General features: G+C 43.9%; 24 protein-coding genes and 1 long non-coding RNA gene across 32 annotated transcripts in view; 6 read left to right on the top strand and 19 right to left on the bottom strand.

The window, feature by feature from the left end:
- Positions 1–9,124: 9,124 nt before the first annotated feature.
- Positions 9,125–17,716, bottom strand: plekhd1 (pleckstrin homology domain containing, family D (with coiled-coil domains) member 1). The gene is made up of 14 exons (XM_084013381.1): positions 17,638–17,716; positions 17,118–17,277; positions 15,447–15,540; positions 15,257–15,346; positions 14,840–14,916; positions 14,124–14,215; positions 13,988–14,040; positions 12,804–12,898; positions 12,621–12,714; positions 12,329–12,537; positions 11,799–11,931; positions 10,819–10,963; positions 10,255–10,398; positions 9,125–9,285 (listed from the first exon to the last, which is right to left on the bottom strand). The coding sequence occupies exons 1-14, from the start codon at positions 17,699–17,701 to the stop codon at positions 9,128–9,130; spliced, it is 1,608 nt and encodes a 535-aa protein (XP_083869507.1). The 5' UTR covers positions 17,702–17,716; the 3' UTR covers positions 9,125–9,127.
- Positions 17,717–18,128: 412 nt separating this feature from the next.
- slc39a9 (solute carrier family 39 member 9) lies at positions 18,129–24,902 on the bottom strand. Its single transcript, XM_084013407.1, has 7 exons — positions 24,305–24,902; positions 24,021–24,129; positions 22,820–23,023; positions 22,425–22,499; positions 22,060–22,145; positions 21,358–21,492; positions 18,129–21,243 (listed from the first exon to the last, which is right to left on the bottom strand). Exons 1-7 carry the CDS (start codon positions 24,398–24,400, stop codon positions 21,007–21,009), a joined length of 942 nt encoding a protein of 313 aa, XP_083869533.1. The 5' UTR covers positions 24,401–24,902; the 3' UTR covers positions 18,129–21,006.
- Positions 24,903–25,836: 934 nt separating this feature from the next.
- rbm25a (RNA binding motif protein 25a) lies at positions 25,837–37,768 on the bottom strand. 2 transcript variants are annotated; one of them, XM_084012785.1, is made up of 18 exons: positions 37,605–37,768; positions 37,191–37,310; positions 36,460–36,509; positions 36,200–36,367; positions 35,612–35,669; positions 35,327–35,487; positions 35,053–35,247; positions 34,875–34,958; positions 31,272–31,546; positions 29,066–29,177; positions 28,826–28,915; positions 28,623–28,696; positions 28,380–28,530; positions 27,468–27,870; positions 27,078–27,382; positions 26,801–26,899; positions 26,645–26,692; positions 25,837–26,313 (listed from the first exon to the last, which is right to left on the bottom strand). In XM_084012785.1, exons 2-18 carry the CDS (start codon positions 37,294–37,296, stop codon positions 26,221–26,223), a joined length of 2,472 nt encoding a protein of 823 aa, XP_083868911.1. In that variant the 5' UTR covers positions 37,297–37,310; positions 37,605–37,768; the 3' UTR covers positions 25,837–26,220. The 2 variants fall into 2 exon arrangements, with proteins under 2 accessions (XP_083868911.1, XP_083868912.1); XM_084012786.1 differs by having other exon boundaries at positions 34,875–34,955.
- A 2,332-nt stretch (positions 37,769–40,100) lies between these two features.
- arg2 (arginase 2) lies at positions 40,101–45,428 on the top strand. Its single transcript, XM_084013229.1, has 8 exons — positions 40,101–40,339; positions 40,429–40,501; positions 42,782–42,956; positions 43,147–43,306; positions 43,605–43,699; positions 43,787–43,891; positions 44,287–44,423; positions 44,524–45,428. Exons 1-8 carry the CDS (start codon positions 40,220–40,222, stop codon positions 44,712–44,714), a joined length of 1,056 nt encoding a protein of 351 aa, XP_083869355.1. The 5' UTR covers positions 40,101–40,219; the 3' UTR covers positions 44,715–45,428.
- Positions 45,429–46,598: 1,170 nt separating this feature from the next.
- vti1b (vesicle transport through interaction with t-SNAREs 1B) lies at positions 46,599–49,763 on the bottom strand. The gene is made up of 6 exons (XM_084013543.1): positions 49,582–49,763; positions 49,452–49,510; positions 48,334–48,531; positions 47,779–47,952; positions 47,482–47,543; positions 46,599–47,326 (listed from the first exon to the last, which is right to left on the bottom strand). Exons 1-6 carry the CDS (start codon positions 49,676–49,678, stop codon positions 47,233–47,235), a joined length of 684 nt encoding a protein of 227 aa, XP_083869669.1. The 5' UTR covers positions 49,679–49,763; the 3' UTR covers positions 46,599–47,232.
- Positions 49,764–50,506: 743 nt separating this feature from the next.
- rdh12 (retinol dehydrogenase 12) lies at positions 50,507–55,893 on the top strand. Its single transcript, XM_084013382.1, has 7 exons — positions 50,507–50,667; positions 51,277–51,395; positions 52,395–52,550; positions 52,633–52,737; positions 52,944–53,153; positions 53,632–53,821; positions 54,953–55,893. The coding sequence occupies exons 1-7, from the start codon at positions 50,594–50,596 to the stop codon at positions 55,056–55,058; spliced, it is 960 nt and encodes a 319-aa protein (XP_083869508.1). The 5' UTR covers positions 50,507–50,593; the 3' UTR covers positions 55,059–55,893.
- Positions 55,894–56,260: 367 nt separating this feature from the next.
- On the bottom strand, positions 56,261–78,649 carry zfyve26 (zinc finger, FYVE domain containing 26). Its single transcript, XM_084012830.1, has 43 exons — positions 78,548–78,649; positions 77,349–77,641; positions 77,164–77,239; positions 76,813–76,899; positions 76,549–76,698; positions 76,023–76,362; positions 74,375–74,499; positions 74,032–74,196; positions 73,858–73,946; positions 73,611–73,762; positions 73,295–73,507; positions 71,784–72,383; positions 71,506–71,670; positions 71,200–71,342; positions 70,845–71,088; positions 70,269–70,532; positions 69,996–70,115; positions 69,648–69,818; positions 69,180–69,413; positions 68,710–68,815; positions 67,202–68,064; positions 66,337–66,536; positions 66,004–66,108; positions 65,791–65,913; positions 65,348–65,524; positions 64,844–65,093; positions 64,546–64,638; positions 64,132–64,319; positions 63,913–64,049; positions 63,682–63,710; positions 63,398–63,534; positions 62,961–63,181; positions 62,601–62,748; positions 61,643–61,852; positions 61,117–61,332; positions 60,594–60,791; positions 60,062–60,142; positions 59,852–59,979; positions 59,579–59,753; positions 58,942–59,001; positions 58,664–58,846; positions 58,427–58,477; positions 56,261–58,102 (listed from the first exon to the last, which is right to left on the bottom strand). Exons 2-43 carry the CDS (start codon positions 77,540–77,542, stop codon positions 57,896–57,898), a joined length of 7,818 nt encoding a protein of 2,605 aa, XP_083868956.1. The 5' UTR covers positions 77,543–77,641; positions 78,548–78,649; the 3' UTR covers positions 56,261–57,895.
- Positions 78,650–79,910: 1,261 nt separating this feature from the next.
- Positions 79,911–83,887, top strand: LOC311015789 (galectin-related protein B). Its single transcript, XM_084013232.1, has 4 exons — positions 79,911–80,070; positions 80,370–80,455; positions 82,280–82,460; positions 83,080–83,887. The coding sequence occupies exons 1-4, from the start codon at positions 80,044–80,046 to the stop codon at positions 83,221–83,223; spliced, it is 438 nt and encodes a 145-aa protein (XP_083869358.1). The 5' UTR covers positions 79,911–80,043; the 3' UTR covers positions 83,224–83,887.
- Positions 83,888–84,805: 918 nt separating this feature from the next.
- On the bottom strand, positions 84,806–89,220 carry plek2 (pleckstrin 2). The gene is made up of 9 exons (XM_084013231.1): positions 89,100–89,220; positions 88,720–88,884; positions 87,762–87,946; positions 87,563–87,654; positions 86,813–87,000; positions 86,599–86,700; positions 86,099–86,182; positions 85,874–85,952; positions 84,806–85,068 (listed from the first exon to the last, which is right to left on the bottom strand). The coding sequence occupies exons 1-9, from the start codon at positions 89,151–89,153 to the stop codon at positions 84,941–84,943; spliced, it is 1,077 nt and encodes a 358-aa protein (XP_083869357.1). The 5' UTR covers positions 89,154–89,220; the 3' UTR covers positions 84,806–84,940.
- Positions 89,221–91,924: 2,704 nt separating this feature from the next.
- tc2n (tandem C2 domains, nuclear) lies at positions 91,925–101,959 on the bottom strand. Its single transcript, XM_084012857.1, has 12 exons — positions 101,841–101,959; positions 101,039–101,130; positions 100,757–100,954; positions 99,795–99,965; positions 99,581–99,660; positions 97,896–97,965; positions 97,290–97,390; positions 96,584–96,700; positions 96,289–96,480; positions 94,087–94,201; positions 93,804–94,003; positions 91,925–92,919 (listed from the first exon to the last, which is right to left on the bottom strand). Exons 2-12 carry the CDS (start codon positions 101,106–101,108, stop codon positions 92,809–92,811), a joined length of 1,425 nt encoding a protein of 474 aa, XP_083868983.1. The 5' UTR covers positions 101,109–101,130; positions 101,841–101,959; the 3' UTR covers positions 91,925–92,808.
- Positions 101,960–102,724: 765 nt separating this feature from the next.
- fbln5 (fibulin 5) lies at positions 102,725–113,133 on the bottom strand. Its single transcript, XM_084012858.1, has 11 exons — positions 113,005–113,133; positions 112,845–112,899; positions 112,619–112,667; positions 112,199–112,480; positions 107,159–107,281; positions 106,114–106,230; positions 105,830–105,946; positions 105,184–105,306; positions 104,604–104,730; positions 104,303–104,498; positions 102,725–103,453 (listed from the first exon to the last, which is right to left on the bottom strand). The coding sequence occupies exons 1-11, from the start codon at positions 113,046–113,048 to the stop codon at positions 103,292–103,294; spliced, it is 1,395 nt and encodes a 464-aa protein (XP_083868984.1). The 5' UTR covers positions 113,049–113,133; the 3' UTR covers positions 102,725–103,291.
- A 464-nt stretch (positions 113,134–113,597) lies between these two features.
- On the bottom strand, positions 113,598–133,799 carry trip11 (thyroid hormone receptor interactor 11). Its single transcript, XM_084013747.1, has 21 exons — positions 133,308–133,799; positions 130,819–130,895; positions 129,387–129,497; positions 128,669–128,953; positions 128,255–128,323; positions 127,900–128,065; positions 127,345–127,671; positions 126,709–126,749; positions 126,485–126,583; positions 126,092–126,295; positions 122,712–125,738; positions 122,205–122,345; positions 121,631–121,824; positions 120,931–121,094; positions 120,669–120,772; positions 120,484–120,583; positions 119,411–119,492; positions 118,282–118,396; positions 116,861–116,974; positions 115,082–115,226; positions 113,598–114,950 (listed from the first exon to the last, which is right to left on the bottom strand). Exons 1-21 carry the CDS (start codon positions 133,444–133,446, stop codon positions 114,742–114,744), a joined length of 5,913 nt encoding a protein of 1,970 aa, XP_083869873.1. The 5' UTR covers positions 133,447–133,799; the 3' UTR covers positions 113,598–114,741.
- Positions 133,800–134,782: 983 nt separating this feature from the next.
- On the bottom strand, positions 134,783–140,283 carry golga5 (golgin A5). The gene is made up of 13 exons (XM_084013780.1): positions 140,114–140,283; positions 138,717–139,334; positions 138,208–138,414; positions 137,909–138,128; positions 137,682–137,805; positions 137,387–137,590; positions 137,111–137,281; positions 136,891–137,019; positions 136,655–136,753; positions 136,330–136,552; positions 135,467–135,566; positions 135,303–135,366; positions 134,783–135,225 (listed from the first exon to the last, which is right to left on the bottom strand). The coding sequence occupies exons 2-13, from the start codon at positions 139,324–139,326 to the stop codon at positions 135,145–135,147; spliced, it is 2,232 nt and encodes a 743-aa protein (XP_083869906.1). The 5' UTR covers positions 139,327–139,334; positions 140,114–140,283; the 3' UTR covers positions 134,783–135,144.
- Positions 140,284–140,840: 557 nt separating this feature from the next.
- rtf1 (RTF1 homolog, Paf1/RNA polymerase II complex component) lies at positions 140,841–148,742 on the bottom strand. The gene is given in 19 exon segments (XM_084013194.1): positions 140,841–141,975; positions 142,085–142,196; positions 142,424–142,519; positions 142,636–142,713; positions 143,277–143,334; positions 143,460–143,581; positions 143,685–143,762; positions 143,848–143,955; positions 144,081–144,168; positions 144,275–144,357; positions 144,478–144,655; positions 144,746–144,884; positions 144,974–145,085; positions 145,193–145,310; positions 145,523–145,724; positions 146,520–146,670; positions 146,794–146,904; positions 148,521–148,703; positions 148,707–148,742. Coding segments are annotated over 19 exon segments (2,145 nt in total). The 5' UTR covers positions 148,728–148,742; the 3' UTR covers positions 140,841–141,868.
- Positions 148,743–148,756: 14 nt separating this feature from the next.
- Positions 148,757–152,100, top strand: ndufaf1 (NADH:ubiquinone oxidoreductase complex assembly factor 1). 3 transcript variants are annotated; one of them, XM_084013198.1, is made up of 5 exons: positions 148,757–148,877; positions 149,769–150,317; positions 150,862–151,047; positions 151,176–151,250; positions 151,412–152,100. In XM_084013198.1, exons 2-5 carry the CDS (start codon positions 149,796–149,798, stop codon positions 151,550–151,552), a joined length of 924 nt encoding a protein of 307 aa, XP_083869324.1. In that variant the 5' UTR covers positions 148,757–148,877; positions 149,769–149,795; the 3' UTR covers positions 151,553–152,100. The 3 variants fall into 3 exon arrangements, with proteins under 3 accessions (XP_083869324.1, XP_083869323.1, XP_083869322.1); XM_084013197.1 differs by lacking the exon at positions 148,757–148,877 and adding an exon at positions 148,936–149,171 and having other exon boundaries at positions 149,772–150,317; XM_084013196.1 differs by lacking the exon at positions 148,757–148,877 and adding an exon at positions 148,936–149,171.
- nusap1 (nucleolar and spindle associated protein 1) lies at positions 151,783–154,914 on the bottom strand. The gene is made up of 12 exons (XM_084013195.1): positions 154,737–154,914; positions 154,570–154,638; positions 154,281–154,460; positions 153,961–154,138; positions 153,749–153,844; positions 153,549–153,661; positions 153,404–153,454; positions 153,149–153,321; positions 152,720–152,883; positions 152,510–152,626; positions 152,314–152,419; positions 151,783–152,225 (listed from the first exon to the last, which is right to left on the bottom strand). Exons 1-12 carry the CDS (start codon positions 154,809–154,811, stop codon positions 152,138–152,140), a joined length of 1,410 nt encoding a protein of 469 aa, XP_083869321.1. The 5' UTR covers positions 154,812–154,914; the 3' UTR covers positions 151,783–152,137.
- Positions 154,915–155,248: 334 nt separating this feature from the next.
- oip5 (opa interacting protein 5) lies at positions 155,249–157,197 on the top strand. Its single transcript, XM_084013333.1, has 5 exons — positions 155,249–155,506; positions 155,722–155,788; positions 156,169–156,291; positions 156,437–156,518; positions 156,892–157,197. The coding sequence occupies exons 1-5, from the start codon at positions 155,308–155,310 to the stop codon at positions 156,982–156,984; spliced, it is 564 nt and encodes a 187-aa protein (XP_083869459.1). The 5' UTR covers positions 155,249–155,307; the 3' UTR covers positions 156,985–157,197.
- Positions 157,198–157,886: 689 nt separating this feature from the next.
- Positions 157,887–161,899, bottom strand: LOC311016532. Of its 2 annotated transcripts, none has more exons than XR_014597500.1 (2): positions 161,473–161,899; positions 157,887–160,979 (listed from the first exon to the last, which is right to left on the bottom strand). It is a non-coding gene; the product is annotated as an uncharacterized lncRNA (long non-coding RNA). The 2 variants fall into 2 exon arrangements; XR_014597501.1 differs by having other exon boundaries at positions 161,477–161,899.
- Positions 161,900–162,549: 650 nt separating this feature from the next.
- chp1 (calcineurin-like EF-hand protein 1) lies at positions 162,550–168,655 on the bottom strand. The gene is made up of 7 exons (XM_084013692.1): positions 168,259–168,655; positions 167,933–168,005; positions 166,535–166,615; positions 165,907–166,034; positions 165,754–165,815; positions 164,934–165,056; positions 162,550–164,054 (listed from the first exon to the last, which is right to left on the bottom strand). Exons 1-7 carry the CDS (start codon positions 168,323–168,325, stop codon positions 164,001–164,003), a joined length of 588 nt encoding a protein of 195 aa, XP_083869818.1. The 5' UTR covers positions 168,326–168,655; the 3' UTR covers positions 162,550–164,000.
- A 1,160-nt stretch (positions 168,656–169,815) lies between these two features.
- Positions 169,816–179,330, bottom strand: lgmn (legumain). Of its 2 annotated transcripts, none has more exons than XM_084013769.1 (14): positions 179,203–179,330; positions 178,761–178,913; positions 178,523–178,620; positions 176,886–176,967; positions 176,729–176,811; positions 176,547–176,622; positions 176,073–176,135; positions 175,631–175,697; positions 172,896–173,014; positions 172,000–172,089; positions 171,671–171,874; positions 171,364–171,534; positions 170,419–170,486; positions 169,816–170,251 (listed from the first exon to the last, which is right to left on the bottom strand). In XM_084013769.1, exons 2-14 carry the CDS (start codon positions 178,899–178,901, stop codon positions 170,209–170,211), a joined length of 1,305 nt encoding a protein of 434 aa, XP_083869895.1. In that variant the 5' UTR covers positions 178,902–178,913; positions 179,203–179,330; the 3' UTR covers positions 169,816–170,208. The 2 variants fall into 2 exon arrangements, with proteins under 2 accessions (XP_083869895.1, XP_083869894.1); XM_084013768.1 differs by having other exon boundaries at positions 178,761–178,971; positions 179,203–179,312.
- A 751-nt stretch (positions 179,331–180,081) lies between these two features.
- Positions 180,082–206,758, bottom strand: pcnx1 (pecanex 1). Of its 2 annotated transcripts, none has more exons than XM_084013103.1 (36): positions 206,362–206,758; positions 204,917–205,131; positions 202,567–202,672; positions 201,430–201,466; positions 200,546–200,611; positions 198,740–200,452; positions 196,577–196,706; positions 195,083–195,276; positions 193,653–193,746; positions 193,247–193,304; positions 192,419–192,651; positions 192,170–192,323; positions 191,979–192,011; positions 191,104–191,275; positions 190,144–190,254; positions 189,864–189,955; positions 189,476–189,585; positions 188,914–189,019; positions 188,680–188,772; positions 187,993–188,143; positions 187,694–187,835; positions 187,305–187,482; positions 187,068–187,176; positions 186,653–186,782; positions 186,514–186,572; positions 186,178–186,393; positions 184,933–185,186; positions 184,609–184,839; positions 184,213–184,313; positions 183,835–183,985; positions 183,507–183,737; positions 183,146–183,420; positions 182,815–182,993; positions 182,036–182,466; positions 181,549–181,689; positions 180,082–181,316 (listed from the first exon to the last, which is right to left on the bottom strand). In XM_084013103.1, the coding sequence occupies exons 1-36, from the start codon at positions 206,512–206,514 to the stop codon at positions 181,176–181,178; spliced, it is 6,990 nt and encodes a 2,329-aa protein (XP_083869229.1). In that variant the 5' UTR covers positions 206,515–206,758; the 3' UTR covers positions 180,082–181,175. The 2 variants fall into 2 exon arrangements, with proteins under 2 accessions (XP_083869229.1, XP_083869230.1); XM_084013104.1 differs by having other exon boundaries at positions 192,419–192,636.
- A 1,189-nt stretch (positions 206,759–207,947) lies between these two features.
- Positions 207,948–210,968, bottom strand: med6 (mediator complex subunit 6). The gene is made up of 8 exons (XM_084013240.1): positions 210,928–210,968; positions 210,044–210,203; positions 209,754–209,842; positions 209,515–209,597; positions 209,293–209,401; positions 209,015–209,130; positions 208,873–208,900; positions 207,948–208,775 (listed from the first exon to the last, which is right to left on the bottom strand). Exons 1-8 carry the CDS (start codon positions 210,947–210,949, stop codon positions 208,645–208,647), a joined length of 738 nt encoding a protein of 245 aa, XP_083869366.1. The 5' UTR covers positions 210,950–210,968; the 3' UTR covers positions 207,948–208,644.
- Positions 210,969–212,371: 1,403 nt separating this feature from the next.
- On the top strand, positions 212,372–215,428 carry ttc9 (tetratricopeptide repeat domain 9). Its single transcript, XM_084012862.1, has 3 exons — positions 212,372–212,984; positions 213,390–213,572; positions 214,528–215,428. Exons 1-3 carry the CDS (start codon positions 212,507–212,509, stop codon positions 214,608–214,610), a joined length of 744 nt encoding a protein of 247 aa, XP_083868988.1. The 5' UTR covers positions 212,372–212,506; the 3' UTR covers positions 214,611–215,428.
- A 1,151-nt stretch (positions 215,429–216,579) lies between these two features.
- On the bottom strand, positions 216,580–228,097 carry map3k9 (mitogen-activated protein kinase kinase kinase 9). The gene is made up of 11 exons (XM_084012870.1): positions 227,438–228,097; positions 225,876–226,289; positions 223,426–223,606; positions 222,164–222,312; positions 221,744–221,919; positions 221,421–221,661; positions 220,513–220,635; positions 220,228–220,369; positions 219,903–220,018; positions 218,870–219,622; positions 216,580–218,792 (listed from the first exon to the last, which is right to left on the bottom strand). Exons 1-11 carry the CDS (start codon positions 227,832–227,834, stop codon positions 218,350–218,352), a joined length of 3,135 nt encoding a protein of 1,044 aa, XP_083868996.1. The 5' UTR covers positions 227,835–228,097; the 3' UTR covers positions 216,580–218,349.
- Positions 228,098–229,386: 1,289 nt separating this feature from the next.
- Positions 229,387–279,329, bottom strand: part of slc8a3 (solute carrier family 8 member 3) — a 71,927-nt gene continuing 21,984 nt past the window's right edge. The window contains exons 3-8 of one of the 2 annotated variants that reach the window (XM_084012835.1): positions 254,369–254,475; positions 238,641–238,658; positions 236,671–236,795; positions 236,250–236,349; positions 234,564–234,833; positions 229,387–233,652 (exon numbers count right to left, since the gene is read on the bottom strand). In XM_084012835.1, coding sequence (XP_083868961.1) covers positions 233,276–233,652; positions 234,564–234,833; positions 236,250–236,349; positions 236,671–236,795; positions 238,641–238,658; positions 254,369–254,475 — 997 coding nt within the window. In that variant the 3' untranslated portion in view covers positions 229,387–233,275. The remainder of the gene's footprint in view (positions 233,653–234,563; positions 234,834–236,249; positions 236,350–236,670; positions 236,796–238,640; positions 238,659–254,368; positions 254,476–279,329) is intronic. The other variant, XM_084012836.1, reaches the window with a different exon arrangement.

Here is a 279,329-nt window from a genome sequence, read left to right as displayed (position 1 = left end):
CGCGTGTCAATCAAAATCGGAGTGTAGTGAGTCCAAAACAGTCATAAAAAGGCTTATTCATGGCAGGCAGGCAGGTGGTTGAGTGGTTAGAGTGCATGCCATTTACCCATGTCTGCATATATGCAGCAGCCTCAGGTTCGAATCCCGGCTGGAGATCCTTTGATACATGTCACATCCCCCTCTCTCTCCCATGTTTCCTCTCTATCCACCGCTAAATACAAAGGTGTCTATGCAAGAAAATAATCTTAAAAAAAAAAAGCCTTGATCATATTGTTAAAAAAAGGTCATGCTATAGCATGTCGAAAATTCCCGAAAAAGTCAGTCAGGATATATTCATAAAAAAATATTTAAAATTGTTAAAAAGGCATAAAAATCGCTCATATCGCTTGACGCACCTAGTCTCAGTGTAGTGAGTCCAAAACAGCCATAAAAAGCCATGGTCAATTTTTTCAGGAAAAAAAAAAGTCATACTATAGCATGTCGAAAAAAAAGTGAAAAATCGACAAAATTCATAAAATGTTGTAAAAATGATGTAAAAGTCCTAACATATGCTTCTATATCGCGTGTCAATCAAAATCGGAGTGTAGTGAGTCCAAAACAGTCATAAAAAGGCTTATTCATGGCAGGCAGGCAGGTGGTTGAGTGGTTAGAGTGCATGCCATTTACCCATGTCTGCATATATGCAGCAGCCTCAGGTTCGAATCCCGGCTGGAGATCCTTTGATACATGTCACATCCCCCTCTCTCTCCCATGTTTCCTCTCTATCCACCGCTAAATACAAAGGTGTCTATGCAAGAAAATAATCTTAAAAAAAAAAAGCCTTGATCATATTGTTAAAAAAAGGTCATGCGGTCATGTCGAAAATTCACGAAAAAGTCAGTCAGGATATATTCATAAAAAAATATTTAAAATTGTTAAAGAGTCATAAAAATCGCTCATCTCACTTGACGCGCCTAGGCTCAGTGTAGTGAGTCCAAAACAGCCATAAAAAGCCATGGTCAACTTTTTCAGGGAAAAAAAAAGTCATACTCGAAATGTCGAAAAAAAAGTGAAAAATCGACAAAATTCATAAAATGTTGTAAAAATTATGTAAAAGTCCTAACATATGCTTCTATATCGCGTGTCAATCAAAATCGGAGTGTAGTGAGTCCAAAACAGTCATAAAAAGGCTTATTCATGGCAGGCAGGCAGGTGGTTGAGTGGTTAGAGTGCATGCCATTTACCCATGTCTGCATATATGCAGCAGCCTCAGGTTCGAATCCCGGCTGGAGATCCTTTGATACATGTCACATCCCCCTCTCTCTCCCATGTTTCCTCTCTATCCACCGCTAAATACAAAGGTGTCTATGCAAGAAAATAATCTTAAAAAAAAAAAGCCTTGATCATATTGTTAAAAAAAGGTCATGCTATAGCATGTCGAAAATTCCCGAAAAAGTCAGTCAGGATATATTCATAAAAAAATATTTAAAATTGTTAAAAAGGCATAAAAATCGCTCATATCGCTTGACGCACCTAGTCTCAGTGTAGTGAGTCCAAAACAGCCATAAAAAGCCATGGTCAATTTTTTCAGGAAAAAAAAAAGTCATACTATAGCATGTCGAAAAAAAAGTGAAAAATCGACAAAATTCATAAAATGTTGTAAAAATGATGTAAAAGTCCTAACATATGCTTCTATATCGCGTGTCAATCAAAATCGGAGTGTAGTGAGTCCAAAACAGTCATAAAAAGGCTTATTCATGGCAGGCAGGCAGGTGGTTGAGTGGTTAGAGTGCATGCCATTTACCCATGTCTGCATATATGCAGCAGCCTCAGGTTCGAATCCCGGCTGGAGATCCTTTGATACATGTCACATCCCCCTCTCTCTCCCATGTTTCCTCTCTATCCACCGCTAAATACAAAGGTGTCTATGCAAGAAAATAATCTTAAAAAAAAAAAGCCTTGATCATATTGTTAAAAAAAGGTCATGCGGTCATGTCGAAAATTCACGAAAAAGTCAGTCAGGATATATTCATAAAAAAATATTTAAAATTGTTAAAAAGGCATAAAAATCGCTCATATTGCTTGACGCGCCTAGTCTCAGTGTAGTGAGTCCAAAACAGCCATAAAAAGCCATGGTCAATTTTTTCAGGAAAAAAAAAAGTCATACTATAGCATGTCGAAAAAAAAGTGAAAAATCGACAAAATTCATAAAATGTTGTAAAAATGATGTAAAAGTCCTAACATATGCTTCTATATCGCGTGTCAATCAAAATCGGAGTGTAGTGAGTCCAAAACAGTCATAAAAAGGCTTATTCATGGCAGGCAGGCAGGTGGTTGAGTGGTTAGAGTGCATGCCATTTACCCATGTCTGCATATATGCAGCAGCCTCAGGTTCGAATCCCGGCTGGAGATCCTTTGATACATGTCACATCCCCCTCTCTCTCCCATGTTTCCTCTCTATCCACCGCTAAATACAAAGGTGTCTATGCAAGAAAATAATCTTAAAAAAAAAAAGCCTTGATCATATTGTTAAAAAAAGGTCATGCTATAGCATGTCGAAAATTCCCGAAAAAGTCAGTCAGGATATATTCATAAAAAAATATTTAAAATTGTTAAAAAGGCATAAAAATCGCTCATATCGCTTGACGCACCTAGTCTCAGTGTAGTGAGTCCAAAACAGCCATAAAAAGCCATGGTCAATTTTTTCAGGAAAAAAAAAAGTCATACTATAGCATGTCGAAAAAAAAGTGAAAAATCGACAAAATTCATAAAATGTTGTAAAAATGATGTAAAAGTCCTAACATATGCTTCTATATCGCGTGTCAATCAAAATCGGAGTGTAGTGAGTCCAAAACAGTCATAAAAAGGCTTATTCATGGCAGGCAGGCAGTTGGTTGAGTGGTTAGAGTGCATGCCATTTACCCATGTCTGCATATATGCAGCAGCCTCAGGTTCGAATCCCGGCTGGAGATCCTTTGATACATGTCACATCCCCCTCTCTCTCCCATGTTTCCTCTCTATCCACCGCTAAATACAAAGGTGTCTATGCAAGAAAATAATCTTAAAAAAAAAAAGCCTTGATCATATTGTTAAAAAAAGGTCATGCTATAGCATGTCGAAAATTCCCGAAAAAGTCAGTCAGGATATATTCATAAAAAAATATTTAAAATTGTTAAAAAGGCATAAAAATCGCTCATATCGCTTGACGCACCTAGTCTCAGTGTAGTGAGTCCAAAACAGCCATAAAAAGCCATGGTCAATTTTTTCAGGAAAAAAAAAAGTCATATTATATATAGCATGTCGAAAAAAAAGTGAAAAATCGACAAAATTCATAAAATGTTGTAAAAATGATGTAAAAGTCCTAACATATGCTTCTATATCGCGTGTCAATCAAAATCGGAGTGTAGTGAGTCCAAAACAGTCATAAAAAGGCTTATTCATGGCAGGCAGGCAGGTGGTTGAGTGGTTAGAGTGCATGCCATTTACCCATGTCTGCATATATGCAGCAGCCTCAGGTTCGAATCCCGGCTGGAGATCCTTTGATACATGTCACATCCCCCTCTCTCTCCCATGTTTCCTCTCTATCCACCGCTAAATACAAAGGTGTCTATGCAAGAAAATAATCTTAAAAAAAAAAAGCCTTGATCATATTGTTAAAAAAAGGTCATGCTATAGCATGTCGAAAATTCCCGAAAAAGTCAGTCAGGATATATTCATAAAAAAATATTTAAAATTGTTAAAAAGGCATAAAAATCGCTCATATCGCTTGACGCACCTAGTCTCAGTGTAGTGAGTCCAAAACAGCCATAAAAAGCCATGGTCAATTTTTTCAGGAAAAAAAAAAGTCATACTATAGCATGTCGAAAAAAAAGTGAAAAATCGACAAAATTCATAAAATGTTGTAAAAATGATGTAAAAGTCCTAACATATGCTTCTATATCGCGTGTCAATCAAAATCGGAGTGTAGTGAGTCCAAAACAGTCATAAAAAGGCTTATTCATGGCAGGCAGGCAGGTGGTTGAGTGGTTAGAGTGCATGCCATTTACCCATGTCTGCATATATGCAGCAGCCTCAGGTTCGAATCCCGGCTGGAGATCCTTTGATACATGTCACATCCCCCTCTCTCTCCCATGTTTCCTCTCTATCCACCGCTAAATACAAAGGTGTCTATGCAAGAAAATAATCTTAAAAAAAAAAAGCCTTGATCATATTGTTAAAAAAAGGTCATGCGGTCATGTCGAAAATTCACGAAAAAGTCAGTCAGGATATATTCATAAAAAAATATTTAAAATTGTTAAAAAGGCATAAAAATCGCTCATATCGCTTGACGCGCCTAGTCTCAGTGTAGTGAGTCCAAAACAGCCATAAAAAGCCATGGTCAACTTTTTCAGGAAAAAAAAAAGTCATACTATATAGCATGTCGAAAAAAAAGTGAAAAATCGACAAAATTCATAAAATGTTGTAAAAATGATGTAAAAGTCCTAACATATGCTTCTATATCGCGTGTCAATCAAAATCGGAGTGTAGTGAGTCCAAAACAGTCATAAAAAGGCTTATTCATGGCAGGCAGGCAGGTGGTTGAGTGGTTAGAGTGCATGCCATTTACCCATGTCTGCATATATGCAGCAGCCTCAGGTTCGAATCCCGGCTGGACATCCTTTGATACATGTCACATCCCCCTCTCTCTCCCATGTTTCCTCTCTATCCACCGCTAAATACAAAGGTGTCTATGCAAGAAAATAATCTTAAAAAAAAAATGCCTTGATCATATTGTTAAAAAAAGGTCATGCGGTCATGTCGAAAATTCACGAAAAAGTCAGTCAGTATATATTCATAAAAAAATATTTAAAATTGTTAAAAAGGCATAAAAATCGCTCATATTGCTTGACGCGCCTAGTCTCAGTGTAGTGAGTCCAAAACAGCCATAAAAAGCCATGGTCAATTTTTTCAGGAAAAAAAAAAGTCATACTATAGCATGTCGAAAAAAAAGTGAAAAATCGACAAAATTCATAAAATGTTGTAAAAATGATGTAAAAGTCCTAACATATGCTTCTATATCGCGTGTCAATCAAAATCGGAGTGTAGTGAGTCCAAAACAGTCATAAAAAGGCTTATTCATGGCAGGCAGGCAGGTGGTTGAGTGGTTAGAGTGCATGCCATTTACCCATGTCTGCATATATGCAGCAGCCTCAGGTTCGAATCCCGGCTGGAGATCCTTTGATACATGTCACATCCCCCTCTCTCTCCCATGTTTCCTCTCTATCCACCGCTAAATACAAAGGTGTCTATGCAAGAAAATAATCTTAAAAAAAAAAAGCCTTGATCGTATTGTTAAAAAAAGGTCATGCGGTCATGTCGAAAATTCACGAAAAAGTCAGTCAGTATATATTCATAAAAAAATATTTAAAATTTTTAAAAAGGCATAAAAATCGCTCATATTGCTTGACGCACCTAGTCTCAGTGTAGTGAGTCCAAAACAGCCATAAAAAGCCATGGTCAATTTTTTCAGGAAAAAAAAAAGTCATACTATAGCATGTCGAAAAAAAAGTGAAAAATCGACAAAATTCATAAAATGTTGTAAAAATGATGTAAAAGTCCTAACATATGCTTCTATATCGCGTGTCAATCAAAATCGGAGTGTAGTGAGTCCAAAACAGTCATAAAAAGGCTTATTCATGGCAGGCAGGCAGGTGGTTGAGTGGTTAGAGTGCATGCCATTTACCCATGTCTGCATATATGCAGCAGCCTCAGGTTCGAATCCCGGCTGGAGATCCTTTGATACATGTCACATCCCCCTCTCTCTCCCATGTTTCCTCTCTATCCACCGCTAAATACAAAGGTGTCTATGCAAGAAAATAATCTTAAAAAAAAAAAGCCTCGATCATATTGTTAAAAAAAGGTCATGCGGTCATGTCGAAAATTCACGAAAAAGTCAGTCAGTATATATTCATAAAAAAATATTTAAAATTGTTAAAAAGGCATAAAAATCGCTCATATTGCTTGACGCGCCTAGTCTCAGTGTAGTGAGTCCAAAACAGCCATAAAAAGCCATGGTCAATTTTTTCAGGAAAAAAAAAAGTCATACTATAGCATGTCGAAAAAAAAGTGAAAAATCGACAAAATTCATAAAATGTTGTAAAAATGATGTAAAAGTCCTAACATATGCTTCTATATCGCGTGTCAATCAAAATCGGAGTGTAGTGAGTCCAAAACAGTCATAAAAAGGCTTATTCATGGCAGGCAGGCAGGTGGTTGAGTGGTTAGAGTGCATGCCATTTACCCATGTCTGCATATATGCAGCAGCCTCAGGTTCGAATCCCGGCTGGAGATCCTTTGATACATGTCACATCCCCCTCTCTCTCCCATGTTTCCTCTCTATCCACCGCTAAATACAAAGGTGTCTATGCAAGAAAATAATCTTAAAAAAAAAAAGCCTTGATCATATTGTTAAAAAAAGGTCATGCGGTCATGTCGAAAATTCACGAAAAAGTCAGTCAGGATATATTCATAAAAAAATATTTAAAATTGTTAAAAAGGCATAAAAATCGCTCATATCGCTTGACGCGCCTAGTCTCAGTGTAGTGAGTCCAAAACAGCCATAAAAAGCCATGGTCAATTTTTTCAGGAAAAAAAAAAGTCATACTATAGCATGTCGAAAAAAAAGTGAAAAATCGACAAAATTCATAAAATGTTGTAAAAATGATGTAAAAGTCCTAACATATGCTTCTATATCGCGTGTCAATCAAAATCGGAGTGTAGTGAGTCCAAAACAGTCATAAAAAGGCTTATTCATGGCAGGCAGGCAGGTGGTTGAGTGGTTAGAGTGCATGCCATTTACCCATGTCTGCATATATGCAGCAGCCTCAGGTTCGAATCCCGGCTGGAGATCCTTTGATACATGTCACATCCCCCTCTCTCTCCCATGTTTCCTCTCTATCCACCGCTAAATACAAAGGTGTCTATGCAAGAAAATAATCTTAAAAAAAAAAAGCCTTGATCATATTGTTAAAAAAAGGTCATGCGGTCATGTCGAAAATTCACGAAAAAGTCAGTCAGGATATATTCATAAAAAAATATTTAAAATTGTTAAAAAGGCATAAAAATCGCTCATATCGCTTGACGCACCTAGTCTCAGTGTAGTGAGTCCAAAACAGCCATAAAAAGCCATGGTCAATTTTTTCAGGAAAAAAAAAAGTCATACTATAGCATGTCGAAAAAAAAGTGAAAAATCGACAAAATTCATAAAATGTTGTAAAAATGATGTAAAAGTCCTAACATATGCTTCTATATCGCGTGTCAATCAAAATCGGAGTGTAGTGAGTCCAAAACAGTCATAAAAAGGCTTATTCATGGCAGGCAGGCAGGTGGTTGAGTGGTTAGAGTGCATGCCATTTACCCATGTCTGCATATATGCAGCAGCCTCAGGTTTGAATCCCGGCTGGAGATCCTTTGATACATGTCACATCCCCCTCTCTCTCCCATGTTTCCTCTCTATCCACCGCTAAATACAAAGGTGTCTATGCAAGAAAATAATCTTAAAAAAAAAGATCATATTGTTAAAAAAAGGTCATGCTATAGCATGTCGAAAATTCACGAAAAAGTCAGTCAGTATATATTCATAAAAAAATATTTAAAATTGTTAAAAAGGCATAAAAATCGCTCATATCGCTTGACGCACCTAGTCTCAGTGTAGTGAGTCCAAAACAGCCATAAAAAGCCATGGTCAATTTTTTCAGGAAAAAAAAAAGTCATACTATAGCATGTCGAAAAAAAAGTGAAAAATCGACAAAATTCATAAAATGTTGTAAAAATGATGTAAAAGTCCTAACATATGCTTCTATATCGCGTGTCAATCAAAATCGGAGTGTAGTGAGTCCAAAACAGTCATAAAAAGGCTTATTCATGGCAGGCAGGCAGGTGGTTGAGTGGTTAGAGTGCATGCCATTTACCCATGTCTGCATATATGCAGCAGCCTCAGGTTTGAATCCCGGCTGGAGATCCTTTGATACATGTCACATCCCCCTCTCTCTCCCATGTTTCCTCTCTATCCACCGCTAAATACAAAGGTGTCTATGCAAGAAAATAATCTTAAAAAAAAAGATCATATTGTTAAAAAAAGGTCATGCTATAGCATGTCGAAAATTCACGAAAAAGTCAGTCAGTATATATTCATAAAAAAATATTTAAAATTGTTAAAAAGGCATAAAAATCGCTCATATCGCTTGACACGCCTAGTCTCAGTGTAGTGAGTCCAAAACAGTCATGTTAGTCATATCCCCCCCCCGTATGGAAATTTCTTGACGCACAATGAGTGTTTTTAATCACACTTTTTTTTTCTTGCAGGTCCTGGTGACGAACCACAACTGCCGATCTTCTCCCGACACAGTTCAGCCTTCTGCTTACATCAATGAAATGTACAAGGTTCAAACACAGCTTTATTAGCATCAAGGCATGTAGTTCAGTCCATAACTCCCCTCTTACCTTACATGTGAGCTTCTTCTATATCATTTCGGGTGTTAAGTTATAATTTGTATATTGTCAGTGAATTACATTGAGTTGCTTCGTCAAGGCCAGCTTTTCAGATGTAGCAATAATGAAATGGTGATGGTCAATATTGCATCTTTTCATAAACCCACTGTTAACGTAAACCACACAATCTGTGCATACAATCAAAACCAGAATAAATACAGTTTTACAAGAAGTATTTTCATTGTGTCCTCTGTTGACTTATAATACAGGAAACTCAAGTTGCTTGACTTACAGTCACACATTGTTGAAACATGATCTATAGCAAAGGTTCTGTCCATCAAGTACAATCAGCTTAATGAGAGAACACCTGTTCTTAACATACATGTAGTTTTCACTTTACATCAGGATCACTCTTTGGCTAAATCGGCAAAGATAATCCCCACCGTAGTTTCTGACTCGTTCTAATTTGCCTATTATTCAAGATACAATGGAAACAAACAGAAATTGCACACAAGGGCTGTAAACAACAACCAAAACAGATGACATCAAACACATTTCATTGTAACGTAATCTACATTTTCTCAATTGTGGGTTTGGGATCAGGATCTCTAAGCACTCACTGTGTGGACTGAGGTAAAGCTAAGAACCATTCCTCCCCTTTGACTGCACTTTCTCTCCTTCAGTCCTCCGTTTTATTGGTGGGGTCCTTGCGAGCGATGATCTTGTACACGCTCTCTCTGAAGCTGCTGTCGGACGTCAAACGTCTAGCCGTCTCCCGCAGCTCCTCCATGCTGTCATCGTTGGTATTCGCTACAGCAAAAGACTTGGAGTGTTTTACTGCAATAAGGCAGAGGAAGAACAACGGTTAGGTTCTCAAGACAGGCCGTGGAACATTTATTCAATATATATAGTATGTAGAAAAAAAGTAATGAAAAAAATAATTTCATATGTCTGAAAAAAAGTCATGTCGAAAAATAGAAAATCATGAAAAAAGTAATTTCATATGTAGAAAAAAAGTAATGTCGAAAAAAGTAATTTCATATGTCTGAAAAAAAGTCATGTCGAAAAAATAGAAAATCATGAAAAAAGTAATTTCATGTCGAAAAAAAAAGTCATGAAAAAAGTCAAAAAATGTCATTTCATATGTCGAAAAAAAAGTCATGTCGAAAAATAGAAAGTCATTTCGTAAGTTGAAAAAAAAAAGTCATGAAAAAAATCATTTCATAAGTTGGGGGGGAAAAAAGTCATTTCGTATGTCCGAAAAAAAAGTCCTGAAAAAAGTCATTTCGTATGTCCGAAAAAAAAGTCCTGAAAAAAGTCATTTCGTCTGTCCGAAAAAAAAGTCCTGAAAAAAGTCCTTTCGTATGTCCGAAAAAAAAGTCCTGAAAAAAGTCATTTCGTCTGTCCGAAAAAAAAGTCCTGAAAAAAGTCATTTCGTATGTCCGAAAAAAAAGTCCTGAAAAAAGTCATTTCGTATGTCCGAAAAAAAAGTCATGAAAAAAGTCATTTCGTATGTCCGAAAAAAAAGTCATGAAAAAAGTCATTTCGTATGTCCGAAATAAATGTCATGAAAAATGTAATTTCATATGTAAAAAAAAAAGTCATGTTGAAAAAAAGAAAGTCATGAAAAAAGTAATGTCGTAAGTCAAAAAATGACATTTTGTAAGTTGGAAAAAAGTTCGAAAATCGAAAAAAGACATGAAAAAGTCATATATGTCTAAGAAAAGTCACAGTATAGTACGTAGCAGTAAAGTGGTGTTTGGTGAGTCGTGCGGCTGAAGTCAGTGAACGTGTTCCCAGACTCACACCAGTGGCGTCTGGAGGCTCTCCTCTGGATCCGGCAGCTCTTGATCCGGCGTGCGGCCGCTTTGTGCAGATACACGGCGTTCTTCATTATCGCTGGAAGCTTCGCCTCGATCTCCGCTGCACAGATGCATTCCTCGAAGAATCCTGGTTCAAAACACACACACACACACACACACACACACACACACACACTTAGAAGTGAGCAATCACTCGACTATTAGATCTATAGATAATAAAATAAAATATAAAACTCTGAATGCAACGTCCACTTGCTTTGATTACTTTGATTTTCACATTTTTCAAGCTAAAACATTTGATTTGATGGATTATTTATCACATGTGATAATAAACTGAATATCTTTGGGTTTTGGGACATTTCATTTGAATAAAAGAAACTATATTAATGGATCATAAACTATTCTGACGGTGAAAATAAGTCGAAAACATCTTTCACCAGAACTGAAATCTGTTGAATGTGATCAACATGTGATACAAACTCTGTCCAGAGGAGGGCAGTCACACAGGTGGGACTCCACAGTGTGTGTGTGTGTGTGAGATATTCACTCTTCAGCTGGGTCACGTCCCCCTTCATCTTCTCGTCCGTCTCCTTGGTGCGCTCCACGGCCTGCAGGCCTTTCTCCAGGTCCTGCAGAGCCTCTTCAGCCTGCTTCAGTCTCGTCTCCAGCTCCACTCGACACTCGATCTCAGCCTGACACACAAATATTATGAGATAATAATATTCATTTTAACGCATGCTTGATTTAAACACACAGAATAGATACTGGTTGCCATTCGAACACGTTGCGTGGCGTATTTTTCTGGAGCAACTGGGACGACCAGTTCAGGTTTGAGTATTTAATTAAAGGCAATTTAACAATACGGGCGTTGCTGGATGTTCTTTGGCAACAACACAGTTTGGCTGATGTCATGACGACAGAGAGACAAAGGTAACTCACACCAAGTGCACAAGAAGACAATGTTCTAGTGAATGTAATACGAGATCAGATCCATGAATACATCAGAGTAACTGGTTTCTATACAGACTCACCTGATTTCTCATTTACAGGCTATTAATTCATCATGTCCAACATATTTAACATTTTCAGATAAACTGAAGGATTAAATGTTTCTTAGTGGATTTGGGAAATGATCATCCTACTTCATAAGTCACATAATCCATTTAAAAAGCTTTGGATTATCTGATTTATTATTATGACAGAGATGATTTTCTTAGCTTTTTTATGTGAAAACGTCTTTGAAACTGTATTTAGACCTTCATGTTTGGAAACACAATTTACAGAATATATAATTGACCAGAAAGCCGTATAAATAAAAATAATTTAGATGTTCGTTTTGGGGTTGAGGGAGCGTACATTTCTGGGAGGCTTCCAGCCCCAACCGACCAGGAATAAGAGGAAACAAACACCGGGCAGCGGGTGAAGGCGGCGGGCAGCTCTAAACTGACTTTGAGTGTTTAGTTGGTCTGTGTGAACAGCCGAGAACAGCCGAGAACAGCCGAGAGCAGCCGAGTCGTGCAGCGTTACCTTGAGTTCGGCCTCGGTCTGCTGCTTGTCCACGGCGAGCTGAGAGAGCGACTGCTGCAGCGTCCGAGCCTGAGACGAGTAGTACTCTCTCTCCTGCTGCAGGACTTTGGCCCGCTGGTCGTTCTCCCGGAGTCTGGAAACATAGAAATATAGAAACGTGTTATGAGGTTTCTCTGCAGCTTCATGAGGAGGAAGAAGAAGAGGAGCAGAGCGACGGCAGAGCTCAGGAAACGTACAGTAATAACTCATATACTGCAGTGGTCATATAACAGAACATTAGTGCAACACAGTCAATAGCAGCCGCCTGTAATCTCCCACTTAGGTGCTGATCAATGGAGCTGCTCGTTTAGGGATCAATACACATTTCCACTGGTAGTTACATCCTCAGCATCAGCACAGAGGTTCCCTGGGAAAACTGAGGGTTCTGATGTGACCCTGACACTTGGATCATGTGTTTAAGGGCTCAGGGTCTAGTTCTGCTGTTTGCCGCACCAGAACCAGTACTCCCAGTCCGATGCTGGGATACTCACTTGTCGTCGGCCTGCTCCTTCTCCTTCAGCAGGATCTTCATCTGCTCCTCGATGTGTTGCAGGTCCTGCAGCAGGTCCACGTCTCCGGGACCCTCGCGGTCCTCGGCCTTCCTGCAGGCCGAGTCCTCGCCCGCCTCCTCGGCCTCCCCCTGATCCGGATCCTTCACCCCCAGCAGCTCCAGAGTCCTCTGTTTCTCCTGAGAGAGATCCTGAAGGACACGACAGCGGCTTCGTTAACATTAGAGCGGTGGAGATCTTCTACAGCAAACGTTCAATGAACACGTTTTCATACCTCGATGGATTTCTGCAGCAAGACGGTTAAAGTGCTGAGCTCTTCTTTTTCACTCTCCACTCCTTTCAGGGACTGAGCCGTGCCGTCCAGGTCTCTGCCGTCGACACAGCAGAAAACCTCGTTCACAGGTTTGTGTGGAATAATCATCAGTTCTATTATCAGTTTACATAAACAGTTACTTACAGTTTGATCTGCTCCTGCTCCGTCTTCAGCTCCACCACCACCTCCTCAAACTTCAACTTCTCCTCCTCCAGGATCTGGTTCAGACGCTCCAGCTCCTACACACACACACACACACACACACACACACACACACACACACACACACACACACACACACACACACACACACACACACACACACACACACACACACACACACCACACACACACACACACACACACACACACACACACACACAGAGAGACACACACACACAGAGACACACACACACAGAGACACACACACACACAGAGACACACACACACACACACACACACACACACACACACACACACACACACACACACACACACACACACACACACACACACACAGCAATGTAGTTTAACGATTAACTAACATGTTAGTTGGCTGAAAAAATGAGTGTGAAGGACCCTTGATGCCAAAATATTAAAAAACAATAAGATAAATAAAGAAAAAGAAGTATAACTGAAACAATGAATCATTCATTTGTTTAACAGAAAATGATTTAGCAAAAATGTTGATGATAAATTCATTATTACAGTATTTATTTTAGCAAAACCTTTACATTTTTCAGAGGTTGAGATTCTTCAATCTGATGATTTGATGTTTTATTTCTGTTTTATATAAAAGTGAGCTGAATATTATTGGATTTTGGACAACATTTTTGCTGTTTTTCTTTTATTTTATACATTAAACAATACATTGGTTGATTAAAAAATGAAGATAATTGTGAGTATCGATTTACATCAGCAAATTATGACCAGTTTACAAGTAGTAAAACAAGATCAGTTCGTTTTTTTGTTTTTAGGCAGAATTCACTGATATCTTCAGAAGTCCAGATGCTTATGATAATATAATTTTAGTCCATAAACTAAACAAGTATTTCCTTATTGATAAATCTGCTAAATTCAAGATTTAATTCTTTAATCTTGGAAATTCATTCGTTTTTTTTGGTAATATTACCCCCTCCCTCTGTAATTTTTTCCCCCTACAATGACCTGAATGCACCATCATACAAGTAAAATCTAAAGAGCATACATATTGGTTGTTTTTTCTACTTCAATATACAAGTTATAGTATTTTTATTCCAAACTGAAGAAACATGCGGTTGCCATGGTGATATGTGACGACACCAGTGGAGGAGATGAAAGCCCCTCACCTCTCTCTGGGCTTTTTGGTGGCTGAGCTCCTCCGTCTCCTCCATCAGTTTATCTGGAGAAAGAAAAACCCCGTCATGAAAACCGTTTTAAAACCCGTTTTAAATCAGCGGCGGCGTCGGTTTGCTCCTCGTTTACCCAGATACTCCTGCTTCTCCTTGGCCAGCTGCAGCCCCTGAGCCTCCAGACTCTCGATCATGGCCTCGCCCAGCTGGGCGTTCTTCCACGTGCTGTCGGCAAACGCAGAGATGTCAGCAGGGAAACAGATCCGACAGACTCATGGCTTTCCCTCTGAGGTTTACATTCGTGGTTCAGAGTAGAAATATCATTCATGTTCCCAACAGGATACATTCTAATGATTAAAAAAAACAATCTTTCCCAAATTTTCAATTATTCTGTGAGAATAGACATTCATAGTTCCCAGAGGATGAATCCTAAAGAGTTTGGTAGATATCGGCTTCTCCTCTAGAGCCACCATCAGGGTGACATGTTTGATTTTCATTCAAATATATTATTAGATAGATTCTTGTGAAATATGATACAATCATTTATGGTCCCCAGAGGATGAATCATAAAACAAACGTTGATCCTCCATCATCGTGTCAAACTTTCAATGTGTCCAATACGTTGATTTTAGGATCAATTACCTGCAGAACTAATGACATCCCCGTCAGGCTCCGTTGTACTTTGTGTTTAGAGCTCATCAGCGATGTTATCACTACGTAACGTCTCGTGTTTGAACTGAAGATTTCTGAGTTTATCTAATTTTTCTCCAAACAAAAACACCTGCCGTCTAAATAATTCTACAACTCCATGAAAATGAAACAAAGAGGCTGAAAGAGTCCGACACTCACACTTTCCCCGAGTCGGCCAGCATCTCCATCCACTGGACCTGCTCCTCCTCGGACTCAGCGGCCAGGACGACGGTGCCCTGGGGGGGGGGGGGGGGGGGGGGAATCATACATCAGCACTTTTTCCATTAAAGGTGGAGGCTGTAAAATAACTGAGGCCTGCTGAGACAACATTAAAACGCTGCTGTGTGCCAGTGAGCAGCTGAATTCCCTCCATTATGCGTCCCGTTTGCAGGATTAGAACAAAGTCTCCCATCATTAGTCCCAAAAGTACAATTTAGATAAAGCTACTCCGGCTCTGCCAGCTGCTTCGTCTGCTTTGTGTTCGCTGCTAGTTTTAATCTGTTGTTGCGTGTCGTCTGTCTGCACCTTTCTAACATGTTCACCTTCAAAATGAGACTTTAAAAGGGAGAGTCTTACTGTAAAGTCTTCCAGGTTGACCACGATGGCGAAGGGCATCCCCATGTTTTCATTGGCCGACACCACGCATCCTCCCAGAGGAATGACGCCCTGAGACGGAAACACATCATTCAGTGTCCTTTCTGGAGGATTCAGCTTAAAGCAGAAGCACGATGAACCAACTGAACCCTCCGTTAAACGGTTCGCTCACCTTGGGGTGGATGTTGAAGTACCTGTTGCTCTCAAAGCTTCTCCTCTCGCTCTCGGCGTAGTAGAGCAGGAAGCTGTCTTTGATGATGAAGAACCTTTGAAGGAGGAAGACAACGCAAGTGAGTCTGTAAGGAGCCGACGTTCTCACTAAAAGCCCAGAAAAACAGAGCTGAACATTCCTGCTGCAGCCTCTTTGTTCATACAACTGTTTCATTCAGAAATTATATATATATATATATATATATATATATATATATATATATATATATATACTGCTGTATATACCGTCATTATGAAGAGTGAATCCTTCCCTCTCAGATTGTTTGATTTAAAATCGGTTTCAGAGCCTCAAAAAGTTCCAACTGCTTTACAGTAAGTATTAATATTATGAGGCTAATAGTCCTTTAATGCAGCGGCCACAGGTTTGAGTCCGACCCGCTCCTACAGACCTTAATGTGAAACCGTGCGTGGCCCTTTAAGAGACTCGTTAGGACTGAACAGCGTTGATGCGGGTTAGTCACTCGCATCGATATGTCACCGCACTGGTCTGCAGATTGGTGTCAACGCTGATGACAAAACCCTGAAACCTCCGAGCTCAGCCGTCTCCAGTTTGGCTCCGAAACCAGACAAAACAACCAAATACATTCCTTTGACCTTTGACCCGAGCCGGTGGGAACGGTCACACGGAGCTCCACAAATGGACTCTCTGGATCCTCGGCGTATTGTCGTGTCAGCGGTTATGTAAACTAAGAGCATTATCGTGACATAAGGAACCAATCCAGGCGTTCATCAGGACACAAAGAGGCCGGCGTGTGAACGGACGGTGGATCAGAGCATCCTGTTCTTATGTAAAATAATAAAATAAATCCTCTGATATGAGACGGGAAATCTGAAACGTCTGTTCAGGAAGGCAGAGAAGTCACTCAGAGTTAATCAAGTCTACAAGTTTTACTAATCGATCAGAGCTTCATCATTCGTCACATTTTTCTGTTTTCAACTGCAAATTAAATGGTTTTCTTTGATCTCAGAAGGGCAGAATAATTAGATTTTATATCCCAGGTGTCAAATAAACAGTCAATTTAACTTTTGTTTTCTTTTTTTTTACAAATACATTACAGCAGAGATCTTCTACAGGGGGTCCCTGAAATGATTTGATCCCAAACTTTAAAACGTGTCCAAAAATACACATTAATAAGCAAATATTATATGTATGTGTAATTATATTATATTTACTACATGTTTTGTTTTGAAATGGAATTAAAATATGTCCTATAAATGTGAATCTGTCAACAATTATTAGCATTGTATCCATCCATCATTACAAAGTACTGTCATACATAACACTATAGACTGCTCTACACATTAATATTGGTCCGGTTTAATAAGCGACACAATCTTACACCATGTAAAGGGGATCCCTCCACCGGATGTCTACAAGATCTCTGCTTTACAGCAACGTTAACGTCTCAGAACTCGTCGACACTTCAGGGTGAAAATATCAGCGTTCTCTGAGATGAATGTCAGCTGTTAAACCTTTAAAGAAGGAGCTGATCTCCTGGTTTTGTAGACTTCATGCAGGTTTTATCAGCAGCTCGATAGAAAGAAGTGCTCCATCAGTGGGTAAGAAGTTTAAAAACCAGTAAGTGGACCAGCTCCTCGCCCCCCCCCTCACCTGCGGGACCACTTGGCCGACGGCCGTCCGAAGGGCCTCTTCCACAGGACGCCGTGCAGCTGCACCTTGGTGCTGATGTCCAGCGCTTCAGAGTCCGACTGCTCCATGGACGACCAGGGCGAGAACAGAGAGTTTCTGGACGAAGAGGAGAACATCCTCTCTGGGGGGCGTCCACGCCCCGACAACAACAACAAGGAAGGAAATAATAACAGTCAATAACAATTAGCCCGATGGACGTTCATAGAGGCGCGTGCAGAGCTGCGGGGCGACAGCTTCGACACCACAGCGGGGGAAAAGTGGCAAATCCCGATAAGTCAGCGGGGTGGAATGATGCGGCTGCCGATACGCTCATCAGCTGGAGGCGACTGACTGCACGGCGCCGCGGAGATGAACACATGATTACAGACAGGAAGAGGGAGGGAGAGGATGCTGGGAGGGAGGGGGGAGCTTTAGGAGTGGAGCTGCTAAATCAGAAGCCGGTCAATACAACCCAGCCAGTAAAAGCCGTTACTCAGATTACCCGTCCTCGCCGCCGCGCTCTCCGGCGCTTTGGCAGGTACGAAGCCGCCGGTCTCTCCGTCCATCGGTTGGCTCCAGCGGTGACTTAAAGGGGAACATCTGGGGCAGAGGCGGGGCCGCATCACTTCCTGGTAAAGAGGATGGAGAGTCAGAGCGGTTAACGTGCAGCTCAGAGTATCAGATTAATTTACACAACATGTGTCGGAGTGGATGGACAGCAGATTATAAAGATATCGACAGCTCAGCCACACGGAGAAGAGCATGAGCCTGCAGGGGTCAAACATCCTGTTAGCTGTGAAACAATCTATTTTTAACATTTAAATAGGAAAACTCCACAGATTGTTAATAACGTGATGGAAATGTACAGAAATCCATACATTCTGAGCTTGATGAACAAGATTAATGTCATCACTGGTTTTCTATAAATAAAAAAAACCCATCAAGTGCAGCAAAACCAACAGCTGTTACTTAAAATAATCAAAATACATAAAGACCAGTTAAAAAAACTTTAATTTAGTCGTCATAAAACACGTTGCTTTACAACTTTTTTCACAATCAAAGTATGGAAATAAGGCAGACTCTTTCTGGAATGACAGAAAAAAGAAAAGAAAAAATACACATACAGTATGAACCCTCGACCCAAACTACTACAAATACTACCGTGATGCGAAACTCGCTCAGCCCCAACATGTGCCGTCATCTCTTCCATCCAGCTTCATTTCTACACACCGAGGTGTGAAAGCAGCCAAACGTGAGTCAATTAAACGTTATTGCATTTTAAGATGATTGAATATGACTGATGGAAGTTAAGCTCTGTCTGATCTGGTAACTAAACCACATAACTTTTCATCCATTTTAGGTTTTGAGGCGATGCATTTTTCAGATGATCCAATTTAAAAAAAAAAGGAGAGTTTCCCTTTTTCTAAAGTCAAGTCAGAGTCAGGAGCCACGCCTTGCTTGTAAAAATACATTCAAGATTATACGCCAACAGTCAAATCTCGCTGCTATCTACCAAACTTTGAATCTTCTGAAGGCAACATTGTAGCACGAGACAATTATTGTATTAAAAAAGACTACATTTGGAAGATGCACATTAGATTTGATCTCTTTGGATTAAATTTAAATGTATTTGAGGACAGAGGATTTCGTCGAGCCGTTATTGACGCCGACATGGAGAGAAGGAACAATTACAGTAACAATAACTCACTGTACATTTTCACCTGCGGAACGCCCTCAAACATGACCACCAAACTACATTTTCATTCACATTATTTTTCTACTTTTATAACGATTTACCCCGGTGTTCCTTCATACCCCCAAACAGGTCATGTGACCAACCACCGTGAACTTTAAAGGCCTTTAAAAGGAACTTTAACGTTTTGTTTTTTCCTCATAATTAACCCGTCTCACTGGTGGAGAGAAGCTCTTAGTTAATAACAGCCAGGGATGTTTTTAGTTTTTCTGGACTTGTTGCATATTTAGTCATAAATATTTCATCATAAATCACAGTTAATTAGTTCAACAGAAAATGTATCTGTAATCATTTTTATAATTAATCATGGCAGCAGTTTTTCCAAGTGAAACTTCCTACAAAAGAAATCCAGCTTGTAAACGTTCTGGATTTCTTCAGTTCCAGTAAACTTGATCTGTTTGGACTGTTTTGGACATTTGAAGACGTCACGTTTGACACAGCCTGGACTCAGAATCACGCAGCATTGCTTAGAAAGGATGACGCGGCACATCCTGGGGCTCCGTCCTCCAACATGCTGCGAAGCATCACAGCACGTTGTTTTCCCTTTTGTACAGACGTACAGAGTCCCATTAAAAATAAACAGTCATGCAGCTGACAAACCCTTTTCTCTCTGAAACATCACGGCGGGGTTCTTCTTCCCGTATAAATTGGAATGAATCGACATCGAGTTGCTTTCAATTTATACATAAAACAGCTTCCTCAGACGGTCTGCAGCCTCGTGTGTCACAAAAGCATCCATGTCCAGAAATGAAATGCAAAAAAACAAAAGCAGTTCCGTCTCCCGAGAGATGATTGTTACTCTGTACATTACACATACATACTTACAGACATATACATCAGCTCTGCTGTGAGCAGTAACGACATCCACCGGTCCGAATAGAAGAGGGAGCAGCAGACGTACATCGTTGTGTATCAACCGGTTACCGTGGGAACGGTACTGAGGCAGAAACGAGGTCGGGGCAGAGCTGCGTTCGAGAGCATCTATCTGAATCGTATAACAACCGTGTTGCCGTGACCTCGACCCAACTCCACGTGTATGATTATTGCTCAGGCCTTATTAATTAATGGGGATTAAGTCAAATTAAAGTTTTGTTCAAAATTCACCTGCTGTGATGTGTGACATCGTCTCCAGAGGAAATGGTCCCTAAAAAGGTTTTCATCCAGGTGTTCAGAGCTGCTGAAATAACCCTCCACCTTCCAAAGCATCCTAACAACACTCTATACAATCACTTAAGACGATTCTATACACGTTTTCTTTCCTCCAACCTCTATTTATAATTAACCCTCGCAGTAAAAACAGAAGTCCGGAAACTAAACTGATAAAGTGACGATTCGTGGTGCGGTTACGTGGGAGGAAAACGCTCCATCGGCATCCATCACAGACGGCCGGGCCAAGACGCGAAGGCAAGCTCACGAGTTAACGAGCATCTGGTCGGTTATTCAGACTCGTCGAGAGAAAAAGATCTCCGTTGGTAAGAAAAACGAGCCAGGAAGGTCGCCTGCAAAGAAGGGACATTTCCATTCAAATCAACGTATCAGGTTTTTATGTGTCCCAGACCGTCTCTATCATTTACGTCTCTTCGGGGAATCCGCTCCAACTTTCTAATATGGCACTTAAAAATCAGCTCACGTCGATCCGGATCGTTGCTTAGAGATTCACTCTTTACAATTATTTAAAAAAAAGAAGAGTTTTCTATCTCGATATCACGGTGAATCAAATCTAAATCTCACTGAGCAACAGCCATCTAGGAAAACACCGCTGTGATGAATCAGGGGGTCTTTGACTTTAGACAACCACGACAATGCAACGGTGAAAAACCCCACGGAGATCAGAAGAACAAGGGTCCCCTTCTGGTCTCTCTTTAACAGAAAATGTAAATGGACACATACAGTAGCCGTTAGATGTTTCGCTGTCAGCAGAAAAAAACATTGTTCCTCGGTCGTCACGGCAGCAACTCTGATTTCCCCAACATCGTTCATTTCAAGTTCCAGTCATGAGGAGTTCTGGTCCACGAGGTCCATCAGCAGACAACAAGCAATAAGACATTTAGATCCACATCTGAAGTCTCCGCTCTCCCCCCTGTACACCCGGCTCGAGTCCCTCCTGCCCCGTGTGGCTTAGTGGTGGTGACCGACGGACAGCACCAGAGGGATGAGGCAGCCGAGCACCAGCGCTCCCACCTCCACCTTGCTCAGTCCTTTGCCTCCGTTCCCTCCCGTGGGGGCGTGGCTGTGGCCGCCGCCGCCGCCGACCTCGGGGAGGACGTGCACGGTGGCCACGTAGAGGAAAGTACCGGCGGAGAAAAGCATGGCGACGCCCGTGGCGTTGAAGTCTGACAGGGCCTCCTTGCTGCTCTGAGAGGGGAACAAATAAAACAGAGTGAGGTAACATTTACGATCCAATTCATATCTCATAGCGTAAACGTCTCGTGGAGGATCCCGAGGTCTCAGCAGCCGCAAAATCTTTACCTGGCTGAGGCCTAAAAAGGTGAGCATGGCGAGGACGGGCGCTGCCAGGGCAAAGACCAGGAGATGTTTGCGGATCCGGTTCCTCTCGAGACCGGCGTGCATCAGGAATGAGACCAGGCCGAACGCTGCGGGAGCCTGCAGATGACAGTAGAGTTCACACAACGCTGCAGGGATGACGGGTTTTTGTGCGCCGACCCCGGAAACGGCATCACTAACGTGATTTTACTTCACGTGCACCATGAAACTAAACTTTTTTCTATTTTAATGTAGTCACTTGTTGGCAACTGCCTTAAAATCACATAAAAGCTTCAAATTTCACTGAATTTACTGAAGTCTTTTATATCATAGAACTAATTATTAAACTCTCTTAAGCTTGTGTTGTTGTGTTTTTTTAAAGCCTCGACTTCGACACGAGCGAACCAGACAAACGCAAACTCATTTCTGGGGTTTAGGACTCCGTCATGCAGATTACGTCCATGATCCTTTGATCTGCAGATTAAGTTCTTTATTAATCATTTGTTCTAAACAAAGTCAACATAGTTTAAAGTGCCGATGGCAATCCCCTCGTAAAACATTGTGATTATTATAGAATAAGACAAAGAAAACAGTTAATTATCACCACCGTTGAGGTAAATGACAAATGATAAACTGAGGTTTATACGCCTGTAAACATTCAGCGTGTGATATTTGATCCGTTCCTACCTTATGCAGCATGATGGCTACGAAGACGATCAGCTGAACGCTGGTCTGAGAGGTGGAGGCAGCGGCTCCCAGAGCAACGCCGTCAGCTGGAGACGAGACACAGTTGCTGAGATGCCGTTCGTGTTTGGCTTTCAGTACAACGACATTAGCAAAGTTCTGGTTCTAATAGTGTTTAGAAGATAAAAGGACCACCTGTGGTTTTATTTTCCATATAACTCGGTTATTAAAAACTACTGGTTTTGTTATGTAATAAGACTTGTCTGATCACATCCACAATAATTTATGCAGGAGATGAAGATGATTCTCTAGAACAGCACCAATACTTGATTCAGATTAATAGGGACTACCGTTATGAGACGGCCTACCTGCAGCGTGGACCACGAGACCCAGGGTGGTCGTGATTTTTGAGGAGGCGGCCCTGGCCGACTCTGGATCCAAACCTGGAGGAAAGAAAAGCGTTGCATAAATACATGAAAGCAGAAGCGAGTGATGATAATGACAGAGAAGCAGGAAGTGTGTGGCGTTACGTGTAGGCAGACTGCTCAAGTAAAAAAAGCTCTAAAACAGTTTGGTACAAAGCGTGGGGGGGTTTTGGAGACCAGAATTTGCAGTTCAGCCATCTGGGTGTTTTGGGTCTAATTCCAGATTTTTCTCCAGTAGACAGAGAGGCAAATGCTAAAACTGCTGTCAAAGCCCCATTTGCACAAACTGAATCCAAACATATATACGAGTGCTTCTTTAGTCTCCGTGTAACACTGACCCTCTGTGCTGTGCACGTGAGAACTGCCTATCTGGTCCACCAGCAGCATGAAGACGAAGCCCAGGACCAGAGACACCCCGATGCAGGCGTGAAGGTGCTCGTGACTGTGCTCGTGTTTCTCACCGACGCCCAGAGCCGCCTCTACTTCGTGCTTCGGCTCCGACGCCTCCACGGCTCCGACCGGGCCGTGGCTTTGGTGTCCGCCTGCAGAAACGCGGGAGAACAGGAGGAGGAACAAGGGCCGTTAAAAACAAACAGCCGAATACATCTGACAGACTGTCGCAAGGCTGTGGTCACAGAAAACAAATACGTGTTTGATCAATAGACGTCAACTGGTTGTACTTTACATCCCGCTGAACTTTGGTCTGTTTGAAGAATTCAAGCTGTTACTACAAATGTGTACATATGGTAGGACTTGTTTTTCTGGTGTCTTTGTTGCCCGTGGCGCCCCTGAAGGCATCTTAAGAACTCACAAAGAGCCAAAGACATTAAATAATGTTGCTTTTATGAGAACTGACAGGGAATTAAGGAAGAAACCTCAATTTTATGGTACAATGTTGTATATAAAATAGTAAGAATGTAAATGTTATTCATGAAGCGCCTTTTAAAATAGCAGTTAGCCATTACTTTGTTTCAGTACAGAGGCTTTACAGGACAAGAAACGCAAACAGACACTTAAACCAATAACCACTTCTTGTTTGTCTCTTGTGCAATAACTGAGGCTAAGCTGCGTTCAAGAGCCTCCAGTATGTCATGGTGAAACTATCTGGACCCAGTTGGGCTGGTCTACAGGTCTATGGGCTTTCAAACTGAAGTCTGGACAATGTAGACCGCTACTGCCATTCAGTTTTTAGCAGAATAAGCAGTAAAATGTGTTTTTCTCATCGTTGTATTTTAATTTTTTAAGACTTGTATCCAGGAATACCTGGTGCTGATGCCAGGTTAATTATCCTGGTGGAGTAATCTGTTAGTCATCTGACCAAATATTTGATTATCAATTAAATGTTTAAGTCAATTATCATAAGTGTGTCTGGTTTCACATAATACAATACGAGGATTTGCCTCCTCTTGTTTTAACGGTAACATTTTGAGTTATCTTCCATAATGAAATGCAACAATGTCTTTATCAGAGGGAGTCTGGGGGAAACGGTTTCTCTCCAAATCCTTCAGGAAACGCACTGTTTGTTGGTTGAAAATCTACCTTCAAGTATTTCTTCATAAAGTGCGTGGACCCCCTCAGGGATGATAACGGCCAGAGCAGTCCCACACAGCAGCCCAGCTCCCAGCACCGTGATCAGCTTCAGCCTCTCCTGGAAGAAAAACACACACACAGAGAGCTGTGGTTCATCACCACGTAACTGCTTATCTGATGACAGCACAGTACTGGTTTTATGATGCACTGACAGAGACCTTTAACCTCTCTGTAAATGTGGCCAAACTTTCTGGAAACACCGTTTTCACAGCTGTGCTCGTCACCAGACTCACCTCTGAGAAGTTGACCGCCAGTGGTATCGTCCCCGCCACATAACATCCCACCAACATGGCCAGAGACAGCAGGCTGATCGAGCTGAAGTCATCCATGGCTGCACTTTTTTCTCTTCTGGCTAAATCTCCTGCGAAGCTAAACCATCCAACTCAACCTCGAACTAACTTAATATTTTAACACGGACTTTTACTCGAGTTAAATTACATGAACCAACCGGCAGCTGCTGGTTAACAATAGTAGTTAAATAGATACATAAAAAGAAGAGGAGAGACACGTCCCTGTATCTGCTATCGCTGCCAAAAACATCCACGTTAACCAACTAACGCTAAACAGACGCGACAACCTCTGGCCTCGACTCCGTTAGCAAAGCTAAGCTAACTAGCTTCGGCGCAGCGCGCAGCCGGCTCTCAGGACGCGCAGAAGAGAAGCCCCGACACGTTAACGTCCGCCTGCAAACATCCGTTCACCCGCATCGCTTCCTCGCGATTCAACTGTCGAACGACGGCGATACTTATAGTCCAACTCCCCCCCGACGCGGTTAGCATCTATGCTAACAAACTGGCAAACGGAGCATCGTCTTGTTTGATGCTGCTAAATATTGCTTCCGGGCGACGAGCGCTTCCGGGTCACGTGTCATCTTCTCAAAACTGCCGAAGCGAACCTGCCACGTATCCGCGAGACGGGTCGGAGGAAAGACGGGCGGAAGTGATGCGACTAATAATCCTTTAAACAAATAAATACATAATTTTATATATATATATATATATATATATATAATATAATATAATATTTTATATATATATATATATATATATATATATATATATATATATATATATATATAAAATATTATATTTGTTATATATATATATATATATATATATAATATTTTATATACTTTCACAAGGAAGATAATGTTGGGAGAATGCTAAAAAAAAAATCTGAAAATAAAACTATCAACCTATGGAAGTCACTGCCAAAAAAAGAGAAACTTTCTCAAAATAATGACTTAATATATCGACTTACTGTAGTATGTCATTATTATGAGATACCAAGTCATTATTTTTGCGACACTTAACCAATATTTTTGAATAATAAGCAAATAATTTGATTAAGTATATACATACATTTTAGGAAATAGTCAACAAAAGAATAGCATCTCTGCACTGTATTAACTCATTTTGAAAGGAACAAACAAATGCTTTTATTTTGTAAAGTAATGCTTACGAATGTGCTATTTGACAAGAACAAAAACAAATAAAGTGTATAAATTGTATTAAGTGAATATAAACTTATAGTTACTTACTGTCAAATGCTATTTTAACCTTTTATTTCCTGGTTTTCCATCTATCAGTGGAAGTTTGATGAGTTGAGGTTAAGTTTTGCTTTATTGTAATAACCACAAATTTTGAAGAACAAAAAGTGAGGTGGAATATAAGAAAAAACTAACATTCTCGAACATAATTACATTTAAAATCCACCTAACGAAGAGGAATACGGTAGTTAAAAAGCACATTAAAAGGACAAACACTTTTCTAAAAAAGCATATTTATTAGTTCACACAATGGAACAGTGCCTCAACATGACAACAGTAAATCAAATCAGAGTCCAACATATTGGAGAACAGATGGGTGAATTGCAACTGTCTTTTGCCTCAACAGCAATAACAAAGGGAGAATAATACAACCAAAGTTTTTATATCATGCAGTATGTTTGTGCAAACCCTGTTCACAGCTCACTTTCCCTTCCAAACACACACACACATACACACACACACACACACACACACACACAAGGCAGCAGCTCCTTGCTGATGGAATGGAGGGGTGTATGGGCACGTTTACAGCCTGCTGGACCACAAAACTGTCGGTAGCAGAACTGTGAGCTTAGGAAGTCAGACAGAGACGCGTGTTTTCTATTTCACCAGTCCGATCTTCTTTGCTTCTGTTTCATATATCAACAGCCTCCACATTTTTACTATGAAGACTTCTGCTTCTTCATCTAGAACCTAAACACAAACAGGGTGGCGAGACAAACGTTGCATCAATGAATCGGACTTATAACATGAAAGTTACATTCGATTACTTCAAACCAGCTGTTTAACAATGAACATCTGCTAATTAGCCTTAAACCCAAAGTACAGCTAAGGCTGATGGGAATGTAATTAGTGGGTATTTGGCCTTAAAACAAAGTGTTCTACTAATTAAAAAAAGTCACCGCTAGGAGTACAATTTAAGAGATCACCAGAGTGATTACAATTCATCCCGAGGGAGACAAGAATGTTGGCATTAAATTTAATGTAAATGCGTTTAAACATTTCAAATTGCGCTTCAACTTACCATAGCAACATCATCAAGAATACCCTGAGGGGTGCTGTGTGCCATCACCTGGGGAGAGAAGAGAACACAACACACACAGAAAATAAAGTTATTCAAAACAAATAATGGTTAGAATGGTTCATATTTTCCAGCATTTTCAATGAAATAAACACGAACCTTAGAACAGACAAAATCAACCAACGTGGCTTCCTCCTCGCCGATGTATTCGATAATCTTCTTATTGATCCAGGGTTTAATGCGGCGGTCCATCAGAGTCTACAGAGAGAACAATTAGATCAACACCTCATTTTCATTTACTGATCATCTGACCGATTATCAGTATCGATTAACGCAGCCGAGAACCTCAACTCTACTGCAACAGAATATCAAATTACTACTTTCTTTGACCTTTTTGAACTTGTCAAAGTTATGAAGTTAATAAAAGTGTCCGTACCGAGTCCACCATGGTCCAGTCCAGAGGGTAGGAGAAGAGCTCGGGCCTGGCTGTGGGGATCTTCTCGATGAGGCTCTTGATGTGCTTGCGTTTCTCCTCCGTGTTGATGCTGCCTTTGGCCCCCGGTATTTCGGCCCCATCCAGCCCCAGGCTCTTGTCGTCGTCGCCGTAGTCCAGTGGAACCAGCTTCCTTTTGCGAGGCTGCTCATCGGCCTCCTCCTCGTCAAACTTGTTGAAAACACTTTCCACGGTCGCCAGCTTCTTTCGCTTTACGACGCTGAGCTGGCTCGGACTGTTGGTGGCACCTGGGAGCAGAGAAGAGCGGTTTCTAGCACAAAGCAGCGAAAAGAACTAGATCCCTCTGTGTCCTGAGTTTGCTTCTGTACTCACCCAGCTTGAGACTGAGACCGATCTTGGGCCGGTGCTCCTCTGGAGGTTGGACCTCAGGGGTGTCTTCTCCGGGAATAATGATGCCGCAGGGAGACTCGTTGCCGGGTGTGTTCGGAGTGGCGTTCCCGCTGGCGGAGGACACCGAGGGAGCGGTGGTGATCGGTCGCATGATGGGTTTGAGCTGCGGCTTGGCCTCTTGTGAGTCTTCGGCATCACGGTAGTCGTCCTCCTCCCCCTCCTCTACATCATCGTCCGAGTGCTGCTGGGGGGCCCGAGGCACCGGCTCTGCGGGTCTTGCCGACCCCCTCTTCTCCCGTTCTTTGTGAGCCTTCTCCTGGATCACGTCCTCCTCGGGTTCGAGTTTCAGAGGAGGCTGTCGTCTGCGCTCCGCCTCCTCCTCCATCTACACAGGTACACACCAACAATGACATCACATTCTGCTGCATTTACCGGTACGTGTCAGGAATCAGTTTTTAAGTGCCTTTATTTCTACAAAACTTTAAATAATTACACGCATTAGACCGGACACTCAAACAGAGCAGAGCTTTCCCTCACAATTCAAAGTAAACTGAATTCAACAAATAGTCAAATGTTCAGCAGTGGAAATTTTTTTTTTTTTAAGTTTTAACTGTAATTAAAGTGTTTTTTCTTCACATTGCATATCACTGAATTTACCAAATCTTCAAATTTCTCAGCGGTGATAACAGACTTGTGGAGGCTTGTTTCAGTTAAAGTCGGACTGTTGAAGAAATTATTTTAAATACAAGCACAAATCGCTCCACGTCATTTACCTCCGCTCTTTAGTTATGCACGTGCATACGTGTAAGAAGTCGTTTAGGAACACAATTCCAAACAACGTAAACCAGGACTCTCAGGTAACTAAAGTGTGTGTAAAGGGAATGACTGACTCACCCTCTGCAGCTCAGCATCAGGGTCGGGGTGACCTTCAGCCAGAAGCCTCTGTCTGATCTCCTCCAGCTCCTCCTTCTCCCTCTTCCGGTCTCGCTCGTCCAATTCCGTTTCCTTTTCCCGGTCGCGAAGTCGCTTCTGCAAAGCGCTGCCCCTGAGGACGAGAATGAAAAGTCGACTGAGGACCGATGCAAAACAAAAACAAGTGTGTGCACCTCACAGTAAATGTGCATTAAAAATAATCACCTGTAGTATTTTGGGTCATCTCTGTCGTCGTCATAATCTTCAAGGAATTCTTTCAGCCTTTTGGCTTCTTTCATCTGAATTTAAAGATGGAAACTATCAGTTGCGTCGGCATAAATCCAGCAACTCCTCCTCACACATCTGGTGTGGCAAACTGTCTAAAACCGTAATTGTCTAATTGCAATTTGACATGCATTCCTGTGTACCATTTCACGACGCCTCTCGTCCTCCCGCTCCGTCTCTTTGCTGTAGTCACGAGCCTTCTTCCTCTCCCGGATCTCCCAGTTTTTCAGGCGCTTTAAGAGGAAAGATAAATCAACCACTGAGTCAGACGAAAACAAATTACTATCATTTAATGAATTTCTTTATGTGCAATGAATAAAACATTATCATTTATGTCTAAAATCGATCAAAATCAAGATGACAGGAGAAGATGATGTATGTACTTCTTGGTAAGCCGCCTCCTTGTCTCGAAGCCTCCTCTCGAGTCTCCTCCTCTCGTAAACGTCCTCCTCATCTTCTTCCCGGTCTCGTTTTTTATCTTCTCTAGTCCTCTCTCTGCAGATGACAAGTTCATTAGTCCAACACCAGAAACCGGGTTTTTCAAATCGAAATGAGAAGGAAAAAAATAGAATGCAACAAAAAAAAAGCAGAGCTGCACAAACCAGCACATTTCTTTTCCTCAGGGTTAGAGGTAAGATCGGGCCTAAAAAATCCAGCCCGACCCGACCCAGGCCCGCGGGATTAAAGCCCGACCCGGCCCAAACCCGAGCAATTAACTTGATTTGCAGGCCCGAGCCCGAACCAAACCCGAAATTTCATATTTTATTTGTGAGGACTCAGAGTACGTCCTTAAGAATCTAGCGCGGCACTTTAAGAGAGAGAGATAGAGAGAGAGAGAGAGAGAGAGAGAGAGAGAGAGAGAGAGAGAGAGAGAGAGAGAGAGAGAGAGCGCAGAGAGAGAGACGGGGAGAGGGAGAGAGAGAGAGCGCGCAGAGAGAGAGAGCGCGCAGAGAGACAAAGAAGAGCAATAGGTGCGTTTCCATCAGCTGTTTAGATGCGCATCTAGATGTATCGCATCGGAAAATGATGATGGAAACGCCGTGATTCGCATTAAAATCCCCTGATTCGCACAAAATGAAATACGCTCGCTATGGCCGGGTTTTGGTTGATTCGAATGGGATGGAAACACCTGTATGCGAATCAAGTGTGACGTAGCGCACTTTCACCCCGACTGCTTCCGGTGTTTGACATTTAAATAGAGACCTCAACCACGCCGAACTGTCGGGACTCTCACCGTCAGAGCTTGCTGAAAAGCCCTCGGACATCGGTCAAACACCGGCCCGCCCAGCCCCACGCGAGTCCACACAGGCGGACTCTCCGTCGAACGCGAAACGCCAAGACGCGCAGCACGCAAACCAGCCGGGAGACAGACAGCTGAACACGGCCGAACTCGGGCCACTTGTGCCCACAAGGCTGTGTGAAAAGCCCATGCACCTCATCAAGCACCGGCCGGTCCAGCCGGTGTCACCGGCAGGAAGACGACGGAATGTTTACAGGCTGGTTGCCATGCCAACCCGCGGGAAATCTCGCGTGACTTAGAAAACTCGCGCGAATTTGTAGTTTTCACCAAAGTCCGTTCTTTTGATGGAAACACACATGATTCGAATTTCTTTTAATGCGCATTTCCCAGTAATTCGAATCACTTTGGATGGAAACATGGCTAGTGACGGGGTGGATGTCTGTGCTGCGGCTCCTGTCCCGTTTAGTTAAATAGCAATTACAGCGCCCTCTCTGTTTTTTTCCCCCTAATTATTTATTTTATAACAAGTATTCCTCAGTTTAGTATCTTATTCTCCACACATCGTTTATACATTTCTATAAACATATATTAAAAATAAATAAATAAAAAAAAAATAATAATAAAAAAAGTCAGCGAGAGAGAAGCCCGGCCCGACCCGACCCGAACGTAATGATTGACATTTTATACCCGACCCGACCCGAAATTCGGGTCGGGTCGGGCTCGGGCTCGGGCTCGGGCTTAAGATCTTACCTCTACTCAGGGTCCGTACGTTTTATTAAAGAGGAAAATTCAAGCAGTTCTCAAGCACTCTCAAGGGTCCTCAACCAAAAATTTCCAAACATATTATTATAATGCTATGAAAAAGGCTGGAGAGAAAAATCCACTCAGCTATAAATGAGTTAAGGATAACTGCTTTTGTGTTAATGTACAGCAATACTTCACCAAATTATTATCATGTTGAAAATCTAGCATTGTTCCAGGATATATATTCAAATTCAAGCATTTTCGTACCCTTGAAAATCTAACCAATGCAATTAAGCATTTTCCAAACTTTCAAGACTTTGTACACACCTGCTTTCCCATAACACTGAACTACATGTATTTGCTGCATCTAATGCCCCCGTTAGAAGCAGTTGGAGCTTTCAATCATATGAAAAATGTGATTAAAAGATTAGATTTACCTAGAAATTAAACGACTGTTTTGCTGTTATAAAATGTAATTATAGCTCCTCTACTAGGCTCGTCTGTACAGTGGATTTATGCACCAGAACATCCTGTAAAATTGAGGCATTTGCTTTTACTTGCAACGATGACATCATCACGTGTGACATCACAGGCCTCCCACTGACCTCGATCTGCTGCGATCTTCGCTGACGTCTCGACTCCTCTCCCTCTCTCGCTCCCTCTCCCGCTCCTTCGTCCTCTCCCGTTCGCGATCTCTCTCCCGCTCGCGGTCGCGATCTCGGTCTCGTTCCCGCTCCTTGTCCCTCTCTCTCTCCCTTTCCTTCTCTTTCTCGCGGTCGCGGCGCTCCCTCTCGCGCTCCCGCTCTTTGTCCCTCTCTCTCCTTTCCCTCTCGATCTCCAGCCGCTCCTTTTCTTTCTTTCCTTTTTCCTCCTCAAGTTTCTGCAGGAGCCCAACAGGAAGAAAAAGGGGGAAAGACACGTGTTAACAGATTATCGATACTGAAAAGATCATACTAAAATACATAAAATACTCGGTAATGTTGTCAGCACGATAACTGGAAATTATTTTTGCAGTATGCTCACATACTGCCATGAATCATTGCCTTGGAGAGGCTGGCTGCTGCTAGTGAGGAAGTCCTCTTAGGCCTGGTGTTTCCTCCAGGAAGAGTGGTCCCCTGTTTGAGCAGGCTTAATACCGACACTGCTCATTTAGGACACGCTTACTTTACACCATAACCGACAGGTCAATCCTAAAAACACCTAAAAACTAACCTGGGTTTAATGAAGGAGTTACGGCAAGAGAGGACATTAAAACCATCTATTATTATTTAAACATGTACATTATTTGTTATGTAAGTGTCGTGCATTGATAACTCCCTGCCCTGGTTCCCTTTTATCACATACAATAACACTGAACGATGTTTTCCTTCACATATGTAACGGGTCAAACTGACCTCTGCGGTCGCTCTCTGCTCTACGGTGATCTGCGATTAAGCTCTGATGTAATGAGAGGCCATTCCAATAAAAACTCCGCTGTAGGCGAACACATACTGATGAAAGTCATATCCGCCCGCTTTCCAGATCAATGTGCATTCAGGCAAGTGCTGCTAAAGTAAATAGATCTGAGATACTGCGGGCTAAAATGCATTACGGTTTGACACATAGAAGTGTAGTTATACTCCGGCGGTGTTGAGTGGTTCACATGGACGTTATGTTTGATGCACTCAGCTTTACGTGGTTCCTCGGGTTTAACTCGATGTTCAACGCGTCGAGTCAGCTTTGAACCATTAGGTCAACAAGTTCTCTCACACTACACTTAAGATCACCACTATATAAAGCCCCGGTTTGGTCTTACCTATGCCAAGTGGATTAAAACAAGCTTAACGTTGGCACTTGGCCAACTAAGGGAATTACATAATCAGCTCCCATGTGTTTTTTTTTCTACATGGTCATCGGAGATGGAAGGGAGCCGGAGCCAGAGTGCATTGAATGTGATCCCCTGCAACCGTGTGGAACTTCAGTATGCAGCATTTTCTTTTTTAAATGAGAATCCAGAAGATGTTGAATGTGTCTTGTACGTCTAGGAAAGTGTAACAGACCTTGAACGGAAACTGCCTAAAAGATGCAAAATGAATTTCAGTGCAAACACACAAATGTTGTATCGTATCGCCGTCGGCTTTCTGACTGGTTGACATTTAAAAAATCATGCCATTTTCTACAGACCGTCTTGGAGCTATCGGTGTGCAACTCACAGGTGATGAACTACGGTTTCAGCACTTCTCTGCCCCTACACATCCTACAGGCTACGTGTGGGAGGAAAAGCAGGTCATGTGTAAAGTCAAAATAATCAGAGAAAAAAAGAAAGAAAAACACGTCCAAACGATTACCTGTGAAGCACTTTATCCAATAACATTCTAGCCAGAGACATAAACATCAATAACAACTTCAATTCATGTCTGAAACAACTGTATTCCATCATGTCACAAAGAAATGAGTGAACTGGTCTTACCTGCAAGTTGTCTTCTGGTATCTCTTTGGCCTCTCGAGCCCAATAAGTAATACAAAAAAAAACCCTTCAACTGAGTCAGGCCCACAGCTCAGACAGCCTTTACGTGATTCACCGACTGTTTTAAACAGCTGTACGTGGCGTTGGAGATGTGGGTCTGACCGCTGTGAAGCTCAACAAAACAAAAAAAGGATGGAAGAGATTCTGTTCTACGTGAACTAAATGTCCTACCTTGTGATTTAGCTACACTTGATTGGAATCATTATCTGTCCGATTCCGAGGGTTTTTCACAGCACCGTTCACTATCTGGCTGGTTTTCTCTCTTATTTCTATCCTATAACTTACCTCTTGTTCTAAAATAAAAAACGCTGATTTCCGAGGCTACGTTTGAAACACACGTCTAATACAGAGGAGGGCTATATTAAGTTGCATGCAAATGAACAGAAGTTGTCAACATCCTATATCGTGTTTCATACTGCATGTCTGACAAATCCCCGTCGTTTAAAGTTCCTCCTCGATGGTCGGTGTGATGGCGTTTGATATCTGTCACATATTTTCAACACTGCTCACCTTTATATATAAGAGTTCTGCATGTATTTATGGCACCTGGAGGTTTGGCACATTTTGACCTCTGTTAAGTTGTCACTTCTGAAGGCTTTAATCCTAATATGACCCACCTCTGTAATAGTGTGTGTAAAAGTCCAGTTCCATGATGTTTCTGCCTGCAGCCTTGTCCACCAATATACTCATATGCATCATATCATGTCCTCGTTTTATCATTGTTTAACTAAAGGGGGTGGAGTGGAGTCACTAGGACAGAAAAAAAATGAGAAAAAGACCAAAATACAAGCACTTACCTTGTATGTCTTCAGACCACAGAGTGCTGTGGAGGGGCGCTCCCTGCTTCAGTAATACTACAGGCTGCAGTTCAAACTACTGCAGTGGTTAGGCTCATTCAGTGTGTGTTCTTCAAACACATCATTTATCATCCGAGGACCTGCAGAGGTTCACTGAGCTTCTCCGCCGTCTTAAAACCTCGCTCGGTGCTAGTCCGACATGCTACATGCTACATTTGGACATGACTAGGAATGAATACATTCCAGACCACGTTGCCCCCCCCCCACCCTCCCTAGATTTAAAAAACTGAGAGCCAGTTGCCCCTCTGCAAACCCTCCAGAAGGGAGCGCCCGACATGAGTAAAGAAGAAATGAAAGATCATACTTACATCCTATCCTCGCAACTTTTTCCCAAAGCTGAGATTCTGAGATTCATCTTGCTCTAGTCACCAAATGAACTCTACCACATTGGTGGGGTTTAATCAATAGATTAGCTTTAGATGGAATTTAACATTGTGTCCATGCACTCTGTGTGATGACTATAGCTTTTGCAGAGCCAAAACCTTTAGTCTCAAATCAGTATTATGAATGATAATAATAATAATATATTGCCCAATTTGGAAAAACTGACAGATACTATAAAGCCATCTATGAGTGGTCGATGTATTTGAACACTTCAAACCTTCAGTATAAAAACTTTACTCAACATCTACTACTTTCTCTTCCTTTAATTTTACTCACTAATCTATATCGTAACAAACTACCTCCTTACTATAGTGGGCAGTAACAGAACAATCATATGGAGGAATTACCTCCATAAACTATATAAACTGCAGCTCCATTTGATGTTTTTTTAAATACAAATGCGGAGGATTTCGTCTCCAAAGACTAAATTATAAAGTAATAACAGCAGTTTGATACATTACCTTGTGTGTGTCCCGGAATTTACTGATCTCTCTGGAAATCAAGTCTCTCTTGTCATCCTCCATCTCCATGGCATTGATATCCTCCTTACACAAAAGGAGAGAAAGACAGGAAGAAATACACTAAGTACTCAGCAGTTACTATGAAGAGCTGCACACATCGACGTTATGACAACAATACCTCCTCTTTCTTCTCTTTCCTCTTCTTGTTGCGAGGTTGACTGTCGGGATCCTGCGACGGAGCGTTGAGTTCACTTGCATACTCTCGGATGAGGACTTCTATTGCCCCCTTCACCACCTGGTCCCGACGCAGGGTCTCTTCATCCAGAACCTCCTCCTCATCATCCTCCCCGTTCTTCGACACACCGCCAGCTCCCTGTGTGTTACAGCCAGGAAAGTATAAGAAACTTGTAAATTAACAGAATAATCAACGTAGCAGCAGGTGAGCAGCATACCCCATTGGCACTCCTCTTCTTGGCCTTCCACTCATCGAGCTGGGCCTTGGTCTTGGCGTCCACCTTCACCAACAGCTTCTTATCACCCAAGAGCAACTCGTGCAGAAGTCTGAGGGCTCGCAGAGTCGATTCAGGCTCCTTATACTCACAGAAGCCAAAAGCTTCCAGGAGAGGAGAGCAGATACAACGTTAGTACCAACGGATGTTTGGTATATCTGATTTCACATCTTCTCTTTGTGAAAAAATCTGCACCAAAACAATACGGATAGATTGTGCCCTTTTTACCTTGAAGCTTCCCAGAGGCACCTTGGACTCTTTTCCAGCTGAGAACAATTCCACATTTCTATATTGAAAGAAAACCAAATTATTTAATCCATGAGTATTAAATAAAATAGCAATTTATCACATTAAAGACATTAAAGTAAATGCAACAGAATGTTCATCTCTGAGACATTTGTTGTCCCCAGGGATTTGTCATTGGACATGTGACATGAGTCATGAGGCAGCGATGCTGTTGTGCAAGTGTTTCTCTGTAAAATGTGTCACGATATCAGATTTTCACAACACAGTAAACGTATATATATATATATATATATATATATATATATATATATATAGGCTCTTAATTTCCTTCCTTTCTTACTCTTATGGAGCGATTGCAGATGTATAATTTCCTAAAAGGGATTAAAAAAGTATTCTGATATCTATGGATAGTTTGAAAAAAACAATGCTCCTAATAATAATAATGACTAATAATAGGATAATGACTATGACGGTGCTGTATACCTTGATATTGTGTTGGAGGTTTGAATTATTTTACATCTCAATTCCACCTTAATATTTAAGCAGAGTGGATACAATCTGTCAACTCACCGCTAGAAGCTGTCTGACCAACATGTCAGATGCCTTTTCAGAAATGTTCCCTACAAACACTGTGGTGGTGGGGCCGCCGCCGTCGTCCATGTCCTTGACTCTGATGTTGGGCTCCTTCTTGGGAAGCATCGACTTATGTGCTACGGCCACCGCGGTCGGGAGAAGAACCTGCAACGTTGAGTTAGATTTTAGCCATTCGAGTGATTTGTGTTTATTGTGCTTTAATTGTCATGCAGTAGGAACTCCTGTTTCTAACTCACTGCAGGCGTGGGGGCCACAACACCCATATGAACCGGGATCATGGGAGTACCTGAGAAGAGAAACAAAATACAATCATCAATCCACGCAATGAGGCTTACGACTACAGAAAATCATACAAATTGTTGTCACGATAACCCTGGCCAAAATAATTGCATCATAAAAATAATATGCTTACATTTTGTTAATAAAATCACATTTTTACACATCACATATCCTTAAAGTGAAGATCATAAAGTGCAAAAATAAACAAAAATTCACCACAATTAACTTGCTTACATCGTCCCGTCCCTAATGGATCGGCGATTACCCAAGGTATTGACCAAGCAGGTTAACCAAACACATGCTGGCCACTGATTTGCTATTTGTTTCTGTGATCAAGTATAATTTCCGATATGATTTGCTGTTTGTAGTCATTATATTTAGGTATTTCTCCTAATGTTCCCATAGCATTCAGGTACAAATCACCAGCCTCTGTGGGTTTATTGGTATGTTTTTCCCTCCCCAGTATCTGATAACTTTCAGAGGCGTTGTTGACATTTTATGAAAAGTTTATGTCCAACATCAGATCAAAATCTGAACCCCAGAAACAATATCACCTTTCTGCTGCTCTTTCAATCTCAACAGAGCTGACCTGAGAACAGGGGACCTAAAAAAACCCAGCCCCAGCCTTGCGTTGTGTTTAAACATGAAGATCTGACCCAGAAGCTGCCCAGCTGTTAGATTACGTTACCTGGCGGGACAGTCTGAGCGAACCCCGCATACTGAGGAGGCGGGATCCTGGGAGGTAACTGCGGGATGCCGATCTGCTGGCGGTTGAGTGGCGGAGGATACGACATCCTGAACCAGGAACCTGCGAGGGGAGACAGGACGTTTAACTGAGGACCGGGGGGCGTTGTTGACGTTCGCCAGGGGTTAAAGCTGGTTAACGTCAAGTTCATCGTATTAATACACTTTCTATAAACACGTATATCGCAGCTGACTGACGTTATAACTCCAACTAACCGGCTGTGATACCCGCTCAACGGCTCTCCTGACGCGTTTAACGTTAACTAGCTAAATTAGCACAAGCTAGCAAGCACATAGCATTCCTGTGTGGCCTTGCTAGCTCACGTTAGCGGCAGCGGTCATGTGCGAGTTTGCTCACCTGCAATCACGTGTGAAATAAAACCCGGCGTCTGATACGATTATGAGTGATCCGAATAAAAACCCATTAAATACGGGGAACGGAAAAACGCGACGACAGAGATGTTAGCTTGTATAAATGCCACCGGCGCGCAGCAAGAGCCCCTATGGATACAAATAACTGGGACCTATTCTTGTCGAAATGAATCATGGGAGATCGAAGCATGAGGGGTGGTTTTGTTGCCCGGAACGGAGTCTCTCAGGCAGTCCACGCCTATTCTCGAGCTCATTATAAAAATGTACAAAAAACATACAATGTATTCTTCTTCCCACTCCTGTTCGGCCTTTAAAAAAAAATCATAAATCTAGTTATGTAATATATTGTTTTCTGTATGACACTTTCTGTATTAATTTTGACATTTTTGAAATAAAAATCTAAATCTAAATCACCAAAGATACTGCCAAATAACATAACAATAATAATACAGTAGTTAACATGCACAGGTTGCGGATTAACATACATATACATGCATTATATACATTGTTGCAGTAAAGGATTACTGATTAGTGAAATCAAAGCCCAGACGCCCTTTGTGCAGCAGGATAACAATTAGGAAGAATTATCAAGGAAGTGCTGACAGATAGTCTTAGAAGAGAAGTTTAAATTAACCTGGTAGCACTTATGGTGCAATCGATGTCCTGAGGGACTTCTAAAGTCTAGTCAGCTTTTCTGTATAAAAAAATCTATTAACATTTCAGTCTGTTAATAGATTTTTTTTTTTCTTGCAATAAAATGTTAATGAATAATTCACGTTAAAACAAATGATTCCCATAATTTGCCTACTTTATAACAGGATAAAAGGATACCGATTGATTTTGGTGGATGCTTTTTATCGAAAGTGAAAAACTATCAAATTTGGCTGACCCTATATATATATATATATATATATATATGGGGGGGTGCCTGACAGGTTAAAATTGGGGCATGAAAATCCTTTTTCAGACAGTCTCAGTAGTCTCAATTTTCAAACGCTAGGTGGAGCCAAATGCCTCTCTTTGTTTTATAGCACGAGATTTATAAATGTTACCTTGTGATGTGATATGATTTGTGTATGGTACTCTTATACGCACTTTTTTTCACTTTTATTTGTAGATGTATGTATTATTCCATATTGTTACTGCTATTTTGTATAATTGTTATCATTAACTGATTATCAATGAAAGATAATAAATAAAAGATAAAGTTTTCTAGCATAGGCTATAGACTTCCGGTACCATAGGATATTACAGTAATGGCCCCTTGCGCTGATTACGTCAGGAGATAAACACTTGTTTAGTGTTCGGCGTTGCTAGGCAACCACGAGTTCAGGTTAAACGTTCTGGAACCAGATTGATAAACAAACAACGAATTGAATCTGTGTGTCTAACATCGTTTTCATGACGGAATGAAACAGAATTTCTCCACTGAATGTATCCGACAGCCACTGTGAGATTTAGAGATTACGATTACATGACTTTATACAACTTAACTGCACGGTTATAAACTTCCTAAAGTAGTTTAAACCAGGCCCACCTCCACCAGATCGGCGTTAAACCTGATACTCACACATTAGCACGCCAGTAGAAAAGCATCCAATGCATTAAAAACAACACTATATTCTGCATATGAGTTAAGTAGCCTAGATTTTACTGGTAATACCATTAAGATTGTTTATGTTAAAAATAATAAATACACAGTAAAAGAAATTAGAATACAATTTTGATTTACAGTGTGGTAGCTTTATCCCCGATATAAGGTGGAATGCATAGACCTGCTTCTCTCACCAGAGGGAGCCCAGAATAGACACATGTTAGGGTACATTAGGTCACATAGTGTATACTCGATAGACTACTGTAAATCACTACTTTTTATATATATTTATATATATGTGTGTGTTTGTGTGTATGTGTTTCAATAATGTAAGTACTTTATCTTGTACTTTTATTGTATTTCTTAATTGTATTGTTATATTTGTACTTGACCTATATTTTGTTGTTTATATTCTTTGATATTGTATATTTGGGCATCACAAGAATTCCCTCTGGCCGTCTACGCTTTCACCGTGACCTGTAACGGAGAGGCGATGCGTGACAAACAACACGTCGCTGGAAATTTCCACATCAAGCGCCTCACAACAAACACGGACAGCGCCTGACCCCTTCCCCGCAAAAACGCCCACAGGCCACGCCCACTGAGCGAACCCTCTCCTTTCGCCGCCCCCCATTGGCTACTCCGAAGGTGTGTCATTCAACCTGACGTCAGGCGCAAAGAGGAAAGGACGTTTATATAGAAAGGGTTGTAAACGCCGAGCATAGGTGAGGAAAAGGAACCACTCAAACACATTTACCGTGTAGAAGAAGAAGAAAAAGGGAGGTGCGATAAAACCCCCAACTGTTGCTCTCAGGCTGCCGAGTCACCAGCTCATGAATATTAAGTAGGTTCGGCGGCAATAAGACCGGCCCTCTCACCAACGTGGTCACATTCAGCATCCGCCGGGGCAACGTTTCGCAGCGCTTTCATCACCCCGCGTTTTATTATCTGTGGGAATCGGATCGACTCGGATTGTGATTTTTTTTTTATAAATTAGAAACTATTAAATGAAAATGGCTTTGAGAGGATCTCTATTCCGCCTCCTCAGAGCTCAGCTGGGCCACACGTGCCAACAAAGCAGGGCTCAGTCGGTGGCTGTCCTGGGAGCTCCGTTTTCAAGAGGACAGGTAGGAAAACCATCGGAACTTTCATGTATTTCTTTTTTAAATCTTTATGTTTGTCGTTGTATTTATTTGAATGTGTTTGATTGTAACAGAAACGAGGAGGCGTGGAGCACGGCCCTAAAGTCATCAGAGATGCGGGTCTCATCGACAGGCTCTCCGGTTTAGGTAGGTGGGGAGGAGGGAGGGATAACATCGCGTTATGTAACGGCGGGCGGCGCGTGTAACGTGCAGGGTTCGCTCGCGCCGCTTCGGGACCGATTTAAACGGCGTTTCAGACTGTTACGTCATCGGGGGGGGGGCGGCTGTACATATCAACATCCGACGTGCAGCTTCTCACAGGACACAATGATCTCTTGCTTAGAAAAAAAAAAAAACCCCACACCGACATCATCCACGGTTTTGTATTTCAGAAGAGAATGATGTAAAGAAAAAAAATCCCCATGACGTCATGGCGACCAGAAACTCGTGAAGTCGACTCATTCGGTCCAAAGTGATACATTCCAGACTAAGGAGGGTAAGAATAGACTATCGAGGTCACTATGTGAGTCTAAACACGTTGGAGGACACGTCGGTAACTCTGCACCATGCAAGCAGATTTCCTCCCCCCCCCCCCATGTCGCGGTAGAGAGAGCCACATGTCTGGCTCCGCATGGTGGGGAGGAGGAGGAGGAGAGCCTGGTGTTTCCAGACACGCAGCTCCGATAACAACCCATCTCTTCTTCTTCTGACAAAAAAAGAGGACGCTTTGTTGCTTTACTGCTGCAGGTCCTCCGCTACATGACTAAAGGAGACCCAAAGAGATCCGCGATGAGATTACAGCAGAGATCCCTTCGTCGTGCGAACCAGATCAACATTTACAAAACAACATACTTATTTTTAATTATAGGCTTAAGGCCATAAGTTAACGCTTTAAAGGCAGAGCGTGTCATCTCCCTGTACTTTAGTATTTATTTATTTATGACAACCTTTTTTTTCTGGGATTAATAAAGTAATTCTATTCTGTATTCTTTCTCCCCCTCACATTTTCCAAAACAGGCGTGTTACTTTAGTTTTAATGCATTTCAGAGTAATTTGTACTTGAGTTGAATCAGTACTTCTTCTTTTGAACACTGTACTTTTACCTGAGTACACAATGTCTGTACTTTTGACACTTCTGTCTAAATTAAGTGTAATTTTATTCCACCCATATAGGCAACATTTAAAAAAAAAATCTCTCATAATCATGACATTGTAATAATATAAGAGTACTCTACAGGAAGGCTATAATCCTTAACCCTACCAGACTTCCTCCCTTCTGGTTCATCAGCTATAAACGAAACACATCCTGTGTAAAGAGTATTAACCAATCAGAGGGCAGAGGAAAAGAAACCAGGAAGTCTACCAGTGGCTGTGAATGACCCTCTATTGCACACGTATTACCCTCTGAAACCAAAAGAACCATAAAGTCGCTATAAAGTCAGTCAGCCTGGGAGAGTTCACGTCTAATTGGAGTCACAGTTTCAAGGACACACTGAAGATTAATATGGTGCAAAACCAATAAAAACTGCCGTCATATAACGCTCTACTAGAGTCGGGATCGTCTTAGAAGCTAGTATAATTATGATATAATAAAAGATGCCGTAACCCACGAGGAGTTCACTTTGTGCCGTAAGGGTCTCGAGCCCCCACAGAGGATTTAAACGACACTACCACATGTATGATAAGGTTCCTATAAATACACTATACCACAGTCTAAATATAAAGCCACTCTATTTACATAACGTTTGACAGGAACACAATGTCCCTATAAACCATACAACAGAGCGTCCCCGCCTCCCCATCCTCACACAGTATTCCTACAGCTGGGACATCCGTCTCTATCATAGGGTTTCATATGGATTATTATTAGAAAAAAGCTTAAAAAGCAATGAGTTGACGATGTTGCCGCTATAACAGCCTTTTTTTTTAATTGTCTTGCAATAAGATGGCCACCGTTGCATCAAGACGAGGGCTATTTCTGTCCCGTCTACGAATAGTAATGACACTGTAGGATCAGCGGGGTAACGCTACACGACCACGGAGGATCACTTTGTCAGATGGACCCCCCAATGTGGGAGATCACATCGCTTGTTTACTTCGCAGCCCTGAAGCCAAGTGGACATTTTTAGTGGTCTTTGCTGCCGCAGCGGCCTAGTTCAGGGCTGAAACCTGAGCCCGTGTGGTTAATGGGACGGGTGGAAAGTGCCCCGTCACTAATGTTCCACTGGCGTTGGGTGAATCGGCATTCTCTGAATGCAGAAGTGAAGCCGTGCTCCAGGAGCTGAAATGGACACCTGCAGAAAACAGGGCAGTGAACCCAACGATTAGACAGGTCCAAACCCAACAGCCTGCAGGCGTGTCCATCAACAGTCAGGTTTCACCCAAAGAGTGACTCAGCGAAAACGTCCTCTCTCTCGTCCCTTTTAGACTACTCCGTCCACGACTTCGGGGACCTGAACTTCCGCCACCTGGAGAAGGACGAACCCTACATGGACGTCAAGTTCCCTCGCACCGTGGGCGGAGCCAACAAAATGGTGGCCGGCGCGGTGAGCAGAGCGGTCGGCGCCGGGCACACCCTTGTCATGCTGGGAGGTGATCACAGGTGATTATATAGCACAACTAATGCATCAGTAATCATGACCACGTGCAATGATTATGTGTCCCAGTCACCCGGGTGCATGACATTTGTTTGGCGCTCTAAAAGACAAGTCATGTGCAAATTATTCAAATTTATGGGGCGACCCTGTAATAATAACCAGGTACTCATCAGGCCGTGCTTCTCGTTCCCACAGCCTTGCTATTGGATCCGTGGGAGGTCATGCCCAGCAGTGTCCCGACCTGTGTGTCATCTGGGTCGACGCTCACGCAGACATAAACACGCCCATGACCTCGCCGTCGGGAAACCTGCACGGCCAGCCGGTGGCGTTCATGCTCAAAGAGCTGAAAGACAAGGTAATGGTCACGTCAACACTTTTATCCTCACAAATCGTGTGCTTTCGCACGTTTTCAGGAAGCTCTGTGATGTAAAGCTAGAGGAACCAGACGTATGACAACCTGCCAGCTGCCGTTGCTTAAGCAGGAACTGCAACACTGACTGATTGTCCTGTTATGTAAACATGAGATCATGGAAGAGACGTGTCGGGGCAATCCACCCCGAATACCGAGGAAAAGACAGCCCGCTGACTGAAAGGACTACACAGTCTTTTCCCGTCTTAATAACTAAATATATTCTATATGACATCACCTCTAGATGACAGACATCCCAGGGTTCTCCTGGATGAAGCCCTGCCTCTCCTCGAGGGATCTGGTCTACATCGGCCTGCGGGACGTCGACCCCGGAGAGTAGTAAGAAAAACTTCTGTGAACTTAACGTTCCACGTAAGCGGCGTGAATATAGTTCCTGATGTTTTTTTTTTGGTGGTTTAATCACAGCAACACCCTGAAGGACCTGGGCATCCAGTACTTCACCATGAGGGACATCGACAGACTCGGCATCCAAAGGGTCATGGAGGTCACTCTGGACCATCTCCTGTCCAGGTAGCTTTTAAACCGATTATCTCTTTGCTTCCTGTTTAACGTGATCGTATGGCTAGCCTTAAACTCAAATACAGATTGTTCCAAGAGAGAGGAAGAAAGGGAGTCGAGTAGTACACGAGTAGTGTAGTAGTATCTGAAGAAGGTATTATTGAACAAAATATCATCATACCGTACCATATATATTCATCCATGGTCTACCACTTATCCTGTATTCAGGGTTGCAGGCGGCTGGAGCCGATATCAGCTATATATTATATATATATTTAAATATTTAACATACTTAACTTTGACCAAAAGTCCCTTTCTGTGTTTATTTGAGTAAAAAACAAACAAGTTTTGAAGTTGAAGTGAACCATGAATTCACATTTCAACCGTCTTACCTTGTTGTTGAACAGGAAACAGCGACCGATCCACTTGAGCTTCGACGTGGACGCGTTCGACCCGTCTCTGGCTCCGGCCACGGGAACGCCGGTCAACGGGGGTCTCACCTACAGGGAGGGGATCTACATCACAGAGGAAATCCACAACACAGGTACGGATGGGGTCCCAACATCTCTTTTTTTAAGAATAAGATCCATTTTTTCCCCCCCCGTCCTTAAAGGATTTTTAGTATGCAAGCCTTGTTTGTGCAGGTCTGCTGTCAGCCATGGACCTGGTGGAAGTCAACCCACGGCTCGGGGCCAACCGCGAAGCCGTGGAGGCCACCGCCTCGCTAGCGGTGGACGTCATCGCGTCGTCCCTGGGACAGACGAGGGAAGGCGCTCCCGCGTCCATCGACGAGATCCCCTCCTCGAAGGACGACACGGAGCAGCTTTGCCTCTGAGAGCAAAACCACAAACTTTTACAACCATCCCTGAGCATTCCGAAAAATACAAGACTTTCACGATTTTAACAGTAGATTAAGATTTTTGATCGCATCTTTAGCGCTTTATTTCATGAAGAAAAGTGAATTATGTCTGAACACTGAAAAAGGGCTTCACGGATTGGAGATCAGTAAAAAAAAATCCTTGACATAATTTCACTAATTGTTAATTTAAGCAGCAATGCTGACTATATTTTGCTGCTGTATGTAATAAGTTAAGTGTTAGAGGACACAGCCGCCACATATTTATTTTAGTTTAGTTGACAAGAGAATGAACCTGCCTCAAAGGTATGATAGAAAACCAAGTTTGACTTAGTTTGAAGCCCACCGCCGAACGTGGACGATGTTTTGTGGCTGTGCCAGTTACTAAAATACTAGTATTGATGTGTTTGCACTTTGGACCAGCTGTGGTTACTGTATTTTCCTTAGAGTTTACTTTTTTATTGTCACAATGAACCAACCAGTTCATGTACTAGAATTAGTGTGTATAGATATTTACTGATAACTAATCAGTATTCATCGGTTTGAAAACTGTTAAGATCCAGCTTTGATTCAAATACTGGGGGGAAAAACAACTATTTGCATTTAATGCTCGACAATATGTGGCCACTAAATGACTACTGTCCTTGTAACAAAGAGTTTATATGGTCTTCCATAAATGCAATTACATTTTTCGTTCATGTGTACAAGTGTCTTATTTCCTCCATGGTTAGTTTAAGTGTTTTCTAAAGGCATATAACTACACAAAGGTAGTATTTGGTCAAACACCAGAGTTAGACAACTAAAGCGCTGAGCTGAGCAGTGTTGGGAACTTCAACATCACCAACAATGAACTTAAAAATGGATTAAATCGGCACCAGATGAATCTGAAAAAAAGCTGGATGATTTGTTTGCATGTCACATTTTCATAATTAAGATGATTTATAACTGCATGGTACCTTAATTACTCAAAATATATAGTGACTACAAAATAGCAACCACATCTTCATGAAAGAAATAATGACCAATGTTTGGATGAGATCAAAGTGTTGTCGGTTTTTCTGGCATCATAGTCAATAATTAATTGCACCTCTATTACATAAAATATGACATCATTTACATGCAGTTATACAACCATAGTGTTTACCAGCGAAAAAGGCTGTACTTTAAATGTTATTTTGAGGGAATATGATGGCAATGTACGAAAGCAAAAAAATGTAAAAATAAATCACATATTGGAGTCACAAAAGAATAAATCTGTAAAACGGTGAGAAAATAAATGTGGAACTATTAAAATGAATAAACAAGATTTTTTTTAGCGTTATTAATTGTGGAAATAGGATAGCATAAAAAGATAAATAGATGTATACAAGACGTATAAATACAGAGATAAGTAAATATAAAATAATAAACATTTTTCATTTATATTTCCACATCTCTTTTACTTATTTGATATATTTCCCCCTGAAATTTCTAATTAATTTACTTATTTATTCTTAGTTCTATTTCCACATTTGTTTGCTCTTTATTACAGCACTCCTGTGCCTCCGTAAGACCGACACCATCCACACAAGCAGGTCACCAAACATGTTTGTGTATTTTGGATCACACGAGAAAGGCATGATATCTATGTGGAAGAAAAACATTGCGGCAGATGGTCCACTTCAGGAAAACAGCACTAAAAACAACCTTATCAGCCATCATTTGAGGATGACTCCCGTAGTAACAGGTGCTGTTTGCCCAGCACTAACCTGACCTGGGGCCTGCTGTCACACAGTTTGGTGACGTCGGCTGGACAGCGGATGTTTTTCTTACTTTGGCTTTGTTTAAATGCCGTCTCTGGAAATATCACACACAACGGCAACGGAAGTTAAAGATTAGCTTTAATGACGTGGAGACGGTCAAATGAGGAATAGTGAAGCAGTGATTAGTTAGTTAAGAATATTGCATGTATTAAGAGTTTCCGTTTTCATTCACATTGAGGATCGACAAAAAATCAACAGGTGCCATTTTGCCAAATACTGTTGTTTAAGTATTTTACAGATAACGACACAATACATTTGATTTGATCTGTAACATTTCAGGACTACCGTCACCAGAGAATCTACACCTGCAGGGATACGTCGATCGTACTCCGGCTTGAATAAATCCTTACGGGGAATCATCACCGACGTCAGCCGGCACACAAGTCCCGAACGTCACCCTGCAGGGCATCAATGGTATGAACAGTCTGATAAAATAGTGCAAATCTCAGCCTGCAGTCTTGTGCGTGAGAGTCTCTGTAGGTTTGGTCCATTAACAGGTTCAAGGATTTGTCCAGTGTACTTCAACCCGCCTGTGGACAGAATCACTTTAAGACTGAACCGTGTCAGTGTCCTTTTTTACTCACAAAAACAGCTGGCTGCAGCAGAGGAGCATTATTGCTACTGGAGAGTCTGAGGAGACGGATGTCTGGGGTTTGCTCTGGATCCGGAGCTGAGACTGTTTCCAGATGGTTTGCTCATTTTCGGAAGAACTTCAGATAAACCACAGCGCCTAGAATGGCCAACTCCATGATAATGATGATGCCTAACAGCAACTTGTTGGTCATGAGCCTGCAAGACAAAAAAAGAAGAGACTCAACAATAAACAGAGAGTCATCGCTCCACAAACAGATTTCATTGCATTTATTTCTTATTCAGCTGTTTGATTTTTCACGAGTAAAGTAGCTGGTTGACAGAAAAAGAAGAGATGGAGGCGATAGACTTACCGCCGCGACATAGCACGAAGAAATTTTCTACTCCGACTGAGGTTCTCTCCAGTATTCACCAACTTCAAGATAAACAGAACAGATTTAACAAAAACATGACCCGAAAACAACTTCTCCCAACATTTATGTAATAAAAAAAAATATATAAATCATATTGACGCAAAAAAATAAAACTCCTTAACTGCAGCTAAAATATTCTAGTGAAGAAACTAAATCATACGACTAAATGATCGTGACGGATTGAAACTAATCCCGATCTCCTCGCGTCCAGTAGCACGATAAGAATTCCCGACTCACTCGGTTTCTGGTGCGGTCCAGCTGCTCCCGCTGCTCTCCCAGCTCCTCGATGATGTCGGTGCCGATCTGATCCGTCTCAGCGGCGATGCGCTGACTTCGTTCAATACTCACGCTGGCATTGTTCAGAGAGTCGCTGCCCTGAAGCAGCAAAGTTCTCTGGGACTGTATGTGCGTCTGCATAGGTGGGGAATAAATGACAACCAGGGTAAAGAACACTAATTGTGAATAAAGAGCAAGAAGAACGTAGTCCGTTTGATATCCATGAATACATCTGGCAGTAAAGTTTCCATCTTAGTGTGCCAACTTTTCCTAGAACGTTGACATAATCAATTTACTGATTAACTGCGCTTCCCCAGAATTTGTTTTTATTTTCTCCAAAAAGCAGAACAGAAATACACGCTTCCTGCTTTCGATCTGACAACCAAAGCTGACAATTTCCACCGATATTATAGACGGTCGAAACATTTCATGCTTTTAAATTTCCGTGCAATGTTTGACAAGCCTCACAATGAATCAAACAGCATTTAGGAACAAAGTCAACAGCCACACACTCACACTTTGTTGGTTTTGTGACGAGTAGACGCCGTGATGACTTCCTTCCGGTGTCTGGGACGCCGAGCCGAAGCCAGGAGCAGAGCTTTTCATGTCCCTCTGCAGTTTGCCCAGATCCCGGTGGTACATGCGCAGCTTTGTACTCATTGTATTTCGGAAGGAGGAAGGAGCGGCACGGAGCTCTCCTTCCATTCCTTGTAACTGGAAACAGATAAGAAAATAGAGTTATTCCATAGAAAGAAAGAAACAACTACTGGATGTAGTTATGCTTTTCTTAATCCCTTGATGCCAAAGATTCTCACTAGTTCCAGTACTAGTGGTGGAAATTACATTCACTCAAATATTGTAATTAGGTACACTTTTTAGGTACTTTACTTGAGTATTTATATTTTATATACTTCCACCACTACATTTCAAAAGCTAACATATTGTAATGTTACTCGATATACAATATATAGCAACAGAGCAAATGATAATGCTGAAAATGGGACCTATGATAAAACTCAAGAATAGTATAAATATACAAACAAGAATATTCGTTCAAATGTACAGTATCAATAAATGCAGTATTAACGCCAGTTAAAGCTAAATTATTGTACCGTCAGGTCAGTATTGCCTAGTTATAAATATAAACTATGGAGTTATATCTGCTGATAGGGGTAAAGATGATTGATTATTAATGATTATATATGATTAAAAATAATGGTCTGGGATGGCAGTTAATATGTTATAATATATATAGCGGAAGTGGGTAGAGAGGGTGTATGGTTGAAATTGGGCCTCGGTCTCTCAAGTCCCCTCTCCATACCCCCACCCCTTCAAAATAAAAGCCCCATACAGTAACTGTATCTTAATATAAAGCTCAGGTAGAGGATGGTTTTTCAAAATAAACCCTATTAACTGATTATTAAAAATATATATAGTAGTCCTCTCAGACTAGGAGGACTACTATTACATCCGACAGGACTCAGATTACAATACAGTGTTTTTAGCTGTACATTAGCTCTATTTTCCAGTAAATTGCTCCTGGAAACGTGTGTAATTCATTCAGAGCAACGTCTAAACACTAAAACGTGCCCAGCTAGCACACATGACGTCAGACACACAGGAAAGCCGCTCACCACTTCCTCGGCCTCCCCGTGCCTCTCATCGAACGTCCTCACCAACCTCTTCCTCTCCTCTGGAGATGAAACACAAAGTTAAGCTAACTAGCATTAGCTGCTGAAAACCGACAACACAAGACTCGCCTACCTCCGCGGCTTTTCAGACATCTCTCCGGTATCAGCTTCAGCTCGTCGTACAGCGACTTGTAGATGTCCTGCAACTTCTCGAATTCCTCCGACGACATGTTTGCTGCCTTTTTTTTAACACTAATTGCAGTCAACGCTGTCAGTAAAGCTGTTTACTAGTTTTGCTTTCATGAAAATAATCACATCCGCGGGACTTCCGCATGACGATGCGGCGCCTAAAAACGCCTGACCAAAAATCAAAACACAACCACGTTTTTTTTTAACCAATAAATACATAAATCAGACTAAATATTTAAATCTACAAAGAGTGGGCTCTAACTTACGAACATGACGCCAAGTACTGGTGAAAACACACAAACAGCGTAACAATTTTAAACAGGCACTACGGAGACAGCGCCTTCTGGGTAATGCAGTTTTAAAGACTTAAAACTACTTCTCACTAAAATGTACACTACAAAAAATATTTGTAGTTATATAATTAGAATTTTTTTTACCTCTTAAATGTTACTTTTCTATTTGAAGTTTGAATTTATTAATGTAAATTATTTATTTTATTTGGTTCATGCTTATTGTAGTTCTTGCTTTTGTTGCATTTTTATTTATTTTTTAATTTTGTGTTGCATTCTTCTTGTAAAGTATTGCTCCTAAAGCATCTGTAATATTAGGTCAAATAAGGTTCCTCGAAGAGGGAAAAAAAACATAAAAATCAACACCGATAAAATAATGTAATCATATTTTCTAAAATTGTTTATATGATATGGATAATATGTTTTTTCAAACCGGCGTTCATAAAGACATGGGTTACAGTATAATGATAAAGATGTAAGGCGGTAAACGTCAGTTCTTCTGCCAGGCTGTAAATACTACAATCCCATGATTCCGTTGGCGAACGTGTCTCCTCAGCCCTGCTACGCTCGGCGCCCCCTTTATGCTTTGACATCAGCTGTTCTCGCCTACAGAACCGTGGCGTCCCGCTGGAAGAGGCAGAAGAAGCGCACGTCCGTCGCCCCACGATGTGGTTCATATTAATTGTCGCGGGCCTCGGACTCGTGACGTTGCTGGTTATTTTATTTGCGACGCATATAAGGTAAGCAATGCTCGTGCTCGTGCGAATCTAGCGTTTAGCTAGAGAGAGAGAGAGAGAGAGGGGTTATTACTTGGTTGACGGGGCATTACATTGCACTGATGTAATTGTTACGATGAGGGTCGTTTACGTCATATAAAACACAACTGCTCCTGTATTTTCATTTATTTCCCCCCATCACATATTATTTGCACACGACGCTCGCTGATATTTTCAGCAGAAAAATCAATGAAACATTATGATGGAGCTGTAGGTTTTTGTGTGTGTGAAGTCCATCTGAGCTGCTCGGGCCTATCAGGAGGCTGAGCGTAGGAGGAGTTATATTTGTATGCATTACTCCGACACACAGATTGGTTGAAGGGCGGAGCTGCCCGGTGGCGTGGGTTCGTACGACGCTCAGGAAATTGTTCATTATCCAAGTTTCTCTGTGAATAATTGAGCCATGGCTGTCCATATGTCCAAATCCTAACGAGGACATCACCCACTCTGACTGCAGACAGGGCCGCTGGTGATGCAAATGGTGCCTGTCTGCTGTGGTTGAGTGTCCTCAGTATTAATCAGTGTGTGTGTGTGTGTGTGTGTGTGTGTGTGTGTGTGTGTGTGTGTTAACAGAAGATATGCAGCAGGAGGAGTGTGCAGGTCCTCAGCTAGCCTGGATGGGAAGACGGTCCTCGTCACGGGGGCCAACACAGGGATCGGGAAGGAGACCGCCCTGGACCTGGCAGTGCGAGGTGACAGCACATATCACATAATATATCAATTTATATTGCAATATGTGGCCTCACAGCAAGAGGGGTCCCGGTTCGAGTCCGGGTCCCTTCTGTGTGGAGCTTGCATTTTCTCTCCGGGTTCTCCGGCTTCCTCCCGCAGTCCAAAGACATGCAGGAGGGGGATAGGTTGATTGATGACTCCAAATTGCCCGTAGGTGTGAGTGTGATTGGTTGTCTGTGGCGACCTGTCCAAGGCTGAACCTTGCCTTTCGCCCAACATCAGCTGGGATCGGCTCCCGGCCCCCAGTCGACCCTGAACAGGACAAGCTGTGATTCATAGAATGATGGCTTGGTGGATATATTCATATATATCATGATATGGGAAATGGATACAAAATGTTCAGTGCGATGAACTTTGTTCCACGAATGTATCACATCGACAAAAACTATTTAAAAAAATATAAATAAACAGCACAATATGACGGGTCAAATTCAGTCTGTGTAAAAGGTTTACTGGATGTTAATAAAGGCGTTACGTTTGCAACATTACACATCTATTGCCTTTTTTAGAGCTGACACTTGGCAGTGATCTGTTTGAGGACTTTTAATATTTTAGCCTTCCAACCTCTATAATATAAAGTGTAATTTCATTTTTCAATACAAGAAGGCTTTTATTGTTCAAAGCTATTATTACATGGGAAGCTTAAAGGGCCAGTGTCTAGCATTTCAGGGGACTTATTAATAGAAATTAAATATATAATATTCATAACTATGCTCCGAAGTTTCTAATCACCTGAAACTAAGAATCGTTGTGTTTTCGTTAGCTTAGAATGATCCCTTCTACGTAGGTCCTCCATGTCTACGGTGGCCCAGAACGGACAAACCAAGTCTGTCATGTTTATGGTACCGGAGTCCTCTTCATTAAATGTCATAATATAAGCCGACAGGACCGACTTCTCTGAATTAATGCAGCTTCCTTTTTGCTCATAGTTTAGCGTCTGCTTATGCGTCACATGACAGGGGCTCGGGTGATCATGGCGTGCCGAGACGTGGACAAAGGAGAGGAGGCCGCCGACAGCATACGAGCCGCGTGCGCGGGAGCCCAGGTGGAGGTCCGGGAGCTGGACCTGGCCGACACCTGCTCCATACGAGCCTTCGCACAGAAATTCCTGGGAGGTGAGCACAGAGTCACGTCTCCACGCAGACGGGAAACGGGAGGAAGTTTAATTAATTAAGTTTGTCACGTTCTCTTCTTCAGAGGTCAACCAACTCCATGTCCTCATCAACAACGCCGGAGTGATGATGTGCCCCTACACAAAAACCATTGACGGCTTTGAGATGCATATCGGAGTCAATCACTTGGGTGAGACTGTGGCCTGATAGCATTAAGACAGGAATCCATCGCTATGACAACCGTTTTATCCTGATGTATTCACTCACATGTAAGCTTTAGATTTCCTCCATTCCTGGTTGAGAGGATCGGAATTTTGAAGTCTTGTTTTCAAAGTCAAGTTAATAAAAAAAAAATAAAAAAAACACTGACTTACATGCGTTTCTCACTTCCTGTAGGTCACTTCCTGTTGACGTCCCTCCTCATCGGGCTGCTGAAGCGCAGCGCGCCGGCCCGGATCGTGGTCGTCTCGTCTCTGGCTCACAACTTCGGCTGGATCCGTTTCCACGACCTTCACAGCCAGGGAAGCTACAACAGCGGATTAGCGTACTGCCAGAGCAAACTGGCAAACGTGCTCTTTGCCAGGGAGTTGTCACGGCGACTCAAAGGTACACAAACACACAACATGTGGGAGAATGGACAGGTGACTGGCAAACAGAGTAGTAACAGAGGGAGGGGTAGTGATTAGGAAATTCAATTCTTTTTTGGGCAGTGTTTGTGTCGCAGTTTATAAAATGTAACATCATAAACATCCGTCACCTTTGACATTTGCTCCGTATTTAAAAAAAAAGTAAAGATGTTTCATCCTGTAACTTTCGCATTTTGAAGTTATCTTTTAAATACAGGATATTTTAAATTCCACAGAATAAATAAATATAGGTATATTGAAAAATAAATGAGTCAATTTCTACTAATAATCAGCCCGATTTTAGTTATTTATTTCTGTCTAGACTTGAAATAACGGTCCTGAACATATCGTGTTGTGTTCGATGTTGTCTTGTCTTTTTTTATTTAAAAAAATGAAATCAGCCCGATTATTACTGACGAGAAGGAGGGTAAAATGTTGCCCATCTGTCGTCCTCGCAGGCACCGATGTGACGGTGAACTCGGTGCACCCGGGGACGGTGAACTCCGACCTCACCAGACACTCGACTCTGATGACGATATTCTTCACCGTCTACTCCATGTTCCTGAAAACCCCGCGGGAAGGAGCTCAGACCAGCGTGTACTGCGCCGTGGCCGACGAGCTGCACTCCATCTCTGGGAAACACTTCAGGTAGGAGAATGTGTCGCGTTCACTTCAACAGACTCGGGGGATTTGAAATTTGGTTCTGGATGCAAATATGCACATCGGTTATTCACAAAGGGATCTTATTTAAAAGTTGTCCAACAAGCGAGTTCCTGTAGAAACCGTGTGTTGATTATTCTGCCTCCTTCAAGACTGTCATCTTTAATGACATCAACACCTCCAACATGGTTTCTCCATTCAGCAGTTTTCTTCTTTTTAGTTAGACTGACATAAATATAGACAGATATGCAAGATGTCAAGTGCAATCCCTTTCATATATTACTTTTAATGTTAAGTAATTCCCTCCTATTTGATCCGTTTGAACTACTATAATAAATGAAGAAAAGGGGCGAACCATTTTAATCTCTTCTTGTGAAACCTAGCAGATAAAAACGTCCATTTTCATCAAGCGAAGAATTCGACACGTTTTGACCCGACAGCATTAGATGAAATATGCGAGAGGATAAGTCCGGAGATCACCAGAGGGATTACGATCATCCCAAAGGGAAAGACATACATGTCCACCAAATATTGACGGTTTGCGAGACATTTCAATCTCTCAGCCACGCTGGTCAACCTCATGGAGACACTGAGATACGAGCAGAAGACAACCGAGGTCATAAAGAACATGATTATCTCGACCATATAGTTGTTGAAAGATTTGAGTTTAGACCACGACATGCATGACAATACACTTTCACAGCTGGTTGGTTTTGGAGATTATTCTCTGGAACCAGAGCCACTAAAAGAAAAGAAAAAAAAACAATTCCAATCTTCTTGAGTGGAAGGTTCCTAACTGAGTGAAATGACCTGGAAGTACAGCAGCATGAGTACACTGAACCATGCTTTACAACAGAAAAGGAGACAAACATTTAAAGTGATGCACAACAATAACCCTATTTGTGTAATAACATAGCCTAGAGTAAGTTTGTTTAATTTACTGGAAATGTGAAGGTAGTCTGGTAGACCGATACATTCCTGTGCGTCCTTGTGTCAACAGATAAAATACTTTGACGCTACAACATTCTCATCACGTTCAAGGTCAAAGAGGAACGAGATCACTGCACGCAGACTGATGACTCACCATGCAATAAACGCAACCCTGCTTTTTAATTTCAGCGACTGCGCCCCGGCCTTCGTCGCTCCGCAGGGGAGGAGCGAGGAGACGGCGAGGAGGCTGTGGGACATCAGCTGCGAGCTCCTCGGCATCGAGTGGGACTTCTAACCGCCATCTATCTCAGCTCCCAGCGGAGTCCTCCACTCTTCTCTTTAAGCATTTCATTTCATTATGGTTTCCATGTTCCGTACTTTTTGAGCATTCCTCACCTTAATAAGCAGTCAGGTAATACTGTAAGAGGTTCTATAATGTGAAGTTGCTTTTTTGTGTAATAATGCAGTAATTACATTATAATAACTTGAGTGTTTTTGGTGCTCGAAAACCAACTCAACAGTATTATCGTGTAAACACAGATGACTTTTTTGACTATATTTTTGTGACAACGTGGATTGCGATGTAGGCAAAAAAGCAACTTGATGTATTTGTAATGCTGTAGGAAACTGTGAAGGGTCAAGCCAGGGTAAATGACCAGCATCTTTATGGAATAGTCCGATTTTGATTTTTTGCAGCTAATTTGCTTGACTCTTTTGGTGCCAGCGTTTCTAAACAACTGCAGGGGTTCTTACGGTGTCTCCAGGTCGACATTAGTAAACAGTCAACGATCAGTCTGAGCCACGATGACCGCTTGTGATAATTGTAATCAACGTAGGTTATTCGAAGGTTTTTCTATACCAACCATATATACGATTTTAGAATCACGTTGGTGCAGTATTTTGCAGTTTTTTCGCCCATTCACATTGCCAAAAATTGCACATTCCCGAGCGGAAGTACAGTTTTACATATACAAGGAACTCCCCGGGCGTGTTCCTTCTCAGCATTCACATGCAAGGTTGCCAAGAGTTTACATTCTGTGTTTTATACAAATTAAACATGCCTTTTATGACACTTACATTCATGTTAAGAGTTGAATGTTTACATTTGATGTAAATAAACAGAGATATTACTATAAGGGTGCTCGTATTCATCGTATTCTGGTTTGAGATCAACAGAACATCATCAGCAAAGAAAGAATTGGATTAGTACAAAAAAACAAAGTTCTGCATGCTAAGCTAACATAATGTTAGCTTAGCATAAAGAGTGGAAACAGCTGGCTTTTCCCACAAGTTACAAAATCTGCAATCAACTGTTGACCTGTTTCCAGTCTGTGCAAAGCTACGTTAGCCGCATGCTAACGTAGCTTCGTATTGGGCATACAACCAACAGATTGGTATCAATCTAGCTAAATAACAGCAAGAAAATATATTTCCCAACATGTCAAACCTTTTATTTTCATTTCAACGAAGTTGGCAGCAATAAGCTCAATACTCAACATTATTGTACATTGTTTGATTGTATTTTATTTTACAGGGGATGGATTAATCAATTACATTTCAAAATCTTTAGTACCTGCATCATCAAAGCAGTTACTGTATTACATAATTTACAATTTTGTATTCTTTTTTTTTACCAAAAGAAGTGTATTTATTAATTTAAAGTTTCTAAGTATAAAGTGCGGCAGTGATGATACAACAGTCCGAGTTAAGGAGAATTTAAGAGTGCAAGAATGTCGACACTGGCTTTTCTTTTCCTCTCTTGCTGTTTAACAGTTAGTATCACAGTAAGTCATCGTCAGTCTTCAGACTAGAGCAGCAGAGGGAGGCAAGACGAAGAGACAACAGTGTCTCCTCGGGATAAAGAAGACGTCCGACGTGTAGTCAGAGGCCCTGAACTACACGTTCTGGTATCCTGGAAAAGGCAGCTTCAGCAACAGAAGTGGCGTTAATTCAACTAAAACATGTTTTTTATGGTGACAATGCATTTGCACTATTATCTTGTTTTGGCCAGAGTGTAGCGTTGTGGGGAAAACACAGAAACATCAAAAGAGTAATGTGGCAAAAGTGAAATCCCTTTTTTTCTTCTTCAAAAAACATTATTTGATTGATTATCAGTGTCAGATAATCATTGTGGATTTATATCATTTTTCAAGTCTCCCATGAGAACAAAGTGAAAAGTGTGATTTAATATCAGCGACACTGATTTCCAAACCAGGAGACACAAGATGAGCCGTAAAAACATCCAGAGACAAAAGTAATAATTTGATATTCTGGAGAACGAATGTAACTTCATCAACATGGTGATCTATAAGTGGGTCCCTTTCTCTATCCAACCTTTGATCTTTAATGCCCTAAAATACCTCAAATTCTGTTTGATATTAATTTCCCTTACCAAAAGGGAACATACGCTGAAACCTGGCCATGAACACGACGAACACGTGGAGCGGGTAAACAACAAGAGGCTGCATTATTTTCAGTTTCTTCAAGGATTGAACGTACCGATCCTGACGGAGAACATATCACTGCATTCACATCTGAGTAAAGTCACACACTGAAACAGGAAGGACATTAAAATGAAAAACAGGACAGGCAACACATTTGTCAGAGGCCTTCCAGTTAAAGATATTTCCCTTTTGGCTGAGGTAGGAGATCAATCTTAGTCAAATACTGTTTATACTGTGATAATGACTGTACCAGCTTTTTTTATGTAATAGTTGTGTCACGCCGGTGTTGTAACATTGTTCCCTCCCAAATAGCGTCCAGCAAAAATATGAGTGGACATAAAGCACGGCGGTGATTTGTCAGTGTTACGGGACAGGAAGGCTGCACGAACGTTAAGATCATCAGGGTGTTTCTATTAAAAAGTTCTCTGTCACAGTGATCACACCAAGTATCGTTGATGCATCAGCACCCATCAGGGCGTGGAGAGGGGAGAAATGAAACTCTTCTCACAACGTAATCACATTTTTAGCGTTACCAGAATCCTCCCGAGCCCTAATCGAGCTCATCAGCACAAACCGTCTGCTTACTAATCGTCCTCCCCGACACTGTTGTTGTGTTACAACAGAAACCCTGTTTCCTCTTACGTGCTGCTTTCATGTGCAAGTCTCTCGTTGATGCCGGCTGGGCCTTTTACCTGGCGTTGGTCCGGCCCTGCTGGGACGCTTTGCCGCGGTGTTCAGACAGCCACTGGCCACAGATGTTCTGCATCACCGAGTCCTGCGCTCCCTCGGCGGCCTGAAGGACGTCCTGCACCAACGGGCCCGCTCGGCTCGGCTCCAGCTTCACCGCCAGCAGGTACGCCGGCCTCAGTTTGCTGCACAGCAGGTAGGCTTTGATCTGCAGACGGAGGGATGATGTGATGAGAACCAGACCACCAGTGATTTTTTATTACAATGACTATGAAAGGGAATCATTTTGGTTTGGTTTCACCTCCTTGAGCAGGTCATTCTAATGCTGGGTTATAAGAACATCAGCAAAACAAAATGATATCACAGAAGAAGACAAATTAAGGATGACTTCCACAACAAAAAGCAGGCACTCAACACAAGGACAGGGTCGCTGTGATCTATATTCATCTAAAAACAAAAAGAACAGCCTCGGGCAAGACAAACAACGACAAACAGAGAAGAGTAAAATGTTATGGAATCAGTTTTACGCTACCTTGGTTTCTGTGCTCTTGGTCTCCAGAATGAGACTTTCCAGCTCCTTGGCCTAAAATCAGATTAAAAGACAGTAAACGTCTTCATTACCAATGTGTTGGAAATTGCCCGCAAGCACTTCACACTCAGGAAGTAAACACACCAAAGCAGACGTCACGGAGCCAAATCATGGCCGTGAGTAGTTATCACAGTCACTGTCTGCATTCTGCTATCGTTACAAGGTTTTTCTGTCACTCACGTCGGCGGCTCCCTTATCTGCGACGGAGACGCAGCTGAGGATGAGAGCGTCGCAGTCGTTCTTGGTGGCGGCGCCCGATTCGCCGACGCACTTGAGCAGCTGCCGCACGGCTCCGTACTGCCTCTGTCGGACGAGCCTCTGCCCGGCCCGCATGTAGACCGCCAGGGCCTCCAGCTGGAAGTCCTGAGGCAGAGAAGGGAAGAGAGGCTTTTTTTTTTATCCGCTGGCTCAAAATGGTCTGAATGGATTTAACTGATCCCCTAATATACACAACATACCTGTATGACTCGATATGCAATGCCGAAACCCTCTTCTATGTTTTTTCCTCCAAGCATCACCTGCGATAATACAAATTAAAGATCATTTTATGACAAATACTTGACAGAATGGTCTTATATCTATAATATAGGGTCGCCAATAAAGTTGGAATTATTTGCAAATGTCTTGTCTTATATAGCGCCAAACACATGAATTAATTGGGACACATATTGTAATCATTGCACCTGGTCAAAAGTGATTACTGATGCATTTAAATAGGAATAAACAGAGGATTGTGTCTGAAAACAAAATATTCAAACTTTCGGGGTGACAGTGTGTTTATATGAAACAATCAGGCCTTTAATATTTTACATCAATCACACGTGTTCTTAATGAGTTCTTAACTTAAACATGTTCAGTAATGTTTAGGTTTTTATAAACAATTACGGTAATAAACATCCAAAATATACTCAGAAATATACATAAAATGTGTACATTCAAATTTTTTGGTGGATTTGAATACTTTGGGAGCAAGATATCAACATTGGGAATTAGATCCACTTAAATCAGCAGCAAGGCTGCGTACCATTTTAACAATCTTAACTGATCTTAAGTACAGGAAGTTAAATGCCAGGATAATCACAACCAGAAGCTCACCTTGCAGGCAACCTCAACTTTCATGGGGCTTCCTCCAAACAGTGTAGGTGGGGAGCTGGAGCCAGGGGACCTGGAGGACGGCGTACTGGTCTGTGGCACCTTGGAGGAGGTGGAGGTCTCACAGCGGTGCAGGAAACGGGTCACCTCCAGCTGAAGCTCAATCGTATTCATATGCCTAATGGAAATAAGAAATAAGGAACCAGTCTTTAATAATAGCCCTTAATAATTCTAATATTTCCATGATGTTGACTGAAACAGGATGTTGTGAATGACCTGGACACGTCACTGGACGACATCATCTTCCTGAATGAGTTGACCTGAGACTTCCTCCTCCCGGTCCCTCGTCCTTGCTGCTCCTGCAGGTACGTCCTCAGGTGCTCTTTGGCTCTGACCAACCAGCGCTGTGCACAAGGTCAACGTCAACTTTCTCATATGAGCAGGGAGATTTTTTTTTAAATCAAGTTTGGCCAAAAGCAGAAATACCTGCTGTTCTCCCAGCTGTAGGTATGAACCGGCTCCATGGGTGAAGAATCGGATGCAGGTCATGGCCGCCCGCACCTGATCCTGTTCACATAAACGGCATCATTTCATTGAATCTGTAAACAACTGCTTTCAGTGGTTCCGTCTATGTAGTTGGTAACCCTGGCCTTGACTGATGCGGGATGGAAATCTGATTTCTATGATCCGGATATTTGATTTGGCATAGGTTTTTATGCCGGATGCCCTTCCGTCCTGATGCCCCTCCCCCTCTCCATTCACAGCGCCCGGGGGGGAGGAAACATGACAATATTCCTCCTCGGTGCAAAATAAAAACGCTGTTTTAGATTTATGAGAAGATTAATCTAATAGGTTGTGACATGATTATTTTTGGAAGGAAATAAGAAAAAACTTTCTATTTCTTAAATTTTGCCCTCATCTTTGTCTTGCAGTTCTATCTCTTGAAGCTGCAGACACTGAGCGGGGATCAGGGATCATAAGAAGTATAAGAAAGAAAAAAACCATGAAAGACTCTAACCATCATGAACTGCTGGAACTGGTAGAGAGTGTTGTAGTATCGCCTCCGCTGCAGGAACTGGCACGAGGCGATGAGGTAGCGGCTGCATGTTTCCAGACCAGGGTCAAGTTTTTCCAGTATGCTTTGCATCATGCCGAGGCGCTCCAGTTCCAAACTGGGCTGCAACACGCCCTCCAGAAAAACTTCGTCTGGGCACTCCTGAGCCATCATAAAGCAGAAAGACATGTGCAAACTCGCAAAGAATGTTTACCTTCGAAGAAGAGGGTGCGGCCATACTGGGCAATACACTTACGCTACTTGTTCAACCTTTTTAAGCTTTGGGACAAACGGGGGACTGCATCTTTATTGACTTTTGGCCAAACAGGGATCATGGTCCCTGGACAGAGTTTAGGTAACTGATCTGAGATCCTGGCAGCAGCTTGGTGCCATATAATCTCTAAAATTAGATCAGATGAAACAACACCACAGGCAAACCACATCACACAAGATATTTCATCTAACAAAGCACACAACGATGCCTCACCTTGTTGAGCAGGTAGGTCAGAGCCTCAGTCATGCAGTCGTGTCGCACATAGAAGCTGATTAGTGCCAGGTGAGTCCCGTATGTGTTCAGGTAGTAGAGGCATTCCTGGTGGAGGCTGCTGCTCGGTCTCTGACCCTCCGGTCGGTCCACGGGACCAGCCTCTCGCAGGGCGTCCTCCAGCTCCCGCAGGGACGCCAGGATGTCCTCATCGCCAGACTGACACGGGAACACAAAAGGTCACGGATGTATAAGCGCATATAAGCAAGTCTGAGTGTGCACACTAGAGGAGTGACTGACCTAAATATAATGCAGAATGGAACCTAAAATAATTGTTTTTTAAGCTATATTTTAGTCTCTATACATATATATGTTTATATTAGGCAGATGTTTCCCCCTCTGCTGTCCTACTCCACCCTTGCACACTAATGCAGCACAGTCAATTATTTTAAAGTAACTTTTATTTGCAAAATGTCTATTGCTGTTTACAGTGTAGCACAGAGAGTGCCACCGTGATGCGTCCACCTACCGTGGCCAGACTGGGGTGCACAGTGGACTCCAGGTGCTGGACCACCTCCTGCAGCAGTAAGGGGCCCAGGTTCAGCTGGTGGCGATCCACTGGAGGCTTCAGGCAGCGGGCAAACTTCTCTCTCGCTCCTGAAAGGTTCCCAGCCTTGAGTGACGCCATTCCCCACGCCTGCCACACGCCGCCGGGGTCCAGGCCACTCTTGGTAGACACCTGGTAGAGCAGCCAATAACAACAGTGTCAATAAGAACAGCCATGGAACTTCCTTTTCTGGTAGTCATTTATCATTCATGTAATTGAATCATTAAACTGGTTGGATTGGTAAATTAGAATGTAACGGGTAGCGGATTTAACGGCTTTTATGCACCATGATGAACTGAATGCTGGATGAGAGACTTTTCCACTGTAAATTTCATCCTCTTTGAATCTGTTGAATGGCAGCACTAAATAAACACACTTGATCCTACAGCAGTAAGTCATGGTGAGACCTTGATGATCTCCTCTTCCTATCTCAATAGCCTCGAGGAACACCTTTGCAAATAAGATATCCGCCACGTAAATGTGATATTTGAAGGCGTGGTGTACAAACTGTACTGGATTATGAAAATTGAAGGTTTCAGAGAACAATCAAATATCTTGCTGTTACATAACGGTTACATAACTAGGAAGGCTGTGGCTCAGAGGTAGAGCGAGTCGGCCTTCATGCGGTGGTTTTGATACTTGGCAGGTGATTTGATGAACCATCCAACCATCAAACTCTTACCGAAGCGAGAAAAATGAAAACATCTTTTCCAACGAGAACATTTTATTAAATTCAATTGTATTTATTGCCAGAATCCAGTTCACGATAAGAACAACGGATTAACTTACATAATGGAACCGGGGCTGGAGGGGTGTTAATATTGTATAGCGTTGGACTGAAGATTGACAGTAAAAAATAATAAATAACCGACTGCCTCACCTCCACTGCTAGCTGGTAGTGCTCTGCTTCCAGCAGCTGGTTACGGAGACGCGTGACGGCAGACGTCTCCAGGATGTCATCCAGAGAAGGAATGTACTTGTAATTGGCCGTCACCAGAATTTTGAGCACATCTACCTTGCTGATGTAACTGTGGAAAGAGAGCATAAAATTCAAAAAGGAAGGCAAAACTAAAAAAATAAAGTGTCCATGAGACAAACAGAGGAAGGCTGAAACTCACATTACATTTATCCTTGTTTTATATTAAGGGATACATTCTGAAAAACCCTTCCCACCATCCAAATAATTTGAGAACCTCACAACAGACAATTTACACCACAATTACTGAGAGCTACATCTTACCTGTCGCACAAGGCGAGGTCTTGATTGCGGCCGACCTTCACAAACATCAGCTTGGCGCTGAAAAGCAGCTGCCGCGTGATGTCGGTGAGGAGGCAGGCGTCCACCTCTGGATTGGTCAGCTTACGAGACAGAGAGCGACAGTGGCTGATAAGCTGGTGACCGCAGGCCGCCTGGTCACTGTGCAGAGACAAGATGGCCACGCAGAGGTACGCACTGGGAGCCTGGGAGTTTGAGGAAAAGACCATGATGAGTCTTAATAGGTTAATCCTACTGTAAGACAACTGAATAACAGTATAATGGTCTGTCTAGGAATAAACTAAACTTTAGGGTTTCTTTTACTGCACGCAATCACACATTCTACACACCATAATCACCAGATTATTTAAGTTTTGGTCATCTGCAATGAGTGTAAATGATGTGAATGTAGAAATCCAGACCTGTTCGTAGTAGAACTCGCTGAGCAGACGCTGGTTCTCTGCAGCGTTTTTGCTGAGTTGGATCTGCCGTTGGACCACTTCAGGCAGGTGCAGCATCCCATCCAGAGCTTCCTCCGTGACCACAGGACTTCCAGCCACTGCACACAGACAGGGGAGAGAGGGAGAGAGATTGTACATCCTGCTTTACATCATGCTTTAAATAAAAAACAACAACATTTTCCTCCCTCGGATATAGAAAAGAGGAAAAAAAGGTCATATACATTTTCAGATTTTGTTCAATTTACCTTCAGCAGGTTCCAGCTCATCATCAGAACTGAACATGAACAAAAAGAAAACAGCACAAATACATTAAAACACAGAAAGGGTGGATTTTATTTAAATCTACATGCTTTCTTGCAGGGTTCCCCCCAAAAACACTTGAAACTCAAGACTTCCTTGGCTACAGGGAACCCCTTCATCTTTAATATTATTGTACGTACAGAACAAAAGATTTTATTAAATATACAGGGTCTTACTCCGGGTGAAAGTAGGTGTAACACTGGTCACAGACTCTGACTTCTTCCTCTGCTGGGCCGTCAACAGGCATCTTATGTTCAGAACACGCGTGACAAACCAGACGGCCACATCTCCGACAATGATGCCGTCTGTTGAACTGAAAAAGCACGAGATAAATAACCCTTAGTCATGTCATTTTGTTTTCCCCCACTTATCAGGTCATGTTTTGGCTGACGCACCATGGTGAACCTCTCGCGCTGGCAGACCATGCACATGTGCTGCTTGGTGTCAGGGACCCAGTCTTTGCGGGCCGGTGGCTGTTCCGGAGGCTGGAACTTGGCAGGCGAGCGCCGCTTTCTCCCCGCGGAGATGCGATCCCTCTCCCTGTCCGTGCAGCTTGAGGGCAGGGGGTGAGTCGGGGTGCTGGCTGTGATTAAATACAAGAAGGGAATTCATCAGAAAGAAGAACACAAGATTCAAACCAGGAATCAATAGTTGTTGCAGTTAATGCTAAATTCACACGAGAAAAATAATTGAATTTGCAAATCAACATTTACATTTCCTTAGGCAAGAACATCTAGACTGCTGGTGCTGCTGTCTGGGTCCACTATGTGTATCATATTGTTACTGTTAAACAAGTACAAATGTCTCACCTGTCGAGGTTGTCGGAGATTCGTTTCGACTGGTAGACAAAGAGCCGCTGTCTTGAGCAGGACACTGAATCAGCGCATCTGGGAGGCTGATCACTGAAAAACAAGCAGTCAAACATTCTGGCACCAGTTGCTGAAATATGTTTTAAACTTCCAAGCAGAGAATAATTCATTAAAGACAGTTTATCGACATTTGGTTCCAAAGAGCACACAAAGGCAACAAATACCTCGTTTTCTCTCATTTTCTAGTTTGTAAACGTGTATCTGCGCGTATCGGTGACAACTCGCACGCAGCACTGACCGGATCGAGACCTCTCTCTCGGGGCGCAGGAGAAGTCGAGGGCCTTGCATGCGTAGTCTGCCAGAAGCTTGTCGATGTCCTCGGCCCCGAAGCCAGCCTCCTGACAGACCAGGAGGCCCCGCAGGGTCCGCACCGCCACGTCCGCCCAGTCCACCTTCAGGTTCATCAACAGCTGCTCGAGCATCAGCAGGGGCTCCGACAGCAGGGGGAAATACTCCTGCCTGGCCACTGGGGGCAGAGTGAGCAACACCTGGAGGATAGAAAAAAGAATCCACTGATATTAACACGACCTGAAGATGTGGAGCAGTTCACCAGCTGCTGGAAAAACATTGCTTTTTTTGTATAACACCAACATATTCTTCCAGTATTCTGCAAATATGATGAGTACAGGACTTTAAAATGTAAATTATCACTCTGTGGCAGAAGATAACACTATATAACATAAGCAGGGCCAATGCTTTCCTGCAATATTACACAATTTTCTGAAATGAATATTGAACAGACCTTGGAGCCCAGGTGGAGGGCGTGGATGTGGCGTCGACGGGCTGGAGACACCTGCCTCTGGAAATGCAGAGTGAGGTAGTCAGCCAGGAAGTGGCATGCGGCCAATCCGGGATGGCGGTCCAGGGCGTGCTCGCATACGTCGAGGCCGACCACAAAGTCTGGGAGTCCCTCCAGCAACTAAAGAAAATATGTGATGACATTAACATAAAGGGGGAGGAACTATCACGGCAATAACTGAGGAATTCACGGTTGAAAAGAGTAAATAGGCCTTACAAACGATCGTGCAGCTGTACAAATTTACAAGGAATGATTCGTTTGTTTTGTCAGAACAGAGTACATTGTAAGCATCTACCTGGAGTCAGGATCAATTAAGTGATCCCTAACAATGTTTACAGCCAAAAATGGATTCCTGTGTAAGTTAACCAGATGTTAGTGGACTTGACCTGGAACGCCTCATCCGTCTGTCCCTTCTCCAGCAGATGAAGCAACTGCTCAGTCTGTAGCTGCAGTCGGAGCTGGTCAGATACAGGATGGAGCTCAACCCACTGTGTGCAAAGAGCAAACTCCTGAAAAAAAAATAAGTAGAACGATGAATAATGTGAAAAGAATGTGTTTGACATCCCACAGAAATGGGAGCTGCAGGTGTGTGTACTGACTTTTGCCTCCACCATCAGAGATAACATGGACTCGGAGTTTGTCTGGGACTCCGTCCTGAGCTCCTGCCAGGTATTCCAAGGAAAAGGATGTTCTAAACTCAACATCTGCGACAACAGAAGAATAAAACACCATGTCACAACAGTTGCCAGGGAAGAAAAACATGCAAAAAGCACGTCAAACTAGGATTAAAGTAAGCCACGGAAAATTAGTGAGGGTTACATAAACGCGCTGTAAGCCTGTTTACAAGGACAGGTGATTCTTGCATCATTACTTTGCTGGAGATTAAAAATAAGTGTCCTAGTCTCAATTCAGCTCTAAAAAAAAAGAAGCACCCAGTGATAGATGTCCAGTTCTTTCTTCTTGAGGTCCAGGTCCGTTCTCAGAGCGCTCTCTGTGCTCGGGTCATTGAGGCAGAACTCCAGCAGCTCCAGGCAGGCGGACAGAGGCCAGCGCTCCAGAGCCTGGAGGGCAACGCGCGCTCGCAGGTTAGCATCCTGCACGCGGAACAGCTGACAGATACCTGCATCTCCATCTGAACATGAAACAAACAGCAAAGACCCCAAGGATTTACATTTTATATGTAACAACAGTCACGTGCAGAGAAGTTAAAAACAATGTCATCTGCTCAATAGGTTCACAAATATAGGCACCATGGTTTAAGCTTGGTGCAGCTTTCTCACTATTCTGCATTAAATCTCACTTTTCTTGGCGTCAAAATGTGTAAAAAACCCATTTGATGTAATTATTTTCATGCTACATCATTGTGATGCCATTCTGTCCAGGTATTTTTATCCATTGAAAATTAAAATTTGAACTCATTGTTATTCTCATTATCGATGAAGCTTTTTTAAATGTTTAATTAAGTGATTCAGTCTATAAAAAAATAAATAAACATCACATTTCCCCAGAACACAAGATAACATCTTCAATTTGATGGTTTTGTTCAGAACCTAACATCAGTTTACTGAACATATATATTTACAGTGAGATATAAAAAAATAAAGAAGTATATCTGCACACATGGAACCAGTAAATGCTTGGTATTTTGCTTCATAATTAACCGTTTATGACAAATTGTTGGCAATTTGAAAGTTGCTGTTGATGAATGTAAAACAGTGTAGCTGGGCCACATCTAATAAAGTGTCAAAACTTAACACAAACCACACAAGGGTCATCCCATTTACCATCATTTCTCACCTTCTAAGGCAGCACAGGCAAGCAGACGGTCTCTTAGCGCCCCCTCCTGGCTGCAGCCTTGCCCATACAGCTCCAGCAGACTGAGGGCTTGGCCCAGGTCTCTGGAGGACAGAGCCTTCTGGAAGCCCTCGGCAGCCACGGCCTGGGCAACTTCTTCTTGAGGCCCAGACAGCAGGAGACTGACGAGGGGTTTCCCACAAGCAACCGCCCCTAGTTCTGCAGAACCCTCCTCGCCATCGCTTGACAGGTTGCCAAGCAACGGCTCAGCCATGGTGTGAAGGTACGCCCGGAGAATAGGGAACTCCTTCAGGAGATTATCTGCTTCGCGAGCGATCTGCTCTCCATCGAGGACGACCTCTTTGCGGCTGCTCCGGAAATAGCCGGACCATCCGGAGGATTGTGCCCGGGCAGTTTCGCCTTTGCAGGCACTCAGACACGCCAGTGTGGCCAGTAAAGGGGAGCGAGACTTTAGGAAAGACAGGGCCGATGGTGTGAGGAGAAAAGAGCTCGGGTTAGCAGAGGAGGAGGAGGTGGAGGTGGAGGAGGAGGAGGAATGAGATGGTGGCGAGGTGGAGAGGTTGGTGGACGTAGGCGACAGGTCATCCGTCGAGGCCTCGGACTCGGAGCTCGCGTCGGACTGAGGCTCTGTGATTCCCAGAGTTGACATGTGCTCCCGAGCATGCTGTTGGAGCAGAGCGGACAGACTGGCCACGCCAAACACTCCGTCCTCTTTCTTGGCCTGATTGGAGTCTCCGTCCTCACCCAGACAGGAGGTCCACACGGGCAGCGTCTCACAGCATCGCTGGACGATCACCTGCTGGACGCTCAGGCGCAGACTCTCCTGCTGCAGCAAGGCCAGGACTCTGGACAGAAGCAGGGCGTGGAATAGTTAGGTAGGGCCCTCTGATGTCCACGATTTGACAATGAAAATGGAATCAACAGTAAAACATGGAATTTTGTGGAATTTATACAAATTTATGTTTTCTCCAACAGTTTAAACGTTTCTATTTATGTTATGTCTATTATGTATGTTTGTATTTATGCACATTTGTATGGTCTCTGAATGACAAGGAATTAGAATTAGAACTACTAGAATGTTTCTTCAGTAAATTTCTTAAATTTAGATTCATCGACCACATGATTAGACACCATTTGATGGAAAAAAAACACGGAATTTGGGAAAAATTCAAACGGATTTCATAGGGTCCTAGATAGGTAAGCTGTTCACACTGCTCAGTTTTATCTTCTTATATCACCTGTTGTTGTGCATCTACTCTTTCACATCGTCATTAGCCTCAAGTGTAATATTAAACTCATCTCATTCATGTTGGTAAGAAGCAATTTGCAGGGTTGAATGTGATGTAAAATGTAAATTATTCACTATAGACCATTTATGCACTATGCCAGCTGCAAGGCCCACATTTAAGCTGCAGTTCAGGTAAGCTGGTGTAACAAGGGGAGAAATAACATAGCATGCAAACTGCAGGTGTGTATATGTGTTCACTTACCTGTCAGGAGACACCTGCCTGTCAAACAGCAGGTGGGAGAGAAGCTGAAATGGGGATTGAAGCAACACCAGCAGTGGATTCCCGAGCTTCACTTCACCGCTCTGATCTAAGAGAAACAGTCAGAAAGGCAAGTCGGGATCAAACCAGGTATAAGAAGAAGAAGCAGAGTCACTATTGAGGTAGAATGTCTGTAGTTTGGTATAAAAAGGGAACCCATTAAGCAAGCGCTTTGCTGATTCAATTCCCAGCACCGACTGTGGGGGAAGTGAGTGCTGCAGCAAGAATGTTTAATAAAAACAGCACTATGCACTTAAACTACTTGTAAAGAGCTGTTGTTAGAAGTTGCCATGGCCAAAATGCATGAAGCAGAATAATCCAAAAACTGATACTTCTGTTTTTAGATCAGCCACTCTCCTCCAAAAACGGACACGGAAACCACATAATCTCCCCTCAGTGACAAACGACTTTACCTTCCGAAGCGAGGCTGCGCACCAACACGGACGCCAGCGTGTTCACGTAGTCCAGGAAACTGCGCACGTAATCCGGTCTGGCGAGATCTCCGTCCGGTTCGAAGGGGCAAAGCTGATCCAGGGCCCGGAGCAGCTGCTTCATGCTGGAGCGCACAGGGTGAGCCTCCAGCTCCGACTGCTTCAGACTGGCCTGTTCCACCAGTTGTACCAGGAGAGCGCTGCCCACACTGCCCTCTGTTATAAAAGGAGATGCAACAAACACTATAGGTCATACAGCCTTTCAATGCAACACATGTTCTTCTGGTATTTTGGAACGATCCAAATTGTATCCGATATTAAACAATTACTGGAAAACACGCAACAGAGCTTTAAGTCATGTAAATGTAAGAAGATCATTTGATTGGCATGTATAATCCAACATTTTTACTGAAGTAATTGTTAACTTAATGCAATTGTTACTATGCCGACCTGAAGCATGCGCAGCGCTGCTCAGGATGTGCAGGGTGGTCTCCAAACGTTGAGCCAGACCGAGCCGGGCAGCGATGCACTCCTCACTCAGTGCCGGGTAGCAACACAGGAGCACCTCCTGGATGCAGCAACCAAACGGGCTGGCGAACACTTGGTCTTCCCCGACAGTTTCTAATAAGAGAGGATCCATATCAGAGAAACATTTGTACATTTGCTTCGTTTTTCCACATTGAATCTCTGGTCAGGAGAGTTATTTTGCATGATTGGCTACTTCCAATACTGGAGCTTCCATGTGAATACACATTATCTTATTCCCCTGGATGAAAATGTTTGAATATCTTTATTCACCTGTTTTGACAGAACTCTTAATAGTGGCAGAATGATTCAGGATCTTGTTGATCTGCTGTAATACCATAGGAAATCCACAGATCCCCTCCGAATGGGGAACCTTAGGGTCAACTCTGACTCCTGGGGAGGCAGACAGGGATTAAAGAGGGAAACCAAAATTACCACCTGTGCACATCACATCGTAGCTGGTCTCGTTTGACTAAATCTGTTCTAAAATAAAACATTGTTGCTAAAACTTCTTCCTAAAAATACCCTAAAAGTCAGGCTGCATACCTCGAGCCTCCAAGCTGCTGCTGAGTCGGCGCTCTGCGGTGTCCAGCAGCTGCCGGGACGTCTTCCAGAGCTGACAGTGGCAGCAGGCCAGGTCGAAGGCAGCCATGGCCGCTGGGCTGAGCTCCTCCAGCAGCGTGAACAGGAGGCTGGAGGGGTCTGAGGTGCAGCGGCTCAGCCAGTAGCCGTCCTCCAGGGAGAGCATGGGGTGCGCAGGGGTGCTGAGGAGGCGGTCTGCTATGTCTGAGATGGAGTAGAACGCCACACCTGCAGGGAGAAACACATGTCAGATGCTGAGTTATTTACTGTACATAGTTACATATTAAGTGGCAATAAAAACACTTAACAGTAAAGCACATAATACATATCAATATAACTCAATTTTCACTATAAAAACAAGAGTACACTCATTAAAAAAATGCATGATTACATTCTCTACATCCTGACATCAATAAAACAAATGCTCTGACAAAAAAAAGTAAGCCAACCATTTCATTCAGGCTGTTTAATGTGCATTTCCATTCCTTTTGTTAAGAGTAGCATGGAATCCTAAACAGGAAAAGAAAACAGAGGTCGAACCTGCAGCGGCAGCGCTTCCGATGGCCTGCAGGGTCGATCGCCCGCTGCTGCCCAGCCGACTCCTCCCTGCGGCCGACACAGCTGCCGTCCCCAAACCCTCTGAGGAGGATGAGGATGAGGACATTGACTGGCTCTCCATCTTCTGCTCCACCCGTCCCAGCTCCACCAGGACTTCTTTGTAGCACTCCATGAACACCAGCTCACCACAACAGGCAGACATCTGCAGATCGAACACCCGAGACACCTGCAGGGAAGCCAAGAAATACACCACGCTAAAAAAAAAGGGGAACCATAAACGTGATTAAGTATCAGTTTAAAAAAAACACAAACATGCAAGTCCATCTGCCACACAGACCTGGTGTGCCTCCATGAAGTTCCCTCGGCGGATGCAGGACATGAGTAAGGACTCTGGGGGGGACAGCATGGCGGGGACCAGCCAGCTGTGGGGACCTCCGCACGGACAAACCTCCAACTCCACACAACCTGTTCCTCCTCCATCTGACAAAAGACAAAGGCACACTTCATAAACCCACAGAAAAAATGAACAAAGAAAATCCCTGACTTCTCCTGAAGGATGAGTCATCTGAGTGAAGATGAAAGCAAACTACAGTTTTCATTTACCCAAATTAATCAAAGAGGCTGACAGGCTGTGATGCTTTACCTGATGCACTGGTGCTGACTTCTCCATTGTGTTTCTCCACTGACGTCTGTCTCTCTGTAGAGTGTCTCCCCGTTCTCTTCCTTCTCCTCAGGCTCGATGTCCTGCTGCTTCCCAGAGAAGTGACCGGAGAGCTGACCGCTGACATCCGAAGAGGACTTTCTGAACCTGTCAAGTGAATTTACCATAAATATCAAGAGAATGAATGTCACAACTTTAGCTGCAGTTGATTTTCCTAAAAAAAAAAACAAGAAGCTAAAGCTATATCTCGTCCATCTCACCACTTCCGCTGCCCTGATTGCTGGTGATGATCTGCAGCCTCCACTGAGCCTCTGCAGTGCGTTTGGACAACCTCTGCAGACGAGACCCGAACGTCTCGGCAGTCACCGAGCAGCCGAGGTTCTCCGCCGCCTCAGCCTCTCGGGGCGGTGCACCTCCCACCTCCTGGTCCTCCTGGCCCACCACACAACCCTCCAACCCTTCCTTCAGCAGCTTCAGAAAGCCGGCCATGGCCGTCACGTCGACCAGAAACCCCCGGCAGCCCTGGATAAAGTGTCCCAGCTCCAGGTGACCATGGTGGCCTGCTGCTGGTGAATGCAGCTTCTGGTTTTCTTTCCTGCTGGACTCAGTCTCGTCCACCGTTACTTGAGTTCCCGATTCTAACTTTGCGCTTCCTCCTGCGTTTGTTAAACATTCGGACTGAGTGGCATTGCCCGTGTTCTGGTTCGAGTTTGTGTCTTTTTGGATCTGGGCGAAGTCGCCTGTGGACAGGAAGAGGAGGGAGAAGACGTTCTCCAGGAGCTCCAGGCGGAACATGGCGGGCACGGCCTCCAGATAGAGCTGACACTGTGACAGGAAGTGCTGGAACAGCAAATGGCAACCTGGAGAACGCAGCAAACGGAGGAGAGCAAAGGCCAGAGTCTCAATCGGAAATGTTTGTACAACATGTACAACAAGATTCTTCTTATAGTATCAATCGAGAAGTTATGAAGGAAAAGTAGAAAACACTTATTTCTAGACTTTTTTCATTGATAATTTATCTGCTGATTATTTTTCTACATTAAAAAAATGAAAATTGTCAGGGAGAAAGTTTTTCCTCTGAGACTAAAGTTGTAAATTACAAGAAGAAACTAATTTACGAGGACTCAGAAAAATAGCTGGGGTCGTGGGGTTTGTCTGGGAACCACATCACACTACAGACTGCGTGCTGTGTGTTATGCCTGCAGCGGATGACTTAATGAAATTATACTTTGAAATCAGATTTAGCAAAAAGAAAATACTTGTGATTGTAGCCCAGAATGACCATATTATCATAAGAATCCAGACTTTAAAGAGACACTGTGGTGAAATGCAACCAGGCAACCGTGCAAGTTTTTTTTCCACATACATTTTTAAGTTTTTTTCCTTGACTTTAATCTTGGAAATACTTTTTTTTTTTGCCAATCAAAAAATGTAGGCAGGGAAAAGGGCCCATTCAGTTTAATGATATATGATATAAAATAGAGAAATGCAGGAAATCTCCATATTTAGAGAGACTGAGAGACATTTTTCTTTTTTGTTTAAAAAACTAATTTAAAGATTAATCTTTTATCAAAATAGTAGGCGATTATTTTCCTGTTGATCGACTTTTACAAGCAGTCGACCACTGCTTGCTGTAACCAAAACTAACTACAGATTACAGGCCTAGGTTACAGCAATGCAGATTATAATCCAGTAGAATGAGCAGACAGGAAACTTTCCATCCATCGTCAAACTGAAACTTCACAGCAGAAGAGAAAGACATCCTGTGTACCTTCTGAGGACGCTGAGGCTTGGTTTTGGTCCGTTTCTGCTCCGGAGGTCTGATGCTGCTGTTGCTGCATGTTCTCACACTCAGTGCAGTTTAAGTATTTATGTGCATTTACACAAAGAGCGTAGATGGCATACTTCATGGCACAAAAGCCCTGGAACAAAACTACGTTCCTCTGCACGCCAGAACTGAGAGTACCGACGACCTCGGTGTCTTCTGCAAGGGGAAAACATTACATTATTCTACTGGCAACGGACGGCAACAAAATCATGTCAGACTTTGACAGACGAACAAGAGAGAGGATGATGAAGATGCTGACTTGTTTCTGGCGAATTTGGCAGTTGCTGCAGCAGATCCAATATCTTGCTCTCCTCGAACTGAGCCAAAGGAGTCAGGGAATGCAGAACATAGAGGGCAGAGTGATTGTCCAGAGTGTGTAGCTGTGAGAGCAATGCCTCCATGGAAATCCCTCTTTGCAGAAACAATCACAAAAGAAGCAAACATTAAAAATATATATAATGATTGAGATGGAGTGGAACTTGAAAGGAAAAAAGAAAAATGCTTACGGATTGTTGTTTTTACACCATTCAAGTATTCCAAGCTGAGAGGACAAAAGATCCGAAAACTCCTGCAGAACGGAGTCGTTGGCCGGCGCCTAAAAAGATGGAAAAGATCGTATCAGCAGATTGCACTTAACAGCTGTAAAACAGATGTGGAGGAGGTGCAGGCGGACGTCTTGCCTGCTCTCGGTGAAGGATGCCGAGCAGCGTTTGGGCCGAGCTCAGGCTGCGACACTGAGTCCATCCCAGCAGCAACAGCAGGCGAGACAAAGGCTGAAACTCCAACTTCAGGAAGTCTCTCAGCTGACAGAACTCCTCGTGTTTAATCAAGTCCAGCGCAGTAACCTACAGGGGGAAACCCCATGTTATTATTACATTAGCGAATTTCATTATGTGATTGCTAACGAACTTTACTTAGCAAGCAATAATATTGAAAAAAGCAGAGTGGCGATTGTACTGAAAGAAGACTGTGTACGCTGTGTCACTTCTTGAACTAGCACGACTATGTTTCAGGTTTACTTACCAAGACCTGCTCAAGGAAGTGCTTCCCACTACTAAGGCACTCAAAATAAATGGTCTTCCAAATGGATGGACGATCCTTGTGGCAACATAAACTGAGGGCCAGCTTCTCTGCCTCAGGAAGGTCCGCTGAGAGGCGGATAAGAAAACAGGAAAAACCAGATGAACATGACATCCACCAAAGGCTTTTATTCAATTTACCCTTTCAACTGGTTATGAAATAGTCTCAATTCAATACTGATGCCTCTGTATGATCTATTCCGATGTAGTAACTCTTATTTCCGTTTCCATGTGGAATCTGATGAAAGGATTTATGGCAGGCAGACTGACCGACGCCATATTTACATTTTTCGCGGGCGATGTTTGGCAGTCATAAGTACGCCAATTTAAAGGCTGCAGGGGGAGATTTTTCCTTTAGAGAATTTTATTTTTGTATTCAATTTAAAGCACTCCACTTCACTGGCCACTCAAAATCAAGACAAAATTAAAGATCCTTGTAGTTTTAAAACAAATAATAATAAGCAGTAAGTAGCAATGGAACACAAGAAATGTTGCCGGTAACATAAATGTGGTATAAAAAGTTATGCGAGTGAATTCATAAAGTTTTGCAAAGGGAAAGAATGTTCATGACCATTGTTTTTCCTCTTAGAGACTCTGTGAATAAGATGTCACGGAAGGCATTTAGTGGTCAATCGTTGGCGACAGATAAGCCTCGTGATGCCAGCATAAATCCGGGCAAAGGCTTCCTTTTCCGTGCTCTGCTCATTGTTTACACTCTGATTAGCTGCTTTGAGATGTGAGACTGGAGTCGGAGCTGAGAGACGACGTCTACGGCCGGATTGTTTCACAAGCAGCAAGTTTAGGAGCTAATTTTAAACCGACAACAGCGTAAATCATCAGGTCCTGAGATTGCACTTCTGCCACCTCTTTAGCAATCGTCACGCCTGCATTCAACCAAAGCTGGCTCAAAAGTGATTGGTCAATAACTAAAACCGGAAACCACAACCAGCTTCCTCTACCAAAATCTTCTCCCTTCGCCTCCAGATTCCACATGTGAATGCAGAATCTGTTTACAGAGCTCATTTTTAAGTTTGGTTTGCGTTGGAATAAGAAACAATGACACTCCCTGTATATAAAGGCTAAACCATAACACATCCATCAATCACCACTATTGGTATAATGCCACATTATCAGCAAACATGGTCTTGAGAGAAGGAACGGAAATCTATTTGGATGCTGATAAAACTGTAGGGCAGCAAGAAAAAAAACAGACCACAGAAGCAGAAGTGTGATTTCAAAGAGAAAAAGAAATGAGGCAAACACTTGCTTTTTAAAACTGAGGTCACAGAAGGCCAAACTGAGCATATATATAAATATTAGATCAGTATCAGTACTATACATTTTTTTTGTACTAAGTTTAACTATATTTTCCAAGCAATCTGGTGAAACTATTTAAAATGAAGATGACTTTAAGGGCAACATCATACATTCCTGTTGAAATCTGTGTTTTAGTTCAAACTGAGTCAATCCTTAGTTTTCATCTATGAATTCAAGAGTCAAATGAGTGGTTTAAGTTGCAACGCAACCAGTTTAATATAAGCAAACCTTTGTAAACGGGCTTCTCACTATCAGAGCTGAACACAGTGGGTTACCTTGTGTATGAGGCGCGCTCCTGAGCAGATGATCCCTCTGAAGTCTCAGAGCGGTGGAACAGTAAACGGAGACCAGGGCATCGCAGCGAGGACGAAGCAACGAGCTCAGGACCCTCTCCTCCTTCAGGGGCCGGTCTCTGGCCGCCCACAGGGCCTCGCACAGAGCCTCGAGCTGCCCGCCGCCTCTCCCAGAGCCCCACGGCATCGCAGACAACGCGGCGTATATCTCCTCCACCCACTCATCCACCTTCTCCGGCCTTCGCTCCAGTTTTCCCAGTTCCTTCATCAGGTGTTGGATGAATGTGTGCTGCAGGGGATTGTCTTCTGTGGATGACTGGTCCTGTGGAAGAACAGGGAAAATGAGCTAAATCTCTCTATATATACACACATACTATAGCTGTGCTATATATACAATAATATATTAAGACCCATGAACCATTTCAGGTGATCATTCTGTGTTCAGGTATATAAGTAATGTGTTTAATCACTTTGTGTTACATTATAGATGCAATATGTTTGGCTCTACCTGTAAGAAATGTGTTAAACACTGGGCCAGTCTGGGCTTCTTTTTCTCCAATAAGGTTCGCAGGCAAGACTCAACAGCAGCATTTGTTGTCCTTGAACTCTCCGGAGCCTTTTTCTCTGACTGTGTGTCCAAGAAGGCCCGGTGCAACTCCTGCTGGAAGATAACTGATCTCAGTCTGGAGCCACAACATGTAAAAACTGGACAAAACAAGTCAAACTTAGAAGACTTGGCCTGTGCGAACGTACGATATAAAATGATAATAACCTTGAGAACCGTCTCTGGTATGCTCTCTGAGCCCAACTCTTCCAGGAGCAGCAGGAACTCCAGCTCTCTCCTGACGTCGGGAGGAACCTGAAGCGGAAACGTAAACAAGAGTCGGATTATCTCGTCACATCAGTTCACATCACGAACTACCGTGTGAAAGAACAGAGCGCAGTTTTCAAGATTCCCGTTCGGGTTCCAAAAAAACAAAGCTTTTTTTTAAGTTAACACAAACAAAATGGTCTCAAATATAGACATGCAGCTGGAATATGACGCGACTAAACATGTTGTTTCAGAGTAGGTCAAATAAGCACAATAGAGAAGGCTGGAATACTTCATTCTTCATAGAGTTACCTGCTCTTCGGTCCATTTCTCCAAAACCTGAAGCCAAAACCAAGCCAGTTTGTGTGGACTTCCCACAGACTCCCATCTGCAAAATAAACACACATTCATTCAATCCAAGGTCAGCCTTGGGGATTTTTGCCGACATAACAATACTGATTCCATCTGATCCATCTAACAAAACCTGTGGGACTCACTTTAGATTGTAAGGATGGCAAACAATAGCTTTGATTATGTCCCAGAGGTTTTCTGAAAGTCCTCCTCCCTTCGAGTTAACCAGCTGTGGCACACAGGCGTTGGCTAACTCCCACTCTCCACCCTGCAGGCACCTCTTGAAGTACTCAAACAGGTCCTGAAGAGAGGTCTCGGCCTCACAGCCGAAGGGATGCATGGCCACTTTGTCACTGTGGCGCTCCTCGGATCAGCTGTCACAACTGGACATGCACCTTTACTTCCAAACAGCCAGGGAGGACGCTCAGGGTTTCTTCAACTGACACGGAAAGAAACAGCTGTGTGAGTTTACACTTAGACAAAACCAAAGAAATACACATTATCTGACCGTAAACTCAATATATACAATAAAAAAAACGTTTTTAAACAAATTGTATTTCTGTCTGGAAAAAAATCATACAAATATTTTTGGGTAATAAACAAATAAACAGCCAACAAAGCAAAAAAAAATACTATAATAACAACCGAAAAGTGCAGCAGATCGTCATTTATTTAAAAAATAAATTAATCCGCACAACAGAAATGCATTACTCCTCTCATCTGAAATCATATTGATTTCCTCTCATTTTAAACAACAATGTGTTGTTTACCTCAACCACTTTAAGAGCCTTTAATTTAATCAACAGTGGGGTATTTTTTGTAAGTATAACACTGGATTTCCACATGTTTCTAAACGGGAAGTCGTGTGTGGCAGCATAAGTTGATTATATAGGTCCCTTCATGTTATACAGGGTTGCTTTGACACCAGATTATACGCTTTAAATGACAGTTTATTACATGTAATCAGCCCCTTAAATTGATTTCACACAGCTGGCATTAATCATAAATTAGCACGACTACAAAAAGCAATGAATTGAACCTTATCCACGCGTGTTTTCTTCAGCGACACACAGCGTCGTATGTGAAATATAATACAGTGACTTATGACATCAACAGCAGCCTTTAAATTAGCCCTCTTTGTTGTTGTAACTGTCAGCGTCTCCGCCGCTGTCCTCACATTTAACAGCTGATTTACTTCTATAACGTTAGCTAGCTTTAGCATTAGCTTAAATAATCTTGCTGGCTGGCTGGAGCTGAAACATTAAGTTAGCTAACTTCCGTAGCAACAGGCGCAGACACACTCTCGTCATGTGCAATATAACGAGCATTTAATTAAGTTACTTACTCATTTCTTTGTGTCGTTTCCCCGGAAACTGGGGACTATTTACACTCTACACTACCGCTGTCTCGACCTGTTATGCTAGGAGGCTGGAAGGTGCACGTTAACGGTGGTCATGTGACAAAATCAGCTGATTCTCCAACGCCGGTTGGTCAAATGTCGGCACGAGACGTAGTCTCGCTGCCTTCACGTGGTGTAGGAAATACCGACATTCAAAGTCTGACGCCTAACAGCGGTGTTATTTAGTATTATACATTATAATAAATTATATTAAATTATATTCAATCATATTATACATCTATTATTATTCAACTGTATATCTACCGGTAGGCAGGAGAGTAAATAAATAGGCTCATGGTGGAAATTTACAGTTTATTTTTTTAACTTGGAAAAAAACCCAGTAACCATTTCAACTTAAATTACCTGCTTTAAAATAACACGGTTGGGAGGAGACCCGTGGTTTAGTTGCCATGACAAATTAGCAAACTCAATCTGCCGAAGATGACCACATGATGCAGTTAACAGACCTTCAGTTGTCTTGTCAAGACTTGCTGTCCTTTTTGTTATAAAAAAAACAGAAGAAGGATGGATTAATGTGTCTTTTGTGCTATCATCCATTGGAGAATCATCAATAGCAATAGGTGTTGAATTACCTTTTTACTTTCCTTCTACCAATGAGTCTATTGTTATTGTAATTATGTTTTTTTTTATCTAATAAATGCGTTTAACCTATTTACTAATAAGGCTCTCACTTTGTAATAAACCATCAAGTCTGCAGCTATAAATGTAAATAAGTTGTTAATAAATATATTTTTGTCCAGATCCTCTGCAACCCATAACTCATCAATAAAGCCTAATTGAACCAATAATGAAGTCATTAGGTGTGACTTAGAAACCTTATTAAATATTTGAAACTGGTACTAAATATTATTGATTTAATTTCAGTATTATTAATTTGATCATAATAATCCAACATAATTATTTATGTTATATTGTATTATTATTATTGATACTAATATTATTATTAATAATAATAATAATAATATTAATACTTTATATTATTACTATTATTATTAATAATAATACACCATTATTGTTGTTATTCTTATGAAAAGAGGCTTAAATGCACAATTGAGACAAAAAAAATAAGTTAGTGTGGGGACAGGATGACATTGTACTTCCCACGAGTTACGAGGAGAACCGAGACCATTGAAGGCAGCATCAGGTGAAAGCACACCGAGTACTTTACCATAGAAATGTGAAGCAGCATTGAAAAAAAAACAAAAAAAACAACAACCTTCCTCTTTAACTTTCCATGCAAATGATTTGTTCTGAACTAATATATTCAGCTTGTACCGCCCGTCTCCCACCATCATCGCCGCCAAATTGGGAGGCTGTCTCTATGACAACGTAGTACAGGCGGGGTTTGCCAGCTGGAGGCAGTCAGACCTCAGTTGGCATCACCGCTTCAAACCTCCACACTGCATCACGCCCCGGGTGGAATGGACGAAAAGGACAAGAAAGAACATGTACGTATGGCTCTTTGTTGGCCATTTTCATGCAACGTTTTACTGCAAAATTATGATTTTCTATTCCGAGCATGCGGCTTGGTTTACGGACAGGAATGCAGAGTTTGTGCAGAGTCACTGATTGGACTATGGGGGGGGGATCAATACAGCTATTGTTCCCGTCGGGAAGGAGGTTTGCAGCTCACCGCAGATGTGGACACCAGCAGCAGGCTACGTTAAAGGATTTAGGCCTTCAGCTGCATGTGTGTGTGTGTGTGTGTGTGTGTGTGTGTGTGTAACATGTCTATTGTTTCACACAGGGGGAGTACACCGGGAACATAAAGGGTGGGATGCGGCCTTCAATGAAACTGGTTGTTATGGGAATTATTGACCAAAAACCAAAGAGGTGAGTGCACGCGCCTGTTTTCATTCTGTCATTATAAATAAAATAAAAAAACGCACTATTGGTATAGCCTACTGTTGCACACATGACGTGGCAGCCAATCAAAGTCATTTATTTTGAGTGCATGAACGCGAGCCACCCAGCGAGTCCCCGTTTTGGGAAAATAGTCCTAATTATAGGTTAGTATGTGAACGCGCGTGGGAGCGCTGCAACATCCCATGCAATGAGGAGATGTGAGTCACACGGGAATTTATTTTGGTTGATAACATCAGTTTGGATTTTCATCTCATTCGGTCATCGGTTCGGTTCCCGTGAAGGACGACAGGCGGGCTGCACACACAAGAAGCGAGTAGCTACTGTGCAGGGAATCAACTTACACGTATTTTCAGCTGCAGACACATCAGGAGGGTTTTAAGGACAACGCTTCTTTATTGGTTTTCATTGTATTTCTCCTTCTTGTGTTTGAATAAAGGTCAATAAGGTCACTATTAATCAAATCCTGGTGTTGCCAGGTCATATTTGACACCAAATCCGCTTTAAAATGTGTTGCCAAAAAGCATGTTCTTTGGTGCTCAGAGCTAAATTGACTATAAACAACCAAAAACTTGCAAATGCCAACAGCCAAAATGAGAAAATTCCTTTTAAAATGAGACATTTGTTTATGATGTTTTAGCTTTGAATGTAATCAAAGCCAAAGCCAGAACAGTGATCGCTGTTAAAAAAAAAAAAAAGAAGTATTCAAATCATTCACATTAGTAAAAGTAGTAAAATCACATAGAAGTATTCTGTAAAGCAAAATTACTGAAATGATGGCAATTAAAGTAGAAGTATGATTATGAGGAATGGCCTAAACTGGTTGAGGTTGAGCATCTTCTAACTACTTTATGTAATTTTAGACAGTTTAGTGTAAATCAGTGCATCATATTATATAAACTGATCATATATGTTGTCATTTAGTAACTACATGATACAATAACTTCAGTGGAGTCAAACATTTAAAAAGAAATCCATGTAGAGGAGATGAATAAAGACCACTGAGTTATTTTCCTCCACTGAATATGGGTTAAAAATATCATATTACAACATCTCCAACAGGAATAAGCAACAGCTTTGTTTTGTTTTGTTTCATAATCCTAGTATCATATATCAAGATCAATTTGTGATAAAGACCAGAAGATGTCACTGTTCTCCAAAGAATATCAACATTTATAATCCAATCCGAAGAAAAGCATGAAAGGCAGACAGAAGTCAGCAGATTCTTTACTAGACTACTAATACCACATTGTATTGTAACATTAATTAAGTAAAAGCTTGTTGTATAATCAAGAAAATGTACTTAATGTATCAAACGTAGAAGAATTCAATGCTATGCTGTTATATATTATATACTTAGGCTATTATCACTCACGATGCTCTTTATTAACCATTTTTGCATCGGACTGCAACCAGTGATTATTTTATTATGGATTAATCTGCTGATTATTTTCTCCATCAACCGATCAATTTAAATAAATGTAACAATTAAAAGCCATTTGAGAAGCTGGCATCATGAAATATTTCTCTATGAAAAATGACAGAAATAGTTGTCAATGTATGGGCCAATTGATTTTTTTTTTTTTATCAATTGATTAATGGACTCGTTTCAGTTTTTTTTTTTTTTTACATTTTCATATGTTTTGTGTGCAAAAATGCTAATTTAAAAAGTAAGTAAATAACTAAAAGGTAGAATATTTCCCACTATGCCGTACCTTTCTTTAGAAGTTGTAAACCTGTCTGTCTGTCTGTCTGTCTGCCTGTCTGTCTGTCCCGGATGTCTCGTCTGAGCAGCATCGAGGTGATTCTGTCCAGCGAGCCTCAGGAGGACGACGCAGACGGAGAAGTCGGGCTCCAGTTGATGGTGAGCTTCACGGAGAAGGCCGTCCAACGCAACGCCCGCCTGGCTGGGAAGTGGGGGAGACCTGAAACCACCCTCTCCTTCTTTCCTTTCGCTGCCGGAGAATCTTTCAAGGTACCTTTACAAAGGGACATATCTGTCCTGCCTTTATTTCTCCAACTGTCTGACCTCTGATCTTACATTGTAAAATTTTCCTGGAGAATTGCTGTATAATAATAATAATCACAAGCTCATCTTCCAACCCTCTAGCATCTCTTCCCCTCCGATCCTGACCAGTAATACAGAAAAAACATGAGAAACAAGCAGGATTAATGTCAATTAATCAAATGTCAACGCAGATTAAGGAATCCAGAATGAACTTCAAACACACACTTTAGGCAAATCTGCTCTAAATGACAGGAAGTAGTGATTGGCGTTTTAATTTTCTTTAAAATCCAGAAATCACAAATAAGATTAATTGAATTTAAATTATGCAGAGAGTGTATCATGTAGGGAAGATTATCATTACCTTCGAGTGCATCTGACCCTGAAGGGATGATGATGCCCTTAAAAAAACTCTGTCTTTCTATAATATCACATTCTCGTGACTCAATAAGCAACGAGGTAAAAGTCCAGGTGTCAAATAACCGAAACGGTTCCAACTTAAACATATTTAGTATAGAAAGATCTCACGCACATCTCTAAGGATGTTCCCTTCCTGCTAACCCCTGACCCTCTCCCGTCTGACTGCTAGATGGAGATCGTGTGTGAGCACCAGCAGTTTCGTATCCTGGTGGACGGACAGCCTCTGTGTGGTTTCACCCACCGGGTCTCCCGGCTCGCCTCCCTCACTGCCTTACGGGTCCACGGAGACCTGCAGCTCACCAAGGTGGCCTAGCAGCACCTCCTTAAACACCACTAGAATAGAGCTTTTCTTTGAACAAATTGAACACCATTGGGGGGGGGGGGGGGGGGGGGGGCGTGGGGGGGGACAAAAGTGATACCTGCCTCGTAATCACGTGTCAAGTGCCTTCACTAGATTACCTGTTTGGGGGACTTGAAGATGATGACTGATGATGTCATTATTCATCATAAATCAGCCATTTGAACTGAAACGTTGCTCTAATGTGGTCCAAGCTGGAAGATCTTTCCCGCCCTGGTGAACATTTGCACAAACGCGATGCGTCACTAACTAAACAAAAAGGAGTCTTTGATGTTCACTCCAAATGTCAGAGGGTTTTTTCTGTCTTTGATTTCTCTGGAGTTAACCTTTGAAAGCACTTACGTTTACGAGCGCCTGCATGATGGGGAATGTTTCTGATAAACTGATTGTCATTCTGTATCCGACGAAGTACTGTAACAAATGTAATGAGGTTAAAACATTTACGTGCATGCCAGTAACACACAGTTAAGTTCATCCCTTTTCACTCTTTCTGTTATTGTGACTTTAAAAAAGTCCTCACGCCCACTGGTACTTTTCTTTTTCCCCCCCTGAGCACTTTTTTAATGTCAACGTTTCATAATCATTGCAATAAATCACTTTTGTTGTTATTTCCCACTTATATGACACTGTATTCATGCATCACCTATGGGGCGTCACTTTATGATGTCACCTGAACGAGCCCGTAAACTAACAGCAGCTCAGCTTGAGTCACCGGTGATAAAGGACTTATCTGAGAGTGGGAGCGCCCGGACTTAGAGGTGATTATTGTGATGAAAAAAACCTCCCGAGGCCTCGCTTGTCTCTGCTTGTTTCTTCCTCTTGGACTCAGAAACTTTACTAAAGTAAAATATAAAACCATAAAACCATATTCCATTTGAGGTATCTGCAGAGTTACATTTAATACTACGAAGAATAACATTTAATACTTAAAACTATGAAGGATCACATTTTTTTCATTCACTTCCCAGCAGTGTTACAATCATTTCTAAACATATAATTCTGGGCCTTGATGGATAAATCAACAAATGCATCAATAATAAGACACGACCGAAACTCCATGGCATGCAAAAGAAAACACTTTAAAGTTTTGTGAATTTTAATTGAAGACTTTTTATTACCTCCTAGCGTTACGTCCCTTTTTTTGTCTATAGGACCTGCAGAAATCCTGCATTCAAAATCGTATTTAATTAAGTAATATATAAGTATCATCAGAAGTTTAGAAGAACATTTATTTCCTAAACTAAAATGACAACAACTGATAAGTAACTACTAAGTTTTACAGTCTTAAGTTAAAGTCCATCTGCATCTTAAATAGAGCTGTCGTATAAAAACAATGCAGTAAAATATGTATCTCTGAAATGTAGTGGAGTAAAAGTACAAAGTAGCAGAAATAGGAAATATTTAGTACCTAAAAACTGTACTTATACTTATGCTTATGCTTGAGTAAATATACTTTTCACTGCTGGTGCCTGAAGATACATGAGTGAAGATTAAAGCCAAACATTTAAGCTTAAGAATGAATGATTAGAAGATCCGCTACTAACGCTCTCATTTAAATAGCTTGACCCCAGTTTGCAGTTTTACATTCATGGAATGTGTAAGTCTTTCTTCTTCAAGCTCGATATAAATGAACGAGTTGATGCTTTGAAAAAAAGGGGAAGTTTGAACCGCTCTATGTCTGCTCTCTGATGGCATCGATCCACTCCGTCTTCAGCTGCTGGGTCGGAGCCTGGATGAAGTAATGCGTGTCCGACTGGGTGATGATTTTGAACAGGTTGCCTTGGATGTTGCCCTTCACCCCTGTGTGGGAGGAGAAATCAGGTCAACAGGAGAACTGAGATTAAAGCAACAAGTATGGAAACACATTTGATACATTTCTGCAGTGGAACTTCAGAAAAAAAACTGTAAGTTTAGTGTTAAATACCTTAAATATACCTTAAATACAGGTATAATTCTGGCAATGTTGTGTTTAATTGGGTTAGAGAAAAAAGAAAGGAAAGGAAAAAAAGCTAAATAAGTTTCTGAAACTGCAAAAAGTTAATTAGTTGGGGACATTTTCAGTTGCAGATTTAATGCTCTAGTAAATACACTTTTGCCCATAAAGTTTGAATATTTTTTATTCCTATTTAAATGCATCAGTACTCACTTTTGACCAGCTGCAATGATGGTGGAATTAATTCATGCATAACATTTGATTGGTGCTATATAAGACGACATTTATTCCAACTTTATAGGCAAACCTGTATTTAGAGCAGCAGGACTTCATATGTGGATTAACTCAAATTAAAGTGCAGAGCTCTTGTTCATCGTGATGAAGGAATGTGTCTTTTAGGCTTTAGATGCACAGATAGTACTTAATAAGAAAATAAAGTAATAAGAAAAACATGAAATACTTTAATTAATGTGTTATTATTGATTATCCACAATTACATTTTCAAAATTCTTTAGCTCCAAGAAGGAGGAGATGAATAAAACCTCATTGGAAGGAAAAACAAAAACAAAACCATTTCTTCTGACGACTCATCCCATCGTGTAATTATTCACTTGAATGACTGTTTAGAAGTAAGCAGCAGCTCCTCGAGGCCTCTGCTAGACGGTGACTCACCTGAGGGAACTCCGTTATCGCCCAGAGACGACACCAGACAGGCTCGCAGGGCGAAGCCGCCGGCCGGGCTGATGTCATCCTGAGAGGTGAGACAGGAAGTGGATAAGAGAGTCAGACACGTGGAAGTGAATCACAGAGACATCAGAGTCACAGCCAACCTGAGGCTGAAGGTAACTTTTCTATTGCATCAGGTAACTTAGTGATGTTAAGAAGCTGCACACTCACCTTGGTGGGATCATAGTAGTGAAGGAAAGCCGGCTCTGAACGCAGCACGAACAGTCGCACCTTCCAGTTCTTCCTCCTGTGTCCCTGTGTTTAAATGTCATCAGTCAGAAGACATAAAAGGCACCACTTCCTTTATAAACGGCTTGAAAGTTGCAGAGCAAGTTAATATTAATACGTTAAATAAGTGCAGGTTGCCAGGTTGTGAAAGCCCCCTGGGTAATAACGCTTTTATAAATGCTATTTATACATTTACTAAGGGGGTCTCTCGCTTTGCAATAAACTATCAAGTCTGCATATAAATGTAAATAAGTTGTTAATAAAGAAGATTTTGTTCCAGATCCTTTGCAACCCATGACGAATCAATTAAGCCTTACTGGATGCATGAAATAAAAAACAAACAATAAAGTAATTAGGCATAACTTTAAACTTTTTTTTATTTGAAATTGCGACTAAATATTAATATTAAGGGTAATTATTACAATTATGAAATGAATACATACCTGTTTCAGTAGGTATCCCCTCTTGACCACTTTCCCACTCAGCTCCACTGCAGACATGGACGTCTCCGCCTTCACACTTCCTCTCTTCTTTAAGCTGTCAGCCTGCCATGAAACACAGGCATGCCCTGGATCAAATACTACTAAACAGCCTTTAAAATGTGTCACTGATGTTTATGTGGATACTGTCGGCCGTCAGAGACTTGCTGGGACTCACAAAGCTGTAGAGAGCGGTGGAGTCGTCCATGAACTGCTCACTGAGGCCGGCGGTGCGGAGCGCCTCCACGCTCCTCAGGCCGACGGTCCGCAGGAAGCCCTCCTCCAGCAGGGCCGAGGCCAGCGTCATGGCCTCCACGCGGGTCAGAACCAGCTGCATGAACACCAGCCAGTCCACCACCTCGGAACCTGCAGGGACATCACATGTCTATATGTCTGGACGTGATTTACACACATAGATCTGGACAATCCTGTAAATATAGATAGGCATACAGACATGATCATCTGCAAAGAGTGAAAATATATAATGGCAGTAAATATGTATTGTCAGGTATAGAGGTTTGAACAGGTTATTGGATGTCAATCTAAAAATATAAAGGACATTTTCTATAACATTAAAGACACGTGGAGGTAAATATGGGATATGCACATATAATACTAACATTATATTGATGTTAATATTAAACAACCCTGAACCTAACCCTAACCCCAACTTTCACATTTCTGCGTATATCTTGGGAATGGAGGGTCGTAGAGACTTGGGAGTGGGTGGCGTCTGACCTAATGTGACCCTTCTGAACACACCAGTCCTAACCCCAACCCCAACCTTAACCCTAACCCCAACCCCAACCCCAACCTTAACCACAACCGTAACCCCAACCTTAACCCCAACCCCAACCCTAACCCTGACAACAACCCTAACCCTGATTACAATGCATTTCTATATGATTAGATGATATTGAAGGCTGACCTGAGAAACAGTTGCTGTAAGTGCTGCCCTGCTCCACGTGGATGCTCATGTTGATGCCACTGTGGACGTCATACATGGAGTCCAACACCTTGCTGTGAGACAGACAGTCAGTCAGACAGACAGACAGACAGACAGACAGACAGACGTAAGACGCCTGCAGGGTGAGACAGGCAATACACCTTTGGTTGGAAACACTTACGTCAGATTGATGTTGTGTAACTGGGATCCAGCAGGGTCTTGTCGGTCCGTCACCTTCCCGCCTTCACCCGTCTGCAGCTTGTCGACGGCCGCGGTGATGTCACCGGCCCAGTCATCCCTCTCCTCCCTGGAACAAGCCTCCAGAAAGTGATCCACCCCGTTCTTCGTCCGGAGCTTGAACACCAACTAAAAAGGAAACATTCAGAGGGATGAGTCTGAGGTTTGGCTCCGGTAATTCAAAAACAAAACAAATTGCTCCTCAGAGATGGAAGCTGATGGAGCTCAGGTCCTGACAGAACCGTAACCCGCGGCAACGCTGAGCCTCAGCAATAAAAACGTCACCAAAGGAAAACGCTGAAGAAATGTTAGAGCAGATGGTCTTTGTGTTTTGTGTTTATAAATACAAATATATTCTGTCTGACAGAACCAAAACGAAATGATCAAAGCATCGTCATTAATTACTTTCCAGTGATTTCTTTTCTCTCCATTTATTGCTTGAATCGGGACATCAGACAGAAAACGTTTGAAAATGTGTTGAAAATACCACAAAATGATTGAATTTATAATTTCACAGTAAATGAGGTTTTTATAGGGGTGTTGCGGTATACCGGTATTGACGATAAAAGCAATATTTAAAAAGTAAAATACTGATGTCATGTGAATAACACACATGTGATAATATAGTATAAATAATCCAGCGCCTCTTCAATTTAAATTTCTGTTCTTGTTTTCTCTCTCTCTCCACACAAATTAGCGTAATTAATTTACCAAAATGCACAAAATCAATGTTATATATAATCTTGACTGATAGTATTATCAGTACTTTTCTTTCCACCTTCACAATAATGTCCTTATTGGTTATCTTGGCCACCGTAACAGTGCAGTAATCTGATATCTGATACTTGGATGAAACTTTAAAAGTACTCCTATAATAGTACACTAACCCCGGATTCACTCACCGGTCGATTTTCATACTCCAGAAAAGGACAAGTCACTACACAGTCCTTCAGGAGGACCTTCCCCCGCTGACACGAGTCCCTTTTGCCTCCTTCGTACTTGTAATACAGCAGCTTGTCTGGCATCAACACGAACCAGCGCGGCTTCCAGTTGTGAACCAGATGACCCTGAAATCACACCACGAGGAATTAAGAGACTCTGTTATCTTCTCAGATTGTCAACATACTTTCAGCTCTTGCTGCTGCATACCTCACATCGGTATGACTTGTTAAAAACTCCTTCCCCAGATAAAAACATGGATGTGTTCCCCATCCGTTACATCCCCCAGATCCTCAGATTAATCCGTGTTCTACAGCGTTTGTGTTATTTGTCTTTGTCTTACCCGTTTCACCAGGAATCCCTCTCTTAAAGTCACACTTTTCTTCTCTGCATCCATTCTGCTCAGTCAGATCTTGCCAGTTGAGCGTTGCCTGTTCCTACCTGCTCAGGAAGTTTCTTTTTTAATGTGGAGGGGAGTGTGTCACCCTGTTCACACCCACACACACACACACACACACACACACACACACACACACACACACACACACACACACACACACACACACCTTGCTCAACACCGGCAGGCTGGTCCAATCCTGCACTTTCTGCACATCGTCACAGGAGGGCGCCCTGACTCCTGCAGAGGCTCAGCGTGGGGACGATTGCTTGGTCAAGACTCAGCCTCCAAGTAAGTGTCTTTTGCTCAACAATAGAAGGAAATCTGTAGTTTGCAGGTATGTGATCTCTCGAGCATGCTCATGGAAAGAAAAAAAAAAGTACAGAGAATAATACAGAAGTTTAAAATCAAGGGATTCAAATCATGAACAAAAAAACATGTAAATACACAGATTAAAGGAGATAAATAAAGATACAATAGTGATGATGATCTTATGGAGAGTCTACAGATGAATCCTGGCATGTTGGATTGATGAATGTCTGAAAAGAGAATGAAGGATTTGCTTGAATGTAATCACAATCTACCTGCAGTATGCATGCATGAAAAAATAACTCTTTCTAAATCCAAACTCAAAAGAAGTTTCCCCTCCATTAATTTCAGTATGTGAAGACTTCAAATTAAGTAGATAAAACTGTAGCAAACATCCTCCTTTTTATCCCATTTTGATGAAAAAGCAGCAGCTGGTGGTCGACCACAGCTAATCTGCTCCGTAGCAGCTGCAGCCAATAGCAGGACATGGTGCTCATACCGTATACCTGGCTCACGAGAGGAATGTGGGCGATGCACGACTGTTACCGTTAATGTGGCCCCGCAGGACATATCCTCCGCTCCATCTGCCTCTCCTGAAACGACTGGATGGAGCTATTTTTCTAATAAATCCTTTGGTAATCTAACATTTGCCCTCAAAGTATTTACTCCATTCAAAATCACCAGTAACCGACTCTTTGGCCCTGGAAACAAGCAAACACAAACACAGCGTCATCTTTGAAGCACCTACCAACTTCCACTTCCAGCCAATCTTTCATTAAGTCCAATATTCTATCTCTTTTGCCTCCGTTTTGGTCTCCACCAACAAATATCTGGCTCTTTAGCTGCTAAATGCTGTGTTCACCAGACAGATGCTAACTGTGTTTATTATTATAGTTATTTAGAGATGAACAACAGGTATCTAGAGGGGGTCTTTTTTCTCTATATGAGTAAATTAAGACATTTGCAGGTCGCAAAACCAAAACAATGAGCTGAGAGATGCTAAAACGTTCTGTAGAGTTAAGGGGGAACTGCACAATCAGCTGATGCTCTGGGTTTGTTACAATGAACAACGTTCACATTAGTCGTTCGATGCAGTTATTTTAACAATAATAATAACTGTTCGGACTAAGATGCGGCCTGACTACATAACACTATATCTTTGATCTCAAAAACACCTTTACAGCTGCAATTTTGCAGGATTTCTTCATGATTCTTTCAAAAATCCTGCAGGATTACTTTCCCCGAAAGGAAGTTGTTTTTCGTTTATGGCATTTCCCAGGTGAAGGAACAGGCATGCGGATACGAGACAGCTGGAATGTGAGTGTGGCAACCGGCCAGAAGAGTGTCAAAGAAAAGAATCTGTTCAGCACATAAAGCAACAATGACCCCCAAATCCTCGCCGTGTGTGAGAGTCCAGCACCTCCCCCCCCGAGTCAAAGTCAAACTGGCTCCTCTGAGTCGACCGAAGTCAAGTCACAGGTCGAGGTGTGTCTGGAATGCCCTCTGTGTAACATTAACCATAAATCAAACAAATAATTACGTCAAATAAGAGATGATGGTGTTTTGGCACGCCAGGATAAGAAGGGCTCTGACGCAGGCTCACGTGGTGGTGCCACGGTTGTCCTGGTCACACATTTTACAACGCAAACACTCGCCTGAACTCTTGTTTTCTTGGTCCACAGACTTATTGTTTGCTGGGTGTGTGTGTGTGTGTGTGTGTGTGTGTGTGTCCACGTCTACAGCTGTTCACACCGTCGCTCTCACGCTTTACCGGACTGGAACGGAGACAGGGAGCCCCTCTGGGTTTTATTTATGACCCTCGAAAATGGTACTTTAAGTTGAAAATTATTATTTGTATAGAAAGGATGTTGATGATGGAGGAATGAGGATGTTTTTGTGTGGGCACTGAAACGCAACTTTCCAAAGCTGAAAGGAAATTGTTTTGATTTTTTTCCCCCGACATTAAATTGCCTTTATAATAAAAGTGTGAAGTTGAAATTGGAAAAAAACAGGATGTTCCAGAGCCAGGAGGAGGAGGAGGAGGAGGAGGAGGAGATTCTCTCGCTGTTTGCTTTGAGATTTCTCAACCAGTGGCCTCTTCAATAAAAAGTGACTGTGGTTTTTATGGCTGTTGACCTATTTCACAGGCGCTGCTCTGTGTGTAATGAGTGTAATGTTTCCCCTCAACATATTCATCACATGAAATCCCAGAACGTTTGTTCAGACTTAAAGGAAACATCACCCTGAAGACAAATTTTTTTTATTTTCCCATCAGTGTTCTCTTCACTTTCTTTTCCTCAATAAAAACACAGACCGCCTTTAACGTTTCACCTACTTTTAATCACTACACTTTCAACATTAATACATTAAAAAGAAGAAAAAAACTAAAGTGCTTTCATGAGAAGCATAGCGCTATGGCTTGATACTGCTGCATTGTGCAGAAACATGACAGGATATTATATATTTTTTTTCTTATTGTCAGCAAATACCACGAAAAGACCAAAACCAACAGTGAATGGATTTGATTAAAGAGTCTGATATCGTAGTGATGAAAGAGAATTATCACCTGAATCTGCAGCTCCTTTTCGGCTTCACCTAAAGAGTCAGATAGTTCCTTCAGGAGTTGTTGGAGGTGGAGACCAAAAACGGAGCTAAAACAGAGTTAATGTTTGACTTACTTAAACCATTCAGTTATTGCAGGTGAAAGTAATGTTTGCTGAATACAAGGCCTGGCTGTTCAAGGAAAAGATTTAAAAAAAGAAATTTAACTATCCATGACTCATTTTTAAAGATTTACGACTTCAGAAGGAACCGATGGGGTGAAGCTGAGATCTAGAAGCAGACTAACGTAGAGTTATTTTTAATTTGTTTATGGGTTGGTTGACAATAAGAGAAATATAGAATGGCTCCAGCTGCCTTATCCTTTAAGATGGGTCATAATTACAGACTGATAACATGACGTTTTTAATACAGTGAGTTCGGCTTTATGGTGACTTTCTCTTCTTGTAAACTTTCTATCCAGTTTTCCCCTCAAATATGGATGCGAGTTACAAAATACAGCATTATATACAGCTAAATTAGGCAAACACTATACAGGTTTTTTTTTTTTTAAAGAAAAAAAAATTGCCTACACAAAAAACATTTCCAGTGATTACACTTTGTTCGTAACCCCTATTTACAACTGAGCACCTGAACAGTGAGAAGTCTGGTACCTCCCTTCAAAGTACTTTAGCGGTTTACCGTCCGGTCCATCAGAGTGGACTCGGGTAGCGTCCCCGACTGTGCCCGGACCTGTGGCGGGAGCGTCACTTCCGTGGTGCGTAAACAAGTCGCAAAGAGAGGAGGTCTATGCAGCGCCCAGCTGGTACCACGCAGACACCACCTTCTCCGGGTGGGACATCGTGTCCTTCCACTGCTCCACCGCTTCTGGGACGGGGCTGTCGAATCCCAGCTGGACCTGCCAGAAACACGGTGGAGGCGGTTATTCCCTCTATCTCCAATCATCTGCTAAACCTCCTCTAAAGTCGCCTTAATGACATGTGCATGTGTGTTCAGAAGCAATAAAGCAGACTCATGCTGACCTTCTCTGGCCTTACTGGGTCTGGTAGTAGCTTAGCGGTTAGCTAATGTTAACACATTAGCAACTACAATGGAGAGTTTACTGACTGATTATTTCTACTTGTGCAACTGTTTTACTCCATTTAAGCTTCTCACAAAATAAAGGGAAAAGTAAGCCAATAATATGTAATAACCACTTGTTGCCACAGAGGTCGCTGTTCAGCAAAGGTAGCTTAGGCTGCAAATTTGACTTTTGGCAATATATATTGATATTAATGATGCAGCCAATACTTTGCACAGTTAATCAGTTTGCTTTAGAAGTACTTTCTCCATTCTGGGATGAAAAAAGGCCCTGAAACAGTTTGAGGATAATGAGATACTTTTGGGTGTGTTAGCAGCTCCTTAGACTAATAAAACTGGCATATGAACATACCAGATATGACATATTTAACATAAAAATACATAATTTCAGATATACTGAGTGGTTTTATTTATTTTACAGTTATTTTTAGGCTCTTAAGCCAACATGGACGCAAAGTCCTTTAAGTGATCAGGAAAAAAGTGGAAATTGGAACTTTTATATTTTGATAGAGATCATGTGACACACTATGATGAAAAGCTCACAACTACTAAATAGTCCTTGGGGTGAGATTGTTTTTGCCAGCTGTTTTGCTTTGGTCAACTTCCATCATATCAAGGAGGCCTAATCTGGGAAATCTTACAACAATCAATAAAAAGTATAAGTATTAAAATGAACTACGTCACATCTTCAGATCAACCCACCTGTCCGAGACACTGTTTCCTCCTGACGGAGGTCCGGCTGTAGAGTTTGACTGACAGCGAGCAGGCGTGGTCCAACGCGGCCAAGAGGAAGTGGAAGGTCTCTGACCACTTACACTGCCCCCCCGAGGCCTTCAGGATGCAGGTCTTCTTCTTCATCACCACCTGACCCGACTGGTGCATCTCCACTTTGACAAAAAACGCTTCACAGGCAGAAACAACAGTAGGTTACTCACATGCAGTTAAGCATTTCACGCTAGATTTAATTCCCGTGAGGGCTGCGTACCGTGGGTGAGCGGTGAGGAGGATTTTGGGAGGTTTTGGGCGGCGAGGACCTGGAGCTGGATGCGTCCGTTGACTGGCTGAAAGCAGGTGGTGAGATGCAGCTCAGAGTGGCACACCTGCAAGATAAACATTCAATTACAGCTTAGTAATTGGGCTATTTTCATGCTCATTGGTGTTTTTGGTTCATGGTCTTCCCCAGGAGAACCCTGATAGAGTGCTGCAAGCATGAATTCTGAAACCTGGTAATGAATCAGCATCTTTGCACCTCCGGTTCCCTCGTCTAGAAGTTCTTTTTTGTGTTTTTCTTTTGTTAAATGCCTGAAACAAGGTCCGCGGTATGGAAGTCCATTTCAACCACTGTCAGAAAAGAATCAAAAACCTTTTCAAAGTAATGAGAAACTTGCTGAAAATATTGACTCAGTATCTCAAAAATATTCACATGCTACACTAACTCATTATTTTTCGATATTAAGTCAATATTTTGAGAAAGTTTCTCATTATTTTAGGAAAGTTTCTCATTATTTTGTGATATTAAGTCAATAATTTGAGATACTAAGTCATTATTTTGAGAGTTTCTCAAAAATGATCTATTTTATTTCTGACAGTGGCAGAAATGGGCTTCCATACTGTGGTTATCACAAGTTTAGGAGATTTGAATGTTTTGTTCTATGACATAAAATATGTCTTTTTACATTTTGCGTGTCTTTGAAAGGCAGTTTATAATAAAATGTGATGACAAAGGTGTGTCGGGGGCATTAACCGTCAATACGCCGATACATCTGCCTTTACAGCCTTGTTGTCTGCATCACGTGACTGTGATGAAGTTCAGCATCAGCGGCGTTCATTTTATTATCTTGCTGAACAAAATGTGTGAAGTATCATTAACAAAAAAAATAATTTCTGCAATAATCCAAAATATTGTGAACGTGTTGAACATCAGCTGGTTAGCATCGTTCTCGTGAGCACCACGCTGACTCGGTCGCAGCCTCACAGAGTCGTGGACTTGTTCTTCCAATCATCGTAGACTTCCAGCTGCTCCTCTGATTCTCTTCAAAACCCAGCAGACACTTTTCTTGTTTTTCGAGACTTTCGACAAGTTCAGCCGTCTTGACCCTTAAGAGCCTCCACTGACTGACAGAGATTTGGACAATTTGTACTCTTTTGTGCCAAGCAGGTGGGTGAAATGACTCACTCAATCAAATCTGTCCGAATGATAATTCACTGTCGGAGTGCAGAAGTAGTTCACGCATCCAGTAATCAACAAAACCACTCTGCTGTTGCAATGGTTTGAGGTTTGACCTACTTTTCATGTCTTACATTTCCAGAATCTGCACTCTGGTTAATTCTCTGCAATAAAAGCATCTTTCCCAATTCCCCTCCATAATGAATCCCCCACCTTTTCTCTTTTTCATGTGGTTATGCAACAACATAAGTACGGTACATGCCAGTGGGCGACGGTGCATCACGGAGACAGTTTTATGAGGCTTGTTCTTACTGTGCACATACGAAGGGCTGATAAAAGACAGTAATAAGTAATAAAAGTCTGGGATATTTCCCACAATACATGTCTTCCTTCTCGGCCACAGCAGCTGGACAGCTGGTAAGACACGCTCAGCTAACCCCGCTGACTTTGGTGATACCTTTTTTTTTCTATTTTTATCTATTGGATGGATCGTCATGGCATTTGTTCTGGACAGTCACGTCCCCCTTCAGGATGAGTTCTAATCTCTTAACACTCTAATCGTTTGGTCAAACCCCCAGTTTCATCGGCTTCAGCACCACTTTGTGATTTGTGCTTATCAAATGTCACTATGCTAAAACGCTAAACCAAATTGATGAATCTTATGGAAGCATCAACATGTCAGCATTGTGCTTGTTAGCATGCTAACATTAGCATTCAACTCAAATATCACCAATATCAAAATAACCAATACAGATTATATTTTTGTTCTGAATGTATTAATAACAGATGAGGGTTTTCTTACAGATAAACACATGGAAATCACCTGAAGTATTTCTGACTTGGAGGTAAATAAGTAATAGGCTGATGATATTTTGCTAAACCGTGATAATGATGACCCTAATGTAAAGTCTAAGTTCCTGATCATCTTGCACGTGTGCTTGAACTGTCTTTGAAACACAGACAATGTGTTGGAAACACAAACCGGCCTGAAAGCCAAGAACCGAGAGAGCTGTGACTCACGGAGGATTTGGACGGAGCGTTGAGCTCCAGCCAGTGCTCCGTCTCCTCAGGGCCGAGCTGGCGCAGCGAGAGGACGCACTCGGCCACCGTGCGTTTCTTGGGGTTGTGCGTCTGCAGCCGCAGCACCAAAGCACTGCAGCGCAACTGCTGCAGGCGCAGCGTGAACACGAAGGTCTCCACGAAGGACACGTCCTACAGAGGTAGGAATCAGGAATAAGAAACCCATCTGGTGCAAATTATGCAACTGGAATTAAAAACGTGCAAAGGAAGGATCAGTCAGGGGTCGCAGCGTTACCTGGCGGTAGTCCTTGGCCGAGCTCTTGAAGTGTATCGGCTTGGGGAGGGTGATGATCCCTTTAAAGCCAATCTTTTGTTGTTCCACTCCTTCCGGAACAACGTTGAGGTCTGAACACTGATAACGAAGGAAGGAAAAAGGACCTTTTAGTCGAGGCAGGTCAAATCTATTTACAGGCCTCGGGGCTCTAAAGCAAACAGGTTTGGGACAAACAGTTCTGCTTTGTGGAAAAAGGACATAAATGCAAATACAAGAGAATCCAAAAGCCTGATATATCAATCTAATTCCTTTCGTTTTCAAACCAAACCAAAACTTTAAGCTATAATGACACCAATAACATATGCTTTATTTTGGACATAATGTCACACAACAAGGGCGTCTGTGGGACGGCCTTTGTCCACTCAAATGTCCCAAAGGAATGTTTCAATAGTTTAGTAGTGCTTCACTGATTAAAATAAACCTGATTTGAAACCAAAACCTGAATATCGGGACGGAAAGAGGTTCCCCATTGTTGGTGCCTTTTGCATACCGATCGCTGTTATACAGTTTCTTAAAAAACCACAACCTTTCCCTCCAGAGCGTCCGAGCCCGAGTTACTAGAGCATTGAGTGGACATACAGAAACCTGTGTTCTGGACTCACAGTGGGCCCTTTGAGGAAAACATGCAGAGGAGCACAATGGAGGGTATTGTAGCGTGTAACCTTACCTGGACCACGGTGATCCACACCTGCTCCAGAGCCTCCTGGTAGCTCACTTGGACGCACACCTTCCCCAAGTCCCGCTCGTCCCCGGACAGAGTGATGGAGTCTGAGACACAACAGGAACACGTTACTACAAACGCAGCTATATTAAGTTGTTGATGACGGACATTGATGGACTTTTAGATGCTTATGCACCAAATGAAATACATTTTTCTCATTTATTTCAGTTCTCGTTTGTGACTAATCCAACATAAATTGTGGAGGTTTTGCACAAAAAAAAACCCAGGATGGCTATAAATAGCTGTATTCTGCTTATCAATCCATGAAAAGCAGATTTTTGTTTAATTAATATAGGTGGAAGTTCATCATGGCAGTGCAAGGCTTTAAAAAGTAGCATATTTTGTTATATAATTAAAAGAAAAACCACTATCTCCACTATTGTGTTTTTTTTATTATCTCCTATTATGACAAAGCTGTTTCCTTCATGGAATAATACAACCTTTATGGAAGAAGGCTCATCTGTGAAGCGATTGCTGTGTATTAATGGGACTTAATAGAAAGTTTGAGAGGGGAAATGTTTGTAGGTGGAGAGGAATCTGTGTTTTAGTTACCCAGGCTGCTTTCTATGGAGCCGATGACGGAGGACGTGCTGCTGAGGCCGCTGGAGGTGGAGTCGAAGCGCTGCAGGTGAAGCCAAACACACAGAGACTTTATTACGTAACAACAGGAAGAGTCTGCAGCATCGCGAGCAGCTTCGTGAGGCGGTACGTGAGCTACATTTTCAGGATTTAACATCGATGTGTCTCCATTTGCACCATTCTGTATTTTGGCGTAGGTTTTTTCTTTTGTACATATTTTTATACCTTTAATTTTTTGTATATATTTTTATTCTTTTCATTTTTTTGTATATATTTGTATTCTTTTCTATCGTATTTCTATTTGAGGTCACTGTGATGAGGAAAACTGCAAAATGCGAATTTCAGTGTGAACGTTCTACTGTGTGTGTCTTGAATCTTGCACATGCTATTTGATTCCTCTCTCACCATTGACTACCTCACATACTTTTTTCCCAAATAAGGTCTCATGGCGGTCCACAAGAAGGGGGCGGGACTTAGCACCTCTATTCTCTATTCGTCCATTTTTTAACAACAAATCTATCCAAGTAGTTGTTGACATATTTGTGTTTGGACAAAAAAACAAAAATCACTTCCACATTCTCTGGATTCCTCCTTAAATCCATCACAACTTTGAAAGACGCCGCCTTCTCCACCGGGACCTTCTTAATCCACGTCTAAATTCTGGAAACCCAGTGTTGCTTGTTAACTGTTAGATCCTTTCCAAGGTGCTGTGCCTCTCATGCTTTCACTCCTAAATACTGTTTGCTCATGATGGTGCCAAACTAAACATTTGGGGCTAATTTAACTGTTGTTCAATGCCCTTGATGAGGACATCAACAGAAAGGTGACTAGAAATGTATCCGTTCACAACGAGCAAAACAGTCAGTGTGTTACTTTAATGATATATTATAATGTATATCAAGGTTTTTGATTGACTGTTTGCAGCTCGGCCTCGATTATAAGAAGCATTCGCCTCCGTTTCCTTTACAGAACAAAGAAATACGCCCCGACATGCTCATTGTTTCCCTCATTGTCTCACTGATCAAATAGCACTTAGTCCCAGACAATCAATGGATGAGTCATACGTCGCAAACACAGATGTGTTCAGGGACAACTGGAGGAATGAGTGCCGAATCACTCATTTTAAATACATTTCAGATCAATTTCAGAATGACTCATCATTCACTTTCTGTAATAAATAAATAAATAAATACAGGACCTCTGGGACTGGTTGTGAAGTTATAAAGCAAGTAATATGGAGGCCCAAATGGGGGCATACGCAATAAAAAACACAGATAAATATTTAAATGAGATTCCTCCTGATTATGAAGTTACATAAAATAAATTAAAAGATTGAATCAAAAGACATATAATGGCATTATATTTCACTGAAATGTTGAACTATTCCTATGTATTCCCTCACTTTGGGGGCTCAATACTTTTATAATATGTTATTTTATGAAAAGCTGCACAATGTTTTTGTTTTATCAGTAAAGATGAAGCATTTTTCAACACCGTTAAATGTAGTTTGTGAGCCCGACCCCTCACTTTGAACCCACATACCAGCCTGTGAGGCTTGTTTGCTGTTTCACTGTAAGGAAAGTGGAAACTCCAACACATATTGAGTCAGGGTTTGATACGTCTGTGTGAACACAGATTAGATAGAGAACAAGTCTCACCTGCATGTGAATCTGAGGGTTGGACAGATCAAACATGGAGCTGCTGAGTCGCTGCTCGCCGGCCGGCTTCAGAGTCCAACCTGGAGGCCAAACACGAGTCCACATTAATGAATCTGGGATCAGTTACTAATTCTTATCCCTTCAGCTGTGACACTTTTCTTTCTACAACTGCAGACAACATGTAAAGACAAGGAGTTTTCCGATGCTCAGCTACCTGGACTTTGAGGACTGGCGTCTCGGTTCTTCAGCGTGTCCCGGCGGGTCGACCCGGGCGAGATGTACTCGGCCAGCTGACCCTGGTGGAAGCCGGACTCGGGGCTGTAGGTGAAGTGGCCGGAGCCCAGCAGCTCCGCTTTCCTTTCTACGTACGTGGACCGGGCCGAGCCTGCAGACGGGTACGCAGGGGCCAAAGGTCAACGCGCTTCCACCCTCCGGAAACCAAATCAGTCTTTTGACTGCAGCCATTCATTCAGAAACAGGACATCCTGGTGCTTGTGTAATCAAAACGTCAGGTCGTACCTCGTGACCTCTGAGCCCATTTTAATGAAACTGAGGCGTTATTGCACTTGGCTCCGCGAGGAAGGTGGAAAAAATGTGTCATGGAGGTGAAAATTTAGCGTAATTTTGCATAATTTCACAATAAAAGCAATATTTTCCTCTATAACTCACCGGAGAAGCAAATAAAAACATATCTTTAAACATATCTTATATATATATATATATATAAGATATGTTTAAAGATATGTGGCTTATTATTGTTATAAATATATAACAATAATAAGCCACTTTCAACCATTTGATTGAGCAGATATGGACCAAGAAGTTCTCAGGTTCTTCGATATGAACTTTAACCCTAAAGCTGGTCTGACTAGTAAACGTATTCTCACCCATGATGGACCGTACGCAACAATAAAGAATCAAACACGCAAACGTGAGACAAACGCATCACAATTTCCTGAAACTAAGGTCAGCAGTGTGTACCATGTTGTGTATCCAGTGTGGTTATGAGACGACGTGATGATGGGACTGGCATTATTTAAACAACCCAACCTTTAAGTCAACACAAACATCTAAGACAGGTTTCCACCACATATAGCAGTTCCTCAGGGTATGATGGTGAGATCAAGTTTTAACCCCGAGGGGGACCACCTGGTGTTTTTTGGGGTGGGTACGTACTCTGCGGCCCCGGCGATAAGTTGGGGTATCGGCCGCCTCTGGGTTGGATGTAGGAAGCCTTGAAGGTCGGCAGGACAAACGGCACCTCCCTGCCGTCTGGAGGCAGCTTGGACAGGAGGTAGTCCTCCGTGACCGCCTTTCTCCCGTCACCCGGCTCCCATCCCAACGCCTTGGTGGGGGGCATCTTCAGCGTGATCACTTGGAAAAAGAAGGAAAACGCACACAATGAGAAACACAAAAGGTGATTTGGCGTCTGCAGCTTTGGTAGGGCAGCAGGTTTACCTTGGGTCTCCGGCTCCCTCCTGCTCCTCCTCTTCATGTACTTCTTGCAGCAGTCTTTGAAGCACTCCATGGCTGCAGCTGGAAGTCCAACACTGAAACAGCAGCTGACACGGTAAACAGAGATACCGGCAGGATCGCCACAGACCTTTCTAGGGATCTAATCAGGAGGTGATAACGCTCCAAACGCCAACATTTGTTATGGAGCCTCCAAACTTGGCAACAATCCATAGAAGTCACTCTTTTATTATAAAGCAAGTTCTGCAAAAATCCATAATTTGATATAACCCCTAAATGTGGTAAAATGCCCCCCTCTCTCCCTATTGGTTTGCAAGTGTGTTCTTTGATCTAATCCCAAATGTTGCTTTATTGCAACCCCATTGCACAAATCTGGTCCCCCCAAAATGTGCTGATGCATTCCTCAAATATGCAAATGTGCAAAACTTAGTTTTGACATATTATAGTTGTAAAGTGTGTTATGGTTCCCATGAACCCCACAGTTTGTGATTTGATTCACCCAAACGCCTAAAAATCCTCCCGATCTGGCGTAGTGACAGCAACAGTGTGTTCATTATTATAATATATATAATACAATCCCTTAAAATCACAGTAACCAGCAAGTTTAAATCTGAGAGAGATCTGAGCAAACAAACTGAATGAGTTTAAATGACTTCATTTCCTCACAACCAAATGTAATCAAGTCAAACAAACTCTGCTTTGAAGGAATCTGAGAAGCTGCGACTTCAAACGCAAATGCAGATGTTTAGATGTTGTTAGAATAAAAGCAGTGAAAGTGGAAACTTACCGGTGTTTGATGGAGGAGGAAGTTCAGTCTCTCAGGCCGACGGAGGCGAAATACCGACGAGCTCAGGTTTATGGTGCTCTTCACTTACAGCTCTCTCTCTCTCTCTCACACTCCCGCTCCCTCCCTCCCCTCTCTCTCTCTCTCTGCCATTGTGTGCTCGCTCTTCCTTCCCAGCCATGAGAGCACCAGTTCTGTGTTGTTTGCCCCACTAACCGTCACCGTTTATTTTCCTCCTCCTCCTCAGTCGGTATCAAACCACTGTCTACGTCATCCGGGTCCCTCCACACACCGACTGGACTCACTTTTATTCTATTGTCAAAATGTAAATAATCCCAAGTATCAATATCGTGCTCCCCCATTGGGAAAATGAGTTGATATAATCCCCTAATATTGTAGTTTTTATATGGTTCCAAAATGTTTTAGTTTGACCCAAATTAACCCTAACCCTAACCCAAAAGATTACCAAAACTAGAACGTGATAGCTTGCCCCTCAAATGTGGTCCAGTCCCACCCAAATATATTGTTTTCATTCTGTAATACCACTACAATAAAAGGAATTCCTAAAGATGTTTTGGATTAAGAAAAGTTATTAAGATTAAAAGTGTTGAAATAACCCCAAAATATTTATCTCAAATTCCCAAAACTGGCCGTTTTAATCACAACATTTGTGACTGTTCCCACAAAGTTGTCCCCAACATTACAAATAACCTCTTAATCTGTTATAATCCCCTCAAAATCTGATAATTGGTATAATCCCAGCTCCCCTACAGTCAAACATTTCCCCCCCCTAATCTCATATCATCCTCAAACACCCCGAAACTGTGTCCCCTACATTTGTGATTAATAATCCATCATAATCCCGAATGAAGGTGGACTCTGAGGGCTTCAGGGGCCGTCTCACGCCAGGGACATTTGTGTGGTGAAGACATTTATTGTTCTTAAAAAGAAACGGTGATCAATAATTCAGTTAATGACTGGCTGTTACATCATTTCAAATATTGCAACAGGAAATAAACAATTACACGTTCAGCTCAGATAAACCGTCGCGTATAAAAGAAACTTCTAAAACAAACTCAACGTTGCGATGGCACCCGAGACGCGAGGATGGCTCTTTGAATTTAGGCGGATAAAAGTCACTTTCACAGCTTATCTGAGGGCGATGAAGATTCACAGACAACTGTGGGAAAGTCGTGATGAAAACACATTGCGTATAAGTCTATTTTCTAAATAAATTGTACATCATAAATATCCCTCTGTGTGGAGAAGAAGTCCACATCGCAGCCATAAAAGGTCAGCGTCCATTAAAGCCGGGGTGGGGATGCTTTCCCATCAGCTGATCCTGGCTCAGTCTTTATCGGACGTGTCTTTAGTGAGGATGACATAATGATTTTATAAACAACAAAAGGAAAAGAAGGGTGACGAGCCGTCTCAAACAGAAGTGACTCGTCTGCTCAGAACGGGTGCTCGGAGATGAACACCGTCAGGCGGATGATGGAGCTGCCTCGGAAGTTGATGACGTTGTTCACCGTGACCATCTCCAGGTCCAGCACCAGCTCTCGGGGGCCTCTGATTGGCCGAGACAAGACGAGCGTGGCGCTCACGTTGCTGGTTTGCTGAAGAATTAAAAAAAGGAGACAGAAGAGGAGGAACGTGAGGAATGAAGCGACAGGAAACGCTGCACAGACGGAGCGACTCCAACACTCGTTTGTGTTCAGAAAGTGAGAGCGAGGCTCGTTTGAACGACGACACCTGAAGGCAACATGAGAAAGACCTAGAGATAGTCTCTCAAGTTAGAAATCCTCCCATAAAAAAGTATAACTAACATTCACAAACACATGAAACACACTTATTGCTCCATCTACTGGACAAGATCAGGTCTTACATCTTTTCCCACTTCTTTACCAGCGCCACCTATGTGTTTAGTTGCTGTATAGCAGATATTTTGGCTTTTTATAGAAGTAGTTACTACTTTTTTGAAATGTTTTATCATTCACACTCGCTTTTCCTGCATGGTTTCTGTGGAAACGGCCTGTTGGTATGTCAACAAATGATATTAGAGCTGAAGATGTTACAGAACACTTATTTCATATTGTATTGGTGCTTCTTAGAAACCTTTATATAATATTAACATATTTTGCATTTTAATGTGAGCTTTTTTTTTTAACTCTAATACAAACAAACTCTAAGTTGTTTAGGGATTAAACATTTTAAAAAGAGCAAAATATTTTACAGTGTCCCCAAAATCATTAATTTTGGCATTGCATACCCAAAATTTGTCATTTTGTAAACCAAATTGTAGGTGGCGCTGTTTACTTAGTCTGTTAATCTAGCACGTGTTTGCTGCTCTCATAAAACCCGATTAAATCTGTTTTATTCAAGGCTGAGGATCTGCTTAAAACAGCAAATGGAAATGTCTATTCCACGATATAATATGCTCTGCTGCTGCCGTGTGAAGCACTCACCCTCATGTAAAACTCTCGGCCCTCGTTGCCCGACTTTATCTGGAAGATGTAGAAGGCGCCGGGGTAGCGCGTGGTGGCCTGCATCTGGAAGATGTCTGCAGGCACACTGCGCCCCGACGACAAGTCCATGTGTCGGTACAGAATAGTGAAGGGTTTGTCCCTGCAGGCAGGGTTCTCAGCTGAACACATGCACTGGCTGCAGAGGACACACACACACACACACACACACACACACACACACACATTAATACATGCATGCAATGTGGTGTTAGCAGTGAACGTGACTGTGAGAAACACTCACTTGTCACTGACTTCGATGTACGGAGAGTGACACTGTAAAGGGTCCAGGCATGTGTTGCCTCCCTGGAAATTGAAACATACTTGTGCTGTTGTACAGGTGTTGTTACCAGTGTCACATTCATTGATATCTTCAAAATCAAACACACAACAACCAGAGTCAGTTAAAACATCATCATCATCATCATCATCATCATCATCATCATCATCATCATCATCATCATCACAGAAACAACATTTAAAAAGCATCAGTACAGGTAGTATGATAAGAATACATGAGCTGCTGGTTTAAATGTTTGCTTAAAGCCATTAAGTATCTTTAGTGGAGCGTTGCAGGTGCAGATGGGACATTTTTCACCAAATAAAAACCTCAAATACACATTTTAGGTGACAGATAAGAAATATTTCTGAGCAAAATGCATTGAATTTAAACAGGTTTAAATCACATTACACACAAAAAGTCCCGATTAGAAAAAAACACATCACACAAGAGAGAATTCACAGTAATTTCCGTTCATATTTGCATGTTAACCGACTTAAAAATGAAGATTCATTCAGTCGTGTCATCGTCTTCTGTGCTTTACCTTCACAGCTCCTGCCGTCCTCGAAGACATAATATCCCGGCGGACAGACGCAGGAGAACGAGCCGGGAGTGTTCACGCATGTGTGCTGGCACAGAAACTCAGAGAAGCTGCACTCATCCAGGTCTACGGGCGGATTAAAACATTTCAAAAAGGATTAATATTGAAACTATTTGTTTGGCCTCACAGCAACGAGGTCTGTGCTCTTCCTCCAGCTCTCCTCCAGTCATAGACATGCAGGTTTGAATGTGAATGACTAGTCTACTTCATGTAAAATGCTGCTTCAGAGGCTTTTCCACTCTCACCAGAATACAGTTCTCTGAAAAAACAATACTTATTGTGATCATATCTAAAGATATTGAACATTGTGCAAAAATATCAGCAGCTTCAGGACAAAATCATCCGTCAGACTTTGGTTCTAAACTACATTTTGTGCCTGTTTTGTAGATGAACTGTCTTCAGAATGGACGTTACACAACAAGAAACACATGGAGGTTGTTATTTATGGGCTCTCTGAACTCATAAAGTTTGACCCCCCTGGCTGAGGATTATGTATTATGCACGTATATGTGGGTAAAATGTTCAGTTTTAATCTAAACAGGATGTCAAACATCATTAAAATACAAAAACCACAACCAGCCCGTCTCACCGATGCAGGAAGTCCCGTCGGACGCCAGCTCGAATCCCTCGTCACAGTTACACATGAAGGATCCGTAGGTGTTGAAGCAGCCGTGACTGCACGGCTCGTCTTCACACTCGTCCACGTCTGCAGGAGCACCCAGATGTTTAACACAACGCTGGAGACGTGTGTGTGTGTGTGTGTGTGTGTGTGTGTGTGTGTGTGTGTGTGTGTGTGTGTGTGTGTGTGTGTGTGTGTGTGTGTGTGTGTGTGTGTGTGTGTGTGTGTGTGTGTGTGTGTGTGTGTGTGTGTACCTTGGCAGGTCCGGCCTTCGGGGTTGAGGATGAAGCCGGGGTTACAGGAGCAGGAGTAAGAGCCGGGGACGTTGGCACACAGCTGTTGGCAGTAACCATAGCGACATTCATCAATATCTGGTCAAAAAGAAAGAAACAAAACTGGTTATGAATCATAATACACACACACACACACACACACACTGTAGGTCTGTTTACTGTGATGAATAACATGCAGGGGGCGCTGTTGTTCAAGAGATCTGAAGCTGTCAGATGTCGGTATGACAGTTTGTAAATGAAGACTAGAGGCAGCTTCTCTTTCCCTCATTAGGAGACTAACATGTAACATGTGACATGTAACATGTGACATGAGACATGTGACAGTCTAACATGTAACAGTCTAACATGTAACATGTAACAGTCTAACATGTAACATGTAACAGTCTAACATGTAACATGTAACATGTAACAGTCTAACATGTGACATGTGACATGTAACAGTCTAACATGTGACATGTGACATGTACAAAACACGTTTATTTACAAAACCCCGGGTGGATTCCTGATCAGTTTTAGGTCGTCTTCAGCTACACAATGTCACCTAAAGAGACACGTACCAACCATCATAAGAACTACAAAGAGACAGAAAACTACAAATACACTCAAATTGACCACAAATAGATGCAAAATGTCTGAAAGACACAAAAGAATTACAAAGAGACACAAAACAACTACGAGATTCAAATATACCACCAAGAGACTAAAAAACCACAGACAAATTGACCCCAAAGAGACTCAAAAAACTACAAATTAACCACAAAGAGACTCAAAACTATAAAAATAATCAAAATGACCACAGACAAACATAAAATGACTACAAAGAGACGAGAAACGGATGAGAAACTTAAAGCGCTACGACTACAAACAGACACAAAACAACACCAACGAGTCTAAGCTACTAAAGTGTGTGTGTTGGTCTATCAGAGATAAACTGACTGGTATACTTTTCTAACCACCATCACCAGTGTGAGGATGATTTCGGCGGCGGGCGCTGGCGTTCACTCACCCTGACACTGGGAGCCGATGAGCCAGTAGCCCTCGGTGCAGGAGCAGGTGTAGCCCCCTGCCGTGTTGATGCACACCTGGGTGGGGTTACAGTGGTGGGAGTTGGTCTCACATTCATCGATGTCTGGAACAGAGAAGCAGCAGCACAGAGAGGACATTATCAATAGTGTGTGGTATAAAAACCCTGTTGATGAGTGTAAGGAAGGAGGAAGGTGGATACATAGATTATTCATCCTAGAGGGAATAAACACTTCATCAGCTGTTCAATCACAAATAAATACAGAAATGCAATAAAAAAAAATACAATCCTGCCTGTAAATAATCTGTATTATGATTAGAAATGATGGTTACATTGTGGAAACTTCCCAAATAGTGATTTAGCACATTAGTTAACACATTACTGTATTTTCTATGATTCTGTATGATTATATTAGATTGCATACATGATTTTAATGACATTTTCTACAGGAGTTATATGAAAGAATGTTATATAGGATGTAATAAACAAGAGATTTCTTATGGTGGGGCATGTATAATTATTTTATGATGGAGTGGAGGCTAAAAGCACATTCCATGTAGGAGGTCTGCTTTCTTTTTGCTTGATCACTTTATTTGGTTTTACTCATAAAATAAAAATGTACAAGTCAGAAAAGCTACACAGACTCCTGCTTGTAACTGCAGTTTCTGAGGGTTGCATGCCTTGCTCAAAGGCCGGTCCACCAGACTGCTGGCACTCACATTTTCACCACCCTGTGTTTTTCTTTTTTTTTTAAACAAACCTCTCAACACAACAGTTAACATTTCAATACAGCATCAATTTACACTTCTTGTTTTTCTTCCCCTGCAGATTTCTCCGATTACAAACTGAATTCCTGGAGACACACACACACACACACACACACACACACACACACACACACACACACACACACACACACACACACACACACACACACACACACACACACACACACACACACACACACACACACACAATAACAGCCATATTTCCTTATGAGGATATGACAAATCACGAATTCCGATCTCTGTTTATGGTTCTCATGAAGTCACCGATCTGTAGAAACCCAGCGGGGGGAAGAAGTGGGTGGGAGCGTTTTCATGTTTGAACAGGCGATAACGTCTGTCGGTGGGACCGTTGCCCTTTGTGCCAACTTGGACCGCCGGACCTCCACGGGGGCGGAGGAGGCCCGGAGCGCTCGGCCTCGAGCCAACATCTATAACCCCCCTCCCCCGACACCTGCTTGCAGTTACCAGTCCAAACCTCTCTGAATGGTCCTCATCTGCCCCCCATGTGTGGCCTCGCTGCAGGAGCATTTCAGTTCAGCTCCTTATATAGACCGGTACAAGAAACTGCCCATGAGCTGTTTTTTGGGGAGGGGGTCTTCAGGGGAGACGAGACTCCCGGGATCAGTTTGAAATGTCAGACATATGAAGATTGTACACAAAGAATCCCCCAGAGGGTTTTAGTGCCATGTCCTCTGGCTTTACAGAGATGACCGTGTTCATCGTCTGCTTTAAAAAACACCGAGTGAGCTCATGAGCAAGATGTTTTTCTGAAGCCACAGAAACGCGTGTAATCGTTCAACTCGAGTAAATACATGAAAAATCCCCGAAAAGCTGGAGTTACGAGTGGAAATGTAAGAGAAGAGTCCCTGAACCCTGGAGGCGTCGTTAGACAGAAAACGAGGGAATCCATCTCCTGCTTAACGAATCCCATCGCCCCAAATGACAAAAACACACCGTCCCAACTGCCATCATGTTACATCCATTTCATTGGCTCTCCACAGACCACTGATGTCTTCCCCCCTGTTTTTATCCACCAACCTCACTGCGAATACTTGTCCGTTCAGCGTCTTTATGCTAAGCTAACTTCTTATGGCTGTATCTTCATATTTGCTGGATCACTCTGATCATCTAAAGCTTGGCAAGAAAGCAACATTTCCCTTCTCATTGCTAAATTTGACTGTCAACACTTTGGGGAAGAGCCTTTCCTGTTTCAACGGGGGCGACCTGGAAATGAGTGAACATTTCTGCACTTCCCTCCTTTTTTGTTGTTGAATGGTTAAATGCCTGAAATGAACTCTGTGGTTCATGCATCTTTCAAAAGGCGACGCAAAATATATCTAAAAAGTGAAGATTATCTTGCTGAAGAGTTTATTTTCTGCAATCGTCTGAAATCCAAATGAAACGTCCCTGAGCGCCAACTTCTGGGGTCAAAGATACGTCCCTGAACTAACCGTTACCCGCGTGGTTTGAGTGGAAGAACTTGACTGGTCTACACAGACCTCCAACACCTCTTAATGGGGACTGCAGGCCAGACCTTGTCAGCCAATACGAGATGATTGGGAGCAGATTCCTGCAGCCAGACTCTGGAATTGGAATGTGATGCAGAACAATCAGGGCTCCGTGCAGAGTACCTGCTTGGCTACAAACCACGAGGAACAGATCAATAAGACTATAAAACTTGTAAAAAGGCCTTCATAGGATCTGACCTCGGAAAAGCAAAACCCAACAAACCCAACAAACCCACAAACGCCCGACCGGACCCATTGTTCTCCCAGACCGGAGCCGTTGGTGACATTGATGGAGTGTTCGGCCACTAACTCAAAGACAAAGCCATGTTTGTTGCCGGTTCAGACGGGAAGTCACAGTCAGTCTGCATCAATCAACCAGCCAATTACATCACACACACACACACACACATCCAGCGGGGCTCCGGGGGTGTTGAGGAACAGGCGAGGCGAATGACCCCCACACAGGCATGTCTGTTCTCCAAAGCGCAGGTTTCGGCAACACATGACCTCATCCCTGGCTCGGCGGCGGCGTAGTTTACCCAAACAAGGCTGCGAGCCGATTCTCCCCTACCGAGAGAAACACTCCGTATTTGTGCATGAGCTAAACTCCAACACAGAACTGTATATATACGTATGTGTTCCACTCATTACGGGGTCGCGGCGGATTAATGCAATCCACCCCAAATGGGAATTCAACAGCTCGTCCTGGTTTGACACGGGGGGGATATAATGAGATCAGATGTATTTAAGACAGCTAGAGGAGGGGGTGGAGGGTGTTTATCTGCTGGGATCTCTTGTGGTTGTGAAATCCAACAGAATCAATCAGAAAGGAGCTGAAGGCCCCTCTGCTCCGGACAGACATGACGCCGCACCGAGCATCACACACACACACACAACATCTGTCCCTTTGATCTGCCGACGGACTCCCCCCGGAGGTCCACCATAATCTCCGATTCAAGCCGAATTTCTGGCCTCTAAGCTGGTTTTCCTCTCGAGGTTTCAGTTTCACTCTGACAAACAGCAGAAGGTGGCAGATGTTTCTCCAAAAACATTCAACGTCTTTGAGCAAAGGGGACGAGAAACATCTGCACTCGAGCATCTCTGTCAGGTAAATTATGCATCCTTGAGGCGTGACGCAGGAGTTGGAAGTGGTTGCGGCATGGATTTAATGAAAGCCACCACATTGGCTCTGATCGGTGTAACATCTTGAAATCTGAGACGGACAAACTCTGGGCTAATATCCATCAGTTACAGCTTTTACATGTTTAGATAGCATGAAAAATCACACTTTCATCACAAAAAAAGTGGAAAAATGAGACAAAAGGCTTGGACAATTAACAGCATCAGCGTGTAACTATGGTAACCGAAGCAACGTCATCCCAACTGTTGGTTTTTAGTCTTAGTTTTGCTGGAATAAAAGTAATCAAATTGAGTTTTTCTTTATTTTTCTGTAACTTCCAGAAATAGTCATATTTATCCATGCTGGCTCAGAGGCCATGTTTACCGTAATAACTATAGGAGCAAGGATGTTCTGGAGTTTTTCTCTTGGAGTATAACCTCTCCCCGCCTCCATAATTATTATTATTTTCATCCTTTGGCTCTAATATGCCGTCGTGGACACTCCGAGAAGAAATTCAGACACAAACGGATTAAGGTGTTCTGCTCTCGCTCGGCTCTGCAACCTCTGTGGTCGAAGCCCAACGAACTGACTTCAGGCTCGTCGGCAGCTTCCGCCGTCCGTGATGTTTGGGATCACGACCCACTGTGAATCACTCAACAAGGGTTTTCATGTCTGGAATAAACACACAACTCAAAACAATGAGCAGCCGGGGGAAGACATGAGGACGTTTGACAAATAGTGGTTCCTCCCCCTTTTTAGGTCTCAAAGGCAAGAAAAGGGAAAATGGAAAGTACATTTATCTGACAGCTGGAATAATTTCTTACTTTACAGATAAAGATTTTTGCACTAAAAATGTGATAAGCTCATAAAACACAACACAGCTGGGACCCTTTGGAACGGCGGACAACTCATGTGAAACGTGTCAGAGATGCAGTTCTACCCTCAGCTGGTTTTCATTTAAACCGTTTCATTTTATTTCTTTGCTGCTCCATTAACCATGTTGTGACCCGTTAAATATAACATTTTATGACCTACAGGAGAGGGCCCTCCCCTGGGTTAAACTACCAACATTATCACACATTTATGCATCAATATCAACTATTAAATAACGTCACACATGTAATTTAAGAGTCAGGTAGGCACGGGACGATATGGGAAAGTCACGTTATGATTATCCTGGTTGAAATGATTGTTTTTCAGGATATTATCCCGATAAAACATGTTGAAAACGATTTAATAAGATGATCATGAATCATAAGTTTCCCTGGATAAATAAAGGATTAGTAAATAGGCTCTATTTTCCAGCTTTTTCAAGTCACTCATGATTATATTTACAATTATCCCGATAATGGAAATTCACCACGATGAATTGTGAGTGGTTTTTAAAAAAAATTTTAATCAGGATGCAGAATCCTCGTCCCATCCAAGGCCACAGGTGTCACTTTTCACTGAAACAAGTACTTTGAATCTTCAAGTACATTAAGCTGGAAATACTTCTGTACTTTTACATAAGTAGGATTTTGAATGCATGACGTATTTGTATATTGTTGAATTACTGACAGTCAGTAAATCTTCCACAGCTGAATGTGTGCAGACGTCAACTCACCATTACAGGTGCCGTCCTCTGCAGGCGTATATCCCAGGATGCACTGCGCCGTGGCCCTCACTCTGGGGTAGCTGGGCTCCACGGCTCTCCCGGCGGCCGAGAGGCCCGGGTCCACAAAGCCAGCCGACGTGTCCGGGTACTGCGGCTCCGGCAGGGCCGGGACCTCCGGTATGTACGGCTGGTTGTACAAGGTCCTCGGCATGCACAGGTAGCCCCCGTTCTGGTTCACGCAGCGCATGTCTCCCCGGCACACATCTGGCAGGGTCCGGCACTCGTCCACATCTGGAACACAGCGGACGCACTGATGAAGCTGAACATCTGGAGGCTCGGGGGTCCATTTCACTTGTTCTCACTTAAAATCTAAAGTGACGTGTTGGCGATGTAACGTTTCACAACATGAGGGGAGGTCACGTGACTCACCTATACACTGTCTCGCCCTGCGGTCATAAGCGAAACCTTCCGTGCAGGTCTGTGGAGATTGGATGGAGGAGAAAGGACTTTAATGTGATGATGGATACGTCACATCCTGCTCTGATTTACCGAGGCGTTAAAGCCAGTGACCGTGCGGACCATGACCATGATCATGACCATGACCATGGTCTAAAATGAATGGGGACACTATAGCAGGAAGGTGCTGCTGTGTTACCTGTCCGTGTCCAGGCTGGATACAAAGCAGGATGAACACCAGAGCTGCCAACATCCTGCGAAGAGGGCAGTTTAACGTGTTTGTCAGACAAGTTTCGTTACGTATTCATTCAGAAACACAACCAATCCGTTACGCAAAGAAATAACAGCAGATTACTGACCTTGCGGAGGAGTAAAACCTGAAGCCACGTATATCAAAAAGCATGGTTAATGCTTGCTGGTCGCTGGAAGAGAAAAGATTTAGACGACCCCGTAAATTCTCCCCCAAATCCCCCTCGCCACCCCCCCAACTCTATGCGCCTTTACGCGAACGCCGACACCAGGTTCTCATCCAAGCAGCCGTCTGGTGGAGCTCGAGCTTCGGCACATCGACGACCAACGTTCCCAGAATGGACGGTGGCGTTTTCTGCTCCGCGGAATACTCAGCAATGCAAATTGACGGTCGGCCCCCTCGGAGCAACTTTCACAACAGCTGGGTTGAATCAGGGAGAGCCCGCCCCCTCCGGTCAGAGGCGGCGACGCACTCTCCCGCCAACAAGCTGCTACTCCCCCGCCCCCCCTCCTCCTCTGCAGCTGGATGACACTACACATCTGGGCATCCACGCTGCAGTAGCCACAAAAAAACAGACAAAATGCAGTAAAGGGTCAGCAGGAACTTCCTTTATTTGATTTGGAGTTCCAATTAAATCATCACGGTACTAACTCCTGTTTAAAGATCATCCAAGTTCAAGGTAATCCAACACCCCCCCCCCCCCCCCCCCTCCTCCTCCTCAGTTTCAGATTTTAAATCTACAAAATCCTTCCACAGCGAGGATTTACTGTTGCATCTTTTTTTTTTTTTTTTACATTTCTACAACCCACCTGGAGAAACCCTGTAACATTCCCTCTGCAGCGGCTGATTTACGTCTTTACAAAAAAAAGGTAGAGCAGCTCAGTTATGCACCGGCCAGCTCTGGTCAGGTACAACTTCCTTTTTTTAAATGTGCAGTTTTACATTTTTGTAAATATATATACTTATATTAACCATTTACAATCCTGATTATACAACTATCTAATTAGCAAAAATGCAGGCACTTAGCTTCCAAAACTTCCTTAGTGCCTATAAATAGGAAAACGATGCCACCATTATACATATAACTATATAATAGTACTGTACTTTAACATGTGAGCAGCTTGAAGCCCCCGATCAACCACAGCCACAGACGTAATTACAACGCTGCTTGCATATCAGTCTGACCGTCTGGAAAAGACAAGATTTTGCACACAAAAAAAATGTCTTTATGGTTTGAACAGATGTACTGAACCACATAAATCTCAATGCAGAATACTGCTGCCAGAGTTTTTTAGTGAGTCCTGGATCAGAAACAAGTCACTGCATTGTTAAAAAGAAGAAGAAGAGAGAGAAAAAAAAAGGCAATGCGAGAAAATAAAAAAATGTGGTCCAACACAAGAAAACAGGAGGATGTGAGAGGTTTCCTGCTGCAAACCGAGGTGACAATTAAGACTCGAGCCGCTCGGATTGAGCTGCACACAGTGAGTTTACAAGGTCACTTGTGTTCAGAACTGGAGCGACGAAGAAAAATATAAATGCAAGACGTAACTCATAATCTAAAGGACAGCTTCTGTGTTTCTCACAAGTTGGAAACGTTTCCATCCATGACTTCATCGATCATTTTCAACTTGTGGGGCGAGACATAACGATGGCGTTGAAACTGTAAAGGGACACTCTGTTGCATAGAACAGTAATTGCAAAAAACCTAATTAGTTTAAGTCCCCCTTTAAAAAAAAAAGGGGGGTGTTATAAATTCTCTGATCATTTATTGTTAAGAGCAGCGGTAAGTAGCAGAACTGCTCACATGTCAGTCTGTGTAGTGTAAAAGCCGTTAAGGGGGGGCCGATCACTGCTTTAACAAGTCTTTGAGCACAGCTCCACCACTGGACTCGGCTGAGACCGGCACGGGTGTGAAGGTGGGCAGGGCGTCAGAGATGGGCTTCATCAGCAGGTGACCTCCCGAGCCGCCGGAGCTCGAACCGGCCAGCAGGGGCACCGCCGCGGAGCGAGGGGCCAGGAAGGGGTTGGACTCGCCGGGTCGCTTGCCGAGTGCTCCTGTGAAGAGAGCGGTGTCACATTTAAATACGGCGTGGTGTGTTCGGGGATGTGAGAGAAAGCAGGACGCCTCCCGTCTGACATGACCGAGAGGTAGAACCCTCCTGGCGGCAGAGGAGGGGGTCGCTTACCTGCAGCGGTGCTGGGAGCGGCACTGCCGGTCCGCCTCGAGGGCGGGGCGCTCAGAGGCTTGATGTCATGGACCGGAAGCCTCGGCACCGGCAGCGAAGGAGTCGACTCGACCTCCAGGAACTTCACGAACATCTCTGAGAAGGACTACGACAATAAAGGACACGAGTTAATGAGATGTTTTAGCACAAAAGGAAGAGTTAGCTCGAGAACAGTATCCTAGTTAGGAATCAGTGCCTTGCTCAAGGACACTGCAGCCGAGCACATGCCTACCAGTTGAAGAGTGTTTCCTTTAACCAGCTACTCTGCTGACATTAATGTGTATTCTTACAAATATGCTTATAAATACTGCAGTCTGAAATTCAAATCTGTGTTTGGTAGTTTGACTTTTATTTTGAAGGGCATGTAAACTGATCTTTTTCTTAGGCTTCTTGAAGTTTTGGTAAATTACATTTTTTTTACATTTAAATTTACATTTCACACTTATTTTTCACTCATTAGTATTATTCAGTTTTCTGGGCCCCAATGGGATTTCTTTTCTTTTCATGTCATACATAATCTGTGGTGTTGTCAAGGGATGTTTGCGTTTCTCTTTAATAAAAATAAAGTTAAAAAAACAAAACAAAAAACATTACATTCAGTTTTAATATACAATTTGAACGCTTTTCCTATATATTTAAATGTCTTGCATTAGAACTACTTCATTTTCTTCCCTGTTGTTGCTGTATATGTGACGCTTTAAACAAGTGAACGTGGTGATATTTTTCATAATTTTATGTAAAAAAAAAAGAAATAAATGTTGATTTTAATGAAGTGAGAAGAGAAGTTCGTCAGAGCATGTGCAGCAGGGCTGCTGTAACTCATTGACCGGATCTCAACTGTGGATAAAAGCCTCCTCCCCTTCCACTATCTGAGCTATGTATTTTCTAAGGGCGCCGTCGCTGCATCCTTCTGCTCCGCCAAAGACGATTGTGATTTAATGAAGAAGAAGGGCGGTTTTCCCCCGTATATCAGAATGATAATATGTGGAGCCAGACCTTTCTCTAGGCCTGACAGGGAGCTTTATTACATCTGGCTATGTGAGACTGAGGTTAAATATACGGAGTGCATTTAAATCGTTTTCCATCAAATTATATTGTGTAAATGTTGCTTTTGTCAGCTGGTGAACAACAGAAAAATGCTTAAAGGCTGCTCCCCCACGGTACTAGGGTAATGCACTAAATCAACGTCATGCTGGATTGAAGAAGACCTGAAACTTGAGATACATAAACTCATGTTTACTGAGATAATAAATCAGGAGATAGGAGGCTCATTTTCACATAGACTTCCATACAATCAGACTTTTCTTTTTGCAACCAGAGTCGCCCCCCAATGGCCAGTAGAGAGAATACAAGTTTAAAACACTTTGGCGTTTCCACCCGGGTGAAATCTGATGTTTTTTTGGCTAGAGCGCCGTTCAAGCCTTTTTATTACTTTTTTTCAGACAGTGTGGAAACAGGGAGAGAGAGGGAGATGACATATGTCCCGGGCGGGAGTCGAACCCGGGACCACCGCGTCGAGGACCTTCTGTACATGGGGCGGTTGCCCTAAGCACTGCGCCCCTGACCGCCCTCGAGAACCAATGTTTTTGGGAGCTACAGGCGTTTAGTAAGCATCTCTACCCTTGTTTGCGTATTGTGGCAGTATTTAAGAGTATGACAGGTGGCGCTGTGTCTCTAGTTTACTGTATAAAACATAAACTGTGTCTCTGTGTTAAAAGACGTTAGTGTGGCGTTTCTTACCGTGTTGAACCCTTGGCCAGCGTCGGGCCTCTGGGGAGTGTTTGGGACGCTCTGCGCTGCTCGGCCTCCCAGCCAGCTGGACATCCATCCACCAGGTCTGTCCTCCTCTAACATCTGCAGACGGGAATGTGAGGAAGTGCAGACAAATATGATTGGATTGTTAACGGGATGGAAGTCTCTAAATACTCACACACACCTCATATTTTACGCTAATGGACATCGAATAGTTTATTATCTAAAGGACGAACAGCGCAGGTACAGTATATGTTGCTCTTATACAGTTCATTTTTTCCTTCTGTTTTCAAAAGAAGTTGGCAGATTTCAGTTTTAATTGCCTTCTGGAAAATTATTTCTGGGACCCACTCACTAGTTCGGCTCATAAACAGGCACTGGGATTCTTTGCCAACAGCCACCCTCCTACAGGAAACGTATGGCTTTCTTATTCAACCATCATTCATTACCCCTAATCATCGGTGTCACTGGTCTGGCAGGATCCAGCTGGACCCCATATATAGAGTGTGGGGATCACGGCTTTGGGCTAAAAAAGGCTGCAGCGGGAGGAGGAGGGGGGGGTACTAGCTGATCCACTGTGGTGGATTGTGAAAAGACGTCTGGTTTTGTGGGACACTTGGCTGCCGTCGAGTTGAGTGGAAAATAAAAAAAATAAAATAAAAAACGATCGCCTTAACGGGAGATGAGGGAGAGCTGAAAAAAAAAAAAAAAGGAACAACCCTAACACATTAAAAAACGGGTCTTCTGAGAAAGTAATCGCATTAGCCCCTCACTTTGTATCTGTTTTACTTTAAGAGTATTGGGTAATATACTTTGGAAACTCGCAGAGCTCCTGCCAGGAGATCTGTATAAGCGAATGCTTTGTTTTTCAGGGCTGAGCACTCTGAATATTTCCCGGGGCTGCTGGAGTTGAACGGGGAGTTTTTGGGGTTCAGTTTGTCTCTCAGGTCAGAGTGACCTGGGACAGAGGCAGCACCTAAATGTTGGATTTGCCTCAGTATTAAAAGAGCATATTTTTCAGGACAGATCTGTTGAGCAACAGCTGTCCGTCCATCTGCCAAAATGTGCTTTTCTTTTTGGTAAAAGAAACAGTGCATCTGCAACGCAGACACCCAACTAGAAAGCTCTCTGGTTGTGTTTTAAAATGAACACGTCTTACGTAGCTAACACCTACTGCTAAATCTCCTAGCTGTGATTCTGTTACTTCCAAGTCAGACTGCTCGTTCATGTGGTGTTTGTCTACCACCTCTACCAGCTAATTAAATAGCGTAGTGATGTGTCATACATTTATTCCCTAAAGGCACAAACATTTGCTCACTGCCTGCTGAAATGTAGTAATTACCGCCTTCAGACATTCTTATGTGATCATCGGAGTGAATGCTTTGAATGCGAGTCAAGGAATCTCTCACCTTATCAATGTCTTCTCTGCTCAGTCCGAGAACACTTCCCATGAGCCTCAGCACGTCTGCACGCTTGCTTCTAGGTGTGTGGAAGTATCCCAGGAACAGGTTTCGCATCAGGACTCTGGAAGCAGGACAACGTGAACAGTAAGCATGATGTCATTCAACACTTCAATCCCGTTTTTTAAGACAGCCGACAGGATCAGAAATACCCCGAAAAGTATTCATTTCAGTATTTGTTCACATCCTTTCTCTGTGATAATTTATTTATAATAATACATTGTATTTGTAACGCATTTTTCATTGTTTGAAGCAATCCCAAAGAGTAAAACTAAATTAAAAACAGGGAGAAAACACCTTTCACATGATTGTAACTGCCCTGTGAAAACCATGCATCTCCAGCTAAAACAGCCATATTGACAGTTTTGTGGCAATGCAATTTGTGCAGCAATTCAACATCATTTCAAGGAAAAGTCTTATTTCCATCAGAAAAAATAAATATCTCCAAAATGAGATATACACGAGTGACTCTTTGCTCAGGAGAATTATCACTTATAATAAGTGAGGCCATCTGATCTCAATCCCGTGTGAATCTGCCACGTCCATCATTTATCAGGTAAAAAAAAACCCCACCATAAATAAACGCCCATATTTCACAAAACACAGAAGTCAAGTGATAATATTAGTCCCACGCGAATCGGCATCAATTGGGGTCGTTTTCATTTTCTTCCCACCTTTTTTCTGCCTCTTTCCCAGTCAACAATTATGTTTAAATAACAATAATATTCCTAATATTTACTGTAAGTCCCATATAGGATGAAATGCTTATTATAAGCAGATGAGACACAGAGCCTTGACATCATAAATGGGGGATACGCTTTAATAAAATCCAGACGATGCTTCTTAATTACATGAGGTCTCCTGGTAATACTAGTTGTATTCATAGGCGTGATCCTCTCAGTGTCATAACGCTTTAAAAGATTACGTGTTATGACATTTATTTGCTGCAGTGTGACTTTTGACAATCCCTTGAAGCTGCTGGAGAGCAATAACCAAATCCATGTGTGTTTTTCCATCATAATCTCATTAAATTGAATACATGACTGTAAAGATTGAACCCAGACGGGATGGAACCTACTTGTCGATCTTCCCCTCTGTGCTGTTCAGGAGGGTCATCAGCTTCCTCTGCGCCTCCTCCAACATCTCCTGTCTCACCTCCACTGGAACACAAACGCACACAGACGGCGTTTACGCCGACGTCACAGCGCTAAGATCTCACGATAAAAACCCCAAACCCAGAATGCCGTTTGTCAAGACTTCCTGCCATCCTGAAGGTGTTTAGGAAGCATCAAAGACACTTTAACCATCTGGATGGATGGTATTTCCGGGACACATAGTTGGAAATGTTCCTCACAAACAAATTGCTAAAAAACTCTTGAAAATAGTTTCTCCTCCAGATGGTTAGAAGAGTGTTTTTTGAGGAATCTGGAAATACTCTCAGGGCAGCGGTACGTCTGAAGATCACCGGATGTTTATTGATCCAAATATCTAAATAATCTGCGCTTGAATTTAGTGTTAATTCATGAGAGGCTCCACGCTGATGCACATACCAACGTTATCGTCTCATTCTCACAGCTAACCAACTATTAATAGACTCGATGTACATTTTCCATAGGTGACTGATTGGTAGAGTAAATATACGACCTCATACGAGGTCTGAACAAACACAATGCCTGAAAGAGACGGGTAAAAAAAAAAGATTAAAGTCTGAGAATTTGCTGTGATGTCATGGCCAAATCTGAGCGTGATAAGAGTGAAATCTGCTGAGTGTGAACAGGACCACCGAACCCAGAGGGCGGCCAGAGTTTCACTCGCTCTCATACCGGCGTTATGATAAGTGTGTGTCTGTGGACTGAAATAAGGACATGAGCACGGGAAAAAGAAAAAATGAGCTGATGTTCAAAGGCTGCCTGGAGGCCAGGAGAAGAAAAAGCCAGCAAAGGATTCCAGTTGCATTCCACAACATCTTAAATAAACATTTAAGAGGTCTTTAAACAAAGCAGACATAAAACCCTCAGAGTTCTATTTTACTGCGACCTCATGAGGATACCTTTCTTGTCCAGTAAAAAAAAAAATGGAAGGAAGTTTTGTCCGATACGCTCATCATTCCTCAGAAGAAGTGTGCGAGGAGTTGGCGGGCGCTCGGCTCACCTTGTGCTTTCAGCTCCTCGAGTTGCTCTTCCTTCAGATCCAGCTGATCGGTGAGGCGAGACGCCGACTCCAGAGCGGCGCTGGCTTCGTCGAGGTTAATCTGACAGGGAGAACAGCACCGTCACTGATAAGAGCTTCTGTGGAAGCGAATGGATGCTCTGATCAGTTATTGATTGCTGTTCTACCTGAAGAGCGGACGCTTTGTCTTCCAGACGCTCAGCTTTTCTCTTCCACTCGTCCTTCTCCCTCTTTAGCCTGTCAAGCTCTGCAGAGTACATGGCTGTCTCTTCTGATAGGGGAAGAGACAATTACTTCAGGTTATATGTATTTCATGGCACAACACAAACTGCCTCATCAATACCACTGGGTCCCCTAATTTCACAGCAAACGCCAGCCAAAGGACCAGAGAGGAGCAGACGGTGTCTCATGTCAAAGCAGCTGACTTGCCTTGTTGGAACTGCTCTAGCACCATCTGCAGGTTGGAGAGGGACACTGCATACTGGTTGACCTGCTCCTGGGAGGTCCTGAGATGGATGAGCGCCTCGTCCCTCTGCTTCACCACCCCGGTCAGCTGCTCCTGCAGAGACTCCACCTGCATGCTGGCCTGTTGGCTGGAGGCAGACTGACTTTAACTATTTATGTAACAGGTAGTCTCACAGACGTCCAAATCAATTCTAAAATAATGGGAACTCTTGTTCAAAATTCAGACACAACATAAGTGAGGACAAATCTGTATCACAGGTATATATATAAGGGCATACCGCTGCACAGTATCTCTCCGACATCAGAATTCAAATCTGTGATATGCCTCAGGGGGAGCAGACAAATGGGAAGTGATAGGGGACCTAAGCTTAAGCCTTGAGGGATCCCACAAGAGAGTGGGACACCAATGTAAAACCTTGTCCATGATGCCAACTCATTTATTAAACTATTATGTTCCACTAAGTTTGATCTAACTATCACTTATCCTACCAGTTCTTAGGACGAACTCAATGTAGTTATTTAAGGTAACAAGGCAATACTTTTCTTTGCTACGGGCCATCAATGTTGTGGCACGCTAATCTTGTACAGTGTCTTCACCATGGTGAAACTGTGCAGTGATATCCCTGATGATTTCATTTATGCTGCAGTTTCAGTTTACGCTAACCTGGCGTTCTCCACAGCGCTGGAGGACGTGGCCAGTTTCTGGTCCAGCAGTGCCACCCTCTTGCGTAGTTCGGTCTCCCGGTCCTCGGCAGCGAGTGCTTCTCTCGTGTACGAGTCCTCGATCTCCAGGAGGTGATTACGCAACCTTTCCAGCTCCAAGTTGAGACGCTGCTCTTTGTCCCTCACGTGCTGAAGCTGGAAGGGAAACATCGCGACACGTCTTTGAGAAGCTTTCTACAAACTATAATCTATGTTATGGATTTATACGTTTTGAGAGAGTCTATATTGAAGCGGCATTTCTTCAGTTATATCACATAAAAAAGAATGTCATTAACCTAATGATGGAAATACAAAAAATTAGCATTTAATATATTTTGATCCTTGTGTTTTCATGGACTTCATAGTGTTAAAACAAATGTAACACGGAGTGAAAATATTACTACTCACTGACTGAATATTTTGTGTACAGAATTGTTAAAAACAACAACAAAAAAAGGTGACAAATACTGTAGTAAAGCTGAACGCTGATGCACAGTTAAAAAAGGGAAGTGAGTGAACATCATCCGTCCTCCTACCTCAGATTGTACCGCGGTGGTCGCCATTTGTTTTTGCTTGAGTGCCATCATCATCTGATCCCTCTCCTGCTGGAACATGAAGGCCTTCTCCTGCATGGACTTCAGTTCATTGAGGAGTTGATTCAGCTCACCAGACTTACCCTGCATCACATCAGCAGCAGAGCAAATCAGAAACGTGATGATTAGAAGAATAGATGAGAAAAGAAATCCACCGTTTTGTTTCCAGTCTAAAAATGACTTTGAAGGATGCGTCGTTCTTCTTCAGGAACTAATCGACCACTTACACAAAAATGTTGGTCGCATTAAAGGAATAGTTTGCACCCAAAAAGACAATTGGTTTATCAATTAAACACTCCTTTTCCTTGAAATCTTGAAGAAAATTTTGTTTTAATCTAAACAAGACAGATTAAATACAAAAAAGTACTCAATTGAAACTACTAAATGTGTTCCTGCAGTAACAACAATAAAATGAAGAACCATATAATAATTCTGCAGTCTCCTACTCACCTGCTCTTTGTCCTTGAGCATTTTCTCCACCGTCGCCGATTTCTCGCTCACTGCACTCAGTTCAAACTCCTTCTCCCTCAACAGGATGGAAACCTGCATGTTGGTCTCCTGCAGCGCTCTGAACTCAGACTCCTTCTCTCGAGAGCGCGACGCCACCAGCTCGTTCTCCTCCTTCAGCGCCTTCGCATCCATTTCCAGAATAAGAGCTCGCTCCTTCAGGTTGGTCACGGCCTGCTTCAGCACCTCGTTGTCATTCTCGCGGTTACGCAGCGACTCGCTGACGCGGCTCAGCTGGTCCCCTTTGGTTTTGATGAGCAGGTCTTTCTCCCTCACGGACCTCTGCAGGGCGTCCAGCTTCTCTCTGACCAGCCGAACCTCGTCGGCCTGACTTCTCTGCTCGCTCTCTGTGGCGGACGCCGAGTTGGAGAGCCGGTGGTTGTTCTCCTGAAGAGTCTTGATCAGGTTTTCCTTCTCACCCAACTGGATTCGCAAGTGAACGACCTCTTCCTGTAGTTTTTCACTGTTTGCTGTTGGAGCCGCCTGGTGGCTCGGAGCATCGGCTGCGAGAGAAGGACTAGACTGAGCAGCTACGACTTCAGGAGCTACGCTGCCCAGTTTATCCAGCAGGACATCCTTGGTGGTGCTGAGCTGGGTGATGGTGTGCTGGACCTGAGCGAGTTCCTGACTCAGACTTCCCAGCCTCCTCTCCTTCAGCTCGTAGCTCTGGATCAGTCCGGCGTAGTCCACCGACAGCCGAGAGCTGCAGTCGCTGTCGGCGGAGACCTGACCCTGCAGTTTGATCAGCTCCTCCTGCAGCTGGGCCGACTCGTGCTGCATGTTCTTGACCGTGGTGATCACCTGCTGCTTCCACTCCTCCATCTTCTTCACCTGCTGTTTCAGCGTGTCCCTCTCCTGCAGCAGCTCCTCGAACTGGTTGCTGCTGACGCCTCCGCAGCCGCCGCCGGACTCCCCTCCGGAGGACTGGAGGACGGCCACCAGGGTTTGGCACTTCTGGGTCAAAGCGTCGATCTCGATGTCCTTCTCCCGGATGATGCGGGACAGGTTCTGGATGGTCTCCTTGAACATCTCTTGGCTTCCGGAGGGGTCGCTCATGTTGGAGAGGCGTTGGTTCTCCTGCTGCAGCTTCAACAGGGCCGCCTCCTTCCCTCCCATGATGTCCATGAGGCGGTGATAGTCGGAGCGGAGCTGGCTGTTCTCCCTCGTCTTCTCGTTGAGCACGGCCAGCACCTGCTCTCTTTCCACGGCGTACGCCTGCAGCTGCTGCTGTAAGAACATGATGTCCTGGCTGTGGCCGCCACCTCCCACCATGGACACTCGGGCATGAAGCGCCTGGATCTCCAGATCCTTCTGCAGGATCATCTGGGACAGTTTGCCCACTTCATCACGAGACACCACCAGCTGGTCCAGCTGTCTGGTCAGTGAGACGTTCTTCTCATTCAGCTGGCTGATCTCCGTCTCTTTCTCCATTATGCCTCTCACCAGTTTTTCTATTTCTACCTTCGACAGGTCGTGTTTCTCGTTGCCGTTCTCCTGGTTCAGAGTCTGGGTCTTCTCCTCCTGCAGGATGACCTCTCCCTGCACAGGGGGGGAGTCGGCACGAACCCGACTCCCACTGAGCTGGTCCACCGTCTGCTGGAGGCAGGAGATCTCTTCATCTCGGGCGAGGATGAGCCTGTCATAGTTAAGCGTGGTCTGCTGAATCCGAGCGTGAGCCTGCTCAAGCTCAGTCTGCTGAGCCTGGAGGGACTGCTGTGCCAGAAGGAGGGAGGCCTGCAGCTCCTCCATGGTTCTCCTCAGAGTCTGGACCTCCTCTTCCAGACCATTCCTGGAGGACTTGAGCTGTGTGATCTCCGTCTCCAGCTCTGTGATGATGTCTAAGGTCCTGGGCTCGGACAGATGTTGAGGTCTGCTCTGCTGGTCCCTGAGTCGGTCGATCTCTTCCTTCCAATGACTGTTCTCCTCCTTCATACCCCCCAGCAGTTTCTCCTTCTCCTCTAGCGCCTGTTTCAGAGCGTCCGCTTCTTTTGTCACCACTAAAATGCTGTTCTCCATCTCCTTCTGCAAATCCGAAGCGTTTTGTTTCAACGTGTCCATGAAGACATCCTTCTCCTGCAGCAAATCCGTGAGCTGCTTCTGCCCGGCGACCGTGATGGAGAGCATCTCGTTGGTGTCTCTGTGGTCGGACGCCAGCTGCTCCACGTCTCTCTTCAGCTGAGCGATCTCCATGTCCTTCTCCTGGATGAGCTTGATGGCTCGTTCGTGCTCCGTCTGTAAAGCGGAGGCGTCCATGGAGCGGGCTCGCGTCATCTCCTCGATTGTCTGCTGGTACTGTTTTGCCTGCTCCGTTAGCGTCCTCTCAGCCTGCGACAGTTCACCCTCCAGTTGACCTTTCTCCAGCTTCAGAGCCTCGATGCGAGTGTCCTTCTCCCGTACGGTCCTGTTCAGACCCGCCTGGCTTTCCTTCATCTGCTTGGTCAGTTCCTCAGCTTTACCCAGAGCCTGCTCACCATCCGCCTTCAACCTCCGGTTCTCCATCTTCAACTCATAGTCCTCGGAGAGCGCTTTCTCCTGAGAGCCCCTCATCTCGTCCAGTTCTCTCCGGAGCTCTGACAGCTCCCTCTCCTTCTCCGTTAGTTTCTCTTCAGCTCCCTGTGCGTCGCCTCCTCTCTCCCCTGTCTGATCCCGCTCTGCTTTGGCAACAGATGATTGCTCCTCAAGCGTTTTCTTGAGCTCTGTGGTTTCTCTGCGTGCCTCCCTGCTCTGCTCCTGTGCGTGGCCCAGTTTGTCTTTCAGCTCCCTCACTGTCTGTTCCAACTCCTGCTTGCTCATATGCAGGTCGTTTAGGGTGAAGGCCCTTTGGCTCGTTTTCTCTTTTTGGGTCTTCAGCTCTTTCTCCAGCGCCCCCTTCTGGTCTTTGGTTGCGTTCAGCTCTGCAGTCAGCCCCGAAAGCTGTTCCTCGGCCGCCTTCAGCTGTGTGGAGAGCTGCTCCTTCACCGAGATCATGTGCTATAGACAGGAAGGGGAGAATCAGTAATTAGTAAATTGTCAAAATATTCTCTTTTTTGGGGGTTTTTGTAAAGGATTTCTACATAATAATTAATATTACAACAATGTAAGAGATCTCAGTGGATTTAAACCATACATTTTTCTTTTGTGGCCCTTAGACCTGCATATGAAGCAGAGAAATGACATAATAAAATAACAATAATGGCCATATATATATATGTACTGTATGTTTATGTGCAAATATATATGTACCTATGTGATTTTTTCCTCTTTTTGTTTGATTAGGTCTATATAAAAACATTTAATCATTATTATTCTATGATAACAAAGGAAGGAGGCCACTGAGGTCAGACCTGGGTTGCTTCCTGGTTTTGCCGGTCGAGTTCTTCCAGCTCAGACATCAGGGTGTCCCGTTCCTCCTCAGTGTTTCTCAGGGCCTTTTCTCTCCTCTCCAGCTCGGCCCTCAGATCCTCCAGGGACTCCGGGTCATCAGACTCAGCGCCATTATTGCTAACTACTTGTTCCTGTGCCATTTCTAGTCTTTCTTCCAGACTGTGCTGTGAAAGGACACAAAAAAAACAAGAATTAAACCTCAGGATTTTGCTTTTTTTTTAAATCCAAGACCTCAGTTACTTCACATTATTAATATTATGAACTTGGTTGAAGTAAAGTGCATACGGACACATATTTCAGACATTTTGAGGAGCACGTGGAAAAGATAATGATATTGCATCAAATAAACAAACCTTTTCTTCTTCTAGGACTTCCTTTTCTTGTCTCAACGTTCCAATAATGGTGTTCAGTTCTAAGATGTCTGCATGCTCAACTTCTTCCTTTGGTTCTGCCTAATATATAAAAAAGAAGAGAGAAGTCACTCAATTGGGGTGTGAATCCTGAACATCTAGCACCACTAAATACACTCTTAAATATTCAACATGATGTATGGCTCATGATTTATAGTCACACTTACTTCAGCCAGGCTTTTCAGCCCTTCTATTTCTTTCTCTGCAGCTGGAAGGTAGACGTTGTAGTTAATATGCAGGTTAATTATCAAGGAAAACAAACTCTGGCTACAGAAGACCTGAGAGGCAAATAAGGAAGATATTCTGGTTATACAATTTCTATTTCTGATCTAAATAGTTTTCTCATCTGTGTTTTTTTTTTTATTACTCACTGTTTCCGTCTATTTAAGCCTCATGTATCGGAAAAAAATATTTACTTATATTTTATTTACCTTATGGTTTATGATCAACTTATTTAAGATTATAGTATTGATTTATAAAAATATTAGTTTCTTAACAAAAGAAGTTATAGTATAGCATTTTTTTTTTTTTTAAATCAGATGCTAATATATTTTTTTTCCTCAAAAAAAAAAAAAAAATATTTGACAGGTTTTTGTTGTTCTTTTACTAATTCTGGTAATAAGAGGCTGAAGTCGTAAACAAAGCAGGGAAAACTATTTAGATTTGATGTAGAAAATGTATAACTTCCATATATGGCTCATGACATTATTCTGTATCCATACAATATGGATTTGAGGTTATTATAAAAAAATAATAAGTTTCTCATTAAACAGTATTCCTTCTTTTTAATAATGACAGTTTACCTGCAAGGTTTTTTCTCAGGACTTGGATCTCGTGGTCGAGCTGGGCTTTTTGCAGAGACTTCCCCTCCTGCTCTTGTACTCGTGTCTGCAGCTCGGTGACGGAGGCCTGCAGCCGGGTGTAGTTCTGCAGCAGCTCGGTGTTTTCTTCCTGGGCCTCGTCTTTCTCCAGCTGCAGCGACGCCCGGGCCGACTGTGCCTCCTCCAGACCGGCCGACAGCTCGGCCAGCTGCTTCTCCCGCTGATCCGCCGCCTCCTCCAGGGAGCTTATGGTTTTCTCAAGTTCAGGCAGTTTGGAGGCATCTGACGGGGAAGTGGCCTGACCGTCACCTGGAGAGAAGGATTCGAAGGAAGGAGTTCAGTTTGTGTGTTGTGTCTGAGTGGAAAAAGCGAGTTGAAGGGATTTTGTCATAATTGCAGTATTATATTTGCCAAAAGTGCCTTGCTAACACATTTTATCCCAACTTTGGTTACAGCTGAGAAATAAGACGCCTTCTTCTCAAGCCACAATATATCTGAATGACTCCTTCCATGAGTTACAATGCCAGTTAGCCTCACCACTCTGATTCTGTTCCTCCAGCTCCTCTATCCTCTCCTCGTACTCCGCCAAGTCCTCCCTGTGACGGCGTGTGATGTCGGCCATCTTCTGCCGCTGGGCGTCCTGCAGGGCTGCCAGTTCATGCTGGTGTTCATCCACCTCACGGCTCATCTCCTCACGCAGCTCCTGTCCCCGAAGCAGCAGAAACATCACGTTTAGAGCCTCAGTATCACAACGCTCTGTGCAAGAAGAAGCTTCTTTCACATACACACCGTCATTTAAACCATTGTCAATTTTAAGTATCCATTACTGCATTTTTAAGATGCAAATTCAACCCATTAAATCAAATTGATTCTTGCAAAGATGAAAATGCACCTTAATAGTTCTTTGAAGTGTGAGAATCTCTCCATGGTCACCGTTACCGGCTCCTGCTGCTGTGGAAGCCTGAAAGAAAAATCAATTCGATTTGAAACAAACAGAATTCAGTTGGTTTTTTTATGGAAAAGGCATTTATTTTTAAGCCGTTTGGTGAGCCAGGAAGATGAGGTCTGACATATTGAAACAATTTAGGTGAGAAGAAATGAAATGAATCAATTTAAAATGAAGAGATGTACCGATATATTATTATATATTATTTGTTTAATCCGTACAAATCCATATAAGAACCGTGAATATAATAAAGGTTTAAAAACATAACAGTTTTAGGCTTATGGAGGATAATAATGTCAAATATTTCCTTTAAGTAAATGACCCAGGTTTAAGCCGTCTGCCCCGCTACATCATCTCTACCTGAGACATTCGCCTCCAGTGTGCCACCTCAGCCTCCAGACGCATGACTTCCGTCGACAGCCGGTTGATCTCCTGCTGCGACCAGATGACGTCGCTGAGGTCCATCTCGTCGCCCTGGTGGGCCCCCGAGGGCCGTGACAGGAAAGAGGAGGCAGAAGAGGAGGTAGTGGTGGAGGAAGTAGTGGTGACGGGCAGCCTGGCGGGACCGACCAGGGACGACTGATGGAGCCTGTGGACGTCTTCCTGGAGTCCACTCTGACGGGCTTTCAGGTGACTGATCTCCACCTGGAAGACAAACACGAGGACCCTTTTATACCAAACGTCCATATTCTGTCTTAACAAGACTTGCTAAATGTAACTTACTAACACAGAACCTCTCGAAAATGCTGATTTAATGCATTTTGTGTTGGATTTGAAACATGAAGTGTGGGCAAATGTGCTTCTACCCACCTTTGGAGAGAATAAGGAATGTAATATTCACATGCCCATATACACTGCAATGTTGGAAGGGTTGCAAGCATAAAAAGAATTATGTAATAAGAGCAATTAAGCATGACATCAAATGGGAATTTAATTAGCTGTGTGTGTGTGCAGGATGTGGGAAAAACCAACCTTTTTCACACACATTATAACACAATTAAAATGGATCATGTGTCATCTTTCTGAGTTATCTAAAATATCATGTAAATGCGTTTACGATGAATACAAATGTACATACATCTCTCTGTTGCAGGAGGGTTCTGTACTCTGCAGACTGTCGTTTGTTCTGGATCTCCGACGCCTCCAGCTTCTCCTCCAGCTCTGCATGGAGCTCTCGTAATCGCTCATACTGCAAAGAAACAGAAGGAGCACAAAAACATTGGGGTTTTTTGTGTGTGTTACAGTCAGGTGGTTGGAGGTATGGAGCAGCAGCCTGGAGAGTTGCTCAAGGGCACGTCAGCCAGCTGGATGCTTATTGACAGAAGTGATCTAAACCATCCTCAAGCACGAGGCTGGTGTTGTTCTATTTATTCAAAATGACCAAAACACTGTGTTCGTCCTTTCTCTTGTTGCTTTCTGACTCTCTACATGGTCTGTGACTTTAATCTTTAAAATATATGTCACATATATATAGTTTCAGCCGGGCACTGTAGCTTTCAGCAAACGTTACTCAAAAACGAGACGTTTTAGCTGCGAATAAATACACATTTGGTGCTCTAGTGAGAATTCAGAGCAACAAGACCGTAGGTGGGTTTGAGTCAAAATAAACTACTGTGTGTGTGTGTGTGTTCATGATAATATATGAAGACATCACCAAGTGCACGGGTGACATGAGAACAATGGAGCTCTACGTAGCGGAGGAATGAGAAAAAACAGGCTTTGGATTCACAGACAAGACACGGGTTTGGATCTTTTAACAGGATTTGAAGTCGACAAGAAAAAAAAAAAGGTCTCACTAGCGACCTCCTTGCTCTTTGAACAACAGGATGATACGGCAATTCAATGTTTCCTCACAGTCCCTTCCTTTGTTGTGAGTGTGATCACTTTCCAACGCCGACATCACGAACACACAGGAACACAGATCAACACAGTAGGTTTATAAGCCTCACAGGAGATATTTGACTTCAAGCACAGGTGGAAATACTAACATTGCATTTCACGTAGGTGTGTCAGTATCAGCGACCTGGCAGTATGGTAGTAAGGTATGCCCAGGAGGGCAAATAAAATGCCACGTCAGGCTAGTAAATCTTGCTTCTTCCCACAGCAGATGATGGTAGTAGCTTTGGGCCTTCCCATATATTGTATTGTGTTCTTAAATGTGATCTATAAATAAACTAAACTTGAGCCATCTCACTTCCTTCTCATCTCTGTGGAGAGTTGCACATGCACAGCACCGATCGGCCACTCGCGGTGGGTAAAGACAACGTTTAGTGAGCATTTCAATTCTCCTGGAAACAGGAGTTCAGTTGGGTGGCGACGGAGAGGATGTGGGCAAAACTCCAACTCCGCGTTGCACAGCTTGCTGCTAGTTCGCTGGCTTACTGGGACACTTCGACTGAACAAATCCATTGTTAACGTCATTACGTACAGCTGTAGCTTTTCCCTGCTGCGACAATCAAACCGTGCGTGGTGAGAAAAGCATAAACGTTTTGCCCCACAAAGAATCTCACCTCAGATTTCTGACTGGCAAATGAGGCCTCGAAGTCCGCCAACTTGGAATTGGAAACCTGCAGCTCTGTGGCCGCATCTGCAGTTACATGGGGGGGGGGGGGAATAATAGCATTGAATATATCATGACATGCAGAAGTCTATTTACTGTAAAAACAGGCAGCATGGATTAAATGTAAGCATAATCCACAACAGCTAAATGTTTTTTTTCTCTGTACACAAAAACAGAAATATCTGGGATTTTTTTTAATTCATTTTTCTGATATTCTAAAAATGAGAAAAGGTTCTTGAGGTTTATCGGCCAGTACTTTGAAGAGATACTAACTGGCGACTTGTTTCCTTCTCTATCTTAGTCAGACACTCCGGTCTGCTTTAGTGTCTCACATGACAAACAAACATGCACGGCTGAGCAGGCCAACAATTCTGGAATCTGAGTTATGTGATTTTAACAGCTGGACGAAGCTCAGCCACGACATAACTACACAGACTAAACTGAAGCCTAAAAAAATCCAGTTCCGGTTAATTTCCTTTCTCATTAAAAACTTAAAAGCCGGATGTCAGACCTGGCATGCTGAGTGCTTCAAGTCCGGCCCCGCTGCTCCACACTCAAGTGATAAACATTCATACTTTGTGTTTTTTTGGATTCGAGCTGTGAGTTGGACGTCTGCGGTCAAAGTTCTCTTTGCGTCAATGCGTTATCACTTGTCGTCTGTTCGCTTCAGAGTGATTGTACTTTGGGGTTTAAGTGGCCAAATGGGATGGAACATTTCTGATAATTATTACAATTTTTGCATCATAAAATACTGATGAGTCCAGACTTGGGTCTAGACTCGAATCTGATTTGATCGTGAACCCTTTAATCGGTGTTCCCATCGGGGTGTTAGCAGCTCCACTGACAATGAATGAGGACGTCGACGGCATCGACTGAGAATGTTTTCCTTTTGTGTTTAACTTTAAGTTCTGTAAATGCACTTCCATGTGCACGTATGAAAAATCTTCCACCAGGATCTATAAAAATAAAGTGTTAACGAAAGAAACGCAGAATTCACCCATGCTACTTTTAGCAGCAGGAAACAGTTTCAGTGCATCGTGACACTGCTGACCCAAGTAAGAGTCTTCAATCTGTTTTCATTCTGATGCTATAATGTGATCCTGACAGGAAAGAATTAGACCATTGTGTGGTCTGACAGTTTCAGCAGTGCTCTCTCCCATGTTTAACAAAGAATTATTTATAATCTTGTGTGTTCAGTTAGCTCGAGGCACATAAGTCAAGTCAAACTTTATGTGTAAATCATATTCGAAACAACCACCTCTCTTGCTGCTAGAGGTGGACTTAACTGCACACCTGTGGCCGTCCCATCAAAACATCTGCACGGTACATTAAAGACACTGAAATGCGGCGAAAGAAAGGCAGCGTACTCAAAAGGTAAATCAAACTGTTTCGCAAAACTTAAACAAACATTAATGGAGTGCTGCAGAAATGAGAAAGTAGTCGCTCATTCAGTGTCAACAGAGCAGCGACAAAAAAGGTGGTGTAATGTTTACATAATATATCCACAAAAATATATTTAAAAACACCAGACAAACAAAGCAGCGGTGTGCATTTAATAAATGATGTGCATCACTTATTATGAAGAGGAAATAGGGAGCTTGGTGTTGGCTGTGTCGGAGTAAAAATCCAGGCAGTGAAGTAACAAATGAAGACTTGTTGACTCGACACCGCCAACTCACACCAAGGACATCCCTAAAGAGCAAGCTATGCACTATATACAGTATTATTTGTTCCAGCGCATCACTAGGTCATGTAAGTTAGATTTTCTCCCTTAATTGAGTTGATTACAACTGTCACATTTTTCTCATCCGCCTTAACAGCTCATTTTGTCGTTATGCAATTGTAATGTCTGTTATTTTCCGGTAAATTACCTACATTTAATTAAAAGCGGACAACGATAACTCTAATTGGGAGTCCTGGAAATTAAGATTCATTAAGATTATACATTTCAGAGAACTGATTCAACTTTACGGTCATTTTGGTGGATGTAAACGCGGAACGTTTCTGATATTAGTCTACACATTTATATTTCTATCTTGAGAGCTTTTAATTATGGAAGCTGAGGACGCTCTTAAATACTATAATATTTCAGGGCCTACTAATTGGCACCTACACTGAAATAGTCCACTTTTTGTTCACATTGCTGATCATTTTTAGATAACGGCACTTCTTTTTGCAAGAAATATTTTACAGCTCAGAGTAATGACTTGCTTTTACTCTGTTGGCAGGATATCTGTACAATCTTCCTGTGAAAATCTGTATCTGGTAATTGTCATGGGAACACCTGGGACCCTGAATGCACCTTGAGTGGGTGTTTTTACCAAACTGAATCAACGAGCTAAAGCATATGTTTACAAAAATACATTGAGAAGTAAAGAGCTCTGCTCCAGCTTTGTAATTAAATAAGTGATGATGTGGCTACCGAAGAGACAAACCTACCTCCCACTTCTTCCACTCCTTCCAGTAACATGTCTTTGGTGAAGTTTGATATCTGCCCGGTGAAAGAGGACAGACTGCCGCCGACCTGGCCCAGAGACTGGCCGAGGCCGGAGCCGATTCCCCCCAGCCACGATGACATCCTGACGGGGACTAGACACCAAACAAAAACAAAGCAGGGCCGACTAACGTTAGGAGGAGGAGGAGGAGGAGGAGGAGGAGGGGGGCTAGCTTAGCCTAGCTCGGAATCCAGAGGTGACACAGTAAACTCGGTCGTCAAGCTGAACCGTGAACGCCACACCACAAAGACATCGTTAACTCAACAAAATACACTTTAATCTTCCAACTCAGAGCCGCTTTTCCGGCTGACAGGCGCTCATTTAGCGAAGAAGACCCCCCTCCCCTCGGCTAATAACAGCTGAGCCGTTTGCTTGAAGGAATTTGTCGAGCTAGGCTAAGCTAAAGCGACGTTATATCACAGTCAACCAGCCAACAGCTCAGGTTTCGCCCTTACGTTCAGGCCTGCGTCGTCTACGGAGAACGCGAGCGGTGTTTCCACCAGGTTTTTAAGCCGGTCTAAACGACACAGAGCCCGCAGAGTGCCACCTCAACTGCAGCCATAACAGCTCGGCTGCGGCGACTGCTGTCAGGTTTGACGTGGACACGGAACACGGCTGCGGTGCATTGTGGGATGCTGGAGGACCAACAAGTTCGAGATGCGTTCAAGAACCCAAGGCGGTGTACGAAATTACAAACTAACGTGCCTACAACATACTCAACGCGTACGTACTGCATATTGCCTACTAAATCATATATATTTATAAATATATATATGTATGTATATATATAAAGCAGTATTACTATTACACCCAATTAAATGTATCTATCTGTACATATTTTATATTTATATATCTTCATAATTATTGAGATAACATTTTAACGATTGTTTTTTGGTTGTGTGTGCATCTCTCCTCATATAGCTCCGTCAAATTTATTTTTTAAAAACGCATTTTAAAGTGGTCTTTTACATAATCAATTAATTGCTGCGTGTGTCTAAAAATGAATGTTGTATTATTTAAATGTCTTATTCTATTCTTTGTTTATTCTTAGTTGCATGTTCTTTATATAATGCTTTTAATGTATTGTATTGTCATTTTATTGGATTATGTGTTGAAAGGCGCAATACAAATAAAACGTAGATCAGTGATCATATATAAGTTGTGAAGAAAGTAAACATAAACATATCAACAGTGTAATTCTGTCATCAAATGAAATATGTATATATAAGTATAAAATCACCAGCATTTGTCAGATATATGTTCAGGAAAACAGCCACATCTTTCAAATTGTAACACAGGCATTGAGATAACCCCGATGTGGTTATTGATCGGTGTTGTAAGTTCCCTTATCTGAGCCACAAAACAGCACAATCTAAGAAAAGTCACAGGTCGTGTTTTTTCTTCTAACTTGTTTATTAAAAGATTTTTTTTTTTTTACATAGTGTTAAATACAATCTCTCAAGCGACCAGGGGTCTGAAAGCAGATGATGAGAAGAACAGACGTGAGACCACTTTGGAGTCGATATCCTTTCAGCAGAAGCACCGATACAATATATCACTCTATAATTACTTTAAAACTCAATGCAGCTGTCTGCTCTTAATCTTCAGTTGTAAAAAATAAAGAATAAATCAGAGGAAATGTCTTTAATTTATAGCATTTCTGTGCAAAACAGGGGGAGAGTCAGGACCCAGAGGCCATATTCCAGCAGCTCGTACCATCATTACATTGAAGGCCATAGAACAAACATATCTTAAACACCCAACTCTAAAATTCATGCCTTCTATCTTCCATCAGGATGACCATGGTGCATTTCTGGTGTGTAAGTCAGGAGAACAATCATGACCCACAGGTGCAGCAACGCCTGTTAAAAGAAGTTAAAATTTGTTTTTTGAGGTCATCAAGATGGAAAAATGGCAAACGATTTTTTCATATACTCACTATATACAGGATAACGAAAACTCTGGCCATCGGGTAGCGCCTCAGGAAGATACCCAGTCTGATGCTGAAATAACGACATTTCCCATTTAGCCACTGACAATCTCTCAATGGTGAGGACAAAAAAACAAAACAAAAACACACACTGTGCTTGCGTGAAATGTTACCTGAAGCGGTCAATGGTGCTGGCTGCCTTGCGTACTTTACCGTACACTCCTGGACTGTCCTGGTCACTGAAAAGAACGGGTGTGTTTCTTTGTCGTGCCACTGAAAACACACACAGAAAAAAAACATTAAGAGTAAAGGTCAAGCTAATGAACTGGAGAGTCTAATGAGACACTCAATTAAATTAATTTGCTGGAATGTTTCGTTGTTTTCACATCTATAGAAAGCAGACCAGGAAATAAAAAGTGACTCAAAGAGACAGCTGGGATGTGTCATGAAGTGCTTTGAGTGGTCGGAAGACTAGAAAAGCACTATATATATATATATATATATATATATATATATAAATGCAGGTCCATCTACTATTAGACGGTGGCTGGCATGCCCCCAGTTCTGAGAAACATAGTATGAGAGCAAAGCAGTGCACTGCTGTGGATGGGGGCAGCAGCAAAATGTATTTTAGCTGCATAAAAATAAAATAAAATAAATCAGTATACGCTATATTTAGAATATTTTTCAACTGGGGATGAACTGAATGAGAATCTTATCTACCAGAATGCTGTTTTTGTCAGTCTGGTGTCTTTGAAGGGAGCATAGATACTTTTCCTTTTCAGTTCTGTTGACAGCAACAGTGAACTAAATATAGCAAACACCAAAACAGATATTCTTTTTTTGTTTGGGACTTTTTTTAGGTGATGAAAATACATTTTGCTTTACTCTGCTGGTATTCCTATCCGTAACTCCAAACTGCGCGTGTGCCGACTATCATCTACTGTACATAACACACTGACCCCACCTGACTCTCTCATCAATCCCCTGTGTTTAAAATATGAAAGTCTTTGACTCTCATCTAAACGTCTCCTACCTGGTCCCTCCAGACCGCTCATGTTTATGGTCTGCCCTCCACTCTGTCCTCCTTGAGTGCTCTTCAGCTGCTGCTCCAGACGCTCCAGCTGAAAGACCAGGGAGCTTTTTTCTGTGCCCAGAGCCTCCAGCATCGTCTGCTTCTGGATCAGCGTCTCCGTCAGCTGGTGGAGGCGATTCTCCAGCTCCGTTTGGCTGCTGCTGCTGAGAGTCTTGTTGGTCAACTGGAAGAACATCATCGGTACACTTGGTCACATTGGTAGATTTACCGGAGGGCTCTGCATTTACATGATGATTATATGATGTATGATGATAAAGGGACTGACCTGGTTCCTGAGTTTTTGGATTTCATCCTCTCTGTCCTTGATTCTGTTCTGCAGAGTCGTTTTGGCTCGATGTTGCTCTTCTTCCAGGTACTGCAGCTCCTATTATTTAAGGGAAAAAAAACATCCCACACATTGAGAGTTTGATGTAAACATAATTAATGCAGTTTCATGTAAAATACCTCTGTGGCAGTTTATGATTTTCTATAGCTACCACAGAAATCATCACTCCCCCATACCTGTTTGTAGCGCTCAACCTCAGCTTCCACCTCGTGCTTAGCTCGGTTCTGGAAGGCCAGTTGCTCCTCGAACTGCAGCTGCTGCTCCCGCCACGTCTCCGCCTCCGTCAAGGCCTGATTCTCCAAATCCTGCCAGATAAAAAACATGTATTGAATTAAAAAAAAAACTTTGAATCAACAATTTTTTTACCCATATTTTCTGCCATTTGAGGCATCTCACCTGTATTTCTATGCGAAGTGTGTGCATTTGCCCCTGTAGTTTTTGGATGTCCTCCCTCTGCAGCTCCTTCTCGTGACGCAGGTCCTCCAGCTCCAGAGCCATGGCCCCGCTGCCGTCCAGGCTGTCCAGACCAGATCCCTCCTTCAGACTGCTGATCAGCTTTTCTTTGGACTTAAGAACATTTATAAGATAATCAACAGCAGTCTAAGGTTAGCAAACAAAACAACTGAAAATGATTGTCTGGGATGTTTTTTTAAAAACAGAATACTGTCTCACTTGTAGGATGCGTGAAGCTTTGTGCTTGTAGTCTTGTAACTCCTGTTTAGCAGTCTCAGCTGCAGCTTTGGCACTTTTCAGTTGCAGTTGGAGGTCGTCGACCCTGAGCTTCTCCTCTGGAACTCGCCGCTCTGCTGCAGTCACCACCTCCGCCAGGATCTGCCTCTCAGCCTCCACTTTGGACAGCCGGCCAGCATACTCACTCTACAGAGAATTAAGACACCTAATGAATGTCGTGTGTTCAGTCTAGATGTAACTGTGACACATAAAGGAAGATGAGAGGCGTCATGTGCACCTGCATCTGTCGGTAGTTGTCCTGTTCCCTCCTGAGGGCCATGTCAGCCTCTCGCAGCCTCTCCTGTATCGTTTCCAGAGCTTGGGACTGCATGCTGCTCCCTTCTGTGTGGTCTTGCATAATTCTAAAAAAAAAAAAAAAAAACAGACATGGAAAATAATATCTTAACCAATTCATAAAAAGATGAATGTGTTCTCCTTTTCAAAATGTTGGTTATGAAAGTACACCTTGACCGTTCGTTCTGTGCCTCTTCTAACGCAGCACTGCGGGACATCAGCATCTGATCAGCTTCGTCAAGTCGGATTTTTAGAACTGCAAGTTGACCGTCTTTGGCAGAGAGGGCTTCCGTTAGGTCGTCGACCTTCGACCGATGTTCCCGTAACATCCGGTCAGTCTGAGACTGCTCAGAGTTCCATCTGTCCGCACGCAGACGAGCCTGGTTCAACTCTACAGAAGTGGAAAACCGCTGAGTCATGCCGAAGTGACGGGTGCAGAAATGTAGCTCATCATTGTTCCGGTCTCTTACCGTCTTGTAAGGCTTTTGCCCTCTGGATGACTGAAGCCATCTCCTGGTTGAGGGACACCACCTCACTGCGCAACAGCTGGTTCTCCAGACGCAGACTGGACAGGATGTGGCTCTGTGGCTCCTCTGTTGGGCGGGGAGGAGGAGGAGGATCCTGCCTGCTAGACTCTTGAGGAACAGTCAAGCCTGAGTCTGAACTGTCAGGTGTGTCTATGGTGGATGGAACACACAGATATATCATTCAAATATAACTGCCTGAATTTAGGTAAATAAACGATGTACAGCTATCTAGAAGTGGACGATTATAAATAGAACTAATAACTCTGTTTTATAAAAATCTCATGTGTTATACAACAAATTCAATATAATGACCGATATCAAACACATACATTAATATTTTATTCTATCTTGGTATTTCTAAATCCTTTATGAATAAGGAAACCTGACACTTTCTCCAACAGTGACTGAAGATGACAACTGTAACTACTCAATATGCAGGGTATTAATCGTACCTTGGCCTTGTTCTTTAGCAGAGCTTTCCTCTGATGTTTTAAAGCTGTGAGCAGACAGTGAGCTCATGCTCGAGGCCCTGGACACACCGCGGGTCGAAGGGGGCGTCGACGGGGCCGAGGGGATGGCTTGAGGAGCGGCGGGAGGAGGAGGTGATGGGTTTTGGGCCTCAGGAACTGAAACTCCCACCATCACAGGTTCTCTTCTTGAATCCTTCCTATTGCTGACTGGGGGGTCTGAGCTGTTCAGGAAATCAAAGAGCATGTCATCGTCCACACCCTGCTCGCTCTTTTTGGGCCGCACAAAGCCAGATGAGCTCTTGGCAGAGTTGGGGGCACCGGTCCGAGAACCAGCAGGACCACTGCCGGTCAGCAAGGTAGCACTGGATCTCTTGATGTTGGCAGCTGCTGCAGAGACGACACGGTGTGTCGCATCTGCATGGGTCTTGTATCCTGCAGTGTCGTATTCGGGTTTGACAGCTGATTCTTCTCCATAGGATGAGGAAAAGGAGGAGGATCTTTCTTGGTTGATGGTCAGGGCAGTGGCAGCTCCCTGGTCCACTTTGTTCAGGAAGTCTTCAGCTTTCCCAGCCAAGTCAGCAAACCAAGACATTTTGTATCCTGATGGCAGAAACATAGCAGCACAATTCGAGAATGAAAATGGGCCTTTTCAAAACAGGTTCCAATATGCTTGGATTTGAGTTTGAACATATTAAACAAGCATCAACACATCTGCCCTCCGAAAGGGATAAATAAACAGGAGAGAGTTTTAAAAGTGTGAAATAAGGGTTCCACAAACTCAGAAAAGCTATTTTCTTTCCCTTTAACAGTATAACTAAGGGGTGTGATGGGCTACGGGTAAAAGAAATGACCAGAAGCAATTCAACGAGAAGGATAAATCCAGACCGAGGAATTGAAGGAATACCCCTGACACTTGTGCAACACCCTTAACCACAACAAGGACCTGCTCAGTGGCCCAGAGATCAGCCTGTGGTTGTACTAGACAGCTCCTGTGTGAGTGTGATTATCGTTTTCTGGATAAATATATATTTATAATATATAGGTGCATTCATACCAGATACTGCATCAGCTGAGCAGCATTATAATCCATGGTTGTAGTGCAGTTATCTCTTTAAACATCCTAGTGAAGGCTCATTCCCTGCAGAGTTAGCATGCTAACTCAATTACCAACAGAGGAGGAGTTAGCTAGCTAGTTATTATGACAACATCCCGTTGTTTCTGGTGCAAATACGTGACTACAGCGCATTTAACACAGGAGGTTATCGTCAGCTGGGATTGCATTATCACAAAGTAAACACGGGTCAGATTCAGGCTAAACTCCATCACCGCTGAAGCTAACAGGCTAGCTGGCTACTAACAAGGATAAGCCTCTGACGTACCGTTTTGAAACGACGTCCAAATGTTCAAGATGTCTCAGGTGGCCGAGCTACCGCCGGGCTTCAACCGGTGAACATGAAGGAGAAACGCCGTTTGGATAAACGCGGACAAATGTCATCATCCGTCAAAGAGGATTTTAGTGAGTTCTCAATACGTGGAGCACGGAAGCGCATCCGGGAAGGACCCCACAACAGAGCGACTACAGAGAAGCCTGATCAAAATCAACCAATGAGCGTCATTACCCACTTCCTGCATGATTGTATAGGCATGAGAACATAAATGTGAGCAATGGTAAACAAAGTTGATATTTAGTATTTTCAAAACATTGACCTACGTGTCATCTTAACATAAACTAGCCATTAAATAGAATTAACTGTAGTGGAATTAATTTGTGTAAAATAGTTTACCTACTTCTATTTAAAAATAAATCACACAACAGCTTCTTCACTGATAATGTAAATGTCTCCATGCATCCAACAGTTGATGAATGTGAAAACCATATGTAGTGTAATAACAGATGATATGCTTACTGTAGTTAGGCACAGTTAACTTTAATTTGAATAACAGAAAAATGGCACATTTAAACAGAAACATACACAAAAATGTACTCAACAACAATAGTTACATGAAATTAGGTCATTTCTTTAATTAAATTCCATGATTACATCTTAAAAAAGATTAAATAAAAACCTCCTTCAGGATTAGAAAAGAAACAAACGGACACATACATTATGAAACAGTGCCTCTTTATTTTTTCCGCACTCCAAAATGCATATTTACAGGGCATGCCACATCAATACAGGAACTGACTATGACACAATTGATAACACATAGAATCTGCTCTGGGAGTTACGGGCAGCGGAGTTATCCCATAAACAACCAACAAAGAGAGAACAGAAATGTAGCAACACTTTTATAACCAGGCCAGTCATAGAAAAGGGTTCCTCTTAAATTGGGTCGTTTCAAAGACTTAAAAAGTGATAAATGTCCAGAACTTTTCACATTTTTCATAGAGGGCTGGGTCGAGTCGAAGATGGTGATGGTGGACTGCCGAAAAAAAAAAAAAAAAAAAACACGAGGCTTTTAAAATTCAGGATGGAAGGGCAGGGCAGATGATCACAACAATAATTAATTGTTGTTGAGGATGAGCTGGTCAAATCCGCTAGATATCCAGTCCGCTGATTTCAAAATACCTCAACAATGTAAGTCTTCTAAGATAGTGTCCTTGTTAAAGGTAATAATCCACAAGCGCTGTGTCCTTTCAGAGAAAAAAAAAATCAGAAAAATTGGAGTGGGCGTCGGAAGATCCAAAAGAGGAGGGGAGGAGGGGGAGAGAAGTTAAATACATAAAAAACACAACTCAATATACAAGTTTGTGTGTGATAATGCAAAAATAACGACACAACAAATATCTCAACAAGTTTCTTCTTCTGAGAGAGATCCTTTGAGAAAAATGTTGCCTTTGCTCATCAGTATTTCCTCTGTATTCAGATAAAGTCTACTGTATCAACATTCAAACACACTTCCTCCACGACACACACACACACACACACACACACACACACACACACACACACACACACACACACACACACACACACACACACACACACACACACACACACACACACACACACACACACACACACACACACACACACACACACACACACACACACACACACACACACACACACTCTCCCTTTCGCACGGCCAAGTACACGTGCAATGTGGTTACTGACTGATGGACGACCACATCAGATCAGCCCCCTCCTCTTCTTGTAGTCTTCCAGGTTGAGGGACCGCCGCGGAGCCCCGTCCTTCACCGGCAGTGCGTTGGAGCTCACGGACAAAGACTTCGCCTCTGTCGAACACAGGAGCGATATCAATAAGTCTCCTTTCTAAAGTGCCGTGGTTGAAATTAACAATATACATCCAGGCTGAGCAAGTAAAACATTGTTTTCATATCTCACCTGCATTGGGAACCTGAAGGTCAATCTTTACGTCAAAATCATGAACTTTAAACAAGTCCTCTGAGAGGTCAGTGTTGGGCTTGGGGTCTTTGTCTTTTGAGTTTAATTGACCCTATAACATAAAAAAAAGGAGGAGAGGCAAGACACATGGATACAAGCGTTATTGTTCATCATGCATAGAAGCACATAATCCTCCAAAAACATATCCCTGATAACATTCCGCAGCCGCAGCATCAGCACAGAAATGGTGCGATAAGCATGCAGCTTCCCATTGACATTGGAACAGGACAATCATCTGCATCCCAACATCTTTATGTGAAAGTCAAAGTGTCTGCTCACCAGTTTGTTCTTGTCAGGAGCGTCTGTTGCTGACCCAGAGCCGTACTTCTGGTTCAGGTGGGCGAGAATAGCTGCGTGGACCGACGGGTCTCTGGCCTGCACAAGCAGAAATCAACAGGTTGATCATTAATAAACTTAAGAAGATTCAGCTGTGTTTATTACTTTACACATAAACAGGAAAATGCTACATGAACTAATGAGAGGAATCTTACATTAGACACCATGGTGGGTTTGCACTGTCTTCGTGTGAAAGGGTCCATTTGTTGGTTTTTGGCATTTTGTCCTTCAGCCTGTGAGGAAAGAAAAAAGCAAATAACACGTGGATTATTTTAACAGCAATACAGCGTGGACCACTGACTGATCTGCAACGATCAAAACTGCAGTACACAAAGTTATGGGGTCATTCAGGGGCTTATCTTACTACAGTATGCAACACACAGCCCCGTCTGTGAATGCATGACTGAACACCGTCACACTGGAGGGCTGCCACGTTTGGGAAACATCTGAAGCGATTTCAAGAACTTGGCGGGCGGTAAATGTCCCATTAAACACCACCGTGTGAAAGGAACCGTCCGTTCCAGTCCTCCAATCACAATGTTGTTGCTGTGTGAGCTTTGGGTACTTCAACCCTTCACGCAAACACACTACAGGATGTGAGCAGGATGAAACATGGATGTTTCAAACAAGCCTGTTTCCCAGAACAGTTTCCATTTAAATTACAAAAGCAACAATACGTACAATAATCAATATTTCTGTTGCAAGTGATTAAATTGCTGCACATTTTTCATTGTAACAATGTTCATATTTAAAATGGCCTAAATGTAAAAATGGTTACACGAAGGTGAACACTTACCACAAGAGCTTTCTCCGATTCAATGATGTTCCAGCTTCTGTTCCTCTGGTTGATGTAGCTAGATGATAAATAATGATGACAAACAAAAGGGGCATTTTGTTAAGAACTGTGTAGCTACAAATATGAAAAAAAAAACATTCTTAGTTAGTTAGTAGTACAACGATGTATTTGTAACTTGCATACCTGATGGCAGAGATGCTCTTGGTCCTTTGTCTGTCAAGCGCCTCGGCCCTCTCCTCGAGCTCGTTCAACTGATCCTGGATCACTTTCACTTTTTCACCCTCTCCGCTCTCTTCTGCCATGGCCTTCGAACAAAATGAGGATAAAAGTGAGCAAGTAAGATCACAGATTTCAGGTGACAGGCGCCATCAGCAAAAACACACAAAAAGAAACAGTCATTTCCGTTACCTTATCTTTGAATAACTGCGTTTTCTTCATGGCATAATTCGCTGGCGCTTTTCGGAATCTGTCCTTCTCTTTAACGATCTGCAAAGACAAAACATGTTTTTGTTCCACTGGATGAAACACGAGCCCAGAGAAAAGCAGTTAAGCGCCACAGCAGCAGACTTACGTCCTCTATGTCTTTGTCATTGAACTTATAGTTGACAGCTTCTTTGATGGACTGCTCCTTTTTGGTGATTTCGTCGAGGGTCGGGACTTGCATTCCGGCAACGATCATCTGGAAAACAGACATTCATCAAAACCCAAAACTTGAATGTCACAGCCGGAACAGGCGGCTCCTTGTGTGTGAAGAAATTCAAGATCCCACTTAAACGGATGTTACGGATGACTTGTCACACTTACCGCCTCTTTCCACTTCATGAACTCGCTTTCCATAAACTCCTGATTCGATACGAACTCAAGCCTGAACACCCGCGTGTCGCCGCCATGCCTGAGGAGGAGATCGTATCAAAAAGGTCACATTTTTGGTAATCAGTGATGATAATGGAGGAGAAGGTTACCCACTCTAATATGTTCGGCCATATTTGCATACACACCTTAATTGTAATCCCTTGTTTGTTCGTGTTGAACCGAGCTGGTAAACCTTCGCCGTCTCTACCACGTCTACAATCTCAGCCACCTTTCAACCACAAATTTCACAAAATCAGACTCTATTTCATCAAATCTATTTCTAAAGAGCGTCACAATCAACATTAGACAAGAGGAAACAGAGGAAATGCTCCACAGAGCCCAAACTTACCCTATAGACTGGTTTACTGCTACTGTTCCCGATCCCTATCCTCACAAAGCAGCCGGTCACCGTCTTAGCAAAGAAGGGCATGTGACACCAGCGCTCCAGCTTGTGTCTGGACAGACGGACCCTGTTGAGCTCATCTGGTAGAGAAACGGGCTGCGACTTCGGTGGAGTCTCTTCTTTTCTGTTAGGAGAGCGCAGTCGAGACGTTACTCGAAAATTAAGAGAAAACCGCAGTCTGGTTTTGCTTCAAACAGTAGGAGGAGAAACTTACTCGTCATCGTCATAAGACGACGAGCGGGAACTCCGGTCACTTTTGACTGATGACTTGTCGTCGTCTTCCTCCTCCTCCTCTTCATCGTCGGAGTAGACCTCGCTCGTCTTCAGGGGCTGCCGTTTGGCCAGCAGTTCCGCTGCTCATCAAAGAGATGAAACATCAGCTTTGGGAGACAAGAATCACGTCACAAAAGAAATTAAAAAAATTAAATAAAATCACACCGACCTGTTTTGTTTTTCTTCTTCTCGCGTTCAGCTTTGAGCTCCTCCATGGCCTGAGACTTTTTGTCAAGTTTTTCATCCCGTTTGGATCGTCTCTCCTTGTTGTGAGACATAACCTGGAGAGGGATGCATATCACAATCAGATAAAAAAAAAAATCTTTGTGCATTAGTCTAACTTTAATGTTAATTCACTGAGCTCCAATTTTGTTTTAAATGGACTCACCACTTGTGTGTCTTGAACCTGAGATAGCTTCCTCTTTTCTGACTCTTCCTCCTGCTTCTTCTTCTTCTCCTCTTTCTCCTTCTTCTTTGCCGTCTTCAGCTTCTTCTTGATTTCAAAACTGTCAAAACGAACATCGTCTTGAATAAACGCACTCGCTGTGCAATGTTAAAATGCCAGACTTTGTCCATGGCATGAATGTTTTCTTCTTCTACATTTTTTTATATATATATATATATATATATAAATTGCAAGCACGTTGATCAATTAGGACAATTTGAGAAAAAGCAGATCCAGTGCTCTTAAATAAATCGAACATTCTTCCACACTCACCGTCTCTTTAGCACCTCTCTCTTCTCGATTCTGTTGAACAGCTCTTGTTCTCTCTCCTTCTCCGTCATCTGCTCCAGCCGAGTTCGGTCCTCGGCGTCTCCCATCAAGTCGTCGTCATAACCGTCCCTGAACACCTCGTCCTCGGAGGAGTCCGAGTCGGAGCTGGAGGACGAGCTGTTGCTCTCCGAATCAGACACCTCGCCTGATAAAGAGCGATTCATCAGCACAGACGGCAATCAATGAGCTGAGTTCTTATTCAGAGTACAGAGCAAATTCTGCTAATTTAAGACCAACACAACGTTTTTTGCAAGTCCGTGTGTATTACGTATTTTTATATTCTAGAAAAGTATGCTTCAAAAATCATGTGAACAGCGTTTCCCACGGTTGGTTGAAGGCTCTTAATATGATGAGCGGTGATGGAAAAAAGCCACACACATCTCGGTTAAATATCAATATAAATGGCAATAGTAGCTTTTTTCAACATGACGGATATTAATTTAAATGTTAATCTCACAAATTAAAAAAAACCCGTCAGAGCTACTTATATTTTACAGTTTGATGACTTTGTTAAAGTGAATGAAAGCAATGAAAGACGCAGACTATTTTTCTTGCCAATCACATACAAACATATCACCACCTTCCACTGGATTTTGACCAGATTTCCACAACATCTTCCACAAGATGCGTTCAGGTTTTCCAGAACCATGTGGACCCGGTGTACAACAAGACGATGTACCACAAATAAACAAACGACAGCTTAGATGTAACAGTGTGTGCCAGGTCAGATAAAAGGGATGAGTAAGTGAGTCACCTAATCCCAGCAGGTCATGACACCTTGGTGATATGTGTAATCTGCAGTTCAGAATATGTCTTGCCACTCTGCTTTGCACTTTAAATAAGATGCCGTTGACATGAGGAGGCGCGTCCTCACCTCTTCTCATACATGGTTACTGAAACATCTGATTTTTCATGCAGAAATTAAAATGTGAAGACATACCCTCCTCCGGTGCAGAGCTCTCAGCTGAGCTGTCTCCATCTGAGCTGCCGGATGCCGTCGCTTTATTAACCTTCTTCTTCGTTGCGTTCTTCTTCTCAGACCCTTTCCCTTGCTTAACCTTCTTTTTGCCTTTGGTGCCACCCACAGTCCACTAGACAAAAGGGTGAGCGTTCAGTTTCACTTATCAAATAGCTGTAACTACCCAAGAATTTGTAGTTACAGAAGAAAAACTGAAACATGACATCACTTAGAATGAACACTATCGCTGCCGTACCTCATCATCGCTATCGGACGTCTCGGAGTCGGTGGAAGCTGCAGGTTTGCTAACCGGCTCTTCCTGATCACCCGAATCAACCCTCTTCCTCTTTGCTAAGGACAGGAGCTCCTGTAAATGAGAACACGGTGATGTGATTGGGACAGAGAGCCCAGTTAAATCAAATCACACAAAGTGGGAAAACGGGAAAATGCCTCCTGCAAGCGAATTCTTGCTCGTACAATGTGTCATAGAGGACACATTGAGATACAATTTCAAGCCACGTTCAGAGATGAGACGGGAATGGACGCTGATTATATTCAAGGTCTAGTCACCCTTGTAACGTGCATATAGCAGGAGAAAACTACCAAGTACTGTTGATTTTCCAGGACAAGGGTTTTGAAGCTCACTGACTAGCTGAGTGGGAGGAAGCAAATGTATATTTTTCTTTCGCAATGGTCACAACATATGTGCAGAGAGGCAAAACCCCATCGCAAACGCTCATTGTCACAATCACATTCTGACAGCAGAAGTGAGCAGCAATTATTGATTTTTTTGCAGAACTTTGTTTCAAGATACTAGTTCTCTTAACGGGACCTGAACACATCTGAGCAAGATCATACACTAATGCAAAAAGCCAAATAACAAAATCCTAAAAAATGCATGTGCTTAATGATTCAATTCCTTTCTCTGCTGTAGGTTTGTGGAAGGAGACCGATTCAGATCACACACACACAACGGGATGTTGATAGTGGCATAGAAAAATCCCTGCCTTTATGTCATATTAAATACAAAATATATACATATTCTAATGACTTTCATGCAAGTTTGCAATCTTAAAAGGCACTCTGTATCAGAATCAATACTGGGTGAAACAATGTTTTCAACACTGAAATAATTTGCTCTGCATTGGTCGCTCCTCCAGAGCACCGACCAGGCCTTACACATGATTTGTGCAACCAAGGAAACAGGATTTGCTGAACTTCTCTCAAACTCTGGTCGTGTTTTCCCACCACCTGTGTCTGGTAGTTGGACTGTCAGGTCGTGAACGTGGGGGTGTTTAATGGTGAGCACAGTCAAATGAAGCGGGAGTCTCGTACAGCTCTTTAAAAAAAAACTGGAGCACTCCTGTTCATGTCAGCTCGCCAGAGCTTGTTTGACAACAACACCGAAATAGACCTTCAGCTCTGCGCCCATGACGTCATGCGGCAGATAATATTCTTGTAGCTCCACTCCGACTCCGTACGTTTTGTGCAAACGTCCCGGGCTCGGTCAGTCTGAAAGCTTACACACAAACACTCCTAACGGCGTGACCGTAGTCGAGCTGCTTACTACTCGAAACCAGAATATATATACACATTTAAAAAAAATGGCCAATGGCGCGGCATTTTTGGAAGGAGGGTGATTGCTCGTGTTCGGATGCATCTCCTGGAGTGTAACCTTAACGTTAGCGTAACTTAGCTGGCTGATGCTAAGACAATGTTTTCGTACAACCGCCACACTGTCCGCGGCCGTGAGTGCCCCACGGAATCACAGGGCTCAAAGCCAAACATGTATTCGTCTCCGGGAATTGTGTGTTTATTGAGAAAGAAAGCAAGGGCTGTTAAATAAAATAGGCCCACTCTCAGCTTGCTCAAGCGAGGCAAACCACAGCGCAGCCAGCTAGCCTACGTTAGCTCCAAATCCAACTGCTGCCAACTTAGCCAATTAACTTAGCAAAAACGGGAGGAAAAAAAACGCGCACCTACCTGATCTAAATTATCGTCGCTAGCACTGTCCTCGGAGTCAGAGTCGATCACGACCCGACCTTTCCGCTTCTTTACATTCACCATGATTAGCTGCGCGGCTAACCTGCTAGCTACCTCTGTGTCGTCTAAATGTTTGCAGCTAGCCGTCGCTGCTAGTGCCAAGCTAGTTGGCTCTGCAGTCAGTCACACAAAGGCAGCACTGAGCATGCGCGCTACTATTGATACCATAAGTAGCGGTTGCGTTTTATAGCTCTGTCGGTGGAATAAAAATCATATGTGTGATTGGACTTATCATGTCACTTTATTGATGCGATTCAAACAAAGAAAAAACGTTGGGCCGCGATGCGAACATTTACGGTAAGCCGAGAACGGAACTACATACTGACGGTGAGTGTCAGTCAGGACACAATTCTTTGGTGCACTACTTTTACCTTCAAGGTCCTACTATAAATCAACCGTTTCATGTTGTAGTTAAATCTGTTGTCCCGTTGAGTTTAGACACATTTCTCACATTTCAGCACACGTTTATGAACGTTTTATATCCATAACTGTGATTTTAAATACGTGACTTAATGGTTTTAGTCAAAACTAAAACAAGAACCGGAGTCGTTGAAAAATCCATCCGGCACCTTTTGGTACAACATGATCACAGTAAGTACAGACAGATTCTGCTTAACGTGGTATTCACTATCACATTATTCTTCTTCGGGGTAAGAAAATCCGTTGAAACGTTAGCTACGTATTTAAATATAGTCTTAAACACGCACATAACCAACGGCTGTGTCATTCATTTAGTCAATAGAGGTGTCAACGTTATATTTATTCCGTGTGTGAATTTTACAATGGATAAAGTAACACAATTGCAACAGATAGTGTCATCGGTTTGATTCAGTATATATATATATATATATATATATATATATATATATATATATTTTTTTTTATTTAGCACCAGTGGGGAAACTGGTTTACACCATAAAGGAAATCAGATTCAAGTGAATAGACAGGTGAAGTCATATATAGGCTAATAAAACTATATGCCAAGAGAGAAAAGTAGAATTGAGCAGTTACTACAAGTCCAAATTTAATTGATCCACCTGTGAAGAGGACAAATAAATAGTTTCAGCAATAGTCTGATATGTGCCAAATAAAATGGTCAATAATGTACATTTAAGATACCTAACCGTGATAATCAATTACCCTTGTATTACTCCATTGTAATCTTCTTCCCTGTGTGATGTATCCCAGCAGTGAACCGTCCACATCACCACTGAAATGTCTCTGCCTAAGATCACACGTCTCCCCTCGGTGAGGCTGCTGAGCTCCATCCATCACCTCCACCAGCAGCAGCTGCTGCTGCCCTCCGTCGCTCCTCTCACTGTGCCCAGAAGATCTGTGAGTCAGGGCGAATACAGGCGGCCCGGACAGCCCAAAGAAGACAAGTTCCCGTGGCAGCCAATTAACTTCGGCTTCCTGAAGGGTTTCGAGGGGATACAGAAGCATTTCAAACTGCTGAAGGAGGAGTTTTCCGAGCGCTGGGTCGGTCCGGAAGGCAAGCCGGTCCTCGAGCACATGTTGGAACAGAACCGAGTCGTATGGGAGTTCAGAGGTCCAGAGAGCCTGGAGCAGTGGACGGTCTCCTCAGATCAGGAGATCGGAGGCCGGAGTCAAGTTGATTTGAAGCTGGGCAAAAACACTAACACCTGCTTTCTGTCCGGGACTCTGAGCTCTACTCCTCCGAGGGACGGAGAAACACGCTACAGCGGCTACTGCACCATGCGCTCACACAAACCTCTGGTTAGTAAGAATACGCCAACTTTCAGCCCCATAAATACACAAATATAGGCTTCAGTATTTCCCCACTGGAATATTATTCTTGACCAATACGGAGAAGTATTCGAAAACTGGGTTTGGAAAATAAAATGAACAGTAACTGTAGCTTGGAAGTAGCAGAAAGAGCCAGGAAATATTTCAATATTTATCATAATTTCAAATATTGTAAATATTGTTTTGGATTAATGTTGAAAAACTATGAAGCAGTTACTAAAATTAAAGTAATCTGAATAAAAATAAGACAATTTAACAGTTATTTGGATGTTTATCAATAAATTTGGAACTTTTATGTAACATGAGCAATTTGGCAGAAAGCCAAAAATCAGTTTACTTAATTCCCAATACTGACTAGTTCCTCCTTTATGGTTTATTGGAATTAATATGTATTGGTATAAAAACCTACCAATCAGGACATTTTAAACCATTCTCATAATCCCAGTGGCAGTTAGAGGATTAATCACGCTGCTCTAGACTGGCACTTAACCCCCAAACCTTCTCTCTCTCCCAGGCTTCATTCGATAGAAAAAAGCACTTCGATTGGTCCAGTTTCAACACCTTGCACTTGCGAGTTCGCGGCGATGGCCGTCCATGGATGATCAACATCGCCACGGAAACATACTTCTCTCACCAGAAAGATGACATATACAATTATTTCCTGTACACCAGGGGAGGACCCTACTGGCAAGATGTCAAGGTGGGGCAAAGACTAAAACCCTCCACGGTTGCCACATTTGAGGAATAGCTGCTTACTATTTGGTGGACTTCTTTTTGTCCAATATGAATTGAAAGCAGTCCCGACACTCACACGTTACCCATTTACAGATCCCTTTCTCCAAGTTCTTCCTCACACATCGAGGGAGGATACAAGACGACCAGCACCCCCTCTGGCTGGACAAGGTAGAGCAGAGGAAAAGTCACACACAACAGCACATACATCAATGAAGCCATAACTATTCCATCATTGCCTAAAGATATTTTATTTCACATGTAACATTCTTATACACTTTCTCATGCCATGGGCCCTGATAAGCTTACATGTTCTATATTTTACTATACAGATCAACACCATTGGATTTACCTTGGCGGATAAAGCAGACGGCCCGTTCCAGCTGGAGATCGACTTTATTGGCGTCTGCAAAGATCACGCACACACCGAGGAGTTCGCTTACGAGGCGTACAAGAGGAATCCTGAAATCTGAGAGCGGCGGCTACGACACTGCAGATGAACCGTTATTGAAATGGGGACTGCCAATAAGTGGACAATCAATTACATCCTATCCATCATTCCTGGTAAAAAAAAAAGACTGCATATTTGAATTCTAGCTCATTAATGTGACTGTGTCACATGTAATTGTGAGGTTCTTAAGAGAAAAAAAAAGGCAAACGTGACCAATTCAGGACTTGTCAGGAATAAAACACCAATCTTAACTTAACAATACATGTTTTCTCCATCTCTTTATCACGTTCAGGTAAACAGGTGAAAACAAAGCACAACGTATGAACAACAAAACGACCGGTTCAAAATGCAGCAAAACACGATACTGATTCTCTCTCCATTAAAATGCATAAAAAGCATCGCTCAGCGCTGTAAGGTTTCTAAAACTATGCTACGAGTCAAATCTAATAAAACGCTGCACAGTAGGTTGGATAGAAGCAGAAAACAGGAACCCAACAACAGTAGGCTTAAAGACACTGCAGAAATGAAAGCAGCAGCTGCCAAAGACTTAATATTTACAGTAGAAAAACAGGCTGTACAACATGTCTACAAACAAGCACCAGATTTTTTACATCATGACGAGGCCCCTTCTGGCCCCGAGCAGATTCTCCTTCTTCTGCTTCCGGTCTTCCAGGTGTTTCACTCTCCTGTCGCCCCTAAAATAACAGAAACATCCATAAGAGACGGATTCCTGATGGTGAAATAACCGACGTCGGACATCGTGTGCTTTAAATTTAAACATACCTCGTCTGGACTTGGTGCTGTTTGTAATTTTTCTGATGCGAGTTTGAGATCAATGACTTGTTTCCTGTCTCGTTTTCTTTGGCATCTGCAAACGGCTTCAGTTTACCTGTTAAAAAATATATTTTTTTTATATTAAATATATACTACTGATGTTATATTTCAGGGAAGCAGAGAAATTAAACCGTGGGTTTTGTACCTGTGTGAGGCTTGTAGCCGAGGGGACGCGACAGACTCGCCTTGAGATCAAAGTTGGTCTTCTTTTGTGTTGCGGGCGTTGTTGAAGTGCTCGTGTTGCCGGTGAAAAGGAATGCGCCTTTGGAATTAACATTGAAAAACGGAAATCAGCGACTCTCCACATATCCGTAGGCAAATGTATCTTTCCGAGGACTAAAAAGGCGAAAGGTACCTGGAGTTTTTGTGGCAGAGAACGTGGAAGTCTTGACCGTTTTGGGCTTCCCTCCGTCGGCGGCCTGTTTTTGTGGCGTGCTCGAGGCCACGCAGAGCGACATGCGGGCCGGCGTCTTCACCAAGGACCTTTTATTCTCATTGTCAAACGTGGCTTCTGAGAACCTGCAAACACGACATGCCTGTTAAAGTTTCACATTGAACGCTACATATGCAGTCACACCCTTGAAAGTTTACATGTTTAACGATATTGAATCAAAAAGGAGGATTAGTGTTGATTAGAAAAAGCATCCTGTTGTGTCAAAGTGTAAAGGGGTGAAAGTTAAGGCTGCGTTTCAAGTACAGATGGATATAGTGGGCTGGAAGAGTGGACAGTATTTGGCTTTTGATCAGTTTTCTGTCCCAGCAAAGGGCTGAAGAAGTGACGTACCGAACGTTGATCCTGCGAGTGGAAAGGACAGACGGTCTGAACGGAGCAGCTTCCTTCCCAGCAGGTTTATTTGGCGGAGCTTTACTGGCCGAGAGCATCGTGCGTCTGTCCTCAGCGGGCTTCTTAATCACCGGGACGGGACTCAACAAGGAAGCACGACCCCGGCTTGCCCTCTGTAGAACACATGCACACAGGCCATCACCATCGCTGCACTCTGGAAGTACTCGACATCCTGCAACCGGTGGCGACACTTACCGCTTGAGTTTTACCATCAGCTTGCTGCAGTTTGGTTTTGTCCGACAGTTTCTTAAAAAATTAAATAAAATGGAATGTAAATTTAAAAAAACTAACATCAAGTTCACTTACAGATACACCATATTACATCGAAGCATTTGAGTACCTTCAGTTCTTTGACTGAAGTTCTGAAAGTCTCCACCTGCTTGTTCTTTCGCTGGACATACGAGTCGATTGACTCCATCTTGTCAAAATGTGCTGCATGGAGTTTTTTAAAGTCTACAAACGAGACAAAAAAACAACTGTTATGTGGTCACTGAATCTTTGGAGAAAAAAAACCCCAAAAAACCAAAACAAAGGACTTACTTGGAGTGACAGGCTTCAACAGAAGCTTGTTCTTCTGCTGGAGTCTTCCTTGTAAACGGGGGATTTTACCAGCTCTGGCAACTTTGGGTTCTTTGTCTGGACACATAAAAGGATTACAGCGTGATCACAATGACAACAGCAGAAACACATTAGGGGAGGAACGTGCCATTCAAAGCGAAATGAAGTAATAGATTCACATTTGTACTACTGACCTGCATCATCATGCACAGGTGCTTCATCAATGTCAGGCTGCTGCTCATCCTTAAAGTCAGGCTGCTGCTCATCAGCCGTGGTCTGTGGCTCCTCAGTTTTGTCAGAATCCTTGGCACGGGACACTTTCCTCTTCTTGCCACCGCAGGGAGGACGAGATGCAGCCACTTCACTGTCACCCTGAAAAGAAACGACAGTTCTCTAATCCTCCTGAATGCAAATCATACATTTCACACATGCATTTGGTATCAACTTTGCACATTATATTACCAATGAAGAGTGGAAGTTATTGTCACATGTGTGCGTTACGGTGCGTTAATACCTCTGGAGCGTCTGGATGCGGCTGGGCATCACACTCGGGCACCGCTGCGGGATCAGAGATCTTCCTCTTGGTTCCTTTGCCCCGACGTGTGTTCACAAACACAGCGGGGCTCGCAACGTCTTCCACGCGAGACGCTTCTTCATCTTGCTGAGCGGTTTCACCTTCTTCAACAATGGCATCCTGTAAAAACACCACAATACATGGTGTGTTCACGTCAGATTTTAAAAAAGGGCGGAAAAAAAGACGATTTATGTTTTAATGTTGGTATCATCGGCCAGTATTAAATTACCTGAACTCCCTCCCCCACCTCCTTGACTTGTTGATAATGCTGCTTGATCGCTTTGAGGAGTTTATCCGCCTGTTTGTGGACAATAACATGTTAGCGAGTAGATTTCTCACACAGATTCAAACAGCAACCGTTAGCGCAGCGTGAACACAGCATTTCAGCTCCATTACCTTCATGTTGGCTTTGAGCCCGAGTCCCTTGGCGACGCTCCTCAACTCGCCATATTTCATGGAGTCCAAATCCATGTCGGCGTGATCGTTTATTCCGTTTTGCGAGAAGAAATCAGCAAATACACACACACGTTTACTTTCTTCGCGCACCGAGAGCTGTGTGAGTCTGTCTGACCGTTAAAACGCCTCCGATTCAAAACACAGAAGCCGGAGCCGTTTGATTGGTTCCCGTGTTACCGGAAGTGCCTTCGCAGCCAACCACAGCGAAGATACTTTTTTTTCTATACATTGTCGTTTAAAAGTTAAATTTGAGCAATTCATTTACTTTTCACTTGGTTTTAAAACGCTTAATATTAATTTTTTTTAAATCACTATTTAGGAATACGATTATTATTTTATTTTTTTACAACGTACGTTATTTGGTTTCATATCTGCAGTTCCCTCATTACGCCGGGTGGGGGCAGTGTTGAACCGAGCAAACCACAGTAAGACACAAGGAAGAGACCTCCTACTTTCTGGTCCTCCCGGGTTCAAATTCACAGGCGGGACACAGTTAGTTAGCCAGCTAGCTATGCTCTCTAAAAACTCCACTTCCATGGAATTTGACGAGAGCCTGTTAATCCAGCGCACCCACGGACCGGCGAAGGCGGCCGCGGAGTCCGGACACAAGCAGCGGATGACTTTCCACTGTCAGCAATGCAACGTCGTGTTGGGGGACTCGCTCGGAGTCTGCGGGGAGATCAAGTCTTTGGACTCGATCGTGTTTACGAGTAAGTTCGCTCCATCTCTATGTTCAACCTGCTGAATATCTGTGTGATTCAGTTTGTTATGCAAGTTACGCATTCTGCAGATTTTACATATTTTACCTGTGATTTTACCTGTTTGTTGTGTCCTGGCATTTGCTTCCATTTGTGTTTCTGCAATGCTTCTCTGCCCTCCACACATACTAACATCTTTTCATCCCAATATTAATCAATATTTGCAGGAGTAACCGATGACGTGGTCGTCAGCGATGAAGTGGAATCAGGACATAAAGGCGACATGGCTCGTTGGTGAGTGACAAAACAGTGTTTTGTTAATTAGCAACTCAAAAACATAGTTAAATATCTATAAATATGAATATAATTTTTTTACTTTTTTACAGTCTTTATTATAATAATAATACTTAAATGTAAGACCATCATCACATCTTTATAACATTGTCTTCTAGGATTATACAAATATATTTAAAAAGTGATGCATATAATGTGAAATCCCTATACACCATAATGCAATATAAGATTTAAGTTTAAAATATAGAAATGATGATCTAAATTCCCTGTTTCTTTGTTTCCATGAGCACCTCAGCTACCAGATGTCACCTGTGATTTAAAGGACCGTCTTCTAGCTGTACGACCACGACTAACAGTCTGACCTTCCTGCTTGTTTTCAGCATCTACAGCTCTGTGAAATGCCGCGGCTGCCGCTGTGCTGTGGGGAAAGTCATTCACTCGGCCCCGCTGCGCCTGGCCGTGGTTCGCTCCATGTTTCTCCTCCACAAAGCAAACATCAGCTGGTGAGCTGCTCCGCCGCCTCTCTGAGCACACAAGCACACCGATGCACTGCTGCCTGGAGAGGCCGGAATAAACATGTGTCTTATAAGCGTTCTAACAAACACAGCCAGCATCCTTTGACCCCTCCTTTCCTCTTTTTCTTCACAGTTACATCCTCAGCTGCAGCTCTATGGTGAAAGCATCCTCGCTCACGTTTGACGTGAAGCCCCTCAGAGAAAGCATGAACAAGGTCAGACCTCGTACGGTTCACTCTGACCTCCGTGTGTGCAGCTGCACCGCTTCACTTCCAACGCTGCACTCACATAATAATCTCATAATCGCATACGACTAATTACATCCCCGACGAGCCCTTTGAACGACACATTTTGTGCCCCAGAGGAGCACGAGCTGTTCAAACGGGTAATTAAGTTTGCAGGTTTTACATCTGAGGCTATTACCCAGCAGCCTCGCCTGCACCGGGGAAGCATCTCGGCTAAGTGGCAAATCGACATACGGCATTCAATTAGAACTTTACTTCTAGATGTTTCTAATGTGTGTGTGTGTGTGTGTGTGTGTGTGTGTGTGTGTGTGTGTGTGTGTGTGTGTGTGTCTTTCCGCTGCAGATGAGACAGCAGTTTGAAGCACAGCTGGACCAGATGTCGTGCATTAAGAGCAGACTGGCTGACAGGAGCCTTTCCAGTGAGTTAGTCCAGTAGCGTGCTCCTGCACTAGACTGGGACCCGGTCCTGTCCTTGGTCTGTGTTCTGGGACCCTGGTTCTGTCCTGGGACCCCGGTCCCGTCCTGGGACCGTGTCCTTGGGGCTCGTGGGTTCTCCATTCTGTTCTCCAATCTCTCTTGTGGATTAGTTTGTGTTGTAAATTGTTGTTTTTTTCGGTGTTTTGTGTTTACATTAAAGTTTTTTTATTATTATTATTATGCAAGCATTTCTCTTTCGGTCTTATTCATCATCTCTGTTGAGTCCCTGCAGGTTTACTGTGGAGCAGTAAAACACACCTGCCTGCTATTTAAATATAACCAACTCTCTTTTAGGGGCCACATTTACACAAAAAACATCACAACATACCATTTGGAGTAGTTGGTAGTTATTTCTACAGTGTCTACCTGCTTTTGTCCATGCACACCCAAAACCCCACTTCAATGTAGTATCTATGTATTTATCTATAATTAGTATTAGTATAATAAAAACAAAACAAAGAAACGGTCTCATAAACTAAACACAGAGGAACTTTTGTATCACTTTTACTCTTTAAGATCAACTCGTTTTAATGCATGCAAAGTTAACGCTGCCATGTTTTTTAACTGAGATAGCCAGGCTAGCCGTTTGGCCCTGCTTCCAGTCTTTATGCTAAGCTAGGCTAATTGCCTCCTTGCTCCAGCTCCATAACTACGTACATTTCACGTTAATAAGCGTTTCACCAAACTATTCATATAAAAGGTCAAATTCTTTTGCATCCTGTTGGTGTTGAGAATCATTGTCAATGCAGTGATTATTTTCCATATAATAATAATGCACTTTTCTGGTGTGTAATTAGTCACATGGGCGTTCTGATGACGTACAATCATTCACGACAGGAAGGAAACATCAACACACAGCCATCCAATTGGCACCATGCTGCATTTTATTGCTGATTTTCTGATACAGATTCTTCTCTTTAGTTTTTTAGTGAATACAAAACCAGACAAGAGGCTCACACGTAATAAGCATGCCCGTCTCCTCCCTCTGGAGTGCATAGTTTCTACACAGTCCACCTCCTCAGTGGAAAAGTTGATCAACAAAGTAACGTCATGAAGCTTTTTGTTTTCTTTACGGGAGCGAAGGCCCATCAGTGTTTCTCAGCTGTATCGCCGTGGTGACCTTTGACACAACGGAGAGCGAGACACTTCAAACTGCTCGCTGACACTTCTTTTGTTTTTGGTGCAAATTTTTTTTTTTAAGTCCGTCGTGTAAAAACCACAACCGGTGATCAAAGCTACAAGGACCGTTGTGTCAAACCAGCGTCCCGCACAACATCTGATGCGAACATCTCCGCAGCGCAATTACACTCATTCACATTACATTTTGGATTATTGCATGCAATACAAATCATTCATGTTTCTGCTAAGTCATGCATATTTAGTTTTCTTTTTTTAAAACCCCCATATATTCATGTCGCTAGACGCCTACTTGTTTTATAAATTGTGATTATAAATCCCCACACAGAGCATTACAGGGTTTTTAGAACACAGTATTCAAGACAGGATGGTGATGACGACAGTGCAAGTCAGTACATGGAGAGAAAGTGCTTTTCCCCCCCAACAAGAGTCCCCGGTCGTCCAGGAAGTCCTTTGCAGCCACAGAGTTACTGAAAGTCAGTATTTCGAAGAGAAAAAAAGGGAAGGGAATGCTACGAGAATCTGAATTTAAAGCATCTCTCATGTACCGATGGGTTTAGATTATTGTATGGGTGCAGGAATACAAGGCAGGGAGATATATAAGCATTTACTTTCAGATAAATGGTGCTACAGCTGTCCTTGTTCTGCAGGAAGTATCCCAACCCTTCATACGCGATACTGTATTCTAAAGCCGAATATTACACCCTCCCGTCCCAAAAACAAGAGTGACTAATAGATAGAAGAGAGAGAGAGGGGGGGGACATTACAGACTCCTTTTAACACTTACACCCTGCCACTAAACTCATGCATTATTGTAGGTTATTGCTTCTAAAAACTATAATCAAATACAATTTTATGGATTAAAATATCTCGCTCTGAATCCCAAAAACTATGAGGTATTATGTACAATACGGTGTCATGCCAAGATCTTAATTCTAAGACTAAATCATTACCAATTAGAATCTAAGATTCAAGCGCTCCTCTTAATAGAACATTCCTCTACAAAAGGTTGTGTTTTTTTTAGCATTTTCAAATCTGAAACTTGTTTTTTTGAGGGAGTCTTTTTGCCTTTTCGCATAATTACGACCCAATTATTTCTGTGCCTAAGCTTTTTTATTTTTATTTTTCCCAGATAAGAATCCTACAGCAGTTGTGTTAGAAAGCACTTACTTATATTTAGTTTATACTAGAATCAATACTGCATACCCTGATTGTGTCACACTTTAATTGTATCTTAATTAAACACCCAAGACATAGAATAAAAAGAGATCTTGCATTAGTCTAAGATTGGAGGGCAAAGCTATATCTATATTTAAAAAGCTGTAGTCTACCTTTAATTCAACTGAACTGGTTTCCAGGTTTGAGCTCCAGCAAAAAATTGATTTTTAACTATTCTTCATGAAGCAAGCATCACTACTGGTCATGCACGGCTACTATAATGTTGGCACCAACAGTCCCGCTAAATAAGCTAATGCACATGAGTCTATACATATCTTAATGGAAGACATTGGTGATTTTGTTGCTTTCAAACAACTTGTCACTTGTTTATACAATATACAGTTTGGTCAACAACATGACAGTTAAGATCAAATATTGCACAAATCCCGATAAATGTGATATTTTTCTTCTTTTTTTTCATATAAATATTAACCTAAAGAAAAAAAAGGAAAAAGAAAAGAGACCGGGGGTTTAGTTTCGGTAAATCCAAGAGAAGCTTGAATCAAAAGGAGCTGCTACTGGAACCAGAGCATGGTGTGTGATAAACCAGAGTCACTCATGTTCTGGGAGTTATTTTAAGGAGATCAAATGTTTGAATTCTGTCTCTACCTGCAGTGTGTAAATAATGTCCTGTTTGTACATCAATTACATAAGCGATCATGTTCAGGGAGGAAAAGGATGAAATGAGAGCACACCTAAGGAAAAGAAAGACAAAATAATGATGGTTTCGTCATAAAAGACCAACTTTACGCAGGGAAAGTTGCCAAATCTGAGGGATATCGAAGACTAAGTCACAAGGGGGAATAACGCCAATTTTGTCTCTACCTTCAAATTGGGAATAAACCTGCAGACTTGACAAAGGAGATTACCGAAATTAAGAGTAAAAAACCTTATCGCTTATTAAATGAATCCAGGAGCAAAATATAAAACTGCTGTGGCGCTCGACACCCGTCAAATGACTCATCCTGACCACGCTCCCATTCACTCCTGTTGGACTTGTTATGGCGATGAGGTAGTGCAAGAAACGACGACAACAGCAAACAAAAAGAAAACATCCCTATCAGTCTAATTTAATCACAGGCCTTGATCTTTGCTACAGTATCTTGTGTCTTCTTTCTAAGACGAGCTGTTTGTTTCATGATCAAACTGCTTTGATGGGAGTTTCAGAGCGTTTGGGGGGTTTTCTTGTTTTTTTCTTGTTCAGGAGGCATCGCTGACGACGTCTACATGCAGCCGGAGTAGAGGTAGAACACCTCAGTGGCTGCAGACCAGCATTCGGCTGCATGTAGACGTGGTCAGAGTGCGTAGTGGAAGTCAGACTAGCCCACAGGCCTGGCAGATGTCCTGACCGACGATCCTGCTGCAGAACCAGGTCTGGACCGGTGGGGGTACCGTGTAGGAGACCAACGTCCCGGTCGACAGCAGGAAGGAGGGCAACCCGTGTCTCAAAAGCCCAAAAGAGGTCATCTTCACAATGACTCCCTGTTCCTTTACCTCCATGGGTGGCTGCAGCAGAGATCCGTCGGTGGTGCTGATTTGGAGGGAGACGTTCCTCCAGCCTCAGCTGGCTTCACAACCGCATCGACTGGAGAACCCATCCTAGAACTAAAAAAATAATGAAAATGTTATTTATTATACAGTTACATTTAATTTTAACCAGTCTCTTCTAAAGCTGAGACTATATTTAATCTAGAGATATATTTCTTTCTCAATTAACTGATTAAATATATGTTTCTCAAGCCTAAAGGTGACGTTTTCTAATCTGTATTGTTTCATCTAAACATTCACAAAAAATAAAAAATTAATATAATGAAATTAAATTATTTTTAGTTCGAATTAGACTCAATTTAAGTGTTGTAGATACATTTTCTGTTGATCGATTAATTAATCTATCAAGGAACTGCTTCAGCTCTCATTTTAACTCTAGCCCGTTAAAAAATAAATGCAATACGAGAACATTGATCGCTATCTGATCAATGAGTCCATCGAAATGCAGTGACGTCCGTCTGAGAAAGAGCATCGCCTGGTTTTGTAAATTTAAATGCGTTCACTGGAATAGTAAAAACATGTATATTTACGGTATTTTAAATACGTACGTTACTGCTCGCGTGCAGCAGCGTGGCTGTGACGGCGAAGCACTGACCTTGGAGCGAGCGTCGGTCTGAAATGATGCAGTTATTTCCGCTGGGGCTCGAGCTGCTGCGGCTCGCGCTGGTAAACAAAAGCCGGGGGGGGGGGGGGGGGGGGTTCTTCCTCTCCGGTGACACATTCGGGTCTCCCGCGCTGGACGTACGCCGGGCTCCGTGGTTCCAGAGGGGCCTCGCCCGGTGAGGACACCTTTTTATCTTACAGAAGATTTAACCGGGGAAAACTACCGGCGGCTCGCCTCTCGGTTCCCGGAAAGAAGACGGTCCCTTCGTCCCCCCCGTCAACGCTCACCCTCCGCTCTCTACGCCATTTTCCGCTCTGTTACGAGCAGCCCGACGGAAGAGCGCGACGATTGTGCCGGAGAGCTGTCAATCAAAGTGAAAGCCCGCCCCCGGAAGTTCTCTCTTCTTCTCCTGACATTTATCAATCAGCTCTGTGGTGCGTTTACTGACTCACCGATCCTACCTGTTTAGGTATTAACGCTAGCTAACACCAACACGTATTGATGTATAAACGTTAGTTAGCTTTATGCTAGGTGGCCGAGGAAACTACGCAAGGTTAAAGTTAGAGTTGAGAAAAATAAACTTGTTGATTAATGTCGATTTTTTTCCGCGCATAAATTAATTATAAATACATTTTCAAATCAATGAATCCATTTAAACGTTTTTGTCATTTTTTAAATAAATATCTCGGGATGTTTGATATCTTTCTAACTAAACAATTCACTTCTAATAAATCAGATCAATTAATAATGTAAAAAAAAAAATCAATTTCCATCACATTTTTAGAAAATGTGTCCCCCCCCCCCCCCCCCCCTTTTTTTTTATTTATCATTTAAAATGAAACGTTACCAAGTTACCTCGCTATTAAGTACTTCACCATACATTTGCAGCACTAATTAAACAACGTATTTGCATTTGTGTTCCTCTGACCTGGTTCTAACATACTGTGGTGTTCATCCAGATAACGAACTATCATAAAACCAGATTAAATAAAAAAAAAAAAACAGTACTTCATCAAATGACACAAAGCAAGCATGGCACTTAATTTATTCAAATCAAATTCATGATATCACTTTGATAATACCAAGACCAACATCACAAAACGTGAATCATATCCGATTGATAATCACATAATGATTAATATATTTCCTGTACTCGGCTGCTGGAGGGTGTTTTTGTAACGATTTAACAAACTCACATTAAAGATTAAGGGGTCAGCTATTTACGTACATAAGCCTGTACAGAAAACACACTTTTTTTTAATGCATTAGATTCTCTTTAGCATCTGGAACTAGTTGGGGGGGGGGGGGTACATCAACACACACTTCCCGTAGCTACAGGAAGACGATCAGATAAATAGAAGCATATAGCATTCCACCATGGTTTAACCTGTTCCAAGTCTACAAACTAACTGGTCCACATCCCAGTTTCCATCACACTGTTGGGGGAAACAACTTTTGAAATCAGACCACTATGGCGGTTAAATCCTAGTGAGATCAATTTGCAAAATTTCTCAAAACAGGTGCTTCATAAGACGCACACACTCACACGCAAAAGAGATAGCAGCATTTCATATGAAATCTTCATTCCACTGACTGCCACAGTTTTTAGTTCTTTAAATATCACATTATGCACATGTTGAATCAGTATTGGCTCCCACCGGCCCCCAGCTGGTTACTGGCTTTGAATGAGGGACAAACTCGCTTTGGTTGGAGTCCAACGATTCAAACAGGTAATTACAATCTATTGGCAGTCGCTAGATTAATCCATATGGGAAAAAAAAAAAACACAAACATGGCCATAGGTTCTGGTTCACTGATGAGATAATAAAACACTTCCAGAGGGAACCAAAGCCATGGCACTTCAGTGAGTAAAACAAGAATCTGTGGAGCAGCTCCTGCTTTGTTTAAGGGGGGCAAACTCGGAGCCGACTGGTCTGACTTGCTCTGCCACAAGTCAAAGAAAAGCACTCGTAAGATCCTGTTAGCGTTAAAAACAACGTCCGTTTGGAACGTGGAATCACACGTCTTATAGGTCTCGCTTTGAACTGTTGCATATTTATAAAGGACAAGGACACAATGTGCTAACTATCCACCGAACAGCTTGGAATAAACTTACACACCGCAATAGCACAAAAAAGCTTCTTCGTACCGCGATATAAAATCATTTTTCCCGTGAGAAGTGGAACAGCAGTGGTTCTAACTGTGACCCTCTAAAAGTCTTCTAATAAATAATGTTCTATCACGAGGGGGGAGGGGAAGAAAAATACATGGTTACATTAAAACAACCCAAGGCACGCGACTTTTCCCTTTGTTAACAGAGCAGTGCAGAAACTCGAGATCTGTGACATCATCTACCCAACGCGTGGTCTGAACGTGTTACTCGTAGTGTGGATGAGGTTGTGTTCCGACATCGACTGACATGATGAAGCTCTACTCAAAAATAACATTTTAAAAAGAAGAATAGTTATTTAGTGTAGGAACCGGATGCTCATTTTCTGTTCCACATCCACCTTCTCCAAGACCTGAGGAAACAAAACGGAGCACAATTAGATGCTAAAAATGGAGGCATGTTATAATAAAATATTATATATTATAATAAGAATAAGCTTTAACATATTGGAATCACATTTGGCAAGAAACAAATATTTTTGTTGCATCACAGATAGAATTAACTAATCATAAAATCATAAGGTCTCCCTGCATAAATAAACAGACTACATTTATGATATTCCAACAGTGTGTGAGACTTATTTTATTTATTTTATTGCATCATACTTCCTGTATTTTTTCCCAATCAGCCTCTATTTTTTTTACTTCCCTACAACGACGGCAAGCTAGACGGCTTTTTCAAGCCACTCAATGACGATATTCACAATTATCCCCATAATTAAAAGGTCCCCTCCCTGCTAAGAGTTATTTCCCTGGGTTCTCTAATGTGTAATAATAGACAGTCAGGTTTGAAGAGAGCTCAAAACTGTCTGGAAAACATGAATTATCAACTCATAGAAACACATAAAAACATGCCTTTTGGTAAACAACAACAGTGTGTGGTTGTCGAATGACTCTCAATACTGATTCGAGACATTTTAACTCGTTAGCAGTTGTTGCAAATTAAGAAACCATGTGCTCAAAATAATGACGACCATTGATAACTGAAAAGAATCCATCCTGTGGATCTTGTGTTTCCATAGTAACCAAACAAGTATACAAGTTCTGGAAAGTATGTATGTTCTTAGAATATATATATATTTTCTCTTTTCTGTGGCTCGTTGCTGGTAAACAAATGCTAAATTGTACAGTACGTCTTCATGGTAGTGGTACACGCTCAAAGCACCCTTCAAATAGCATGTTGAGCATTGTATGAGTAAGTGGACCAGAAACCCTCTGACCACAAAACTTGCCTTGATGAATTCATTGAAGGAGATGGAGTTATCTCCATTGGTGTCGGCCTCCTGTATGGTCCTATCAGCGATGCTTCCAAGCTGCTCATCTGAAATGTTTACTCCGACCATCATCCTTAAGACCTGTGAAGAATGAACAAGAAGTCCCTTCATGGTTTAGGAATGCCAATGAAAAACCGAATAATAGTCATGATGTTTTGCCCAAACAATATGGCGTTTGTGCTGCATGTGTTTCAACACGGCATCGGATAATTTGCGGTTATTACGGTTAAATGGCGAGTAAAGCAGCAGTCGTTAAGAAACACAGTGAAGGCATATTTACTGAAAAACGGCCGACGTGACTTTGAGTTGCACGAACTTTGTGCGGCGCATGAAGCAGGCGACGCGGAAATGTTTTGCGCAAAACAAGAGATCTCTCTGAGTCATTTAACACCCGGCTTAGAGAAAATGACAGGTCGGTCACTGTCACCGAAACCGAGGCGGCTTTAAGAAGGGACAACAAATAACACAGAGGAAGCCAAAATACAGGATATTAGAGCGTCTGGGGGAAAAGGGAGTTAATGCGAGAGAGCACATCATAATCATCAGCACACGGGCAAAGTCTTCTCATCGGCCAGGAGATCCCTCTCACTGTACAGCGTTTGGACGTATTGCACAATGGCATTCATTCCTTTGTTAAACACAGATTCAATAGCCAGTATGTTCAACCACGGATTTCCATTGGAGCTCCTTGAAATCAAATGATTCACCGTCTGGCTGGGAAACTGTTAGCTGTACCGTGACTCAGCGTCTTATTTACATGACAAAGCAATCCGCTCACCTGCAGCAGCTCATCCCGGGAGATTTTGTCGTCTCTGTCCAGGTCATACAGACGGAAAGCAACTGGGAGAAATAAAATAGCAAATATATATAAACACACACATAGTGATGACAGAGACGGTCTTTATGAAATCCTGCGTGTTGCTCGACTCACAGAGCAGCTTGTTTGTCCTGCTGTTCAGTGGCTCGCTGATGGCGGCGTTCTTGCTCTTCTCGTTGTCCTCTATCGGTCTGAAGTGAGCCAGGGTCCGCATGAAGCCCCTGAAGTTCACCTGGTCTTCTCTAAAGACCAGGAGACAAAAAAAAAGGAACTTTGTCTCAGCTCAGATTGCCTTTACACCGTATATAAACGCCAGCTGGGTAGGCCACACAATCAAAACTTCAACTGGTCGTAACCCAACACCACTTTACATAATCGAACCCCCTCCACCTCCTTTCTTAGGCACACAACCCAAAACCAGAGGAACAGGAACACGGCTATAAACCATTACAAGCCACAGCTAAAATTAAGATGCATGCATATCTGACTTTTGGGGATTTTAATGATACATTTGGAAACATTTCAGACCGATAAAAGAGCAAAACAACCCCCAGAATATACAGGAAAAAAGGGTTTTTTTCCACACAGAGAAGAAGAGAATAAGTGTGTTAAGAGTGCAGTCACGCAGCCACAACTGAAAACCCATTGACCTCATTCAGATTTGTGGCGATTGTGACTCAAAGCTATAATACAGGCTCTTCTGTGAAAAACAGGCTCTTTACCAGTAATGGGGACAACTCACCCCTCGGGAAAGAAGGCATTGATGATCCTGTCTCCCAGCGGATTGATGGCCAACTCCGGGATCCTCTGGAAATCTTCTCGACTGCAGACGTGAGGAGACACGATCAATCAATTCCAACACAGCATACTTCAACAGATGACATCAAAAGAGATATTATCGGTGGAAACCCTCAGGGCAATTTACCACATATCTTAAACTGTGACAAATGGAAAAAAAAACAACGCAGTCTTCATTATTCTCTTGAAACCAGACTTGATTCGACTGCAAATATGTAAACAGGAGAAGATGAAGAGAAAACAGAACGGCAAATAAACATCTTAGAATCTGAAAAAAGGATTGTCTGGGAAATATATAGCAAGAATATTAGGATATTTGTCAGTCGGGGTAAAAGTCTGGACCGGTGTTTGGTCAGCTGAGAAATATGTAAAATCTCACTGTTGTGGCAACTCATGAATGATAAGAAAGTCACCTTGGGTGTGGAGCAAAGCACTTGTGATGTGTAAACACAACGGCTTTCATAAAAGATTAAGTTGTTCAAAACAAACATTTTAAATGAATGCTTCAGTAGCTTTAATGATTACACATTTCTTCACATATTCATTGTTCGGTTTGGACTACGGAGAGAGGAAGAAGTTAATAACAAACCCCTGAAATGTCACACTGTGGTGAGGGCCGGGTGATATGACCAAACTCGTCTCAATACTTCATTCTTACTTAAAGAAATAGTCGATATGAAATTACCACGTGGTTTTGCATGCTCATGTTAACTAAATACTTTACAAAATAAAAAAGTACTCATTTATTTAAAGATATTATTGCAAAATAATGTGATTTTCTAAGATATTTTGAGTTAGTATGTGCTTGTTATCAGTTGAGATGATGATCTCCCTAATATACACAATGTGATTCCACTGAAAGATGATGAATCCTCGCCCGGCCCTAAACCGATGTCTCACCTGAACATAAGAGATGAGCTGAGATAATAAAACCACATGAGAGATTTTTCCATCGATCGATGAATGAGTGACGTTTTGCTGCATTGTGGCCGACAACCTTTATCCAATGACAACGCAGTGTCACCGCCCTATTGACTTTCTATTCAAATAGTACACTCATTGATTTTTTTTTTGTATTTTTTTTTTTTTTTTTTAAATACCATTGCTGCAACTCTTTGCCATTTATTTTAAATAGCACTTTTGTTTCTAGCATTTGTCTGAAGTGAAAGTCAATATAAGGACAAACTGAACTGAAAATGAACATGTTTAGTGTACAGTTTTAAAATCACTACCCACACAAGCAAAGGTTTAATCAACTTGCCAATCAGTCCTCCACAGGCTGGAGGATCCAAACTAAATCAGCTGGCTTAATCCTCACATAGGTGGTGGTGTTGTTGCTCACCTTAGGGTGCCGTTCTCTCCTTTATCCAGACTGGTGAAGCGGCTGTACAGGCGAGTGATCTGACTGTGGGAGACTGCAGGGAGGAGACGGGTTTTACCACCAGGAGATAACAGGTTTTCCATCTAAGTATCAAACACTAGCAGAAGTCATCTTCACAGTGTGTTTGTGTGCACTATTACACAGTTTAACACCCAAGGGTGTCGTGCAATATCAGTGCAACATCCTCTTTTTGTTGTTGTGTGCAAGTTAGAAGAAATGTGTGCAGAGAAAGGTAAATCACAACGGTGTCTGCAGCTAACGTCTAACAGGAATTAAGCTCCACTTACAGCCGGTCTCCTTCTTAATTTCTTCAATTTCCTCTTCTCGGAGTAACGTGGAGGCTCTGGATCCCATGGTGAAATGTGTGTTTCAGTCGTTATATAAAAAGGAGAGGAGATTTGCGAGCCGGCTTGCGCAATCACCAAAAACCAGCTGCGAGGAAAGGAGAATCTCAATCCGGGGTTTTAAAGTTAAAAGTTAGCAAACAAGCTAACGCAGCGAGCTAATAATACAGATAAACCCGTCGCGCTCCGCTCGTGAAAGCGGTTGGCAGCTCACGTTAACCGGACAGCTACGGTTTTAGTCCCGACAGCCGTTTAATATCCCGCTGGTGACGTTTTCTCGGTTAGTGGAGCTGGTCTGAGGTCTGTCTTCATGCTACCGGGACGAGTATCGGTCGGAGCGTCTTCCGGTTTGACGAGTTGGGAGGAGGAAGAGGGGACCGCCTCCCTATCAGGACCCGCCTCCACGGAGATGGGTAGCGGAATTTCTTGCCTGCTTAAAATTATTTTCTTTAGCAATATAATTATATATATTTACACAATTATAGAATTATCAAAAGCCAAACATCAAATAATGAATATACACTTCTAATAATAAAAAAACATATGCAAATGAAAAAATACACATTGTGATTAAAATACAAGAATATATTACTACTACTACTACCAAACAAATGATATATAGAGGTAGAGGTACAGTTCATTAGTAAAAGAAAAAAATCATAAAAGATCCTTCACACAAATTTTATACAGCGTCTTCATACCTTTTTATTTTAAAATGCAAGTCAGACATGTGCCACTAGATGGCGCAATGTCATTAATTCACATGGAGTCTTATTAGTCATTGCAGCATTTGCTATTTCATGTGTTCGATGCTGTACAATCTGTTTATTCAATCATAAAATAAATCTACCAAATATGTCAGACATATAAGTGGAGCAGGGACTAATATCAGATGTACAGCAGGGATATCGTTGGCTTTCAAGTATTTGGTCATGTGAACCTCATGGTGGCGCTAGAGGTTAATGTTAATGTCAATAAAATAATAGGATTCATTGTCTGAGAATCATGTCTGTCATGATCTAGTAGCTGTTGAGATATAGCACAGGATAAGCTCATATTTTGATATCCATTAAATATTAATAATACTTATTCTGGTGGTTATATATTTTACCAGAAGTAAATTATAGTAAAATCCCTGATTTGCAAATTGGTCTAAATTCTCAGACATTGAAGCTTTTAACATCGAGTGTAAATATCGTACTTGTCTTGTCCACCATTAAAAAGAGTTCCATGTGTATAGTTTCTGTTTTTTAAATGGAAAGCTATAAATAATTAGCTAAGATATGATCAAAGAATCATATGGTTTAATGGGGAGGGGGAAAAAATCAAAACAGTCAGGATAACAGGTGTAGGAAGATTTAATTGGACACCATAAAAATCCTCTTCTGAAGACCAACTACTGTTTTACTACCATGTGAAATATTATTCCCCAAAAATGTGATATAAATTCATCTTAAATATGTGTGTTGAATATCCAAAGAGAGAGACTGACTTTTTGAATTTTGGTGGATTTATTTCAAGCTTCCTTTGTTACAACAAAAGTCTCTTGAGGTTCAACAAACATTCAATGTTCAGTGGCATGTCATTCACATGTCAATCAACCATTCATGCCAGGCCACACATAAAGAGCAGAACGGAGTCACATGAATTCCATGTTTGCATTGTCCAGCTTATCTTCTAAAAATAATCATCAAAAAGGCGTACCTTTCACAGCAATAGTGCAACTCATCTTAAAACAAGTTTAAAAAGTTCTCAGTAAAATCAAAAAACATCACAAGTTTTAAAAAAAAAGAGAGAGAGAAAGTTAGTGTATCGATAAAACAATGAAGTTGATTCCTAAGCAGTGCAAAGAGAAGCTCCATCTTCTCTTTCCTGGGTTTATACGAACCCATTTTAGTTGCTGAAATGACACACAGAGTCCATGGCAAGCTGGATGCTGCAGAGAAACAACAAACACTGGTTTGAATATCAAATATTCATTTGTCTCAAATTGTATGTGGTGTCGTGCAGCTTAAATCACAGTCTTTATTCTCCTTCCTGTTGAATGAGAATCATAAAACCACAAAGACAAAACAACAACAGGGGAAACCATCCGTGGTCTACCTGTCTGCAGGGTATCCTCTCTCACACAGGTTCACCAGAGCGTACAGATGTCTCAGAGCGTATTCATACTGAAACACAGAAGGAAATCACATGTCAACAGAAATGTCCCCACGGTCTGCGATACTGAAATGTCAATGTTTATTTGCCCTTGTTGTATTTGTGTCCCTCAAAAGGGTTCCAGAGAAAAGGGAAATTACTTTTTCTCTCTGAATAAACACATGCAGCTGGGTGAAAGTACCCAAGATGTTTTTGTAATTAAGTTACGATCAAGGCTATTAGCTTTGAAGCAAAAAAAACACCCTTAAATACTTCCTCTAGCAGAACTTCAGGGAAATATCTTATCTCTACTCTGGTCGCTCTGTTTTATCTCATCTGGTTACACGTAAAAATACTTCTCATATCTCTTTGGTGGGGGTGAGTCAACTGGGAAAAAACACAAAAACACCTTCAACATTCATTCATATGATTCATCTATTTCATGATCTTGGATTCTTTTCTATTTAATAAAAAACCCAAATGATTTGTTCTCAAGTGTTTATGTTGTTATTTTATAAGACCACGATGATGTATAAATGATTCATTATTTAAATACTATATTATACAACTGTAGACTTGAAGAAAAGCACAAATATGGCAGCACTGAAATGCTCCAAAGTGTGTGTCTTGAGTGTGTTTATTCCATTCACATCCCAAGTAAGTAAACATTGGTGAATGTCAAAATCTTTGTGAAAACTGCTAAACTTAAGAGCTTTTGGTGACTGAGGCCTGATGTGTTGAGGAGCATCCCTGCAGGTTTTACAGTCATGAAGCAGGTTCAGTACCGACTGATGAACAGGCGTTGGCTATTTAGAAGTGGAACTAGAGTCTAGACGGGAGGACATTTCAACCACCAAGCACGGACAAACGGGATGGCTCCCGGTCTGGATTCAGGACTCAGGACTCTACCTCGGTTCTGTGCCAGTTGAAGCAGTTGTGTTTGTAGTGGTTGACTGCAGCCTTGTAGCACCGTTGCTGGGAGAGTTCCACACGTTCGCTGAGAACCTCTCCGGCCTTGAGCTTGTTGCCGGTCACCCTCTCAACCACCCGGCGCATCGTGTCAGCTAGCATCTCCCTGACCTGAACACACACACACACACACACACACACACTGTTAGACATCTGCAACATGACATGTTATGGTAAAGAAGTCCTCCACAGAGGACCTGAAACATGCAAATACATCCCAAACACCACATGGCTTCGTAGTCTTTACTTTGAGGTGGGCGTTGATCTCCATCAGCAGCCCTCTTGCAACTCTGATATCATTGGAGACCATCATCTTCCTCTTGAGGATGGCCAGAGGAACTTCGGGGCTCGGGGTCAGATCTGGGTTTTTAATTGGCTGCAGGGTCATCGGAGGAGCGGGTTTGGCCTTGGGGTTACCCTGAAACGCTATGACCTTCATGTGGGCGAGAGTCTGCAGAGAGAGGCAGAAACGAGTTCCTCTCAACGTCACTATTGTGCCACATAGACTTGAAATAAAACATGAGAAGACAAACCCAAAACCAGTTAACGCTACATCTGCCTTCATGGTTCTCTCACCTTGTTTCCGAACTGTTGGACGTGGCTGGTGTTTGTGTGGCTCTTTACGATCTTGAACTGCTTCACCAACGTCTCCTTTCTCAGGTCCTCCTGGAACGCGAGGAATAAAAACATCACAAATCAATCACAGTGGTTGGTACTTATTTGTTATTATTTTTTGTTGTTGTTGTTGTTGATGAAGTTCATGTTTCTGTTTTGGGGTGTTTATGCATTGTAGTGCCACAGATGTGATCACTGCATATGCAAAAAAAAAAAAAAAACTCAACCAATTGTTGCCGCTTCCTTTTCCTGTTCCTGCCTATTTGAAACCAGCTGTTTGGAACAGCCAACACAACTTTTAATGAACTTTACATGTTCTATGTTGCTACAGAGTTGTAGAATTAAACCGCCATATACACGTAACTAGAAGAATCATTGAATTTCTTGGATACTTCAGCTTCTTCAGCTGAAATGTCACGTTTAAAGCTTGTGTCTTCCAGAGATGTGCTCATAAGTTTTCTTGGAAATAAGTTATCAGCATAAAGAAATGACTAACGGACTGAAGAAATGACCCATCAGTCGAGTAAGAGAAGGCAGCCCTTACTGTTAACGATGACCGCGGTTGAAATCTCAGCTGATTGATGATTCAGTAATTGCAAAATGTCTCGTGTCTCAAAAGACAAGTTTGGCCTTCACATGAACATGTGATTCAGCATTCATGACTGTAATTTTTATCTTCCTGATATCAACCTCACTTATTTTAGTTCTGCTAATGCAAACCTAACATTTTCCATGTTGCTAGGCAACATTAAAAAGCGATAAAACTGGCGAAACGCGAGGTAGCGTTTATTGTGAAGCTGTCGGGGGAAATGCAGTCTATTCAGGAGGAATAGAAAGAGGGGGGAGGGATCACCCACCACATCGGAGTCCTCCATCCAGTTGACGCTGTACCAGTCTCCCAGGTACGTGTCCCTCTTCTCGTCATAGTAGCAGGCGTAAGAGGACTCGTGGGAGTTGGCTGCTGTGGTGGCGTATACTGGAAAACACAGACATGTTCTCATGTTATGCCGTGTGATAGTTTGGTAGAGAATCATGAAACCTAAACACGACTCATGGCGTTTTAACCGCTTCAGGTTATTTTCAAAGACCGACTCTAAGCTCTAAAGGGGATGTCTTCAACATTTTCAGGCCAAGGACTCCCAAAGCCTTTAGAGACCGGGTGGAGGGACCCTCAAAGCCTTTAGAGACCTGGTGGAGGGACCCTCAAAGCCTTTAGAGACCGGGTGGAGGGACCCTCAAAGCCTTTAGAGACCTGGTGGAGGGACCCTCAAAGCCTTTAGAGACCGGGTGGAGGGACCCTCAAAGCCTTTAGAGACCGGGTGGAGGGACCCTCAAAGCCTTTAGAGACCGGGTGGAGGGACCCTCAAAGCCTTTAGAGACCGGGTGGAGGGACCCTCAAAGCCTTTAGAGACCGGGTGGAGGGACCCTCAAAGCCTTTAGAGACCCGGTGGAGGGACCCTCAAAGCCTTTAGAGACCAGGTGGAGGGACCCTCAAAGCCTTTAGAGACCGGGTGGAGGGACCCTCAAAGCCTTTAGAGACCGGGTGGAGGGACCCTCAAAGCCTTTAGAGACCAGGTGGAGGGACCCTCAAAGCCTTTAGAGACCGGGTGGAGGGACCCTCAAAGCCTTTAGAGACCCGGTGGAGGGACCCTCAAAGCCTTTAGAGACCGGGTGGAGGGACCCTCAGAGCCTTTAGAGACCTGGTGGAGGGACCCTCAAAGCCTTTAGAGACCGGGTGGAGGGACCCTCAAAGCCTATAGAGACCGGGTGGAGGGACCCTCAAAGCCTTTAGAGACCCGGTGGAGGGACCCTCAAAGCCTTTAGAGACCCGGTGGAGGGACCCTCAAAGCCTTTAGAGACCCGGTGGAGGGACCCTCAAAGCCTTTAGAGACCCGGTGGAGGGACCCTCAAAGCCTTTAGAGACCGGGTGGAGGGACCCTCAAAGCCTTTAGAGACCTGGTGGAGGGACCCTCAAAGCCTTTAGAGACCGGGTGGAGGGACCCTCAAAGCCTTTAGAGACCGGGTGGAGGGACCCTCAAAGCCTTTAGAGACCTGGTGGAGGGACCCTCAAAGCCTTTAGAGACCTGGTGGAGGGACCCTCAAAGCCTTTAGAGACCGGGTGGAGGGACCCTCAAAGCCTTTAGAGACCCGGTGGAGGGACCCTCAAAGCCTTTAGAGACCGGGTGGAGGGACCCTCAGAGCCTTTAGAGACCTGGTGGAGGGACCCTCAAAGCCTTTAGAGACCGGGTGGAGGGACCCTCAAAGCCTTTAGAGACCTGGTGGAGGGACCCTCAAAGCCTTTAGAGACCTGGTGGAGGGACCCTCAAAGCCTTTAGAGACCGGGTGGAGGGACCCTCAAAGCCTTTAGAGACCCGGTGGAGGGACCCTCAAAGCCTTTAGAGACCTGGTGGAGGGACCCTCAAAGCCTATAGAGACCGGGTGGAGGGACCCTCAAAGCCTTTAGAGACCGGGTGGAGGGACCCTCAAAGCCTTTAGAGACCGGGTGGAGGGACCCTCAAAGCCTTTAGAGACCCGGTGGAGGGACCCTCAAAGCCTATAGAGACCTGGTGGAGGGACCCTCAAAGCCTATAGAGACCGGGTGGAGGGACCCTCAAAGCCTTTAGAGACCGGGTGGAGGGACCCTCAAAGCCTTTATAGACCCGGTGGAGGGACCCTCAAAGCCTTTAGAGACCGGGTGGAGGGACCCTCAAAGCCTTTAGAGACCGGGTGGAGGGACCCTCAAAGCCTTTAGAGACCCGGTGGAGGGACCCCCGGTTACATATCATATAATCTTCCTTATTAAACCAATAATAATGTGTAGTGCAGCCTAGAGTTCCATGTATAGCAGTACTTTGTAATGATGGATTTATACAATGCTAAGACATTAAAATTTCACAGATTTTAATTCTATTTTGGAATTTCTCAACATAATATTAAACAAACAGGAAGATTTATATTTGCTTAATATAGGTTGTATTCATGTTAAGGTGGATTTTTGGACATATTTACATTTTTGAAAGAAAAAACATTAAATCATTTCGGGGACCCCCTGCAGTAACTCTGCGGAACCCCTAGGGGTCCCAGACCCCCTGTTGAAGATCTGAGAACTCTAAAGAGTTGAACGCTCTAAAAAGTTAAAAGAGTTCCAGAAATAATTCACCATGACGACAGATGCAAAAAAAAAAAAAAAACTGTGGTTGAACATATTAAAAGCAGAACTTGATTCATGGCCGTTATGTTCATCACATGAGTCGCACTAATGACCTAAACCCAGAACATGACCAGACACGCCAAAAGACTCAGACTCCAGAAACGGGACCACAGTGCTGACCTCGGCAGAGTCCAGACCTGATCCAGCATGAAGAAAACTAAATCACAGTCAAAGCTCAAAACAAGCCTTTTAACTTGTTAAAGAAATCACATGAGCTTTTACTGTTTATTCATCACGCTTCGTTTTTAAAAACTCAACATCAAAAGGAAAAAATCAAGTTCACGACTTAACAACTCATTGACTGAGACTTTTTTATTGACCGCTGCTGCTGCATTATCTCGTGGTTGTCCTGGGAAAGTGAGGAGGTAAAGGTCAACTCACCGTCGATGTCAGCAGGCAAGTCCTTCATCATCGACCCGGACTCACACGCCTCGATGTAGAGCACCATCTGTGATGGAAAAAAAAAAGGACAAAAGTGAGGTTATATGATCTGATCTCCCAGCGCAGCAACACCGTCACCTGATCGGGTTTTTATCTCTGAGCCTTTATATGCAAGGGCTGCACAATACATCCGTTTCATCAGAACAACAATACGGCCTTTTGCAAAGCTGAAATTACAGGAGGTTTGTTCTGGCCTACACAACAAATGATAAGAAAACATCCGATACAGAACCCTGCAAAAATCATTCCCTCAGACTGGAAAATATCAGTCAAAATCATTTCAATTTCAGAATCAGCCCTAGTATATTTATATGACATATAATATATAGGCTGGAACAGATTAATCAAGTAAAATCATGAACATAAAAACAGCGTGTTGTACCTTTTTGTATTTCTTATTGTCGTGCATGTATTTAATGGTCTCTTGGAGATCGGTGTCACTGAGCTGAAAGAAGAAGAAAACAGAACATCAGAATCCCAGAGGAACACGTGGGCACTTTGCAAATCCTCATTTGGTCCGATCTGTAGTCTTTGATTACTTAAGACTCTTATCAGATAATCACTGATTTCAAATTGTAACTTGTAGAAAAAGAAAGGTCGTACTCTTTGTGTCGGGGGTCGTCTTGCTATCTTATCGAAAACACTTTAAAACAAAACTTGTCTCCAAACTTCCATCAACACTTATTATGTAGTATCATTTATTTCCTTTTTTTTTAACGTCTAAATCCTGATCAGATGTTAAACTAAACCAACACTCATGGCTGATCTCAAGATGAGATAATTATGGAACAAAACAAGCTCAGCAACATGAGAGCGGTTCGCGTGGTCGGGAGCAGGAAGCAGAAAAAGTGCTCACGTCATCGTTGGGAAAGGCGAGAATCCCGGGCGCCCCGTGGTCAGTGAAGTACACAAACACGTGGTCTTTGGGGCCGCTGCCAAAACAAACAGTCCAAAAGTTACAACAGGTATCTTGATGAACCAGTTTCTGTGCTGCTCTGAGGTCAGACTTAACACTCGTGTTTAATTTTAATCGCTTGCCTTTTCAACACTTTTCCAGAGCCACCTTTGACCCCCGCGGAGTCGCCCTTCAGCACCGCCAGGAAGTTTTCTGGAGTCACGTCCTGCAGGAGAAAGTCCCAAATCAGAAAGCCTCTTCAAACAAACCGGTATGAATGTAGCTCTGACAGTCACTCACATCCCCGGTGTAGTCTTTAGGAACTCCCTTGTACACATCTGTGCCGTTCGGCCTGTTGATCAAAACCCCAGGGGTGGGGTTGCTGGGAATAAAAAAAAAACATGAGTCAGACATGCAGAAGGAAGTGAAACTGGCTGACAAAACACTCCACCTGATAATGAATGAAGTAAATCATTTGTCTGTTTCCTTCTTATGTCAGAAACTGGTAAAACACCAGCACTTTTGGGACCCCCCCAGAATTACTCCCTTTAACTCTCAACAACAAGGATTCTAACGTGTGAGCCGCTTTTAATACTGTCTCTTTGTTGTCAAATTGTGCCTCTTTGTAGTCATATGTGTCTCTTTATAGTTGTTTTATGTCTCTATATAGTCATATTGTGCTCTATTGTGGTTGTTTTGTGTCTTTTTATGTCTCTGCACAAATAACCCAAGTTAGTTATTAATCACAAATCCAACAGAGGAGAATCATATCAGCCATACAAGCGCGTGATAACGATATAAAACAATATATCTTGCGTAACGTCTCTCTAACACCTGGCCTACATTGTTTTGTATTTTCATGCACGGACACTTTGGCCAATGCTAAAGTGTGTAGACGGTTAGTTGTAGTGGAATAGCCATATATTCCTCAGTTATCATTGGTTATTACTGTTAAATAAACCTGCAGTGGAAATCATCTATTCTCTGCAACGTCTGCCATAGTGAACATTATTGCTAGTTTCAGCTCTACATACATACATAGTTTCCCCGTCTTGCCTCTGACTTCTACTTAAGCCTTGATGCCTAACATAAAGCAGCTAAGTGAACGACAGAGACTAAATGACTGAGAGTCCAACTGGGCCACTAACTGACAGTCAACACTGCCCCCGAGCAACTGGACGACCATCACACAGTCTGTAACAGAGAACCCAACCCTTTCACTGCACCTCCCTCCGCACCCGTGCCAGTAATTTAACTCCCGAAGTCCTGGAGGAGCAATGAGTTCCTCGTGACTCCACACGGTGGATCTCCTCAAACCAGCCTGTAAAGCCCCGGAGCAGCTCTGACAACGAGCCACACAGAGCCGACATGCCCCAGCGACATGAGATAAACAAACGTGTGTGGTTTATATAGACGGGGAGGCGATTCACGTTCTCCTGGATCATTTATCACATTGTTAATTTAGGCTTCGAAACTAAATATTTGTGAACCAGTTCCTCCAGTATTTGGACATGAAAACTAAATCAGATTTAGTAGTTAAGGATGTTATTGCAGTTGTTAAATCGACATTAAATGGGAAGTAAATGCAAGTGTCTGAATTTTACCCATTATTAAAAAAGGACTTAAAAGAAAATATTCGTAGCTGGAACCATCAAAGAAAGGGCAAAATAATATCGTTGCAGATTCATTTTCTGTGGATGAACTAGGGAATGTAAACGACTTATCGCTCATGCCCCAGGCAAGAAGACGCTTATCATTATTCACCAATAATACTAATTACACTATTTAACACCGTGTGGGACATTAAACAGTCATAAAGTGCATGCATGAAAATGTGAAAATTAGCATTAAAAGGTCAACAACTGACAAAAAACAGAATTGTTTTTGAACACAGGAGAAAGAAGAAGTCTTTGTCTCACAAAAATGTGTCAACTCACTCCTCATTATTTGCCAGGTCATCGTACATCATGACCACAATCTGCTCGTCGGGGATCCCATTCCTGTGGACGATCTGGTAGGCATGGCAAGCATCGGCCTGGGGGGGATAAACAGCAACATGGGTCAGCTGCAAAATGTGCATGCATTCTGCAGGGGGAGGGTCTCATCTGAGGGGGGGTCTTATTAATTAACACCGACAGTTTGTACCTGATAAGGTGATCTGATAAGGTGTCTCACCTGGTGTCTGTAGTTGTACCAGCCACTGGAGCCAGCGACGATGACCACCCAGTTCTTCCCACCGTCCGGGTCCTGGGTCGGGAAGGCGTCGACCAGAGCCAGACTCAGGCCGAGCAGGACGCAGAAGACCGGCTTGAACATCGTCCTCGCCTTCTGTGGGAGTCCCGAGAGAATAAACCGGGTTCACCGTCTAATTCTGCGTGTTTAAAGACTGTTTGGGTGGCAAACAAGCAAGCAAAGTCAGCGCAAACAAGCCACCTCTGACTGTCGGGACGTCACGTGATTGTATTCATTATCGCAGGCTAGCTAGCGTAGCTGCTAGCACAACAAGCTAACAACTGGCTTTTCTAAAGAGCGGAGACTTAGCGTTGTATATAATATTAATAAAACACGCCGAACTATTCCCCGGGCGGTTTCAAACAGACAAAGACGTGTTATTTACCTTTTTCTTCGATGTGTTGTAGGAAAGGAGCGCAGCGGAGCCACTATATCAACATCCCCGATGTAGGAGTCGGTGGGATCTATATACGTGACGTTCGGACCAACAGCTCCCGCAGCAACCAATCAGAGGGCTCGAGGGGCGGGGCGTCACTGTAAACAAGTCATGTGGTTGGAGAGCAACAAAACATGTAGCAGCTCGTCCGTCGTCTGGTTCAATATACACTAAAAACTAGATTAGATTATCATTTCTGGGAAAACTTTATTTAAACATGACATATTTGTTTATAAATGAATCAATGCTTTTATTGACATAAGTCTGGTGCAGCATGGGATGTAACTAAATACATGTAGTTTGATGTACTTGTATTTCCATTTTATGCTACTTTGTACTTCCACTACATTTATTTGATAGATTACAGAAATGGTGAGACTATGAACTGTATGCGAGTCATTTTGCTGACCTACACATTCTTTACAGTGCGTGACACAAATGTTGCAGCATATTACGCAATTCTAACCCATTTAAGCAGACACAGGAAAGAAATGTCACATGACTCCTAAGAAATCACTCTGCCATCATATTTTTTCCCCATAAACCACAGCAAGTAACCCATAAACCCTGTGCCACTTCACTTTATTTTAATGGTGCTGAATTCCAAATTCAGAGCTCATCTATGATCGGAGGATTGCTTTGAACATGGCTGTCAACACTGGCGACGGCTGTGTCGGTGGCTAGCAGCCAACGGTGCTAGCAGTACAAACTAACAGCATTTATCTGATCTTATTCTATATTTTAAGTTTGTTTGTTAAGATTCCAATAATGACTTGGAGAAGTTAATAGACAAAAACAATCAGAAGAGGCGTTTTAAAGTTGTCGGCAATAAATCAAACTTTTATTTCTCCATATAGAAAAGAATTAAGTTAAATAGTGAAACAGTCCATCAAAAAATTCGGCATCTTGTTTTCAACCAATGGTCCTTAATACATTAACCTTTGTCCCAAAATGAAAAAAAGAATGTAACAAAGTGTAAATACCATGTTCACAGTAATAAATATTGAAAAGAAAATATTTTTTACATTGACATTATATATATATATTTGAGTATATATATATATATATTTCTCTAGATATATAATCATATACAGTAAAAAGTTGTTTTCAAGTTTATCAAACATAAAATAGTAAAATAAAAATGGCTGAAAACAGAATGATGATTGCATTTTTTTCATTCCAAGGCATCGTTAACCATGGCCATTCAGAGTCTGTAATAAATAAAATGTGATATTATCTAGAGTGTAGTGCATCACTGTAAAAAAAAAAAAAAAAAAAAAATTATAGTGCAAGTTCTTTTTTTCTTTGCGCAAAGTAATCTTGCAAATGTCAAACTAATCCAAACGGAATGACAACAATGGATCAGAGGCGTTTGTCGAGCGCCGTTCTGTTCTGGACTACAACTGTATCTGTAGTCTTGGCAGCGAGAGAGAGAAAAAAAAAAAAGCTTTCACGTGTAAAACCGTGGCAGATATTCAATACCAGGCTTATTTTGGCAAATTACTTAAAGACAAAACAGAACACAGAAAAATCTCCACACACTCTTTACACTCAGCTCTGTCAGAATTGCCAACATAATAGTCGATGAAATGCATAGAAATTAATTACCAGTAGCAAGAATTAACTTAACTTAAGGGTTGTTTACTGTCATGCAGCATTTCTGAGACGCGAAGCAAGGCAGATATTATGGATGTGTGTCGCTGCAGTAAAGGATGCGGGATGAATGGATGCTCTGCCTCTGCTTGCACTTTTTCCCTGGCTTCCTTTCCCCCTCAGCGATAAGGAACAGGGGAGGGGGGAGAGCTCCCGTTTCCTGTTTGTCTGCAGGCTCCCGCGTCCTGCTGAAAGCCAGGGAGGTCTGGCTTCATCTCCACACAAGCGTGCGATGTGTGTGTGTGCGATGCGTGTGCTTGACTTCCGTCTCAGACCTCTGCACCCAACTCAATGACCCCCGTCTCAATAATGGGCACTAGCTTATCTTCCACCTGTACCAGCAGGATGGTCTTGTCGATATGGGAGCGATTGGCTGGGTCTCGGCTACAAGGCACCCACCGGTGAATCACCTGCAGGGGGCCAAGAGAGGGAAGAGGCTTCATGAGAGGATGCATCCAATCAAATTTATGAAGCGTTGATTACAGAGCAAGTAGGTCACAGAAGGTATTACATGGCAACAAAAAAAAGGACACAAGCATAAAAAGCAAAATCACAATGACGGCATCAGAGTTCAGAGATGAACAGTCATATTTGCATCAAACTTTCCTTGATCTGTGCATATTAAGGAGGGGTGAGACTTACGTGTCCTTCCATGCCCTCTAAGGGGCTCCAGTCCCTCCAGCAGGTCCGTCCTGCTCTCAGTCTCATCGTCTCGTCAGGCCACTGCAGCTCCTTCCGCTTCGATAAGTTGATGTTCTCCAGCACCTGACCGACGTCGGCAACCTGAGCAACATCACAGAGGAAGTTCAACTTCAGAGGTGTGGAAACAAGTCCAACATTAGCACTGATGTCTATTAAAACCTTGTTCCAGGGGGTCCTGGTGGTTAAGATGCACGCAATACGACCCAAAAGTCTCTGGTTTGATTCCGAACAGGGACCAGCTGTCGCAAGTCATATGGCTTTCTCTCCCCATGTATTTATCTCCACTTTAAACTATTTAATAAAATGGCAGTTTTGACATTGCCACCAAGACAGCATGTGAAACTTGCGAACACTCAATCGGTTGATGTGCTCTTTTTTTCTGGACGTGATTTCTTTCCTGCTCATTTTGCCATAAACATCTACCGACCTGCACTCTGTAGGAGATGTCGTCTCGCCGCACCGTGGAGACGGTGGGGTTGTGTTGTTGCGGGTGGTGATGGTGGTGATGGTGCTGGCTGAGGGGGTCGGTCACGGTGCTGCACATGCCGTCGTTGCCCAGGAGGCCCACCAGCGTGTGGCGTTTGCAGGGAGGGATGCTGTGGCTGGAGAGGGAGGCGGAGGGGCCGGCGGGGTCGGAGGTGGAGCCCAGCCGGAGCTGCAGGGAGGTGGGGAGCGTGCGCAGGGACAGCTGGCTGGTGGAGGAGCGGCGGCAGGGCTCCAGGCCTGTGGTGGAGGTGCGCAGGGAGGAGTGGCGGCTGCTGCTGTAGCGGTAGGAGGAGGACTGGCTGGCTACGGAGGCTCGAGCGGGAGAGTGGCGTACCAAACCCGACTGAACAGACTGGGAACTCTGACTGGTGCCTGGAGTCAAGATGCAGACCGTGTGAAATTAAAGGAGCATTCAGGTGATTTCGTGTTGCAATCTCATAAAATGTGGGGACTTACAGGAAACTGATTTTTTTTTTTTTTTTTTTAACAATAAGGTGAATGAAATATCCTGGATTATTTTTGGATCAAGCTGTAAAAACCCTGGATTTCCCATAAAGCAACTCAATACTGTATTTCATTAGACCCTCCCTGCCTATTAAATGCCTTAATCTTTCAAACTACACATCTAAAGTTTCTTTCTTTTTAAATGAAAGTGAAATTTAAATCTAAAATTTGTGGTATTATTCAAAATATGAGCGAGTCAGATTCAGTCGTCCTCACCCAGAGTGTGTGGCTGGTACGTTTGGGAGGGGGCTGGTCCGGAGGTCCCGCCCTGCGACACCGAGCTTTGCTGGGAGTCGCCCCCCGTCCCGTTCCCGCTGCCACAGGACATCCCCCCTGCATCCGAATCCTCGATGTTCCCGCCACTGTTACAGCCAGCACCGCAGCCTTTCCGTAACCTACGAAAGAAGATTTTAATATCATCCATTGATGAACTAAATGAAGTCAAATAAAAAGAAAAACAGAGAAAGAAGACATCATGTGTGAAAATGTTAATTCACCACATTAATTGTATTTTTACGAGCGCCGTAATCCACAGAGAGCGACCAACCTGTGCCAGGTGCTGACGACAAAGTTCCGGATGTTTCCGATGCTGATGGGGCCCCCCAGGATGTGTCCGAGCTGCAGGTGCGAGTTGCAGTAGGAGGTTGTCAGGGGCGACACGTAGATGGGGTAACCGATGGGCTGGTCGCAAGAAGAGTTGATCATGTTCCGAAGAGCCTGCTTGGCGTTCTGAATGCTGCCGCGCTCCGGGTTCCGGTTCCTCAGGAACACCAGCTCCTGCTGCTGCCCCGCCCAAAGGCCTCGGACACATTCTTTATTCACCTGCGGAACAAGACGTCGAGTTTCATGAGCACCGTCTCGGCAATCACCAACGAATGAGGCGAAGTTTAATCAGTCGCAGTCGTCACCTTGATGACACGGAAGCTGAGGTATCGCCGATTGAGCATAATGATTTTGTACTCGTTGGTTCCTTCGTCGAGCACGTGGCGCAGGGCGAGCAGCGACGGCGAGTTGGACAGCACGGCGCTCCTCCAGGCCGGGTCGCCCTCGTGAGCGATGACCAGGTTCTGCTGGTGGGTGGAGATGGCTTCGAAAAGAACCGCCGGCTCGTCGTACTCATCCGGGGACGTGAAGTGGTCCTAACGGGAACACGGGCAGCGTTTAATCAGACTCACATTCGGTCCGGAGAGCGAGGTTTCCTCGCCGTGTCGACGGCGCGACCCTGCAGCAGCTCACCTGGTGTAATTTGAGAGACATTCGGATTCCAGGCACCACGACTTTCCTGAGGAGTTCCATGTCGGCGAAGATCCACTCGTCTCGCACGGAAGAGATGCGGAAATCTCCCTTGAATAATGCATGAAGTCCGTAAAGGAAGGACTCCAGGTTGCTGTGAAAGAAAGAGGAGATCGGAGATTGACTCATAAGCTTTAAAAATATATACATTGCATTACTTTCATTATGCTTTTTAAAAGTTACAGAGGAGACGTCAAGGACACAAAATGTCCTAGAAAATGCTTGTTGCTCTGCTGCATGTGCCACGCTGTCCTGACCTATATAAGTGAACTCTCAGCGTTATAAAAGGTTAACTTATTAAAACGAAGATTACTAAATAACCTGGACATATGATGGGCAGCTGTTCCCAGAGCTCGCCTCCCCAGCACACACAGGCCGAAGCAGAGCAGCACCAGAGCCGAGTCCTTCTCGCTGTCGAGGGGCTGCAAACCAAGCAGAGACGACATTCATGACACTCATAATCCCATCCGGGGGCCAACTTCTGCATTTAAATCAGTACGATTAATGACAACACGTATGTTTAATATATCCTATCATCACTAATTAAGACAAGTCACTCCTTAATGTTTGATTCAAATCAAACGGATGTGTAGGTTCTTGAATTTTGAATGAATTGTTTCATGAAAAAGGTGCAGAAAAGTTTGGACGGACCCATGCTAAACCAAACAGTTCACAGTAGCTGAACGAGGGTTTCAGCAAACAGGAATCCGGGATTACCTTGGCCCTTCGAGAGTTGCAGTACTGGATCCAGCCCAGGTAGACGCCACAGAAACTGTCCCTGGAGATGCCTGCGAGCCGGTGGTCGTAGTCCTCGTCGATGTTGGGATTGAAGGTGGGATCCAGGTCCACGTAGTTCCTCTCTCTGCATCCCCGCAGGCCGTCTTTCATGGTCTCATTAGCCAGCCAATCCTCCAGTTTGGGGGACGCGATGACATAGTAGATGATGCCCTGAGACCAGGAAGGGACGATGCATTTAGATCATATGTAAGTCATAGTCAAGTTAAACCTTCTTTCTTGACAGTCCAGCCACGTCCCACCGACCTTGACATAGTAGGTGGTCAGGATGCGTCGCAGGTCGAACACCTGCAGCATGGAGGCGGCGCTGTTATCGGTGATGCTGTAGCCCTCCAGCACGTATTTGGTGACCAGCACCTCCCAGGCCAGCCAGCGCTGTCCGAAGGCAGCGTTGAAGGACAGGATGTGAGGCAGGTGGCCCGGCTCGCAGCAACAGCAGCCCTCGTCCTCCTCCACCCCCTCGGTGATGGCCTCCACCTCCCTCTGCTGGCAGTACGTTCCTGTGGCGGGAAATATCAACGCATTCATACAACACATGTATACACAACATAATCCAGATCTAATGTGGAGACTGCAGGTTGTTTCTATAAAATGTACAGCGGCTACGACATCTGGCACATTGAGGAAAAAAATATATAATTTCCCGACTGACCTACATATAAACTGGTTAAATATCAATGTTGACACGTAAAAAGATGTTGTAAAAATAGATTTTCAACAGTGAAAAGTTGCTGACACAGGTAACGAGTGTCATGCTCTGAACGGCGTGTCACATGGTCGCCGTCATACAGGTGTGCACAGGTGTTTCCAACAGGAATATAAAGCACGACTGGCCTAATACGCTGGAATGTTCCCGTCACACATGGAAGTACCAACTGGTTAATGATCCACAATCATTCCATCTTCAAAACCCAGACTTCGCTTTAAATTTGGTTTGCAAATCATTAGGGAGGCTTAGTTTAACCTGCTTGGAAAAAAAGGGGGCGGAAGTTATGGTGAGTTCATCGGCAAAAATGGTTGGACCATTCATAAACATACAGTTATCATAACTGTGTGTTTAGCTCATCGTTTCTCTTGCTCTTCTGATGCGTATGGATTTTTATGTGCTCAGCTTTGCTCTGTCAAAAGCACTTTGTAAACTTCTGTTTACATATATAAATAAAGTTATTATTGTTATTGTTTCTTATTGAAATGCTGTCAGTGAATTTAAGTCCCACTGGTGAGCAGAGATGGGCTTTTATTGTGAAAGGTAAGAATGTCCTTTCACAAAATGTACTGATTTACTAAATTGGATTACACCATTAAACATTGTGTCTTGGCTCGAAGTTTAAAATTAGCTAGTTGGTACTAAAACATAAGAAGGACACAAACGCAGTGATCCGTTTACAAATAGCAGGTGCAAATCAACCCTGAGGATTTCTTGCAAACACCAAGCGACGGCGATCACATTAGCTACAGTCCAGCGTGACGTAATCACAGCTGCTGACTCACCTCTGAACTCCAGCCCCCGGAGCTGAAAGGTGACCAGGCCGTTGCCGATCTCGATGAGATGCACCAGAGCGTTCAGGTAGTCGGAGGCCAGGATGAAGCAGTCCCCGGTGCTGAAGTTGCCCCATCGGCCCAGGAGGAGGTCTCCACACAGGCTGTGCTGCAGGGAGCGGGTCAGGTGCTCGTAGAAGATGGAGTTCAAATTGTTGTCGTCGGAGCCTGAAGAGGGAAAGAAGGAAGGTGGAACAGATTAGTGCATTTTGCGTGACTGGAAGAGACAAAAGCAAATACGCTTGTTTGAAGCATGACCTAGCAAAAAAAAAAAACGTGCGCCCTCACCTGGATTCCTGTCCAGCTGAGAGGCCAGCCGGGTGTTGGAGTGATCCACTCTCTTAGTGCTGCAAAGATTGAAAATCACACATTTAGAATGGACAGAAACAGAATCCTCTTTGAACGTGGAACACGGTGTTTTCCCCACTTGTAGTCTCTCTCCCAGAACTTGACGGGACGGACGTAGGAGGTGATGAAGATGGCGCTGCCCAGGAAGGGGTTGAGGGGCGTGGAGAAGACGGCTGACACTGCAGCCTGGACAAACAGCATGGCCGAGTCTGGAGGAGCTGGGGTCAAGGGTCACTTTGAAAAACATGGATGCTTTGCTGTACATAATATTTGCTGTCCATATGTGATGAAAACGAGCTTGATTAAACCCTCATTTCCATCTATAAGGGGGACAACGAGACCACTTTTAAACCACATCCCAACACAGGGCGGATTTGAGTCAATCCCTCTCTGAAACCCCTTTAATGCTACTTTCTTCAGTTCCAGCGTGGTTCAGACGCTCCTGAGAAACTGGAGACTCGGTGTTGTGATGAAACACTGCAGTGAAAAGATACGAGGCACAGCAAAGGGCTGAGCAAAGGCGTGAAAGGCCGAGCCCCATGTGATCTGCCAGGGGGCGATGTAGGTGTAGACAAAGTGCAGCTTGTAAAACAACTCCCACATCTGTAGAAACAAAGACACAGAAAACAGAGAAGAAAGTCAACTCCAGAATAAAAATACTGTTATATTTGCAGTGAGAATCATCTCTATTTAACCACGATTATAATGTATATAAACAGAACGGTGCAAACCTTGCTGAAGACGATGGACATGACGAAGAGGTCGAGCAGCAGCGTCTCCGACAGGTGGCGGTAGTCGAAGGTGAAGAAGAGGACGGTGAAGAGGATGGTGATGTACTGGTAGGTGGGACTGCTGTAGGAGGACCGCAGCAGCTTCAGGCCTGCTACTGTGATCATCAGAGCGCCCACCCTGGAGGAGGTTCCAAACAGCATCAGTGCGTGGTCGGAAGTCACACATGCTTTTAAACGATATTAGATATGTAGTATTTGTAATCTAGGAGAAGGGATGGGTCGATAATACGTTGATCATAACAGTAATTAGTGAAGAACATGATCCGCCAATCAGGATTATTTTAAATGAGAAAACAAGACATATGTTGGACAACGTAAGCGCTCCTCACTCTGTGTCGAGTCTCTTTGGACTGGCGAGCTCTCTGGCGCTGCCGCTCAGCTCGTTGAGGATGACGAGTGGATAGAGGACGTTCTTCTCCACGAACAGCAGCCACACGTGAAGCTTCTCGAACCACATCACGTGAGCCGCATCTGAGGAGCGAGTCGGGAGAAGAAACACACAAAGGTGAAATGTTTCCAGCCTTCTTTGTACTGGTAACTGACATACAATGCCAAATGACTGGATTTGATGCAGTGCAGTGATACGGAGAGAGCAGGTTTGTTGGAGTTTGTCCTCCAGCGGACTCACCCCTGACTTCGAACTGATAGTACTCCTTGGTTTTGAGCAGAGGGTGGGAGAAGCAGTACCAGGGCAGCTGCTTGCGGACTTGAGGCAGCAGGTAGTGGGTGAGCAACCCCACCGTCCCCAACAGTGCATACAGGACGTAACTGAGGAAAGGCTGAGGGAGCACAGAGATGTAGAGATCAATCAGACCTCCCTTAAACACATATCTAATTCATTTATAATTTCAGTTTTTGGTTTTCCAAAGCAGCCCATATCATTTCCCCCCGTATTCTTAGTGTCTCATCATCAGGGCTTCGTGTGTTCGTGGAAGCAAAAGGAAACTTCCAGCTGAAATGAAACACCAGACCTGGAAGACCAGGCTGCGGGTTTCCAGTCAGCGAAAACAGCAACACATAGAGAAATACTCTATAGAGGTTTTTCAGTATTACAGCCCATTTGGGAAAAGTTGTTCAGTGTTCGAAAACTGTTTGAAAAGTTCCTTATTATATAGCTAAGTTGCCAGTGGACATCCATACAATGAGACTTCTTTTGGCAGCCAGGAGTCGCCCCCTGATGGCCAGTAGAGAGAATGCAAGTTTAAGACCTTACTTCTCAGAACTGGAGGATGCTGCCTGCGTACACGTTTACTCATCAACAACAGATCATTGAAAGTGTTCATGGAAAAAAAAAGAGAGAACACATTTACGGTACCTGCAGTGCAATAAAGACCGTGCTGACATGGATGGCGAAGTAAAGGACCGCGATGACCACGCAGACGATCAGGTCCGACTGCAGACGCTCATTCTGTCATTCAACAACACACAACAGTGACCGGATTAGAAATAATATCATCCTCTGAAAGACCTATGATCAAACAACAACTCTAATTCCACTACAGTCGCCCATTCTTGGCTCTAATTAGACAAACGATGAAGGTCAACTCACCACTGAGGCCCTGAGCTTCTCGGGTAGAGGGTCCTGTACTTCTGACAAAGGGTCCTCCGGGTTCTTATCTTTTAAATTGGGTACAATCTTGGACTGTATCAGCGAGCTATGAGGCAAGAAGCAAGAAATATTAGCCGGTTCACATGAATCTCCTGGGGGGGTGAAATGTTTAATCACTCGCTGTTAACACTGCGACTATTGTGTGACGCGCTTTCAAGCTATTTGAACGGAGCGCGTTTGTATCCGGCAGGGATTCTCTCAGCATTTTTCAGTCTACAGCGTATGCACGAGTAGAAAAGCCACAGATTATTTATTAATATGGATTTCTTTCCAGCAGATGTGGGTCAAGCGGTGAACGGAAAATATTTCTGATGATCCGTTTCTGCCTGCTTATGTGCCAGATGGGCGAGTTCGCCGCACACGACCGTCAGCGGCAGGATTCTTACCCACACACACACACACTCACTAAGGCAAGTGTTTGAGCATCCCTTTCACATTTATTTCTGAGAAGTCACAACAACATGGATGCCACGCGGTCTGCGGCGCACGGCGGTGAACTTACATGAGGACAGAAGGGTCGCCACTCTGGCGGCTCAGGTGGTAAGACACTGCCACCAAGAGGCCGCAGAACACAGAGAACAGCACGGGGATGTGATGAGGCTCCCACGTCTCCTAAGACACAGACGATGACATGGTTAGGAAATCATATAATATATTATTATTATGGTTTTCTACCAACTACAATGCTTGTAGGAATTTTTCAATATTGAGGTCTATTTTGAAACTAAAGTGGTGGTTAAAACACAGCAATAACAGTAGAGGACAAACTTTAAAGTACATTTAGAATGGATTTTTGTCCCCAGATCGCTTTCGGATTGCATTTAGATGAGATCTAACCGATGGTATCGCATCTAGATGAGATTTAAATGCTCAGCTGACTTTGCTCTCACCTTCAGAGCTCCGTAGCAGAAGCCATAAAGCAGAGCGACGGTGACGACGCTGCGGAGGATGCTGCACAGCGCTGACAGAAGGCTTGTGGAGGCTGCGGAGAGCACAGGGAAGGATGTCAGAGACGAGACCACTCAACCCGACGGGCATCGGCCCGGGCAGAATGCAAATCAGCACTTTGGCCTCTCGTGAAGCCCCAGTGTTTAGTGTCTGTTGTCTCCTTCTGTGGAGGTCAGAGTCACCCCCCCTGCAGGAGAAGCTGCACATCTACGAGTCACCCACCGTTGCCCCCGAACACATGGATGTCCAGCTGCTCGAAGATGTACATGACGAACGTGTTGACTTGCGGCAGCAGCCCCACGAAGAAGATGAGGGGGAAACACAGAGTGAAGACTGCAGGAGACAAGATGATAAGAGGAAATTATAACGGTTTTCATATTAATATCGTCTTCCTGTACATCAGGTTTCAGATAACGCAGATGGCAACGGCTCGTTTACTGTTCTGCGTCTCTGACTGTGAGCTACAGATTCATATTGGTTCACGGTGGTCTGTCTCCAGGGCAACCTCAGCAATTAACGTTGATTGCCGTTTGATGAAAGGTGGCTTCGGCACTCTCTAAACAAATTAACACTTTCCCATCATTTTTGGTGGATGTGCTTCCACTCTTCTCTCTCGTGTTTAATTTAATTTCTCGGTGCCACCAGCCCAACGCGATGACCTGGTCCCCGAAACGTAGGAGTTATCTTTGATGATGACCATGATGATAGATGATCATGTTAGGAAAGTAATACAGCTTTACATTGTTTCAAAAAACACATAAATCATTTTTTTAATCATTCTCCGACTTGGACAACGTTATTCATGCTTTCATCTTCTCTAGAATTAATTATTGTTCCCCTCTGATCACCCGAGTGGTAGAACTCGCTCATGTTTTCTACTTAGAGAGAAAGCTGCACATCAGAAAGGTCACATATCAGTCAGTTCAGCCATCGGCAGTGTGTTGATCACAGAAATGTTTTACTTTTTACTCTTCACAGTCTCTAACCCTAAAACAATCCAAACTCGTTCTGCATGAAGGGACCTTTTCTTTCCTTTAACGTCTATGTATTGTCGCATTTATTTTTTATTTTTTTGCATGTTATTGTTTTTTTGTTCAGCACCTTCCTTGAAATGCCACACTAAAAAGGATGTTGTGATTAATCCGATTACTGTAAATCAACACCAGGGGGGCGTGTGCTTACCGATGACAAGGTCCCTGGCGGAGGCGAGGACCAGGGAGCTGGTCAGGGCGACCCCGTACAGGGTGACGCGGGATGAAGTGGTCCTCAGGCTGCCGTAGTGGAGCAACCAAATGAGGCCACAGCACAGGCAGAAGTAGACAGGCCGGCTGTATGCGATGATACGATTATGGCCCTGCAGGGACAAAACCAATGCTTCTTTATCGGAGCTGGGCTTCCACATTATGCTCCAGCACAGCTCAATATTCAGAACCTGCAGCTTTACATCCATGCCCTAAACTACTACAGACGTGCAACCTTGTGATACATATATACACAGAAGGTTTCACAGGAGAGCGAGCAGGTTTCAACCCAACGTGCCGAAAAGCTCGTTAAATAGAGCAGGTTCGCTCAAAACTGTGTCAACGAATCCGTGAAGACGGAGGGAAAGAAGGTGAGACGAGGTGAAGGAAACGGGGGGACGAGGAGGGAAGAGAGAGCAAGGGAGGTGCAGACAAAGAGTGAGAGAGTGAGCAGTGGTCTAAACTCCGGCCAGCTATTTAAAGCTTGTGCCTGCAGCTGAGTAGGAGCTGCATTAATAAAAGAGTTTCAGAGCAGGGAGGGGGGGTAGACTCACAGGGGGGAGGCAACATCATTTTCAAGAACCACAGAAACAGGGAACCAATTTCCTTTCATCTGTAATATGACCTGTAGTTATTATTCAGCAGGTTTTTTTCTATTTGTCTACCCTCGGCCGAGTGTGAAAATGGAAAGGTTTTATTTTATTTTTGTATTTTACACTCTTCGTCATGGTTCACTGTGTGGAGAAACCAGGTCTTCAGATCATCATCACTCAGAATATAAGCATCACTTTAAGCTCAGAAGTTATAATTACTTACATGCCGAGGGGAAGAGGAGTCTGGTTGAACACTCTGCCGACAAAGAAACACATGTGAATCCTCTCATTATGTCGACTTCTTTAATCTTAATGTCTCGACATGTTCAGAGTGAGTGAAGCCATTTTTATGACAATCGATTCCTTCTTTGTAACAAACGGTTCACTAAGAATGTTGTTGACTTCAGTGTTCACCTTCAGTAAGGAATACTGGCAACTTGCAATGACGAGGCAGAACTGAAAGACCCAGATGTCAGTGAAGAACCCGTGGACCAGCAGCACTGAACCCAGGAAGGCCACCAGGATGGCCAGCAGTACGGCCAGCACGTTCTCTAGAACCTCGCGGTTCCTGCAACGCAGCGGAGAACAGTTAGATGATAAGAAATGGGGGGGAATTCAGTAGCGTGTATAGGACGTGGTTGCTGGTTGTGGCGTTCTCCTCACCTGTCAAAAAGTGCCAGCAGGGTGAGTCGGTCGAAGTGCAGGCCGACCCACAGGAAGGGCAGAAGCCACAAGCGGTAGTACTGCCTGGCTTTGCCGGCGGCAGCGTTGGCTGCGGGGTCCTCTTGTCCCAGCGGTGCATCCTGGAGCTCCGGGCTCAGATCTCCGTCCTGCTGCTCCAGCAGCTCCGGGTCCATCGTCAGCAGACGGTTCAGACGGATCTGAGGGAGGGAGATCTGTCCCACGGTAAGTCAAACTCAAATGGGATGTTAAACAGTAAGCAGATGTTGTTTTTTTGACTCTTTAACTGTATAACTACCCTTTTTTTTGCCACAAGTATTGGAGTGAAATGTGAACACCACGGAGAGTGTTGGATTTTGGCTGTACCACCAGCAGCACCCCACCCACCCCCAGCCATCTGGATCCTCGACGCAGGAATGGTTAAAAAGCCAGCAACAGATGATGGGAGCCACCTTTCCTTCTCATACAGAAGAAGCACATCAGAAAACTACCCAAGGCTGTAAAGTGGCTTTGAAATCCGATAAAATGTTTTCAAAAAATCGGTCTCAGGAGCCAACTGATGGCCGGTGTACTATTTTACATTTGTTTAATCTGATTTCTCTTTGGCCTGAGGTGACAAGAAAGGGGGGGAGGGGAGAGGGAGGGGAGGGAGAGCCAACACAGCAACAAAACTGACTGAATCTCAAAAATGATATGCAGAAATATGCAAAACAGAAACGTTGTGGTTGCCTCTGGATATGCAGTGTTTCAGTGTGTCAGCTCTCTGTCTCTCTCACACACACACACACACACACACGGTCGGGTACTCACCAGGTCATGAGGGTAGAAGCGAACTGAGGTAGAACTGGAGAGGTGGGAGTCGGTGTCCCTGCAGGGCATTAGACAAAATGAGCACGCTGATGAGAGAAGAGCGTCTGCTGCACTTACTGTATTAAAATCACCGTTCGTTTCCTGGTGACCTCAAACTAAATAGCCAACGGGGCTATTTGCTTTACTGTACAATTAGAGTCACACACCAACTTTGGTGGAGAGATGAATGCAGAGAGAAGGGCAACAACAAAACTCCAGATAAAGATGGAATAAATAAATGCATAGCTGAGCAGATATCACGCTTAGCTATCCAACTATTGGATTACATGATTCAATTATTTATTCCCAGTCTTATAAATAAATCTGGAGGTCCAGTAAACGAATGAGAGGAATCACCACCACTCACCATACGTTATTGGAGGCTCGTCTGGTTGCGGGTTCAAAATTGACCAGGGACATGTCGCACCCGCCGGCCTCGTACAAGGAGGGAGTGAGCTTTCCTGGAAAATGACACAAGAGAGAGAAGCAAAGTCAGTCCAACGGAAGTCGGTCTGCAGGAGGGAGCTCATTAAACGACACGTTTGCATGCCGGGGATTGGATGGATTTGGTGGAGCTGTTCACTCAATGAATGCGTCTCAAGTGCAAGTCTGTCATTTCCAGGTTGTTGCCTTTGTGCCTCTGTTGCTTCAGCGGAGCTTAACTGTGGTTTATATTCCGTGACGATGAATGAAAGCAGGATATAAATGTTGTACCCACGAAGCACAACAACTGCAGTACGCCTAAAAAATCTTGAAGGCAGATTTCAAACAAAGTCCCACAAAGATGTAATTCACCAACCAGCCTGTTTGAATAGAACGTCTCTATTTCCAGACTAACGTGATTATGAGTATTGCAAGAGATGTCTTGAAAACATTCCTAAAATGCTGCCTTATTCTCAACAGTCCAGGAGGAATATAAAAAAAAAAGTTGCCATGGTAACACAGCTCTCGCTCAGGTTAATATAAGCTCAATCCGACTCTTAATGTCGCCCGTGTGTTTTTTTTTAAGTTTGGTTGTTTAAAATGCTGTGGAAATGAGGAGGAAAAAAGAAGACTAGCTGGTTGTTGATACCTGAAGTCCAGTGTGAAACAACAAATATGACGAGGTTAAATGTAAAAACGCTCCCATCGTCTCAGGGCTGTCCTATGACCAAGCTTTCAAGGACTTCAATAGTCGCCTGTTTGCCAATAGAAAATGAAGCATATCATCACTCCCAGTGCTCATTTTTATAGCCTTGAAATTCACTTCAGGATGAAAATATAAAAACGTAATGTGCTCCGACATTACAAGCACTCACACGGACACTCAGACCACCGAGTTTCTCATAATAACCATCTGCTGCAGGTCAAACCATGAGCCGGAGCGGTAATCCATCCACATGATAAGGATACCAGTGGGCCGTGTTTATGTTTCGGTATCGACAGTGATCTGTAACGCTCTGCTGTCAGCAGCGGGGGGGGGGGGAAACCACCCAGTGAGGTCAAGTATTGGCTACAGACAATATCGCAGACAGCGATAAATGGAGCACAGATAATTGCACTCAGCTTTGACCGATTGCGTCAATCCACAGAGCGTGGATAATGGTGCTCTGCTATGACTGACTGCAACAGTCGTGTGTGTGTGTGACCAGCTCTTTCAAGCAATTCCACCCCATCAAAGCCACTGTAGACACTTTCTAACAAACCAGAACAACACCACCAACGAGAAAATACGGCTTCCACCTCCCCACAAACAACCGTTCCATCTCTCTTCCATGACAAATCCCTTCATCTCCACATCCCCCCCCCCCCCCCTACCGAAGTCATCCTGCAAGCTGGTGGCGCCGACGGTCGAGGCCTTGTCCTGAGAACCCTCCAGGTGTGTGCTTCCATTCCTGGCCAGCAGGGAGGCGCTTGCGCTCAGCACGGTCACCTGGGACGGGGTTCTGGATGGCTGACATTTCACCTGGGAGGAAGAAGGCTGGGAGGCCTGGCTGAGAGCCTCCTGAAGACTGTGGGAGGAGAAGGGAGAAGGGGAGGACATGAGAAGTGATGGAGGCCAGAGGGGTAAAGCTGATGCACAAAATAATCACAGAGGGCGGGGGGAAGGGAAAGGGGAGGGGTCACAGGTAACTTCACACAAGAGGGGTTTCAGGTGATGTGATGCGGATGCTGCTCGTCATAATTCTTTTCTGAAAACAAATGTATTATCTTATTTGTATCAAGTCATCTGTGCCTAATAACCAAAATTAAATCTGAAAATTAAAAAAAGGCTTGTCAACCATTGTGGAGGTCTACCTGCAGCAACACCACAATGTCTGACAAACCTTTTTTTAATTTTCAGAGACGCTGATTCCACTTAGTTGTACGGTTAATTAAATGTATCATATTTTATTTAATCAAACAGCAACAAAAACTAAGAAAGTCAGTGTTTTGGAGTGGAGGGACAGGGCGGGGTGGAGGGATCAGTGGCAGAGGGAGATTTTGCAGCTCTATTGACCCCTGGCAGGCTGCACACTCCTTTTCCTCGCTTAATATTTGACTAGGCTCAGCGTTTGCACATTTGACCTTGCTAGATAGATGCAGAGTCTTGGCTAGAGGTGAAGAGCTGCTGGCGGATAAACAAAAAAACTGGAGGAGTTTGTACAGACCCCCAGAACTGATCAGCAGTGGAACATAAAGATTCAGTTTTATGTTTGTAATGGTGGTGAAAATGCCACTTTAAGAACAGTTATTCAGGATATATCCATTATAAATGAATTTTGTTTGCCCAAAACGTATGTGACATTTGTCCAGAAAGTGTAAAATCTCCACTTAAAACCACAAAAGCACAGTCTTTGGGGACAGACGTCAACCTCTGACTTGTCAAATGATCGACATCATCTTCATGTGTCTCCTTAGAAAGGTCACTTAAAAGGTCATGTGGTACAGCAGGACGTCTATGTGTATTACTGAAGGAATCCTGCACAGATCTGAGAGGACGGCGTGTCGGCCAAGGAGATTATTCAGACCTGGTGGCGTTGTGCCTTTGACTTTGTCTCCATTCATTGATCCGTGCTCGAGATGTGCAATTTAAAAGATTAGATATATCCGATAACCGCATGAAAGAAAAGCAGGACTGAAGACATTACATGCAGAGTGGAGACACCCGTCCGGAGACGGATGACGTCTTGCTCCGTGTCATGCACTGCGGCGGACGCAATATTGGGGGTTACGTGATGACGTGGGACAGGAAGAGAGCGCCGCCTGGTAGCATGCTCGTACCAGGCGGCGCGGCGACAGGAAGGGTTCCCTGCTCCGTGCGCGGCGTACCTGAGAGGAGATCCAATGAGAGAGGCGGGTGGGGTGGGGTTACTCCCTGCGTTGTGTCGCCGCCGCACAGCCTGCCGACGAAACGTGCTACGTTCACGCCGGAATATGACCGTCTCCTCACTCCCCGGGGCTGTCATGGTGAGAGACATCATTGGCCAGTCAGATCCGAGCTTCTTTTTTTTTTTTTGGAGAGCTTTATATGGACACTAGGCATGAGGTGATATTTCCATTTTTTAAAAATAACAAAGCAACGGTTTAAGAATAAGACATCCGCTAGAACAGGATCAAGACAAGACAACACTGACAAACGGGGTGTGCTGGCCTGGCGGGCCTTCACAGCCAGTCTGGGAACTTTGGCTGGACGGCATCCACTTTGGTCACCAGGGGCGAATAAAAGATAATGAAACACTTAATTTCCCAGAGATCCTCTTGCGTCAATTGCTGTAAGTTTTGGAAGATGAAATAATACATTGTTCCGCTTAGAAATCAAAAGTTGAATTCAGAAGTCATAAAACATAGCCTCACTCCATTCATTACACACAGGGGTTTTAGCTGCTCATGGTTACTTTACTTTACTTTCTTTACGTACTTAATTGGTCAAATTCTATCTTAAAAGCTTAATCTCCACCATTTCTGTTTATACTGCATTGTTATCCTTATTTACTTCATTCCCCAACTTGGTTTTGTACATTTTAATAAATTAAATGATAAAAAACCCTCTAGCTTAAAGGAATAGTCAACGTTATGCTTATTTTCAGGTTCATAGTCGTATTTTGGATTTCTACTGGAACATGTTAACATGCTTTATATTTATTCAAAAACATTTTGTTTAGTTTTAATACTTTCACCCAGAACTGCAGACATGAAAATCTGACTTTCTAAATCTTCTTTCTAATCCTTTCTAATGAGTCCTTTAAGTTAGCTAGCTCCATTTACTTCTAGCTAACAATAGCATCTGGCTGTACGTCAACATGTCGGGCTGTAGCTGCAAACCCCTGCATTGTGTTAAATTGAATAACTTCTCATTTACATGACATAAACGGCATTATTTATCCACCTATAAGATCCTAATGCTATGTTCACCCTCCGAGAACTGAAAAAAGGTGCAGACCAGCTCAACTTTGATACGTCGGTTTGTAGCTTCACGTCACTGACTTCCACTGAAACTGCTGTCGCATTGGACTCGCTGCCATAAATGTAGCACCATACACCTATTATCAGAAAGTTCCCACCAATAACCACCACTGAGGACTTCAAGTGGAGTCAGAGAGAGTTTAAACAAACCGAACCGAGTGTCTACTACCTGACAGTGACCCTATATGGACTCACTGTGACGGCTCAGAGTCAGGTCAACACAAATCCAGACAGCAGGAATCAAACACCAACAATTAAATCTGTCCCAGCGACAGTTCATCCTGCCTCTGAGAGTGTTAAAGTCAGGAGGTGCAAACTCCAGAAAGCTAAGAAACAATCAACCCCGACATCGCCAAAAAAAAATGCCCACAGAGCACAGAAGCCAAAGAACAAGGACCGAGGGATGAAGAATGTGGGGGAGGGGAGTTTATATGTAACTCGGTGTGTATGACACTAATAAGAGAGCTGCTGTTTGTCTAACCTCAGCACAAAGCACACACTGTGCCGTCATGCTCATAGTGAGGAACACAACACTTGGGTCAGAACCGTCACTCCATGGAAACTCCCCATGGTTACACTGAGCGAGCAAGGCAGACACCATCTCTCACACACACAGCAGGCCTAACGTCTGGAGGACTCCACCAAAAACACTCAATTTGATCAGCTCTCTCCTCGTGCTCCTGCTAAGAGCTCTGAAACCAGCGATCCAGCAAAGTGAGCATATGGTTTCTAGTAAATATGTTGAATACACAAGTGTTCAGTTACCACTTAAAACATATCAAAATCTGCAAAGCCAGCACAAAGCAACAAAAAACAAATGGTGCCTATATTCTGTCCGGGACCATTACTGTACGACAATTTTCTGTTGATGATTCACAAAACAGAGTGCCTGTCTAAGCAAGTGGAGCAAAATGTGGACGCGGTCAAACACAACGCGTCTCGTGATGCATCTCAGAGACGACACAGAATGTGCACTAGTCATCAAACGGTGGTAGAAGACAGCGTGTACAGTATGCGTGTGGTACGTACCCCGCAGGGAAGCAGCAGTGGCGTCCTGAGGCTCGGCGAAAGCCGCCTGATTGGGCAGACTGTTTCTGGAGCGGGTCACCGATTCCAGCTGGGAGGCGCGGCCCAGCAGAGATGCCGCGTCCAGGACTTCCCCCTCTTTGGCTTCCAGGTCCGACTTGGAGGTGGTGAGGGGTCGCGGCCCGGCGGGGGCTCCTAGGCGGCTGGGGTCGTTAAGGCAGGCAGCCGTGCCACTGTCCAAACTCAACACTCTGGCGTGCGTTTTGGCACTGCCCGCGCTGGGGGTGCAGCGGGAGGTGCGCCGCCTCCCTTCGGCTCGCGCTCCTGCCTCGCCTTTGACCTTGGAAGACGAGGAGGAGGAGGCGGCGCTGGCGGGGGTGTGCTTGGCTTTCAGGGCCCGGTAGCAGCTCTCTGGTGAGTGGCAGGAGCGGGAAGTGGTGCTGGATGAGCTGTCTGTGCTTAGGTGGTGGGTGGAGTGGAGACTGGAGGCACAACTGAGTTCGCTCTGATCGCTGGAGTCCTCCTCGCCGCCCCCAGTAAACACGGCGCTACAAGGCTTGGCCGTGCCACGCAAACACATGTAGTCCCGGTGGCGGCTGGCGTCGAAGCTGCTCGCCCTTTTCTTGCCAGTCCGCCGCCGCCCACTGCGCCCCGTCGACAGGGAGGAAGTCCTCTGAACGTTGTTGGCTGACTTTGGTTCGCCGTCTTCTTGTTCACTGGTGGCGGCGCCTGTAGAGCCGTCGGCATTGGTCCGGATGCCGGGCTCTTCCTGGCCCCTGCCAGGTTCTGCCGGCTCTTGTGTTGCAGGGGACGGCGTGTCAGCAGGTTGTTTAACGGTCAGCTCGTTGGCGTGAGGGTTTTTATTGGCCTCCCTGGAGGGAAGGTTATTGAGCCCTCGAGAGCTAATACTGCCAAGGCTAGAAGTCCTGCCGTCTGCGGGTGCAGAAACAGCATCTGCTCTGTCCCGTACCCGCTCGTCCCCTGAAAGCGAGAGCAGACTCTCCACATGTGTGGAGCTGGTCTGCTCGCTGTGAAAGCTGCTGACGGTGCTGTTGGTGTCCCTGTCTGTGCCACTGCAGTAGCTCTCTGTGGAGCCACTACTGCGAGTACTCAAGCTCCTCAGGCTATCAGCGCTGCGCTCCCCTCCCTGGGACTTCCCTCCCCCACCGGAGCCTTTCCCACCACCACCCGCCTCCACCTGGTACAGTCCCGAGCTACCCTCCCCTGCCTCCCTCGAGGCGGAGCGGGCTACCCTGCGTGGTTCCTTGTGCCTGTAGCACTCCCTCCCCGAGGTGGAGGGCACAGCTTGGTCCTGCTGGTACGGCCGTTCGGCCCCCTCTCGTCCACACAACCCCGGTCTGTGTGGTCTGGCGGTCTCCAGCTCGCACACGGGGTCGAGGCCACCTCTCCTGGGCGGCGGGTACAGAGCAAAGTCTGGCAAACACGGGTCGGGGAAAGCCGAGCCCGCCGAGCTAGAGGTCCGAGGCAGGCCCCGAGAACGGAGCTCCTTCCTGTAGGTCTGAGATTGCAACGATGCGTGGGAGGCCACCTCGGCGTCGCAGGAAGAGTGCGACAGACTGAAGTGATAAGCAGCAGAGTTACAGAGATCAGCAGTCTCCCTCGACAGCTCCGAAGGACACAAGGAGGTCGACGGCTGCATGGACGCGAAGGAGTCGTTGGGGACAAGGCAGTACATCTTTGCGTCCGACAGCAGATCTGAATGGACACAAAGAAAGAGAGACGTTGAGCACGGTTTGGAGACGTGACGCGATAAAAGCTCTTTGTTTGCGAGTGGCCGCGCAGGTTTACCGCGATCATGGCTGCAGCTCTCGACAAGAGTCAAACTGATGTCGTCTGAGGTCTTGCCCACATCTCCTGCGAGGATAGGAAGCGAGCAATTAAGAGAGGACAAGCTGAATCAATTATTAATACATTCAGAACCACACATAACCAGCGTCTAGAGAGGAGAAAGAAATAGATAGCCCTGCCCCTTTTTTCTCTGAATCACTACTTCTGAAAGATGCTCCACGTAAGCTGAAACATCACCAGCTCTTCTTCAGACTCTTTGATGGCTGTGCTCGATAACGTTTGAACAGAGACGTAACTGTTCCTCAAGCTTACTTGGTGATACTTCCTAGACCGTCTGAACGGATGGAACCCTTGAAGGGGAAGAAGATTAAAAAGCTAAACCCCAGCAGAGCACCACGTCCCACTTCAGACCACTTCCTGTCATCACAAGCTGCCAGCTAATTAGAACGGCATCGAACAGCCACGTTGAATTATTCAGGCGACGCAGCCGCCTCACTCTAACGCTCGGGACGGTGGGATCCAAAGCAAAGCCACAGGTTCCTTTATTGTCTTATTCTCAGTTTTCCAATAAAGACTTCCTGGAGAACGACTCCCATGTTGGATCTCACAGTGTAATACTTTTTTTTTTGTTTTTTTTTCTAACTCAGCAGTGCCCGTCTGAAGCGAGCCTCCTCTTGGTGTGATGAGGTCACGGTAGCGCTGAGTCAGACAACTATGCAGCGGGGGTGATCATGGTCGGGGATGTGGTGATCCCGCAGAAAAGGAAATGCATCACAGGGTCACAGAGAAGACCGTGAAACCAAAACTGAACAGCGATGCACTTGTAACAGCGTCAGTTGTCACATAGAAGGACAAGGATTTTAGTGACAAGGACGTCATATTACCTTTGGCAACTGTTGCTCTTCCATGGGCGGATGCAATCTGAAATTTGAATACAAAGAAAGGTCAAGCCTTGTCAAATGGAAGGCAGCAACATCCCTAAAATAAAATGTGTGTATTACAAACTTCCGACACTTCTTCACTGTCATCATCACTAAGAAATCTTTGGGCGTCTCACAGCAGCTGAGTGGGACTCAAGGACACCCGGTAGAGCACAGCACCCTCGGGGGATTCAGGAGTTAAATATATCTCACAGAATAAAACGGCTACCAGCAACGTCGAATATTTAAGGAGATATCAGCTGACAGCAAGCTGCCCGAGGATCATAGCTAATGAAAAGATCCCTTCACACACACACAACACACACACACACACACACACCTGCTGCCTCTAATCCAGCAATAACAAAACTCAATCTGAAACTTTTACTCCTGCGGTTTGTTTGAGCCGTGTGTGTGTGTGTGTGTGTGTGTGTGTGTGTGTGTGTGTGTGTGTGTGTGTGTGTGTGTGTGTGTGTGCATGTGTGTGTGTGTGTGTGCGCACCTGAGCACAGTACAATGGGAGGCGGTTTAAAGGCTGGCAGGACTCAGATGACGCTTGTTTGTGGAAAGATTTACGATTGTTCACTGTAGCATGTAGCGGTAGTTTACAGATAATTTCTCACTCAGACCACAAGCAGTGATTTGCAGAACGGTTTTTGTGAATAAACTAGTTATTCACAAGCCATTTTCTTCAAAAGCAAACACATTCATGTCTGATTCCATTAAAAGAAGACACAGTAATCCCGTGTTATTCTGTCGGAAATCCCTCGCCCGTTCACTTTCATTACTCTGTGTATAACGATCTGTAGTGGAGTTGTAAAACTGTCATTGTTGCATCAACAACCAGACAATTATTTTGCAGGATCGTAGAAGGAAGTGCAATGTCGAGTCTATAACATGTCCAGATTGGGTTAAAACGCCTGTCAAAGTGTCACAAATTGCAGGAATTCAAAACCTAAACACTTTCACTTGTTCATGTTATGATATATCAAATCCCCAAAAGGATGACTTGTCTTATCTTCCCTAAAAAGAAAGAGGAGAGCGGTGGTTCATCTTTCGTTCAGCCCAGTACGACACGCAGCAGACCAGTGCTCGGCTTACCTGCTGGTTGGACTCCAGTCCGATATAGGAGTTCCTGGAGCTGCAGTCCACTGGTGGAGTCTCTTGCCTGATGAAGTCTGCCATCTCGATGCCCCCTCCAGGGTCCCTGTGCAGACACACAAACACATGCAAACATCTGGATTAGCGTTCGATCTGAATGGATAGTACAGAGTGAAAGGGGATGATGCACAGTTCTGTTACAGGCCATTTATTGTGTGTTTACATGAGTTCAGAACTGAAAGAGTGAAACCAGAGGAAAGCATCCTTGTAGTTTTTCATCCAGGCCTATATTTAGCCTGGACGACGTGCTTGTTTAACTAGCCGCTATGTCGAAACAAACAACTTGCCAGAGGATTGTCTATAAATCATTTCCATATGCCAAAAAAAAAAAAGGTTTCGTAATGGGTCAAACCACAACATAAACACTCCAAACAATGCAATCGAGCGGATGAGCGGCGACTGGAAAAAGGACTAGCGAGGGGGGGGATGAGTGGGTGGTGGTGTAAGAAAAAAACAAAAAAAACACAACTTTCGGCTCGACTCGTCGGCTCAACTGTAAACTCGAAACGACCTGGAATGCGACTCCAGATGTGTGGGCAAAGCTGCGACTGCCCCTGTGGTCGGCAGCGCTCGTTCTTCTCGTTGCCTTTCCCCTCGCTCAGCGTCCTGCTAAGCACTCCCTCTGGAATGTGAATATGAGTCACTTTTTACAGTCATGGGCAGCAAAGAGCTCGAAACCTCACTGGCTTTTTTACTTCCTCCTCAATGAGAGCTAAACCTCGTCATTAAAAAAAAAAAAATTATATATATAAAAAAAAAAGACTGAATCCTGGAATTCACCGTTGATGTAATACGTGATAAATGACTTGCTTGTGTAATTCATTATTAGCTGTTAATGCTAAACATAACCAATACTAATGAGCTCATTAATGAGCCCAAAAAAAAAAGCATTCATTTGCACATATTTCACCGTCAACACACTTGGCTTTAAAAACATATGTGATGTATTGAATGTTTTTAGAGATACTAATTTATGCAGTAAGATGCTCCAAAATCTAGTCAGATCATGTACTCTACCAAAAACCTGTGGCATAAGAGTTGTAACCGGTTCCATCATGTAACACCCTTGTTTCTATAACAGTCTGGGACATGTGTCATGGAATCTCTAAAAAAAAAAAAGGTGTGAACAAATAAAAACCAGCTGCATGCTGTGTAAAGAGCATGCTTACAATGGAAAGAGAAAGGAACTAAGAAGGGACCCTGTGGAGTTTGTGACTAGTAGCTGTCTGGGGGGATGTTTTGTGAGTCGGTTCCCGTATTAAAACGTGGGCGGTGTGATAAACGCTCCTGCCAGCGGTTTCACATGGCGGTACATCGCTGGTCTCGGCTGTAACGCAGACGCAGCAATGCACCGGCAGAAGTGTGTGGACATGCATGTAGACAATGCAGGTTTCAAAGAGTCTTGAAAGAGTCTGGAGACGCTGTGGTGAACGTCATGGCGCATGTAACATCATCCAGCAGGACCCGTTTGGTGGTGGGTCAGTGAAGGGTCACACAGACCTCCATGTGATGGCCAACAGTACCCTGACTGCTGACTGCTCATGTGGCCACATTCCCCTGACCTAAATCCAATGGAGCACCTATGGGACGGGATCAAGTACCGCCACAAACTGTCCAGGAGTTCACTGATCCAGGTCTGGGAGGAGATCCCCAGGACACCATCCTCCCACTCATCAGGAGCAGCCTAGACCTTGTTGTAAGTGCACACACTACTGAGTCACATTATGAGCTGCTGTGATTTCAACTTTTTACCTTGACTTTCTGTGATTTTGAATCCAGTTTCCATTGATTATCTATTTTTTCGTTGCCACGGTTACCAACCGGTCTCCAACCGGCAAGGAGGCTCTCGGGAAGTGACGTGGCAATTACGCTGAGCGAGTGGAAATATCGAGTATGTTCTTTGTAGTGCGTGGGAAATGATTTCAGACGCAAACAATGTGTTTTTTTTCTGTCTTACACTGTATAAATGTGGACGTGGTCTCCTTGATGTCACCCACAGGTTTCTGAAGAGCCGCTGTGAAAAATAAAAGTCCTTATCTGGAAGCCTTTAAAGCGATATATTGATTATATGACCCCCCCCAGCTGCAGATAACCTCCGTTTTAAATGACTCCACTTGTGACTCTTCACCACCAGGGATCAGGAAACATGACGTCTTACCAGCTAATACACTAACCTCCTCCACAGCCTCATCATCCGAGCAGCTGAATCACACTCCTGGAGCATCTTTTCACCCCACACACTCCAGATACCACGTCCACCACTGGGATGAGAAAGACCAGCTGAACTTACCCCGGGCCGTTGCTGTCCTCCTGACGGGTGACCCCGCCGTCGTTAGCCCCCTCGGTGCCACCTCTGCTGCCCTGGCTCTCCTTGGCCTGGTGCTCCACCACCTCCCCCTCGTCCAGGGCGAGGTGGAGGCGGAAATTCACCGTCTTCAGCAGCAGGAACATGGCAGCGATAACACCACAGTAGATTCCCACTATCACCATGGTTGGCTGCAGAGCCTGGGACAGGAAACAGAAGCGGGGGGTTAATTTTTGTGGGGGCATCTGATGTTGTGATGCCGAGTTTAGATTATATTTATTTATCTCGAGGGCCTGGGGATGTAATAACATATCATAATCGTCCCAAGATGATTTTTCCTGAAACTGAAAATAAGGAATGACAACGACTATTTGATGTCTCTTAATTGTGAGGCGTTCGAGCTCCATCTCCTGCGTCGTCGTTCCCCCCCGTTGTCCTTGACTGTCTGTGGCTCAATATAAACCGCTGAGCTGACCGGCGTATTTCCACTCCAGGAATAGAAGGGAAACCACAAACCCTTTTTTGAAACATCAGCTCCTCAATATAGAAGTCGCTTCCTGGACCCCGGCTGCATTCATAGTATTTGAACTTTGTTCTGGGGATTCTGATTCAACGTGCACGAGTTTGACTTTGACTCACACTGGAGGTGTAAGGATGTCCCTTAAACTTAAAAAGTAAACACAAAAGCAAATGTCTTTGCAAAGACACCTTGTGCATAATGAGCCCGAGCAAACAAAGCGAGCCAGCCCACACTGAGGCTGCTTCCTGGGACATTTGAAGTTGCCATGCTACTGTCACATCCTCGTCAGCTGAGCTCTCCAGTCACAGCTGGTAGCTTGTGGGAAAGTGGTGATGCCGCAAATCACTACCGGCAGCAGGAAAACAACCTGACACAAAAGAGGGGAGTTGTGTGTGTGTGTGTGTGTGTGTGTGTGTGTGTGTGTGTGTGTGTGTGTGTGGGATTAAATTCACTGATTACAGTCTAATGGACAGTTAACATCCTAACGGATATTATCTGCAACGCCGCGATAAAACACAAAAGAGCGTTCTGGTCCAATCTAATTGGTGGATTGGCACACTTGAGGGGGCAGCCATTTATAAAAAAAAAATGTTTTCTTTTGTTTTTCCTGTTGTCGTTTGTGACACATACATTATATTTACCTGAGGGCTTTTGGTTCGACCTTTGCTTGTTTTTTTTTAGCAAATATCCCGAGGGGTGTTTAAAACGAGACGTTTACGTTGCCTCCGCTCCAGATAATAGACCGAGACCGACACCGACCGTTAGTATCCCGTTGGCAAGCTAACCTCACGGACACTTGCGCTTTGGGGAACTTAACGGTTGTCAACAGTCATAGAGAAACACGTTAACAAAAAAAAAAGGGGGTTTTAAATGACGTTTAAGAGCTAAAAAGCACAACAACACGACTCACCATGTAAAGCGTGAAGGGGAAACATAGCAGGAACAGCCAGATGTAGAGATGTAAAGCGTTGACGAATGTGTTTTGATCGGGGTCGTAGTACCATCCGCCCGTGACTGAAGCCCAGACCCCCTGCCTCAGGATCTGTAGAGTCTGCGACCCCATGTTGTTTTATCCACCACCGACGACGACGACGAATCCGAGCGGAACCGACGGGGCGACCCGCTGGCTAGTCGTCGACGAGCATGACGAGCGGCGCTCTGTTTACAGACGCTGGCCTGAGAATCCCCTCTGCAGCCATCTTCTCTGCTGCTAGCTAGCCAGCCAGCTGGGGCACTGTTCTCTCCCTCAGTCCTCCAGCGAGGAGACTCCTATCCCACCACGCCCTGCGAGAAACCTCTTCTTCGTGGCATCTGGTAGGTAGCAGGCAGGAGCCGCGGACGCCGCTTTTTCTCCACACCTAGAAGAAGAAGACGAAGAAGAAGAAGACGACGCACGCGCCCGCGCTGTGTGCTGGTCGCGCGCGTTCTCTCTTTGGTTGTAATGCATTATTTCCCCGAGTCACTAACACGCGAAGTGATCTGGACAAAACAAGAAACAAACAAATGGGCGAAATTAAAAAAGAAGAAGTGTTATTAGGCAATTAAGGGCTCGGATCAAATATGACCAAATGGCGACACCTGCTGGTCGTATTCTCCCATCTTCAAACAAGGTTTCTGCTTTTGTAATCTCTGAAATAACTAAACCCATCAGTGGTGGAAGCACCCAGAAAAATGCAAATATTAAATTATAAAAATACTCCTTTACATTTCTAGTTAAAACTGCAGAAGTATAAAAAGCAAAAGTCCTAATTGTGCAGAAAAATGCCCCCTGACTTGTGAAAAGGTCACAAAATAGTCACACGTTTGTTCTTATTTTTCGTACCTTTCTCTCTGAAATATATTTTTTGCATCTCTGTACCATGAAGTTATTGAATAAAGCAATATGAAAAGTTTAAATTGGTGGATGCCTCTTTGGTAGAACTGCCAACAACTCATTTTCTCAATTGCTTTCATCTTTTCTGTTGTTTTCACGGCTTGTTCTGCCTGGTTTCTGGCTCATCATCTGTGAAGCACATGTGCTATACACATACAACTGTATTTGTATAGCATTGATTGATAGACACACCTGCAATGGGACAGTGGTCCCAACTAGATGGTTTTATAAGCTTATCACATGCTTTTAATATACAAATATTTATCTGTAAATGAACCAGTTACACACATAGATTACATCTGGAGTGTATTGAAGCAGAATAATAGAATGGGATTGATGAGGTAAAGTACAACTACTTCTAGATTGTATTTAAGTACAGTACTTGAGTGACTTTCCAACCACAAAGCCCATCATGTTTGATTAGTGTGGTCAGACACTAAAGGGGGCTCAGGGCAACATGAGAGCAGAGCAGCTGAAGTGAATCAACTTCTGCCCTCATATAAATTATTTGAGTTGTTGATCAGAAGTCTGTTACATATATCATATTTTAGATATTTTGTTCAGATCATGAGGGGGAAAAAGATCAAGCAAGAGTCGAGATGATAACTTGTCAACAATCAAACACATCAGGATACAGTAGCAGATATATTTTAATACAAAAAAACAAAACCGACAAACTGACTTAAAAAAAAACTGACAGATGAAAGTGTTTGTAATTAAAGAGAGCTGCTCAAGTCGAGAAGAGTTTTCCTTTTCAGATGAGTTGATGCATTGTGAGACCTCACCCTGTGAAGCAGACTAGGAATTAAACTGTCCTCTGAAGTCATTACAACACAAATATTACGCTGATGTCAACAGTAAACCGACACCGATGCTGATGTCAGCTTATCGTCAACAACTCAACAACTCATCCTTTGTGAAGACTGCTAAACGCTTGCTGACATCAGGCAGTTAACCCGTACGTAGTACAGCTGCCCGGAAGGTCCATGATGCCACACTCATCAAGTGCATGAGGTTACAGTGTAAAAGTAGTCCTGGGATGAGCAACTGACAGCTTTGGAGCCGGTTCCTTCTTAGCAAACTGATAACATGAGCAGTTGATCCTGCAAATTTGGAGAGAAAACTACTCCCAACATGTTCTTTCAGTTAATGCTGTCCGACCTTAAATTGAGCTAAAATGAAAAATGCCTTTTTAACCAATATAGGTAATCTATTTAACAGTTATTTGCTGAAAAAAAAGGGGGAAAAAAGCTTTTCTTCACATTTTTATATCAAAATGCCATTTTTTTCTTCCTGGAAAACACAATATGACCGTTCTCTTCACTGTAGTCTGGCTCTCTTCTCAGGAGGCGGTTTGCTCGGGGGAGCCGGGGCCGAGGACTTAGTGGCTGGTTCTCTTTCCTCTTGCTTAACAGCTTCTGTGGGGGGTTCGGGCTCTTTCTTCACCTCAACTGCAATACAAGAGCATGCAATTAGTGGAAGACTCGGGGTCTTTTGTATTATGTGACTTAAGGATCTGAACATATTGCATCTATTTGAGGGCCATACCTGGAATAGGCTTCTCACCGGGCTTAGGCTGAAAATCACAGAAAGAAAAACACATTTGCATGAAATAAATGGTATTATATGGAATTTCTAATGAAAAGGATATTTAACTTCCAGAACTGTTTTGAGTCGGTGTAAAATGCACCTGGTAGAATGTTGGTGGAAATTTTGACCTAAGGTCTAAAAGGAGCGTGTCAACACGGTGCCTCTGAAACAGTGAACTCGGCTCCTCTTTCTTCTTCGTCTTCGGTTTGTTTTTTTCTGTAACAAAAGAAAGAAAAGAGAAGTGAATTAGCTTTTGCCAAAGTCGTCATATTAAACTTGAACTCACTCCTATAAAAATCCTGGGATTACAGGGCATCGTAGCTCTGGCTCTTCTAGTCCTCACTATTTGTAAATTGAAATGAACTGTCAAGGCCTAACCTCTCTCCTCCTGGTCCTTGAAGTGCCACCAGTATCCTTTGGATGGGTGATAGCGGCAATATGACATGGCCTCATCGAAAGCAGACTGGATTCCATGGGAAGCAGAAAGCTAAAACAGATGGGATTTATTTCAAATTATTTTTCAAACTCCACCATCAACAGCCTTTATAATACTTTTATTACGTTTATAGTATTTTATAGGATCAAACTAGGAATTCTCACCGCTCTGGAGCTGATAACTGTTCCCAGGTCTGGGGCCTGATACACCACCCCGGCTATGATGTAGTAGTCAGCCATGGGAATCACTGGAGCATGAAAACATATTGAAAGAGGCAACAGTATTCTCACATAGATTGGTGACATTTTTTTTGCGACAGCCATAAGTACAAGCTCAGATAAAATAAATATACAATCCAGCTTCATAATCATTTTCAGTCGCAATCAGACACCACACTGCTCACCTTGAGTTGGTGACCTCTGCTGTTTCCGGATTATATAAAGAATTGGCTCCTGAGCATGAAGCAGGATGTACTCCACTCCCACCATCTGACTGAAAACAACACAGAAACATTTAATGCAGCTCTGCGATGGATATATTTCTGACCTTTAAAACACAACAAGTCTTAATAACTACTGTATCTGTTTTTCTACAAAGTATTTACTGTCGTCTTTGAACCAAAACCACTCTTATTTGTTACTTTACCTTTATTTTACAAGTAACACCAAATTGCATTGTGTCTGATAGACTTACTTCAGATGTTCCAGAGTAAGCCGCTGCATCTTCACCACCTCATTATTACAGGTTCGGTCGTAGAAGGGGTTACTTCTCTCTGAGAAGTAATCCAGTACATTCCCGGGGTTAAGAATCGGTACCCAGCCGCTGTCCACCCAGGAGATCCCAAGAAGGTTGTCTGCAAAATGAATGAAAAAATTAAACTAATGTCCTAAACACTTTTACGGATGGAGTCATACACCTCATCATCATCACAGCCTCAGGTTATGATTTCGGACTGGCACATTAGATATTTTGTGTTATCTGTGCTTATGACTGACGAAAATCAAGGAAAATCCTGCTTTGCATTTATTTCTCAAGTCCTTATCTTTGTTGTTGTATCTAAATATTCCAGTTTTACACCAGGATTAAGTTCAAAGCGAGCAGAATAACAAAAAACGGAGGTAATACGTGATCTAAGTTCTCCTGCGAGATCTCGGAACAGCTAAAGCCTCGAGTACCAGTGATTTTGACTAAATAACAGTCGTGACAGGAGGTTGTTTTCAGCTTTAACGTTGACACGTTAACACTAACGGAGCCGTCAGCGACCCTAATGTTAACTTAACTGCATCGGGAGTTTGAATAACGTCATCCAAACCCTCCTCGACTTGCATACGTGCAGGAATTTACACATTACATCTAATTTCATCGCTTTATTTACCACATTCGCTAGGTTAGCCGGTATGCTAATAACCGCTAACGTTAGCTTCTAGCGCTACTTCTTGCTAACAGCAAATCTCTAGCGTCATCCCAAGCGTTCAAATAAAACACACACATAGTTTATTTATTGTTCATCACTACAGCTAAGCGCAAAACATGAAAGCGACGTTCTAACAAGTAATAAAATAAGATGATTTAGCTACCTCTAAAATCCACCGCCGCCATGATGAAAACAAACTGTCTCACAAAGATGACGTCGTCAGTTAGCTTCCGGCCGGGGTTTGATGACGCAGTGTTAATCGTTTAAATAAGTTAAATTGGAATACAGGGTATGAATGAAGCGCCGTAAAATAATTTAAATACACTTGTTATTTTACCGCAATGTTTAATTATTATATTGATTGCACTTTGATTAAAAATGTCATAATTAATTTTAATGTAATGTAATTTTAGAACTTTATTTTGGGGATATTGATGTCGTGTCTGCACTTCCATTCCAAGTCCTACATGACATCAATAGGCCTATATCTATAGAGCTCAATGGGCGTGATATTGCAGACGAGAATCAGTGTGAGCATTACGTCATGAGTCAAATGTAACAGCTTTCACGGCTCACGGCGATTTATTGCTGATCAGCAGCATTTGCTCCAGAGAGCCGAAATTCCAGAGACACACCCAGACAGCTGAGCTCACTGCTCTGCGAAGGTGACAGCACAGATAGATCCCCCCCCCCCCCCCCCCAAACACACACACACAAACTCACACACACTCACACACACACACACACACACACACACACACACACACACACACACACACACACACACGCACTCACACTCACACACACACACACACACTCACACTCACACACACACACACACACAAGGCAGTCAAAATACCAAAAAGGTCCTTTGTCAGGTCAAAATCATCTTGAGGCTAGTAACACCACTACCCCGAATACAGCCCGGTTTGGATGACATCATAGCCTGTCATTCGGGACTGGAGTCTGTCATGGATGTGTCCAAGACTGGGAGGGGGGGGGGACTGCAGGCTGCTCGGGCGAGAGACAACAGGCAGGATGATGTTTATCTGATTCATCTGAGTGGAGATGACTGCATTCCTCCGACTGAAAGGAAGATTTAAGTGGAAGGAAGGGGGGGGGGGGGGGGGATATCCTCTTACTGTATAATATATTTAGTTTCAGGAAGCTGAAATATAATATATAAAGTAATTTCCAAAGCTGCATGGATGGAGAAATCTGATAAAATTGGATTATTCATCATCCGATACATTTTTTTAATGGCTTTTATTTGTCTCTAATTAACACAAATAACACAGAACATACGATAAGGAACACATACTATTTATATATGTTTGTGATTCCGAACAAATGCATGATTTTAAAATTCCCTTTGTGAAGTCACGTCTACAAAGAAAATGCAGTCTGGCTTTTATTAAGACATTAGTGTCCGGTTTGCAAACAAACTAACGACGACATTATCTCCGAAATGAACTGATAATTAAATCAGACCCTCTCCTCTTCCTGCTGGAGGTCCCCCATAGGACCGATGGCCCCGTGTTTATTGACCAATCGGCTCGTCGGAGGGGAAAAATACGAGAGCAGGCTATACGACGACGGAGGAGCGCGCTCATCGCGCGACGCGCAGCGAGCGTTGCGCACAGAGAAGACGTAGCCGCGGCCGAGAGCGATGCAGTGAGAGGAGCCTCCACTTTCCCCGCAGCTAATACACGGCCGGGCGGCTGCGATCAAATAACCAATTCATGAAAAAAATGAGCGTGATCCAGGCCGGGCACGACGGCGGGAGAGGCGGACACACGGACAAGGGCGGCGGCTCCCCGAGGCTCCAGCAGTGCGCGCAGCCTCCCGGCAGCGGCAGCCGGACTAAAGATGCCCGACACCAGCAGCAGCAGCAGCAGCAGCAGCAGCTCCAGCGGCATCATGGTGGGTCGATGCTCAAACAGCCGTCACTCAACGAGCCAGCCGACGTCGTGAGGCGGGCGCTGGACTTCAAGTGCCAGGGCACCCAGTGCTACAAGGATAAGAAGTACCGGGAGGCGATCGGCAAGTACCACCGCGCTCTGCTGGAGATCAAGGGGCTGTGCAGGGTGCTGGGGGACCCGGACACCGGCTCCAAGCCCCCGTCCCCCCTCCTGCCGACCATCAGCAAGTCCACGCTGACGGACGAGCAGAAGGGGGCCATGGAGAACGCGGAGCTGGAGTGTTACAACAGCTTGGCTGGTAAGAGACGGTCTCCCTCCCTCACACACACACACACACACACACACACACACACACACACACACACACACACACACACACACACACACACACACACACACACACACACACACACACACCAGACTTATCTGCTGTATTTTAGCAGAGAAATACTCCTGAGCTCATGAATGATTCATGAGGAGGATGAGTCATTCCCAGGATTTACCCCACTTTCTTCTTTTAATATCCACTCTGAGGGTTTATTATCTCAGCCATCATTACATTTGTTCTATATTAAGGAATTCACCAACGTGATCGTATCTGTCTGACGGGACACACGTAGGAACTTGTGCTGCATAATGAAACTCAAACATTGGCTCAGGTGTTGTCAGCGTCCCTTCTTCACCCCCTCCTGTCTCTCTCCAGCCTGCCTGCTGCAGATGGAGCTGGTGAACTACGAGCGGGTGAAGGAATACTGTCTGAAGGTGCTGCACAAGGAAGGGAAGAACTTCAAGGCTCTTTACCGGTCCGGCGTGGCCTACTACCACCTGGGAGACTTCCAGAAGGCCCTGTACTACCTGAAGGAGTCCCACAAACAGGAACCGGCAGGTCAGGACCGTCACTGTCATAAATGCATCATAATGATTCACAGCAGACATGTTTACTTGTTCAAAGCTTACAAGTGTAAGATTCATGCACAACACCAGGACGGGGGATGGGACCACGGAAGACTTCACTGTAATTTTTATTATCGGGACAAAGAATGTGAATCTCATGAGTGACTTGAAGGTAAAAATGAGAGCTCTGTCACATCTGGGGAGACACATTAAAGTAGTTCTAAGAGCTGATGAATAAAAAAGAAATATGGTTTGTGTGTGTGATCCCCAATGTAGTGCTAAAGTGTCTTTTTGAATGACCAATGGAACCTTGATGAGGACCCACGACGGCCACAATGCGGCGGTCGTTTGGAAGACATATCGTCACGTCAAATAAAGGCATTTTCATCTTGCATAAATATTATAAACAGCTTGACTTGGATGACTTTGGCTTGCATTTTAAACTTCTTTGCATATTCCACCTAGTACTGGGAGGTTTATACGTATTATATTAATATCATATGAGACTATCTTACATTTTGGATGTCCCAGTAGCATAAGTGTTGTCTTTTCCTGGTTTTAAAGGCAGTTCTGTTCATTATATCAGACAAATAGAGTGTGACTCATCAATTCAAATGTAAAGCTGGAATTCATCACATTGGAAAAACATCAATTATTTTAAACTCAAGGTTTAAAATTGGTTGCTTTGCTGTCACGATGATCAATAACTGCAGTTTTGTCGATGTTTCACCTGATCGATAACGTGTTTTCCAGTGAGACCTGATAAAACCACACAGGGTGTATCTGGAAACACATTATTCCTGGTTCCTGAAAAACATTTCCACTTGGCTGCGTCACACGTCCCACCGAGTTCAGTTTACGTGGAAGATTTATGAGCGTATTGATGCACCGTTTCCTCTCTGAGCAGGAAATAAATCAGCCTTTTTTCCTGTGTTTTGTTTTCCCAGACACCAATGCCATCCGCTACATCCAGCTGACAGAGATGAAGATTCGCCGGAGCGTCCAAAGGGAAAAGAAAGAGGCGACATAAGGAGCGAGGAGTCATGGATCTCCTTCTTTGTGCCACTCAGACCTGAACGGAGTCGGAAGGTCTTTGTGTGAAGAGATGTTTGTTTTTCCTTTCTTTTCCCGCCTTGCACAGCATCCGGTCGCCAGTTATGTGATTGAACTTATCGTTGTGTGCTTGAAGCATTTTCTTAAGAAAAAAAGAAAAAAAAATCCTACCAGATGCCGAGTCTCGAAACCGCCAAAATGATCTCGTACAGAATGAACCCTTCCTAAGTCGTTATTTTTTAAAAACCCATTACAAACCGATGCACTGCCAGTCCAAACATTGCACATACAGGCCAACACTTGTGAGAGAGAGAGAGAGACAGTGAGAGACAGAGAGAGAGAGACGGGAGCAACAAGTTCCTGAGAGCGAGTCCAGCATGTCTGCAGGCGAGTGTAAATTAGCACAAGATGCCTCTCGATTCGCACGCCGTTAAAAAAGACCAACAGCCACCTACGCTGCCGCTGCCGACGCATTTCTAAAAGTCCAACAAAAGATTTTTTTTTTATACACAATACTCAATTCTATCTGAAGTAAAAGGTGCTTTCATTGAGTAGGTTTCTAAACGTGTCGAGGACATCAGGAGCACACGGGTGCTAATCGCTAATGAACTCAACAGACATATCACACAAAAAAATGTAAATAGGCTAAACTTTCTATAAATCACGAGGACGTATTTAACGGAGAGACGAGCTGTTTGTGTTTTATTGATGCCAAAACGAAGCACTTCATTCACAGCATTTTACTGTATCGACGAAATACTGTATGTTCACTGTAAAGGTATGCGTGTAATAAATGTGTCTATTGATTGAAGTACCGTTTTGATTTCTCCCTCTTCAATTCGATCTTTTCATTCCCCTGAAAAGCGACACGCATGTCGTGAACCGAAGCCGATTGAAATTATTTTTATAACCTTTCACCTCGCCGCTGGTGTAATAATCAGCGTGGAGTTGACCTTCCAAGAAAATCATCTAACGAGGCTTGGTGTCATGAGGCAGCAAACGTTTGAAACAGGATGTTATTTATAAGGCTGTGACACTATTGGAGATTATATGCCAACGCTGTAGGAGCATAATATTCCTGTGGTGTCCTGTTGACGCTACACTCCAAACAGAATAAATACATAGAATAAAGCACATTTGGGTATAAAAGCAAGTCTTTCTTCTCTGGTTTTGGGAGTGTAGCTGATGTTAATTCAGGAGGAGTGTCTTTTTAAACACGGAGAAACGTTATCTGGCAATATTCACGCTTTTAGCTCCTTGTTTGTTCTCCACCGACTCCGGAAGGAAATGTGAGGAAGCTAAACGCTAACTGTCTACTGGTTGGTGCTGGGGAAGCCTCCGTTTATGACCTCATGAATTCACATTAGCTACATTGACGTTAAAACGGTAACCATCCATTTCTCAGAAATATCATTTACACAGCCATGTTTAAAAAAAAACAACAACCTAGAGAAAGTTGTTTTAGTGAGATTTAGATATTTCAATAAAAAAATACTATTTTGTCTTCTGAATGATTATGATGAATCAATTTTTACCTGCTTCCCAAATGGAATCAATGTTTCCAAACCAAACAAAGATGGCGGCCGGCCAGTTACCTAGATAAGAAAGAAAACAGATTAAAAGTCTCGTCTATCATGCAGCGGGTGGATTTCTTCCCATTCAGATGGTTGGAAGAGTTCTTGGGTGTTCTGGAAGTAAGTTACTTACGTTGTTTTTACATCGCGGGCTGGATTTTTAGCTCTGTGACGTTAAGCTAACAGTCATGCTAACACACAAGAAGCTGTTGCTCTTTAGCTGCTAAATGCTACAATGTGCTGGGAAAGTTTGAACTTTGGGACATTTGACATTCTGAAAACGTCTGTCTGCAACAAAATGAACCAAAAAACAGTAAAGTTAAATGAAATGTAATTAATTAGAGACGCGTTTACACCCATTCACAGGAAACACAGAGACGGCGACCCGGTTGGATTCGTTAACTATGATTTTACTCAAATCAGTGTGTTCCAGTGCAAATACAAGTCAGTCAGTAACAGTAATATTCCCGACCTCGTCAGCTCATTTCAGCTTATTCGTGGTAACATTTTGGGACAGAAAACAACGACCTCGGCTCCGTCTCCGCCTCGGACACGATCACATTCTGCACCTCGCAGAGAAAAGCATTCACGTTTACAAGGACGAGGGATGAAGACCAGGTCTCAGAGGACACGGTCCTCCAGGTCTGAGAGGCCACTTGATCATTTAAATTAAAGTCAGAGGATTTCTGTTTTGTTTTTTTTACCAGACAGTCGTCAATTTCCTCATCAAACAGGTTGGAAAAAATGGTAAAGTCCAAACATAAGTAAATCATAGTATCTAACCAATGAGCTTGCATGCGTTTAGCTCAGTCAAACGGCTTCTCTGATTGTTGGACCTGCAACCAATGAATACAAAGTCTCACTCGAGCTCAACGTGATGTCATCGAAATGTTTGTTTTCACAGGACAACAGTCCAAAATTAAAGAGAAGACAAAGAAAAGCAAATTCTCACAATAGAAACGCTGGAATGAGGGGAATGTTTGGTAGTTTTACTGTAAGAGAAAGGACTTCAATAATTAGTCAATTATGCAAAACATTGATTAATCAACTAATTGTGTCAGCTTGAGGTATCAGGTTGGATTGAAGCTACTGAAAAACAACCTGAAGACCGATTTTAAATGTGGAAACAGATGAATATGAAGCCAGTCACACGTGGCTCCATTTCCCCCCAAAAGAACATTCATGGACATTAACGAGTGTCATAAAATCAAGGCAAATACAGTGAATTATAAAAATAAAATCAGATAAATTAATAAATAGTCACATTAAATGACTCATTACAAAATATAAATAATCAGGAATGAACTTCCCCACGCCACCAGGGCGCCTGCTTCCCCCGCGTGACATTCAACACTCATGCAGTTTAGACTTTTACATCCAACAATCTCTCAACAATCTCACAGAGTTACAAATACGACGTTTCCCTTTTTAGTTTGGGGAGAAAGAAATCCCGTCCCCCGGTTTTACGGTGTACAGGTGATTGGTGATGACAGGTGCTCGGTAGAAAACATCCTTCGGCCACAAGCAGCGGGAGAGTGAGTCACACTTAACACGATGCATTTACCGACACGTAGCAGACAATCGGAGGAGATGCTTTTTGTTTTTGGACGATGGAAAGAAACCCTGAAGCTTTACATTCATGACGCTTTCCAGAAAGTGCACTTCATTTAATGCACAATCTTGAGCTCAAGCTTATAATTAGAAAATAAATAAATAAAATGTAAAGCTTTGTGAAATGTCAATGCCGTTCTGCTTCTAAAGCCATTCATTGGTTTATTCCCAAAGAAATAATTTACATCTCAAATGAGAAATTTCTGTGTAAGTGAGAGAAATAATAATAATAATAATAATAATTAAAAAAAGGGTTATTCTGTCCCTCTAATGCGTCAACAACCAGACCTGGGTCGTCTCAAATCGTGCTTTCTTTTTTAACAGTTTTAGATGCCACTATTTGAAGATTGTTATCACAAATGTCAACGTAAAATATTCACAGTAAATGTCTTCCTGTAATTTCGTGACAATATTGTAGATTTTAATCTACTTCATGATTAATCGTTTAATCATAAATCTCTGATTAAAGCTCGGATTCATTCTGGCGGTACTAACTGACCCGGAAGAGTCCAGATTCTAACGGGGTCCGCGTTAGGGCCAGAATCCGGGTCTGTAGCGGTACGGCGAGTCTTTGGGAAAACTGATCTCCGGTCTGCAGAGTGGGACGGTTCCGTCCCGGCACTGTCCCTCGTCCAGCTGATCCAGCAGGTTCTCCTTCCTGCGGGGGGAGTAGGGCGTCGGGGCCTCCATGGGGGTGGGCAGCACCGCCGGGTCCCTGCCGAACTCCACAGTTGGGGGGGTCTCTGTGCTGGAGGTGTGGGCGGGGGACTCGCCGTTCCCCAGGTTTTGTCCGTTCCCTTTGGGCCAGAACACATCGCAGCGTGCCCTCGGCGACGGGCGAGGCCGGGCCACAAAGTCCAGGGTTTTGGGGCGTTCGGGGGCACAGCGGCGCCTGGGGGTCGGGGGGAACACCAGGTTGGGATCTGGGAGCCGGGGGACCTCAGGACAGTCTTCTTTTAAAAGTCTGAAGCCACCTGTTAGAAAGTAAAACAGAAGAACATCATATCCACTCTTATGACTGATCATCCAGGTGGATTAAAGAAGACGTTACCTGCGTTTTCTAACGCCGTTCTCTCCAGCAAGGGCTCCAGGTTGTTGGCCGGGCAGCTCTTCTTGATGGCGCCGTCCGACGGCGTGCGCCGGAGGCTCCGCGTGGAGCTGGGGACGGATGGCACATGCGTGGGGGTGAGAGACTGGCGGGGGTTCCGCTTGAAGCTCTCCAGGTGGGTGTTGACCAGCGGGTTCATGGGGGTCTGGGCGGCCTGGTGCTGCCTGAGCGGCGAGGCGGGCCGGCAGACCAGCAGCTCCTCGCTGTCGGAGCGCAGCAGCGAGCGCGTGGAGTTGCAGTCGGACACCGAGGACAGGGACAGCAGCGTGTAGGAGGGGGGCAGGCCCCGCTCGGGCAGCGAGGGCGCCGAGGGCTTCAGCGGGCTCTCCCGCCGGAACAGTCTGCGGGTCGGCGGGCTGGTGCTCCGCCGGTGGCCCACGGTTCTGTGGAACAAGCCGTCCCACCGGGACTTGACGCTCTCCTCCGGTTGGGCCAGAGTGAGCAGGTTGCAGCCGAGTCCCACGGCGGCCAGCAGCGCCCCGCAGCCCAGCAGGACCAGCTCGGACCGCCGGCCGCCACCGGGGCTCTTCCTGCACGGCGGCGTTCCCGGGAGCTGGCCGCTGGGGCAGTACTCATCCCCGTCGCCGTCGGCAACCGCAGCAGCAGGGGTGTGGCCCTCCTTCTGGAAGGGGATGCAGAGGTAGGACTGACCAGGAGCTGCTCCGGGATCAGTGGTGAAGCAGCAGTCTTCGTTTTCTAAAAAAACAATATCACATCGTCTGACTTTACATAGAAAAAAACAATATTTGCAGATATATTCACAGTGGAGTCCTGAGCATCACTCCTTAAACACAGAGTGACTCCAGGCGACGCCGTCCCTTTAATTCCATCCAAGTTTGTTTTGGGGATCAGCTTGTTTACAGTCAGCTACAAACTCAACCACAAAGAGCCGTGTGGGAGAAAACCACCTCTCTCTCTTCAGCTGTACGATTGTGTGCAGACTCGAACCCAAACAAAGCAAACTGGTCCTGCTTACCCATCTCCACGAGGCTCGGGACTCCGGGGACTGCTGGACTGTGTCTCGGGGATCGGCGGAGGTTCGGGGCGCTGCAGGACCGCTGCCTGCTGCCCTCATGGGGAGGAACGCTCACACTGTCGGGTAGAAGAGATGGAGAGGGAGTTTGCATCATCAAACCTGACCTGAACTATTCATTAAACTAAACTATTAGACATCTGGGTGAGATTATCATAACTAGCAAATTAATAATAGCAATAATGTTAAATGTATTACAGACTGTGAAGTTCTACATAATCTCATAATCTTTAAGGTTCTCTGGAAGTGTAAGTATTTCTGGACTCGCCTGGCGTCGGCGCTGTGCTCCCTGTAGGGTCCACACCCACGGGACCGGCCCTTTTTCCTGGACCCCTTCCTCTCGCCATCCTCGTCATCCTCATGGAAGACGGTGCTGCGCCCCCAGGCTGAGTATCCCTCCCGGGGAGTCACTGCATGTAGAGAAACAAAGCATATCGAGGGTCAACAAATAAATGTGATGAGTAAGTGAACCGAGTTGAACAGCAGTCTGGGCTCCGCGGTAATAACCACCAATTAAATCTCATTTTAAAGGCGATATTGCGGCGGTGCTTACGTTGGATGGCTCTGAGGCGCGGCAGCATCGGAGGACTGCTGGGAGGACTGGAGCCGCTGCTGAGCAAACTCCGCCGCCGGTCGTGTGACGGAGACGCCTGCACGGTGATTTTGTGCTGAAAATCTGGATAAGCATTTAAAAAAAAACACACACACATTAATCTCTGGGGACAATTAGGAATCGGACAGACACAATTTGAAGAAAATCTAATAACTGAACATTTAAACAAGTAGTTTCCATATATCCAATATTTTATGTGACCCTGAGTGACCCCCATTGTAGGAAAGTCACAGCAACAATGTCAATATAAGTTAATTAATCAGATAGCACACGACCTCATACATTAATCAACATTGCTGTCGTATGCCAGTTGAAGCTATCCAGCAATTCCCCATCTCCAATGCCAAATTGCCTGCAACTAATCTACATTATAGTTTAGTTTCATGTATTTTTACACAAACTTATTGAGAGTAGAAGACGGGCAGCTCTTTAAAATAAATATAAATACTTGAGGACGAGAACTTCAGAGAAGATCAGGAGCAAAAACACATGTTTTTAGATCATTTCCTTCATATTGATGATGTCACAATATTTGGGGAATGGGTGCCAATACTGATACTGAGGTGGGTGTGATGTGTTTATGAGTTCACGAGAAAAAGAATATTAGTAATATAAAGAAGATGCCTATAGGATTGTACATCTAATGGACCCTTTAAAGCTATGGTCTAAAAATCCATTCAGTCTATCAGCCGTAGGCCTGCATAGAAATTGACCACTGGGAGCCATTGCTCCGGAAGGCTCCCATTGGCTCGTGCCCTCCATCCAATCCCCTCGTCTCCCCTGCTGGTTTCTACACCTGGCTGCATCCTGCTGACGTCCCCCCCCCCACCACGGTTTGGCTGCCGTACCTGAAGGCAAGCTGATCCGGTTCCCGTCCTTCAGTTTGAGGCGGTGGCGGCGGAACTTGCCCTGCCTGCTCTCCACGTGAGGCTTCTCCTGGTAGAGCTGGTGGATGATGATGTTGAGCTCCCGCTCCAGGATGTGGATCTCCCGCTCGGCCAGCTCCTGCTCGCGCCGCCGCAGCGCCTCCTCCTGGCACTTCTGCTGCAGCGCGGCCTGGGTCAGCTCCTCCTCCCACGATCGCAGCTCCTGCCGGGGAACAGAGATGGTTTGATTGGGAACGGGTACGAGTAAATTCTAATACGTCATTGGAGGAGAGCCCAAAGTCTACCTTCTCCTTGGTCCTCAGCTGATCAAACATTTCCTGGATCTCCACCTTCCAGTCGTCCTGCAGAGAGTGGAAGGACTCCGCCGGCATCTCAAAGAAGCCCGACTCCTCGATGGCCGTCAGCTGGTCCAGGATCATGGTGAACTGGGGCCGGGAGTGGGGGTCCGAGCTCCAGCATTCTGTGGCACAAGATGAAAAAAAACCTTCTCAAACGGTTCCAGAAAGTGATCAAACATTCTGTTTATTCGACGCTACAAAGGCTCTTTCTCACAGCATGGATGAAAGTACATTTCTAATCTAATTGAATAATGAATAAATGTCCTTCTGGCACGATGCCCGTGCCTCTCCATTACAAGTAATGTGTTGCACACGGTTCAGACAACGTGAGATCTAATTTGGAGGATGGAGCTTCGTGTCTCTTACCTTCCATGAGGCGAGCGAAGGGCTCCGGGCAGGTCAGAGGAACGGGCAACGCCAGCTTGTTCATCGCCACCCCATAAGCCACGGCGAGACCGTCGATGCCCCGGAACGGGACTTCTCCCGTCAGCAGCTCCCACAGCAGCACACCGTAACTTTATGGGTAAAAAGACAGAAATAGGTGCAGAATTATTTAGGGTATGTGCTTCCCCTCACGCTTAAATATCCTCGTTAAAAAAAAGTGTTTCAAACACATTTTGTACGATACGTAACAATGTGGTTGTGAAGATAAAGATGCGCATGAATATATGAATGCAAAGCAGCACGTTTGATGAAATAAAGTGCGAGCCGTCTGAATGAATGCCAAAAAGGGGGGGATTAGGACGGCATTACTCCTGCACTCGTGTAAATACCAAGGTGAGACAGAAAAGGTCAGAATAAGAGAAAAGTGCAGCGGCTGACATCCACGTGACTAAAGCCAGAAACCACACAGCGATGCACTGTGGGTAAAAGAGCAGCGAGAAATCAAACAACACCAGGAGGAAGTGTGTGAAGATGAGAGATTCTTACAACTTCACATCACACAACCTGGTGTGCAAAGTTGCTCAGATACTCAGACACTGGTGTTTTTCGTATTCTACCGTTTGTGGAGTTGGATTCCAGCGGCGGAAGCGTAGGATTGTTTCTGTGACCGTGTGATCCAAACATTCCCAATAACTCCAGAAGGTCGTCAAGTCCCAACGTCAACACCCAAAAATCTATTTTTTTACCCATTTTTTCAGGGCGATGACGTCATAAAATATGAGTAAAGACATTTGAAGTTTCATTTGAAAACTACAGTAGAAGCTTTGGATGTTAACAAAAATCACATTCAGAATTGATTATCTAACTTAAGATTATGTAAGAAAAAGTTTTGTTTTCATTTTCCGCATTCTTACTTTTACTCTTTATTGCATACTTTTTCCTGTTTTTCCCAACCTCACAGATTCATTATGAGCACATGACAAATAAAAAAGAAGAATACAAATATCCAGTGCTATATCACAGGATTGTATCAGACATTAAATCTTTTTAATGAAGACACATGATCCCCTGTGATTACTCCCTGTGCTGCATGAGCACATAACAGTTTAACGTATATTTATAGTAATGTGTGCTCTTTAGTCTCATCTGTGCTTTGTTGCTATGGCAACAGCTGGCCGAGCTGACGCGCGGCGGTGAAGGAGGCGGTTCTACCACCTCTGTGTGTGTTCGCCCCCTCGGCCCACCTCCACACGTCGCTCCCCTTGGAGAACGTGGACGAGCGGATGACCTCGGGCGCCATCCAGGCGTAGGTGCCGGCGGCGCTCATCTTGGTGGTGCGGTGCCACTCGCGGGCCAGCCCAAAGTCCGTGATCTTCAGGGTCTTGTTGCTGAGGTCCTCCATCTCGACCCTCTCGAGGATCAGGACTGAGGTGGTTGGAGGATGGGTGGGGGAGGAGGAGGAGGTGGGTTGACGGTAAAGTAAATTAAAAAAGGTTTCAGGTACACGAGGGTTGTAATGTTGGGAGGATAAAAAAAAAGAAGAAGAAAAAAACGCAACGCATGAGGGAACGCACACAAGACGGTGGAGGGAGTAAACAGGGTGGGAGGCCGTGATGAAAGGATGACAGAGAGAGAGAGAACAGAGAAAGGAGGAAACAGTGAGGAACAGATGAACAACATTTCAAACACACCAATAGGTTAAACTGCAGAAACAGCCTGTCGAGACACGCCCATCTGCTCTGATTGGCTCTCACAACAACAACCCAACATACAGGAAGTAGAACTCCTTCTAATCTCTCCTGCCTCTCTCTCCCTCTCCCCTGTCTCTTGTCTCTCTCTCAGTACACGAGTCCCTCCGTGCTCATTGAGTGAAGTCAGGGAAACGTATAGCCTCTATACTATAGAGGCTACACCCAGAGATGACGCATCACAAGCTCCTATACTTCCTGTCTCTTAAGTGGTCGACGCATGTCGCCCCACCTTGTTTGGAAAACACTGTGAACGTCACGCGGACGTATAGAAGCTTCGAGTGTGTTGCTGAGACGGAGAAAGCTCTCGAACAAAGTTCCTTTCCTCCTGGTTTGTGTGTTTGAGAAAATGCTAATGAATATTAACGACCACAGCTCGGACGCTCTGTTTCCAATGACGATGCTAACTCATCCAACACCAGAGAAAGTGGGCCTTCGTAGTGGTTGCAGCACATTCCACATCACCGCAGCGTCCTGGGTTCGATTCCAGCCTTCTGTCCTATAATGCAGGTCCCGTCCTGTCCTGTCCTACCCCCCCCCCCCCCCCCCCCCTGCCCGCCGTCCTCTGTCTTTGTTAAAAACAACAACACAACAACATAAAACCCCACATGAACGTCATGATGGTGCAAGAGGGGAATCACATTTAATGAGTAGATGGTTTTATTCCAGTCTGGATCAGACCAGACCAGATGTGGTGGACCAACGGAGAGCCTTGGTCTTCACCGGAATCACACACCGCCAACGTGGCGTAACACCAAACTGTTAAGTTTCCGTTTGAGCTTTTGGAGGAGAAATAAAAAGAAGACTGCAGAGACGCATAAAAAGAAACGTTGACTTGTGTCGTATATTTTTGGGACCGAGCTTCATGTAATCACCACCAACCGCTTCGTTACCACGGCGATGCGTCACAGGGTGGAGTGTCAGTGTGCCACATCCTGAATCACTAGGAGGTCCTCGACAAAGTGGTTTAGACCCAGAAAACGGGGTCACGTGGACATTTCTTAAACCGATGAAATCATTCAATAGAACAGAAAAACACCAAAAAATAATGACATATTTTTATATCACATAAAAACGACTTCTGAGAACCTAAATTTGAACTCTTAGGTAAGACGGGGAATAAAAACTCTGGATTAGACCCCGACGTGGATTAAAAAAGGGAAATAGTAGAATGTAATGCTGCACTGTCCTGGACTGTGAACAGGACACGGGGTTTTCCCCTGAGAGCAGGATAGCAACTGGTCAGACTGACTTAACACTTTAAAAGCAGCCTATTGGAAGCGCCTGAGCCGATCGCCGGGGGAAACGGGCCAATGGGAGGCAAGCAGCCGCCGGTGTGTGTTGTCGGAGCCTCCAATGGGGAGCCGGCTGGGGCAGAGCACCGGGCAAATCCTCCGTAATAGGCTTGGGATTTAGGGGGATCCAGTTGGGTGAAATGCAAGATTACAACCGCTCCACAAACATACGTGCAAACTCCTTTTGCTTTCTGCTCTCTTTGCTGAACAGTGATGATGAGGAAACCACAGAATGCTGGTTCATTCTATTTGAAAGGACACCAAATAAAATTAATATTATTTATCTTAAGTCCTTTATCTTTAGTCCACTACATCCATCCATCCATCCATCCTTCGTGCTGTAAATAACTATTATTATAAGCAGTTTTATTCTCTTATTTGACAAAAATATGACAAAATAGTCGTATGACTAAAACTCAGTAAGTAAATGATGTAAAACACTAAAATATGTAACTATTTGTTGAACTGATTTATCAACAGAAACTTAATCAACAATCATTATGACTCATCCTTTAAGCCATTTCTCAAGAAATAAAAATGTATGGCTCTTCTCTCTGTTTTAATCTAAATGATCACCCTGGGCTTTAGGAAACAGCGTGTTGTTGATTAATGTTCTGTCGACTCTAAAATCTCCAAGAGAGGGAACCTTACTGTTGCTGGACTTGAGGTCCCGGTGGATGATGGGAACGATGGCCTGGCTGTGGAGGTAGAGGATCCCCCGGGCGATCTGCACCGCCCAGTCCACCAGCGTGCACGGGGGGATGCGTTTCCCGGCGAGGGCCCGGTTGAGGGGCCCGCCCCGGGCGTACTCCATCACCAGACACAGGTTGGGCTCCTGCAGACACACGCCCAGCAGACCCATGATGTTGGGGTGGTTGAGCATGGCGAAGAGCTTGGCCTCCTGGCGCACGCTCTCCAGGGTCTGCTCCGCGTCCTCGTCGGGGTCCCGCCGCGCCGCCTTCACCGCCACCTCGGCGCCCTTCCACACCGCGCGGTACACTTTGCCGAAACCCCCCACGCCGATGATCTCCTCCAGGGTCAGCTCGGAGAAGTCGATCTCCAGGACTGAGGAGAGAAGCGAGGGTTAACAAAGATTTAGAAACACACACAATCTCACAGTATTGATCTTCATAGGGGAATGACACGTTTTTGCACACGGCCTTCAGAGGGCATGGAAAGGTCAGGGTCAGCCTGTCTGGAGCTGCTGAGGATTTGCCCAAATGAAGGGCAAACATTTGCTATGAAGGACCTGAAAACTGGGTCAGTCAGTGGAACGATGCTTTCACTAAGCCACGCTGCTGCTGCCCCAAATACAGGAACTACCCCTCCTGCTATTACACAAGTGTGTGTGCGTCTCTTAAATCTGTGTGGAGCAGGAAGGAAGGAGAGAGGACGATCCCTTCCTTCTTTAAGTGTGGAAACGGAACGGTGACGTTGGGAGCCTTCTTCTTGTGTCTGTGGCTGCAAAAACTCCCGTGTCCAAAGCAAGCAGACTGACCTTGATGAATATTTCAGGTGGGATGGTGTTGTGAAAGTAGGCCAGCTGCTGCTGCTGCTGCGGAGCAGGAAGACATGAAAGCCAACAAAGGCTGAGGCGGTGTGGTCCAGCCGATCGTATGGCCTTAAAATACAGGATTTATCAGGCTCAGATAGAAGGTGTGTGTGTGTGTGTGTGTGTGTGTGTGTGTGTTAAGACTCCACTAAAAGGTGCTGAGGCCTTGGCTGCACATTTAGCTGCAGAAGCATCTTTTTTCCCTCTCCTCTCTCTCTCTCTCTCTCTCTTGCAGCATCTTGGTGCAAACACCACCAGTTCCCACTGTCATTGAACGCAACAACAAAGCTCCACACAACATCTAATGACAACTCGCATGGTGTTCGTGCTGAGGATGCATTGTTGCTTTGAAATCCGAGGCGCGGTGCATCGCGTCTGCAGCCGGCTGTCTGTCTGACAGGCTGTCTGTCTGTCTGACAGGCGGTGTGTTGGTGATGAAGCGGGGCCGTTTCTAGGCCAACGGGGAGAGCACTGCGCCTATACCGTGACACAGCACTCTGAGCGTGGCTGTCTGTCGCTCCGGCCTGCACACACACACACACACACACACACACACACACACACACACACACACACACACACACACACACACACACACACACACACACACACACACACACGGAAATAAACGAGCACCGAGGAGGCACAATGGGATACTCACGGTGCAGAGGAGGCACCGAGTACTGCTGCTCCGAGGGGTCCCGGATTTCCTCCGGTATGCCGTTCCCGTTGCTCACGTAATTGGATGGGAAAATGCCGACCCGGTCCGCGATCATCCCGGTCCACCAGCCCTCGTCCCCGGACACCAGTGAGTCCTTGGACAGGACCTCCACCAGGTCCCCCCTGCGCAGGCTGAGCTCGTCGTCCGCGGTCGCCTCATAGTCGAACACGGCCGTCCAGAAGCCCGGCGCTGCGGGAGCCGCATCCGGCGCGGCGCCGACGCCGTGATCCGGTCTCGGCCAGCGGAAAACATCTGCTTCCTCCGCTTCTTCTTCCGACGAGGGGACGCACGCCTTGGGGCTCAGCGTGGTGTCCAACGCGGGTTTGAAGACATCCATGGACGCGATCCATAGGGGCGACCCGGATCACCGCAGGCGCGCTCGCGGCTGGCTGGCTGGCTGGTCTGGTCTGGCTCGCAGCGCCTTTGCGTTTTGCACACGCGCACACGCGCGCGCACACACGAAGCTAAGTAGCGGCTAATCCCGCACACAAACGCTGCGGCAAAACAGGAGCGCCATCCCGCAGCATCGTCCGTCCTCCTGGTCCCCGCCGGCTGCTGCTGCTGCTGCTGCTACCAAAACACGCAGCTCCGGCTCGGTGACTCTGGACGCTCGGTCCTCCTCCTCCTCCTCCTCCTCCCGATCATCGCTGCTTCTTTTTTTTTTTTTTTTTGCACGTAAGCCAATTGTGCCAACGTGCGAATCATCCCCGGCCTCCTATTGGCGCGCAGACACGTCAGCAACAGCTGATGTCCCGCCCTCCCGCCAGCGTACCTGCTGCACGTCAACGCCACACACACACAAAGACACACACACTTTTTCTTTTCTTCAAATTGTCTCCTTTATTTAGTTATTTAGCCCCGCCCCCTCAAAACAACAACCAATAAATAAATAAATAACCCAAACGTAACGAAATGCTCAACTAATGTTAAGATGGCATGCATAATTCCCTGAAATAAAAACAGAATCCAGAGCAAGGAGTAAAAAACAGTCAACATAACAAGTCAAATGAACAATCCCAACTAGTTCAGCCAGAGGATCAAGTGTGTGTGTGTGTGTGTGTGTGTGTGTGTGTGTGTGTGTGTGTGTGTGTGTGTGTGTGTGTGTGTGTGTGTGTGTCCATATTGTTAAGGGATTCAGAGATCGTTTAACTTGAAACAACACAAGGTTAATGTGACATCAGGAATATTACTGCAGCTTCGCACATTCAGGGAGTCCGACATCGTTACAAACAGCCGAGATGCAAATAACAGTGTTTCACATGTTGAGTCTGCAGAATGATCCACCACATCCACCCGAGACTCCACCTCAGCCCACCTCCCGACACATTTCAAATTCAAATTTAAATGTGGATTAAATAAAATCATGTATTTGGGAAGGTTATGATAGAGAATGTGATGTTTGGAGGGAAGACTATTTCTGCCAGGGTTAAAAAAAATCAAAGGAAAAGTTAGTCAAATTAAAAATAATTCACATTGTGTCAAAATGATGAAATCATGAATCAAAATTATGAGGAAAGTCAAACATTTAACTAACAAAGTAACAAATTATGAGATAAAAAGTTTTAGAGTCTAAAGTGTGAGATAAAAATGTATTTAGTCAAAAATGTAGTTTGCCAAGTCAAAAGTTTGAAACAGTAAGTGCGTTAAAAAAGTTTGTATTTTAACTCACTAAGTGAAAATTTCAGTTTTGATAAATTATTTCATATTTTTGACATTTTCGTTCCATTTTTTCTTTTTGTGGCGGAAATTTTCTTCCATACCGGAGCAGGCTGATTTCTGCTTTGATTTTTACTTTAAGCTCTTTTTTTAGACAATGGGCACAATGTAGATCTTTCTTTTAAAGGCTACCTTATTTTTCATCAGACAGAGACTAAAGATGAAAGCGTGTGAGAGAAAGATGAAGTGTATATTAAAGTAATAAAGTGATAATCAAATAATGTACCTGAAAATGAGAATAAACTACAGAAATTAACAAAACCATCCATCTAAAGTTACTTTCTGCAGCTTACAGGATCTTTTTCCTAAGTGCAGGTTTTAAAAACAACAGAAAAACATGTAAAATCTCAATTAAATCAAAAACAAAGCAGCTTCTCTGTAATTTAACAGCATTATGAAAAACACAAAAGCACCCTCGGCAGGCAGAACGGCTCTGGCTCGACACGTCCAGCTGCTGCTATTGATGCAGTGAAGCTCCGCAGACAGAGGACTGGTTTCACAGACATTTGAGTAAAAGTAGCTGTTAAATGAGAAAACATGTTTTAATGGGACAAAATAATCCCTTCACTTGGTGTCTGCATTAGATGGGAAAAGCAACGTGGAACACATTTAACTTCATCGATGACTAGAATCGTGTATCCAAAAAAATCCACACCTTCATCTGGGACACTTGTGCTTTTTCACTGCAGCATATTTAAATAAAAGCATGTACTTCGGGCAGAAACACGAATACACAAATTCAATCTAGAGTCATGAGGATTATGTGTATTTTGTTTGTGGAAAACCTTTCAGAACCTCAGAAAAATTAACTTTCGACTTCAAAACACCGTCAGCTTTGGAAAATTTGCTATTTTATTTTGACATCTCATTGCAGGCCAGGAAAAAAAACACATACTCATCCTTTAAAATGTGCCCCCCCCCCCCCCCCTTTTTTTTCTGTTACACAAACAAACTTCATCAACTGCAAGTCTGATTCCCATACATTGATATTTCACTTCTCAATAGAAATAAAGAAGATGGTGCCTTGAGAGGTGATGTGTATGATCAGTATTTGTCATCTTTTACAGAATTAAGACATTTGTTAAGATGCAAAGACAGAACCAATTTAGAGTTGTGCCCTTGTGCACACACACACACACACACACACACACACACACACACACACACACACACACACACACACACACTTGGGTGCACAGCTTGAGTACATGCACGGCACACAAACACACACGCCGGCAGATTAAAAATAAATAAAAAATCAAGTATACAAACACAAATAGCCACTAAAGGCGAAGATAAAAGGAAGAAGACTGGCGATTCGTTGACATCATGAATTCCTGCTGAACTCCAGACTAATTTCCTTTCCAAGGGTGACAAAATGAGGGCAAATAATAATATCAATAATCATAAAAACACCACACTTCCACTGATACTGGCTCAGATGAAGCAACTGCAGATCACCTGTACTGTAGATGAGATGTGAGAGTTGTGTTGACATGCTCCCCCCCCCCCTCCCCCTCCCCCAGCAGGACACCTATACTGTGTCTATGTAAACATACACTGAAAATTATGTACAGAATGTGGGTTTTTGTGTTGCCTCTTAATGGGACGGAGCGGTCCTCCCTCTTGTGCAGCGGTGGACCCCTCGTCGTACTCTGAGCGTGAGTGTGTGTGTGTGTGTCAGAGAAATGGACGGTGTGGGGGCCGAGCAGGTGTGGTCCCGGGCCAGGAATTGACCGTCCCATTCGGGCCGCGGGACGTATTTACAACGCTGCTCACCACAAAGGAAGAACGCAGAGGAAGAGGAGGAAGAGGAGGAGTGCTGAGTAGGAGAAGGGATGACCACAGGGACCGGAGATTGACATCCCCCTTGTGGAAATACAGTGTAACTGCCACTTACTGTCACTTTTTTTTTTTCAATTTTTGTTTTATTTCTTTTTTTTTGTTAAACAGATGTTGCATCCCACCTCTTTGGTAATCTCTTGGGTAATTTTTAAATTAGCCAAGGATCGACTGATTATATATTAACATACACTTTTATGCAAATTAAGTAATAAACATTTTCTGCTGCTTTTTGGGAGTTTCAAACACATTTTTTCCCCTCTCGTTTTTAAAAACAAAGCACCAGTCGTGTGTTAAACAGCATTCAGTATCAATATCAGGCTACTTTCAAATTCAAACTGGAGCTCTCTGCTGCTCTGACACCCACACCTGCTTCTTCACTGAAGAGTTTCAATCCAAAATGAGCATCGCTGACACCTTCTCTTTGCATAATGACAATAAAGAATACAAAATAATAAGTTTGCCATGGGACATTTTTTTTTTTGTAATTTCTTTCAAAAGCATTGACAAATCTGATAATTGAATCATCTTAATTTTCAGTTATGCAAAGAAAAGTAAATGTTTACTTTAACCATTTAGACACATCCTCGAAAAAAATAAATATTACAGGAGTGTTGGTTAATATCATGAATATGAGACAAAGTTTGGATAAAGTTAAAGCTTACGCTAACTGGTAAATTTTTGTGGGAGCTATAGCTTTTTGTATGCTGATGTAGCAAATTACCTGTTGTTTAATTACCTTATTAATTAAAACAAGGGGAACCCAGGAACATGAATAACTTTTTCACAAAGAAACCTTCAATTTAGCAATTTAGCTTCGGCACCAGGACTTTGTGTTTCTGTGGACCAGACTGGCAAATACATGTCCTTCAAAAAATGCTTATAATATGGCAGATGTGTTTTTGTTTCCCCCTAGTGGCCAACATCTAATAATGCAGCTTTTAAAACATGTTTATGCATGATTTCAGGAAGAAACTCTCGAGTTGTTTGGCCGAGCAAAGAGCTCGTCGGTGTGATGCCTCTCCCTCACAGGCACTCTGTTCAGTAGTGGCAACTTTAATATTGGCCTTTTGCACGTGTACAAGTAGAAGTCTCCATAAATAGAACTATACAGCAAAGTGCATGGAAGGAACAGTACAAAAATACCTCTGAATTACCTCTGCAGCAACACGTTGTTTTTTTTTGTTTTTTCTCCTTTGAGTCGGATTTTTGATTGAAAAGGTGAAAATCAAGGGAGACCAAGATATCGGTAAATAAATAAAATACAATGTCATACTTTCACCTAGGCAAGATACATAACTCTTAGAAATGTGACGACATCGTTCCAGTATATAGTTTGACCCCTCCCCCTCCCCCTCCCACTGAGCCACAGCAATCCTCTGTCGTTAGAGCAGAAGGTGACCACATTTAAACAAATATTCAAAATATACAGAAAATATGGAAATATTTGTATATATAGATACGTATAGAGTACGGAAGTCATGTTCAGGGCAGTTTGACCGCGTTCACCGTGTCCTCCTCTTCCTCCTCCAACCGGTGACTCGTCTGCCAGCCGTCGCTCCTCTTCTTCTTGTCCCTGTGATTTCTGAGAAATCTGCAGTGCTCCTTAGGAAAAACTATGCAAACAAAAATAAATACTATGACTCCATCCCACTGTCACTCAACAACATATTCCCCACTTCACAATATTATCTTTTGCTATTCCTTAACGTAGATCAGAAAATAGTTCTTTTATTCCTCTTTTTTTTAATGTGTGTGTGTGTTTCTTTTTTTTTCTGTTTTATTCATTTTTTGCGTTTTTATCCCCAAAATACTTTTTTAGAAAAGTCGTTCTTGTTCAGGTGTTGAGAAAAATATAGACCTCTGATTGACTCGGCTACTCTCTGCGGATATAAGACTGCGGCCTCCTCCAGTGGAATGCAGGGCCGCCCCGGCATCGGCAGCTCCTGGACTCGGTGGAGACCCAATCCCACCTGTAAGCACGCCGGCGGCCGGCTCAGGATGGCTCTCCTGCAGCCGCGTCGGCACTAGAGGGCAGCAAACTCACCTCCGAGCATCCTTACAGGAGGGGTTGAGGGAGGGAGAGAGGGAGGTTGTGGGGGGAGAACCCTGGGTCGACCTCTCCTGTCCTTTCAAACAACACGGACCCAAATTCCACAGCGAGAATTCACTCTTTTTTTTTTACCTCTGAAGTTGTACTATGTTTGTCTTTTTCCCCGTCTAGAAGCCCTCTATATGACAGTAGGCCTCCAGACTGGAGAAGAGGATGTAAAGGAACCAGAGGCCGAACAGGAAGGCTGACGTGGCCAGTCTGTGTCCCCGGGGCCCGCCCAGCTCCCCTCCGATGTGGGCCCGGCGCCTGTAGAGCAGCACCGAGATGGCCAGGAAGGCGAAGATGGTGAAGAGGGTGACGGAGAAGGCCAGCGAGCCGGCCTCCACCACGAACGGCTTCCCTTTCGTGTGCCAGTAGATGGCGGCCACCGACCAGGCCAAGCCGATGCCCAGGAAGACATTGACGGCGTTGCTGCCGGTCACGTTGCCGATGGAGGCGTCGGCGTAGGTGTCCTGGACCGCCGACACCTTACTGGCAAACGTGTCTGCAGAGAGAGAAGGCGTCACTGTGGGACTCAGCGGTGATTGGTGCACAGAAATCACATGGCAGAAAATGTAGTTTAACATCTAAAATAACCATATTATAATATAATTACTGCTGAAACCTTGTTAGAAAGCTTATATCACGCACAGCTGATTGGGAAAAAACACCAAAGGTTTTTTACTTTAAATCTCAGATCACGATAAAAACACAATAAGTTGATCGTGGTGAGTTTTTGTTAACGAGTAACTTGAAAAAGCTGTCAAAAGTGAAAAATAGAGGCTGATTTAAAAAACAGAACAAATCATTTTTTTATGTATTTATCCTTTTTTAAGCATGGAGATGATTTATGATCATCTTATTAATTGATTGTTTTTTGCTAACAAGGATTAAAAAAAAAATAAGATATGCATCTTATCTTTGGATAATGTTGTGAATCCAAATTATTAAATATATATTTGCTGGAAAGAAAACATCTCCCCTGTGACCTTTGACCCCGTTCCCTCTAGCTCTTTCAGCTTCCTGGAGAAAATAAACATGCTGGAATAAAATTTTCATCTTCTCTCAAAATCTAAACTGCATCATGAGGTCCAGCTCTGTGTTGTTCTTGTTTGCTTATAATATTTATAAATATATTTTTTTTTCCCTAAAATGAATGCAGGGATGATTTATTAATGCAGCAGCCAGGACCTTTAATAACAAATATGCTGACAGAGTCAAAGCTTTTGGTGACATATTGGTTTTTCTTTGTCGGGTGAAAATGTCAGTTTGGAGGAAAATAATAATATCGGCCATCTCGATGACGAAGCATGTTTGAAAAAGTCTCAAAAGCTCACAAAGTCTCAGATTTTTCCACCGACCGCCATGAATAAAAACATGAATGTATAAAACTTGTATTTCAAAGACGTTCCCCACCTGGGACGGACGTGCCGAGCGCCACGAACACCACGGCGGTGACGGAGTCCTTGAGGCCGATGGTGCAGCCGAAGTGAGACGCCAGGTCGCCGATGACGGCGGTGAGCAGGCCGATGATGGCGATGGAGACCACGAAGCACGCCCAGCCGTTCAGGTAGTCCGTGGGAGGGACGCAGGCGAACAGCACCTTCCAGAAGACGGTGAGGAAGTGCATGACGTAGTCGAAGCAGGACGGCAGCCGCTCTTCCCCCGTGTCCTCTTCATCCTCATCTGAAGAGGGAGGGAGGATGAAGAGGCAGCAGAGTATTTGGGCAGAGATAAAGAGAGAGGGGAAGGACATATTAAGAGAAAAGGTTGAGATAGAGGTTTGAAAAAGCAAAAGGGGAAATGACAGGAGGGAGATGATGAAGCACAAAGATGAGGAGGATAAAGAGCGAGGAAGAGTCGGGAAAGCGTTGGCGAGATAACGGATCGATGGAGGAGATAAGGGACGACGGAGAGGGGGAGGGGAGGGATCCTCTCAGAATGACTTATTTTTCAGCCTGAGACGACGCCGAGGTTACAGTTGTTTGCGGCCACAGGGCGGGTTTTAATTCAGTCTTTTAATAGCTGGAGAAAAAGTCTGAACATATATTTAAATATTTAACATTTGCTTCAAACACATTTGAAGTCAGCGGTAATCAATACTTGGAGACGACGACATTCAGAGTGAGATGAGAAGCCATGCACATGTCTGTCAAATACGAAGCTACCGCCAATGGAAGGTTAGCTTAGCTTAGCATAAAGGGGTCATATCCTTGGCATCCCCAGTACCTGGAACGCTCTGCAACAAACACTTAAGTTCGACGTACTCCCCTCTGCTCCTGTCAAATCTCTGCTCATCAAATTGCAACTGTTTTTAGTTATTTACTTATTTTTTATATCTTTTTATCTTTATATCTACTCATATTTTTTGTTTTTATTAGTATTCTTAATGCTCGTCATCACTGAAAATGAGGGAAATCTCAATGTCTTACGAGTATAAATAAAGGTTTGAAATGAAATATCATGTCTCATTTTCAGGCTCATACTTGTTTTTGTTTTTTTTTTAACTAGAAGGTGTTTTCTTGCATTAAAACACACTGAAATGGTTTTTCATAACATGTCCCCTTTAAAGACTGTCGGGCAGCAAAACCTTCCCCAAATAAAATGTAATAAATAAATGTATTATTTATAAATTCTGTATCGGATGCCCCCTGGACGCCTCCCTCGGGAGGTGTTCCAGGCATGCCCCACCGGGAGGAGACCCCGAGGAAGACCCAGGACACGCTGGAGTGACTATGTCACCCGGCTGGCCTGGGAACGCCTTGGGGTCCTCCCGGAGGAGCGAGGGGAAGTCTGGGCGTCCCTGCTCAGACAGCTGCCCCCGCGACCCGGTCCCGGATAAGCGGAAGACAATGGATGGATGGATTTAATTTAATAAAATAAATTTAATAAAAGTTTTAAATTAGCAGCTCTTAGTGGAAAAAAACAGAAAAAAAAAAAATCGGATTAAAGTTTTACACAGATTTAATCATGAATTAATGCCGTTTACAAAAAATTTGAAAAATGACATGAATAATTGAAAACATACCAATTTATAATATAGCACAGTCTGACCATGTGCTATATTATACATTTTCTATATTCTATATTTAAACTCCGTACCTGCGCTGACTGTGATGGCCTCCATGAACTGGTCTCTCCATGAGTTGGTTCCCACCACCAGAGCCAGGTTGGTCTTCTTGATCAGCTTGTCCACTGTGCTCTGTGTGTGATACAGAAACCCATTACTCAACCAAACACAAATACACCAGCTCCGCCACACGATGGCAGTCAAGCATCAAGGCATCAAGCTGCAGGCAGCCGAGAGCTCCGTTTGATGAATGGAGATAAAAACCTGCATGCTGGAAACAAAAGTTGTGGTCGAGGAGGATTTAAAGGATGTAAAGGACCCGAATCTCCTTCTAGAAATACATCATAGAAGAGCAACTGCTATAAATAGGAATATGCAGCTGTTATTTCAGGCTGAATTATTCATCTGATCTGTTCCAGTTGTAATAATCAGTGATTGAGAATCCTTTCCCACCTTAAACTCGTACGACTCCTCAATAATGACTTCCAGCTTGGAGTTTTCGCCCAGCACCGGTTTCCCCATCTCCGCGATGCGCCTGGCTTCCTCCTCGTCTGATGTCATCTTCCTGTCTGGAACGTCTGGAGAGGGAAAATCAATAAAAAAAAAACAGAAATGAGAAGATGCTCAGCTGATTAGCATGTTGAGCTGCAAACAAAACGTCAACGCCTCACCGTTAAATCAGCCGTTCTAATGTTCAGGCTTTATGGAGAGATGAGATTTATTACACGCGTCACACTCAATCAGTGCAAAGTGGCGTCCCGAATGTGTGACGTAAAGGTTAGACATGCTTGATCAGTCTGGCAGGGAACGAAACAACGCAAAGATCTATTTATTTATAACACAGATGCACCATTTATTCTACTTTTATCAACGCGTTTCAAGGTCGTACATCTGCTAAAGAGCTTGTTCTTGTTTGGTTTCTCCGCCGTGACCGACTTCACGGGAACGTTTATCACATTCCAATCGAAAAGCTGAAACTTTCACATGAATCAAAGAATCGTGTCACTTTCAGAGCTGTGAGGTGACGAACAACAACTTTTGTTTACTATTTTTCATGAATGCAACTCGGAGGCGACGTCCTTCATCCTTCACCCCAACTCAGCTCTCAGAGGTGGATGTTATTAATACTACTGGTTGTGGGTGAAAAAATATGTTTTTAGCGGTTTAACACAACAATCCCTATTAATTGTCCACTTACTATTTTCCCCCTCCCAGAGCCTTCAACTGTATTACATTGTCTTCTTCAGTGAGATCTGTTGACGAGATCCTGAACTCATGGAGAATTTGGTTAAAAGCTCCAGAAAAAAAAAATAGTAAGTGGACTTCTGAGGTCTAGTGACACTTGAAGTGCTTCATCAACACAAATTCATCATCAGATTTGTTGATTTTAGGACAGAACTGAAGCAACAAAGACAAATCAAGGACTTCCAAGGCCTTCCATTCAATGTCTGCACTCTTTCAGGCCTGATCCCCAAAAACCCCACCACCTGCCCGGCCCCCCCATCAGCCTATCAGACGGGTCCTGGAACGCCACGACGCCTCCAGAGCTCCTGAGTGCAAAAGAGCCGCCAAACATCAAGTCTTGCTGTCAAACTCCATCAAGAGGGAGCGGCAGTGCATCTAGAGTTGCTCTCATCCCGCTCCGCCCGTGACACCCCCCGTGACACCCCCTCTGAGCCACCTGGCGCCGGGAACTTGTCATCTTTTATTCGAGTCCCGACTCCCAGCCTGCTGCTCTTTGCTGACAACACGCTTACCATTAAATATTAACGTCGCCATTAAAGATCACAGCCCGAACCCCACACACACACACACACACACACACACACACACACACAAACTTCTGAGCTAAATCCATTACACACCCAAGACGGCGCTGCGCCCTGAAGTCCTGACAGGATTTCTTTGCTCCTGTTTAAAAATGGATGGTCCAGCCGTCCCCGGCTCCATCGACATGACACTATCTGCCTCCACAAGGAGAAACAATAATCCCACAAAGGTAATTACATTTCTAATTTGGGAACTGCCTGTTTTTTTCTTTTCCTATCTCAACGGTTATCAGGTGTTTGCACCTTCCTCTCGACTGGAGAACCATGATTTATGGATTTGTGATTAATTAATCCGCTGATTAGCGTGGAATCCATCATTACGTGCGGGAGAGAGCGGCGGAGGAGCGCGTTGTTTGTAACCGTGACAGCGGGAGAGGATAACGGCGCCGGAGTGCAGGTGATTCACATCAAAACCACTCAAAGTGCTGAGTCAGACTTCTTCATCAGCAGCAGAATAAACCATCTCAAGTGTCCTCTGAGATCTCCCAGCATGCAACGGGGACCCTTGAATTCAGGGCCGATGTTTAAACCACAGCAAACACACACAGAGGAAGTGGTTAGTGGGGATGCTCGGATCGGGAACGGGCAGCTTACCGCCAGCTAACAACAGGGCTGTGAGGAGGAGGAGGAGGAGGAGGAGGAAGAGGAGAAGGAGGAGGAAACAGGAAAAGAGGATGATCAGTGGAAATGGATGAAAGTTACATCAGGATGAAAAGGAGGAGAGAAATCTCCACAAAGATTATAAACTTGGCTGATGCCGTCGAAGGAATGTTGTGTTTGAGGCTGACGGGAAATTGGATGTCTGGTATCAATAACATGGCAGGAAATTATGCATCATGATCCCAAAACGTTATGACTCCCAGCTGCTGTCAGACGACGTAGGAAATTGTGTTGGACGAATATATGAATTTGGTCTTTCATAAACATGTTAATGCTTTATTAACAAAAAATTAAAAAAGCAATATAATACTTACTTGAACGATCACAACCCTAAATGTCAAAATAAAGTGGTAGAACTTGTAAGAAATAAATAATTAATATAAAACAAAGTTGAACTCTTAAAGTAGATTAATTATATATACACATATATAATTATTAATAAGCTTAATCGACTTGATATCGTTGAATAATTGAGAAGATGGGAGAGATTAAGAAGATGAAATATCTGAATTTTTGGGATATTCAAAATATTAAGATCCACAAATGGATATTAGATTTGCTAAATATAAACTATTGGGAGCTTCCATTAAAAGAGACTTTTAAAATAGTCTCTCGTAGTGGAAACTTTTTAACATAACTTTATAATTCAAGTTGTTCTGTTTATTCATTATTCATTCCCACTTTGTTTCTCGACATGTTGCGTCTGCAAAGTGTCACTCGTTGATATGAGTAAGAATCAAAAAAAGAGACTCAAAAAGTCATCAGCAGGCAGATAATTACAGGAGGAGATATGAGTGGATGCAGAGAGGGGAGAACGCCTTTCAGCCTCTAGAGATCACAACTCTTCATCATCTTCCCCCCGTTTGCATTCATGAAGGACAAAATGACAGAAAGCCGTTCAGGTCTCCGGATCCTTCAGACCTCCAGTCTCATGAACCTGTTTGTGTTCGGAGGCGGCTTATCAGCTTCCCCAAATCAAATACAGTCCACCGCTAATCACCGCGAGGAGCTGAGTGCATTAATGGCTGTGGGCGACTTGCTTCATTATCATTAGCAGTAGCCAAGCTGAAGTGTGGTGGAAAACCCAGCTTTGGTTGGATTTTGATCTTTATTTTCCTCGAATACAATATTACAATATTAATTAAGTATGAAAAAGAAAAGATAAACCAATATAATCATTCAAGTTGGAGGAGGGACAGGAGGAAGCAAACGCTTATCATGTCCTGCAATAAGGGTCTTTACATGATCACGTTTAATTCACATATAGCTCATCTGTGTGAAATAGTCCTAATCCAAATCTGATTATGAGCTATATATCCAACACAAAGTAATAACAAAATAAAAATAAAAAACAAAACACTGCGGAGAGGGAGTGGCAGATACTAAATATACAGGTATATTAGCACAAAGTCATATAAACTGATTGTTCTGTAAAATGTCAGAAATAGAATATGAAAAGCGTCTTCAACCCAATCATCTTTAAATTGCTTTAAAAGGCCGAACGTTGTTTTTTGCTTGAGCCAAAGTTGAGCCAGTTTGTTTTGTGTCGTTTTAGATTTCCTACAGCACTAGAATGCATCAGTCTTATTCCCTAGCAACTGTCGCCGAGGCTCATGGGTAGAGTAGTTTGAGCCCTCGGCCATGCCAAAGCTATACAATAATCAATACCGGTGATCATCATCTGAAACAGTCCTGTAATAAATACATACATATAAATGTACAAAAGTCATGGAAGACGAAAAGTTGTATCAGGATGGAAATCCTCTAAGCTGTGGCGGATATAAGACACAGAAGTGTGTTTGTGTAAACTAAACTATAAACTTCATTTTCTACTCAAGTCAAACCGATAATCAATCAATAACCTGATCACCTAGACAACAGCGACGGAGCTCACGATCCGGACGCTCGTCTTTGTGCAGCAGTGCCGTCGCGATAGGGAAGATTAACCAACAAGGATGTATTTGGAGGTGTGTGTGTGTGTGTGTGTGTGTGTGTGTGTATGTGTGTGTGTGTGTGTGTGTGTGTGTGTGTGTGTGTGTGTGTGTGTGTGTTTAACCGTCGTCGTCATCAGCATGTTCTCCTGCTCGCTCGGCCAAATCAGATCCGTCTCGTTACAAAAGAGCGAATCCGTTGCTCGCTCTCTCTCTCTCTCTCTCTCTCTCTCTCTCTCTCTCTCTCTCTCTCTCTTGCCCCCCTTTCTCCCCCCCTCTCTCTATCTCTCACTCTCTCTCTTGCCCCCCCTTCTCTATCTCTCTCTCTCGCCCCCCCTTCTCTCCCCCCTCTCTCTCTCTCTCTCTCTCTCTCTCTCTCTCTCTCGCCCCCCTTCTCTCCCCTCTCTCTCTCTCTCTCTCTCCCCCTCTCCCTCCCTCATTAAGACAGATTCATCATTTAACTTATCAGGGCTATTCTGGTTGGCAGAGGCCTGGAGGTGGACCTGGGGGCCTGGAGCTGCATGTGTGGGTGGAGGGGAGGGAGGGGAGGGAGGGGAGGGAGGGGAGGGAGGGGTGAATGAGTGGAGGAGGTGGGTCGGTGGAGGTGTGTGGGGTGGAAACGGAAGGATGTTGATGAATGGCTGTTGTTTGAAAGGAGGAGTGGGTGGAGGGATGGAGGGATGGAGGGATGGAGGGACGGGTGCAAAAGGTGCAGACAGGATGGAGACTCTGGTGGACGTGGAGAAAGGTGACTGGATTTATGGAAACGAGGGGCGGACGGAGGGATTGGGGGAGGGCGGAGGAGGTGGAAACGGAGGAGGAGGACGGCGGGAAAAAGTTACGGAGGAAGAACGGATGCAGAAGGAATATTAAAGAAGGAGAGATGATACATAAATGTACGGAGGGGTAGAAGAATAGCGACACGGTTGGTTGGATGATTGATTGAGAGACGGGAGGAGGCAGGTGATTGGTGGAGGAAGGAGAGGCGTGGCTCCATCGCATACAAAGTCAATGCAAACGCCCGAAGTAGGAGTTGAAACATTTCAACTTGATCGAGAAGATTTGAGTTGAATCATAAACGGAACAAACCATGTGTGTAAATGCACAGACGTGGAGGGGTGACTGACGTCCCTTTGTTTGCTTCAACTGACCAATCAGGCAGCTCCGTTACAAAGACCTAATGTACTGTACTGAAGATGAGTCATCACTCTCCACAAATGCATGTTTGAGGATATTTATACCCGTACTGTAGGTCCACCTACACACACACACACACACACACACACACACACACACACACACACACACACACACACACACACACACACACACACACACACAGAAGATGACAAAGATGGATGCCTCAGCCTCCTTTATTATCTTTCAATATGCCGGCTGTGTAACGCGTCCATCATCTTGTTGCCGTATCCATGTTTCTGACGCCGTGGCATCGGAAGGAGTCAAAATGCTAAGTACACGCCATACTTCATCTTGAGGCGGCGCCGGACTGAATGAACTGATAATTTAACTGAATGCTGGGTGATCCCCCCCCCTCCTCTCGCGCATCCTGATGGACGTCTTTCACGGATGGAGAGTCGCGTTTTTAATCTCGCCGAGCTAATTAAAGTCGCCTACGTGTTGCATTTTGACATCGATAAATCTTTGAACGCGTTCATCTTGAGATATTAGGCCGATTACTGCAAACAAACACGATGATTGCCAAGAAAACTGGCAGCTTCCACCATCACAACACTGTTTTTATATAGTGAAGGAGGGCGTCTAAATCCTTCTTCCACAACTAAGTGAGCTGAAGCATTTAAAAATCACATTTCATAACATTACACACAGAGCTGTCACTGTAAATACACTGGTGTATATACAGCAATAATAATGCTGCTGTTTTCTCAGCTTTGGCCTCCCTGTTAAAGCAACAGTTCAGCAACAGTTCTCTCCGTTAAATGTGATGCTACAGCCAGTTAGCTTAGCTTAGCACAAACACAAAACCCCGGGGGAAACAGCTGTCAAGGACTAAGATAGCAAATCCCTACTTTTAATGTTTTTGTACGTAGGAGTAAAAGACTGCACCACATTGTGAAAATGTCACATTGAGAAGAAGCCAAGCTAGCTGCTAACCCGTATCTCCAGTCTTTATGCTAAACTAAGCTAAGCTAATCCAAAGCCGCCTGTAGTTTACAGTACAGATGTGAGAGTGGTATCGATCTTCTCATCTCGTCTCTGAGGGAAAGTAATTAAGAATTTATCCCAGAAATAAACTGTTTCTTTTAATAAGGATATGTACCAACAGTAATCTATACACTATTAGGTTCCATATTTGGTGTAATCGGCTGGTTTGGAGAAGACTACAAACCCCAGACTGCCTACCTGGACGCTCCGAACCAGGCTTCATTTCACATGTGACAGTTTCTCACTTTAACCGGAGTCTTCTGCCTGAATCCCTGCTGGTCGTTCCTCCGTGGACTTTCGCTTCACTCTGAATCTCTTTCATCCCGTCTCACTTCTTTATCTCTAACTCCCCGTCTCTGTACCCCGCTACCTGTCTCACATGACTCTCCCCATCTCCACTCATGTTTCATTCCCTAATGTCTCTCTCTCTCCTTGTTTGCTGTCGTCTCTCTACTGTCAAACTATTAAGAACAGAAAATACTTCGTGGCCAAATTTAATCTTGAGCTGAAAAATGTTCATTAAAAATGGCCGACATGCAAGTTCAGGTGTTGGAATCGGCATCTTGAATTTCTGGAAAAGGGCTTCATTTACTGTTCATATGAGGGCTGGGATTGATTTGCTTTAGGAGGCAGCCTCAAGTGGCCATTTGATGAACTGCACCTGTTGGCACTTCCACCTTGGCTTCATTTCTCAGCACCGGAGGAGGTTGGCTGCCTGGATAAATATATCAATAGCACACATTTATCCCCCCGTCTCCCTTTCTGCTATCACACACTTCCTCCACATTTCTCTGCTGTTATTATTATGTTATTATGCACCCCCCCTCCCTCTGATCGCCCCTCCATCGCCCCGTCCAGATGTCAGGCGGTGGCATGCTGACCAGGTGGAGACGAGCTCCCTCTTCTTGTTAACAGTGTGTTTATTCTGCAGCCGTATCAGCCTCGCTGCCGTGTCAGCAGCAGGCAATTATGGAGCAGATTACCGAGCCTGATAATGTCATCAGACCAGAGCCTCACACACAAACACACACACAGCGAGCACACACTCACAAACACAATAAAGACACGTTTTTTATGTAAAGGTCACAAGTTCACTGCCTGCATATTCACACACCTACTCACACACATATAGTGCTTGCAGTTACTTTGCATATTTAGAGTTTACATGAGCAGCTTATAAAATATGAGGTAAAACTTGAGATTAACATATTTTGTTTGATTTCCCTTTAAATTGACCGACTTTCATAATTTCCAGATTGACAGCGTTGCATCCACCTCTTTATGAATGTTAAAGGATTTCAAACAGAGTGAAATATAAATACATTGATGAAGAGTACAAAATAAATAAATTGGTCATCACTGATGTAACCCCGAGTGCTGATTAACGGCCGAGGGCGCCGCCTCAGCCGTGACGCCCCAACGACGTCCACTTATCCCACGCAGCATTTATAACTTCAACATTATTATCCATATTCCACAGAGAGCTGAAGTGAAAGTAACTTTTTTTTGTTAATGCTTTCATGTCGTACCCTCTGGGTATGAGACAGACCGCGCATGAATATTTTATCGTGTGTATTTAAAGAATTTTGTTCCTAAATGGGACATCCTCCAGAATTAGCACAAACTAAAACAAATGATGGATTCTTTTGTTGACACAATAATAACTTAACCGTCCGCGGTTCATTCAGGAAATACTGAACAGTGGCCTCCATGTGACCGTTCTCTAAAAAGGATATACAGGCCAATAAAGTCATTCCTTCACCCTTTTACACAGTTATTGCCGTCATATGGTCGGTTGATAAGACAGCCGGCCGCCGGCACAGACGAACCTCCGGCCCTCCAGGAAGCCCGGACTCAAAGACGCCAAAACCACTTTGCTTCCGGCAATGAGACTCAATACCCGAAACCCAAAGCCCAGGTAGGGTATCAATATCTGCATCAGGACTGAAAAGACCTGATGGGTGCTTCCCTTTTCTATACAGTCGTTTTCATTGTTAGTGGTGGAATTGTCTTCACAACGAAGGATTTGTGGGAAAATTGACTTTTGCATGTAATCCGGTGGAATATGATCAGGACGTCCCTTTTAACTGAGCTGTTACTTCAAACTGGCGTCCCATTAGATTATCCATCTACGTCACAGCAAAACGACCACAAACCCTCCCAAGACCCGCCCACAAACCTTAACCAAGCGGTCCACTCTGGTCCAAATGAATCTGACCCTCACAGGGAGCCGTCACAGAAAAGAGACGGACTTTCACCGCTGTGAGATTAATGCAAAACAACCTGGAACGCCGTTGGTCGCGGGGATTTGAGAAGGTCATTACTGACATGGACATTAATGAGTGCCCTGGTTGAAGGTCGGGGTCCCTGCCGGCCCCTCACCTGAGCGCTGAGACACCGGACGCTGTGGCGATGCCACCGGCGTGGCAGGTAGCGCCGCCGCTCCTCCACATATCCAGGCTGAGAACGGCCCCCACACACCTCCCAGGGACAATTACTGCTCTTCCAGCTCCTCATCACAGATGGTGAGGGCTTTCAGAGCGACTCCCCCCCCCTCCCTCCTCGATCTGTGGCTCATTGTCTCTTTGGTTGACTGTCTCTCTCTCTCCTCGCTGTCTGTTTTTATGCTCAGACTATTTCGGTCTCTCCCTCCTCCCTCTCCACACTCCCCCACTTTCCCTCTCTGCCTCCAAATTCAACAGTTCAATTTAAATCCACCAAAGCCCCGACATGGCATCCATGGTAACCGTTACTAGACAACAATCTCACTTCTGACTGGGAAGATGCACGTGGGGGGGGCGTCGACGTGTCATTTGCTAAGTGACGGGGCCCCCGTCCTTCAACCGGGACCCGATCCGGCATCATAAATCACATCGGGGGGTGGGATGAATCTAATTTGATAACAATACGTCAAGCTTCTATTGCCAGTCTCTGTGGATGGTTGCCCCCGGTGACCCCTCCTATCAGCTGACAACACGCCGCTGCAGAGACGGCTCCGTCCTTGAAGACGACAGACAGTAGATCAGCAACACGCCGTCTCACATCCCACACTGAGTACTGTACAACACGGCAATCACCGCGGGAACGCCAGCTCTGACCTCGGGAGGCGGAGCTTGTAAATACACACCGCCATTGGTGCAAACAACGCACACAAAAGATAAACACGCAGAAACAAAAAAGGCGTCGTAATCACAATCAGGGATAATTAAAGGGGCCGTTCACGCGGCGCTTCCCACAATAACAACGCGTCGCTGAATTACCATTTAATTGCATGTTGATACAATCAACGCTGCTTTGACAGTTAGCTCGGCGCTAGCAAAGCATCGTGGGTGTCTTTTCTCTGCGAAGGAATGACGCTGCGAAACGAGACATCTGACTTTTACGGACTATTCTTGCAAAAATGATGGTTACCAAAGCAGCACATACTTTTGTCGATGGTCTGAAAAGCAGAACGTAAAATCCAGAAGATTTCCATGAAATCAAAACACATCTATACAACTATATTCTTTCTGCAATGGACATTTAATGTGTGTGCATAATTACTGTAGTTTCCATTGTTGGAGCTGGAATCAAATCGACTTCACAACACGGCATTCACAGGAAATGAAGCGTGCATGTGATATTGAAATCAGATCACAGGTGCACGAAGGAAAAGTGCCCTTTATTGAGTTTTCCTGCACTGTGACGCTACACCGGCATCTTCTTCCTCCGTTACCACGGTGACCATCCAGGGCTGGAATTTTCACAGCTCTAATCACTTCAAATTCAAACTTTAAATGACCACCCTCCGCCCCCCCCAATCAAAAAGAAGCCCAGTAACGTAGAAAAGCGTATTAACTCCTCCTTCATTGTCATGTCACACGCCGTCTCTGACATTCCTCCCCGTGACCCCCGGAAAGAAGTGGAGCTTTAATGAAGTCGGGGGTCTTCGAATGCATGAACGGCGCCCGGGCCTCCCATTTGAATTAAATCTATTCATCCGTGCCGGTGTGATTTCTCCGTTGGCGTCGCGGCGACCGAAGGCCCTCTGAGTCGTGACATTTGTGCCACGGCCGGCGAAGCAGGCGGGGGAGGGGAGGGGATGTGAACACCCATCTGCCGATATCCCTCCCCGCCGATTCCAAACCCGGCGTGGACGTGGGAGAAGGATAAGAGGCGAGAGAAAAGCATAAAGTAAGATTTACACGTTTCCTATTCAATTTTTTTCACATCAACTGAATCCTGCAGGTCAACCGTGACACGCCGTCCTCGTCTGTTTTTATGATCGCATAATAATCTTTACTTAAATCCATCTCTTGCGTGGGGAATAGCATCAGTGTCACAGCGCTCTTAGCTCGGTAGTCTCTTGACATATTAAAAGGTAATCCCTCTCAGATTTCCAGTATTAATTGTGTCATCTGTATTCAAAGAGGGCCCCGTGCACTTTTATAATAAGCCGAGGAACCGAACCCCCCGCCAGGACACAGGCAAGTTCCCGAGGCAGGTGAGCAACGCGCGACGCAGATTCCCCGGCAATTAAGACAAGTGAAGGTAAAACGCATCGGAGATGATCTCAGACCATGATCTCAAATTCAAGGTGGAGATTTAGAGAAAACGTGTTTCCTGTCATCGCTAATTCACTCAATCTGAACTATTTATTTGGTTTTGTATCAGGATGCTGATGTTTTACTCTTAAGCTTCAGTCACGCTGCAGATCAGCTCCTGTTAATTCATATAAAGTCAAATGGGAGACCAATTTCTAACCAAGATAACGATGAAGAGACTCAAGGAGCAACAATGACAATAGAAATTAATTTCCCCGCCCGCAGACGCCCGCACTTTGTTCGAAACATCATTTTATGTTACGTGCTTCTGATTTTAATTTAGATGTGATGAAAATGAAAAGATATCTCGCTTTTACTTTGGTACGTTGTTTTATCTCCCGTGTTTCATGTTAAAGGCAGCCAAGCTGACCAATGTGGCAATATTATGGCTTAAAGCAGCCACTTAGCTTAGCTTAGCTTAGCACAAAAGACTGTAACTAAGCAACCAGACTTCAGGAAGGGAACTGACCCAGAAATATGCTGCAATCCATTTTACTTCGAAAAAAAAAAAGACCTCCAACATGGAAAAGTACAACTCCGACTCCGACGCTCTCAAAACAAGTTTTGTGATAAGCTAACGAAGCTAACCTGTCCTCTGTGGCTTCATAATAAGCCGCTGTACATTATATGAAAGTCCCAAACTGTTGAACTATTGTTCAAATCCAAGCTGCCTCTCGGATCTGATGCACATCTACGTCACCTCGCCGTCATGTGACAGGAAAATGAATGTGGATCCCCCATCCCTCCTCTCCGTGTTATTAAAACAGAGCGGGGTCTTTAGGATGACCTCCCTGAATCACCAACAGGTGGCGAGGTTCGTGGGGGGGGTGGGGGGGCAGCTGTTCCCCATCGCTCACTCGCCAAGGTCTCGACGTCAATCGGCGAAACGAGCGCGGCGCTCGGCCGAGCCTCCGGAAGGCTGATGGTACAAGCACCGGGGGGACGGTTGAAACGGCAGGTATGAGCAGATCAGAGGCTCCAGTGTGTCGTTAGTTTGGGTAATAATGAAATGCTTTGTGGGAGGTTCAACCGCATAACGGCCAATATGATGGCACAGGCCCTCGTTCAACGAGGCCATTGCTGAATGAAATTTAATTTGAGATCCACGTTAAAATGTGTCGTTTAATCCACAGATCGCCAGATTATCTGCTTCCTCTCCGTCCTTGTGAAGATCGCAGGTTTCTCTGCACGGCACTCTCTCTATGTAGAGCTTGGATCCTTTTTAAAAAATCACAACATTAAAACACTTAATTGTAAAAAAGGGACTTGTCCTCCGTCGTCCTCCAGACAAACCTGACTGAGGTCAACATGATGCTGAACAAACCGCTGAGTCGTCCTTTACTGCCTCAACATTTCTGCACCGTAAATGTTTTAAGCCGATTCAACTTGGAAGCTGTATTTCTTTCCTGTGGCTTTAAAGTCGGGTTCGGTAACGCGGGAGAAACCAGCGAGAGTATAGATTTAAAAAATTATTCAACTGAAAAACTCACCGCAGAGTTGACAGATGTTTTCCCATCAAAATACCGAGCAGTCAAAAGTGGCTAAATCTAGAAAGAAATGTGCCAAGTGGGCCTTCCTCCGAAGCCACGCCCCCAAAATCATCATCACGAATGTGAACAACGAAGATGGTTATTGTTCGTACTCACAGCTGGAAGAATACTCCGCTGACGTCACCATAGACTGTTTATAAGAGGTGGATGTGGTCACATGACCTCGTTAACTGAACTGACTTTGATTAATTAGTTAAATAAATATTTTAAATCTAGAAAAAAGCAGCTTGAGGATCATAACTATCAGAGGACGAACACTTAATACAAACATAATTTGATCAGTTGATTGAACTCTCAGATGTACATTCACTCAACTCATTATTTGAAGATAATTCATGTTTAAGCTCTGAGGTGGTCCGATACTAAAAACTACAATTTGTCATTTAATTAACTTGAATTAGTATTGTATATTTAAGGTAATGCCAATTAATCGATTTCACTCCTATATGACGTTTCCCAGACTGCACTTCTGAATACTTCTAATACACACACACACACACACACACACACACACACACACACACACACAGCTCCTTCTTGCCAGATTCCCAGTGACCTCCTGGCACATCTACTGGGAGATCCCCAGTGCCATCTGTAATGACTGGTGGGCCGGCGATGAGGAAACGGAGTCTTTATCTCGGCCCAATTAGGCAGCTAATTGATTCAATACCAGTCATTTAGAGTTCCTCAGGGCCCGGGATCGAGCACTCGAGCTTTTTGAACAGACATGAGATCCCCGGAGGGCAGAGAGGGCCCGTTAGACCCCCTTAGATTATAATCTGGATGCAAGGAAGCTTCAAGAGTTAAAAGATTACGTCAGGAATAAATCCGACTGGAAATTCACTGATGGTCACAGAGCTAATTCAATAAACACGTGATGATATGATGATGATCTCCCATCCAGATGTGTACACTGATCTTTAATGGCTGTTTTCTAAATTAAATCCATTAATTGTTAAGTCTTAACAAAATGGAAAATGTCCATCACAGCCTGCAACCTTTTCAATTTCTTTTTCATGGAAAAAAATAACAAAATCAATTAATTGATTATTAAAAAACTGTTGCTTGTTTTTTTTCTGGTCAAACAAATCGTTAATATCGGTCCTGGAGATCAGACTTGCTTTGGCTTCGCATCCCTCCACACCATAATCATCATCACATAAATAATAATAATAACGTGTGTTGTGTGAGACCCGGAGGACTCCAGCAGCATGTGAAGTGCCCTTAGATGCCACAAGAGCTCACTCTGAGGCTGACGGGTGGCACATTCCCCCTCGCCGGGCATCATTCGGATGGAAAGTGGCAGGGGGGGGGGGCAGCACCGACGTGAACACAGCAGACGACTTTCTGCCGCGTCATCTCAAGGTCTGACGCCCGTCTTCACATCTATCGATGGGTGTTGTTTAAGACACTTAAGAGCATCTCTGTCTGTCTGTCTGTCTGTCTGTCTGTCTGTCTGTCTGTCCTCTCTTTCCTCAGTCGGGCCGTTATTAATAGTGTGCACTTCAGAATATGACAATGACAATATTCAGCCTCAGAAAGAAGATTATTTATTTACTGCTCATTCGACCTAATATCTCTTACTCATAACAAACGACAAACAATTGCTACTGGTTCTTTATCATATATATATATATATATATATATATATATATGTGTCAACCTAATTTTCTGACATTTTGCCGATTGAATAATTAATGGTACTATAAAGACGGCGCTATCACATGGCGCACGCCGCCTAGAATAACTTGATATTCATTGATTTATGTGTGTGTGTGTGTGTCAGTGGGGGGGGGGGGAGATCTTTGAACTCCGGTACAAAGATCATCTAATTGTGCCTCCCCGTCTTAAATATAGATACACGTAAAAAAAAAAAGGACACATAATGCTTGATTTTGTCCACAGAATAATAATAATTAATTGAGGTAGAAGACATATTTAATAAGCTCTCCTCAGAGCCATCAGACTCCAGTCGGCCAACAGCTATTTTCACCTCGCTGATCATTGAAACGCGCTTCATCTAAACTTCAACAGAAACAAAATCAAACTCATCAAATCCAACTTTGTTCATCTTTCCTCCGTTCCAGTTTGGTCGAACTATAACCTTAATTCACAGTTAGACGTGAAGAGAAACAGAACATTATACGCTGCTCCTCAAAGGTACCAGACTCCATTCACAGAAACAATCGTTTTTACCTCGCTGATTGCAAAACGCACATCCTTCACACTAGAGAGAAACAACATCACCAAACTGTCTTTGTGAGTGTTTCTGCTGCCAGACAATCACCAAGCGTTTGACTTGGACAGAGTTTGAGAGACTGAATAGATACTGTTTTAAAAAAAGAAGAAACCACCGTAACAATTCCCCCGTTTATTATGTACTATGTATTACTATGTGACAGAAACAGAAAGGCACATCAGGATTCTATTGCTGATTTTAACAGAATCTGTCATGTTTGGGGGATTGGGGAAGAAACGTGGTCACCTTGGTGCAAAAAGGTAGAAAATAAGCAGTGACTTCTTTGAAATAAATGTTATAGAATTGCTTTTATCTCGCCCGTTTAAACTTTTTTTAATTTCTTACTTTTAATCTTATATATTTTTTTAATATTTGATTGGTTTTCTACTGTCTTTACTCTTAAACTCTAGCTATCATTTCTCCGCTCTGCTGATGTTGTATCAGGTGATCAACGCCCCCACTGTATGAGCAAATGTGGAAAAAGGCTACAATAAGTGATGCAACCGCTCGCAATAACATAAACACATCAGAGAGTTAAAATGAGATCTGAGGATTATTTTTGTGCTTCTATTTTTGGTCATCTATAATAGAGAGAAATAATAGGCAAAAAACAAAGTGCCGTTGATGGAAAGGCTGCAGCGGGAAAAAATGGAGCGAGGCTGTTGGATATGGGGGAAAGAAAAAAGCCAAATGAAACAAAGACTCTCATAGAATATTCATCAATTCTGCTTCGGCTTTAATAAGGAGGAAAAACAAACCCAATCAGCCCCAAATCAGCGAATATGAACCACACACACACACACACACACACACACTAATATAAACCACCTCTGCTAAGCAGCGGCTCAAGGTTTTTTTCCCTCTAATTTAAAAAATCAAGCAATTTCATCAGCACGAGGGCATTCATAAAAGATGATCCTGCGTGGGAAATAATACAGAAAAGCTTTTTCATTACCTCCTCATCATATATAGATCAAACATTTATTACCCCTGATCAAACATTCATTAGCTACCGCTTTAAAAAAAAGAAAAAGAAGTATTACTCGTCGTCAACGCTGTACATTTTCATTCATCATCTTTTTTTTTTTTTTTTAAATCCGTCCGTGCGACGAATTTGTCAACAAAGGTGTGTTACGCTCTGTGACCACAGAACCAAACGACCTCGTGGATCCGTCGTTACACATCTCCCTCCCTCCCTCCGTCCGTCTCTCCCTCTACCCGTCTCTCTCTCCCTCTACCTGTCTGTCTCTCTCTACCTTCCTCTGCACCGATTCTGTCCGTAACGATCTCCACTCGCGTTCCTTCGGTGCGTTGAACTCAAGAAATCTGCAGAAACCTCGACGGCTGCTGGGTGTTCTTTTTGGGGAGAGACTGCAGACCTCATCAGCCAGTAACCACCGGATATACTGTATATATACAGTATATATATATATTTATGTTCTCACAAGGGCAGGAAAACCTCCTCTTCAGAGGATTCAGAACACATTTAAAGCTGTCTTCGAGACTAAGAGACAGGGCAGCAAAAAGCAAAAATATCTAATGTCAGTTACCCAGCAGCAGCAAGAGAGAAGCTGTAGCATCAAACCCCCCCCGAGCGTAATGAATATGAGCTACCATGCTAACTTCTAATTTGCAAAGTGACACTTAAGTCACTTAAATGTAATTTAAGTCAAAAAGGAGCCAGCAAACAGACTCACTGATGTCAGATCTGCAGCCCAAGTATCCAACTGCAGTTTGCAAAAGCAGCGCTAACATTAGCCACCAGAAGCTAAATGTGCTGAAGTGAGCAACAGTATCTATTCGTTTGTTTTCAGGATGAATAGCCTTGGATTTTCTGTTTTCTAATGACATGGAAGTCTATGAGAAAATGACCCTACTTCTCATTGGTCAGTTGTACTTCCTGGTTGCAGAAAAACCAAGATGGCAACGGCCAAGGCTTCAGAAACCGATGTTCTTATATACAGCCTTTGCTTAAAGGTGACGTGTTGCTGTTTGGGAATCAACAATAATAGCTATAATAATTGTATTGTGAGAGCATCTCTTATATTTGTTGACATAAGATTTCACAGTCTAGACATTTAGCTTTAGATTCCGAGTTCACAAACAAAAAGCAGAGAGATGTGTGACGGACAGCTGGTGTGTTCATCAGCGTGTCGGCGACACGGAGAGGGAAGGAAAGACAACAAGCAGCATCACAGAGCGGCGGAGGAGTGTTGGAGTGATGGAGCCGCCACTCATACGGAGCTGCGTAGGAACTCCTCTTCATCATCACTCGTACTCCGAGAACACAGCGTTTACCAGACCCAATAACATCCTGCACCATCTCCCTGCACCGACTACCCGCCCCCCCCCAGCTCGGTTAGATAACGGTGAGCAAAAAAAAAAAGAAGCCTCCTAAGAAAACAAACTCATGACGAAAACGCACTCTGATTTGAATCCCTCCGCATCCCGCCTTCATTTCTACGTTTTCAGCCTGAAGACACGTGACCTCATGACCTGCAACAAGACGGCGCCCGGAAAAAAAAGGAAGAAGGAAAAGTTTAAACTTTTCACGCAAAAACTATTAAATTCAGTCTCGTAGCCAGAAAGAAAACAAAATCAATAATCTCATTTCAGCCAACAGCAGCTTTGCTTGTATTTCTCATCCAAAGCTCGTAGTTAAAAATAGATCCTAGACTTAAAAAACAACGTGTCTTTACATAACAACGGCGTGTGGAGACGGTGAATGATGGCGGCTCCTCGAATTCCCCGCTCTCTTTTTTTATGCAGATGAAGACGCCGTCGTCTGGGGAGAAGTGTCATTATGATGGTGATGGAGCGTTTTAGAGGGTTTGGGTGTAATATGGAGAGTGTGGAGAGAGAGAGAGAGACAGAGAGAGAGAGAGAGAGAGAGAGAGAGAGAGGGAGAGAGAGAGAGAGGGGGGGGGAGGGAGAGAGAGAGAGAGAGAGGGGGGATGGATACATCAGAATGAAAGTTCAGGTAAAAGAAGTGGACAAAGAGGAGACGCTAACAGCGAGAGAAAAGACAGTGACAGTGTGTGAGGGCGAGAGACAAGAGGAAGTGATAAAAGAGAGAGAGAGAGAGAGAGAGAGAGAGAGAGAGAGAGAGAGAGAGAGAGAGAGAGAGAGAGAGAGAGAGAGAGAGAGAGAGAGAGAGAGAGGTTGGGTACCGCACCTTTCTGCAGACTCATGTCTACCATTCGAGGCTCGGCCAGCTCCAGGAAGAAGTTCTTGTTTTTCTCATACTCCTCATCGTCAATAACTTTCACGTGAATTAGTTTGCTGCGGGAGGAATAACAGGGGGGGGGGGGGGCAGGAAGGGGGGGGGGGGGGGAGAAGAAGAGAAAGGTTAATTTGCGATGAAGGGACACAGGAAGTGCACTGTAAGTAGGATTAATAATCAGCGTGAGAAGAAAAGGTCACAGGAGGTGAAAGGTGGTCGGCGTCACGGCGACCACGTTCACCATGGCGACACAAGAAACGCAGCGAGGTGAAAACAAGCGGCGGTGTCATCAATCAGCTGGTGAGATGTGTAAACGGACATTTCACAAGGGCACAAAAAATAAAAAAGGTGAGCGAAGGATAAATGAAAGAGAGTGTCGCTATCTAAATCGATTTTTACGGCGGGGTGTTTCAGAGAGACGGCAGGCCGGACCACCGTGACCCCTCCCCTCCCCCCTCTCTCAGGGGCCGGGAGGAGGCAGATAAGAGCGGCAGCTTATTGCCGGGTTTATTGCTCCGGTTTGAGGAGAACGCCCCTTTAATGAAGTGAAATGTCTGGAGGAGGGGGAGCGCGTGTGACATCACCTCGCAGGAAACGGCTCAATACGGCACCTCGGGCTCCCGGCGGCGCTCTCCCGCCACTGATCGCCCTAATTGATCTTTTTTAAAGAGTTATTGACGAGTGCAGGCAGTTAAGTGGTCAGCAGGCACCCAGAAGTCTCCTCCAGGGATTGCTGTGAAATTCAATTGGACTCGTGCAGACGACAACAAAAACCCGACGCCGGAGACGAGGCGGCGTGACGCCCTGAAACAGGGATGACACACTTTATTATGTGTCTGACATCTCGTGGGAGGCCGCAAAAAACCCCTGCTACTTTCCCCGCATGTTATTTAAGTGGAGTATTTGGGTTGAGCTAATAAAATAAGTGGCGGAGCAGCATTCATTATGGATATCTGCTCATGCATCATGTATCGAGTCAAAAAGAAGCAGCTCGTTTCTTCCAACACTGTGACATCATGTAGCGTGTCAGTCAAAACACACACACACACACACACACACACACACACACACACACACACACAGATATTACTACACACACCATGTATATGAACACCATTAATCCCCAGCATCTCTAGAGGAATTAAAATGTACTGTAATGCATAGTGAAATCCCTTTCCTCTGGCCGGTGTGTATGTAGTTCTGGATGTGAGTCACAATGGGGGGGGGGGGGGGGGGTGTCTACTATAAGATCCTGTTAGCGCTCGACAGACAGCAGAACAAGCCGTCTCTCTTTCTCTCTCGTCATCTCCCACCGGCAGGGCTTCCCTCAGATCGCTGGGCGAGATGTCTGAGAGTAAAAAGCTCCTTGTTTCTCCAGCAGGAAGGAAAGTCTCTCTCTCACACACACACGCACACACACACACACACACACACACACAAGATTGCTGCACCACCATCCACACGTACACATAACAACATGGCTGATTAACCTGCCCCTCCCCCCCCCCCCCTCCTGTGCAATGAGTACAGTTCATTTGCTGTGTGCTCTTTAAACCTGCAGTAATTGATTTTTGTTTTTGTGGCCACTGTGGGGCGGCACAACAAACCGTCAACACAACGCTAACAGGTTATCGCCTTAAAGTCGAGCTGAAATAAAAAATACAAAAAAAACTATTTAACCATTTTAGGTCTTCCTGGAAACTAAATATGACACGTGTTTAAATCATCAGTACGAAGCGATGTCAACCAATAATATCACGGCATCCATCCATCAATCAATCTGCAACTTCGGCTCTGCACAGTTACTGACATGAAAATGGTACAAAAGACGTATAATGTAGTAGAAGTATAGTATGTAGTACAAGTATAATATGTAGTACACGTATAATATGTAGTACAAGTATAATATGTAGTACAAGTATAACATGTAGTACAAGTATAGTATGTAGTACAAGTATAATATGCAGCACTTTCCTAAATCCACAACTCAATTAGCTGCTGATTTCTCCACACATTTCTCTGTCTGCTCCTTGTTGCCGGGCAGGAAGCGAACGCTGCTTCCTGCATCTGGAAACGGTGCTGATGATGAGAATGACAGAGTGAACCAAACGACGAAGCTGCGAGCCCCAAAAAAACGATTTAATATAAAGGCGTGTGTAAATAATGAAATACTAAAACGTGGACAAACACTTCAGCGACCAACAGTTTCCATCTCCTCCTCACATGCAGATTCTAACCTGTATTTATAAGTACGTCCTCATCGACACACGTGCACCTGCTAACACACACACACACACACACACACACACACACACACACACACACACACACACACACACACACACACACACACACACACACACACACACACACACACACTCACCAATTACTGCCTCACGTGTGGGGAACATTAAGCAGCATTTACATTTGTTTATGAGCGTCATCAATAATTCATCCATCTATCCCGACATCTGGCTGCAGCCACCGTGGAAGCTCGAAAAGCCACGCTGAATAAAACGTGTGTGTGTGTGTGTGTGTGTGTGTGTGTGTGTTTGTGTGTGTGGGGAGTGATGTGGACACAATCAAACACCTGCTGTGCACACAAACACAAATCACAGTGCGGTGTTTACAGGGACGGTCCTGCTGCCGGTGCAGCGGAGGGTGGCGTCGACACAGAGGGTGTGACAGTGCAGATGGCGTGCACGCACACACACACACACACACACACACGTGTGTGCACACTTACACGCTGCGATATCGGTTGGATCTGAGGTGAAACAGACACAAGAGTCGTATCGATCGGCTCATCCGACTCTGCAAGAACGCCAATACAGCGTTTTCTCCCAAAATGAACAACTCTTCCTTGTAGCGTTTTTTGATAACTTTACTTCTTGTTGCAGAGATGTTGCACCCTCCTCTCTTCTTCCTTTCTTGCTTTGAAGGGTCAAATTAACATGAACCCCCCCTCCAAAATAAAAAAAGGACATGAAATTCAACGCAATAAGCCGACATGAGGTTGAAACTGCATCATGTTGTGTTTCGGCTGAATCCCACTAAAATGCGATTAGAGGGTTCACACCTCCGCTGCCTGGAGTCCGGAGCAGATGGAGGAAGAGATGAAGAGATGTGAGACATGGAAGTGGAGGTGGTGCAGAGATGGAGATGGAGAGTGTTTCTTTCTCTCTGTTGTGCCGCCAACGAACACACTGCGGCTGATATTTGCTTCAGCCGCCTCCTCTCCATTTTCCCCGACGCCTCCTCTCCGACAGCAGATTTACTGCTCTGGTCTCCTCACACTAAATAATACCGTGTCACCGCTTAGAAGGAGCACCACATCGGCCGTCGGCGCCGATTGACCCTCGAACCTCTCGGCTTTTCGGATTCTCCTCCTTTTTTGGAGATTTTCTACTAAATCTAGGTAGACTTATGGAGTCCAGGCGAGCAGCTAAAAGTGCTGCAATTAAATCTGACCTTTGTGATCCTGCGTCTAAAGCGCCTGCTGCCTCTGACTCCGGCCCGTGGGCTTTTTCTCTGCTTTGAACTAAACACAACCTTTCTAAAGTCTCCAGAAAGTTTCCCGTCCATCTCTTCCCTTCATCTACGGATCCTTCCGAAGCTGCATTTTACTCACGGCTTTTTAAACGCCACACTTTTACTTTTTTATTCTCACTGCACTGCGGAGGCCTCGACGAAGAGTTTCTGTTCCTGAAAAAGTGAAGCGGCCGGCACGGAGGCCGAGAAACTCATTACGGACGAGAGAACGTGACGCGGAACAACAGAGCGAGTCATCGATAAAAGCCCACTGTTTCAGCCGAGTCAGATCTCGGCAACGCCTCCACTCAAAATCCCAAATAAAAGTCGAGCCAATAAAGACAGGAAGGAGAAGAAAAAAAGGGCCCCAGTGCCTCGTGGGAAATCAGTGCTTTAATTAAGCAGGCCTGGTTTCTGTCACCAAGCGCAGGGATTATGTGCCGCGCTCATTATAGTCCTGATTATTGCTTTTCCTCGGCAATCACAGAAGGAAAAAAAAGCCAGTAAACACATTTGTCAATGATTTCTTGCCAATCTTATGACAAAATCGAATCAGATTTAATATTCCGCACCCACATCCAGCGAGGCAAAACAAACCAAACCAACTCGACCGGCCGACAAAGAGCCGAAACTTTCATAAACAAGGAAGTGAAATCGGCATCGGTGTTACATAAACCCAAACCCTCCACGTGGCTAATCTGCCGGCCGAGGTCGAGCTGCATGCAAAAAAAAAGAAGAAGCTGCGGCTGCAAAAGCGCCGAGTTAGTGCGCCGGTGTTTGAATAAAACATGTCTGCCAAAGAATCCCGGTCTGGACTCTCGGCCCAGAAAGAGAGAATAAAGAGATATATGTGCTACAGTCAGAAATGCACCAATATATATAGAAGCCCTGGTGGAAATAATCCTTGTTATGCTCCATTAAAGCCAAATTCAAGCCCTGGTTTCCCTGCCGGAGTGCCCTTGAGCAGCTCATGAAGGGTGCGATCACATTGGAAGTCATTTTAGAAGTTTGTTTCTTGTTGAGAGAGATTGATTTGTGTGGCGTTCATGCTTCTACACTAAAATTAATCAATTCACAATCACTCTTGTGTTACAGCTGCCGTCCAATCAGAGCGGGCGACAGACGGTGATTTAGAAAGTATTACAAATGAAAGACAGACTTTGAGTCGATGTTAATGATGATTCATTAGTGACATTAACATTAATTTAACTAAATAGCAAACATTCACACGACGGCTGCAAAAAGAAGTTTAATTTTAAGAAACAGCAGGCGTGGAGTTTGTTCGAGACGGCTGAGATGATTGAGTTCATCTCGAATTTTAATAATTACCGATATTCGGGCTCTTTGTGTTGTCGCTCTCTGTTAGCCAAAACTTCCCAAACTTTCTCTAAAAATATGTAAAACCAACATGTTATTTCTAGTACATAATCCTGGATTATGTAAATGTTTTACATGTTTTTCCTATATCTGTATGTGCCAGCTACAGTCTGGTTAACGTCACAGAGGGATTGTGGGTAAAGCAAATGAAACACGGTTACGGTGAGATGTGAAATAGTCAAGGTTAAGAAAAGGTCGTAGCCGAGGTTAATAAAAACCTAAATGTTAACTGAAGAAGGGGAGCTCTGCATGAATGTCAGATGTGCTACATGTGAGCCAAACTACTTCCTGCCGTGCTACATGTGAGCCAAAATACTTCCTGCCATGCTACATGTGAGCCAAACTACTTCCTGCCATGCTACATGTGAGCCACACTACTTCCTGCCATGCTACATGTGAGCTAGACTACTTGCTGCCGTGCTACACGTGAGCTAAACTACTTCCTGCCGTGCTACATGTGAGCCAAACTACTTCCTGCCATGCTACATGTGAGCTAGAATACGTCCTGCCGTGCTACACGTGAGCTAAACTACTTCCTGCCATGCTACATGTGAGCTAGAATACTTCCTGCCGTGCTACACGTGAGCTTAACTACTTCCTGCCATGCTACATGTGAGCTAGAATACTTCCTGCCGTGCTACACGTGAGCTTAACTACTTCCTGCCATGCTACATGTGAGCCAAACTACTTCCTGCCATGCTACATGTGAGCCAAACTACTTCCTGCCATGCTACATGTGAGCCAAACTACTTCCTGCCGTGGTGCACGGTCCAAAACAAATCATTTTCAGAAGTCACCTTTTTTGTTGTTGCCTATTTTCTGACATTTTAATGGATAATGAAGATAATCATTAGTCACATCACGACACTGAGCTTCACTTTCAGCTGCTCCTTTTGATCTTGGCTTCAAAACAACCAGTTAGAAACCAGCGTGTGATGTCACACCTCTCCCCTGTTATTTACTGTCAGAGGAGTGAGTGTGTGTGTGTGTGTGTGTGTGTGTGTGTGGGGACAATTAGAGGTCACCGCTACAGAATGATCAATAAAATATTATATGACTCCACAATATCAGTTAGAGGACACAGGTGGCGGACGTCTGGTCGGGGTTATAACAAGATACGCCACGCAGACAGATGGAAAGGTGACGCCTCGCAGCGAGGTGCGACTGGCAGACGTGTAGCTCGTGGCGAGGATCCAGCCAGGTTTATTAATACCTCCGTCGAGAGGAATCATGGGAACACGGAGCTGGACAAGGAGGTGCATCATCCGAATTCCAAAGGCAGGACTGCAGCTGTCCCCCCTCCCCTCCACTCTGCGTCTCCGTGGGAACAGTAAATCTCTCACAAGCTCACCTAGTGGTTACTTGACAAGACACCTCCCTGATCCCCCCCCCTCCCCGTACATCTCTCACATTCTCAGGCTGGAATATCTAATGCACCCGGACCCGCTCCCATTTGCTGCTCTCGCTCTTCCCTGTTGTCATGGATACAAAAACCCCTTTCAGCGGCCGGGCTCCTCTCTTTTAAAACGCGACACGTGATGACACCACGCCGCCACTTTCCTTTAACAAAAAAAACAACAACTTTCTGTTGGTTTCTATTCATTCACGAACAGTACGATGAAACCTGGAGGGAATAAAGGGTCCCGGCAGCTGAAACACAGTCTATTGCTCCGTCTGCACAGAAAGCTCAGCGGTGGATGCAGGTGGAGGAAGGGAGGAGATCAGCTCGCTTCCCGAGGCCCTTCAGCCCAAACACGCCAACAACAGCGGCGTCCCCGTCGCCCCATAGACGAACAGCAACGGGACCCTGAAGGAGATCACTTGCAGTCCTGATTTGGCAGCAATGATCACACATCCCCCCATTGGCTTGCTATGTTCTGTGTGTAATTTATTCAAGTAAAATGTCATTCATTCTAGTGTCTGAAATATGAAGATTCCCTTCTTTTCTTCTAGCTTTATTGTCAACTGAATCTTTTTAGGGCAAACACGCAGCGTTTCAAACATGTTTCACCATTTCATGTCATTATATAGATATTTTTTATAGAGCAATGTTCGTTTGTCCTGTGAATGAGCTTTAAAATATGAATGTACACATGTGGGAGACACATTCCTACCAATGGTTTCACATCACAGATTCCCAAAAACACTTTTTTTAAAGTAAATTCAGCTTTGTAGTGTTTTATGAGGAAGGAAATGCATCCAACACCTCAAGGACAGAGCACCTTTAGTTCAGTTTATTTACAGAAAAAAATATTTATATTTTTTCTATTTAAGAGCTGCAACAGTAAATCGAAGATGATGCAAATAATCATCAGTTGTGTGATTTAAATCACCTCGTGCTTTGCAGCGAATACCTCACATCTGAAGTGAAGCGGGTTGAATCACACAATAAAAAAGATTTCCCAATATAATTCAAACGAAGGTCAGACTCAGAATTTGGACAGAAAAAACGTCCTCGGGAAATACTGAGGACACGGGGGACACGGCTGAGAATAAAATGTATTTTCTGGAGAGGCTGTCAGTGATCTACACAGAGAGGCCCGGCTGTGTGGCGGGGAGGGGGGGGGGGGAGAGCAGTGGATCTGGTCGCTTTCACTTGTCATGCATCCTTGCAACACTGTCTCCATAAAAACATACCGACTGCCGGTGCTGAAGGAGAAAAAGACAAAAGGAGGAGATGAAAAAATGGGGAGGACAGTTAAAGGTAAGGGAAAGGGGGGGGGGGGGGGGGGGGCAGACAGCCATGCTCCATATTTCCTGAGCCAAGAGCAAAGCAAGCAGGCGAGGGGGGGGGGGGGGGGGGGGGGGTTGAGCTATATTTTTTTGGATGTCTGGAGCTGGCCCAAAGGTCCTCCTCTACAAGGACACAATGCAATAAAACACTCAGAGATGGAAGTGTCTGATAGGTGGTGACAAGAGAGGAGGAAGAGAGGGGAGTAATGGAGGATGGAGTCAGGAGAGCTGGAGCAGCACCCTGGTGGTGGAGGAGAAGGTGGTGGAGGTGGTGGTGGTGGAGGTGTTGGTGATTGTGGTGGTGGTGGTGGAGAAGGTGGTGTTGGTATTGTAGGTGCTGGTGGTGGAGGTGCTGGTGGTGGAGGTGGTGGTGGTAGTGGTGGAGGTGGTGTTGGTGGAGGTGGCGGTGGTGATGGAGGTGGTGATTGTGGTGGTGGAGGTGGTGATTGTGGTGTTGTAGGTGGTGGTGGTGTTGGTGGAGGTGGTGATTGTGGTGGAGGTGTTGGTGATTGTGGTGGTGGTGGTGGAGAAGGTGGTGTTGGTGTTGTAGGTGCTGGTGGTGGAGGAGGTGTTGGTGGAGGTGCTGGTGGTGGAGGAGGTGTTGGTGGAGGTGGTTGCGGTGGTGGAGGTGTTGGTGGTGTTGTAGGTGTTGGTGGTAGTGGTGGTGGTGTTGGTGGTGGAGGTGTTGGTGATTGTGGTGGAGGAGGTGGTGGTGTTGGTGGAGGTGGTGTTGGTGGAGGTGGTTGCGGTGGTGGAGGTGTTGGTGGTGTTGTAGGTGTTGGTGGTGGAGGTGTTGGTGATTGTGGTGATTGTGGTGGAGGAGGAGGTGGTGTTGGTGTTGTAGGTGGTGGCGGTGGAGGTGTTGGTGGAGGTGCTGGTGGTGGAGGTTCTGGTGGTGGAGGTCTGGGCCGAGGACAAGAAATGCAGCGAGGGCTATTCTGGGTGTCGGGGCCGCGGGTCTGTGAGGCTGAGAGAGCCGGCCAAGTCAAACCGCCTGCAGCCAGATGACAAACAGCATCATGTATGAAGGACTCGGGAGACCGGCGAGCTCCTCTCTGCATCGCGGATCTTAAAAATGTAGCGCTCTGAAATAATAACGCGTAACCCGTCTTGTCATGTGCAGAGACGAGGCAAAACTGTTGATGCTCCAGAAATAGAAAGCAGAACTAGACTAGACTCTGGGGGTCGTGGTCATGTGACTGTCATGATTCCTTCTAGGGTGGGGATTGTCCTTTTTGTTTTAAATTGTCGGTTTGATTTTCTAGTAATGTTTAAATAATGAACATTAGCATTAATAAGCATTTAAACATTAAAGTTTATTCAAACGTAGCCCAGATAACTGCGCCTCGTGTTTGAAACGTTGAGGTAACTGACAAAACACACATTAATACATGTTAATATCCATTAGACTGAAAAACCAAGACATCTAGACAGGGGACCTTCAGACAAGACTTTTCTTTTTTGCTAAACAACTATACGAGAAAAGACATTCCTGGAAGGCTTTCATAGTCTCTTTTCAGACTTTACTTCTTCAGAACTTTATTTCTTCGTATCTGTAGCTGCAGGTCTAAAGTCTACTTTCATGTATTAAGATACAGAAATGTTCCACACAGCTGAAGGAATTCACTCCACTGAAATAGTTCAGAGGCTGATTTCACAAATTAATGATTTTTTTCTGGTTGAAGTTTGTTAATCGGTTAAATGAGCTGCTGTGTTGTTTTGGTTGGAATATAGATTTGATAGAAGATCTCGTCTCTACACTGTTTGTGGTTATAGAATCAAAGTTGCCAGACGAGATAAAGAAAAAGGTCAAATATGATCTCCTTCCTCACTCTGGACGCCGAAACGCTCCATGACTGCATCTCCAACGACACTGTACCGAGACGTTTGACCTCCATTGCACAAATCCCAATTTACAAAGCAAACACAAAGGTCATGATACGGTCCAGAGGGGCTCCATGTGATACGTTATTGATGCAGAAAACGCTCTTTCGTCTGCAGGGAGTTGGCTACAGAGCAACACTTTTTTTTGCTACTTTATCACAAGATGTCGGCGCATTTTGTTGAAAAGGTTTTTACGTTTTCACTCGGATTGTACGTCCACGTCCAAGATACGCATTCTGATGCAAGAAGACACTGATCGCAGTTCAGAGTCTGAACGAAACGGCCCAGAAAAGAGAAGAGAGGTTCTCGAATATAGTAGAAAAACTGCATTCCATCACAGCAAATGAGCAAGTCACGTTGAATGACCGTTATTGAAAGTTAGAATAAGGAGTTCAAGAAGTACATGGTCAACTAAGGGTGGATTTTCACCCAGGAGACCCCCGTTTGTGTCCCCGCATGAAATTAAACTTACGCTTGTTGCATAACGTTATGTAAGAACAGCTGCTAAGTGCGGTTGTTATTAATTCATGCTAGTTTTCTAACTTTTTTCTAACCTTAATCAGGAGACATTCAACACATCCAGAGGTTTTGCAGAAACATACAATGCTGACATTTTTTTCTGGCCTTCCGTCTGACGAGCGCTAGCATGTTCCTGCCTAGCTAGCATGTTCCTGGCTGGCTAGCATGTTCCTGCCTAGCTAGCATGTTCCTGCCTAGCTAGCATGTTCCTGGCTGGCTAGCATGTTCCTGCCTAGCTAGCATGTTCCTGGCTGGCTAGTGCGTTAGCTCTTAGCCTGCTACAGCAAGTCAACAATAAGCTTGCAGGTATCGAGCATACGTCACAAAGCATCTAGCAACACCTATTTCAAGTGGACCCTTCAAAATACATCCATTCTCTATAAATACTAGATCATCCTGCCATTAGGACATATACAATTAAATGAATAGTTTTGTAGCTTAACACACATTCGTCATATTTCCACACCTGTCGGTAAGGTTTTGGTGGCTACCCTACCCTTGTTACGTTGGGCAGCTCACCAACCCACAGCACGTTACACACATTAGTCAGCCGTTCTTCTGCTCCACACAGTTACTACACCCACTTCTATGAGTTCAGACATGAACGGAGGAGGGAAACGAATAGGGGGAGGAAAAAGAAAAAACACAACCCTGTGGCACGCCTCAGTGGATCTCTAATCAAGCAATGGAGAGCACATTTGTGAGTTGGTGCAAATGTTCCTGCATGATGTCGTTTTGTGCGTTCTGTGGACGTCAACCACTTCCACAGTTACAGTGGGAGCAGCGGTGTGGGGGAGGGGAGGCGTGTGTGTGTTTGCATGCATGTTATTAGACTCTGTGGGGACCGTTAGGGCTTTGGACCTTGAGAGTGAGGACACTTTGGAAAGTGAGGACATTTTGGCCTGGTACTTAACTCGTCCCCTCCCTTAAATAGTACAGTATGTAGCCTTTAGGGGGCAATCAATAATCAATCAATAATATCTACATAATGAATAAATATGAACGTGAATGTGTGGTCGCAATGTGATTACAGTGGAAGATTTTAAATTCTGCTGCTCAAAATCTTATTTACTTTCTAATATTGTGAAATATTTTATGGTTTCACCGCCGCGGGGCTCTAAAAGGGAATCAAATAGAAACAATCAGAGAAGAGAAAAACACAATTGGACATAAATAATACATAACTCTGCTTTGTATCGGGGGGGGGGGGGGGTTGGGAACCATCGATAGGAAATGCATTATGTCAACATGGGTCCACACTGCCTGTGTATATGATGACAAGTGTGTGTGTGTGTGTGATTGGTTGGCAGTGGGGGGTGCATTTGATTTGCTGCAGAGACAGAAAGTCATCACTGATTGAGAAGTGGACGGCATAAGGAAGAGACACAAACATCTAAAAATAGCCAGGGACATGGATTTTCTCTGGAGGGGGCTGAGTGAGTGTATGTGTGAGTGTGTGTGTGTGTGAGTGTGTGAGTGTGTGTGTGTCAGTGTGAGTGTGTGTGTGTGTGTGTGTGTGTTTGCCAGCCTGAGACCTCGACTCCTCTGACATTTAATGGCTACACATTCTGTCGTCACACACACACATACATAATACACTGAAACATGCCATGAAATTATGATCACTGTTCACAGCCTGGGGTCCTGTGTGTGTACACACACACACACACACTGTGTTTTTACACTGTAATTCTCGACAGTACATCGCGGTTGCCCAACCTCCCGGGCTGGCAACCGACGTAGTGTCTTGTGATGTTAAAGCGGGTCCCTTGATAAATTCCTAATTATACAGAAATGACTGTGGAACGTCTTCCAATGGCCTCTGGGCCGCATCGAAGCGCTATAAACGTTGCACGGCCTGCCAATGGATTTCCATTCACCGGCTTATGAGAGCAGTTTCATTCTGTGGAGGACTGAAGCCCTGCATGGAGTCTGGAGGCTCCACCTAAACATTCCTTCTCCGTAGTTATCAGGGTCAACGTAATGTTCCGGCCTCAAACAAAAGGTTTGACCTCCTGCTTTACATTTATTCCAGGCCGTGCATCCCTTCGACTGTAGCCCGTGGCGTGGCGAGCAGGTGCAAAGATTGAGTGTTTGGCTGGAGGAACGAGGAGGGAACAACAAGGTCAACCTTCTCTGAATCAATCTTCCTCTATATTAGATAAACTCTCGTCCCGGTAGGAGCTGAGATATGAAGCCACAGGAAGCCGAGCGAGAAAACCCCAAAGATGAATGAGATGTAGCAGTTTAACCTCTTAAACTCTTCCAATGATTTACATTTATTATATTAAAGTCATGAGATTGTTTGAAGTGATTCTCAAACTTTGCAGCATTTTAACAAATTGGTTCCTTTCAAAAGAAATCAATAACTTCATTATAGACACATTTCCCTAATTGACCATATAAAGAAATCATATTTGTATCTAGCGCTAGTGAGCTAATATGTTACCATGTTTATAGTCAACCAACCACCAATGACTGTGGCCTTGATGGTAATATTTCATGTTTTTACAAAAATAAAGTAATTATTAGTAATGTTTGTTGTCTATTTACAAAAATATCGCGTTGGCGCTGTACTTTTCATACATTTATTTATTTCATATTTATCCAGCTAATGTGAGCAGCAGCTCCTCTGGGAGTCAACACCGACACCCTGGTGGAAAGGGGGGGCACTCGAGAACCAGAACCAGGACTACGCAGGTCCGAGTATCAGAGCTGCTGCAGGAAAGTGAGAGTTTTTAAAAAAAATTCAAACTCCTTGCAGTAGCTTTAAAGGAAAACACCACCGCATTTCCATACTGAACTATGTTCTGCTCTGATGTTAGACGAGGTGATACATACCTCCCTCTCCTCTGTGCGTGCACTAAATGGCTCTTGAGCGCACTCCGCGCAGCGCTAATTTGCTAGCATGTAGCTTGTCCTTAGGATCCAAAGGGGGGTGAAGTTAGAAGCGACCAAGCACTTCCACGTTGTCCCTATTTAAATACGGTTACGTGAGTAGTTACACGACCCAAGTTTGGTTACAGAAAATGAAACATGCCAATTTTTATAAGCGGATAACAAGGATAACTATATAGTATGGCGGAATAACAACTGGAAGCACTTCGACGTCGGCGCAGTAATATCATCACTCAAAACATGACGGGACTATATACCTTCTGCTTGTTTTCACAACCCTGTACGATCCACGTTATAACCATGATGTTTGATTGTTCACAAACTATCTTACTACAACCTGATGCTTCCTCAACTGTGCACAAACTACTACAGCTGGTGCAGGCGACGGCGTGCAGGTCACGTAGGTTCTATTGACGGAAGTAAGAGGGGGAGCGGAGTGATGATATTACTGCGCCGACGTCGAAGTGCTTCCAGTTGTTATTCCGCCATACTATATAGTTATCCTTGTTATCCGCTTAGAAAAATTAGCATGTTTCATTTTGTGTAACCAAACTTGGGTCGTGTAACTACTCACGTAACCGTATTTAAATAGGGACAACGTGGAAGTGCTTGGTCGCTTCTAACTTCACCCCCCTTTGGATCCTAAGGACAAGCTACATGCTAGCAAATTAGCGCTGCGCGGAGTGCGCTCAAGAGCCATTGAGTGCACGCACAGAGGAGAGGGAGGTATGTATCACCTCGTCTAACATCAGAGCAGAACATAGTTCAGTATGGAAATGCGGTGGTGTTTTCCTTTAAGAACGACCACATTTTAAGGGTATAAATCTGTATTTGTAATTTCTGATATTGGACATAAAAAGTTGAGGGCAAAGCCTGATCATCAGGCTCACATTATTTGCCACACGTTTATAAAGGAGAACTATGATATATTCCTACTTTAGAATACTTTGCATTAAATATAATCCAGGTACCTGTAGTCAGAGTACACCGTTACACACTTAATATTCAGTTTATACACAAATATGATGAAGGTAAAGTGAAGAGACGGGGACATCTGGACACCAATTAACACCAATCTGGATTCACGGTTATGTTTCTGGTTATTTCGTCTGTGTGCCATATTCTGACATATTCCTTTCACAACATCACAGCCTGCAGACTGTACACACATCTTCAGTTCCCTTCACACTCTCACCTTACATGTACACCGTGACAGCTCACACACACACACACACACACACAGGAGGAGGCTGATTGGACATGTAAGGGAGGAACTCTCCTCCATAACAGCCCATGTCCTCTGGTCTCTGATGAGATTATTGGCCGGCTCCTCCCTCCCTGCAGGCCCTCTGCTGCGTTGTCTTAAAAAGATTAACCACATCATTGTCTCGGCCAATAATGACGGGATAAAAGGCCCGCCGCCTCGCAGGGGACGCGCAAATGCTCGCCGCTAATTCCGTCCCACGGAGCGGGCTGCCATCATCCGTCCTTCCCGAACCCTCATTACCATCAGCTCAGAGCGCGGGGAGATCGGATTGGACGCTGGTGTCATGAAATCTGTCGAGCCTTGTAGCTTAACTTCTTACAGCAGGTGCGAGCGGTTGACAGACATCATTACTGGATTAAAAAAATGTAAATCAAATAAACTGCATGGGCCAATGAGTTACTGATATCATGGACCTTCATCATTCTGGTCTGCGTGTCTCCGAGCGCCCACTAAAGTGCCTCGTATAAGGGGTCTCATGGGGTCCGAGATCCCATGATTCAGACTTAAACCCCACTGAAAGCCTCACCAGCAGAGGTCTCTAAAAACATGTCACTTGCGATTGAATGTCTTTTAAAAGCCGGGGCTACTATTGAAATAATTTACCCTAATGAACATGAGAGAGGATCTTCCACTGTACATTATGGAGCCTGACCACCTGAACCCGTCCACTATTTATGGAACCCCTTTGGACAAATTTGATGGATTCTGAGGGCCTAGTTGTTTATGATATCCGCTTCACTGTTGTGTGCAAAATCTGTACAGCCTCGTTTATTGGCCTGTCTTGCATCCATAAAGTCTTTATCCTATTTATCTGTGGTCTAAAATATTTTTTAGCTTCATCAGGGAAAAAAAACACTGACAATAAAGTTACATAAAGGTTTTGAGTTGTAATAAACTATGTTCCTTTAAGGACCTGTGACCACATAGCACCTTTTTCTGAGTGCGAGCCAATGAGGAGAGAGAAAGCGTACATGGCCTCATTTGACCGCCTCGACAAAAAAAAAACTCTGCACCCAGCAGCTTTTTGTTTTCTAAACCCTCCGAGCTCTTTGCGTCCAAAATCTCTGGAGTTTTCAGAAAAGTGCTGCTGACGTCAAAGTGGAAAAGGAGAGAAGCGTCGCAACAAAAAGTGAAAAGCTCATTTGTGGAAACGGATCAGTCGTCTCACATTATGGCAAACAAATAGATAAGACACCCAAATAGATATTAAAACAGCAAAGGGGCGATGTCACTCCATCATGCACCAGGGGTTGGTTAACTGTCATGATAGTGTTGGCATAGAAGCCCATCTGATAAATGCAAAATATATAAAATGCACATAAGGTCCTGCAGGATTCCCAGACGTCTGTCAGCATCCTCCATCATGTGTCCCCAGCATTCAAGCCGTTTTACCGTGGAGCTCCCTTTTCACTGCTGCTGAAATGGAAAGTGCACTTAAAAGGCCGGCTGGTGTTCGGCAGAATATATCAAACAGTCAGCGATGGGGAAGGAACATGCAAAAGGCAGCGAGGAAGACGGGTGGTGAAGAGGTCGGACGCTGCTCTGCCTGCCTGAGGGGGAAGAGGGGAGACGAGGAACATCCGGCCAGTCAGTCAGTCTGAGGGAAAAGCGGGCGAATCAGTGGGAACTAAAAGGATCGATGCCGTCCTGCATCACTCTCCTCATTCACTGTGACATCTGTTGAAAACCTCTGGAGGACGCGGCTCTGCAGCCGTACACGTCTATTTAATTAAGATGCCGCCTGATATTCAGCTTTCATTCGGCATCTTCACCTCTCTATCCCTGCATCTTCCCCCTTTAATACCCTCGGCTATTAAATATTCCCAGAAGGTAAAAGTCCCCTTTTTGTGCATCGCTGTTTGCATTTCTACAAGCACGGCCTCCTAAAAATGACCTTCACGTATGATGAAACTGTTGTTTTTGACGTATCACACGTGCATCTAATTACACTCATGTACGCACATGTAGGGAGGAGGTCATGGATGTGGATGGGCGGGTCAAACAAGCACTTTCACCCAGGAGACCACTGTCCGTGTCGCGTGTGAAATCAACATTGACTTATTGTAATTTAAAAAGACGTAACAAATGTACTTATTTGAAACTTAATTATGACCTTCTACTAATCCTAAGTCATTTTGTAATATCATTTTTAGAGTTTTTTTCATTATAAATATGTTTAAATCCACGAGGAGGAAATAGGTTTCCCTTGAAATGTAATTGAGAATACATTTGGTTGTATGGGAATGTGATTCTCTAGGAAAGAAGGTTAACAACTTCATTTAGAACCTGTTTTCTTCAGAGAAAACAATCTGCCTCTTTTCGGTTTTACAGCATCACGTCGCTCTTTTCTGCACAAATGTATCGCCATGGCGCCCGAGCGGCCTCCCACCCGTCGGGGGCAAATTGCAGCGAACACTGAGAAGTTTTCTCCAAATCCCATCTGACCGAGGTCTGACTCCGTTTAATATTCATCCCTCCTCCCGACTGTTTGAGCTAATCCGTCTTTACAGCAGCGTCGTCCTCCTTCCTCTCTCCGCTCGCCGACTCCCTTCTTTGCCCGCCGCTGCGTGACTGCGTAATTTGGCCTGAACAATGCGACATAGCCTCCCGCAGCTGTTATTCCTCTGTCGTTCTGCCTCTGCCCCCCCTCTCCCTGCTGTGTTTGTCAGGAACACAGTGTGTCAGCACCCAGGGAACGAGGAGGGTCGGGGGGGGGGAGCAGCGGGACGCCTTAACAAGGTGTGGCAGGAACAATCATGGGGGATATGGTTTGCCTCGTCCGGCTGGCGTCTCTCCTTTTCCCCATCGCCCTCTCCTCCTCCGCTCCCTCATTTCAGAGCTCCCACCGCCATATCTGTTTCTCTCCAGGCCGACCTCATCACATCCTCCACTTCAGCTTCTGCTTTCATTTACTTTATTTTCCTGTCCGGCCCCCCGCCGGTGACATCCTTATTTTTAGACGCTCTTGGCGGCGTGCGGCTATGTTTGTGTGCGAGGAGTCGAGGATATTGACCTAATTTCCGAGTCATCGCCGTGCCAACTTCATTCTCACCATCTCCTTCAAGTGCGGCCCCCTGACAGAGGGGATAACACCTGTTTAAAGCCCCCCCCTCCCTCGTAGGTGTGCCAGCTGGGCCGATACAGAAGGACCTCTCGAGGGATAAACCTCCATCAGGAAGGGTCAGAGTCTGAACCACCGACACGGCGACGGGAGTCGGGAACGAGGCGTGGATTTGGGTTTGTGTCCGATAGCGAGTCCACAGCTGTGATGCAAGAGAGACGAGACCACAGCGTCTTCATGATGTCATTGATACAAACTTACCAACATGCATTGTGCAGTGATCTCCAGTCATCGCCGGATTGGCAATTTATCTTCTCAAATTTGTTCAGAAACAGATGTTGTCAGACTGCTGAGGGTGAAATTACTAAGTTTACTATGTATAATTACTGTTTATTTCCAACTAAAAAACAAGGATTGTGGGTGTTTTTTTTGCACACACACACACACACACACACACACACACACACACACACACACACACACACACACACACACACACACACACACACACACACACACACACACACACACGCACGCATCCTGCAAAACTCCTGCGAAAGGACAAGCTTGGTGGAATTTGAAGCATCCTTGACATTGGAACAGTCGATGATGCAGCATCCTCGGAATTCGTCTGTTTAAGAATCCTTCCTCGACATTAAGAAACACCCTTTGTCTCGTCTCATACAGGCTTCTGTGTCTGTCAGACGGTCTGAAGGGAATACTAGCACAGCAGCAGAGCGATGAGGTCATGCACCAACGTAACTTTCCCCCCTAAAAATGTAGAATTTTATTCTCGACTCCTTGGAGAACACATATCTGATAAAAGAGTTACTTCCTCAAAACAAAACAGCTAAATTAACAAACATTAGAATACCCAGCAGAACTTGCTGCATAATAATTCAGATCTAAAAAAAAAAGATCAGATCCAGATCAGAACGAAGCAGTAGGACACACAGGACCCCGCCGCTTAATGAGTCCGACCCCGAGTAACCCCGAAGCAAAAGAATGCAAATCTCTGCACGCTTGATCCTCTCGTATTCGTAGCAGCTAGCGGGACTCTCAGACGGACTGCCAGTCCACCGGCATTTCGCAGTTTGGAGTCCCGACTTGCTCCTGACCTCCACGTCTGTCTGTAGGAGCTGGGAGGAAGAATTCTAGTCAAGCTTCAGAATTCAAAGGATGATTTTCTTTTTTTGCATCAACAAAAAAGGCTATTATCTACGACGGCGTATGAGGGCCAAAAAACACACAAAAAAGCAATATTATAAAGTGGCAAATTTGCGAGTTTATTACGATGCTAACAAGTTTTCACTCACTTGTCATAGTCGATATAAACAAGTTGCATGGTTCCGCTAAGACTGGATGTTTGCAGTTGCTATGACAACAAGGGAAAGCTACCGCTAGCATCTCAGCCCAATCACCCGATCAATAAACAGCCATAAAGTGACGTAAATTTGGCCTCATATAAATAAAACCGACAATAAGCATCAACATCATCACCCTAAGGACCTTAATTAGGCGTTGTCACACGTTGGGATGGATTAATTAGAATAATAAATGTACAATCATGGGAAGCAAGCTAGCATAGATGTCGGTTGTTGGCATTGGAATAAACTTGCAAGTTTGCTACCTTAAAAACTTTAACAACTTGTTTTTTTTTTACCATGGCCCGAACACACCGTCGTAATTATCTTTGTTAGAAACCTAATCACAACTTTTGTTTTCTTCCAGTGAGGTAACGCTGCTAAATATCGGACTGCAGGACGGATCCAGGCCCACTATGATTCTTGGTCAGGACCGACCTCGAAGCCAACTTCTCCCGACCTCTCATCTCATCTCTCTGCACCGTTTCCTCCCCATCATCCCGAACACTCTTTATTCACCCACCAGCTGTTCACACATCCAGACCCCCTCCTCCTCCTCCTCCTCCTCCTCCTCCTCCAATCTGCTGGGGGAGGTAACACAGCCCGCCGGCCTGCTACATCCGTCTGGCACGCGAACGCCCGCTCGGATTTTCCACTCCTCGCTCACAGACCCTCATTCATTCGATTTGAGGCCAAATCCAGAGCCGGGCGTCACTAGTTAGTTCACCGCCAGAGTCGTGTGTCCGTCTCTGGCACAGCCGGCGAGACGTGGGCTGATGGAGATCCACACAAACAGGCAGGACGTTCGCCACGGAGGGAAGGAGGGAAGGAGGCGACAGAAACAACGTGGCCCACGGTGGAAGGAGTGTGTTTTAAATGAGGGTCAGTGTCGTTTCCCTGTTGGACACTACGGAACAAACACAGTTGCATCCATTGCTGCTAACAAGCCGGCTGATGGTGCAGATTGTTGTTCTGCTGGGAATCAAACCGACACACTGGCAGCGTTTTATTCTCGTCACAAAGAAAATGCTTCTCAATATCACATGTGTGTGTGTGTGATTGTGCATTGATGACACTCATGTGGGAGTTGCAGGGCTTCCTCAAGAAGGTACATTCTCTCTGCCTTGCTCAAGAACACTTCAACCCCGTTTTCCCATCCCGGTGTGACGCAGGTTCAGCCGGCTGCATTCACCCAAGCGATCACATCCACACGCCGTGCAGCACGATTCCTATGGTCCATATTCATGTCAACTTTTTCCAGCCAACGGAATAAAAAATAAAACCGCTCTGACAGCTGAACAAACGCTGCTGCCCACGCCAGCAAGATCCCAGTAAAGCACCTCGACCACGCCGGCCCTCTAATCTCTGGCCTCAATGAAACCACCAAGAGATGCTTCAACACTCTCCATACAATATAGGATGCAAATCTATGCAAACGCTAACTTTTCTAATTCTTGGTGAGCACACAGGAAGCATCGTCACAGTAAAGGAACTTCCCTGTGACCGTCTTTTCATCCTTTATTGCTCTCTGGCTCCATTTCAAGTCCAACCCATGCAGCTGTGTAAAAGAAGAGTCAAACCTTTAAACATCCTGGTGGGACAGATCCACCTCCCCACAGTCCTCCTCCCTGCTAACTCCCTGTTTGATCCCCGAGGAGGTTGGGGAGAGACGTGAGGATCAGCTACACCAGCTGCTCCTTTTCACCGGGGGGGATGTACCGGCCTGCAGAGGGTCACGCTACCCGGCCGTCCTCTGACGAGCCGAGCACCCAACCGGGAAGGGCTGTACAAACAAACAAGGGTGGGATCCCTCACCGGTCTCCCAACACCTCCAACTCCACTATGTGGGCCAGAATGACTTCTCCATCTCTTCTCAATCATAGATGGTTCGTATTTTACAGTCTAAATATCTTTGTGTTGATTTACTTTAAAGCTGCACTTCTGATAAAGTTATGCACGCAAATAAAAACCTTATAACTCCTGACCAGCAGCCAATCTGGCTCGGGACTGTGCATCCTGACTCAGAGAGTGATATGTCATGTGACCAACGGCAAAATGGTACAGAGGAGGAGGAGGAGGAGGAGGGGGAGGAGGCGGAGGAGGAGGTGGTGGATAATGTCACTGCCAGTGACTTTTCTATTAACAAACATGAGTAATGGACGACGTATCTGATCATCAGAAGGGGAGACATTTCCAAATAAAAACTGACTTTGGAGCAGGCGGTGGGGGAGGAAGAGGAGGAAGAGGAGGAAGAGGAGAGGAGGAGGGGCGGCGGTGGACTGCTGTTTCTTTTGACCAAACACTGTGCAACCATGCGAAAGGTGCGATGCAGGATTATATAAGACTGTCTGTTCAGGCCCACATGTGCCTGCGTGCACAAACCTCTGCCAGTGTACACGTGCATGTGTGTGTGTGTGTGTGTGTGTGTGTGTGTGTGTGTGTGTGTGTGTGTGTGTGTGTGTGTGTGTGTGCGCTCATGCTACATCATTCACTAAATGAACTCGGAGAGGAGCAGCAGCAGCATTAGAGAGCTCATTAGCATAATGCAGGGAGAGATGTCATGTACTTCATTTGCTTTTGCTGGATCCTGTCTGATGGTATGTATCACATATCACACACACACACACACACACACACACACACACACACACACACACACACACACACACACACACACACACACACACACACACACACACACACACAGCCTTCCTCAAGTCCTCCTCGCAGCTTTCTTTCCTCTTCCTCTTCCTCCGTCCGACTACGCTGCTCTTCCTTTGTACCCGTCTCAACGCCGAAACAAAAGTTGATTAATCGACGACAGGACAGAAAATTAATCACAAATCACTTTGATTAACCGAGTCATTCATCAAGACGAATATTTCCACTTCATTCAATGTGATAATTTGCTGCCTCTCTCTCTCTTTAACATCGTACGATTAATATCTTTGGACTTTTGACATTCTGTGCGACAAAACGTGCAACTCAGAGATGTCACCGTGGCAACCGGGGACTTGTGCTGGACATTTTTATGTTTTTGTCCCCCCCCCCCCCCACTATTAATCAACTAACAAGAAAAAAGTGCACGCTGCACATTAGCACAGAGCATATTCTCACTACTCTGTTCAATAAGTTAAGCTTCAATTTTGCATCATATTTTGTATAAAAAGTCAACTCTTTAACTGTCAGGTAATGAAGTGGAAGAAAAAGTACATTATTTTTAGTAGTTCACTGTGAAATGGAAGTAAATCAGACGACCAGTGGCTAACTTTTGTGCATAAGTACTGCATAGTGCAGTTGTAAGTATATGCACTTAAGTACTCCCTACCTCTGGTGACAGATTAATCAATAATGAAAATGATTAGCTCGACTCCACCTGCCTCTCTCCTTAATTCCTCCCCCCCTGCCCCTCTGCCGCCTGTCATGACCCATCTTTGTTATTAAACATTTAAATGTTGTCTGCCTTTTTGCTCTCATTAGACAGAATGCAGGGGGGGGGGGGGGCTATATGAGCCCCGATGTAAACCTGCAACATTGCAAACACCGTCTCATTTCTGTCTTCGATATTAATCCGACACTTTCCTTCCCCCTGAGTCGACACTTTGGTCGGTCGATATTGCCTCCGCCTCGCAGCCAGACGACGGGAGGAGGGGGGAAACACACATATGCACTTTGAATTTTGACAAAAGGACGCCATCTCAGACCACTCACGGATCCAAAAATATGAGGTCAGTGCTGTTTGAATGAAAGGACGGAGAGAGAGAGACAATGAGATGTGAAAGACCTGTAGGGGGAGAGAGCTGCCGTCTCTTCCACGTCCATCACAAGCATCAAAACGCGGTATTTTAAAGAAATACTGCTTAGACGAGGAGATTGGCACCACTCTTATATCTGTAGGGTAAATACGAAGCTACAGCCAGCAGCTGGTTAGCTCAGGGTTTAGATTAACTGCCAGAAACATGGGGAAACATCTGGCTCTCTCTCCGAACGCAACAAAACTCTAAAGCTCCTCTTAAGCTCGCCAATTAACGCGTTATATTGTTTGTTTAATACGTATGAAAACCCAAGCGTAAAAGCAACACACTGTGCTTTTACAGGGGGGGACGTGCTACTGCTTCCATTCTTTTAGATACGAGGAGGAAGAATCTGTTATTTTGCAACCAGATGTGAAACAAGTGGGCGGAGCTACGTACTACTGACTTATTTTTACACTTTTTATTTAGTTTCATTTTTTAAATATAACAGAATATTCCTTGACCTAGAACCCAAGAAAATAAAAAATATATAAATTAAAATCTAAAATAAATAAATATAAAGTATAATAATAAGTAATAATAATAATAATAATAATAATAATAATAATAATAAATAAATAAATTAAATTTATTCCTAACCCTAAATTAAAATGTACAAATAAGACATTTTTATGCAACCAAAATGTTATAATTTACTTATAATATATAACTTATAATGTTAAACTTGAAAGACAAATACAAAGACAACCAGACTGGACAACGCCGTGGTAGCGACCTGTCAATCACAAGGTAGCCCCGCCCCCAAGCATACTCACTTTATTTGACTCTAAATGGATCATTTACTAAACGAACGTCTTGCTGTATTGAAGAAGACCTGAAATGTTTACTGAATTCATTTTCTCATCGACTTCTATACAATCAGGCTTCTTTTTGCAGCCAGGAGTCGCCCCTGATGGCCATTAGAAAGAATACAGGTTTTTCGCCATTTTTCAGACCAAGAAGTTGCCGCCTGATATTAACCCCAAAGATAAGAGAGCCGACAATCCTCTCTCTCCCAAGTCAGCAAAGAAGTGTATTTCCTAAAAGATACTACTTCCCCTCAGAAATAGCAATTAGCTCGCTAATTAACCTCGTTTGACCTCGGAGCTCCGCAGCCAGTTAAGACCTGAATAAACGAGCGGAGAAACATAAACACACATGGCTCCGTACAGTGCGCCGCATGATACAATTAAGCAATTAACATCCTGTCATTGCTCTGTGACATGTATGGAAAAATGCCGAGCGGGCTTAACTGACCTGGATCGAGAGGAAAGGACGAACTGTAAATGGGTGTAACTGTAAAAAAGGGTTTAATATGATGGACGACGCTCCAAACACCAAACGAGGGAATTTATTTGAGGAAAATGGTGTTCAAGCCACAAAGAGCACTGGTGCTGTTCTGGAGGCTTGTGGTAGCCCAACACATTTCAGTTTGTCAGCTAGTTGTGTGATTTTTGTGTCTTGGAAAAGACAGACTGTTAATTATTAATATGATTCTGTCTTGAAGACTTCTTGTCATCTTATTGGATGTGGGCATTTTGTTTGTAGTGTGAAGAGAAACTAAATGTGAAAAAAAGGGCTTCAGGATTCAGTTGCTGAGGAAAAATACAGTGTGTGTGTGTGTGTGTGTCTCTGTGTGTGTGTGTGTGTGTGTGTGTGTGTGTAATACACACCACCACAGCAGTGGTGAATGTCAGAGGAGGCATGAACCGAGAAAGCTAATTAAAGAGTAGACGGCGTGAACGCGCGATGCACGTCGAATACATACATCCGGCCTCTTCCCACACGGACGCACGGCTGAACACGTGATGCGGGGAAGTCAGCGGCGGCATAAAAGGTCACCGTTGCTCGCGGCGCCTCGAGCGATATGTAATGATGTGTCACCGAGCTGTCGAGCTCAAGAACTACAGCCAGTGGAAAAAACGTCGCATCACCGTGACGCCGGCGTTCTCCCCCTCGACGCCGTTGGCATCGAACCACCGGGCCTCGCACGACGACGGGAGCCAGAGCCGGACCGGCGTTACCAAAAAGCTGTATCAACAACAGCACGATAGGTCACCGCTCCGCTGCCTCGCTCTGTAATCCAAGATCAACAATAACAGCGTCCTAATCCCTGGACGGCGGCCAGATGTGATTTCCTGATTGACCTGCAGATAGTTGGGTTTTTTTTCCATATTATTAGATTTGAGAGGACATGCATGCAAGGTTTGCGGTTTGCATGTTGAATAAGACAACGATGGTGATGGGGGAGGGGGGGGGGGGGGGGGGCGATGCAGGAGTTCAGCAAAACACACACAATCACTACAGCGGCTTTTTAAAACCGGCTTAACTGAGTTTCCTCAAAACGGAAAACTGGAAAAAACTCAATACGTGTCGAGAAGAGCAGATCACGGGTTAATTACCTTTAAAGACCAGGTTCCAGTCTGCTCCCAGTAAGCACAAACTGTGGACTATGATTGAAAATCCTGTTTTTTTAGACGCCTCT

The sequence above is a fragment of the Eutrigla gurnardus genome (genome assembly GCF_963514095.1).
Source record: "Eutrigla gurnardus genome assembly, chromosome: 7".
NCBI classification, from domain to species: Eukaryota; Metazoa; Chordata; class Actinopteri; order Perciformes; family Triglidae; genus Eutrigla; species Eutrigla gurnardus.
Note: the sequence above shows the minus strand (reverse complement) of the source record. Positions and strands in the feature narration are given on the sequence as shown.

What these genes read in the sequence shown, in the direction of transcription:
- plekhd1 (XM_084013381.1), bottom strand. Translation starts at nt 17,701, where the DNA reads ATGGACGGAGAGACCGGCGGCTTCGTACCTGCCAAAGCGCCGGAGAGC. An exon ending in CTGGCCGACTCGGGGAAAGT is followed by an intron (nt 14,216 to 14,839) that starts GTGAGTGTCGGA and finishes GTTTGCCGACAG; the next exon opens with CACGTGGAAGAACGCCCAGC. An exon ending in TGCTGCAGAAATCCATCGAG is followed by an intron (nt 12,538 to 12,620) that starts GTATGAAAACGT and finishes CGTGTCCTTCAG; the next exon opens with GATCTCTCTCAGGAGAAACA.
- slc39a9 (XM_084013407.1), bottom strand. Translation starts at nt 24,400, where the DNA reads ATGGATGACTTCAGCTCGATCAGCCTGCTGTCTCTGGCCATGTTGGTG. An exon ending in TGGCGGTCAACTTCTCAGAG is followed by an intron (nt 24,130 to 24,304) that starts GTGAGTCTGGTG and finishes TTTTTCTTCCAG; the next exon opens with GAGAGGCTGAAGCTGATCAC. An exon ending in TCTCGTGGTCCACGCTGCAG is followed by an intron (nt 22,146 to 22,424) that starts GTAGGCCGTCTC and finishes TCTCGTCTCCAG; the next exon opens with CTGACGGCGTTGCTCTGGGA.
- rbm25a (XM_084012785.1), bottom strand. Translation starts at nt 37,296, where the DNA reads ATGTCGTATCCTCCGCCACTCAACCGCCAGCAGATCGGCATCCCGCAG. An exon ending in CGGTCTCAGTCTCAAGCTGG is followed by an intron (nt 27,383 to 27,467) that starts GTGAGTACAGAA and finishes CTCTGCTCCCAG; the next exon opens with GTGCCACCAACAGTCCGAGC. An exon ending in TTCTTGATGATGTTGCTATG is followed by an intron (nt 26,314 to 26,644) that starts GTAAGTTGAAGC and finishes GTTTGTGTTTAG; the next exon opens with GTTCTAGATGAAGAAGCAGA.
- arg2 (XM_084013229.1), top strand. Translation starts at nt 40,220, where the DNA reads ATGAAAATGGCTTTGAGAGGATCTCTATTCCGCCTCCTCAGAGCTCAG. An exon ending in CTCCGTTTTCAAGAGGACAG is followed by an intron (nt 40,340 to 40,428) that starts GTAGGAAAACCA and finishes TGATTGTAACAG; the next exon opens with AAACGAGGAGGCGTGGAGCA. An exon ending in CGACAGGCTCTCCGGTTTAG is followed by an intron (nt 40,502 to 42,781) that starts GTAGGTGGGGAG and finishes CGTCCCTTTTAG; the next exon opens with ACTACTCCGTCCACGACTTC.
- vti1b (XM_084013543.1), bottom strand. Translation starts at nt 49,678, where the DNA reads ATGTCGTCGGAGGAATTCGAGAAGTTGCAGGACATCTACAAGTCGCTG. An exon ending in ACGGGGAGGCCGAGGAAGTG is followed by an intron (nt 48,532 to 49,451) that starts GTGAGCGGCTTT and finishes ATCTGTTTCCAG; the next exon opens with TTACAAGGAATGGAAGGAGA. An exon ending in CTTCGTGCTATGTCGCGGCG is followed by an intron (nt 47,327 to 47,481) that starts GTAAGTCTATCG and finishes TTTGTCTTGCAG; the next exon opens with GCTCATGACCAACAAGTTGC.
- rdh12 (XM_084013382.1), top strand. Translation starts at nt 50,594, where the DNA reads ATGTGGTTCATATTAATTGTCGCGGGCCTCGGACTCGTGACGTTGCTG. An exon ending in TATCGGAGTCAATCACTTGG is followed by an intron (nt 52,738 to 52,943) that starts GTGAGACTGTGG and finishes CACTTCCTGTAG; the next exon opens with GTCACTTCCTGTTGACGTCC. An exon ending in ATCTCTGGGAAACACTTCAG is followed by an intron (nt 53,822 to 54,952) that starts GTAGGAGAATGT and finishes TTTTAATTTCAG; the next exon opens with CGACTGCGCCCCGGCCTTCG.
- zfyve26 (XM_084012830.1), bottom strand. Translation starts at nt 77,542, where the DNA reads ATGCATCCCTTCGGCTGTGAGGCCGAGACCTCTCTTCAGGACCTGTTT. An exon ending in AGCCTCAGCGTCCTCAGAAG is followed by an intron (nt 72,384 to 73,294) that starts GTACACAGGATG and finishes TGCGTTCTCCAG; the next exon opens with GTTGCCATTTGCTGTTCCAG. An exon ending in CCCTCCACCTGGGCTCCAAG is followed by an intron (nt 65,094 to 65,347) that starts GTCTGTTCAATA and finishes TCTATCCTCCAG; the next exon opens with GTGTTGCTCACTCTGCCCCC.
- LOC311015789 (XM_084013232.1), top strand. Translation starts at nt 80,044, where the DNA reads ATGGACGAAAAGGACAAGAAAGAACAT. An exon ending in AAAAGGACAAGAAAGAACAT is followed by an intron (nt 80,071 to 80,369) that starts GTACGTATGGCT and finishes TGTTTCACACAG; the next exon opens with GGGGAGTACACCGGGAACAT. An exon ending in CTGCCGGAGAATCTTTCAAG is followed by an intron (nt 82,461 to 83,079) that starts GTACCTTTACAA and finishes TCTGACTGCTAG; the next exon opens with ATGGAGATCGTGTGTGAGCA.
- plek2 (XM_084013231.1), bottom strand. Translation starts at nt 89,153, where the DNA reads ATGGATGCAGAGAAGAAAAGTGTGACTTTAAGAGAGGGATTCCTGGTG. An exon ending in AGGGATTCCTGGTGAAACGG is followed by an intron (nt 88,885 to 89,099) that starts GTAAGACAAAGA and finishes GTGTGATTTCAG; the next exon opens with GGTCATCTGGTTCACAACTG. An exon ending in TGGAGTATGAAAATCGACCG is followed by an intron (nt 87,947 to 88,719) that starts GTGAGTGAATCC and finishes TTTCCTTTTTAG; the next exon opens with TTGGTGTTCAAGCTCCGGAC.
- tc2n (XM_084012857.1), bottom strand. Translation starts at nt 101,108, where the DNA reads ATGGAGTGCTTCAAAGACTGCTGCAAGAAGTACATGAAGAGGAGGAGC. An exon ending in CTCCTCACCGCTCACCCACG is followed by an intron (nt 94,004 to 94,086) that starts GTACGCAGCCCT and finishes CTGCCTGTGAAG; the next exon opens with CGTTTTTTGTCAAAGTGGAG. An exon ending in GGAAACAGTGTCTCGGACAG is followed by an intron (nt 92,920 to 93,803) that starts GTGGGTTGATCT and finishes TGTTTCTGGCAG; the next exon opens with GTCCAGCTGGGATTCGACAG.
- fbln5 (XM_084012858.1), bottom strand. Translation starts at nt 113,048, where the DNA reads ATGCTTTTTGATATACGTGGCTTCAGGTTTTACTCCTCCGCAAG. An exon ending in AGAGGACGGCACCTGTAATG is followed by an intron (nt 107,282 to 112,198) that starts GTGAGTTGACGT and finishes TCTCTGTTCCAG; the next exon opens with ACATCGATGAATGTGAGACC. An exon ending in TACATCGAAGTCAGTGACAA is followed by an intron (nt 104,499 to 104,603) that starts GTGAGTGTTTCT and finishes TGTCCTCTGCAG; the next exon opens with CCAGTGCATGTGTTCAGCTG.
- trip11 (XM_084013747.1), bottom strand. Translation starts at nt 133,446, where the DNA reads ATGTCATCGTGGCTGGGGGGAATCGGCTCCGGCCTCGGCCAGTCTCTG. An exon ending in GCAGAGAAGACATTGATAAG is followed by an intron (nt 116,975 to 118,281) that starts GTGAGAGATTCC and finishes TCCCGTCTGCAG; the next exon opens with ATGTTAGAGGAGGACAGACC. An exon ending in CTGGCCAAGGGTTCAACACG is followed by an intron (nt 115,227 to 116,860) that starts GTAAGAAACGCC and finishes TTATTGTCGTAG; the next exon opens with TCCTTCTCAGAGATGTTCGT.
- golga5 (XM_084013780.1), bottom strand. Translation starts at nt 139,326, where the DNA reads ATGTCTTGGTTTGCTGACTTGGCTGGGAAAGCTGAAGACTTCCTGAAC. An exon ending in GAGCGGTCTGGAGGGACCAG is followed by an intron (nt 135,567 to 136,329) that starts GTAGGAGACGTT and finishes GTGTGTTTTCAG; the next exon opens with TGGCACGACAAAGAAACACA. An exon ending in TTTTCGTTATCCTGTATATA is followed by an intron (nt 135,226 to 135,302) that starts GTGAGTATATGA and finishes TTCTTTTAACAG; the next exon opens with GCGTTGCTGCACCTGTGGGT.
- ndufaf1 (XM_084013198.1), top strand. Translation starts at nt 149,796, where the DNA reads ATGTCTCTGCCTAAGATCACACGTCTCCCCTCGGTGAGGCTGCTGAGC. An exon ending in TGCGCTCACACAAACCTCTG is followed by an intron (nt 150,318 to 150,861) that starts GTTAGTAAGAAT and finishes TCTCTCTCCCAG; the next exon opens with GCTTCATTCGATAGAAAAAA. An exon ending in CCTACTGGCAAGATGTCAAG is followed by an intron (nt 151,048 to 151,175) that starts GTGGGGCAAAGA and finishes ACCCATTTACAG; the next exon opens with ATCCCTTTCTCCAAGTTCTT.
- nusap1 (XM_084013195.1), bottom strand. Translation starts at nt 154,811, where the DNA reads ATGGATTTGGACTCCATGAAATATGGCGAGTTGAGGAGCGTCGCCAAG. An exon ending in ACTCGCAGGATCAACGTTCG is followed by an intron (nt 152,884 to 153,148) that starts GTACGTCACTTC and finishes TCGTGTTTGCAG; the next exon opens with GTTCTCAGAAGCCACGTTTG. An exon ending in CGGCTACAAGCCTCACACAG is followed by an intron (nt 152,420 to 152,509) that starts GTACAAAACCCA and finishes ATTTTTTAACAG; the next exon opens with GTAAACTGAAGCCGTTTGCA.
- oip5 (XM_084013333.1), top strand. Translation starts at nt 155,308, where the DNA reads ATGCTCTCTAAAAACTCCACTTCCATGGAATTTGACGAGAGCCTGTTA. An exon ending in GGACTCGATCGTGTTTACGA is followed by an intron (nt 155,507 to 155,721) that starts GTAAGTTCGCTC and finishes CAATATTTGCAG; the next exon opens with GAGTAACCGATGACGTGGTC. An exon ending in TCAGAGAAAGCATGAACAAG is followed by an intron (nt 156,519 to 156,891) that starts GTCAGACCTCGT and finishes TTTCCGCTGCAG; the next exon opens with ATGAGACAGCAGTTTGAAGC.
- chp1 (XM_084013692.1), bottom strand. Translation starts at nt 168,325, where the DNA reads ATGGGATCCAGAGCCTCCACGTTACTCCGAGAAGAGGAAATTGAAGAA. An exon ending in CAGGACAAACAAGCTGCTCT is followed by an intron (nt 165,816 to 165,906) that starts GTGAGTCGAGCA and finishes TATTTCTCCCAG; the next exon opens with TTGCTTTCCGTCTGTATGAC. An exon ending in CCCGGGATGAGCTGCTGCAG is followed by an intron (nt 165,057 to 165,753) that starts GTGAGCGGATTG and finishes CATTCTTCACAG; the next exon opens with GTCTTAAGGATGATGGTCGG.
- lgmn (XM_084013769.1), bottom strand. Translation starts at nt 178,901, where the DNA reads ATGTTCAAGCCGGTCTTCTGCGTCCTGCTCGGCCTGAGTCTGGCTCTG. An exon ending in CTAAAGACTACACCGGGGAT is followed by an intron (nt 176,812 to 176,885) that starts GTGAGTGACTGT and finishes TTTCTCCTGCAG; the next exon opens with GACGTGACTCCAGAAAACTT. An exon ending in ACAATAAGAAATACAAAAAG is followed by an intron (nt 175,698 to 176,072) that starts GTACAACACGCT and finishes TTTCCATCACAG; the next exon opens with ATGGTGCTCTACATCGAGGC.
- pcnx1 (XM_084013103.1), bottom strand. Translation starts at nt 206,514, where the DNA reads ATGGGGTCGCAGACTCTACAGATCCTGAGGCAGGGGGTCTGGGCTTCA. An exon ending in CTCATTGGATCTCCTCTCAG is followed by an intron (nt 195,277 to 196,576) that starts GTACGCCGCGCA and finishes CTCCTCCCACAG; the next exon opens with TCTTCAGGAGGCTCTCAGCC. An exon ending in TTCTGGGAGAGAGACTACAA is followed by an intron (nt 186,573 to 186,652) that starts GTGGGGAAAACA and finishes CAATCTTTGCAG; the next exon opens with CACTAAGAGAGTGGATCACT.
- med6 (XM_084013240.1), bottom strand. Translation starts at nt 210,949, where the DNA reads ATGGCGGCGGTGGATTTTAGAG. An exon ending in CAGTTATCAGCTCCAGAGCG is followed by an intron (nt 209,402 to 209,514) that starts GTGAGAATTCCT and finishes CATCTGTTTTAG; the next exon opens with CTTTCTGCTTCCCATGGAAT. An exon ending in CGGTGAGAAGCCTATTCCAG is followed by an intron (nt 208,776 to 208,872) that starts GTATGGCCCTCA and finishes CTTGTATTGCAG; the next exon opens with TTGAGGTGAAGAAAGAGCCC.
- ttc9 (XM_084012862.1), top strand. Translation starts at nt 212,507, where the DNA reads ATGAAAAAAATGAGCGTGATCCAGGCCGGGCACGACGGCGGGAGAGGC. An exon ending in GTGTTACAACAGCTTGGCTG is followed by an intron (nt 212,985 to 213,389) that starts GTAAGAGACGGT and finishes GTCTCTCTCCAG; the next exon opens with CCTGCCTGCTGCAGATGGAG. An exon ending in CCACAAACAGGAACCGGCAG is followed by an intron (nt 213,573 to 214,527) that starts GTCAGGACCGTC and finishes TTGTTTTCCCAG; the next exon opens with ACACCAATGCCATCCGCTAC.
- map3k9 (XM_084012870.1), bottom strand. Translation starts at nt 227,834, where the DNA reads ATGGATGTCTTCAAACCCGCGTTGGACACCACGCTGAGCCCCAAGGCG. An exon ending in GCGCCTCAGAGCCATCCAAC is followed by an intron (nt 220,370 to 220,512) that starts GTAAGCACCGCC and finishes CTCTACATGCAG; the next exon opens with TGACTCCCCGGGAGGGATAC. An exon ending in GAGCACAGCGCCGACGCCAG is followed by an intron (nt 220,019 to 220,227) that starts GCGAGTCCAGAA and finishes TCTACCCGACAG; the next exon opens with TGTGAGCGTTCCTCCCCATG.